At 38.1% G+C, this 244,849-nt stretch overlaps 2 protein-coding genes, 2 long non-coding RNA genes and 1 other non-coding gene across 5 annotated transcripts; 3 read left to right on the top strand and 2 right to left on the bottom strand.

Moving 5' to 3' along the window:
- Positions 1-2,187: 2,187 nt before the first annotated feature.
- LOC126375102 (proton-coupled amino acid transporter-like protein CG1139) lies at positions 2,188-13,721 on the top strand. Its single transcript, XM_050021945.1, has 9 exons — positions 2,188-2,273; positions 4,104-4,248; positions 5,126-5,256; positions 5,736-5,854; positions 7,074-7,190; positions 8,694-8,891; positions 9,350-9,455; positions 12,477-12,693; positions 13,518-13,721. Exons 1-9 carry the CDS (start codon positions 2,188-2,190, stop codon positions 13,719-13,721), a joined length of 1,323 nt encoding a protein of 440 aa, XP_049877902.1.
- A 14,972-nt stretch (positions 13,722-28,693) lies between these two features.
- Positions 28,694-182,167, bottom strand: LOC126374855 (nephrin-like). The gene is made up of 18 exons (XM_050021613.1): positions 182,000-182,167; positions 147,946-148,252; positions 92,309-92,432; positions 55,366-55,574; positions 54,810-54,923; positions 54,399-54,516; positions 53,814-53,881; positions 51,656-51,804; positions 50,174-50,318; positions 35,914-36,044; positions 34,600-34,759; positions 34,199-34,356; positions 33,686-33,842; positions 32,693-32,856; positions 32,046-32,241; positions 30,449-30,629; positions 29,739-29,917; positions 28,694-29,029 (listed from the first exon to the last, which is right to left on the bottom strand). Exons 2-18 carry the CDS (start codon positions 148,058-148,060, stop codon positions 28,941-28,943), a joined length of 2,457 nt encoding a protein of 818 aa, XP_049877570.1. The 5' UTR covers positions 148,061-148,252; positions 182,000-182,167; the 3' UTR covers positions 28,694-28,940.
- Positions 142,067-223,362, top strand: LOC126374912 (uncharacterized). The gene is made up of 3 exons (XR_007567515.1): positions 142,067-142,224; positions 145,120-145,194; positions 223,334-223,362. It is a non-coding gene; the product is annotated as an uncharacterized LOC126374912 (long non-coding RNA).
- Positions 166,608-166,680, top strand: Trnaa-cgc (transfer RNA alanine (anticodon CGC)). Its single transcript has one exon. It is a non-coding gene; the product is annotated as a tRNA-Ala (tRNA).
- Positions 223,363-236,896: 13,534 nt separating the features above from the next.
- On the bottom strand, positions 236,897-240,819 carry LOC126374902 (uncharacterized). Its single transcript, XR_007567503.1, has 2 exons — positions 237,509-240,819; positions 236,897-237,417 (listed from the first exon to the last, which is right to left on the bottom strand). It is a non-coding gene; the product is annotated as an uncharacterized LOC126374902 (long non-coding RNA).
- Between the last annotated feature and the right edge of the window lie 4,030 nt (positions 240,820-244,849).

Below are 244,849 nucleotides of genomic sequence, written 5' to 3' on the forward strand. Positions count from 1 at the left end.
GCATTTGAACTGGGCAAAATCCATCGATGATCGTGGGAATAATAGACCATGGGGTTCTAGATTTCCATTCCGATTAGGCATCATTCCTGGTAATGGAATTATTACTGCAAAGGACTTTGTGTTTGCTGGATTTCAATACGTTGATAAAAAACACGTTCAAACGGGTTTACAACTTGAGTATGATCATCAAGCCAATCCTGAATTATTGGATTGTGATGAATATATACCTAGGACTTGGGGAAAATTCATCTGTATTATGAATATAGATAAATACGCAGGAATTCAGTCTGGAGCGCCTTTGTTTCGGCGGAGCTATTTAATTGGGATAGGCTGTTTTTCTTTGACGAAAGGCCCGGAAAACATTTTAGTATTTACTGATTTAAGACCATACAGTCCTTTTATGGGTTATTGTAACTCCACCGGTGCCTATGAGCATTTTGTGATTGCGACTGAGAGAGCTAGGAGAAGGAGAATACGAAGTGATAATGAACTTCAACGGCATCTAAAAAATAAATTGAAATTTCTCTAATTTTAAACTCTCATCATCTCAGGCCTTTACATCTTTATCAGATGATTCAAACAGCGTTTCTGTGGCAGCTTTTAATATGGCTGTAAAGTCCAATGCGAGAGCGACAGTAAACTCTAATGTGTTATTTAAGGCAACAGTAGATACAGACTAAATATATAGATAGATAAGAATTACAATTTTGCGTTTGTATATTATATACATTTTCACATGTGTAGTCAGTGCGCTCGTACGTTTATCAACAAGATTGGCTATTGCAGCTATAATATGAGAGCAAACAAGCAAAGTTCCTAAACCTCAGAAATGCGATATCATCAATAGTAGCAGTCGCTATAGCTGAAATCGTCTGGAAAAGATATTATGCATTTCAACAGTTTTTGCACTTTTACATTTGGGCTTATAGTCCCCGGGCCAGATGCAAAAACAATCAGTAATTTGTAGGATGGTTTGAAGTGTTGTATCATGAACCCCTGTGAACGTCAGCTGAAGATCCTTTTGTAGGTTGAGCAGCGACTGTCGCTCAAAATCGTATTCACATTCAAATTATAAAATATCTTTATTCAGTAGTTAATATAGTTACACTTCGTCATTTTTTACATAACGAACGTCTCATCCGCGTAGAAAAATCTCGGAACAGGGCCCTAGACGTTCTTATAAAAATAAACATTCAATATTGTTATACTAATATCAATTCCCAGACAGTTAATTCCATGCATTTATATCTTCTAGATAATCACTAGAGTAGAGCAGATAGAGCAAACACAACACGCAACACAAGGGCATATTGTATTATTTATTTAACCGACTAAAATCTTTTTCTACTTTATGGTTTAAATTCAAAAAAGGAAATTTTTATTTCTGACTTTTCAGATTGTAATTCCGTCAAAGGGAATATAATTAGTTTCATTTACACTTGCTTTGGATTAATTATTATTGTTGTTTAGTTTAATTATTTTTAAAATATATTATTTTATAATGGTGAGTTATTCAAATACTTAGTTTTGAAACGATTTAGGAAAGCAAAAAGCAGGGTACATAGTGTTGTGCGAATACGTAATGTTATTGTTATGTTCCGTGTGTGATCAGATGAAAAGATAAACTGTGTATCGAATACTGTTTATCACCATGCCTTGTAGAGGTTCAGTAAGAGATGCCATGACCATGCCATGACATCCTTTCTGTAATCCTCTTAAGGGATTATTTTGGGGCTTCAATAATAAAAATGGTCTTCTATCATATCCTGGGTCTTAAACTATCTCCTTACCAAATTTCATCTTAATGTTATCAGCAGTTTAACAGAGAAAAGATAACCGAGACGGAGTTGCATTTAAATTTTTAAATTTATATACGTAGTATAATATGTATTTGAATTATTACAGGCACAGGCGCCACAAAATACAGGGCAAGCAACAAAAAATACTGAACAAGTAACACAAAACACAGGGCAAACAACACAAAACACAGGGCAAACAACACAAAACACAGGGCAAACAACACAAAACACAGGGCAAACAACACAAAACACAGGGCAAACAACACAAAACACAGGACAAACCACACAAAGCACAGGGCAAACAACACAAAACACAGGACAACCAACACAAAGCAGAAGGCAAACAATAATAAAAACAGGGCTACCACACGATAGAAGCCATTCAAAGATGCAGTTTGTAATGGTCGCAAAGTCACAGGCAGAAGAAGACGAATATGACATAAAAGCTAACCGAAAGTTGCCTAAACCCAGCGGGTAAGATAGAATAGTACTGACAGTTAATGCTGCCCTCTGTCAGGTTCCAGGTTACAGTCCCTGTAACTTGCCCCTTCCGTCAAGTCAGTTCAGTCAGTCAGTCAGTTTCGTGTGTTTTGATTAGAAATATAATTCCATTACAGACACATCACGTCTGAGCGTAGTCTAGTGGAGTGTAGCCCTTGATTACAATGACAGTTGCCAGAACATACACTATTTTTCTGATGTCTCTTTCGCTCGCACTATAGTCACTGTTATCCTGTGGTACAAGCTTCTTTGGGTACTTCTGAGGATGTGCTGACTATGCAAATTGGGATATAGTCATGAGCTTATTAATGAGACAATTGGCTACTTGGCAGTTTTCAGATAGGTATTTTAAAAATTACAGTTGCTCTAAAAATATTTTATTTTCTTGAAATAGCTAAATTATATAATATAGAAAAAAGAAACACATTATTCTTCAATTAGTTTCCTCTATTATCCGTGGTCCACAATGTAGTCCGCCCAAGACCACGGGGATTTGTCTTCCCCGTGTTCTACTTGCATAGCCGTATGTTTCTAACTGTAGGGTATGATAGAAAATTATGGGTATTCTTATTGTCACGATGACGTCACATCAAAAAATATTACACAAGTATCAAGTGTTTGAAAATAGGAGTGATGCTCCTCAGCAACATCTACCAGTCTATTTTTTATTATAAATTTATGATATAAGTTATTGACAACTTCCTTTTTAAATGATATATTAATTTTATTACTTATTATTAGAAACTATATATAAAAAATAAATGTAAAGGTTTATTTACGTTTATTTGCAACAAAAAGAGGACGTAAATTCAGACCCAGATTTGACCTGAAGAAAATAGGAAGGATTCATAATATGTTTTATTGTGTGTAGGTTCTCTAGACCTTCAAGTAGTGGCAAAAAGTTGTAGAGCTAATTTAGTAAAAATGACAGGTAGACAACGGACAACGGTTTCCTGTGGTTCATCGGGGTGAACTCATCATCAATTTAAGAGCCACGCTCTTGTCGGTGTAGCATTTTCCATTCCAGTCTATCAAAGGCCAATTCCTTGACTTCCCTATAAGACTCTTTCCTTCTAGCTTTCCTTCTATGATGTTTTTAATAAATTCGTCGTGTCTTATTAGGTGTCCAATCATCTTGCCACTTCTGTCCTCAATAATTCTCAGTATTTGTCTCTTTTCCCTTACTCTTACTAGCACTTCCTTATTTGTAACCCTTTCTGTCCTGCTTATTCTTTCCATCCTCCTCCAACACTACATTTCAAAGACCTCGAGTCTCTCTTTGTCCTTCTGTGAAAAGATGTGTCAAAACCTTCGTATGGAGTGTAGCCCTCTATGGATGTGAAACTTGGACACTGGGTGAACTACGGGAAAAAAAACATCGCTGTGGTTCACCTGAGTGGACTACGAGGTGGACCACGGGTAATAGAGGATTAGTTTTCGCGCGAAAACGGTTGCTCACGTTACTTTTTGCCCAGGGACGATATAGTTCAACAAACAAAGAGACTGACAAACAGTGTCACTTGAAACCTGACCGGTAGCTTTTGTTTATTTTGTGATGTTTGACGTCACACGAAGCTCAATCATGGCCGCCCGTGTTTCGGGTTTTGTAATAAGTACGCAGATAAAAAAACGCATTCTTATTTTGTAAAAATAAAATATTAAAAAATGATCTTAATAAAAAATAACTATTGGATAATTATATTTTATTGTTACAAAGTCAAGTAGCCAATTGTGTCTTTGGAGGTCCCATATTTTTTCACTTCTTTGCCAGACTATACGAACATGGTGATCTGTTTCTTTTAGGGTGATATTTTCAATTGGACAAATAGTAAAGTCTGCGCTGGGATCTGGAATTTTAAGCGCCCATGTCGCTTATATGGGTGCTGGAGGATTAACCGGTCTTGTCTGCAATATACTATTAGGACTCTACATGTTATTTTGCCTCTTAGTAAGTAAGTAGAAACTAGTAAGAGACTGCTTTGAGAAATCGCATTTCTTATAATACAGAGTGTCAGTGATATCGTGACGAATACAGTACAGAGGGGGATGATTCAGCTCACGATTCTGAGTTAATATCAAGTGGAATAATTATTATCCGTTTTTCATGTTTTTTTTTAATTATTTTCAATTCTATACTCTTGCAATAGAAAATTCTACTTGATATCAACTCAGAATCACGGTCTACATCATCGCTCAAAGATCTCGTTGCGACGGTGTCACTAACACCCTGTATAAATGTATAAATAAAATGTTATATTTATTTATTTATTGTTACAAAAGTAATGGTACGAATATTATTAATTTATTTTATTATTGAAAGGGTTTTTCCCAGTTAACGATTCTGAGTTGATATCAAGTGGAATTTTCTGTCGGAAAATGCATGAATTTTTTTGTGTTTTTAGTTTATTTTTAGTTCCATACTTTTGAGACGGAATATTCCGCATGATATCAACTCGGAATCATGATCTAAATTGTCCCTCAAAGTTTTCTTTACGATGTCACTAACACCCTGTATTGTGACATAACACTGGCATACTATAAAGAGATAGACTCACAATCGCTAAGGATATTTTCTAGAATAGCGTCTGAACCGTGTTGTAAATACGTATAAATTAAATTATATAGGTATTTACTATAAGTTCGTTCTCTCAAATAAGGATGTTATGTTATGTTAAAATAAAGAAGAATATCGGTTGTACGTACAGTGTCGTCATTACACCCAATTTGATTAAATTCGATCTTGGCACGTCGTCGCTGAGACCTTTTTACAGAAATGGGTTATCCATTTCTTTGTATACTAGGTCAATGATAAGTTTTTGTTATAGTTGCTGGGAAAAAGTGCACAAATATTGTATAAAAGAACACGTATACCAGTTCTGTCATATCCAGAAGTGGCCGAGGCAGCGATGTATGCCGTGCCCAATACCAAGGTTCACCATTTGTCAAAATATGTACGGTACGGTACAATTTACATTTATAAAATCAACCAAACCAAGATCTAGGAAGGCCACATTGGGACAATTCATCTAAAAAGCTATACTTTTAAATAGCTATATTGCTTTTTAAGGTGAATTGCTCAATGTAGCGCGATTGTCTTTCTGACCTTCCAACTGGAGGAAAAATCAACCCAGCAGCAGCATGACGTAGCATCTCGCCTGTATGCCTACCCAGGGTTGGGCAGAGGTTTATACTATAATATAGTATAATTACCCACTCATCGCCGACTATGTAGAAGTCCCATGTAATAGGCGAGTCTAATGCCATTAACCACGTGATATCAATTGATAAAGTCAAAATTAAATGTTTTAGAGCTCGACAATGTAAATCACACAGTTTCTCAACTAGACTATTATACTTTCTCAGCTAAAGATGGTACGCCTTTTTAAAAGGAGGATTACGTATTTGACCGCTATGTATGAATGTATTTATTTTCAGTGTCTTCATGGCAACTTTAATAGGAATAGAATTGTATGGCGCGTGTGCTTCCTATCAATTAATTTTAGCTGGTACATTAAAACAGCTATGGGAAAATATTCCGAAGGTTGAACCAGGGGGTAAGTACTCTTACCAGCTCATTACAAAACGAAGATACCAAGTTCAAAATAATGTATTCCGCGTCACGAAGGAAGTCCCGCGGTCGCGGCGATAGCACACCCGGGACCCGTAGACTCCGGACACTACATACAAAAGACCTCGTTTTACACAGACACTACACATTGACATTATCGTACACGCGCATCTGTGTGTGTGACGTCTGGCGCCATACGATTGGAACTAAAGTAAGACCGAGAGGGGTGAGGCGAACCTAGCTCGGCCGCTGGTGGGGAGCGAAGAGTTTCCGTTCAGTATTATTTCTTATTCTCTGACGCCAGTATAGCAGTTTTGAACGGCATTTATTATAAATTATTTTCAATTCTATACTTTTGCGATGGAAAATTCCAATTAATGAGCTGAATCATCGCTGTTAGTATTCGTTACGATGTCACTAACACCCCGTACAAGTACGTACAGGTAGCCATACAAGTACGTATGGGTATTAGTGAAACCGTATGGAATACTGAAGGGGATGAACAGGGTCCACATAATATCAGCGTCGTGGTTCACGCCGCGACTTGTGCTGAGTGAGGCCCTTTTATCTCAGGACGTCCACCACCACCTTATGATCATTTCGACAAACATCCTGTTTTTTTGTAATTGTTTTAGTGGAAAGATATGATTTCTTTTTTTTGTATGTGGCGTCCTTTTATAATAAACTTTTCTATTTTATTTTATTCTATGATTCAGACCTTGTTCCTGAGTTGATATCAAGAGGAAATTTTCTGTCGAAAAATTCACGAAGATACTGTTACGACAACTTTACTAATGGTTCATAATTTCACCACTGTTTACAAATAATTCGCTGGGCTCAGTGACTGAACTTTTGCTCTTTGATTGTACTTACATCCATTGCAAGATAAAGTACGTACGGTACGGGAGTACTAATATGTACGACGGAAAATTCAACTTGATATTAACTCAGAATACTGGTCTGTATCATCCCCCTCAGTATTCGTTACGATGTCACTAACACCCTGTATACACTTTGAAACCTTGTCACATTAACCTTTTTTGACAAATTAAACCGTAAGTCTCATTAAATGACAAATATGATAGTGCGAGAGGGTTTTAAAGTGGGAACATGATATTGCTCATAACTGTACCTACACTTCATCGAGCTTTCTGTTAGACCAACGTGTGTCTTTAAGACTTATTGAATATTCTATATTTTTTCAGTTGGTACGCCTATTCAAATGTACTTGTTAATAGTATGGATACCTTGCATTTTAATATCTTTAATAAGATATCTACAATGGCTGGCACCATTTTCTATGCTTGGAAATGCTGTTGTCGGTAAGTAAATTCATACATACAATTTCGTGTAGGTAACATGTATTGTAATGCAATGACATAACATAAACTCGCAACTGCGGGTATATCCCAATTGCGGTTGACAGAGGTGCATCCATTTCAAGGTGAACTAACTACCCACACCTCACCGAGCTCTATGTTAGGCCAACGAGATAGGTGGTAAGCGAGTATATTATAATTGGGTCGTGTACATGTCGTGAGTCATGAGCAATATAATGTACCCACTTTAGGACTCTGTCGCACTAACATATTTGACATTTAGTGAGACTTTCAGTTCAATTTGTCAAAAAAATTAATGTGACATAGTACCAAAGTGTATATATATACATATTAATGCTCGTGACCGTACTGGGTTCAAGATAAATTATGAATATCTGATTACTGAATCTAAAACTAACAAAAAGCATTTTATTTTTTCTATTTAACTTGTTTATTAATTTTAATCAAGAAAAACGTAACACTAAGTCCGACATTTTGTAACGTTTTTCTATGACGTCACCTGTGCCTTTTCATACAAATTCCATAGTAATTTTGTTTTGACGTTTATTAAAAAGTAACTGAGGAAGCTAGGCTATTGTCGAGCTGTATTAGTGAAAAACAATACTTAAGAAAATATTTATTTTATTTCTAGATCGGTATTTTGTAACCATTCTTGCTTACTTAATATTTAAAAAATAATGATGTTACTATTCTATACGTATACATACACATTATTTACAATTGAAGTTGCTGTTGCGTATATCCACGGAATAGTATAACTCCGCTCTAGGGAATGCAATCCCGATGAGGATCTCGCGAGATCTCTTTTAATTTTTCGGGATCACTCGCGAAGCATAATATGACGAGATCCCAGTCGAGATTGACGAGATTGGGCGAATCTCCTTGAGTTAAATACTTTTTGTTTTGATTATGCTGATTTCCAAAGAAAACTTAATTATATTGTTAGTTGTATTATAATAATATAATATACAATATTATAATTATTTTAATAATTTACTAATAAATGTTTAAAATAAATAATAATAAAAAATAATAAATAATATAATATTATGTTTAAATGTTTGTTTTTTTTAACCTCACTATCACAAACAAACCATTTCCTTTTGCCCGTATTCGCAATATTCATAATTACTTAGTTTATATATAGCAAATGTAAATTGTTACTGGCAATAACTTTATTTTCAGGCATCCTAACCTTACATTTTTTATGAACTAGACTTTTTTATGAAAAGAAAATGAAACAAAAAAAGAAGAAAGATATTTAAGATGTTTGTTGCCCTGTAAAAACATCAGGAATGCAATAAATATCTTGTCGTAACTTCGGGATCTTGCGGGATTGCGGAATGTCGAATTTGCGATCTCGAGTCGGGATTGCATTCCCTACTCCACTCTTCCGCAAACTTTATGACGCACGGCACGGCGATTTTTTTTTCCTCAAGTTTTAATATTTATAATATTATTAGTATGGATCATTTTATTTTGCAGCATTATGCGTCGTGGTAACGTTATATTACTCTTTCCTTAATAATCCAACTATGTCCAACCTGATTCATTTCAAGGATATTGGAGGAGTATTTAAGTTTATGGGCATGATAGTTTTTAGCATGTCGTGTGCAAGTCAAGTGATCTCTATAGAAAATAATATGAAAGATCCAACAAAATATAGTATAGTCCTTACTGCAGGTTAGTGTCACCTTCCTTATTTTATTATTATTTTTATTTATTTTATTATTATTATTTATTATTATATTTATATTTTTTTTAAAGAACGTCTAGGGCCCTGTGCCGAGGTTTTTCTTGCAGCTTCTTTTCCCCGGCTATACAGGTTGTGAGAAGCTGCAGTAGTTTTAGGCGGATGAGACGTTCGTTATGTAAAATTGACGATTCAAAGTGTAACTTATGTTACCTATTGAATAAAGATATTTTTGAATTTGAATTTCTCTTATTGTTACCCGACTGCGGCGAAGCAAAAATTAGGGATTGACCGTCACTATTTGGAGGAATTTCAGAGATTATAAGAGAATATTTTCTCCTTTTCTACTTTTTAGAGCGTGATTTTTATGTAGTCGGGTTTTTAGTTTTTAAACTTATAATTTTAGTTACTTAAATAGCATATTTACACTTTATAAATGTTCTTGCAGGTATGATAGGTATAATAGTTCTAGTAAGCTCCGCTGGATTCTTCGGGTATAACGCATATTTAGAACATTGCATAGCGCCTATTACGTTAAACTTTCCCATGAACATGTAAGCTGTTTTATTTTTATTTTACACTGTTTATCTTGGAAACTTAAGTCTTTTAAGTTGTTACTTCGGTTCAATAGTTGATACGCTTCTATGATATCCTGTTATTGGCTAAGATACACTATGAAATTGGCTAGGTGACAGTTGTAACAATAAAAGATGTAATATGTCGGTTATGGTAGTTTATCATTCAGAAGTAATTATTCGGCAGTTGTTTTTATTAAATCATTCTAAATGTTTTATTTTTACAAAATCCAAATGCGACTTTTTATTTGTGTATTATAAGCCCCAAACTACGGGCAGCCATGATTGAGCTTTCTGTGACGTCACATCATCATCATCAGCCCATTAACGTCCCCACTGCTGGGGCACGGGCCTCCCCTATGGATGGATAGGGAGATCGGGCCTTAAACCATCACGCGGGCCCAGTGCGGATTGATGGTTATTAACGACTGCTAATGCAGCCGGGACCAACGGCTTAACGTGCCTTCCGAAGCACGGAGGAGCTCGAGATGAAAACTTTTTTTTTGTGGTCACCCATCCTATGACCGGCCTTTGCGAAAGTTGCTTTACTTCAACAATCGCAGACCGAGCGCGTTAACCGCTGCGCCACCGAGCTCCTCAACTAGCTGTCAGGTTTCAAGTTATACAGTTTAACGGTTTCTTTGTATATTCAAATGTGACGTCCCTGGGCAAAAAATGTCACGTGACTAACCGTTTTCAAATATGTTCTTTTTTATTATTGTAATAATAAAGCTTTTTCGAGAAAATAACATATTTTAAGAGGTGAAAAAGAAGCGTTTGTAATTTTTAAAATATTTATCCGAAAACTTTCAAGTAGCCAAATCGTACTTTGTAAAACTGTTGTTGGATATCTTATAATTAAAACCAAAATAAGAAAACAGGTACATCCATCGTACCTCACCGAGCTTTCTGTTAAACCACCATCATAGGTGGTCAGCTGTATCGCGGTCAACAAATGATCGAGCCGACTATGTTAGTGGAAAATGCAATTGATAACACTGCTATACAAAAAAAATAAAAAAATCTGCGGCAGGGATTTTGTTAATGGTTTTTGTTAATACTCATATTAGACCTTCACGCTGCATGCTTATTTATTTTTGATTCACTCTGGTTATTGAGATAAACGGAACTAAGAAATAATTGAAAATTTCAAACGACCCTACAAACATTGTGGTTCATTGATTTGTTTTCACTTACGTTTGTCATCTTTTCACGGATTTATTTGCAACAACTTAACTTTATAGCTATCAGACCCTGAAGTTATCAGTTATAAATCGGTTGTTTGGTGTTAAAGTGCATTTTTCCTTTCAAAAACATGAGTTTTCCACGTAAACCTTGTTTAAACGATCCTAACAGTTTTTGCTTTATTTGTGGCAAGTTTAGTTTACAAAAGCAAAGAAAAGAAATCACAGAGTTTGTAAAAACAGTCTACCGAGAATATTTCGGGATACCACTAGTGAAAAGGAATAAATATTGGGTGCCAAACATCGTGTGCAAGCCGTGCGTAGAATCTTTGCGTTACTGGAGCCAAGGAGGACGTAAAGGGTTACAATTTGGAGTGCCGATGATGTGGAATGAGCCAAGTAATCACTTAAACGACTGTTACTTTTGTGCCGTAAATGTTAAAGGTATGAACCGGTACAAAAAACGTACTTTGATGGACCGCAAATACGTACACTGATAAAAGACACGGAGTTTGTAGCCTATATGGCACAGATTGAATCTGAAGCATGGTTAAGCTTTGTGTTGGTAGTAAAAAACTTTTTGGGGAATCACAAAGCGCCCGAACATCAAGACCTAGTTTCAAAAATGCTACAAAATTTTAACTGAGTAGGAGTCAACATGAGCATAAAATTGCATTTCTTACACAGCCATTTGGACCGATTCCCGCAGAACCTGGGTGATTACAGTGAGGAACAAGGAGAAAGGTTCCATCAGGATATCAGGATAATGGAAGAAAGATATCAAGGTCGATGGGACAGCCATATGATGGCTGACTATTGCTGGATCTTGAAAAGAGATTGTCCTGACAAAGTAAATAAGAGAAAATCCCAAAGAAAAAGTTTTTCATGATCTTCATTTATTTATTCTAGTTCAAGGTACCCCAAACTATTATTATTTTTGTGTATTTTTGTAAAGATAAACAAAAAAAATAAATTTTAAATACATCTTTTGGCCCATTTATTGAAGCATTTTATGGAAAATGTTAGAAGCGTTTATCTCAAAAACTGGAGTCAATTTGATCATTCTGGTATTTTTCCCGTTATCAGCACACTCGTCTTATACAAAATCGACTTCAAGTATGCCTTCCGCAAAATGACTGTATAGCAGTGTAATTATAATTTTGGCATTTATTAAGCAGGGCCCTGATCAGTATCACCTGTCACGGGCTCATCATCATTTTCAAAATACAAAAAATACAAAAATATAAATAATTTATTTGTGTACATACGTCAAGAAGATCTAATTAAACATTACATAACATTAAACATGTATCAGTATGCACTGCCATGAGACTGGCATACAAATATCTGAAGAGTTCATGCATTGAGTGAATACATTCCAATATGTGCCGTCACAATGTCAATAAAATTATTAACAAACACCAACCAATTACACATTGCCGTTACGAATACTATAACTTAAATACCCATATTATACTAAATTCAGTGTCGTCGTCTTATTTGAAAATTGTCAAATATTCAGATGTCTTATAGTATGCTTTGTCAACTAATAAATTCACTCAATTTATTAATATTAATTTGACTGTAATTTTTCTGTTAGTGACATCGTGACGAAAACTTTGAGGAATGATTCAGACCATGATTCTGAGTTGATATGGAGTGGAATTTCCTGTTAAAAAAATTAATGAAGGTTTTGCTGTTAATAAATTTTATTTTATAGTAACTCAGAATCATGGTTTGAATCATCCCCTTCAGTATTCGGTGCGATGTCACTAACACTGTGTATAATTTGATAATCTTTCGTTTCTTTTTTCAGTTTACCAAAGATATTGAAAGTTTGTATAGCAATTATGATATATATCACACATGGTTTGAATTTCTGGGTTCCTTTTAATGTCACGTTTCATTACATCAAGAAGTGTATAAGGGAAGAACGTCATTTATGTTGGGAATACATATTGAGACCTGTTTTTGTAACTGCAATCACACTGATTGCTATTGTTTTCCCGAGTATCCCTGACTTAATGTCTTTTGTAAGTAGTAATCCCATTCTTCTTCTATCGTGTGGGTTGTGAGGTGAATTACCAACCTCATCAACCCTGGTGTCAGGGTGTTAAGCCGCCAAAGATGCCTGACATGACTCATATAACGACTACGTACTTACATCAGAAAGTAGTAACCGGGACCAACGGCTTAACGTGCCTTCCGAACCACAAAGTAATTTTTGTGATATGTCTCCACCGGGAATCGAACCCAGGACCTCCGGATCGTGAGCCCAACGCCCAACCACTGGACCACGGAGGCCGTTTAGTAATCCCTTTAAAAATAAATTACGTTAAGCCGTCATTTTTTCCAAATTTGACAGTGGATTGATCCGTGTCCGTGCTTTAGACGTGGTAGCTTCGTTGGAAGACCGCTTGACTCGTGACTGTGAGGTCGCAGTTCAAACTATCTAACTTTTTCAATATCGTGATTCACGACTGCATTGTCCCAACCAAACCAAGAACAATCTCACAAGGTGATTTCGAAGTCATCAAGAATTAAACCCCCAGATTGTGAGCCAAACGCTCTAATAACTAGACCACAGGGGCTTGGTCTAAACAAATAATTTTCGAATTCGGTTTTGGATCTCAAATCGATTATCGCGGCATAGGAAATGGTTTGTGGCCTAACCTGTAGATAATTGGGCTGGTGTTCCTTACGGGTGGGAAAGCCAGGTAGGCAGTGGTTTCTATAAAAAACCTGGACGTAGACCTGGACTTGGACCTGTCAAATCTTCAGGTTAGGTTAGCACCTGTCTAAAGTCAAGATAAAGTTAGGGAGATACTGATGATGATATCATGTGTGTTTGTTTCAGCTTGGTTGCTTCTGCCTCAGCAATTTGGCGTTTATATTTCCAAACGTGATCTATCTGCTTGTTATTTATGAGAGACCGGGGTACGGAATATTGAAATGGAAATTGATAAGGGGTATAATTTTGATCATAATAGGGGTAATATTATTTGTAGCGGGAACGATAGTGTCCGTTAAAAACTTGGTTGGACTTTTTGGAAGTAAATGAATCCGTGTGCGTGAGCGGGAACTACGTGCCCAAAAACAATGTGAGTAGGGCATGCAACTGTCCGTCTAACTTTACATCATCATCATCACCAGCCAATTAACGTCCCCACTGCTGGGGCACGGGCCTTCCCTATAAATGGTAGGGAGATCGGGCCTTAAACCACCACGCGGGCCCAGTGCGGATTGGTGGTTATTAACGACTGCTAATGCAGCCGGGACAAACGGCTTAACGTGCCTTCCGAAGCACGGAGGAGCTTGAGATGAAAACTTTTTTTTGTGGTCACCCATCCCATGACCGACCTTTGCGAAAGTTGCTTAACTTCAACAATCGCAGACCGAGCGTGTTTACCGTTGCGCCATCAAGCTCCTCAATACAATACAAAAACTCTTTTTTTTTTTCTGTAGCCTAATCAATGTCCCACTGCTGGGCAAAGGCCTCCCCCTTCTCTTTCCAACTCTCCCTGTCTTGGGCATCGCTCCGCCAGGTGTGCCGGAAGGCGTCCAGCTCGTCCCTCCACCGTCGTCGTGGTCTACCTCGACGTCGACGACCCTGTGGGGACCAATCAGTTGTAATTTTGGCCCACTTTTCCGGATAAAAAAACTCTTTATTGTACTTAAAATAAATATTAAAAATAAGCAATTGTAATCAGATAGTACAACAAGCGGCCTTATCTTAATTTTACTATCCCAATAATATGGACACATGCTATGTTTCCGGGTTTGCTTTGTTTTGCGGTCGATTTTTGAGTTGTTGAGCATTATTTATTTATTCATGTATTACATTTGCAACATAACATAAATCTATACCGTCACAAACAAGTTTTCCACATAATATAAAACATATAATAACAATAAAACAAAATATATAACAGAACTAACAGGCATGAGTGGTTAAAAAACTGTCCTACTGTCATGCATCGCACACTCAATCGTACTCGCAAACAAGTCGCAATTTGGCGCCGCTTCGCTTATATTTTATAATAAATTAAATAATTATGATCAAGAGACTTAGACCATAGAGCAACAACTAATATAGTACTAGAGTGGGTTGTCTATATATTTGTGTGTTTTGACGTATTTCAGTGTAGGTATTTAATTTGACTATGTTATATAATTTTATTAACATTGTAACTATTTTGCTATCTTATTTATTTATTTATTTTATTTATTTATCTTTAAATAAATGTTCAAGATACTAGAGTGGGTTTTTACCCACTCAAAAAATTATAATAGGCATAGATTAAAGTAAATTCGTATTTTTTGTTTTGTCCGAATAGCAATACCACATGCAATACGCAATTATAATAAGTAATACCACATATCAGATAATTTGAATATCCGGATAGCATGCCCAAGTAAAGTTATGCTCCGTGCTTTAGATTTAATAGTCGTTAAGCGGTTAATAAACTCTATCGGTAACTCTGGTATGAATTTTTCTTATTGTCTAGATTGCCCGCAATAGGGCCCTACGCTCATTCATTCCAGTCCTCTATTACCATACCAGTCCTCGCATTTATACCTCTCGCACTTTCATTCGTCATCTTTCATTCTTTGCACTCTTGTATGATTAGGTTGTTTATGTTAAGTATGTTTTTTTCAGCTTGGTCGCTTCTGCCTCAGCTATCTGCTTGTTATTTATGAGAGACCAGGGTACGGAAAAATGAAGTGGAGATTGATAAGGGGCATAGTTTTGATCATAATAGGGTTAATATAATGTGTGGCGGGAACGACAGCGTCCGTTAAAAACTTGGTTGCAATTTTTTAATCGGTAAGCTTGAAAATTTTGTAACAAATGTGTGTGAGTAATTTTGTACGACATTTATCTGCGTACAAATCTAGTTCAAATATCAAGCAACAAATGTTACTTATATTATGTGCTTTAATTATGATAATAACCGCGTAAACTTAAAACAATGTATAAAAAAATACTTTATTGCACCAAAATAAAAAAGGTATAATTACTAAATAATCTTAACTAGGTACATGGCAAATGGCGGCCTTTATCTGCCTAGATCTGCCATTACAGTATATTTTTTAATAATTAACCGAGCAATGACAAAATGGCGATTTTTTTTTTGTGAAAATAGTCTGGTACCTCATAGTCATAGTAGGTACCTAATTTGTTAATAATGAGAAGGCGTTTGTACTAAATACTCCTTGGGTCGTTAATGGTTCTATTTTATGTCAAAAAAGAAAAACATTTTGACTTTGTCACCAGAAAAAAAATAAAGTCAGTTTTATTGACAATCGGTTTAGACCCATTATTTTTTATTGTACAGTTTAGTATTTTTAATGGATATTATTTTACAATGGTGAGTTACTTGAGTGTATTTTTGAACCGATTCGGATTTATTTCTTTAGGTCGACAATTTCTATTTCAACAGAATACTATTATTATTATTTTACTTTTATTCATTTATTTCTTGTTGCACCATCTCTCATCAAGCCCTATAAATGTTTTCTTTCTCAGCAGTGGTTGCCTGGAAAGCGTATATAAGAGCTATGAGGCCTCCCAAATTTACTGTATTCATGTATTGTATATGTATGTTGAAATTGAGTTTTCTGTCTGTGCCATAAAGTATATTTGATTTCATATGGGGCTTAATATTATTATAAAAAATCAAAAAACTTAAAAAATATTTATTTTTCGAAATTGGCTTACAAAGTTAGCGATTTTTGAACGTCAAAAATTAAATTACATATTATATAACCAGGTGTAAAACTACTACCACATCGGAATCTGTAACGCTGAGGGAAAGACGTGGCCAGAAAACCTTCCAGCACAAGGCCCTAGTCCTACTGTTTAATTTTTTCCTTTCTTTTTTATATAAAGTATTCTTACAGACAGCGGCAACATCCCAATTTGTAATAGTAGCAAATTCACAGGCAGAAGAAGACAAATATGACATCAAAGCTAGCAGAGAATTGGATAAACCTAGGGGGTAATTTAATAATCTTTATATAACACTAGCATTCTGCCCGGTGCTCCGCCCGCGTGGACTTAGGTTCTCAAATATAGTCTATAGCATTATGGTGAAATAAATTCAATATCAGCTCAGTATTTCCAGAAATTACCCCCTACAAACAAAACTAACTCACAAACTTCACCTCTTTACCTAATTATTTAGTAATAGGTATAATATAGATTTTTAATTTAACAGTATTCTGAAACGGCTAAATACTACTACATGTCTGAACCTTCTAAGTATACCTTTCCCTTCTCGTCACATCTTTCTTCACATCGGCGATCTATAATATAGCTACCATTCTGTTTCTTAATGTTTCAAAGCTTTCCTACTTATATTCCTCAAAGTTATCATTTCCACTGCATATACCCAACCAAGTATTCACTATCATACAACAGTGTCATCTCCTACGCTCAGTCTTTCCATTCTCTAACACATCATGAGTAACCACTCATAAAGGAAATGCCCCATTCACTTTTTGTTCAACGTAACTCTTTTCTTTTACATTTTCCATCTCTTGTTAACGTCGATCCAGAAATACTCATACTTTGTGTCCGGTGTGTGACGATTTGACTATAAGTTGTCTTTCTCTTTCTTTCTCGTCATTCCTATACGAGGAAGATTATATATGTATATTTTTTATGAATTTATTTATAATGGTTCATTTTTCAGGATTATATTTTCAATCGGTCAATTGATAAGCACAGCGTTGGGATCTGGTATTTTAAGTGCCCATGTTGCTTATATGAGTTCTGGAGGTGCGATCGGTCTTGTCTGCAATATAGTTTTAGCAGTCTACATGTTACTTTGCCTCTTAGTAAGTAAGTAGAAAGTAGTAAGAAACTATTTAATATAAATAAGTATAAACGATCACGACTTATTCCTATTGGAGTAAAGGAAGATCACAGAATTTCACTTTCTACAGTCCTGACACACCATTGATCTCTCTCTCTCGTAATCGCCATTACTCCATAGATAGGGCATGTAGAACGGTGGTTGCCCCAATCGCCTTCCGTTCCGCAGTACTCCGACCAATTTCTCAATCGGTGATGTTCTAGCTAGAGCCCTACGAGAATCCATTTCCTCGGTCTTCCACCATTGATCAAAGTACCGAAAGTAATGGTCACAATTATATTAATCTTAAGTAAGGTTAAAAATTTTGAAAATAGTCCAAAATGCCCTGTCGTTTAAACCGTAAATCTTCTCTCGTATGGCTTATAAGATAGATGACCAACCTCTTTAACCCTGGTGTCAGGGCTACTATTGAGCTACCATAGGTCCTCAACGACTACGCATTTATAGTAAGTAGTAACCAGGACCAACGGCTTAACGCTTCCGAAGCACGGATCATCTTACTTTCGGACAATAGATGGAGATTGTTCGAGTACTTCCTAGAGGTGATCTCTGGACTCGGTTTGACACTTTTTGTTTGAACCTATCTATATTTTATTTTTCTTTATTACAGTTGCTTGGAAAAAGTGCGCATATTTTGTATAAAAGAACACATATGCCGATTATGTCGTATCCAGAAGTGGCGGAGGCCGCTTTTCATTCAGTACCCTGCCCCAAAATTAACCATATGTCGAAATGTGTACGGTACGATTTGATAAACCTAGTTTTGACCGGCCAAGTAGAAACTTCCTCAAGTAGATTTGCCGCAGATGGCATTGAATACTTGGCAGGACAAATGAGCTACCGAATTGCTTATTTTTTTACTTTCAGGAACTACATGATAGTTTTAACCTGGATATTATTGTACGGCGCATGCGCTTCGTATCAATTAATTTTAGCTTTTACATTAAAACAGCTATGGGAAGATATTCCGAAGATGCCAAACTATACTCCCCGTAAGTTAATTGTTTTGTAACCTCCAACATCTCTACTTAACTTATTTATTTATTCTTCCTTAAATATTGTAGTTTTTGAGGGTTAATTTTACAATGATTTTTGAATTTACCTCATTTCACGACCTTTTTAACAAAATGTTTTGTATAGAAGCAATCCATCTAAAAAGCAATATTACAATTTAACATTTGCGCATATATAAACGTAAGTGCACAATGACAAGAAATGTCAAGTTTAAAAATCTAAAATAGTCATTGCTTTGATGTGGCCTTTATAACCGCCCTGTTATGGTGTTTGGAGTTGGTTGTGCCTGTCCTCGCGGAACGGCAACCGCGCCGCGGGGATTATGTCGAGGGCTTTGACCAATAGCCGTGCGTCGCATATTCACGTAGATAGCATTCGCTGCGTCTATTGGTCGAAACCCTCGATATAATTGGCGCGGTAGTCGTGCAGAGCCAGCTGGTGTCCTATTGGTTGCGCATCCAATAAGAGGTGGCGCTACCATGGGTCCTTATGGCTTAAACGAAAACATTACTTATTTAATATTTTATATTTTTCAGTGGCCAGGTCTATTCATTATTATTTGTTAGTAGTATGGATATCTTGCATTCTAATATCTTTAATAAGATATCAATGGCTAGTACCATTTGCTGTAGTTGGAAACGCTATTGTCGGTGAGTAAATATAAAATATTTATGTTTTTAATTTCACAATGAGAACTTCGCGCGTTATTTTTTTTTTAATTTTCAGCTTTATGTGTCTTAGTAACATTTTATTACTCTTTTTCTATTAATCCGTCCATGGCCAACTTGGTGCATTTCAAAAACATTGAAGGAGTATTTAAGTTTATGGGCATGATAGTTTTTTGTATATCCTGTGCAAATCAAGCGATGGCCATAGAAAATCATATGGAAGATCCAACGAAATACGCGGTCGCTCTTACTGCAAGTTAGTGTTAGATTTCTTTTATTTATTTATTTACTTGACTCAGGCAAATAAAATTAATTTTATTTTAAATTATACCTGTCCTTTTCTTATCCATCGAAAAAGAAAAGGACGGCTAATAAAAAATCCCTCTCCAAATTTTACATCGGCCAATCGGCAAGGGGAAGTTAAATTTTGTCATTAGTAACTCGCACGCATATCACGCGCGTTCGATAAATGTACAAAGACCGTTGACTACGCGATAAATAAAACAATTCAATTGGCTCATTTGTGGCGTCGCCTGCGGTATATCTATGCCGTGTTACGGGTGTAGGATAGGAGTCGATAAATAGATTGCAAGCATTCCAATGCTCATCTTAGTAATTGTTTAACTTTAAATAGTGACTTATGGTACTTGTAAACGACTTTTTTTCAGGTATGACAGGCATAGTTATCCTAGTAGGCTCATGTGGATTCTTCGGCTATAATGCATTTTTACAAGACTGCTTTGCGCCTATTACCATAAATTTTCCCATGAATACGTAAGCATTTTTCGTAATTCTATGTATAGAAAAGACGCGATTCTCTTCGCCCCGCACCGATCTGAGCTACATCACTCCACCCCCGATATTTAAGTAAACAAAACGTACGCTAATCAAAGTTTCGCACACAGTTGTGCGTGTACAAAACTCCATCTGTGTAGTGTCTGTGTAAAACTGTCATTTTTGTATGGACTGTTCAGGTGTGTCCCTAATCCCATTGTTTAACTAATATTGTGTCTAGAAATAAGAACCGCTGGGTTTTAAGGAGGAATCTTCCCAAATGTAGACCTATTGGTTATTCTATGCTGGATTAGAACAAAAATAAAAGAAAAAACTTAGAAATACCACAAAGTCTGCATCCGATTCTTTCTTTATTGTTTTACATAATCTTCTATTTTTTCAGAATACCAAAGATATTAAAAATTTGTGTAGCAATTATGATATATATCACGCATGGTTTGAATTTCGGGGCGTCTTTCAAAACTACGTTTTATTACGCCAAGAAGTGTATGAAGAAAGACTATTATCTATGTTGTGAATACGTGTTGAGACCTCTTTTTGTAACCATATGCACATTGGTTGCTTTTCTTTTCCCCAGTGTATCTGACTTAATGTCTTTTGTAAGTACGTTATAATCTTTTTAAAAACACGGTATGTAATGGCGCTTTGGGGATAAAAACTAGGAACTCAAACTTAGGCAGAATATTGTTGAGTGTTCCTCAATTTAGTCAGTTCTCCTCGATACTTTCCAGCTAAAATTCGTGATAAATTGCTATAAAATGTGGAGCAACGTGGAGTGTATCCCGTCTGAAGGATGAGTTACAAAAAAGAAAAGTAGCCAGTTTGAAAAAGGCAGTTTTGATTGAAAATAAGTTATGTTCTTGCCGATTTTTAGGGAATAAATATAACACTATGATTTTGTAGTTAACACTTTCAAGGACAGAACGTCTATGGACGTTCCGATTACAAGGTATCATACTAGCTATTATGAACCACCAATGACCCATGGTCTCTGTCCGTGAAAGGGCTAAACATTGTGCAAAGAGTTTTTTTTTATTGTTTTGGTTTTCCCCGAAGGGTAAGGCAAAGGGAACTAGGCCCATACAGCCTTACGTATTTTTTTTTTCTTGATGATTAATGAAATGATGAAAGGTGATGATGATGAAACTTAAGCCCCCACCCTCGGAGTAGACTTCTACTCCGAACCCCAAACGAATTAACTCAAAAGTCCGCATAAACTTTTGAGTTATGAAGCGGCTTGTTGGCACGAAGCGAAAATAGGTAGATACACTTTGTTTATTGAGTACTGATATAATAACACTGTCGCGAATGTTTTCCGACTAACTTAATGCGATCATTAACCACAAAACACCACTTCGTATTAATTATTTAGATTATTCAATGAAGAAAGCAACTGTCCCGTTCCCGTTCCCGCCAAAAAGCCCGCGCAAAGAGTTATAGTGTAAAAATATAACCAAAACAATGGTTTACTCAAATAGTGGGGAACTGTCAAAGTTTAAGAACACTCAACAGTAGTGACATCTGATGGGAGAAAAAGGTAGTTTTTATTCTCATTATTTGCAAAGGTAAACTACCACAAGTTGCTTCTGTACTGGACTGGGAGCCATAAACAATCTCAGCATGTTGGTAGAACAGACAAAGGTATTTTGTGTTTTGTAACATGTTGGGTGATGGCTCATTTTTCTTTTCGTCTCATTTACAAATTTAATTACGTTTATTGTTGAATTCATTCTAGTGTATTTCTATAAAAAATCCATAGAAATGAATCGTTTTGACGTTTCATAAAAAGTAACTCATTTGATTGGGTTGTCCTCTTGCCTATAATGTTATGAACTTATGTTTATGTTTCAGCTTGGTTGCTTCTGCCTCAGCAATTTGGCGTTTATATTTCCAAATGTGATCTATCTGCTTGTTATTTATGAGAGACCGGGGTACGGAATATTGAAGTGGAAATTGTTATTGGGCATAATTTTTATCTTAGTAGGCATAATCATATTTTTAGGGGGAACGGCATTCTTCCTTAAAGCTTTGCTTATTAACATTTTAACACGTTTATGAATATAACTTTTTCTTTTTTATTTATTGTTGAAATGTTATTTTGTAGATGTAGGGAAATAAAATAAAATTGATTTTAACGTGTTGTTCTTTTTCCTTGACTCTAACTCCTTGTCATAAAATATTACCGAAATTCTTCTCTATAATATTTTGGTACCTTACTCTTACTAGCAAGAATAAAAATCAAATAGCAGAATTTATTTTTAGATTCAGTCCTCATTATGAAATTTCAAATCAAATCAATTTATTTGTGGGATAAAAACACACATAAAAATACATGAAAAAGGCATGTCCGTATACACAACAGGACCCTTCGTCTGATTCGATCGACAACCAGAGTTTCACTTTCGTAATATTTAGTACCTTCCGAGTAGTGTAAGAAAAATAATAGTACCTTTACAGTTAAACAAAAAACTTGAATTAATTTCCAGCAGGACCCTCCGTGGTTTGAAGGTCTTCAGACCATTGGTGTATATCCCTGTATAGCGGTGCATTAGTACCTTCAGATTATCTTCGTTTTCTTTTAAAACAAATATTAGTTTATAAGAAATAAATCTACAAAATTTTTATACTGCCAGCAGGACCCTTTTTTGTTTTGGTGCTCTCAGTCTAGACAGTCATATTTCCTAGCAGCAATATATTAGTACTTTTCAAAAAAATATCGCTTCGTTAAAAAATGAGTAGTATAAAGTAATAGTAATAAGACTCTGATTCATTATCAGGGAAAATATTCTAAATAGCATAACGTTACTTCTATTCCCGGAGTTTACTTTACCTATTATTGTTTTATTTATGTGATGCAACCAATTAAATAAAAATTTAGTTTTCATGTTATTCTATTGGTAATTGTAATTTTGATTGGTAATTGTAATTTTGATTGGTAATTGTAATTTTGATTGATAATTCCTAATGTAAATTTTTGTAAATATAATTTATTTTTTGTTATAATTTTCATTGTGTTTTCCTTTTTGACGATATTAAACTACGTACCTACCTAATATAACATGAAAACTGATTTTTATTTCATTGGTTGCATCACATAAATAAAAGTGTTAGAATATTTTCTCTGATAAAGAATCAGTCTTATTACTTTTTAATACATTTTTTTTTAATTAAGCGATATTTTTTTGAAAAGTACTAATATACTGCTGCTAGGAAATATGAATGTCTGGACTGAAAGCACCAAAACAAAAAAGGGTCCTGCTGGCAGTATAAAAATTTTGTAGATTTATTTCTTATAAACTAATATTTGTTTTAAAAGAAAACGAAGATAATCTGAAGGTACTAATGCACCGCTATACAGGGATATACACCAATGGTCTGAAGACCTTCAAACCACGGAGGGTCCTGCTGGAAATTAATTCAAGTATTTTGTTTAACTGTAAAGGTACTATTATTTTTCTTACACTACTCGGAAGGTACTAAATATTACGAAAGTGAAACTCTGGTTGTCGATCGAATCAGACGAAGGGTCCTGTTGTGTATACGGACATGAAAAAGGCACATAACACATAAAAATACAATTTAATTCATCGGGATCTTTCTAGGCCGCCTTAGCTTTTAACTTGGATATTAGGGAAGTACTTTAAAATTAAAAAGCAAATCTGGTAAAATATAAAGTTATTTATTTTCATTATTACTTTTGGTACAATGTAATACTAAAACGTATACATTTGAAACTTGAAATCTAAGGATTGTTCGTTTAGCTGGATTTTACAGTAATGCCAAGTGGTAAATAAGGCCGAATATGTGTCGTGCGACTTTTAGAAATGCGCAACACGGGGGTAAAAAGGCCCCATAGAAGCAATTCATCTGAAAAGCAATATTGCTTTTTGAGATTTGTTTGCATTGCAAACTTTTACCTTTATGTGCATATTGCTTTTTAGGTGAATTTGCTTTTATATGGCCTTATTAACGCTTCGGGAACAAAAATAGTAACTACAATTTGTTGTAATTCTTCTTGGCCTTATACACTTCTCATCAAAAAAATCGAAACACCTTGCAAGTTTACGTTTTGTCAGGATTATCAGAAAAATGTGTACATTTAGGAATAAATGTTAAATGTCGTTTAATAGTGAGTAATATGAGCTTATCAAATCTTAATGTTAATGTTCTAAATTTAAATGAATTTTTCATAGGTTTCGTATTTTGTTAAATGAGTCATTTTTATTCCGTATGGAGTATAAAGGAAATGGATAAAACAACACACGTAAATGAAAAAAAAAAGCTAAAAAACGTTTATTTAATAACTTGTATTCCCTCCCCGAGCTCTAATTACTGCTTCCATACGGTTCTTCATCGATCGGATGAGAGTCACGATCACATGCTGTGGTATATTGTCCCATTCCTCTTGGATTGCATCTTGCAGCTGGCTAAGTGTTTCTGGGGCAGGATCTCTTGCTCGAATTCGTCTCTTTAATTCATCCCACAGATGTTCAATGGGATTCATGTCCGGGCTTCTTGCTGGCCATTCCATAATAGAGATATCGACTTCGTTAAGATAATCTCGTACGACGCCCGCGGTGTGAGCCCTAGCATTGTCGTGCATGAATATGAAGCCGTTGCCAATAAAATGTGCATAGGGCATCACATGAGGCTCGAGACACTCTTCGACGTACCGATGACAGTTTAGTGCAGGCAGACGTGGCCCAGACACGAAAGCAAGCTCTGTCTTACCGTCGGCGCTGATTCCTCCCCAAACCGTCCACGAACCGCCACCATAGCTGACCTTTTCTTCAATGCAGCATTGTGCATAGCGTTCTCCGTCTCTTCTGTAGACCTTGTTCCTTCCGTCGTTACCATACAGCATAATTTTACACTCATCAGAAAAGAGAACTTTGCTCCACTGTAGGTATGACCAATTTAGGTGTTGCAAAGTTAAGGCGCGCTCTTCGATGGTCTGCAGTTAATTTCGGCCCATTTGCTGGCTTATGCGGTACCAGTCCACGATCCTTCAACCTTCTTCTAATTGTAGAGTCACTTACAGCCACCCTTCGTACAACACGAAGCCGCTGCTGCAGTTGAAAAGCGTTAAGGCGTCGATTTATTAAAGAAGTTGTTACAATAAATCGATCATCTCGCTCAGAAGTGACCCGATTCCTGCCAGATCCTGAACGGCGCGTGAACAAACCAGTCTCCCGATAACGTTTATAGACTCTATGAACAGATGACAGGCTTAGATGCAGTCTTGCAGCCACAACACGCTGACTAAGGCCAGAATCCAGCAATGCCACAATTTGGGCGGCTTCTGTGGGCGAAGTATCCATACGTTTTAGAAAAAAAACCTTTTTTCAGACGTCCCAAAGTCACAGTATTGAAATAAAAAACAAAAAGTTTAAGGATAGGCGCCAATTTTTAGTTTTTAAACGCTAAATGTACTCCAACCCTAAACACACATTTGTCTCAAAACAGTGATTCATTTCGTTTATAAGATAAACAAATGAAATTCTAATTTTGAATTTAGAATTTTCGCTTATTACTGTAATGGCCAAACTGCCAGCTATACATTTATGTATTTTTTTTCATCGTATGAATTCTTTTTTGTGTTAAATTCGGACAGAAACAATGAAAACGGAAGTGTTTCGATTTTTTTGATGAGAAGTGTATTTCTGTGAAGCTCTGTAGTTTCCAAGCTTCCTTGTCTACAACTGTCATTACTATTTTGCCCGTTAATTAGATATCTTGAAAACGTGAGCATCAGAATGACTGCCCAAAATGACAGATCAGCTTTAAAATATTACTAACATTCAATACCTATTAGCTACTATTTAATACCTTTGTATAGATATTTTCTACCTAATTAATAAATAAGAAAATTTATTTAAAAAATGGCCAGTCATTCTGATGTCTGAATGACCACCCACATTTAGAATCTCCACAAAAAGGCTCCGAAATATAATTTCGCCTATACACAAATTTAGTACCTATTCAGTACCTACCTAAACAAATATTTTTTTTAGATTTTTAAAACAACAAATAAAAAAATATGTGCAAAAATGTTTTAACGAAAATGTGAATTGTTTATTGTTTACAACTAATTATGCACATAATACAAATTATAAAAAAGGAACAAATGCAATAAAAGATTAATATGTTCCTTTTTTATAATTTGTATTATGTGCATAATTGAGTTGTAAACAATAAAAAACAATTAACATTTTCGTTAATACTTTTTTGCTCATATTTTTTTATTTGTTGTTTTAAAAATCTAAAAAAAATATTTGTTTAGGTAGGTACTGAATAGGTACTAAATTTGTGTATAGGCGAAATTACATTTCGGAGCCTTTTTGTGGAGATTCTAAATGTGGGTGGTCATTCAGACATCAGAATGACTGGCCATTTTTTAAATAAATTTATTATTTATTAATTAGGTAGAAAATATCTATATAAAGGTATTAAATAGTAGCTAAAAGGTATTGAATGTTAGTAATATTTTAAAGCTGATCTGTCGCATTGGGCAGTCATTCTGATTCTCACCTTGAAAACAACTAGAATCAACTTTTATTTACGTTAGCAAGTGCTGCACTTCGCTACAATTTCTATAGGTTATTGTTTCTTTGGTTTTGCATACACTTATGAATACATATTTATAGTATAAAAAATGTCTGACGTATGCACGTGTGGGCTAATCTCAAGAACCAGTTAGTGATTTGCATGCAGTTTTACTACCGATATTAACACATTTGTATATACTATACCAACTAAAATGACCCTTCCATACATCTTATAGTCTCAATGGTCGCTACGGGACATTCTTTACCCGTGGTCCTACTGCGTAGTCCTACTAGTATTATATTACCCGCATATTGCTACGGGCGTTCTTTTTCAGAATTACTCTATTTCGCCATGTAGTAATCGTATGCCGCTAACCATTTACATTCTAGAAATATGTGCCATCTAGTAACAAGTGTGTCGTATCGTCATGAACACTTTGACAGTTAGTACAAGAGCTCGCCACCGGCGCTCTATTTGCGCGCGTTTTAGCGACAACTTTTCTACTATGGCAAGGGACCTTCTGTGTACTACTATATTCGTAACATTATAATACATCAATGTTCTGTGTAGTATTTTAGCTACTGCATGCTACTAGATAGGTATAAGGGTCAGCGTAAGAATACCATCATACTAGATTACTTAAATAAATAAAGACAAATCCAATTTATTCGCTACATAGTTGATTTTAAGTGATAAAATAACATTATCGGTGAGATGAAAATAATTATGTTACTCAATACAGAAGCTACTTACATAATCATTATTTATTACAATGGAACTCCATTCACAATAGTAATTATTACCCGTATTTGAAGCTTATATATAAGTAAAATATTTTAAATTACATTACCTTTGTTAATTACTTGGTATCGTTTACTGACAGATATTATAGACAAACTGCAAGCCAGCTGCATAAGCATAAGTTCAGTGAAGTATATTTATCTCACCTTCATTTTATCTTTAAAGCTACAAATCGACTGCAACAGTTCTATTGCGGTTGGATTGCAGTCGCTTTGTAGTTTGGAAGTAGTTATGCCAAATGTACTAAAACTCCATTTATGTTGCAATTTTTTTAGCTGGCTTGTAGTGTAAATGCCGGCTAGTCCTAAATTAAAGGTTGATAGTTCCCATAATACATATTTGGGTCAAGAAGCTATCGCCTCTATAGTAATGGCACTAAAATGTCATCATCATTAACTTGAGAGCTACGCTCTTATCGGTATAGCATTCTCCATCCTTGTCTATCCAAGAACAATTCTTACTTATTTTTATAAAACACAACGCTCGCCTTCACCTTAAACACAAACATGTATCTAAGTGGGTTTTTTTGGCTTTCAATAACTTCTACTTTCTAATTCTACAGTTTTCTAAAACAATTCACTCTTCTAATGATTTATCACTATGATATAATACTGCAACATGCGATTTCATTAAGCATACACTTATAATTATTAGGTACTTAAAATATTTACAAAACTGTTTTCAAGTTTTATTAATTATTATGGCAACACTCGATATTATGGAACAGATTAATAGGAAAATAACAGCACAATGTTTTCGTACCGATGTTTCCTCATATGTATTTCTTTTTCTCAATTGATTACTACATAATATAATATTCTTCTATCGCTACAATCTTTCTTAACAGATATAAGTACTTACATACTTGTTAACAATGTTGAATATGCATTAAAAAATTACAAGTTGTCAATTAAATTAAATGATTGTTTTTGCGCACGGCAAACAATTTGCATTACTTACCTTAAATCTATTTCAAATGTTACAAGTTCTTTTGATTATCATTTATCATCATTGCAACCTACAATAAAATTGTACTTTTTAATCTATTCCATTTTAATGCACTGTTCTCTACACGCTTTTAGTTTTTTACTTGTAAATATTTTGTGGCACTTAGGTACATCATTCTTTTCTTTATCAAGAGTAATTTCTCTACAATATTTGCCAATGACGTATTTATCCACAGTAAGTCATCATCCCCTTAGCGTTAACCTATTATTTGGAGGATTCGCATCCCTAAACTGAATATTTGACAGGTCCGGTTTTTTACAGAAGCAACTGCCTATCGGACCTTCGAGCCCAATTACTGTTTAGGTCGCCGTCACCACTGAGCACCTGATTATCATTTAAAATCCAAACATAAACACGAAAACAAATTCGAAAACCATTGGTTTAAGTTCATGTTGGATTTGAACACGCGACTTCGTAATGAAAGTCAAGCGTTCTTCCGACTAGGTTTCCAAGGCTCATTCCTCATCAGTCGTTATCATTATAACGGCAAATTTGAAACCACTTACAGTTGCTAAGACCAAAGGATATATCCTAATATTTAGTTTAATCTTTATCAAATATAATTCAATCTGTCTGAGTCTCTATACCATCAACGTGTCTTGTTAGTTGAGCCTCTTGCTGGTCAGTATCGCTGTGGCTTGATTCTGTATCACCTGAAACAAATTCATTACTATTTCATTTGTACTATTTACTTTGTGTTCTTGCAAATAAATGATTGATTGATTGATTGATTGATTGTTTTAGAACATAATTCAGAAATCAGAATCATTTATTCAACGTAATTATCATGGATAAACTTGTTGAAGGTCAATGTAAAATTACATCACCGTCTAGCGTTATCATTCTAGTGAAGATATCTTCTTCTACCGTGTTGGTTGTTAGGTGGAGTACCAACCTCATCCACCCTGGTGTCAGGGTTACTAATACACTACACTAGTACTGGTAAAGATACTGAAAGGATAATGTGATGTGACTTACGTCAAGATGACGGGCCCAAGTATTTTGGGTCACTGCTAAGTACCTCCGTATTGAAGTAGATAAATATAATGCATATGTAGGAAATGATCCATTATGATGTTTATGAACCCATGTGACAAAAGAGCTGTTGGCATGTGCAAAATTTCACTATAAAGCCCAAACGGATTGTGTTTTATGCTAATAGTCAGTTACTCCTGTTTATCAACATCATCCTCCCTTATCTCGCTTTAAGTGGAGTCGGCAAAACATGTCCTCATCTTCAGCTCTGTCACACCATTCACACACAAATCCATCTTCAAACAGTCCATCCACACTTTCTTGGCTTCTACCTCTATATCCACGTGCATACATTTTATGCTTTGGTTATTGTTTTTAATACCGTACCATGAGGTCTGGTGTCCAGCGCCAGTACAGCCATAGGCATGTCCTCCAGCACACCTGACCACCTGGCAGCCAGCACGCGTGACCCTCGATGACCTCTTACCACCACTGTGGGCACCATACTCGGAGGTAGTGATGACCCACCGTACATGGACACGCCCACGTTGCGGCGGGTTATTGTACTGGAAACATGTAGGTTTTTGAATCAAACCGCATTTAAAACCAGCATCTACGCATATGTACACGTACTAATTCCACTCTGGCGTATCCGTACGAACAATGCTTGGGTTTTGACAAGATATCCACTCCCGGTAGCCACACTCCCATATGATAGTACTCAGAACATTGGTGTTACTATACTCGAAGGTCAGATCAGGATTTCCTCCGGCAGAAATAGGCGTGAGTTTGTGAGAAGTTCTGGGGGTTTAAAAACGCCACATCGAAGCAATTCTTCTGAAAAAGCAATATTACTATTTGACATTAAGGATGCGTTGCGCATTCATTTTTAAATGCGCTTTTTTGATGAATTGCTTCTTCGATGTAGCCTTTTAAGTGGTATGAATAAAATAGGCAAGCAGGAAAAGAATTCGTATCTCTCAATCGTAGCTGAAAAGAACATTATAAGTAAGAACAAAGTTTTGACCATATACTAAGTATTTTTTTTTAATAAGTGAAGACTTAAAACTCGTCAATGAAAACTGTATTAAGCTTACCTTTGATCAGGTTCACGCCTTGGCCTGCCTTTCTTCTTGCACATGACCACGAGTGATACGCACAGAGTGGTCAGAATGGTCACCAGTATCAACGATAGCGCGGCTCCTACCAACAGAGCGACGCTGTTGTCCGCTGATGGGGGAACGAGTGGCGGCGCAGGAGTCATTGTTTGGAGCGAACCTGGGTCACAATCATTTTATGAGAAAAATCTTGCCTTAAACATAACATAATTATTTATCCCAATTGGTGTAGTCATAGGTACATCCATCGCAAGATGAACTATGTACCCTCACCGAGCTTTCCGTTAAACCAACGAAAATACGTGGTTTTTTACTTTACTTTACCATTTCTCAGAATCAGTCCTTAAAAGTAAAAATATACATCTGAATTGCCCAATTAGGAATATAGTTGTGAGCTTGTGGTATATTGATAAATCAATAGCTTAAGCAAAATGTGTAATTTGCAAAATGGCTACTGTGTGGAAAGGCCATTGGTTGGTTCAAGCTACCTGCTGTTGCTGTACATCTTCATAGCGTTATTCCATTTTCACAGGATTCAGTTACCTAAAAATTTTACAGGTCCGGTTTTTTTACACAAGCTTCACGCAAGCAAGACTACCTGTCTGACCTTCCAACCCGACGATCAAACTCGGTTGACAACAACTTCCAAATCGTTTTTCTAGGAAATGTGGGAGGAAAACGACGTAAGGAAAAGACGTTTACCTTCACCGCTGGGCACGTGTCAATAATTTAAGATGCGAATATAACCCTTCGTAAACTTAATTCATCTGAGCTAATTCACCTAGGTGCATTCAACAAACATTTATCTTTAATCACCTGCATCGCTCGTGGTGAAACAAAAGCCATCTAATATAAATAAATAGTAAACTATATTTATCCAGTCATAGTTATGGTTCTAAGGTCTAACGTACCATTTCCAGAAAATTACCTACAGTAATATTTTCTGGAGGAGCTCGGTGGCGCAGCGGTAAACGCGCTCGGTCTGCGATAGTTGAAGTTAAGCAACTTTCGCAAGGCCGGTCATAGGATGGGTGACCACAAAAAAAAGTTTTCATCTCGAGCTCCTCCGTGCTTCGGAAGGCACGTTAAGTCGTTGGTCCCGGCTGCATTAGCAGTCGTTAATAACCATCAATCCGCACGGAGCCCGCGTGATGGTTTAAGGCCCGATCTCCCTATCCATCCATAGGGAAGGCCCGTACCCCAGCAGTGGGGACGTTAATGGGCTGATGAAGAATATTTTCATGTTGGCTTAATTGGGCCTAAAGTATAGTTATAACGCGACACCTACGTCGCTTTGGTGCGCGCTTGGTATCTGCGTCTTTTTTGAATGCCGCGATGAGATCAAGCAGGCTTTTATTATATTTTTTTATTCTTCTACTGAGTGTAATGTGAAAACTTTCCACATAATTATTAGTTCGGTGTCTTTCTGCAAAAACATTTGGAAACATATTCGAAAATCATTGGTTTCGGCCCGTGCTGGGTTCGAACCAGCGGCGTCGCAGTAAGAGTCCAGCTTTCTTCCAGCTAGGCTACAACGACTTTCCTATTGCTATAATAAAGATGTTTAGTATCTTACCCGGTCTATCCAAATCATCAGTCGTCTGTATCGCAACGCTGTGCAGCGCTGCGGGCTTAGGTGACCGTCCTCGAGGTGTTTCAGAGTAGACCAGCAATGTATATCGTCCCGGAGACAGAGCGTCCAGAGTGAACTGTGGTGTAACGTCATTGCTGGCTCTATACACCGCCTCTGTTAAACCTCTGGCGGAGAAACCCTGGATAAAAACAGTTAAAATGTATATAGGGTACTTCCGAGAGTTTAAGAAAATATATATTATGTCAATTGATATTGACTCACAATAATTATTGAAAAGTATAAGTAAACATGCAAATTAATTATTCGGCAAAAAAAATCATAAAATATATAATTATGTTGCGCGTAAAATATATTTTTTATTATGCTGATGTTTTTTTGCCCGAGATATTTCGCGCAATTTTACTTTTAGATTATTTCTTGAGTAGATAATAATTTCCAATTTTAAATCGAATCAACAAATAAAATAATGTTAGGTCAAAATGTACTTCGATTACATTTCTTCTTGTTTTCTAGTGTAATAAACGCATTGCATTAAAGTACATTGCATTACATTGTATTATATTGCATCACATTACATTACATTATATTGTCAATTAACCCACAAGCACGGCACACCACACCGCGCTCACCTGGTCGTTCATCGTGGAGATCTCATTGCCCTCCTCCGGCTGGGAGGGAGGTCGTACCTCCAACGCCTCGAGGAGGAACCGCTGAGGAAGTCCTCCGTCGTGGCCCGGCTCACAGTGGAGGAACGTGTTGGAAATCTCGCAATTTGTCGGTGGTTCTGGGAGGGCTGGGACAAAATGTTACATTAAAATAATAGGCAAAGTACCCATACACCCAACGGTGGGTGAAGCCGTAGGACAAAATAAACTGTTTCCCATAATCCTGGAATGCACAGGAGTGACATCATTAAACAGGGTCGCTCCGCGAAACCTGTGACAACCCCAAGCGGCTTTTGAGCTTCTGGAAGGAGTTTGGTTGGCTTACATAGTCAATAACAGCACCATGACCTTAGACACCATGTAGTAACATAACATGGCATGCAGTCAATGGTGAGCCATGTCAACCTCTGGCGGCTCAATAATAACTCGGACACCAGATGTCACGGTAGAAAATAAAAGCATTTCTTCATTTATTTTATTAGGGGAGCTTACAACCATATTTACAAAGTAATAAATCCTTCTATCGTGTGGGTTGTGTGGTTGATTACCAACCTCATCAACCCAAATCAATCAACAAAAGATAATCAATCTAGTAGTATCAATTTTATAAGTAATTAAATGCCAATTTTTGTATTTGTAATTAACAAGCTACCACAAATAGAATAGAATAGAACAGAAATTGTTAGGTAAATAAAATAATATTAAATAACATTTAGACAAGCAAGCTAGGTATGCTAAGAAATTAAATCTGGTTTATTAACGGTCTGAGTGCTACTACCAAGTATGTCAAAGCGATTGAATCCTTGCTTGTCGATTTTGCTTGCCGTTCTTAGCAAAAAAACGATTCTTTCTATAGTTAAGTTCGTGTGATTCAAAGGGATGTTTATCAGGTTGCCTTTTCGCAAAATTATTTTTGGAGTAAAAAGATTACAGAGGAGCTGTGGAAAGTCTATTTACCCGCAGGCATGATCCTGAAGAGACACGGCTCCCGTTGATTGCCGATGTCATTGCTGGCCCAACACGCCAACCAGCCCAAATCATCGCCAACCTCTGTCGTCAGGCCGTGCACAACCGTACTGCTCGCACCCATTACTGTTATGTTTGATGCTGGTATCTAAATGTCAAAAAATAAGCCTCAATGGGATTGTAGGGCTCGCTGTCAGTGTAAAAGCTCTTTGAATTTATTTCGCCACTTGCTGATAATTGTCTGATAGTTTAACTAGATGTTATGCAGCTTAAATGCGTTCTCAGATTTATCAACATAATCAAAACATCAGCCCTGGATAGAAATCAGTGAAGTTCTTTTAGCATAATGTGTTGTACGCAAATAACGGATTATGTCTTTTTAGAAAATTTAGAGATGACATGAATCACGTACCTCGAGATGAAGTTACTATGATATTAATAAGTAATTTATGACTCTTTTACGAGCAGTAGGCATTGGTTTAATACATTCAGCGTAATACTCACAGGCAGAACATCCCTGGTGCTATTAAAGGTCCAGTAGAAGCGCAGCGGGCCGGCGTCGCGCGGCGCGGGCGCGCTGACCGAGCAGCGCGCGCGCACCTCGCCGCCCGGCGCGCCCGCCAGTTGCTGCACCACGCTGCCGGCCGAGCATTCCGGTCGCGCTGGGGACGGGGAGGGAAGTGTTATTTTCTTATCATCATCATTAATTTAACAGTCACGATCTTGTCGGTGTAGCTTTCTCTATTTTTGTCTATCAAGGGCTAATTCTTTGACTTCCTTATAAGACACGACGTTTGCCTTCTCTTTAATTTGTTCCATGTAAGCTCTTCTTGATCTTCCCTTTCCTCTCTTTCTTCTCTTAAATCTATGATATTTTTAATAAATTCGTTTTGTCCCCCACTTACACAAAACATTCAAAGTGAGAGGTTCACTCAGCGCGCTGCCCTCAGAGTTCTTCGCGCGACATCGGTACCGAGAGGAGTGGTGCCTCCTCAGTCCTCGCAGCACCAGCTTGTTGCCCTCCACTGATATCCCGCCGATGGGGTCGTCGTGGATCAGGTGGTCCTGAGAACACATACAAGTGTTATGTCTTATTTTACCCACATCTTGTTATTGTTGTTCACAGTGTGATGGCAGTTAAGAGGCCAGTAAAATAAATCCAAAAGAAATCCCTATTCGTATTCATTTTCAAAGATACATGTATTTCATAGGCAGGAATTTCCTGCCAATGATCCATTCAGGAAAATATCGTGATGAAATTCACATACCCGAGCGTTGTCGAATTTATGTGGCGTAATCTGAAATTGGTCTGGTTTTAGTTTTGTATTGGATGGAACATCAGATTGGTAGTCACTTCTGTCAAAAAAACCGTTCGAGTCTCAAACGCGTAAAGTAAGTAAGGATAATAAAATAATAAAACTAAAAAGTATGACAATGAACTTTCTGAAAGCAATGGTAGGTACATTTTGTTACAAAATTATATTGTGTGAACGTTGTCAATGAAAATTTAAACGGAAAATTAATGGCCCATTACAAAGTTATTCCTTTACGCAAATTGAATTTTCATCAGGTACCTATTAATTAAACAATCATTTGATGGATAAGTGGACCTGACACGGTGTAGTTTGTGTGTTTAAAACACCTGTGCCAGTTGATGGATATCTATCTGCTCATTTGAGCGGAAATTAATTAGAAAGTCAGCGATAAGTCAGTACCAAGTCGTAACCAGACTTGGCATAAAAATATTTCCGGAAAATTATATTGAAATCTTGTACTCTTTAGGGAAATAGAATGAGGGATTTGTTTGTATAACACTCATCCTTGCTTAGGGAAACTCGATACCGGGTCCTTGGCCTGGGGGTCTAAACGCCACGTTTAAGCAATTCATCTAAAAATCAATGTTGCTATTTGACATATTTGTTGACATTGCGGAGTTATTTTTATATGAGCAAATGTCAAATAGCAATATTGCTATTTAGATGAATTGCTTCAATGTGGCTTTTCAACCCTCCCGATCATGTAATTTTTTCGATCTATATCGTTGCTATAATGAGGATATACATCAATAAATTGGCATAGACGGAATGAGGAAACAGGAGAAATGTCTACCACGCCGCCGTTGGGGTTGGTATCAGAGTGATGAACTGTTCTAGCCGCCTATATGGCTACACCAAAGACCAAATTCAAACCAAAGAGATGATTGAACTACAAATACCTACCTCTTTATAAAAGGTAAAATTGGTAGCAGGCGGCGATGCATCAGCTGAACAGAGTAGCTCAGCGTTCTCATCTTCTCGAAGCATTCTGGCTTCTTTGGGCTCCACCAGAGAAATTTGGGCAACTGGCGGATCTGAAACAAAAAAGGGGGGTGGTGTCTTAACCACTGCACTGTTAGGTCTCATTCAGATCGGATAATGCGCGTAACTACTCAGTGATGTGAGCGTATACACTCTAACCAAACAAACTGCGAATTCACCCTACTTGTGAAGTTGACACTTCATGTTGAATTTTAATGAATTTTAGTCTTTATCACAATACTTCTGGCTATCAAAAAAATATATTATTACAATACAATACAAATCACTTTACTGCACGTAAAGGGCATTTACAAAATTACAGCGGAAGTACGGAAGGATTTTATTTCTAAACAGGAATTTCTTCTGAGCAACTTACAAAATCACTTCATCATCATCATCAGCCGTATGACGCCCACTGCTGGGCATAGGCCTCCCCCAAGGATCTCCACGATAATCACTTATGAATGAGAAATAAATAAAACAATCTTAGTACAAGTTTATAAGTTAAGATTACATACATTGTGTTTCTTTTATATATTAGATAAGTTTATATATTAGAATATTGGTAATGATACTGTATGTTGTTTTGTATAAAATAAAATTATATAAGTCTTAAAACATAAAAAAAAAACATATCTTAGTACATACGTACGATGAAATAGCGTAGGTATTTTCACATATTATTTATAAACAAAACTACTTCAACAACATACATACATAACATACATAAACAGCCTATATACGTCCCACACCTGGGCACAGGCCTCCCCTCAGTCAACCGGAGGGGGTATGGAGCATACTCCACCACGCTGCTCTAATGCGGATTGGTGGAGGTTTTACGGCTAATAGCCGGGACCAACGGCTTAACGTGCCCTCCGAAGCACGGAATCATCTTACTTTTACGGATAATCAGGTGATTCAAGCCTGAAAAGTCCTTACCAAACAGAGGACAGTCTCGACCTGTGAGCCTAACGCTCTAACCACTAGACCACGGAGGCTGTTACTTCAACAACATCTTGGCCTTATCCCACTCTTTGTGGGTTTGGCACAACATTGTATTCTTTTTCCATCCATCTCTTGTGAGTCTTCATTTTCCACTCACAACTTCCACAGATATATCCTATATAATGTTTGTTTTTTCATACATGTACACATAAAATATTTAATAGCAGTCCACAATTTCAGGCACACACGGTTGTCAACCAGAGAGAATACAAAGCACACGAGCTTTTCAACTATGTAAGTTTATACGTAACGTAGTTAATAAAATTACATTGTATTTGATATCGCAAACAGAACTCACTTAATTCAATGCAGTTTTGGGTCAAAGAGTTGGAAATTCGAGTTCATAATTATGAAAGTTATCTGCCACAAAAATAACTAACTAAAATGGCGACTTAAATTGAATTTGAAATTCTGCGTCCAAGTCTAAATTAATAAAGTTACAAACAGCCGGAGCCACGGGGCGAAGCTAATCACAATTTAAAATTTAACAAAGCCGAACCTGAATATTTCGATTGGACAAGAGAATTAGGGAGCTGATTCTAAGACGCACTCAAGATGGAATATGGTTTTAAACTTACAACCATTCCTGGTTTAGCGATGCTATGCGTCAAAACTGTATACTCAAAGTTTAATTAAGTACTTAAATAAATAAATAAAAATATATCTTTAAGAATTGCCCACGTAATTTTAGGTCATCATCACCAGCCCATTAACGTCCCCACTGCTGGGGCACGGGTTTTCCCTATGGATGGATAGGGAGATCGGGCCTTAAACCATCACGCGGGCCCAGTGCGGATTGGTGGTTATTGACGACTGCTAATGCAGCCGGGACCAACGGCTTAACGTGCCTTCCGAAGCACGGAGGAGCTCGAGATGAAAACTTTTTTTTGTGGTCACCCATCCTATGACCGGCCTTTGCGAAAGTTGCTTAACTTCAACAATCGCAGACCGAGCGCGTTTACCGCTACGCCACCGAGCTTCTCAATTTTAGGTAAATCTTGACAAAATATGTGAATAGAAAGATCAAGTAAGTAGAGATCATTAAAATACAAGCATTCATCACTTGTTTACAACTGCCTGCCTCATAAATAAATACAAATACCTAAAAATAATAATAAATAAGTACATGACCTCCACAATGATCTGTGGGGACCTATATAATGTATCTAAAGGCTAGAAACTGCTCACCAAACCCAGTTTTGAAACCAAGGGGATAAAAGGCCACGATCTAAAAAAAAACCGCAATTTTACATTTGCGCACACAAAAGTAAGTGCGCAATGTCAAACAAATGTCAAAAAACAATATTGCTTTTTAGATGAATTGATCCAATGTGGCCCTTTTAACCCCCCAGGGTAGGAAATTTAGGAAATTAATTGCTTTTTTAGTTTTTTTTTCGCACTCGCGTCAAAGTACTGCGGGGCGGAAGGCGAGAGGGAAACTACTGCCCAATTTTTCCCTAAAAAAATAGCATGGAGAATGCTACATTGACAAGAGCGTAGCTCTTGAATTAATTTTGATGAATAGTTTTTTATGTGAAAGCTCAGGTCTTGGACATTTCGCCTTTTAACACCAATCCTCTGTGCAGTGCCGTGGTGGAATATGGCTATGGCTTTGTGGCCCTCCTGAATCGATGAAAAGATGACTGTGTCCAGCAATAACATGTGGTTATCTACAGTCTGTTGCTACGTAATACGTATTTAGCTAAGGGCGCACGCTAAAAGTCTCGCGGGTCAGACCAATTTATGCTGGATAATGCTACATACTTGTTCATCAGACAGTATAAATTGGACCGACCCGCGCGTCTGCAGTTCGAAGCGTGAGATCAACTTAACTGACCCACGAACAAGTTTGTAAAATTATCCAGCATAAGTTGGTCTCACCCACGACGGACCTGCACTAGTTTAGCGTACTCCCCGAAATACCGATACTGCGTCAAGAGCTTAATAAAAAATAGCGCTCCCGCGCGCTATTGTTAAGTTGATGAATGCTTCCGAAATTGCTGCTCGGCCGATAAAATTCTGGACCAACAACATAATACGCTGTACTCACATAACAAAATAGATTTTTTATCTCACAAAATGCAAAGTTCAATGATTTAATTCCAACTAGTCAAATCAGTTACTTTTTACTAAACGTCAAAACACGAAATTACTATGGAATTTGTATGAAAAAGCGACATAATGACGTCATAGAAAAACGTGACAAAATATCGCATTTGTAAACATGTGCTAAATAGAAAAAGAAAACGTTTTTGTCACCTTTAGATTTGTTTTTATTTAGTAATCAGAATTTCATAATTTATCTTTGTCCTAGGAAACTATCCAATTGTTACATTTATAATGTTTAAAAGCATACCGCCTCCTTCTTGTTTTTCACTCTACGAAGCTACAGAGATTGACTTCAGCCATTTAACATTTCATTCTGACCTCACCTTACACCTTCCTAGCGTTATCTCGTTTTCACAGGGTCCGCTCACCTAACCTACAGAAGCGACTGCCTGTCTGACCTTCCAACCCGCGAAAGGAACCAGCCCAAATTAGGTCACATACCTCCTAAAATGTATTTCCCGGAAATCTGGGTCTCTTAACAAAGTTTTTCTTCAGCGTTGAGCACATGATAAAATCATTTACGATCCAAAAACATGATTTCGAAAACAAACTCGTTAATGATTGATTCAGGCCTCTGTGGTCCAGTGGTTGAGCGTTGGGCTCACGATCCGGAGGTCTCGGGCTCGAAACCCGGTGGGGACATATCACAAAAATCACTTTGTGATCCCTAGTTTGATTAGGACATTACAGGCTGATCACCTGATTGTCCAAAAGTAGGATGATCTGTGCTTCGGAAGGCACGTTAAGCCGTTGGTCGTAGTTACTACTTACTGATTTAAGTGAGTATTCGTTACATGAGCATGAGGGGCCTTTGGCGGCTCAATAATCACCCTGAGACCAGGGTTGCTGAGGTTGGTAATCCACCTCACAACCCACACGATAGAAGAAGATTGTTTCAACCCCGTCCTAAAATTCAACCTCTTGCTTTTCTAACATTCATAAGTAATTAAAAAAAGTTTCAATCATTCGTTCTTCTATTCATTCTTATGCAATGACGCCGAGTAGAATTGCCTCCTGCCCCGAATCCGCCCGGAACCGCTTATGTATGCCGCGCACGCTTCCCACCAGACCGTCGGTCTAACTGCAATTATTACATCCTACTCGTTTGTTTTCCAAAAGTTTTGTTATTGCATTCCACGTACCCTAATGGGTAGTGAAATAGTCAAATTTTCAATTCTACTTGTTGAGGAGAATACGTATTCAAATGCTTTAGATTTCGAAGTTCGAACTGTTTGAAATTCGAGTGTGAATTACGTCGAATTGGAAAACGAATTCTATGTGTTGCAATATGTAACTGTTGCAGGGATTCATTATGTTGGACTTTTGATAGAATTTAAATATATTTTTTTAATTATTTGGTAATTTCCTCTGTCTATACTGGGAGTAAAGAAAATGCGTTTAAAATCATAGAATGCGTTCAATTGCTTATCAACTCAAATTTTGTAATAGTTGACATAATTGAAGATAGCTGTTTGGCACAGATTTTTATTTTTACCCGACTGCGGCGAATCAAAAAGGAGGGTTATGTGTTTGACCGCTATATATTTATTTATCTATGTATGTATATATGCACGTCTGTTCCAACTTAACTTCTAAACCTGTCAAAATTTAACAAATGAGGTGTTGATGAGGTTGGTATCCCACCTCACAACCCACACGATAAGAAAAAGATTGTCCGATTAGTTTTCTAAACAGGCATTTTTCCTATGATCCGTCGAGCATGCGTGTAGTCTTTACTGAGAGTGGAACAAACGAAAATGATGCTTTTTTTTGACGTGATTTAGTATGTAGATTTGCCGCAGATGGCTTTAACTACTTGGCCGGACAAATGGGGAGCGCTGAAGGCTCTCACCCAGTACAACGTTTAAGACAACAGGGCTGAGGGAGCCCAGTTGGGCGCGAACCTCGGCTCAGGGCGTCGTCTGAGAGGAAAAATATTTGAAAGAATTAATCGACCCTAGTTGGGTCGATAGCGATAAGCGTTGATTGGGTCCTGAAGTAAAAAGTGATGCGTCAGGGTCGTATTAAGTAGAATTCCGTGAACTCTGCATACCTCAACGGGAAATAGCCTTTTTTAACGTGACTTATTTTAGATTTGTCTGGACAAATGGGAACGCTGAGGACTCTCTCCCGGTGTAAAATTTAAGTCAACAGGTCTGAGGGTGCCCAGTTAGTCACAAACCTCGACTCAGAGCGTCGTTGCAGAGGATTGTAGTTAAGTACATTTAATCGACCCTAGTGGGCGATTGTTCGAACCCTACATCGCAAGAAGAAGTGGGCCGATAACGGTAAACGCTGAGGTAGAGAAATAGGCTTATGTAGTGTTACTTTTCGAAAATGTTCCCTCGCCAGTCAACGTTAAAAACAACCCTCAGAAATACTTCCAGCATCTCGACAAGTTTATTATGTTATGAAGCAGTAAATTATTCAAAGAAGCATCCAAATGCTTTCAAGACTGTAATATGGTTTTCACGCTTGAAGCACCTTCAAAACAAACGGAATTTAATTTCTGTAACAGAAACGTCTCGGAACTTATTTCTCTATTTCCTCCAGAATATTCTGCGAAAATTCTAGGGATATACTTGTTTACTACTGGGTCTCATTCATCCTTTTGGCGCTTTGTTTCATATACCTATACCTATAAACTCACTAATAAGATAGGTATGTTGTGTGGTTGTGGTTCAATGTACGGTCATTCAAATTCAAATTCAAAAATATCTTTATTCAGTAGGTATCATAGTTACACTTTGAAACGTCAATTTTTACATTTAATATAATAATTTTATTGCCAAAAAAGTAGGTACAATTTTTTTCCTTAAAATAGCTTAGTCTTGGACACAGGTATAAATAGGTAGGTACCATAGCTGACTAAGTATATAAATACTTGTATTACAGCCTATGATGCCTCTCTCCTGGATAATTATGTTACTTAAGCTAGCTAGTTTACGCACTTATGTTTCCAAAACAAAGAAATACAAAAGTTTTTAATGACTGGCTTAACAAAATGACAAAATAAAAAGACAAAAAAAAAAAAAAAAACAGAAAGAAAGAAAGAACCATAACGAACGTCTCATCCGCCTAAAACTACTGCAGCTTCTCACAACCTGTATAGCCGGGGAAAAGAAGCTGCAAGAAAAACCTCGACACAGGGCCCTAGACGTTCTTTAAAAAAATAAAAATAAACATAAAATATTGGTATACAATTGAGTAATTTAGCTGCCTAATATCAGTTCTCAGACAGTTAATCCCATGCATTCATTATTCTTGTTCATTGCCTTCATGGCAAATTAATAAATCTTATCTTAAGTATTAATTTAATTCAACTAGAGCTGAATTCCAAAGACTAAGTGCACATCAAAACCCGTCGCCCATTATAATAATCCGACATATGGTGTTGATGATGTCCTCCCAGACGTATCCGTCGACGGCGACACCCTTAGCTAGTGTTAGCCTGGGCTCTTGCATGGGCGCGGGCGTGACTAGCAAAACCAAATTTAGTTTTGAAAGTCCTGTTGCAAGAAGCACAATAGAGAGTCCCATTTGAGTTATAAGTGTAGTGGTAGGAGGGCTTGGGTCGAGTTTTCCGGATCTGGCGTTTGGTGTCAAGATCTTCAAGACGGGTTCGTTCAAAGTTTTTTAATCCCGATTCGACAGCAGATCGCCAGTCCGATCTCTGAGTGGCAAGCTTCTCCCACGATTCACTAGACGTGCCAATAGCAGTCAGATGACGTTTCAAGACATCCCTGTAACGCAGGTATTGTCCTCCCGGTTTACGTTTACCTGAGCTAAGCTCAGAGTAAAACACTTGCTTTGGCAACCGAGTAGACTCCATGCGAACATGGTGTCCACACCAGCGAAGTTGACCTTTCATTAAAAGACACTCCATTCCAGCTAGTTTCGTTCGGCGTAGGACCTCCGAATTTGGAACACGATCCTGCCAGCGCACCCGAAGAATTGCTCGAAGACATTTCATGTGGAAGATATCAAGACGTCTGATGTCTCCCTTGTACAGACACCAGGTCTCCGATGCATACAGCAACAAAGGAAGTATTATTGCCTTGTATACAGCAAGCTTCGTGTGGAGTTTCAGGTCATGTGATTTCCAAACTCGTCGGTTTAATCCACCAAAGGCCGCAGCGGCTTTCGCGATTCGTGCAGAAATCTCTGACTCGAGACGGTTATCACTGCGCACTAGACTCCCAAGGTACCGAAATGTCCCTACTTCATCTAGAGGCTTTCCACGCAGGTAAACAGCAGCATCATCCGCAGACTTTCCCTTTGCAGGTTGTTTAAGAATCTGGGTCTTGGAAGCGCTGATTACTAAGCCAAACTTGCGACAGGATTCGTCTAAATTGTCGAGATAACTCTGCAGGTCGTTCATGTTATCAGCCATTAGGCAAACATCGTCGGCATACAGAACTTCTGTTACCGGAATGGAGTGTATCTTACGTTTTGCTCTGAAGCGCGTGAGGTCGAAGATGCTTTTGTCCGTACGGACATTTATAAAAATCCGGTTGTTACACTTCTTAAGAGCATCATTCATTACCGCAGCAAAGTAAATGGCGAAAAGGGTCGGAGCCATAACACAGCCTTGCTTGACACCACTGGTGACAGGAAACTGTTCTGTGAAGTCGTACTCGTGACGTACGCGGGCAGTCATACCCTCGTGGAACTGACGACTACATACTTACATTAGTAAGTAGTAACCGGAACCAACGGCTTAACGTGCCTTCCGAAGCACGGATTATCTTACTTTCGGGCAATCAGGTGATCAGCCTGTAATGTCCTAACCAAACCACAAAGTAATTTTTGTGATATGTCCCCACCGGGAATCGAACCCGGGACCTCTGGATCGTGAGACCAACTCTCAACCACTGGACCACGGAGGTCGTTCACCAGGTACTGACGAGTAATCATTTCTTTAACAAAAATCCAAACAAATACTAAGGCTCATCGTAATTAATCACTCGAGTACCTAACGGTCAAAAAGGTGATGTTTGTTGACCCTGCCCCTAATGCTCCAAACCCTCCGTCAGCCTCTGGGGCAAACCACAGCACACACTGCACCGTGTGGTCACAACCGCAATACCATATGGGCGGACAAGGGATCTGTTAACGGGTTATAGTTTACACTTTATCAGTGAGAAAGCCTCCTTGGGCTGGTGAAGTAAGAGCGTTCCGTTCACGATGAATTTGAGATTTACGAGACTATAACAAGCGTTTTATAAAATTGTATGAAATTCCATGCAACAGACTATACCAAGCTCTGTTGTCTGCAAGGCGCTCAGTGCTTGTCCAAACTTCGCGCGACGTACGCCCCTGCCGAGCATTTTAGCTATTACGACAAAAGGTTAAAAATGCTAAACCCTATGAAAAGCAAAAAATAACTTATCCCACATATGCTTGCAAGTAAACTGAGCGTGTAACATTCCTATCACATTTAACAAACCTTGAAGACCTGAACCGATTTCCACCAAACATGGCTAACAACACTCTCTACTGATATACCTTTCAAACAAAAAAACCGCATTAAAATCAGATCATCCGTTTGGGAGCTACGATGCCACAGACAGACACATACACATTTACACAGAAACGTCAAACTTATAACACCCCGTAGTTTTAACGTCGGGGGTTAAAAATGTGTTCATCCTGTCATATTTGAGCCGAACATACGATCATCGTTCAACGCGCACGCGTCGAACGCTTAACTATAAGTATAGAATAAGAAATAATACTACGTATAGAATGGCAACTCTCCGCTCCCCACCAGCTAGCTAGGAGCTAGGTTTAGCTCCCCCTCCCCCCTCCCCCTCACCCCCCAATCCACTCTCGGACATAGTTTAGTCTCCATTCGTATGCCGTCAGACGTCACACACACAGACGCGCGCGCGTTCGATAACGCCAATGTGTAGTGTCTGTGTAAAACGAGGTATTTTGTATGATGTGTCCAGGTGTGCTGTAAGTGAAACTAGTCCCTAAGTGGTGTGTGAAAAAGTGTGGACAATAATAGCATGAACTTTTCGTGGGGTAAGGTAAAATTTAGCTCGGCATCGATACGAATTCGTGCGGGGCATAGTGTCCGTTGTATACGTACTATTAGGTATTTTTTTATTCTATGCTTACCTAAAATAAACGTTTTCTTGTCTTACACAAAATCGTTACTCTTAAAACATTATAATTAGAGGTTAAAAGAGTTACATCATTACACGTTTTGTGAAACTAATTCGCAAGTCAAACACCCCGCCAGACATAACAAACTAGACTGGATCTAGGCTGTTATGTTAGCAAGTGGAATAATAGACTGAGCACATGATATAGCCTAAAGACAATGGTAGATCAACTCTAAACTCAAAATGAAAATCGTTTACAGATCAATGTACAATCATCGTCTTCTTAGTGCGATTTCGTTTTTCACGGAGTCCGCTTACTTAACCTGAAGCTTTGACAGGTCATGTTTCATACAGAAGCCTGTCTCACCTTCTAGCCGGTCAGATACTATTGAAAGCATATTTCTCGGGTATGTAGGTTACTTCAAGTGTCTAATAAAGTAACTATCATAACGATCATAATAAACTTCCCTTATTGTATGGAGACAACACTTTACATATACATTCATGATTCTGAAACATTTTTTTTGTGAATGAATTATATTAGTTAAACATATCATCGCCTATAGAGAAATCCTAATAAACGCTTTTTTTGATAATTCACAATCAGACGTGATTTTCTTCAACAAAATTTCGCAATAGACACGCTAGTTCCGATGCACACTTTAGAGCCTGTTCACACTAACGACTCGTCAGTGTCCATTTTGTGAATGAAGAAAGCCCGTGACGGTGACAACGGCAAGATGGCGGTGTGCTCGCCTCGGGCACGCGGCGATGAGTAAATCGCAACGGGTACGTGACGAGCGCGCTGCGATCTCGCCTCGCCGTGATATCGCTGAAAAATCGCCGGAGAAATCGCTAGTGTTAACAGGCCCTAGCCTCAATTTTTTCCCGGAGTGAAATTAGTGTGTCTATCCCGAAATTTTCTTCTAGAAAATGACATCAGAATGTGATTTTGAAATAATGCGTTAGTGTTTTCACTACAAGACTTTCTTTTAGTCTACTGTTCTTCTTTCGACTGTGACAGCGATATAATAGGGCTTCGTATGCCGACTTAAATATACATACCGGCTTAGATAAACACAAGTTTTGAACTATTCAAACCCAGAAATACTAGAATGAAGCAAAAATTTTGAATAGCATACATTCTGGTTCCTCTTTCATTATGTACTTTGAGATATAGACTTTTGGGGAAGCGGTTGTCTTTCTTGTTCTCCTGTGGCCACACAATATGTAGGTTTACTCATTATTATGTCGACTAGGGGTTTCAGGAAAGAGTTGAGACTCGGCTTTGCTAGTGAGGTAATATATTAAGTTTTTATTTATGAAATTTCGGGGTTTCTAATACAAAGTAGCTAATTTAAAATTGCTTGGAATTAAAAACTTTTTGTTTCTCTAGAAAGTCGCTGATACTGTTATCATGGTAAGTGAGGTCTCAAAACTATAAGTACTTTGACAAGAAATCCATACCTATCATACTCGCATGTCTTTAAATAGATATCTTTACACGTGAAATTTGCAAATTGAATAAAGGGTTCTTCCTCGTTTTTAAACGGCTAGTGCCAGAGCTGGTGCCCAGGGATTCTGTAGTAGATGCATTAATGGACTTACAGACATCTTTTTCTCCTCCTCCTACAAACATCTGATCCTTAACAGTGAGGGAACGACGAAGAAGAATAGTCTGTATAAAATTGTTTATTATAAAAAAAAATACTACGACTTCAAAAAGCCACAATCCGTGCTTCTAAGTCTTAAGCCTTCACTTTTGACCTTACAAATGCGGACAATATAACTGCACACGCGATGTCAACGGAACTGGCTAAAAACAGTTGACGATACATCAAAAGCACACCACAGATAGGGAAGCGGTGAGTTCCGCTTGTGTTTGCAGTGCGCCGCTAACTTTGTCCCGCGGTTTAAATATTATCACCGCTGCGCTCTTGTTGAGGTGGGGATGTACTTGTAACTGTGACAGTAGTTTCTTGTTTTAATGAATACCGTTACAGTCAATACTAGTTACAGTCACAACCAGTAAAGTAACACTGGGACGAATGTTGATGCATTTATTTTCGCCTGTCAGGGGGTTATTCTTGAACTGTCTGTGGCAAGAACTGTTTCATCAGTCCGAAGCACAGAACCATCTTATTTTCGGATGCGCAGGTGATTCAGCCCGTATTATTTTTTACATCTGTCCTAATAGTCTCGTAAATGAATTAATCTGTGACATGTGTCGAACCCAGACCAGGATCAGATCGTGAGGCGAATAATATGTAACCACTAAACCACGTTCATTGTCCTTGATGGATACCTATTATGTAGCAGTTACTGATGTCGTATTAACTACCAGTAGTGATCATCTGATCTATGTCACAGATCCCGGTTACTTTTTACTGATGTAAGTACGTAGTCGTTACTTGAGTCACGTCAGGGGCCTTTGTCGGCTCAATAATAACCCTGACACCAGGGTTGATGAGGTTGGTTATCCACCTAACAACCCACATGATAGAAGAAGCAGTAGCTGAGTCACTGTGGTCCTGTGGTACACTGGCTTGCTTCTCAAATGAGCGCCGGTACTAACCCCGGTACCGGAGTTGCAACAAGGAGCTATTCATTTATCTTAAGTGTAGTTTTCACTGACACAGTTAGCTCGACCATTAGGCCTCAAACTGGATGAGAGCGGCAGCGGCGCGGCGGCGGCGGCGGTGCGGGGAGCGGCGCGTTCAAATGCTAAGATTTATATTGAAGTGTTCTCGATGGCAGCGGCGCGACGAGCGGGGTACGAGCGGTGCGCTCTAGTCGAGCGGTGTCTCTGCGTTTGAAACTTGCCTTTTTATTTCCTTTGTTCGTTATAGGGATTCAGATCTTCTTTTGCCCATAATAAATCGTACGAAACAAAAGAACTACAATTGAAAATGCGTTGTCGCCATTTCGACATCGCGTTCATTTGAGACACAACTCTATACCGCCGCAACACCGCGCGATTTGGCCGCTGGCATCGAGAACGGAACAGCGGCCGCTCCCCGCGCCGCTATCGCCGCCGCCGCGCCGCTGCCGCTGTCATCCAGTTTGAGCCCTTATAGACGGCGATACGGCTCACCGCCAATCACATTGGTGTAACAGAAAATTCAGTATAGTTATTCTTGCGATGGATATATCTTGTGATGTATGAGCTTTTCTCATGTTATTAGCAGTTACAGCCGTCGCATCCCTACACGCGGTAAACGTTGCATTACATCCCGCGATTTAATCCTCCGTGTCGCAAACTGAGGCATCTTTTACGACCCTAACTTGAAAACGTACAAATTTTGAATACACTACCTATCTCATAAACGTGAGAATTCTTACAAATTGTATTAACTTTTGAAAGCGACATGTTTGATCAATTCTAATGCTATTTTCATGATACTTTGTGCAGTTTTATAGTGTAGTATTTTTACTTGTGTGGTAGCAGCCTTCGTTGATCAGTGGTTAAGCGTTCAGATAACAATCTGGCGCGTTCGAATCCCGGTTGGGATTTTAATTACTTTCCGATTCCCAGTTTGTTAGGACATTGCAGGACGATCACCGTTTGTCCGAAAGTAAGATGATCCATGCTTCCGAGGGCACGTTAAGCCGTCAGTCATGACAATACTATTATCTGAATCTTGAAAATGTAGACTAAATAATTATAAAATTACACTTTATATCCTAGGTGTAAAATGACTTTCAAGTGCATTCCGGCATTCATTGTCAAGTTAAAATATTATGATCTTCCAAGTCTCCGGATTATAACTGTGCATCACTTCAGCAAGCTTATTAAAATTGCGATAAAAAAAAATCTTTTCAACTTGCAGCCAACACTTACAAAATAATAAAAATAAATTGTCTAAAAAACTAGCCACAAGCATCCGCGTTCTTATATGTTTGTAGGAGAGCGAAAACTCGCCCAGATATGCCCAGAAAAATAATCAGCTGAACGCGATATAGGCGCCATTTTTTTTTACTAAACTACCAGTTCAATATGTATTGTTCCAGTGTTAATGAGGTTGGTAATTCACCTCACAACCCACACGATAGTAGCAGTAGAAATATGCATTTATCCTATCCAGTGCAATGAGCCATCTAATACATCATGTTGTTACTTCTCTTGTTATGTAGTTTGGTACTGTTGGTAAAGACGACAGTAACGGTAACTTCATCGCGCTCAACGAGCCAATTAATTGGCTTATTTATCACGTAGCCAATGGCATTAGCTTATTTATCGCACCACGAGCGATATGCAAGCGCTGAAGTATTGTCTAAGGGCGGGTCCTCATTTAACTTTTTGAACTTGCTCGGTGACACGCCACGTGTCGCGATAAATCTTTACAAGTCTGCTTTTGCTCATCTATTATCCTGATTATCTTTGTTTGGTCTCAGATTGTATATTCTACCCGGGATGGGTTTTGGGTCGATTTTTTAATTTTATTTTTAGTTAGTGAGTCCCCGAATCCACGTTCTCGAGAAATGCATTTTCGGAGATATGTGACCTGCATTGGGCTGGTTTTGCATTCGGGGGTTGGAAGGCCAGGTTAGATAACCAGACCCTGTGAAAACCGGGATAATGCTCGGGAGATGATGACGAGTTAGCGAGAGAAGTTACTTAAAACTAGTATTAGTAGTAGTAGTAGTATTTTTTCCTGTAGTACACTACTTTTGATATATTGGCATTTACATTGGCGTCTTTGGATTTCAATATAAAGATATCTTTAGATTTCAATATAAATATCAAAATTCTGTCCACGACGCTAGGATAACTGGCGTGAATTATGATGCTTTTCCACACAAAGGTTATAACTTTTATCTTCTATTTACAGAATAACATCAGTTATACCATTTTTACTATATTAACCCCTTGACGGAAAGTTTTCGGTACAGCAACATTACAGGCGATGTAGTGACTGTCCACACGACAATCAGATAAATAAACTATTACTTACACATGACATCAAACATGAGTGAGTCTTCTAGTGTGTACGCGGGGAACCAGGGGTTGGACACGCGGCAGACCAGCTGCCTCCCGCTGTCCTCTCTCCTCACATGCCACGTGAGAACGCTCTTCGTTACCTCACCGTCCACCTCCACCTGAAATTGATGAAAGTTTCCGTTAAACTGATTTTTTGGCCTTTTCAGGCCTTCTCCTTTATTTAAGAGCTGCGCTCTTTTCGGTGGAGTAATCGGCACCATTTTCATTACTCCATAGATAGGGCGTGGAGAACGGTTGATTGCCCCAATCTCCTTCCGTTCCGCAGTACACCGACTAATTTCTCAAGCGGTGATGTTCTAGCTAGAGCCCTACCTGAATCCATTTCCTCGGCCTGCAACCAGTATTGATACCGCTGCTGCCCGGCATCAGGGGTGCACTTCTGAAGTAGCGGCGCCTACTCGCTACTTCATAAGATCGTCATAGAACCTAAGTAGCATTGTATAGGTTAGCTACCCATTACGTTCTGCTAATCCTGTCGCTGTTTGTTTTAGGCCTTATATCTTGTATTTCATCATTGCGACTTATAAGAACGTACATTCAACTTGCTGTCGCTTTCAATATAAAGTTCTGAAATGGATAAAAAGATGAATGGTGGTGGTGATCAACCCGTCGTCCATTATGATGGTAATAAGAAGAAAGAACATAAATTAAAAAAGTAAACATATTATTGTCTTTATAGATGAGTAACCTCGACTTCGACGAGGGGTGTTCTGAGGGGCATTAGGCTTGACCCAAAACGGACCCATAAGCTGTGTCTTCAAAACACATCCAGAATGAGGAACATTCCAGGATAAGTCCCTCAAAAACAATATACATGGCACCGGAAAGATTTTCCTTCTTATTTCACGGATAAACACACATTTGCATCTTTTATCGTTGTTTTTGGGTACTTATAAATAAAGACCCTTTTTATTACCTCACCCAGGCACAATAACATCTTCCACCCATTATTATTCTGATCAAAATAAAGAGTAACAATATAGGTAGCAACATAATTCTATATATAATGTGATCCCAATATCAAGCGACCATTATTTTTATATAATGTTTCTGCCATTACATTGTATTTTCTCCCTCATTCAGCGCTTATCGCTATCGACCCACTAGGGTCGATTAATTCTTTCAAATATTTTTTCTCTCAGACGACGCCCTGAGCCGAGGTTCGCGCCCAACTGGGCACCCTCAGGCCTGTTGTCTTAAACGTTGTACCGGGTGAGAGCCTTCAGCGCTCCCCATTTGTCCGGCCAAGTAGTTAATGCCACCTGCAGCAAATCTACAATAAGTTACGTCAAATTGTATTTTGGAATAATTATGTGCCCGAGTAATGAGAAAATAGGTGATTGTCACGTCAAATTTCAACGGCACCATCAATATTATTTTTGGGGCAGGTAGCCTGGAAAGTCCTTTATTATAGCTGACCAAAAACCCAGCTTACTTCAGTCAAGGTAGAGTCCACCATCTGCGAGTTGATGAACCAGTCAATGTTGGGGGCGGGCTTGGAGCCGCGCGTGGTGCACACGAAGGATCTATCATGACCAGCCCTCGTCGCACCGCTGCCTGTCACCCGGACGAATTGGGGCTTCACTGTGGACAAAAACTATCTGTGATGGACTGATAATCTTGTCACCATACTGTCTGTCACTATCTTGGGACGAAAAGTGGTTGTTCTTAAGGCTCTACCCACCTCGAAGCGATAGGAGTGAGTAATCATATTCGAGAGTATAATGCTAATATATCTTATCCCATGTTGGATGTAGGACTCGAAATTTCCACACCTCGCGATCTTATACTATGGAATATACAGGATGTTAGTGAACCAGAGTTAATATCAAGTGGAATTTCCTATCGGAAAATTCATGGCAATTTTAGGGTATTTTATTATTTTCAGTTCCATACTTTTGCGACGGAAAACTCCACTTGATATCAACTCAGATTCATGGCCTGAATCATCCCCCAAAGTTTTCGTTACGATGTCACTAACACCGTGGATAGTATGGTGGAAGTTTAGCTACTTATGAATATATTGCTATGGGCTGTTTAATGGCTTAAATGTACATTTCTATGTTAGTTTTAAATACGATGAATTTGTACCACTCAAATGCAATGTGAACAAATAGTTGGTACTATGTTGCGGGCATAACGCCAGTCGCACGACAAAACTGTCAGGAATCACGCAGACAGATCCCAAAAAATACTTGTTTCAAAATTCTATTTCATAAATACGATGTCAGAATAGTTAAATCGCATCTGACTTCAGCTCACACTAATTATTTATTTATTTACAAAAAAGGTATACCAACAGCTTATATAATAAAACATTAAATAAAATAAAAGTTACATCAGGAATTAGACTGTTTTATAAGCCAAATAGGTGCACACAACATTTGCAGTGTAAGACAACGTAATCGTTTAGGTAGATAACTAAACTACTGGCAGTTGGCCTATGGGCAGTTATGCCCATTTTTCTTTTCTTTTTTTTAAGTTACTTACCTATTGTAGTTTTATCGCAAATGGCATTAACTACTTGGCCGAAAAAACGAGCAGTGTTGAGGACTTACACCGGGTAGCAAATTTAAAATATTAGGCTTGAGAATGCAAAGTTGGGCGCGAACATCGGCTCAGGGCGTCGTGTGAAAGGATTATATTTGAAAGAAGTAATCGACCCTAGTGAGCCGATAGCGATACGCGCTGAACGAGGGAAATCGTCTCCGTCGAGCCTTTCAAACTCGCGTCATAGCATCAAAAAAGTTCAAAGTTTTAATAAAAATAACTTCAACTGAACAACAGTCATCTTTCAAATGTGAACTTCACAGCATTCCTTCGTTAATTATTCATCTGCCCAGCTCACTTAGCATCGTTGTCAAGCCTCGCGAATCATAGAAATACACAACCTCCATGTATATTTAAGTTTATTCGGAATTCTCGTTTCTTTGTGAGTTTGCAACATTTGCAAGTGTCTCTGTTAGAATATTTGCGGTTGACATAAATATTTAAGTGCCATAATGTGATTTGTGTGTGTGTCCATGAGTGAGTACGTGCATACTTATGTGTCTGTGTGTATGTGTGTGTATGGGTGTGTATTTGTAGATGATGATGTATTGTAGGTATCTACGATAACAAGAAATTGTACTGGTGGGTTAAAAATGCGATATTGAAATAATTCACGTAATTTAGCAATATTGCAATTTGACATTTGTTCGAAATTTCAACAAATTGAAGAGCCACGCTCTTGTCGGTAGCATTCTCTATGCTACTTTTTTAGGGTTTAAGGCAGTGGTTACCCTCTTGTCTTCCACCCTGCTGACGCGAGTGGGATGGCGCCCAGAGTAGTCTATTTCAAAGCCGTACTAGGACTCCTGTCCTCAGCCTCTGAATAGTACTGACAGTTACAGCTGCCCTCTGTTAGGTTCCAGAACAAATAGGAATATTGTTTTTTTTTGATTAATTTCTTCCATGTGACTTTTTTAGACCCTCTGTGGTACATACTGTACTTATGTGTGTGTGGCAACGATAAGTCTAAGCTAAGAAGTACTTATCGTTAACGACGTGATATCCTGCCGTTTTAGACACTGATGAGGATCATCAATACTCACAGAACAGCTTGATAGTGACATCTCGGTATTGACCCTGCAGTAGAGGGGGCTCCACCCGGCACTGCAACCTGAATAGGAAAGAATACAGTCATAATTTATTGCATTAAAAGTGGTGCATTTGCATACAGAGTGACCCAGAAGTTCAGGTTCAAAATGAAAAATTCGAGGCGCTTATTGGCTACCAGAAACACCCCCATGTATGTTCAGTGATTATTTACGGTTTGGGAGATACCTATGACCTATTTCGTACTTTTTTCTAATCAGGTGCTCATCAGCACCATTCTATGTACCAGAAGAAGGCCATGGTCGATCAATCAATCAATAATACTTTATTGCATAACAACATATACATAAACATACGAATAAAACATAAGCCCAATAGGCGGCCTTATTGCTAATCAGCCGAGTCGATGTGTTTAGAATGAAAGATGATCCTTGTTGATCGATCCATCGATCGATGTATGCAACCTTAGTACAGGCTTCGGGCTTTTTGGGTTGACACAGCTATAACGTGAATATAATTGTGTTAATTAATTATATTGGTTTTTAATGAATAAAATCTATGTAATCATATAAATAATGGACCTGGTGCCAGCCATTTCTCTGGTGAGCGTCGGCAGGTGCAGCTGGCAGACCGAGCCGTCTCTTGTTATTGCTAGACGCTCGTCTCCGCGCCACCAAGACACGTCGGGAGGAGGCTTGCCTGGTGGTGGAAAGATCAAATTTTAAAAAAGCCAAACTTGTAGACGCTTTTACGAACAAGTGTTTTACTTTAATGTAAAGCAAAGCAACAGAGCTGGGTTGATAATCAGCTTACTGCCAATCCACTTCACGTTACGATGCGAGTAACTAAATGATTACTTTCAGCAGAAAACCTATAAATAAATCCTTCCCAAGTGTAAAAAGTTTGAGGTAGCGTTATGAAAAAAATCCTTCAATAATTTGAGAGATAGACCTATGATATTTCTATTCAAATAACAAAGTTATGAAGCTTACCTCCAGATGCTTGACATGAGAGCAATAAATCTTGACCTTCTCGGAAAGGTCCGGCGATTGCACCCAAAATCTCTCTGCCTTCGGAGTCGTATATCCGAGGGGACTCGGGTGGAACTGGAACAATGATATACAATCCAAGTTAAATCTATAAGAAAATGCATATAACAAAGTATTAAAAAAAATAGATGTAAGTAAATTATGTACCTTCTGATACTGTAATACAGAATGAACGTAACATGTTCAAAGTGCTATTTAGAATATTTACCGTCTTCTCTTCTTTTATAGTGTGGGTTTTGTGGTGGATTATCAACCTCACCAGTCTAACGTGCCTTCTGAAGCACGGATCGTCTTACTTTCGGACAATCGGGTGATCAGCTTGTAATATCCCAACCAAACAAGAGATTACAAAGTGATTTTTGTGATATGGCTCTACCGGGATTCAAACCCGGTACCCCCGGATTGTGAGCCCAATGCCCAACCACGGGAAAACGGAGACCGTTTATTGCAACACTTCATCAATCTCATGTTATTCAAACATTCAAACTAATAAACTTACCTATAACAGTCAAGTTGACTTTATAATTCCGGGTCGGAGAGTCAACGTAATCAATCCTGCAGCGGTAGATGCCCTCATCCTGGCGAGCCACCTTCTCAACAGCCAAGTGAGCTGATGATGGATCAGACTCGTTCAGCACGAAGTGGGTCCTGGTGCCGAACTCGCCGGCTACTGCCCAGTGCACCGGTGGGCCGTTTCGGAAGTCTACACTGGAAGAGATATTTAATTTTCAGACCAGAGGTGTGTTAATTGAACTAATTTAAGAGCCACGCTATTGTCGGTGTAGCATTCCTCTCTATGCTGCTTTTTAGGGAGAAATAGGGCAGTGGTCTCACTCTTGCCTTCCGCCCCGCAATGCTCTGTCTGACGCGAATGGGATGGCGCCCAGAGTAGTCTATTTCAAAGTCGTACTAGGAGTCCTGTCCTCCGCCTCTGAATAGTACTGACAGACCCTACATAAAGGCAGATTTTTTTTTCAATTCTCAGAAATCATTACATTTCTTGTTGACTTTAACTATAAAGGTCACTTAAAAGACTGCTACCACCCGTCTAATAAAATATTATTGAAATATTTGCTTTAAGTCGTGGCCTTGCGATATACTTTATGGCCCCGATTCCTGCAGACACCTCCTAATTTTACTTTAAGTTATACCTGTCATTTAAATATTTTTTTCTTTCTTTCTTTTCTTTCTTTCATTTTCTTATCCGTCGAAAAAGAAAGGGACGGATGATTCACAGCTCTTAATTTTAGAAAGAATGAGTAAATGAATGAATAACCCGGGCGAATCAAAAGGTACGTCGCTGGTATGCAATCCGTTTGACGTGCTATCTTGTAACGCCTGCCGCGTTTTACTACTGAGTGTAATTGCTCTTGTTTTTCTGTTAGGAACTATCAAAAAGTTATCATTGAAAACACTTAAAAACTACTGCTTAAAACTAAAATATTATTACATAAATAAACATATACTAATTAACTTAACAAAACATATCTATTTACAAAATAATTCCGTTAATATTGTACGACTTTAATAATTATCACATTGCGTAGGTAGCCGTACCTACATTCCACAGCCGAGCCGTTACTCTTCCGGTCGGATGTTCGACACAATCCTTCTGCCTTTGTAGCGAGAACACCTCGATTACTCGTATATTTTTTAAATACGTTTTTTTACTAATTTTGTCTACGATATAATAATTTATAGTGTTGTGTTATCCCCATTAATTGGGGTTCACCCTTCGAGTTCAGCAACCGCTGGACCCACTACCGGTCCTGTACTTACCTGCACCGTTTCACCCTTCGAGTTCAGCAACCGCTGGACCCACTACCGGTCCTGTACTTACCTGCACCGTTTCACCTTTCGGGTTCTACAACCCGCTGGATCCACTTTCGGTCCTATACTTACCCCACCGCTTCTGCTGCCCTGCTGCGCGCGCCGGTGTACCCCGTGTCGTCGTGGGAAGAGTTACAGGGAAGTGGTAGTTTTCCTACTGCACCAAGGTTGCTCAGCCAGTATCAAATTACCTGCGACCCAGAGATCCGATCTATGTACTTGCTAGGGATTTAATGAAATAAACTTGGTTTAATTTCTATATACCGTTTTATTTTCCCTAGTAAGTACAACCTATTCGATTCGCGTGAAAGAACGCGACAATGGCGCCCAACTAAGGAAATACTGAGCTGAGTATCCTTTTTGCTGGTTTTGGCATTTTTGGTCATCTTTGGTGTTGGTCTGATTATTTTGTCTAGCTTTAAGTGAATTGTAACTACAACTTTTGTGTGCTGTGGTTGCTTTGTGGGAATACCTTACTATTTCTCTTTCAAGGTGATTGCATACAATTAAAAACTCAAAATCGAACCTACCACATCGCACAGAAGGAAAACTTTGATTTTGCACTGCCAACCTCTGTCTATCCCTGTGTTTTAATTGTTGTGTACTTTTGATAGTAGCATTTGTTTTCTTGTTATTTTCCTTCTGCCGTTTGTTGTGTTTTAGTTATTAAGACTTCAGGTACTTGCAACACTTACTCAAAAAATAACTATTCAATTAAACTAATTACAATTAAAACATAAAGTAATAGAGATGTCTCGTCCAATCAAATATTTATCACTTCAGAAAGATGAACTCCTTTATGAAGAGGTACATGGCATGTCAAGGATATTAAACTTACAAACTATTCTAAATAATTATATCTAAACTTTTACCTAACTAAAATAAAACTTTCTATATTTACAAAACTTCCTTGCTGGGATGGAAGTGAGAGAAAAACATAGAATCCCCCAGCTGCTTACTAATTCTCGAGCAGACTGTAAGAGTCAGTCAAGAGATTGATGTGTAATACCATCTAACGCCTTAGGCCTGCCAAAAACTTAAATCTTGAGCATGGCATGCGTCTTCTAATATCTTCTAATATTCTCTAAAAATACCTTAAATACTACTTTATAAAAAAAAAAACAAAAAACAAAACTACACTTACTAAAACTACCAAAACTTATACTAAAAAATCCAAAACTAGCCTAAAACAATGTCTTATTTACTAAAACTACCTACCGTCTTAAATATATTTACTTATATATAGTATTTCTAATTTTTCTTTTTTACAAAAAAAAATATTGAATCTCCAGGCCCTACCCCTAGGACATTCTAATTATTTTATCTTCGGCCCTACCCCGAAGATAAGAAAATTATACTATAAAAGGAAAAAAAACGGTTACCTTAAATCTCCTATTGATTACGTGTGAGTACTAAGCTGCGGTTAAAAGTCTAGTACTCTTTTTGAAAAGGACGCAGTCACTTAAAACTAAATAAGATAACTGTTTGTGTGTGAAAGGGATGAAAGAAAGTAGGGGGTGAATGGAAGGGTTGAAATGAATGTGTACCACGTAATTTTTAGAATGGTCAATAGTAAGAAGGACAGACTAGGTTACATTTTAGTCAGCGGATTTTCTTAGCGAAAATCCTACCCAAAAAAGGGGGGTATGTAACGCCTGCCGCGTTTTACTACTGAGTGTAATTGCTCTTGTTTTTCTGTTAGGAACTATCAAAAAGTTATCATTGAAAACACTTAAAAACTACTGCTTAAAACTAAAATATTATTACATAAATAAACATATACTAATTAACTTAACAAAACATATCTATTTACAAAATAATTCCGTTAATATTGTACGACTTTAATAATTATCACATTGCGTAGGTAGCCGTACCTACATTCCACAGCCGAGCCGTTACTCTTCCGGTCGGATGTTCGACACAATCCTTCTGCCTTTGTAGCGAGAACACCTCGATTACTCGTATATTTTTTAAATACGTTTTTTTACTAATTTTGTCTACGATATAATAATTTATAGTGTTGTGTTATCCCCATTAATTGGGGTTCACCCTTCGAGTTCAGCAACCGCTGGACCCACTACCGGTCCTGTACTTACCTGCACCGTTTCACCCTTCGAGTTCAGCAACCGCTGGACCCACTACCGGTCCTGTACTTACCTGCACCGTTTCACCTTTCGGGTTCTACAACCCGCTGGATCCACTTTCGGTCCTATACTTACCCCACCGCTTCTGCTGCCCTGCTGCGCGCGCCGGTGTACCCCGTGTCGTCGTGGGAAGAGTTACAGGGAAGTGGTAGTTTTCCTACTGCACCAAGGTTGCTCAGCCAGTATCAAATTACCTGCGACCCAGAGATCCGATCTATGTACTTGCTAGGGATTTAATGAAATAAACTTGGTTTAATTTCTATATACCGTTTTATTTTCCCTAGTAAGTACAACCTATTTGATTCGCGTGATAGAATGCGACAATCTACTTAACTGTGTCGGGTTATTGACGGATGTAAAATTTTTAGACGGTTGGTTTAGATTTGTGCTTAAAATTGACGTGTGTTCCATAAATTTTATGCTTTTCGATTACCCGTCCCTTTCCTTTTCGGCGGATAAGAAAATGACAGATATAACTTAAAATAAAATTAGATGGTATTTACAGGAATTAGCACCATTGGCAATATAAATTTGCAGACAGCTCGGTATCAGCAAGCTTCCCGCCATCAGACTGTGAGTAGTTGACCGAGTGGGAGCGATGGTGGAGCAGTCGTATAAGTTGGTTATGATCCGTGGAAAGCCAGGTACAGTACATGCCTGAACTGAACTGTATTTTTTTGTGCCGTGCAAGCTGTACGCTGACGCCGCACGCCTTTAAAAATTTTGATTACGTCTTTAAGATTACTTACAGGACAGATAGATAAAAGGAAATTAACAGTACAGGTTTACCTGTAGGTGTATCTTACAAAACGTATTTCTTTCCGACCTATGAGACACCGGAAACAATAGGTACATAACTAAATAATTCTTCTATTTCCTGCAAATATCAGCTGGTTTGTTTGATAACCGTTAAATATTCTTCTATTTTATACACATAATAGTCATCATTATCATCAGCCCATTAACGTCCCCACTGCTGGGGTACGGGCGTCCCTATGGATGGATAGGGAGATCGGGCCTTAAACCATCACGCGGTCCCAGTGCGGATTGGTGGTTATTAACGACTGCTAATGCAGCCGGAGCACACATAATAGTAAACTTTGTTAATTCATATTTGGAAATCAATGTTCAAGACAATTTAGTAATGAAATCTCAATACCATAAACAAAATAGTTACAGAACAAAAATATGAAACAAAACAAAAATAAAATTAACTAAAACTAAAACAAATAAACAAAACTCAAAATAAAATATCTCAATAATATTGTTTGGAATCTTTAAAAAAGATCCGTAGAATAAATATCTCGTGAAGGAAGTAGTTCAAATATAAGCTATTTTTTATCGTTATGTTTGCTCTAGTTAGATACTCTCGGCAGCAGGTTTATTGATTCCGCTGGAAAGCAGCCGATAAAGTCTAAACAAATATTATCCTTTGATTCACTAAGCTTGTTTCCACCTTTATGCACAAGTATATGCATACACGCTCACCCGTGATCAGTTAGTTAGGGGGCGAGTGAAACCAGAAGTGATCAGAAATAAATTGAACTCACTATGTATTGATGTCCTAAAATAAATTCAATAAGCATTATCTTAGAGCATTAGCTAAGTGTTACGACGTATGACGTGTGGAGATTAGTCATTTGTGGAGTTAGTAAATTTTCTTAAAATAAATAAAAATAAATATGGTTTACGCAACCAGATGACAACTCTCTATACAACTGATACATTTTGTTAATTGTGCTACCATGGTGTTCTAATCAGATAGGGCCGTAAGCGTAAGGACAGTATAGCAGTTACTGTCCTTACGCTTACGGCAAACTACTTATATCTGGATTAGGTCCAAGACGGAAGGCATGCGGAAACATTCCTGTATTACTTCCTTCCTACGTCCAGTTGTTATAAAATCTCCCGCTCAATACTCCAAGTTCTCCCGATTTGGCGCCGGATCCCGTTTATAAATAAACTCATTGTCATTTATAATGCTGAATATCCCTGTTGCTATTTTGGTTCTCCTAGTCTTAATGGATTCGTTTAAACGTTAAAAACGTTTTCAATCTAGAACAAAGATCTGTGGAAAATAACAATAGAGCATTTAGTTCTGTATTTAAATTCTGATACACGATACATCTAATAACTGATGAACATTACATTTGTTCGTATCCTTAAATTGTAAGGGACATTATTAAAGCAGAAGCACTGTAGAAAGGTTTAAGGCACTTTGATTATTTAAGGAGTTGTTAAGGCACCATACTGTAGCATCTGTTGTAGTAGGTCGTGTCAAAAGTGGTTCTATGTTATTTTTTGGTTACTGGTCTCCGAAATTGTCGTCACTGATATTCTTCTTCTTCTATCGTGTGGGTTGTGAGGTGGATTACCAACCTCATCAACCCTGGTATCAGGGTTACTATTGAGCCGCCAAAGGCCCCTGACATGACTCATGTAACGACTACGTTCTTGCGTCAGTAAGTAGTAACCGGGACCAAGGGCACTCACGGCAACGGCTTCACTGATATTAAAAGCCAATTATCTAAAAACATGTTGAAAAAATCAAGGCTGTAAAAATCAAGATATCTTTACATAATAAGCCTATAACGATGTATCGCTCGACAATACCACCACACTGGCTCGCTGGCTATGAGCCAGGATGTGCCTTCGAGCCAGCAACACGGAAAGTTGAGATAATAGTAAGCTCGCCTAGTTGTGCCTGTCGATTAGAATGAACGAAAGCAATGGTCGGAGCGGCCTTTTAAGGGATTGGTGACCGTTGAATCAATAAACTATCAAGTATGTTATAGACATATAGGTGACACGTCAATCCTAAAGATTCTATTCGTTTTCATTGTTATTTTTCGTAATCGTTTTGCAACTAGGCTAAGGCATTGAACATCAATATTTACTTAAGCTTGATGAGACCTTGATACATGTGTTATTTGGCAAGGGTCCTAGGGCAATTTATAAAATCCATTTTCTGATTGTAACCGGATTTATGAAAGACTGAATCGTTCTATATTACAGATAAATCGGTACCTATAATATAGATAACAAAACAGCCTTATACCCCCTAGTCAACTGTCTGATTCACAAAAAGTCTCTCTAAAGTCAAGATATTCCATGATTTTGAACTTTTATGAATTACAAAAAAAAAGATTAGGTGATTTAAGGGATCTCAGAGTTGATTGAGAGATACAGATAGAGTTGCCTATACAATACACTACTGCTCACAATTGAATGAATTTTTCTTTAGATCCAAAGCGCCTATCAACTTGCAGTGCAATTTGCACAGTGCTGCTACTTGGTAAGGAGATAGTGAATATTAGGATGTAGGCTGTTTATGTAAGAACCCAGTAACGATGTATCAGCCGACAATACCTTCGCACTCGAGTCTTCTGGCGGTGAGCCAGCAGCGCCTTCGAGCGAGCGGCACCAACTTACTGATTCTACTCCAGATAACCAGTGAGGTCTGTATTCATTGCTTTTAGTTGTTCATCTTATCTTCATGACAACTTTATAAAGTTAAGGAAACTGATTTATGCATGTTTCTTTTCTCTATTCATCTGATCTCTCCTTCGTTCCTCTTCATCTCCCTGTTTCTGAAGCTGTTCTTTATTTTAGTCTTTGTTGTTTCGTCTTTCAATTTCTTTTTTTTTATGTAGAGTCTCACGCTAATCGATTTCATCTTTTTTCATTAGTAATTTGATAAGTAAGCACCTGATGATAAGTCGATGACAGGTCGAGGATTGGACATGCTTACCTAAAAAGTGTCTTATTTTGATGCCCAAGTTGTATTTTTTCGGGAAATAGATTCGCAGACAGGCAATTGCAGACCTTATGTTCAAAGAGAGTAGACCTCTTGCACAGAATGTATATTAGGTATTTATGTTTATATAACATATATTTCGTTCAAACTATGCTTCTCGAAGCTAAAAATCTCAATCAAAACATACCAGCCCGCCATTTCGCAAGCATCTGAAAACAAAATGGCTGCCAAAGTACTCGTAATGCACCGCACAGAATTTTCTGCCGGCACAGTTTAATAAAACCGACATGAATATATGCAATGAGTTTTAAATTATGCTCGTGAAGTCTAGACGGGACGGGGTGGATGGAGATTTTTTGGCACAAACAGTCGGTGTTTTTTTTTTTATGACAGTTGTCTGTCTGCTCGGAACGGTTGAGACTAGCGGAATGGCCGATTTGTGGCGAATTAGATTGAGTTTATGCTGGGTTTCAAACTTATAGCCTTACGTGCTTATTAGAATTCCCCAGACGACAAAAACCCCTTAAAAATCTAGCTGCATGACATACTATAAGTTCACGACTCTGTGGTCTCTGTGGTCCAGTGTTCGAATCCCGGTGGGGACGTATCACAAAAATCACTTTGTGATCCCTAGTTTGGTCAAATCATTACAGGCTGATTACCTGACTGTTCGAAATTAAGATAATCCGTACTTCGGAAAGCACGCTGTTGGTCCCGGTAGTTAAGTGAGAGAGGTACAAAGGTACATCCATGATTTACCGAGATTTCTGCTAGACTAACGTAACTGGTGGTGAAACGTAACGCCGTCTGTAATGGTCAAGCCAACTGCTTTAGTGAAAATTTTACGTACTTACATTAATAATACTGGAAAATTGACGATATTTCCTCAACGAGAATCGCTCCAACGCCCTAACCAGTAAACCATGGAAGCCGGTGGTCCATGATCGGAGGGTACGTTAAGCGTAACGTAACGTACGTATTATTCACTTAGTTGTCGTTATGTAGTCGTTACAGGAGCCGCGTCAGGAGCCATTGGTGACTCAATACTAAACCTGACACCGGGATTGATGTGGCAGGTCAATGACCTCACAACCCACATGATAGAAGAAACATGACGATGTGACAATTTTGCTACAACAGAGCATAAATATTTCTAGCTAATGTAACTTAATTTATAAATTCTATTGCAAACGCGATGTGTGGTCGCGGTTGCGTTCAAACAGCTAATTATTTTAGCTGAAATACAAGCTAATTGTGCCTCCATTTTCCGTTATTTTAGAATACATTTTGGTTGAACAATCAGGAAAATTTAATTCATGTTTAGTGTGGTGTAACTTATAATATATTATTATGATACTTAGCAAGTGATATTAACGGAAAACGCCACTTCATATTAACTCAGAATCATGAGAGTCATTCCCCTCAGTACGTTGTCACTAACACCCTGTAAATCGAGTGTTATAATAAAATAAATAAAAATAAAAAATAGTTTATTTCTCATTATTGTAGGGAAGTTTGCTGTCGAGACTTCCCACTAAGTAACTAAAGTACTTATGTTGGGAATGACTCGCAACTCCCCTTTGGTATACTTAAGATTTTAAAACATGGTAAATATATAAATATAAACTCAATAAAAAGAAAAAAATAATAATTATAAGAAAATGTGAGTGAGAGCAAATGAGCAAGTGTGAACTGCGTGGGTGAGTGTGGTATGTATGGGGGTGTGTGTGTGTGTGTGTGTGTGTTTCCCAACGAAGTGTTGTAGTCTCTGAGTAAACTAAGTAAAATAAATGCGCCTCTTAATACAACCTCTAAATTTCAATACGCATTCATCAGTAATTTCACCAACACATTAGTCTCGACTATTAAAGACAGCTAACCTAACCTAACCTAACCACCTATCACGTTGGTCTAACAGAAAGGTCCGGTAAAGCGTAGGTTCTCTCATCTTCAAATGGTTGTACCTTTGACTAGCCCAATTGGGATTAGAAGTTGGGAGTCCGGAGCTTATGTTATGTTATTTAGCAGGAAGTATACTTATTAATAAATTATTAGCTAACACTAGCTATTATGTTTTGTGTCATAGTAACCCCTATGGATGTGTTTATGTCTGAAATAAACATGATAGATAGAGAATTTTGCTTTCCGAATGAATCACATATAGAGTGCGCTGTTCATTGTAACTACATACGCCAATAACGCGACAGATAAAATAAATAATTTTATTATTTCACTTATACTAACTACTGCACTTAAGATAAATTAATAACTCGTTTGTTTAAGCCCGATACCGGGGTTTGAACCGGTGTATTCTGATTATGTTTTAAAAAAGTTAAATCTTTCGACCAACTTAACGCGCCGGAAGAACCTAAACACTACCTTGTTAATTAAACAACGTTAATTAATACCTCCAAATGACGCAGTATTTAAAGCAATTACCATTCATAAGGTCGTAAACAAAAAATAAATTGCAGTACAGAAGCGTATATAAATAATAGGAGGCAGGGAATGGTGCAGTAGGATTTGGCCTCGCGCCAGAGGCAAGCTGAGGCAGAAGGTCTAAATGCATAGGCGAGGCACAGAGGCAGAGGCACGAATGCAAAGGCACGGAGTAGAGGCAACGAGGCAAATCCAGCTAACTACCCGTGAAAGTCCGGAGATCGGTGAACACCTGACTTTTGAAACTTGTTAACTTGTTTTCACAGATAAAAGTGTTTAGTACTGTGCTGAAGTGTATAGTAACACAGTTGGCTCGACCATTATAGACGGCGACACGGCTCACCACCTATCATCACATTGGTCGAAGAGAAATCTCGATGAGGTGTGGATTAATCCATCTTGCGATGGATGTGCCTCTGACTACCCCAATTGGGATATAGTCGTTACTACCTACTATTAAAAAAACCCACGTTTGTTTAAAACTTGACTATTTTAAAGTGTTATGAATCTATATTTTTTCCTAATTCGTGTGTCAGGAAAGTAGAATATGAAATTATTTGGTCTCTACCTACACTGATGGGAATTTGGCATGATCGTATGTATGTATGAACGAGCATATTTTTTTGTATGAAAAAATATTCACTGATAATTATGTAATTATCATGACAATTAAAGCTATAGTCATACAGTAAAATGACAATTTGTAAACCATAACTTCCATGTCGTCAATCGTATTAGTCACGTCAGGGGCCTTTGGCGGTTCAATAACAACCCTAACACCAAGGTTGATGTGGTTGGTAATCCACCTCACAACGCACACGATAGAAGAAGAGATCAAACTGCATATAAATAGATCAGACAGTATTAATGCATGCAAAGGAACTTTGACAACTTCTGAATAATTATTAAAATATGCTAAAAGTGAGCACCATGAAAGCCAGCGCATAAACTTAGATTAAAGTTTGGAATCCTTGAGGTCCTTTTAGCGAACGCTAAATGATATCACAACTAATTAACATTTAGTTCCAGACCCTTTTAAATACAGAGCACGCAGAATAGTCATGCGCGATTGTTAGAGGCGGCCGTTTCTGTTGTATTATAAACAGTTTTATTATGTGAAGCAAGAGAAGTGTGTCAGGATCGAAGCAAATGGAATTCTATAGTCTCTGCTTACCCCGGTGGGAAATAGGCGTGAGTTTATGTATGTATGTTTTATTATGACAATATAATTTGGTCATGTCCCTAGAAGACCTATAGATCCGTCCCGATAAGCTCTGACCTGGCGTGAGCGTGGAAAACGCAAAAGAGGGCGGCCCAAAGAGACCTGGCGAGGCTCCTTTGACCAAGAATTAAAAACTCTCGGCATGTCATGGAAGCAAGCTTCAGAAGCTGCAAAGGATCACCAGGAATGGAAACCTCTACTAATCTATAATCTTACATCCCAACAGAGGATAAAGGGATTAGAAGAAGAAAAAATATTATAGTAGCCGTAATTCTGTTACCAAGACTAGTGAGATGTTCGAAGTTGCCACTGAATGTCACCGCATTTTAATCGGCCTGGGGTGTTAACCAACAATGACGCTGATAAAAATATATGACCTTCTGTCAATCCCATACATTTTCATAACTGTCACTGTCGCTTTTCGTGATTATTTGCAACCTGGCTAAGGCCCCAGAGCAATATGTATATTCTAGTAGCGGCTGAGCGTAATTCGTCTCCATGCTCTATGCTTTTAAGTTTTCTAAATTCTATTGGCTCTGATATCTTTTGTCTCACAATTTCGAACTTACTTAAGTCATCCCAACATTCATCTAATTTGTCAAGTAAATTGCTATAAAGTGATTCTGACTCCACTCTGTGTCAAAATTTAATTTCGAGCCGGTAGAAGCAGGAATGATGCTAGAATTAATTCAAATTTTCGAATTGAATTAACCGGTTAATGCAGATTTACTTTCAACCCGGTTGAAGCCAGCGTTTGGTGTATGAACTCGCTCGTGTTGTTCGGACCACGAACAAAATATAAAAATGTCTATGGTTTTGTTACTATAAAAAAGTTATTATCATAGACAAATAGGGGACTTCCTTCTTGGCATCAAAAATAGATGCATAATCAATATTTTCTTGTGTTAAAAAATTATCTAAAACAATACTAAAAATATATGGTGATTTTTAAAATAATAATAATAAAAGTGTAAAATTTGTGAATAAGTAAAAGAAAACAATAAACTTTAAAATATTCCTTTATGTGGTCGTTTAATTACCAGCACACCACTCAACCATCACATCTAGAACGCCACACGTGTTGTAGATATTGTCAAGCTACAACGCAGTGTGGTTGACAAAAAATAACCAAAATAAGTTGTCCAACTTATAAAAGACAAAACGTAAACCATTTGCTAAATTATCCTGACCCCTTTTATTTTCAAAAAACCAAATGCCCCTTTTTCCGACGACTGATTCTGATTCTGATTACCATGATTCTGTGTTAATATCAAGTGGAATTTTTGGTTCAAAATTCATGATTTTTTTTTGGTTTTTTTTTAATTATTTTCTATTCCATACTTTTGCGATGAAAAATTCCACTTGATATTAACTCAGAATCATGGCCTGAAACATCCCTCACAGTTTTCGTTACGATGTCACTAACACCCTGTATTTCAACTAGAACCATCCTAAATGCATACCATATTTCATACCATAAGCAACCAAATCCCCATTCATTATAATATGAGGAGCTCGGTGGCGCAGCGGTAAACGCGCTCGATCTGCGATTGTTGAAGTTAAGCAACTTTCGCAAAGGTCGGTGATAAGATGGGTGACAACAAAAAAAAGTTTTCATCTCGTGCTCCTCCATAGTTCGGAAGGCACGTTAAGCCGTCGTCGTTGGTCCCGGCTGCATTAGCAGTCGTTAATAACCAACAATCCGCACTGGGCCCGCGTGATGGTTTAAGGCCCGATCTCCCTAGCCAGCCATAGGGAAGGCCCGTGTCCCAGCAATGGGAACGTTAATGGGCTGATGATGATGATTCATTATAATATATTATAACATTATCTCATACTTTCTACTCACATTCCTACATTTCAAAAGTTAGTATATAATTCTACCTACGTCACATCTTTTAGTTTTAGCTCGTAGTAATATCGTGATGGAACCCACTGGACAGGGTTTAAAGCCAGTTAAAGCCGTCTTAAGTATCCAATTCGCATTGCAGTAACGCCACATAAGGACGGTCGTAAAGAACGGATGCGCTGTAATGGCAGAACAGAAGCATTGGAGCATCGCCCGTGACGGTTGACGAGCTGGTAATGTATTGCATTTACTTGGAGAACGTAGTGAGTGTTGGAACAGAGAAATCTCGAGTCCTTAACCCTTAATGGCGAGCCGTTGGTCCCGGTTACTACTTACTAATGTAAGTAAGTACTCCTTACATGAGCCATGTCAGGGGCATTTGCCGGCTCAATAGTAACCCTGACACCAGGGTTGATGAGGTTGGTAATCCACTTCTCAACCCACACGAGAGAAGAATGGCGATAATAGCTAAAAGTAAGTAAACAAGTAAAGACAATTTAACATGACATAGCTCTCTCTCTCTCTCTCTATTTAAGAGCTGCGCTCTTGACGGTGGAGTAATCGCCATTCCTCTCTTCTTCCCGTCAAAACCTTCACCTCCCGATACGACACGACCTGCAACATGACATAGCGTAACGCCTATATTCCCGAAGGGTAGGCAGGGTTGTATAGTATAGTATACACCCACTTCTCGCCAGCTGTTTAAATCCCATGTTAAAGGGGCCAGTCCATTGCCATTAACCGAGCACAAGTCATAAAGACGAATTCCAAACCCCAAACCCCGGTAGCGAACATGCACCAATGAGTTATTTTTGCCAGACGGCGATACGGCTCACAGCTATCATCACCAGCCCACTGCTGGGGCACGGGCCTTCCCTATGGATGGATAGAGAGATCGAGCCTTAAACCACTACGCGGGCCCAGAAGTTAATGTTGTTTCATACCTATCACGTTGGTCTAATAGAAGGCTCTGTGAGGTGCGGGTACTTACTTCATCTTATAATGGAAATAACTCTACTATAGGATTACTAATTTTCATCAGTCTGGTGTCAACCTAGATTGTTGAAAATTAATTCAATGGTACATAGAAAACGAAAGAAGTTTTTATTAAATTTTCTGACAAAGGCAAAATTTTAACCTCAAACTGTCATTACCACAGTTTATTCAAAAACGAATGTAATTCCAGCTTAATTAATTCCCTGTCTTTAACACAGCTTACACAAAGCCTATTTACATCTGTAATTGTTGTGTATATTTCCAATTGAGATACTATTATCATTCCTATATCTACACACAAAGCTATAATTTCCAACTGAGCGAAATAGCGCTTCGTCAAAATATTTACTCTACACACACCATAGCTCCAGAGACCAAACCAGTATTTGTTGACCTCTGATAGATTGCATCGACCCCCTCTGACGCCCTAGTTATGTAGGAGGAGTGGAGGGTGAGGAAGATCAGGGCCTGTCTCGAGAGTATACTTCGAATGTGGCTTTAATGGCGCATAGTCTTAAATAAAATGAATGTCTTGCGGGATGATGTGCTCAGCTCGGCGGCGTGGCTTGGAGTATTGAAGGGTTTCGTAGACAGGAAATGTAACATTGATGTATTTATCAAGATGCTTCTTCTATCGTGTAGGTCGTGAGGTCGTCATCAACCCTGGTGTCAAGGTTACTATTGAGCCGCTAAAGGCCTCTGACATGGCTCATGTAACGACTGCTTACTTACATCAGGGACCACCGGCTTAACGTGACTTCCGAAGCACAGATCATCTTACTTTCGGAGAATCAGGTGATCAGCCTGTAATGTACTAACTAAACTAGGGACCACAAAGTATTTTTTGTGATATGGCCCTAATCGAACCCAGGACCTCCGGATCGTGAGCCCAACGCTCAACCACTGGACCACCGAGGTCGTTATCAAGATGCTAACATAGCGTCACGCCTGTATCCCCAAAGGGGTAGGCAGACGTGTATTGTATACACCCACTCCATGTCAGTTATGTGTAAGTTCCATGATATAGGGAGTGAGCCTATTGCCAATAACCGGGTACAAATTGTGGAAGCCACGGGATATCATTTGGGTATTTGAGTGGATCAAAAATCTAAATATATAAAAGGAGAAACTGACTGACTGACATATCAACGCACAGCCTAAACGGCTAAACGTAGGCACTTCAAATTTGGAAGGGACGTAGCTTAGGTACCGTAGAGGTGCACTAAGAAAGGAATTACCGGATTTACCACGGGAACGGGAATTAGCGGGAAAAATCATTTAACGCGGACGAAGTCGCGGACAAAAGCTAGTAAATTTTAAATACTAACGTAAAAATTGAAGCCAGACCAAGATGATCAAAAACCAATCTTATTTTACTATTCTAATTATTTTCGAATTTCATTTATGAAATAAGTAACAATGAGTACTACGTTTGACCGCTTTTATTGATGACGTCACAGGACAGTATTTCCATACAAACTCCAAAAACTTTCGTTTTGACGCGTCGTAAAGAGTAAGTATCTCATTTGACTAGGTTGTCAAGTAGCCTAACTTCAACAATCGCAGACCGAGCGCGTTTACCGCTGCGCCACCGAGCTCCTCGATTGTTGAAGTTAAGCAACTTTCGCAAAGGCCGGTCATAGGATGGGTGACCACAAAAAAAAGTTTTCATCTCAAGCTCCTCCGTGCTTCAGAAGGCACGTTAAGCCGTTGGTCCCGGCTGCATTAGCAGTCGTTAATAACCACCAATCCGCACTGGGCCCGCGTGGTGGTTTAAGGCCCGATCTCCCTATCCATCCATAGGGAAGGCCCGTGCCCCAGCAGAGGGGACGTTAATGGGCTGGTGATGATGATGTCAAGTAGCCTATTATTATCTATGATCCAAACACGAATTCAAACTCATAAAGTCGATTTCAGTGAATTGAAGTCCGACCCGGTATTCGAACTCGGGACACTGCGATATAAGCCACTCGTTCTTCGAACACGACCATTGCGGATTTTCCTGGAGTAGACTATGTTGACATTTGAGTGCCAAGTGGGATTCTTCAATAAAAACGTCAGGAGTCTGAAACTCCACGTAAGGCGACATTACAGAGAATTATTACATCTTTATGGTAATGGCGGATGATTGAAATACCTTGTCTGCGAGTTGTTATACTGCTTGGGATTGTCGACTTTATGGATCGTATTGTTATGGAATTTAAAGTAATAAATGCTGTGTTGTCTTTGTTTGTAATGAAGATTTAACAAAGGAGACCTTATAGATAAGGTTTTTAAGGTAGATTGGTTTTCTTCTCTAGTCTAGCTAGCGAGGTCTATGACCGGCCTGACATGCCTCAAGTAACGAAGGAGAGAAGTGGTGTGTTTATAGACACAATTATTATTATTTATCTTTGAGATTCTTAATATTTTTAAGAAATATTGGTGTACTAATGAAATACACGGGCCTAGGCCAAATGTATTTCAGTTTCAGTGTCTGGTGCAGTCAAAGTTTGGTCGACGTCTATTGGAGTAGGGATCGGTAAAATTGGCTAAATCTGTAAATTTGAAGGTTGAATGTCGGTTTGTGAATATTTCCTAACAATTCTGCAGGTATTTAATATAACGGCTTTTTGTATTAAGGCATAAGAGAGTGGCGGCAAGGATAGCAGTGGTGTCTTTATAGACACAATTATTATTATTATTATATTTTTTATATATTATAATAGCCAAGTATGTTGGCTGGACTATGCCTGATGGTAAACATAGAGAAGCCCTAATGAGGGACTTTCTAATCGGCGTTCCGCAAAAACACGATAGATGGCGTTGTTAAGTTTCTTCTTCGTTTAGACTTCTAATTTTATGGATAACAGACATATCTTTGTTTTCGTTTATAAATGATATGACCCTTTTTATTACACCAAGTTACAATTAGAACTTCCACCCATTATTATTCTGATCAAAATAAAGAGAAGCAATATAGGTAGCAACATCATTCTATACATAATGTGATCCAAATATCAAGTAATAATTTAGTTTAGTTTAGTGCTTCTGCCATTACATTACATTTTTGAATAATTATGTACCCCAGCAATGAGAAAATAGGTAATTATCACGTTAAGAGTGAACAACGCCATCTGTCGTGTGTTTGGGGATTCACGTCGATTGGAAGGTCACTCATTGCAGTAGCAACTGAAAAGCTGAGTCAGTTTCGAATCAGTTACGACTACCATACTGGCCTAAATGTGGACGGTTCTCCAAATGCATCTTCATATTACTCTAAAACAGGGTTTCCCAAACTATGGGTCGCAATCCACGCGAGGGTCGCGAGCGAATATGGAGTGGGTCCTGCTTGTAAAATGACACACCAACCGACCGACCAGACAACGGTAAGAAACTTTGTTTGTTATTTGAAAAGTTTTTTATTCATATTGATAACGGTTACTTAGAGGTGAGTCCCGAGTTTTTAAACTCGTATTAGGTCGTAGCCCATTCAACTTTGGAAACCACTTCTCTAAAGAACAGTCAAGTGACTAACCGGGTACTAAGCGCATACTTAGTGTACAGAGTTATGAGCCGCGTAACGGCACATAACAGAAAGAATATACAATTGGCACTGACAAAATCGCAGTCGTAGCTAATGGCGTATAAACGTCGGCAGCGCCGCGAAACGTCGGGAAAAGCGGCGAAACGTTGGAAAATGCGGCGAATTCGCGGGAATCATGGCGATGCGTCGCGAAGCGGCCGCGGCAGCCCCTAAACGAGGCTTCTTTATTTCATTCCTTTTATGTAGTCGGGAATTTCTTTATTATTTCTCCAGTTGGAAGTGAAACAATACTGGTTTCTTACGGGCTTTTGATTACGTTACGCTTTTATTCGGCAATTAACAAAAGACGAAGTGGACAAAGCAGTTTGCGTTTGATCTTGTTTTGTGAACGTTTAGGTGGCAAACTTGTCTTTCAATCTTGAAAAACGTAGGATTTCACGTTTAGTTCCTTATTGTATGTAGGAAGCGTCAGAAATGCTATTCAACATTTTTTGGCACAAATTACGTATTTAACGACGGTAAAATTATCTTTACACAATGACACCTACTCCGCAAAGGCCCCTGACATAACTCATGTAACGACTACGTACTTACATCAGTAAGTAATTACAAAATTATCTTTACACAATGACACCTACTGCCATGGTGTTTCTATCGGTTAAATTGATTTGCTGGTCGTGCCTGTGACAGGTGGCTAATACAATACAATACAATACAAATACACATTATTGCACAAAAATAAAAAGAAATAGCTACAATAAGACTCTTAACAGAGTACATGGAAAATGGCGGCCTTATCGCTTAAAGCGATTTCTTCCAGACAACCAATAATAACATGAAACTAGATAATGGTGCTGAATCCAGTAGACACCATCTAATTTTATTTTAAGTTACACCTATCATTTTCTGATCTGCCGAAAAGGAAAGGGACGGACGATTTAGAGATAATGTGTGTGTCGATGTTCGAGCTGAAATATATTCTCTTTGCGTCGTCAGCCTCAGTCTGCTAGCAAAAACAACCGACGTCCTTTTAAATAATTCAAAATAATCAAATCTTCGAATACCACGACCAACCTTTTGACGACCTATTTTATTTGGACAATCATTCAGTCTGCAGTGTCCTTGCCAAACAAAGGACGAAACAAAGTAATTTCTACAATGTCCCATCGGGAATTGTACCCTCAAGTCCCTGTACACTAGACCCTGGCTCATCCCCATATCATCATCATCATCATCAGCCCATTAACGCCCCACTGCTGGGGCACGGGCCTTCCCTATGGATAGATAGGGAGATCGAGCCTTAAACCACCACGCGGGCCCAGTGCGGATTGGTGGTTATTAACGACTGCTAATGCAGCCGGGATCAACGGCTTAACGTGCTTTCCGAAGCACGGAGGAGCTCGAGATGAAACTTTTTTTTGTGTGGTCACCCATCCTATGACCGGCCTTTGCGAAAGTTGCTTAACTTCGACAATCGCAGACCGAGCGCGTTTACCGCTGTGCCACCGAGCTCCTCAAATAATCATCCTCATATAAGTAGTACCTATCTGTATAATTATGGAGAGGATGAAAATGAGGCTATCATCTCAAAAGAAATATGTTTCATAACCAAAACAAAACACCCCAAAACTCCGGTTATCTCCACCCAGTCGTCAGCCTCTCGTTGTCTCCGTTTAGCGATAGGTGGCGCTAGTAATGTTGGCCCTGCGCCAACCCTCAGAAGACCAACTGGATCCCATGTCGCGGATTCATTAGTCTGCCAATTTATGTAGACACTGTTTTTTAGTGTTCCATAATCACATTTTAAGTGGAGAAATGCTGTTCTTTTTTAGCCGGATTATACGAACGAGTTGAAGAAAAGAAATTAATGACAATCACTACATAGTATAAAACAAAGTCGCTTTTTCTGGCCCTATATCCCTATGCACGCTTAAATCTTTAAAACTACGCAACGGATTTTGATGCGGTTTTTTTTAATAGATAGAGTGATTCAATAGGAAGGTTTATATGTATAATAAAATCCTTCAAATAGTGGAGAAATACTGTTATTTTTGAAGTTTTTAATGTGATATCGTAAATTATTTCATTTTTTCCTCAGCATGATTTAGGCGCATTAGGGCTAATTCTCATTATGGCAACCGACTCGCAAATGGACTACTTCTCATTATGGCATTGCACCCGAGCGAAGCCAGAGCAGGTCGCTAGTTGTGTATAAAATCGGATCCATTAATACGTTCAGTTGAGCACTAAAACCATATTGTCATCATCCAAGTCAATGCTTAATAATGTATAACACGTAACATAAGCTTACGACTATATACCGTTTTGGCTAATCAGACGCAAATCGAACTCACAATTAACTGAGTATCCACGCTTCACCGATCTTCTGTTAGACCAACGTGATAGGTGGTGAGCCGTATCGCTGGCTATAATTGTCGAGTCAACTGTGTTACCGGAAAAAATATTTTTCTTAAATTATGTTTTTTAATTTTTCAAATCTTCTATCGTGTGGGTAGTGAGCTGTCATACCAACCCCAACAACCCTGGCGTCAGGGTTACTATTGAGCCGCAAAGGCCCCTGACATAACTCATGTAACGACTACGTACTTACATCAGTAGGTAAGTAGTAACCGAGACCTACGGCTTAACGTGCCTTCCGAAGCAAGATCATCTTACTTTCGGACAATCAGGTGATCAGCCTGTAATGTCCTAACCAAACTAGGGATCACAAAGTGATTTTTGTGATTTCTCCCTACCGGGAATCGGACCCGGGTCCTCCGGATCGTGAGGCCGTAATTTTTTTAAATTAAAAAGGACCTTTAAATTAAATAAAATACTACCGGTACCAAGACCTATCTACATAATAAACGTATATAACTAATAGTAAACAGCCTTATATACATCCCACTGCTGGGACAGGCCTCCCCTCAATCAATCGGGGGTATGGAGCGTACTCGACCACGCTGCAATAAACGTATGCAAGAGAAAAATACAAAGAAAGAAGAAATGAGTTAAGCTTATCTCCAACAGAAAATTAATTACTTATAACAAAAAAATATAAAATTCAATTTATTAAAAGCTATAGAAAAGTCTTTACGTTCAGATATTTCACTGTTAAGTTTAGTATCAAAGCATGAAAAAGGAAAAACAAATGAAAACATTTATTTAATGGAAAGTTATTAAAAGAATTTGTTAAGCACCAGTTACCAAGGCTTTGACATCAAAGTGGTTCATTGTTTTTATATTAATAGGGAATATTTTTATTACTTATACTTACCCATAAAAGTAATATTATTATTTATATACTTAATTATTTTTTTCTTGACGAAAGTAGCAAATTCGAATCATATTTGAATAATGATCATTCTATGTACATAATAAAAACACATTATAACGGGTTCTTACCGCGTTTAAATAAGGGATATGAGACTCCCGATATTTCGACACTGTTGCAAGTGCCATGATCACGGGATGGATCGGTAAGAACCCGTTATAATGTGTTTTTATTATGATAACAATAAGAGATAAACCCAGATTATTTTTGTTTCTTTTTACAAAAAAGAATATATTTTTAAAATAGCAAAGTCGAAAGTGTACATTCCATTAGCAAATATAAAAGGCTTTCAATAAAATTTCACTCAGTATTCAGTATTCTTCTAGCGTATTACGGTATTAACAGCGTTTACTAAAATACCCGATCTTATACATCATTCTTGAACCTTTATGCGTTTGGTGTGAAAAAGCACTTAAGCTGACGCACATTGGAAAATGTATTTTTTTTTTATCCTGAGTGCCAATCCATCATTTTCCTCTATCAGTTGTGATATAATCAGTATCAGTGGTATACACATACATAACATAACATAACATAACAAATGCTTTATTGCACAAACAGGAAAAAACAAAATACAAAACAAAAGAGAAATAGAATTAGTAAAATAGGCGGCCTTATTGCTAAGTAGCAATCTCTTCCAGGCAACCTTTAAGTATAGGAGATATTGAATATTAAGTAATATAGCGGGATAGTGCAGCATGGGAATACTTGTGCATATAAAAATAAATACACTTTCGACTACATAAACTACATAATAATAATACACATAATTATAATTGTTATAATCAATAAATATCACTACTTAAACTACTACATTTACTACATACTTAGGGCTCTATCACACTAAAACTCGCTTCCTCCTTCATTATGCGAACTGCTAAAGAATGGAATTCTCTTCCTGCACATTGTTCCCTGGTACAAATAATTCGGGAATTTTCAACGAAAGAGTGAACAGGCAATATTTGGGCTCGCGTGCCTTAGACCACATCGCTGCTAAGACCATGCTGGATCGTCAAACGCACTCAAATCTTTTAATAAAATAAAAAGTCACTACGGCAACCATATGGTGGTGTACCTAACGGATAACTAACAAAATGTATACTTACAATTGTACATACAAACGCTACCTTGCCTGGGGCCTAAGCCAAGTTGCAAACGATTACGAAAAACGATAGTGAGAGTGATACAAATACTATATGGGACTGACACTTATGTTATGAGCCCTCAGGCCCCTCGCTGGTGTCTTGTGGGTTACGCAACCAGCAAGACACCAGTAAGGCTAACGTGCGCAATGTGATAAAAAATTTTCACGGACATTTTATCCATTCTGACGATATAATTATGTCGTTTTGTCGATTGGTGCTAATCATCATCATCATCAATTTAAGAGCCACGCTCTTGTCGGTGCAGCATTTCTGTAAAATACTCTCCATGCTACTTTTTTAGGGAAAAATAGGGCAGTGGTTTCCCTCTTGCCTTCCGCCCCGCAGTACTCTGTCTGACGCGAGTGGGATGGCGCCCAGAGTAGTCTATTACAAAGCCATACTAGGACTCCTGTCCTCTGCCTCTGAATAGTACTGACAGTTACTGCTGCCCTCTGTCAGGTTCCAGGTTACAGTCCCTGTGACATGCCCCTTCCGTCCTGCATTGCCGTACCGATGGCTCCCATCTCCGCCTCTGCAGCCGTTGAGGTCTTCACCCGTATCCCTGGGCAAGGGTTCAAGGGTTAAGGGTTTTAAGGGGATTGGTGCTAATATGTAAACCTAAATAAGTCATGTCGTTCTGTCAAAATACGAACAGAATAACGTACCACGCATGCTAGGAAAAAATCAAACTTACCGATTTCGGCAAAATTTATTGAATCGATCGATAATTTTATCATGCTGCGCATTTTGGCCCTGCTGGTGTCAATTGCATAAATTGTGTTGGTGGCGCGTTAGTGATAGCCACCATGGTGTGTTAGTGAGGGCCCTATCCCTGAGTCAACTATCCAATATTCCATCTCCTAACTTACTCACACCAGGTGTCTAGTGCCTGCCTCCTAAGCGCCAAAACATTAAGTTGAGCCTTTTCGACTGAACATAAATCAACAGAGAGCATCCGTGTCTAACTTCAAGCTTTTGGCAAAGGTCCAAAAAACTTGCAGCCAGCGGCGCCAATTGAGGATAGCTGCTTCTGCTGAAATGGATCCAGCTGTAATTACTGCTCGCTTGTTACTGCGATGGAACAAGCGACTTTGTATTGCTTATTTTATTTATAAATTGTTATTCTTTTCTGGATTCGAAGTAACAATAAATAAAATCAGTTGCTTATCAAACTTAAATGAGGCATCAAACTATTAATGTATCTATCTATTCTTCTTCTCTTGTTTGGGTTATAAATAGTCACCGGGACCAAGAATAACTGTCTATATATTTAAATAAAATGATGCGGCCTACGTGGGCCTGTGGTTGACCGTTGGGCTCACAATTTGAAGGTCCCAGGTTCGAATTCCCACCGTTCCTCATCTATATGTGTATGGCTGATTCCTAGTAGTGGTTGCCTGGAAAAAAATCGCTCATTTGTACTATATTCATGTGTTGTTTAATTTTTGTATGTTTCCATTATGTTGCAATATTTGATTTGATTTGATATCACTTTGATGGATAGACTTAGACTGTTCTAAATGGTGAATCATAAAGACAAATATCGGGTGAAAATAATAGTTGTTTTGTTGGTGGCATGTGCTCAAAGTTTTCGTTACGATGTCACTCTACGATGTCACTACAGTGCATGTCAGGGACCTTTGACGGCTCAATCATAACCCTGACATCAGGGTTGATGAGGCTGGTATTCCACCTCACAACACACACGATAAGATGAAGAATACAGTGTGTTAGTGACATCGTAACGAAAACTTTGAGGGATGATTCAGGCCATGATTCTGAGTTGTGAGTCATCCCTCAAAGTTTTCGTTACGATGTCACTAACACACTGTATTCTTCTTCTTATCGTGTGTGTTGTGAGGTGGAATACCAGCCTCATCAACTCTGATGTCAGGGTTATGATTCGAGCCGTCAAAGGTCCCTTACATGGCTCACGTATCGATTACTCACTTACATCAGTAAATAGTAACCGGGACCAACGGCTTAACATGCCTTCCGAAGCACTGTTCATTTTACTTTCGGACAATCAGGTGATCACAAAGTGTTTTTTTTTTATATGTCCCCACCGGGATTCGAACCCGGGGCCTCCGGATCGTGAGTCCAACGCTCAACCACTGGACCACAGAGACAGTATTATAAGGTAGACTAGAGTGCGAAATTCAACCCCTAAGGGGGTAAAAAGTCTAGGTTTCATGAGAATGAAGTCGCGTATAACTTTCTTCATCAAAGTACTTGCACGCTTCAGAAGTTTCACATAACGTAATGTTATTATAGCATCACGCGTTTTGATTGGATAAATTCTGATGCCATCCAGTGATATTGGAACAAGTAGTAGTGGATCGTATTAATTACATACATACACACATAAACTCGCGCATATTTCCCACCGGGGTAAGCAGAGACTATAGAATAGACTATAGACGTAGGTATTAATTCATCATCATCAATTTAAGAGCCACGCTCGTGTCGGTGCAGCATTTTCCATGATACTTTTTTAGAGAAAAATAGGGCAGTGGCTTCCCTCTTGCCTTCCGCCCCGCAGTACTCTGTCTGACGCGAGTGGGATTGCGCCCATAGTAGTCTATTACAAAGCCATACTAGGACTCCTGTCCTCCGCCTCTGAATAGTACTGACAGTTACTGCTGCCCTCTGTCAGGTTCCAGGTTACAGTTTACCTTTGTCTATACAACGCGTAAGATTATGTACTTAGATACAAAGTTATTCTTCTAAAAGACGGATTACGCATGTAAAACTATCGACACTAGACTATCGATATCTCCCCAGCACTACGCTATGTTGCTTGTTAACGCCGATACGGCAAACAACTGTCGATCTTCACTTACTTGATTAACAAACACTCTTCGTGAGCTTCGCGAAAATTCGTATGTATACTGGAAATTGCTTTTATGCAGCTTAAGGGATTAAAATGTGGCCGGCGAAGAGCAGATTTTTCTTAATTACTACGATTCTAGCCTTAAAAAAGGACCTCTTAAAACCCTAAGGTTAGGTTAGCGGACCTCGCAACAGAAACGGTTAAAACTATCAAACGACATAACGGCCTCTGAGGTTAGACTCACGATCCGGAGGCCACGGGTTTGAATCCCGGGGGGAGATATCACAAAAATCACTCTGTGATCCCTAGTTTCATTATGACATTATAGGCTAATCACCTCATTGTCCGAAAGTAAGATGATCCGTGTTTCGGAAGGCACGTTAAACGTTTAATAATAATAACGTTTATTTCCACAAAAAGACTTGGTACAATGCATTGCAAAATTTCTTAGGCTAAAAATACATTTATAAGTAAATTTCATAAGCCTCTGCAGCCGAACTAAGTACAACCTGTAACTCAGCATGCAGCGCCTATTCCCAACGGATTAAAAAATACTGTAGGGGAAGGTGGGGTAAGACGGTGACCCTAAGGTATTTCTTAAATTAAACCATCTGTTTATGATTGCACAATGCTTAACATTTATTAGGAACATAATCAGTCTTTCTTTTATTCATTTAAATCAGTCAAAACAAAAAAAATAAACTTCTTTTATAAAATAATCAACTTCAAAAATAAAATATATATCTCCCCATCTTGCCCCACCCATAGGGCAAAACGGGGTACCCCCTCGGGTAAGATGGGGTATGGGTTGTGGATAGAATAGTATTCTATATTAGTCGTCAATATCTTCACAAATTGGGCAGATATGGACAGCTTCGGCATCGTCATCTTCCACTCCTGCACAACCACAATGCGCCCATTTACCACAACTCTGACAAGTGATCCATCCTTCATCAGATTCGGAATATAAGCCATGACAATACAGACATTCTGTATCTTCATCATTCGACGAATGAGTTTCTTCTTCAGTCTTCTTGATTCTTTTATTGACAGATCTTTTACTTGCTCTTTTCCGTTTCTTTTGGTTCGTTTCCTTTGGTTTCTTACTATTTTGCCTTTCTTCTAGCTCTGCTTTATATGGTGACGAAGTAATAATAGCTGTTTTTCCCCGTCAATGCTCCCACTTGCTTTTTTCCAGTTGCTGCAATTACTTTGGACCGTGACTTTGGCACAACCGAAACACCTGTCTCGTCACAGTTATAAATCCTGTCAGGAGTGAAACATTTTTCGTCAAGTGTTCTTCCCAGCAGTTCGAAAAATTGTCCAACCGATACTTTATTGAACCCAGCGGCACGAGCCGCAGATGTGTTTTCCGGCTTTCTCAAACTCAAGTCAGGATGGCGATTTAGATATCCACGCAGCCAGTCCTTCCCAGCGTTTTCCTTGATATCATTAAACTTATGTTGTTTATTATTACGAACTGCTAACTCATATGCTAACTTCTGCAATTCGCAAGTTGTCAAACCAAATAACCCTTCCATTTCCTTGAGATACTGCACCAGTAATGTTTCTTCTTCTTCCGAAACAACTGTTCTAATTGGACCTAAGGAAACCTTGACATTGAGTACACTATTCTCATTTTTTCTTGCTTCATTGACTTTGCGCTCGAGGGTAGTTTGAGGGACATTAAAAATCTTGCTAGCCAATTTGTAACCTTTTTTCCCATCTAAAACTTCTTGAATAGCTAGCTTCATTTCTTCTTCACTCCAACCTCCTCTGTTAGTTTTTCGTTTGTAATTTCGAACCATGATCTATAAAATAAAAGAATAAAGATAATATAAGATCAATGGAAAAACAGAAGTGTCAAATGACGGGGTAAGATGGGGTACCTGCCCCGTCTTGCCCCTATGTAGGTACCCCATCTTTCCCAAAATGGTCTGGAAGGGTGTTTCATTATTTTTTGAGGTTATGAAACCAAGCAACCGTATTGAATTCATGACTTCAGAATAGTAAAATAATCACATATCAATAAAAAAATACGAGACACAACTTATATATCATACACAAAGCACAGTCACGCAAATTTTACATGGTAAAAATAAGATAAAACCACTATAAATTAAAAAAATACACTTACCAAGGCGCAACGTGCTCACTATCGACCAGATCTTTTGTGACACTGAAAAGTACTGGTAAATGCCGTTATATGGCGCTATAAACATCATCCTAGCTTTTTTGTATTATCGGTTTCCACAAGGTCCCCATCTTACCTCGCTACCCCGTCTTACCCCACCTTCCGCCAACAATAGTTTTCTGTCCTTATTCAGTACTCATACGTGTAACACCCAAACAATTTTTATGTATATTAACTCAAAGGGAGGTAAGCACCCACACAGTCGATATCACACCCGTATACTTTCGGACAAATAAACTATTATTAAGCGATTCAATTACGAAGGAACTGGTGCCCACGTCCTCGTGCTCTGATGTGGAGGTTCTCAAACTGCGCCGTGTGTAGCTCCCCGTCTACAGGTAGTACCTAGAGCTCTGTCCACTCCGACAATACTATGCTTCATCGTTTCGAGGCCTCACAACCACAACCCGCAACCTTTCCTTATATTAGTCTCAAGATGGATATGATGTCACAGTGACAGATTACCAGAATTAAGTGATGATGATGGAGCGGTTAGGTACGCAGGATATATTAAGGTGCGCAGACGTTCACGCAAAACGCAGGCGCATACACTCGTCTTACCCCTCCTTGCTTCACTGGAACGGAAAACCGATACTGCCAGATGATGTCTGGCCGACGATAACTATATAATTGATCCATAGAATATGCTTTATGTGTGATAAAACTCAGACAGCACCGTGAGCCTAGGTTTGCGCCCAACTACAACTGGGCACCCTCAGGCCTCCAATTACAAATTTAATCTCATTTATGTGCCAACTGCTATTTAGTTATATTAGTTATTGATGCTGATTCCTGTATAAACCATCTAATTTTATTTTAAGTTAGTGTCATTTTCTTATTTGCCGAAATGAAAGAGACGGGTATTTAGTATTTGACAGGCAGAAATCTAAAACAACAAAACAATAAAAATTCTACCACCATTGTCAATAAAATCTGAAGCAAACTTATAAAAAAATATGACCAAAAATACAAATTGGTGACACTGAATTAGACCTCTATCTTGAATTGAAACAACGTATGGTACTACGAACGCTAGAAAATACTATAAAATAAAGTGAGATGAGGCGCAGAAAAAAAAGGTTTGAGAACCTCTGTCCAGGCGATATATGTATAGGTGGCGTGAACCTGCACTATTTGGAGGCTATTTGCGTGTTTGCGTTATAAAAATTGCAATGTTCTGTATACGTGCCTGGAATGATACATGGGACTCTCTAACATAGAATAGGGGCTAGGAAAATCAGTGCTGAATACAATACGAAACTTCAACTTCAACACAAAAAGTTACTTGTGTTAGAATAGTGCCAATTTTGGAAGAAAAAAAAGTGCTATCCTTTACTTATTATGAGTAAGTCTTACGTCAAACTAAAATTAAAATTGCGTCTGATTTGGCACCATTAGGTTTGAAGCCTCGTATCCGCTAGGCAACAACTAACGCTCAACACGTAACACTCAACATGTACGACAACGTTGCACAACAGCGAGCGACGTTGCCAGCTGAAGCGCAACATGTCGCTCGTCTTGTTGTTGGTTTAGGAATCATCGTTAGTTGAGGCTCAATTGTTGTCGTGTGGAGACGTGACGGACAACAACAGTAGTTCCTCTGGCGACATATCGTCGACGACAGACGTGTAGTAGATACGTAGGCAGACAGCTGAGTATTGTTAAACAAAAGTTCCGCGCTAACTTTCAACATGTTGGGCAACATATTGTGCAACATAATAATATCATGCCCCAAATGTTGCCAAGTGGAAATACGGCTTAAAGAGCATCGTTAGTTGAGCATCAATTGTTGTCGAGTGGAGACATGACGCGCAACAACAGTAGTTCCTCTTGCGACATGTTGTCGACGACGGACGCGTATTAGATGCGTAGACAGACAACGTTGTTAAACAAAAGTTCCACGTTAACTTTCTACATGTTGGGCAACATCTTGTGCTATATGTTGCGCGCCAAATGTTGCCAAGTAGAAGCGCGGCTTAAATAAATCTAAACGAGTGCCTTGGTGAAGTTGTGAATGAGACAATCGGTAATGACATGTCGATTCCGTGAAAATGTCATCACTGTCGCTGTCGTTTGTCATAATCATTTGCAACTTGGGTAAGGCACCAGAAGGGCCATTTTGTAAAGGAGAATTATTATGTTTTTTTCTCCTTAAACATAGTAAGTTAGGTATTATGTTCTCAAACGGTAGTTTGTGATAAAGTAGGTAATTATGATAAGAATATTTCATTAATCCGAACCGTGCTTATGAAAACTCACAAAGAGAAAATTAAATAAAAAAAAAGTAACTTGGATGGGACTTGAACCCGCATTCTCTTTTACATAAATTAATTCATTTATATTTTTCGAACATTGTAACATTCTCATAATAAGTGAAATAATAATTTACCAGGAATCATGACAAAATATGAAATTGGTACGCAATAATTTGTAGTGTTGAAAATGTAACTATGAATTACATATTCACATTCAAATTATCCACCAATAATTAAGTATTATATTAATATTACAGTGGATAATAGTGGGCACAATAATAATATAAAACTCTCTTGTTAGTATTTCGCAGTATTGACTACCGTATCAGTGTATTTTTTTTACGTGACTTATTGTAGATTTGCCGCAGATGGCATTAACTACTTGGCCGGACAAATGGGGAGCGCTGAGGGCTCTCACCCGGTACAAAATTTAAGACAACAGGCCTGAGGCTCCCCAGTTGCGCGCGAACCTTGGTTCAGGACATATCAGTGTCAAATTAAGAGCTTTGTAAGTAAAAACAATTTATTATTAAATAAAAAAATAAATAAATAAAAACCAAAAATAAAATAAATAAAAACCTAATAAATAAGGAAATATTCGTTCTTGTCGTCAAAAACTACCACAACATAGCTTGAAAAATTAAACTAAGTGCATGCAAATTGTTTGGTAACTCAAATGGGAGGATTAGTACCGGACTTGCACCAATGGTTTACTAATTTATTTTACGCACCATTTTTAGTTTCACAGTTGGCTATCGATTGCAGACGGCGATACGGATCACCACGTTGTTTTTTTTTGACGTGACTTATTGTTAGATTTGCCGCAGATGGTGTTAACTACTTGGCCGTACAAATGGGGAGCGCTGAAGGCTCTCATCCGGTACAACGTTTAAGACAACAGGCCTGAGGGTGCCCAGTTGGGCGCGAACCTCGGCTCAGGGCGTCGTCTGAGAGAAAAAATATTTGAAAGAATTAATCGACCCTAGTGGGTCGATAGCGATAAGCGCTGAATGAGGGAAATCGTCGACCACGCCGGCGGGGGCGGGATCGGGGACCTGAAGTGTTTGGTGTCGCGAGCTGATTGGCTGTCTCTATGGTCACCACGTTTTTCGAATATAGCTCGGTTAATCGTATGTACTTGGTTCATCATGCGAATAGATGTACAATAAGCTGCAAACGTCCAATCAGTTTCTTGAAAAGTAATATTTTTTTTTTTATTGTAAAATGTTTATTTTTCATAAGAAATACAGAAAATATGGGTACAATAAAAAACCCACAAAACCAATTCCTCGGTTTGTCTGTGGGAGTGGAGTTCGCTTGATGTTATGTTTAAGATACTTAAAGTTAACTTACAGCTAAGAGATCTTTTGCATGAGATGTTTAAATAAAGACTCCTGGTTACATGTCGTTTCTGTAATTAACCAAAAACGTAGTGTGAAGAGTGCAGGTATTTATAACTACTCCACGCCCGTAAATCCTATCCGGGTCACCAGAGAAACTGGAAAAGATCTGTACTCAGCAGTGCGATGTATATAAGTTATGTATTTCATATTTATGTACGATAAGGTGCAAAAGTCCTATCAGTTTCTTGAAAAGTCTAAAATTACTGGTTGCATTTAAACCTCCTGGTTACATGTCGTTTCTGTAATAGAGCAAAAACATCTACAAAAACATAAATTTTGTAATGATGACAACTAATTGTTCATAATTTCACCACTGTTTACAAATAATTCGCTGGGCTCAGTGACTGAACTTTTTCTCTTTGATTGTACATGTGGCTACCCCTCCGAATAAGGCTACCCCAATCGAGAGTGTTTTGTTTTCAAAATTTTGTCAAGCTACGTTATTGACAAAATTTCAATATTTACAAACTATTTAGTAAATACCATGCGACGTGTCTATACGTAGCCGGTTGCAGGAATGGAGCGATTTAATTAATCACTGGTTAAACATCTCGTGTTCAGATGGCGGGTGAGTCGTTGATTGATTACTCAATACTGATGTCGGGGAGGATTGTCACTCGATTGTATTGAGTAAAGTCGTCATTATAAGACTTGCTTTTGGAGAATTTCATTACAAATATGTTAATAACATCTTCTTCTAACGTGTGGATTGTGAGGTGAATTACCAACCTTATTAACCCTGGTGTAATATCCTAACCAAACTAGGGATCACAAAGTGATTTTTGCGATATGTCCCCACAGGGATTCGAACCCGGGGCCTCCGGATCGTGAGCTTAACGCTGAAGCACTGGACCACGGAGGTCGTAAACGCTAGCAGGTCGAAACGACTACTGCTATTTTTTGGTTGTTTCGCATCGCTGTGTTTGGAGTGGTGAAAATCGCTTCAGGAATCTTTTGGAATGGGCTGGATTAGGACTATATTAGGACTACAGAGTCAAACAAATTTAAGTTAACACGATCTCGACTATTCGAACCCGCTGCAGTCCTCATCGACCCATATAAAAAAGAGGTCTTAGTCGATACGCAGCGCGGACCGAACCGCTTGCAGTTCGAATCGACTAAAGATCCAGTCCACAACAAAAGTAAATAGAAGCATTATTTTCATTTCTTATTTAATCACATTTACGGAGTGATTGTAATAGACACAAGACACTGTTCTTTCATATTTCTCAATAACGAAGTTTCCCTGTATAACTCTCTGTTATTATTTTATTCTTGGAATGAGATATTTCCTTATTCTTTATCCTCGTAGTTTTGTCATTCGGTACCTATATAATTCAGAATTGGTGTTCTGAAAAGATTCCTACATCTACTATTTTTTATTATATTAAGTGTACCTATTCTACTTCCTAATCTAATTTTCTGATACAAAACGTTAGTAAATTTCACTATCTAATAGGGCAAAGAGCAACAGTATATAAACAAATTCATCTCTTATATTACAGTAATCCTCGATACCGACCCCGCCGGCGTAGTCGACGACTTCTCTCATTCCGCGCTTATCACTATCAACCCACTAGGTCGAAAAATTCTTTCAAATATGATCCCCTCAGAAGCACCCTGAGCCGAGGTTCGCGCCCAACTGGGCACCCTCAGGCGCGTTGTCTTAAATTGTGTACCAGGTGGAAGGCCTCAGCGCTCCCCATTTGTCCGGCCAAGTAGTTACAAAACTTATAATTGAACTTAACTTTCTTCTGCGACAGTACTGTCGTGTCATCGAATTGAGAAATTGAACGTCAAACGTCCCAAAATGTGTAATTAATGAACGCGTGAAGTGTCGGTGACGTTGTGTGACGTATCTGTACGTTCGACGGCTGATGTATTAAAGCGCGCGTTTGTATGACCAGTCGTTAATTAAACTATTGTTACGAGATCACGTTAAATAATTATGTAGTGTGTAACTGGCTCTGATAGGTCTGAAGACTTATCCTTTGTTAATAAGCTCAGTTTCGATACAGTTCAGATTCATAAATTGAATCGCTTGATTTTGTACCAGTAGGTAAAATGCTTAATTCTGCTAGTATTTTTTTTGACGTGACTTATTGTAGATTTGCCGCAGATGGCATTAACTACTTGGCCGGACAAATGAGGAACGCTGAAGGCTCTCACCCGGTACAACGTTTAAGACAACAGGCCTGAGGGTGCCCAGTTGGCCGCGAACCTCGGCTCAGGACGTTGTCTGAGAGGAAAAATATTTGAAAGAATTAATCGACCCTAGTGGGTCAATTTAATAATTAAAAGGATATCACAATAAATGTTTATAAATGACTCTAATTATAAGTTGGACACGTAGAACGGATGAATGGTAATAGGATTACATATAAGGCGAAGTTTGTAGGTAGCGATTGATGAATGTGGAGGAAGCAAGAGAAGTGTGTCAGGATCGAAGCAAATGGAATTCTATAGTCTCTACTTACCCCGGTGGGAAATAGGCGTGAGTTTATGTATGTGTATGTATGTTGTAGGTAGAGCTGGCAGAGAAAGATCTGGAAGGACGAAGAAAGAAGAAACTGAAGAAAGCCTTAATTAAAAAAGGTTTAGTACAACCTACTATGAACCGACGCGCGTGTATGAAACGATTGATGAATTAGGAAACAAGAAGTATGTCAAGTCTGTGCGAATACAATTCCATAGTCTCTGCTTACCTCGGTGAGAAATAGGCGTGAGTTTTTGTATGTAGGTAAATAACTCTAATATTTGTCTAAATTTTATAAAAAATAGGTATACCTGTGGGATAAAGAAATAAAACGGAATATTTTAAATATCTTTACTCCTTCTATTTTAATTAATTTTAACAAAAAAAAGCTTCTTCCCTTATCCTCTAACCCTGACCGACATCCCACCATAGACTTCCTTTCTTACTTTTTAAATCTGCCTTACGTCCCATTCATTAACCATCCTCCATTCATACCATAAACAATAATATTCCCATTTATTATCCTTCCACAGTATTCTCACTTTCCTACATAATTTCCTGTAAGTCTAACTACGACAATGTACAGTTAAGACACCGGTAATGTAATAATTATGATTAGATTTTGAGAATTACGTTACAATACTGCATATCAACGTTACGCGGCACGTTAAGCCGTTGGTCCCGGCTGCATTAGCAGTCGTTAATAACCACCAATCCGCACTGGGCCCGCGTGGTGGTTTAAGGCCCGATCTCCCTATTCATCCATAGGGAAGGCCCGTGCCCCAGCAGTGGGGACGTTAATGGGCTGATGATGATGATGATGACTGCATATCTGCTTATTAGCGATTCTCCTCCTTCACTGATGTGGGGCTCAAATCTGTATGTAACATTACATGCGAATGCTCCTAGTGAGGGAGCACCTTTATATATTAACAATAGCACGAAATGTTTCTCAACCTTTCCAATAAGATTCCTTAACAAAACTACATTCTCCCTCTATCTCTTTAACTATCTCCCGAACCTCGATCGCCAAGACAGTTCCTCCCAAGGCCCAATCAGCGGAATGCCTCTATTCCATTAACCAAATGAACCGCAGCAAAAATACGTTTGTAAACGAAAATTGTTGGTGGGATCGTTTCGCCGACATGCTTACTGGTGATGTTATCATCCCTATTCGATTGAATGCGAATGAAATCGTTAATAGAATCGAGTGCAACAAAGAAATTCTTTGCTTCTTTGCTGGATTGCGAGTGAAGAAATTGATGTAAAATACTGGGCATAGAATAAAGAATAGCACTTCGTAAAGAACGGTCCCCGCACCAAATCGTTGCTAGTTTTACCTCACCCCCTCTGGATCTTAGCTGCTAAGGTGTAAAGCCCATTTTCGCTCGCAGTTACGAGTTAGGCGACCCACGGTAAGAATGAAATCTTTGTATGGAATGTTCTGGACATTTCTTGCAAATAACAGGTTGTTCACGCCAACATTATGGACTGACCATACAAGCAACAGGCTCGCTTGTCATCATAAGGTTCATAATATTGCAATATAGAATTTCAATTCATGTTTGGTGGATTCCAAGAGTTGTGGCTGGATGGCAATAAACTCGCCCCGTATTAGATGGGACTTAAACATAGCTGGCTATTACACCTCTGTCTACCCCTTTGGGAATATGGGCGTGATGCTATGTTATGCTATGACTTCAATAATTTCTGTGATTTTCTGTGAAAAACATGAAAATTCGTCTCAACCATCATCTCTAGCATTGTCCCGTTTTTCACTGTGTCCGCTTACCTTGCGTAAAGATTTGACTGGGCCGGTTTTTTACAGAAACGACTGTCTGTCTGACCTTCCAACCCGCGAAGGGAAAACCAGCCCAATACAGGTTAGGTCACATCCGAAAATGCATTTCTCGGGAATGTGAGTGAAAATTCGTTTCAACGCCAATGTAATAATTTACAAAACGTCACATCACTATTGCGCGTTTGTTTTAGACGTCGTTGACGCCGCTGTAATATGTTGGAACTAAAAGTTGGTGCAGAATGTACGCTTTTTTGAGATGACGTCACTTTTTATTTGAAGTTGTATTTCACGTAGACTATGTAGCTGACGCAGCGAGCGCATTTGCGAGTTTATTCTCCTCGTTTGTAATGGTTTGACATACATAAAAGTTTTCTATACGGGTTAAATACATTATAGGTATACATGACATTGCAATGCGTGGGCACGTGTCACGAAACAAATACCGCGAATTTGAATGGGAAATCTATACGGAACATATCTGAGCAGTTACGTTATCAGTTCAACGTAATAATCGAGTAAATAAATACAAGCAAACACGCTGGTAATAGTTAGTTATATTGTGTACATATATATTTGAACATTGTTTTAGGTTTACGCGGTTATTCATAATAAAAACACATAATAACGGGTTCTTACCGCGTTTAAAACAAATAAATAAATAAAAATATCGGGAGTCATATCCCTCATTTAAACTCGGTAAGAACCCGTTATTATGTGTTTTAACTATATATTTGAAATATAAAAAATCAATGCTATTGGAAAATAATGTTTTCTCGTCCTCAGTTTCTGTCCTGAGAGCGCCAAATTAAATTCTGCATAACATAGCCTACAACCACCGGACAATCAATACGCTTCTAGTGACATGTGGTTTAGAAGGCGGGAACAGACATGCATACACATACTCGTATAGGTAGGTATTTACATAACGATCAAACACATAACCCTCGTTTTTGCTTCGCCGCAGTACACTGTGACGTTTTTTTCTTTAAAGTGAGTGTAAGTGATAAAATATCGAAAATAATGTTGAGTTTTTCAATTCAAATTACTAAATAAAACATATAAAACTAAACAAACTCCCAACTATATCCCATTGGGGTAGTCAGAGGTACATCCATCGCAAGATGAACTAAGTACCAAAACTTCATAGAGCTGTCTTTTTTTAAATAAAAAAGTGATTTTAATAGTTTTAGACTTGTATAATAGCAATTTGATTGTTAACATTTCATGATATATTGACCTCAGGAACTACTTAATTGCGTACATTGTCCGAAATCTTTGATCCACAATATAAATATCTACCGAAATGGCATCTGCGGCTTAAGATCGTCCTAGTGACGTCAGCAGGCGTCTATTGTCTTGCTATGAATGGCGTAATCCCGGGACAATGGATGAGCACCGCACGCCACACGGCTGTACGGTCACGAGTACTAATATGTATACACTTTGATACCACGTCACATTATCTTTTTTGACAAATGAAACCGTCATCATCATCATCATCAGCCCATTAACGTCCCCACTGCTGGGGCACGGGCCTTCCCTATGGATGGATAGGGAGATCGGGCCTTAAACCATCACGCGGGCCCTGTGCGGATTGATGGTTATTAACGACTGCTAATGCAGCCGGGACCAACGGCTTAACGTGCGTTCCGAAGCACGGAGGAGAAACCGTAAGTCTCATTAAATGTCAAATATCATAGTGCGACAGGGTTCTAAAGTGGGTATATGTTATTGCTCATGACTGTACATCGCAGGTGGCAGAAATGTAAGGAAGCGGACGTGGAAACAACTATTGTTGAATGTTAAATTGTTGTTACATCGATAGCTCCTAAAAGTAGCCTTTTTAACCCCCCAGAGCTATCAAACCGATTCATCTAAAAAGTAATATTACAATTTGACATTTGCGCATATCAAAAGTAGGTGCGCAATGCAAACAAAATGAAATGTCAATGTCTATATATCCATTGGTCCATCATGCTAGAAAGGATACAATCCGTTTGTTGTTTTTTTACTTTCCCGGGAAGATAAGCAGCAGCAAGGCGCGAATTGTATCGAGGGCTTCGACCAATAGACACAGCGAATGCTATCTACGTGGATAGACGACGTTCGGCTATTGGTAAAAGGTATATATCTCGCCACGCGCGACACGGTTGCCGTGGCACGAGGGCTGAACGCATTCTATTTTTATTCGTTCGAAATCCAGCAGAGAACCCAAACAAAATAATAAATGCAACTTACGTGTATATGGGCATCCTGTCACTATCTTTGAACCAGAGCATCATGGCGACATCTCTGGCCGGAGCCGCCAGGTCGCACGGTAGACGGGTGGTGGACCCCGGCGCTGACCACACTTGGATCACTTCTGAAAGAGGTAATTCAATTATAAGTACGATCAGCAAAAGGTCGAGCCGTTGCGGGCTGGCGGAGGAAGACCTAGAAGGACGTACATTGACCAAATTGGAGATGTCCTTAGAAAAGTTTTACGCTGAAGTACGTAAATGAAAAGATTGATGAATGTAGAGGAAGCAAGGGAAGTGTGTAAGGATCGACACAAATGGAATACCAGTCTCCTTACCCCGATGGGAAATAAGCGTGGGTTTATGTGTATGTGTGGAACAGTGGTACTCTAGTTCGAAAGGTCTAAACCGATGTGTTTTTAATTTATTTTAAAATTGGTGTTTCGATCTTAAATGATTATCATATGCAGTGCAGGCCCTCCGAATTATGGAGTATACAGTAGCCTGGACCGGTACGTATGTAATCGTTACATAAGCCATGTCAAAAATATAGTCATCTCCCTAGCATTATCCCTTTTTTCAGGGTCATATCCTGAAGATTTGACAGGTCCGGTTGTTTACAGAAGCGACTGCCTGTCTGAACTTCCAACCCGCGAAGAGAAAACCAGCCCAATACAGGTCAGGTCACATACCTCCGAAAATGCATTTCTCGGGTATGAGGTAACCACCTCACGATGTTTTCCTTCACCGCTGAGCACGTGATAATAATTTATGATCTAAACATTCATTAGAAAACATATTCGACAATCATTGGTTTAGGCTTGAGCTGGTTTCGAACCTGCGACCAGGCAAGCGTTTTACCAACTAGGCTACCTCGGCTCGATAACGACTCGATATTATAAACGTTAGTACGTATAATCGAAAAATGGCTTTGTTGCCAAAGCGTTGCGTTTACTGCCATATGTATACATTTTAATAATATGAATTGTATAGCGACCATCACCGGTGAAGAATTACAGCCCTAACAAAGCAGTGGTATTTTTTTCTTGCTTTCTTTTACATTAATACAGATAAAGTATGAATAATACCTAAGTTGATATATATATGTAATACAGTATTGTAGAAAAATGCAACGCATAAACTCGATATCTTGTTTCAACTTCCACTTGTCTTCCGAACAGCTTCAAATGAACACTCACAGAGAACAAAACATTTTCATAAACGTCAAAAGTTCCCCTTTAATCTATCGGCATGAACAAAAAGACGGCTGTCTCATTATTTTCGAAATCATATTCAAAAGATAAAGAGAGTTTTTCAAAAGGAATCATCGGATGGCTCTGTGGAAAAATTCAACTCTCGTAGGTATAAAAAGGAGAAATTCTCGAAACGTATTGTCCGGTCCTGGAGTCACATTAACACAGAAAAAGCTTGGATTTAATGACGCCTCAAAGCTTTTGTCCCTCCCCCTACTCTGCCCCTACTAACTCGATTCACACGTTTCGGGAGCTTTGATCTCCCGATTTTCCTTTGAAGGATGGGGTGGCCACGAAACATGATAAGAAAACATTTTGCGACTTCATTATAATATGGTTGGCTTTTGTTTATCACTTCAAAAACTCCATTCATCTTTTCAAGTTGATCAGCCGGCCCATAAATATGGTCCATCATGTTTTCTCGGGCATACCTTACGAACTTTCGAGATGTCACTTATTTCTCATTTGAAAACAAATTCGGGTTCAGTGGTTACAGCCCGGTCTGAATTTGAACCTGTATTCTAACGATGAAATTTATGTTTTTGACATAACTCATGTAGATTTGCCTCATATTGGCCGGAAATGGAGCATATTATGTGTTCCCTCACTTTAGCTGTTTAGGCTGTTGAACAATGCATTAAAAATACATACATACAAACATAAACTCACGCCTATTACCCACCCGACTACGGAATTCCATTTTCTTCCATCCTGACACACTTCTCTTGCTTCCTCCACATTCATCAATCGTTTCATACACGCACGCCGGTTCAGAGTAGATCGTACTGCAAGTTTCTAAGGACATTCAATGCATTAAAGAATCAAACTTCAAAATTTATTTATTCAGTGGGTAATTTACAGTAAAAATTTACAATTTAAATTAAGACCCCAGAAGAATTCCGCATACGAGTAGATAAGTAGGTATTTCGTAGCCCCACAGTCCGTCTTTGAGCCGACACTCGCCGAGATGTCGTTATTACAACGCATTACCAGGTCCAACTTCTATGGATCTTTGATTATTCCAAAATTGTGTTTTCGGGTAATTGAAAATTCTCTTTGTTTCCCGTCGCGACGCCGACACTGATGATTGGATATTGGCTTTCGGTTTAAATTGAAATTTTTGTCTTTTATTTTTCCCATGGCTGGATAAAATTGAGAATATTGAGATCCACAAAGATGGATGAGCATGAAATTGTTTGAAACATGGGTTTAAAGGAAAAAATGCGATAAAATTTGAATTTCGAAGATTTCTTGATTTAGTGTTTGATATGTAATTTCAAATACAAATTCGAAAGTTCTATCGGTTTCTCCAGATTATATAAATTAGGATATGAAAAACCGGACCTTTCAAATCTTTAGGTTAGGTAAGCAGACCCTGTGAAAATGATGATAAAAATTAGTATAGGACTCTCCTGCAGGGCTAACATGCGCAACGTGATAAAATTATCGATCGATTCAATAAATTTTGTCGAAATCGTCGATTAATTTGATTTTGTTCGTATTTTGACAGAACAACATGACTTAATTAAAACACATAATAACGGGTTCTTACCGCGTTTAAAATAGGGTTATGAGACTCCCGATATTTCGATACTGTTGCAAGTGCCATGATCACGGGATGACTGATGAGATTGGAGTGGAGTAGGTAGATCTCATATCCCTATTTTAAACGCGGTAAGAACCCGTTATTATGTGTTTTAATTATGATAATAACCGCGTAAACTTGAAACAATGTACAACATGACTTGCTTGGGTTCCCATATTAGCACTAATCGACAAAACAACATAATAATATCATCAGTATTGATGAAATGACCATGATAATTTTAGTTTTGCCCTACTGATCATTACAGACATAAACCAATCTTTATTCTTATTACAGTTTTCCTGAACAGACGAAGAAACTGGATAGCTGAACACACTACGTAGGTAAGTTTACAAATTCGTAAACAATTTACTTAAGTAAGTACGTAGTCGTTACGTGCACTATGTCAAAGGGCTTTGGTTGGCGGCCCAATAATGCATCGACGGGCGAGGTTGACCATCGACCTTAGAACCTTTAAGAGAAGAAGAACAATGTACCTATCTACTATGTGGATTTCATCAGGTGGGTTAGCGGCCTCCGTGGTCCAGTGGTTGAGCGTTGGGCTCACGATCCGGAGGTCCCGGGTTCGAATCCCGGTGGGGACATAGCACAAAAATCACTTTGTGATCCCTAGTCTGTTTAGGACATTACAGGCTGATCAACTGATTGTCCAAAAAGTAAGATGATCCGTGCTTCGGAAGGCACGTTAAGCCGTTGGTCCCGGTTACTACTTGATGATGTAAGTAAGTAGTCGTTACATGAGCCATGTCATGGGCCTTTGGCGGATCAATAATAACCCTGACACCAAGTTTGATGAGGTTGGTATTCCACCTCACAACCCACATGAAGGATGTCGTGAAAACCAACAAAGGGATCTAATTATTATAAAATTATACAAATAACATAACATAAATAGCCTATATATGTCTCACTGCTGGACACAGGCCTCCCCTCAATCAACCGGAGGGGGTATGGAGCATACTCCACCACGCTGCTCCATTGCGGGTTGCTGGAGGTATTTTTACGGCTAATAGCCGAGACCAACGGCTTAACGTGCACTCCGAAGCACGGAATCAACTTATTTTTCAGACAATCAGGTGATTCAAGCCTGAAAAATCCTTACCAAACAAAGGACAGTCTCACAAAGTGATTTCGACAATGTCCCCATCGAGAATCAAACCCGGACCTCCAGATCGTGAGGTTAACGCTCTAACCACTAGACCACGAAGGCTGTTAAATTTATACTAGTTAAATAAAATAGCCAAACTGAAAATTCAAAATTTTATAACATCTTTATTCAGTAGGTAACATAGTTACACTTTTTTTACGTAACGAACGTCTTATCCGCTTAAAACTACTGCAGCTTCTCACAACCTGTGTAGCTCAGGAAAGTAGCTGGAAGAAAAACCTCGGCACAGTGTCTTAGACGTTTTTTTTTTAATCTGTGTAGTTATCAACACAGCTATTAATAAAAATATAGAGGTATCGAAGCATTTAATATTTAAATCTGCAAAAAAAATAATGCTTTAATATTTGCGCTTGTATTTGACTTTACGTATGTTTGCAAATAGAATGTTGAATGCTGCATACTACAAGAATCTCGTAATACAAGACACCGTTGTCTACAAAGGTTTAATATATACAGGAGGAACGCGAAACTAAGAGGGAAGACAAAGGCATGCCGCATCAAATGGAAGCTTTGAATGGATGACACAATGCGATTGCGCAGTAGGCGTTCAGATCTGTAGTTTCTTAATTCTTTAAAGGTGCATAAAGTCATGGTTCCTAATCATAAATCATAAACTGCCTATATACGTCCCACTGCTGGGCACAGGCCTCCCCTCAATCAATCGGAAGGGGTATGGAGCATACTCCACCACGCTGCTCCACTGCGTCCTCCGAAGCACGGAATCATCTTACTTTTTCGGTCAACCAGGTGATTCAAGCCTGAAAAGTCCTTACCAAACAATGGACAGTCTCACAAAGTGATTTCGACAATGTCCCCATCGGGAATCGAACCCGGATCTCCAGATCGTGAGCCTAACGCTCTAACCACTAGACCACAGAGGCTGTTATAATAATAATGATAATAAATAAAAAGGTTCAATACAAAAGTTCCTAATAATAAATAAAAAATAAAATAAAATTATTTTTATTACGGGAAACTTGGACCCAGGTTGTTAGTAACAATGATTTCTTACTCACTAATATTAGTATTACATAGATGCACAATACACACACATCATCATCATCATCATCATCAGCCGTACGACGCCCACTGCTGGGAATAGGCCTCCCCCAAGGATCTCCACGACGATGATGACACACACATATACGATAAAATTGAAATAAAAATATGACATTTATTTACTGCTCTTGTACAAGTGACTCATGGAGCAATGAGTCATGTACGGACAGTTCAGCCTACTTACAATCATGCTCAGGATACTGTTGGGGCTGGCGCGGATCCTACGAGTCAATGATGTGCCTCGTTTACGCATTGTGGTGTGGAAGCAGTCGACCCGCGCCCCATAATAATAACAATTGTATCTTTCTTATTAACATTGGTCGAGCAGGCGCCATAGTCCCCCATAGCCCCAGTATCTCGGTCCACTAACCCCCAACCCAATTGTCCAGTTCCCTTTGTTCCCATAATCTGCAATAGTCCTACACGAACCAGGGATTGTCTTTGGGTTCACTCCCATAGTGCATACAGGGAGTATCGCCGGTTGGTGTCACACCACATTTAGATTAAGTAAATTGTCTTAAGGGGCCTCCACGTGTTGGCTTCAGCTCCACGCACACCTTCCAAAAGTCCGCGGGACTCCACACGCCCGAGATATGGAAACACTTTATTACGCACAAATGTACAATTACAGGAAAAAGCTTACTCTAAGGTGGGAAAAAGCGGTCTTATTGCTAAGAGCGATCTCTTATAGACTATCTTCGACAGAGGATTTAGTACACTTGTACAGCTGCAGTGTAGCGCGCAAAAAAGTAAAATAAAATATACCTAAGTGAAAATAGATAAATTTTACATAGATTTAAACTATTAACATTTTATACCTATGTGTAAATGTTCTTATTTCTTAATTTATTTTTAATAAGTCACCGTGGTATCTGTGGTTTGTTGGTTTCCCCGATGGGTAAGGCAAAGGGAACTATGCCCATACAGCCATGTCTTACGTATTTTTTTTTCTTGATGATTAATGAAATGATGAAAGGTGATGATGATGAAACCTAAGCCCCCACCCTCGGAGTAGACTCCTACTCCGAACCCCAAACGAATTAACTCGAAAGTCCGCATAAACTTTCGAGTTATGAAGCGGCTTCTTGACACGAAGCGAAAATAGGCAGATACACTTTGTTTATTGAATACTCCAATATAATAACACTCGCGAATGTCTTCCGACTAACTTAATGCGATCATCAACCACAAAACACCACTTCGTATTAATTATTTAGATTATTCAATGAAGAAAGCAACTGTCCCGTTCCCGTTTCCCGCCAAAAAGCCGGTATCTGTGGTTTTGTGTGACACCATAGATTATTTTTTTTTTTGGTTAAATTTGCCCCGAGAAGGAGCAGGCAAAGGAACATAGCCATACAGCCTGGTCAAATGAAATCCATCCTTTGTAAGTTTCTTCATTTCTATGACGAGACGTCTCGGCCTCTTCTTTTATCTGGTCTAAGTAACTTCATCTTGGCTTTTGTCTACACTGTTTGCCCTCTATTTGGCATTCTAATATAACTTAGATCAAATTATCGTGAAGGACTAGGTGTCCAAACATTTTACCCCGTCTGTTTTCAATTGTTGTTCAGAAATCAGAATCAGAATCATTTATTCAACGTAATTATCATGGATAAACTTGTTGAAGGTCAATGTAACATTTTGAATTTACGTCATTTCGCAAGGTGTTATGGCTGAGGAGAAGAAATGACAAGAAACTGCAACAGCAACACATCTTTTAAATCAATGAGGGTACATTACAAGTTATTTAATAACTAGAGGAACACATTTAATACAAGACATGTTTATCATTTAGGTAATCATTAATCATATAATAAGCTTTTTTACATAAAGTAAGCTTCACGTGAGCTTTAAATTTATTCTCTGACAAATTTAAAATATTATCTGGTATTTTATTGTAAAAACGTATACATAACCCCAACAAAGATTAATTTAATTTACTTAATCTAGAATTTTGAACAACAATTTTATTTTTATTCCTTGTATTGTAAGTATGCCTTTCACAGTTTCTCGGAAGGAGAGATACATTCTTACGCACATACATAATGTTTTCATAAATATATTGACTTGCGACCGTCAGTATATTTATTTCTTTAAACAGCTCCCTTAAAGAGTCCCGACAACGCAGATTATAAATAGCGCGAACTGCCCTTTTTTGAATGATGAAAATAGTTTCTACATCAGCGGCTCGACCCCACAATAAAATACCGTAAGACATTACGCTGTGGAAGTAGCTGAAGTAGACAAGTCTAGCAGTGGGTACATCTGTGAGTTCTATTGTACTATCCCCAGACTCCTCGGCACAACAACCGCGCCGCGCACAGTGCGAATTATATCGAGGACGTCAACCAATAGACGAAGCGGACACTATCTACACAGATAAACGTCGCACGGCTATTAGTCGAAGCTCACGATATGTTGCGACGCGTGCGCGCGGCAGCTGTGCCGCGGGGTCAGAACTTCTTTATTTGTTTTCTTTTTCTTCTGTCTCCAGCACCAGAGCTCTAAAGCTTTAAGTTTTTTTAAACTCCACCGACAAGAGCCTAGCCCTTAAATTTTTAATGCATTTATGAAATTGATGGTGTCACCTTCTTGGTTGTCTAACTGGGAGAGCAGGTGCGATCCTCGGTTCTGGGCTTGCATCAAAGAGCATTTGATAATAGGGTAGTTTCCAACTAGTCAAATTACTTACTTTTTACTAAACGTCAAAACACGAAATTACTATGGAGTTTGTATGACGAAGCAACTTGTGACGTCATAAAAAGTGACTTCCGCACTCTTCTTCTTCTATCGTGTGGATTGTGAGGTGAATTACCAACCCCACCAACCCTGGTGTCAGGGTTATTACTGAGCCGCCAACGGCCCCTGACATGACTCATGTAACGACTATATACATACATCAGTAAGTAATAACCGGGATCAACGGCTTAACGTGCCTTCCGAAGCACGGATCTTTTTACTTTTTGGACAATCAGGTGATCAACCTGTAAAGACCTAACCAAACTAGGGATCACAAACTTCCGCACTTATTTTTACATTTTTCTTTATTAAAATTCTTAAATAAGTTAAATAGAAAAAAGAAAACGTTTTGTGTCACATTTAGATCTGTCTTTATTTAGTAATCAGACTTTCATATTTTATCTTTGGAAACTGCCCAAATTGCCTACCTAATTAGCTTTTTTACTTAATTTTAGCTTAGCTATACTTTGATGTTATGTGAACAATATTATTACAAATTAATATGTAATATTGTGTGATGTATGTATTAGTGTGTGTATGTACGCAGCTGTAATCCAGCGGCGCCACCGAGTTTTTCGCTCGTCTTCTCCCATTAATGGACCGTAACACAAATTACAGATAGCAGCTAATGTTGTGGCGCAATTTAAAAGAGAATGAAACTATAAAAATATTCTTAGATATCAGGATTATTCTATACGCAAACACTTACTAAATAGTTTTAGTTTGAATCAAAAAACATAAAGAAACTCATAAAAAACATAAAAAGTAGTATAAGTACTTACAGGAATAATATGTTTGCCGCAATTCTCAAAATGTAAAAAAACTCAGTAAGTAATACAATAAAACAAGTAAAAAAATGTAATTAAAATAGAATGCGTTTTTGCAAATTATCTGTTTCTTATCTCGAACATAAAATAAAAAAAATAAGTGGGGAAAATAAATACTAATATCTAGAAATAAAAGACTGGCTAAGATTTTTAATTTTGATTTAATTTTATCTTGAATCCACTCTGACTAAGATTCCCGGCCAAAAAATCTCTTTGGTTCCCACTTAAAAATCCGCCTACCCGCAGCCTTTAAAAGAAAAAGTTGACGGCGTTAACGTGCCGCCATCGTGCGCGTCTTCTGCAAAAAATCTTTGCAAATCTTTTAATAAGTTTAAAACCTATAATAAGTGCATCAACAGCTACCAGATTACCCCGGGGTAATCTGAAAGCAGAAGAGCAGCAGGAGAAGCAGAAAAGCAGAAGACTACAAAATGTCTACGGAAAAATCCTGTGAGTTACATTTTCTTTACTAGTCGGTATTTTTTTAGACATTTGCTTATTAACATTGTTTTAGCTTACGCGGTTATTATCATAATTCAAACACATAATAACGAGTTCATACCGCGTTTAAAATGGGGATATGACCCACTCCAATCTCATCAGTCATCCCGTGATCATGGCACTTGCAACAGTGTCGAAATATCGGGAGTCTCATATCCCCATTTTAAACGCGGTAAGAACCCGTTATTATGTGTTTTAATTTGCTTTTATTTCACTAAACATCATCGGAGTTCGGTCCAGAAGACAAAAGTGTCTGTCTCTGTCTCAGTCTGAACGTTTATTATTATAACACGAAAGCTGTAGGCTCAATATCGTCGGTTTTATTCGAATTATAATATCAGGAGGGTTATCGAAGCAGTTCATCTAAGAAAGCAATATTACAATCATTTAGTGATGGATGCAATAGCGCTCCCCATTTGTCCGGCCAAGTAGTAATGCCATTTGCGGCAAATATAAAATACATAAAAAGAAAAAGGTAGATGTACCACTGACTAGCCTAAATGGGAGTTTGTTTGAAATAGACCCTTACATAACATAAACTGCCTATATACGTCCTACTGCTGGGCAAAGGCCTCCCCTCAATCAACCGGAGGGGGTATGGAGCATACTCCACTACGCTGCTCCACTGCGGGTTGGTGGAGGTGTTTTTACGGCTAATAGCCGGGACCAACGGCTTAACGTGCCCTCCGAAGCATGGAATCATCTTACTTTTTCGGACAATCAGGTGATTCAAGCCTTAAAAGTCCTTACCAAACAAAGGACAGTCTCACAAAGGGATTTCGACAATGTCCCCATCGGGAATCGAACCCGGACCTCCAGATCGTGAGCCTAACGCTCTAACCACTAGACCACGGAGGCTGTTTATGTAAATAGGCCCTTACTCAAATAAAAAGTACCAGGCTCTCATAACTCGGCCTGTACTGTAGCAGTGCGTACCTAATAGCAATAACGTTTATAGCGTGTTTCCGCGTTATCAGATGTGCCGAGTGACAGACACCCAGCTCGCTGGTTGCTCTTGGAGATCACATTTGCACAGGATTAAAATGTTTTCTTCTTCATATTATATGTATAGGATTATATACACATACACAAGAGCATGAGGAGCTCGGTGGCGCAGCGGTAAACGCGCTCGGTCTGCGATTGTTGAAGTTAAGCAACTTTCGCAAATGCCGGTCATAGGATGGGTGACCACAAAAAAAAAGTTTTCATCTCGAGCTCCTCCGTGCTTCGGAAGGCACGTTAAGCCGTTGGTCCCGGCTGCATTAGCAGTCGTTAATAACCATCAATCTGCACTGGGCCCGCGTGATGGTTTAAGGCCCGATCTCCCTATCCATCCATAGGGAAGGCCCGTGCCCCAGCAGTGGGGATGTTAATGGGCTGATGATGATGACACAAGACCATGCCCATTTCACGCTGGGGTAGACAGAGATCTCGGAATTCCACTTACTACGATCCTGAAACACTTCTTTCGCTTCTTTCATTCTCGTTAAATACTTTATAGCAGAGTGCAAACTCTGCACATACTGGCCTCTCCTTTTTACCGTCCAATCATTTTAAATTTCGAAATTCTCATTTCATTTCACAATTCCTTTTATTCTGCTCTGACTCATTACTCCCTAAACCTTTATAAGAGTAACGTCTATATTAACACCGGACCTGTCTAATCTTCAGGTTAGGTAAAGCGGACTCTGTCAAAACCAGGATAATGCTAGGGAGGTGATGATAATCACCGCTTGGTCGGATTCAAGAGAGTAGGTATAAGCGCATGCGATAAGTAAAGAATCAGGAATGTGGACAATTGACGACACTTCGAACACTTCGTTAGAAGGATCACGATATGTGGTTCTAAGGAAGGCATTAACATGCCGATTACATATACCTAATTGATATAATCGTTGCTGCTGGTAGCTGATTCATCAGTATTACATATCAACATGTTATTCATTTATTTATTTAATGTTCAGAAGAGCAACAGCTGTCAATTACATAGTAAACAACTTATAAATAAATATAAACAGAAAGCCAGTTATATATAGCTCCTCGCTAATAAAGATTATAGTGAAAACCACAAAAGTGACTTTTTATTATTACGATTTTATTCAACAATTAATTTCGTGCACTTAATTTCGTTTCGGGGTTAGGTAAACGGACCCTGTGAAAAATGGAATAATTCTAGGGGGATAGACAATTTCATCCCGGGTTAAAATTGAGACCACAAATATTTACGTATGATTTAAACTAGCCTGTATAACACATCCGAATGTGATGTTTCAAGAAGACGCTTTCGTGGCTCTCACTATAACGCGACCTAATGTACAATCAAAGAGCAAAAGTGCAGTCACTGAGCCCAGCGAAATATTTGTAAACAGTGGTGAAATTATGAACCATTAGTTGTCATAATAATAAAATTTATATTATTGTAGGTGTTTTTGGTCTATTACAGAAAAGACATGTAACCAGGAGGTTTTAAGTGCAACTAGTTAATTTATTACTTTGCAAGAAACTGATTTGACTTTATCAACTTATCGTACATAAATATGAAATACATAATTTATATACGTCGCACTGCTGGGTACAGACCTCCTCCAGTTTCTCTGGTGGCGTGGTGTAGCTATAAATACCTGTATTCTTCACACTACAAGTGAAGACATAAAAACAAAAATCCTACGCACACGCAATCCTAAAGCGTAATACCCCGGATTCTCGCCGTACGCGCCGTTTTACCGTCGAATGGCATTCTTCAAACATTTTTCTGGTAATGTGTGCGCGCACGAGTTAGCACAGAGTCACATCACGACCGCAGTGAGCAATTAAATCTTAATCGAGGCGATGTACTCATCAGTGATGGAATGCCGTGTCATTCTAAACGACTTTTGGACTGGGAGGGCGAAAGTATCTATGGGAGTTTGAGTTATGAGAAAAAAAACTGTTAACCATTACCATAGAACAAGGTGGTTTACCTCAACCCCCCCCCCCCCCCCCCCCGAACATATGAAGTTTAGACTTGAATCGTATGGTGTCAGACGTCACACACACAGATTTATCTAAGCACGCGTTAGTGCTATAAAAACAAACGTAATTTAAAAAACTTTTACTAAAAAAATATGTATTGTAGGTAACCCGCACTAAAGCAGTAGCTTATTGATTGAGTGGAGGCCTGTACCCAACAGTGGGAGGTAACATAGCTAATCTTCGCTTGTATCCCCACTCTTTGTTTTGTTTTCTTTTTTAGCTCATATTTTGATGTTAAATTAATAGTACGTATAACATTACGCCTGTATTCCCGCAAAGATGTATAGTACAACACCCATTCCTCACCAGCCATGTTTCATCACCATTAGGCCTCATACAACTTTTCCATGTGACTTATACAGTGTTTATGTGGCAGTTTTTTTCATAATGCGGATTTCACGCGCTCTGCAGATGTTCTCAGTGGTAAGAGGTACCGTGCCAATGGCCCCGATTCCTGCAGACATCTCTTAATTTTACTTTAAGTTATACCTGTCATTTTCTTATCCGCCGAAAAGGAAAGGGACGGATGATTGACAGCTCTTAATTTTAGGAAGAATGAGTAAAAAAATGAATAACCCGGGCGAATTTTTAGACGGTTGTTTTAGATTTGTGCTTAAAATTGACGTGTGTTCCATAAATTTTATGCTTGTCGATTACCCGTCCCTTTCCTTTTCGGCGGATAAGAAAATGACAGATATAACCTAAAATAAAATTAGATGGTATTTACAGGAATTAGCACCACTATCGTGTCGCCTGGTCCTTTTCTCTGCCAACAGATCAAGCTTAATCCCCATGTAATAGGGATCGAGCATATTGCTTTTAATCGGATACAGATCCTGGACATCACATGACATCAATTATCTATGATCCAAATAAACTTTCATTCAGATTCAGATTCACATACATACATACACATACATAAACTCACGCCTATTTCCCACCGGGGTAAGCAGAGACTACAGAATTCCATTTGCTTCGATCCTGACACACTTCTCTTGCTTCCTCCACATTCATCAATCGCTTCATACACGCACGACGGTTCAGAAGATCGTATTAAACCTTTTCTAAGGACATCTCCAATTTGGTCATCGTAAGTCCTACTCGGTCTTCCTTCTTTCAGTCCTACCATCAACTTTTGCTTTATATACCGCTTTTGCAATTCTATTATCCTTCATCCGCTCTACGTGTCCAAACCAACCTAACATTCCCTTCTCAATCTTAGTCACTATATCGTCTTTTACACCACATCTCTGTCTTATCACACATCAGAATCTTATTCAGATTCAAATTAATAAAATAAACTTTCAAAGTCATAACGTTGATTTCAGTGGGAAGTAGATTGATTAAAAGAAAAAGAAAACGGTCTAGTAGAGAATTGCGCTCCCCATTTGTCCGTCCAAAATATTATAAGGTGTGTGTTATTAACCGACTTCAAAAAAGAAGGATGTTATCAATTTGACCCGTACGTATATATGTAATTTGTTAGAATTAGTCTTTACCGTCTTTCTATTTGCGCCGACTTCAGAATTAAGATCTTTTTCTGTCGTGTGGGCTGTGAGCTGGATTAGTAACCACATCAACCCTGGTGTCAGGGTTACTCTTGAACCGCCATAGGCCCCTGACATGGTTCATGCAACGACTACTAACTTACATCAGTAAGTAGTAACCTTTCGAAGCACGGATCATCTTACTTTCGGACAATCAGGTGATCAGCCTGCAACTTACTAACCAAACTAGGGATCACAAAATATTTTTTGTGATTTATGCCCACCGGGATTTGAACCTGGGACCTTCAGATCGTGAGCTTAATGCTCAAATTACTGGACCACAGAGGCTGGTATAGATTAAGATTCTAACATTGTATTCAACAAAATATTATATCTTACTTTTTATTGGACAGATTCTGAAGTCATAAATCAAAACGCAAAACCCTACCAAACATTTGCACAAAGCTTATAATACCTAATCCTACTTCCCAGCTCCATGAAGCGAGTAGGTCTGCGCCGTCGCAACACAGTCATATCTTTTCATTATCCCTGATGGGCCGTGATAAATTGTGTGAATTCGTGAATGCCCAGCTATGCTCTACACCGCCATTTGAAAAATGGGATTAAGGGCGAAAATATTGACTTCACTGTTTATAAAATGTGTTTGTAACAAGTTTATTATGCCTCGTCAACTTGTCATAATGATTGGTGGTTGGGGATAAAAACTAGAAGCTCAAATGTTGGCATGGCAGCACTGTTGAATGTTATTAAATTTTGACAGTTCTCCATACTGTTCAACTAAAATTCGTGATAAATTGCTATAAAATGTGGAACAACGTGGAGATCTTGATTATTTATTTATTTATTTATTTATTAAAAATAAGTACAGTACTTAATACATTTTTAAAAATAAGTTTTCTTCTTTCCGAACTTTAGGGCTTCAATATAACATTATGCTTTTGCAGTTAAACGCTGCGCAAAGGGTTATACAAAAAATATAGAATATGTTTGCGTTGACAATTGCAACATAAAAATACCTTTTAAAAAAAGGTTATAAAAAGGAAATATTAATTATTTACTATTTTTAAATTAATTTTGTATTCATCGAACTTCTCTGATTGTCGGACGTGTTTGTAACGTTTGTAATTATCTACTAAAGCCGAATTATATACGAAGTGGCAAAACAATCAGCGTTTATTTTAATACAGTCTGCGAGTGGTGAAATAATCAATCCCCACACATTTTTAACAGTTTGCTTACTCAAAAAGTATGGGAGACTGTCAAAATTTAAGAACACACAACAGTAGCGACACCTGTTGGGAGAAATACGCAGTTTTTGTCCTCATTGGATCTTATGTTGTCCGAATAAATAATTTTTGATTTGATTTGATTAAGAGCATCTATGTGTAGTCTATGGGTCAGAGAGGAAAATAAATGACTGAGAAACAATGGTATCTAGATGTCAGGGTCTTGAATGATTTAATCATTTATTACATTTAAAGAATTAAAGATGTTGTCAATATTATCAAATCAACAACACGTACATACAATAACTCACGCTTTCCCACCATCATTTCGTTTTTCATAGGGTCCGCTTACCTGAAGATTTGTCAGTTTTTTACAGAAGCGACTACCTGTCTGACCTTCCAACCCGCAAAGGGAGAACCAGCCCAATACAGGTTAGGTCACATACCTTCGAAAGAGTGGGTTTCCTCACGATAGAAACGAAATAAATAGTCTAAAACATGATATCAAAATGTTTCTGTTTGTCTTCAGCCATGCAAAGTAATCAAACTTAAATTTAACGACTTTAATCCACCACGGCACCCGCAATGCCACACCCCCAACACATCACGTAACAAACACCGAAGAAGTTATTTAAACAGCTTTTCAAAAAGCAAATTAACAAGCACAATAAAAATAAAAACGACTATAAAACGGAGGTGAAAGCATCATAAAATAACTCATTCCATCAAACACCTCCATTAATGAACAAACCATAAATAAACGCAATTAAAGTGGGCAGAGACAATTTCTTTGTTCAGCCAGTAATTGCTGGGCCACTTCAAAGGATCGGTTCAAAGGCAAAGATACAATAACTTTACACTAAAATTGATAGGGTTTTAATCAACGCTAGGGCGCTTCAAATCGCCGAACAAATTGCCATTGTCTCCCGCCGAGTATTTTTCAGGATCATCGGTTGTGACATTGGAGAATTTTTAACTTGTAAAAGGTTTGCGATGCGCCGTTTCTTTTTTGATGTCCTTATTGTTGTTAAGGAGACGGTCTACCAGTTTAGAAATTGTTTTTTTTTAACACGCTTCATGTGATTTATTGTTTTGCTGCTGGATGTAGAAAGCTCAAAAAAAAATCAAATTGATTTCAAATCTTATTTCACATTGAATTTAAAATAAAGAAAATAGTTACAAAATTGGCAAAATGGTAGCTTTATCTGTGCAAACTAAGTACAATCCAACTGCTTACAAATAAATACATGCACAATAACAAATACCTTTCAAATAGCATATTTTTGGAACATTACTTTATATAGACTGATCGCGTTAACGGTAAAACGGAGAGACAATATCGACCACGCCAGCAGGACCGGTGTCGAGCATCTGAAGTGTTTGGTGTTTATGTTTGAGAGCTGATTGGATGCTTTTACGACTACATAATCGTGTCAGGATCTTATATTCCGTGCTTTAAAATTATATTTTCTGCGGCAAATATAACTTAACACAAGTTCACGACAATATTTCCAATCGCAAGATGAAGTAAGTACCTACGCTTCACGAAGCTTTCTGTTAGACCAAAGTGATAGGTCGTGAACCGTATCGCCATCTATTAATAGTCGAGGCAACTGTGTTAGTGAAAATTGCACTTAAGATAAATTAATGACTCGTTGGTGCAAGTCCAGTACCGAGAATCGATTCGGCGCTTCCCGTCTGAGAACTGGAGGATTAAAAAGGCGACATCGAAGCAATTAATCTAGGAAAGCAATATTGCTATTTGTACATAAATAAAAGTAAGTGAGCAATGCACACAAAATGTCAAATAGCAATATTGCTTTCTTAGATTAATTGCTTCGATGTGGCCTTTTTAATCCCCCTGATCATGACCACAGTGACTTGTAGCAAATATACAACACGAAAAACCATTTCAGCTCAATCCACCTGTCCGTCACTTCATTTCTTTATTTACCCACTTTCTAAACCTGCCGTTACTGCTGTTGCCATGGCCCGACTACGATCAATTCCATGCCTTCCACATTCAAGTTAGAATTCAATTCAGGGTGTGACTATCTGGGAAATTAATTCCCGGATTTCGTACCCTTTCAGATCCCACCTTTGATTTCGTTTCGCTAAACGATACTGGGATTACAAACGCAGGTCGTATGTAAATCGTGCGTGGATTTTCTCTACACAATAAATGGCAGGTTTACTCCCGTTTACGCCTTCGTATTCGATACAATTTCGGTAAATGCAGGGAGAATAGTGGTAGAGTGAGTGGGAGAAGATCAAAAATTGTTTGAGACAAAAACAAAATGCCCTCAAATTTTCTTCCTCAAATCAAATCAAATATACTTTACTGCACAGAACTAAAATTTCAACAATCAGACATAACACATGAAATAAAAAAATAATAATATAAAAAAATAATATAAAATAATATTTTTAAAAAGAAATCGATATTCACACCACCTTAGCTACGTTTTTTAGTCAGAAACCAAGAATAATTCTAGCTTATAACGAGCGCAAAATTATTAAGGGTTAATTTAATTCGTAATATAACCGAGTGTCACGAAGTTTGCGCAAGAACCAATTATGATCATAAATAAGTATTTGCCGTCACGACGTCGCCAGTTGAATTAATCAAGTCTGTTAATCACTTGCTATTTAAAAATAAATAATAATTTCTTAGACAATAGATTTTAGCTATGTGAGATTTGCCTGTTTTAAGGTCAATGAGTATGTAGTCGTTACATGAGCCACGTCAGGGGCCTTTGGCAGCTCAATAGTAACCCTGACACCAGGGTTGGTGAGGTTGATACTCCATCTCACAACCCACTTGATTCGCCCGGGTTATCCATTCATTTACTCATTCTTTCTAAAATTAAGAGCTGTCAATCAAGCTGTCCTTTTCCTTTTCGGTGGAAAATGACAGGTACTTATAACTTAAAATAAAATTAGATGGCGTCTGCAGGAATTAGCACCAATATCTGTTTGGACTACAAATACGAAAAATGTATACAACACAACAACAGTGTTATATACCTTGAACTGTAAATGACAAGGGCTGAAATTCTGCTTACTTAAGTAAGCCTATACGTTACGTGATATCTACAGCAACGGCCAGTATAGTAACGACCGCCGTAGTCCAGTTGTTAGAGCGTTGAGCCTTTACAAAGACACTGGGTTCGATTTTGCATTTGAGAGAAAGTCTCTGTGTCTGTCCCTAATTTGGTTAGGATTTAAGATACTGTAGATTGAAATCGCCTAGTTGTTCTAATGAATAATAACACCATGAAATAAAATGTTTGTAAGCGTCGAAATGCATGTTAAACCAATGATTCCGACTGCTATTTGCTGAAGTAACTAAGTAGGTATGTAGTAGTCACTTGAGTTACGGTAGGTACGTACATCTGGCGGTTAAATAATAAGCCGTACCTTCCACGAAAGATTTTTTTGTTTTGTTTGTTTTTTTTTGACATTACTAATTGTAGATTTGCCGCAGATGGCATTAACTACTTGGCCGAACAAATGGGGAGCGCTGAAGGCTCTCACCCGGTACAACGTTTAAGACAACAGGCCTGAGGGCGCCCAGTTGGGCGCGAACCATGGCTCAGGGTGTCGTCTGAGAGGAAAAATATTTGAACGAATTAATCGACCCTAGCGGGTCGATAACGATAAGGGCTGATTGAGGGAAATTCACGAAAGAAGTTATGTAAGTAAAATATGTAAATAATAAGGTGTTGTTAGGAATGTTCTGCCAATAGACGTAGCGCTGAGCCCAGTTGAGCCGAGTTCGGTCCGAACAAATGAAATAACGGTGGAATGAAAAAGTCGAAGCGGTACAACAGATACCGCACTCTAAGCTAGCTATTACTGACCGAAACAAAGGATGCATAGAAACATGTCGGATTTCTCTATAGTGGATTATTTAAAGTCATATACAACACGGACATAAAAAATACAAAGTAGCATGGAGAAAGCTACACCGACAAGCGCGTGGCTCTTAAATTAGTTTTGATAACACACACATAACATAAGCTCACGACTATATCCCAATTGGGGTAGTCAGAGTACATTTATCGCAAGATGAACTAAGTGTCCACAACTCACCGAGCTTTCTGTTAGACCAACATGATAGGTGGTAGCTGTATCGTCGACTATAATGGTCGAGCCAACTGTGTTAGCGAAAATCATATATACAAAAAAGTCACACTTACCTATAATTTATACGTTATCACTTATGGGGTAGGCAGTAAGTAATCAGAAGAAGAATTTGCAACCTCTTTTGAAATTAAATCCTAAAATGAATATATAACTGAGACAGATGATCAACCTATCTCTATTATAATGGTCACCATATTAGAAGGGCACAACCTTTCTGTCAGTTTTACGACATGCGCGATATAATAAGCAATTGAACAATTGAGTAATATAAGCTAAAACGGAGACAAATAAAATCGACCAGTATTTTAAAATCATAAATTTAATTGCTTTTGTTTCTTTCACATTTGAATTTCGAAAAGGCACGTCACTATTCCGCCATTACTCATTTTTGAAACTGCTTTAAACGTCATCCCATGCATTCTATATTCAAATTAGCAATCCGACGACAAAAAGCGCGGGCCGATTGCGGAATATAATTGGCGGGACTCAAAACTATGGAGCGCACTAATTGTGTCCGCGCACTGAATATGGATGAGGGATCGATCCTATAACGAACCTGACGGAAGGATAGGGGTGTGGACCTTGTTTCAACAGACATTGGTCAAAATGTTCACAAATGTTCATGTTTCGCTGTGTTTATCCTCCTGTGATACTGAACAAAGGTTTGCTATGTCCCTTCTGTGGTGGTTTCTGTATTAATTATTAAGCAAGTAGGTACGTACTGCCTTTGGTGCATTATACAGGGTGTTAGTGACATCGTAACGAAAACTTTGAGGGGTGATTCAGACCATAATTCTGAGTGGATATCAAGTGGAATTTTCCGTAGCAAAAGTATAGAATTGAAAATAATTTAAGAAACCTTTCATTTTCATGGATTTACCCTTTCCTTAGTATTCGTTACGATGTCACTAACACTGCATAATTTCTTACAAAGGTTCGATTATCCCGACAAATATTTTCAGTACAGTAGATAAGTTTATAGCATTCTGGTGAAGATTTTTATTGGAGCAAAGGCTTTTAGGTCGCCATTATTACTTTTTATTGATTAAACATTCTTCGTAGATCATTTCGCGTCATGCGTGTTTTGTATAAAATTCATTACCTGTCTCCTAAGTAGCACTTTGCCGTACTCATTATGATTCTGAAAGCATCGATACTTTAATGAATTTAACGGTAAATGTCGACAATAGGGGTACTACCAATATGGCGCAAAGTAGATGCAAACTCAAACTCATAATTATTTCCTCAAATAAAATGACTAATAAACTTGTCAAAACTTCAAAGTTTTGTTTTGTGCAAGTTTCACTAAACAGTTAGCTCGAATTATAGACGGCTATTGTTGTTCTAACGGAAAGCTCGTTGGAGAATATAGTCATCAGCTTAGTTGTGTTGTATTTTTGAAAGCTAAAGTCAGTTTTATATTAATTTATATCACAGTACACCCCGAACACTTTATACAATAACTTCCTTTTACACAGACACTTCACTTAGACGTTATCGTACACGCGCATCTGTGTGTGTGACGTTTGACGCCCATGCGATTTAAGACTAAAGTAACACCGAGGGGGTGAGGTAAACCTAGCTCAGTCGCTGGTGGGGAGTAGAGAATTTCCGTACTCTACGTACTCTACTCTTATTCTATGATCTTGGTTAAGGAAATAAAAAGGCAAGAAACTCACTTGATAATAAAATCCTACGACGGATATGATGAATTGTAATGGTGATAGAATACCATCTCATCGCTCATAATTAGATTATATATTATTTTAGATAGGATACAATTTCTTCGTCGATTTTTAAGGACGTTGCTACCATAAGAAAAATCGTTGAACTCATGAGAAGAGCATCTGAGTACATTGCGATCAGGATGATTGATGTGTGTCCTGTATCGGAAGATTAGAGTAACTCTGATGAGGTGAACAAGGGGGTTAAAAAGGCCACATCAAAGCAATTCACCTCAGAAAGCAATACTGCAATTTGACATTTACTCATACAAAAGTAATAAATATAGACGAATTCCTTCGATGTGGCATTTTTAACCCCTCAGGACTGACATAACTCAAGCAGCCTTATTCAGATAAAGCGAGATATCTGTTCAATTCTGTCTCATTTTCTCTAAACATGTCTAGTTGTCATGTGTAGTAGTCGTTACATGAGCCATGTCAGGGGCCTTTGGCGGTTCAATAGTAACTCTGACACCAGGGTTAATGAGGTTGGTATTCCACCTCACAACCCACACGATAGAAGAAGCATCTTTATAAATACATCAATGTTACATTTCAATACCCCAAGCCTCGCCGATCCGAGCATCATCCCGCAAGACATTTTTTTTTATTTAAGACTATGCGCTATTAAAGCCACATTCGACCCCTGATCTCTAGACCCTCTAGACCCCTGATCTTTCTCACTCTCCATTCCTCTTACATAACTAGGGCGTCAGAGGGGGTTGATGCAATCTATCAGAGGTCAACAAATACTGGACTAAACTCCAGCTCACAACCCACACGATAGATTTTTAAAGAACGTCTAGGGCCCTGTGCCGAGATTTTTCTTGCAGCTTCTTTTCCCCGGCTATGCAGGTTGTGAGAAGCTGCAGTATTCGTTCGTTATGTAAGAATTGACGATTCAAAGTGTAACAATGTTACCTACTGAATAAAGATATTTTTGAATTTGAAAAAAGAAGTCAGGTGGAAGTGGTAGAATAGTCGTACATAAGTGGACTATTTCCTGCAACAACAATAATTCTTCATCAAAACATCTAATACTAAACTAAAATCATCAACAAACTCGTACGAACCAACAAAGGCCGCATCTGACACAGCCAGCAGTTATCTCATTAAGTTGCGTGCCAGCTCGCCGACTAGAAAATTAATACAGATTGCGATACAATATTAGTAGTGAAACAGCTAATTTTAGTTCTGTTTTTGAAAAGTACTTATAATGTCAATTTTAACTAGTATTTTCCCCCGCTTATGAGGAGAATCTTAATAATTGAGTTACTTACCTACTTTTGTTTATTTATTTATTACTCACAAAGAGGTATTAGACAGTTATGCAAAAAAGCACTCGTTACCTTGGTCTTATTATAACATACATACATAAACTCACGCCCGTAATCCCTAATGGGGTGGGCAGAGCCACAAGTAATCAAAGACAACTTGCAGCCACTGTTGATACGAAGCCCAAAGATGGATTTGATGAACCTTATTATAAATACAAGCCTATATCTAAGTATACAGAGTGTAATTGACACCGTAGCGAAAACTTTGTGGGATAAAGACCATGACTCTGAATTGATATCAAGTGGATTTTTTTCGTCGGAAAAGTATGGAACTACAACAAAATTTTCATGAATTTCCCGTCAAGAAATTCTACTTGATATCAACTCAGAGTTACTAACAACCAAACATACTTGCATAGATACCTGTCTCACAGTGCGTCGATGTAATTGAAGATTTAAATATGGACAGTCATGAGCAATATCATGTAACCACTTTAGAACCCTGTCGCACTATCATATTTGACATTAAATGAGATCGTAACAAATACTGGGAAGGATGATTCACCTACTTCTATCGTGAGGGTTGTGAGTTGGATTACCAACCCCATCAACCCTGATGTCAGGGTTACTATTGATTCACCAAAGGCCCCTAACATGGCTTATGTAACAACTACTTACTAACTTACATCAGTAAGTAGTAACCGGGACCAACGGCTCAGCCGGGACAGCTCATGATTCTGAGTTAATATCAAGTGGAATTATCTATCGCAAAAATACGTACCTATAGATTTGAAAATATTTGAAATTTCACTTGATATTAACTCAGAATCATAAGCTGAATCAACCCCCTCAGTATTCGGTACTGTGTCACTAGCACGCAGAATTAATTTTGTTTTTCAATAACAACATAATATTATTGCATGATTATTTTGTGGGATTCACATTTTGGTAGTATTGGATGTATGGCGGGATCTATTACATTATTACCGCTCATTATACCGTTGAAATTAATATGCGTGATATCATTTACCTTACGCAATACCTATTGAGTATTATACGTATTATAGACTACTGTATCGCTTTCCATCAATTAAAAGAAGTACCTACTTACAGATAGACATTCAGAATTTGCCTTTCAACTGTTTTAAGACAGTAGTTAAACAGAAACTTTGCAAAAAAGTTATAGGTAATTAGTCATTATTTAGAAGATATGAATGCATGGGATTAACTGTCTGAGAACTGATATTAAGCAGCTAAATTACTCAATTGTATAATAATATATTATGTTTTTTTTTTTAAAAAAAAAGACCGTCTAGGGCCGTGTGCCGAGGTTTTTCTTGCAGCTTCTTTTCCCCGGCTATATAGGTTGTGAGAAGCTGCAAAAGTTTTAGGCGGATCAGATGTTCGTTATGTAAAAATTGACGATTCAAGGTGTAACTATGTTACCTACTGAATAAAGATATTTTTGAAGTTGATAATTGTTGAAAACATATTAAAGATTTTTAAATATGGAAACATATTTGTAATTACTTTCGTTCGCGGATCTTCCGTTCCTTCTTCTCACAATACACAAGAACAAAACGCTGCTGTTTTATTTTGTAAATATTTTGTCACCTAAAGATTTCTTCAATAATTCCTCTGCAACGAAGAGCAAGTAGTAACAAAAGACGAAACACCAGATAACCAGAAACCCGCTGAAGCAAATGGACACGTTAATCCGTTTGGCCTCAAATGTAGAACATTATGCTAATTCAGGTTCTAGACTGACTGTATCGGACGCCAAGTTCTGGTGTTTAATCAAAGTTCGCAACTAGCCAGCTGACCGCAACTACGCCTGACGACTTCAACTAATCACGGAAGGCAAAGACATCTGACTTTAAAGAACTTTGGATTGCCCATAAATGAACTTCATTAGATTATAAATACACTAGCTGTTACCCGCGCCTTCGTTCGCATCATGATTCTGACTTTAAAAATGATAAAGTTTCATACAAACTTTCAACCCCTTTTTTACCCTCTTAGAGGTTGAATTTCACACAAAATCCTATCTTGGTGATCACCTACGGCCTAAAAGGAACCCCCATGCAAAATTTGAACCTTCTAGTACTTGTAGTGTCTGAGATTTCGTAATTAATCAGTGAGTTAGTGGCTTTTAAGCAAATTCATTAATCGGGAAATAGGTATAATTTTATGAAACGCATGTCTACTATCCCTGATTCTCTGTGATAAATATGTTAAGCTGAATGTACATAAAGATTGCTCCAAATTGTACGCCTTGTCAGAATGTCCAGTTTTGCAAGGAATTATAATTACTATCACTGAACAGTTAAGGTCGACTTGATAGAGTGCGTGCGTGCGTAGTGCGTACGATTCGCAAGAATCTGTATTTGCTATCGGCATTATACTCTGAGGGCTACAAGAGATTTGAAATTACTGATATCTACTACCGTAATATCTTTTTAACATAACATCTATATCCCAAAGGGGTTAGCCGAAGGTACATCTATCGCAAGATGAACTAAGTACCCATACCTCACCTACCCGTTTCGACGTCTATAATGGTCGAGTCAACAGTGTTATTGAAAACTACACTAATCCTACACACTAGCTGCAAATGTTTGAACAATGAAATGCATACTTAACCCATTTTGTATTGTTTTACTATTCTGTGAATATTATGTGAAAATCTGTGGCTTGGTTAAACAGTGAACGTCTGATTTATTTACTATACGTACAGGTGTTAGTGATATCGTAACGAAAACTTTAAGGGATGATTTAGGCCATGATTCTGAGTTGATATCAAGTGTAATTTTCCGTCGCAAAAGTATGGAACGGAAAACAATTAAAAAAGCAAAAAATTCTGACAGGAAATTCCGCTTGATATCAACTCAGAATCATGGTCTGAACCATCCCCCCCAGTATTCGTTACGGTGTCACTAACACCCATACCTAATTGTATGGCTACCTGTATGTACTTGTACGGGGTGTAAGTGACATCGTAACGAACAATGAGGGTGCTGATGCAGCTCATTAACCTGAGTTAATGTCAAGTGGAATTTTCGATCGCAAAAGTATAGAATTGAAAAAAATAAATAAAAAAAATGGAATAATCATAATCATAATCATTTATTGCAAGTCACAGTTTTACATAGGTGGTATACAGGATGTGGTAGGTACATTGTGACGCCCCGTTGGGGCACAGCAACTTAGGCATAACATTTGTTACGTGGTCAGAATTTACATTTATACAATAAGCTTTAACCAATTATCTACTTAACAATTAATGTAACATATTATATATATTCTAGTATAAATTATATAAGTATTATTAACATTTTATCAAGAAATAACTTTTAATAGAATTATAACAACAACTTTTAATAGAATTATACGAGTAGTCTAATAGTAATAATTAATATTCGTTCAACTTATCAGAAAAAAATTCTTTAACATCATAGTAGGCTTTCTGAATGAGGAACTTCTTTAGAGTATTAAAGAATAACGTCGGTTTATCAATGCTTTTTATGGAATTGGGAATATGGTTATAAATTTTGATAGCCATGTGATGGGGGCTGGAAGCTACTAATGCTAATTTTGTGAAAGGTTTTTTTAGTTTATTTAAATCGCGATTGTTTCTTTTGTTTTTATTTTCTAGAGGGGAGTATAGATTTGTATGTTTTCTTACAAACTTGCAGGCTTCTAATATATATATATAGATGTTAAAGTAAGTATTTGGTGTTTTACAAAGTAGGGTCGACAGGATACCATTTGATCAATATTGGTAAGGATTCTAACACATTTCTTTTGAAGAATGAATATGTGTTCTACCTCGACGCAATTTCCCCACAGTATAACACCATACGCAAGTCTGGAATGTGCGTATGCGTAATACGCCGTAAGAGCAGTCTTGAAATCCGTTATACGTTTAAGTTGATGGAGAGCATATGTAAAAGATGATAGTTTATTTTTTAGTTTTTGTATGTAGGGTTTCCAACTCAAGTTAGTGTCCAAAACGATCCCCAACAGGGTTGCCGTCTTTGTTGTTTCTAGGGGTGTACTATTGAAAACGTAAGATATATCTAGAGGTGTTTTTTGCGAGGGCTTAAATTGGATAATTTTAGTTTTTTTCAGGTTGAGTTCAAGATTTGATGTATCTAGCCAGTCAACAATCTTATTTAATGTTGAATTTAATCTGTTGTTTAATTCGGTGGTATTACTGCACGAAAATAGGATAGAGATGTCATCTGCGAAAAGTATACATGTGTTATCTATTATATTTGGGAGACTGTTAATATAGACTAGGAAGAGTAGACATCCCAGAGCGCTTCCTTGAGGAATGGATCCAGTCGAGAGAACTCTATCTGATCTAATGTATTCTACTTTGCCCGTCTTAAAATTGGTATTTTCTATCTCTACGTACTGCACGCGATTATTGAAATACGACTGGAACCACTCATACGCTATTCCTCTGATGCCAGATTCGTATAATCTTTTCAGTAGAGTGTCGTGGCAAACTCTATCGTACGCCTTGCTCATGTCAAGCAGGAGTCCCACAGCATAACGTTTAGTGTCTATTTGTTCATACATATTTTGTACATACCTATATAGTGCTAATATGGTAGAGCGATTTTTCCGGAAGCCGTATTGGTTTTCGTGCAATATTTTATATTTTTCGTAAAAAACATTTAATCGCTTGGCTATTACAGTTTCAAACAATTTAGCTGAGGTAGGTAGTAAGGCAATGGGCCGGTAATTGTGTATGTCAGTGGTATCTCCCTTTTTATGTATAGGTTTTATAAGAGATATTTTTAAGGCGTCGGGGAATATTCCTTCCGTAAAAGATTGGTTAATGAGTTTAGTGTAGGGGATAGTTAAAATATCTGCGCAGTGTTTAATTAGAATTGGTGGTATCTCATCTATGCCAAATGACTTTTTACTTTTAAGGTTTTTTATCATATTAAAAATTTCCTTTGGTTCGACGGGGCTGAGGAAAAATGTATTAACTAATGAATTTGCGAGATGTTTATTTTTATGAAAAACCCTATTTTGTGGCTTTCCTACTGATGCAAAAAAAGTATTAAATTCGTTCGCAACTGTATTCGGGGAAGTGATGGTATGAATTTTATGTTGAAGTCTTATGTTTCGTTTAATTTTATTTTTATTTGTTTCATTATTTATAACTGTCCACATGGACTTAATTTTATTGTCTGAATTATTAAATCTTTGGATATTACAATATTTTTTTGATTTATTAACTATCCTTTTTAATGTTATACAGTACATATTATAGTAATTACGTAGGACTTTACTTTTAGTCTGTGATATTAGTAGCTTTAACTGCCTTTTGTTCTTGCAAGATGTTCTTATTCCCTGTGTTAAATATGTGTTTTTCTTTTTAAGTTTATATTTTATTAATACTTTAGGTATACATTTATTTAGAGCTGATTGTAGGACAATATTAAACATATTATAGTTTTCATTAATGTTTTTATCTGAACTTAGTATATCATTCCAATTTACTTTTGACAATTCACTTTTAAATTTGTTTATATTGAAATCATTAAATTTACGTTTAAATATTGAAAAGTGTGTGGGATTTTGGGTAATAAGAGGAGTGGAAAATATAATATTTTTGTGGTCCGAGAGTCCGAATTCTTGAACATTTACTGAGTAATCTTTTTTGTTAAAGTTTGTAAATATTAAATCTATGCATCTAGACGTAGTTAACGTAATTCTGGTTGGCTCTGTGACCTTTTGATGAAAATTGTACATTAACATTAAATTCGAGAGTCTCACTTTTTCTTGTTTATTCAAGAAGTCAACATTCATGTCTCCCATTATGATAATGTTTTTAGAATTTTCTTTTATATAAATTTCTTTTAAAAGCTCTTCCAATGAATTGTAAAATATTTCTATCTCTCTATTGCTATCAGGCCAATATAGGTTTATAATTAACAAATTAGTTTTAGTAAGTTCTATTGCACATATTTCAAAAACCATTTCTATTGACTTAGATGATATGTCCGTACGTTCTGAATATTCTAAGTTATTTTTTATAAGTATGCACACACCACCGCCTGAATGTTCTTCTCGGCTGAAGTTCGCGCCCACATTATAGTTGATAATTTTGAGTAATTTCATCTTTTCGCTATTCAGCCATGTTTCAGATATGCACAAGACATGTATCGTGGAATTTTCTTCTTCGAGGAGAGCTTCTAGAAGGTGCACTTTATTCCAGATGCTTTGGACGTTTTGATACATGATAAAAAAATCTGATTCGAAGTGAGGCGTATCTGTGGTATTTGTAGATGGATCGCGCTGTTTCTTAGACGGTTGAGGGACGAAAAAATGTCTGATCAATATTGTTTACAAGGTTGTGAGCATCCGTAGTGGTCGTGTAATGGTTCCATTCCTGTATTTCCATAATTCTCCTGTTAATGTCTTTGAATACTGTTCGTATGCCATGGTTTTTTAGAGTTCCATTCCGTCTGTTGAACATAGTTTCATCATACTTCATATGATAGTTGGAATCTATCAAGTACGCATACTCGAATTTTATAACATCTTCGTTTAGTCTCTTATTAAATTGTTCCACTCTCCAGTTGAATACATTTGCATACCTGGTACATTTGAATGTTGGTGAGCAGACCAAAACGTTGGTATTTTGTATTTTCTGTAATATATTTCGAATGGAGTGGACTAGATCTTGGTAGTTGTTAGAAGTGTTGAAGTCCTCCTCGCCGATAAGTATAACACAGAAATCATCGAATGTGTAATCTATAACTTTTTGGTCTATATCTTCCAGCAACTTCTTTATACCGCGATTAGGCATCAAATAATGACATATTTCGTATTTTCCCTCATCAAATGTACTCTCCGCAGTGTTGAGGATTTTATTCCTATTATTTGTACTTATAATGCATATTTTATCTGGGGTTAGTTTGGTATTCATCTGTGTGCTTGCGATGTGATTTGGTATCGAATGAGTTGGATTTTGCGGATTGTGAATAAATTTTGACTGTAGACTCTCTATTTTGGTTTTTAGATCTTCAATTTCCTTATCAGCCTGCGCTAATTGCTTTTGTAGTTTTTGGATCAGGTTTTCTAATTTTAATTTTTCTATTTCCAGGGAGCAGGTGCGCACGGATGACGGAGTTTGGGGTGATTTGGAGCTGTGCCCGTCAATAGATTTTATCTTTTTTTTAGGTGTAGATGTCGCATGCAATGATGGCGTAGTTGAGCATATTGTCATGAGAGTCTTAACCTCCTGTGTAAGTTTGCCCACAGTTCTTTTCAGCTCATTGTTCTCGCAGATGGTGTTTTCTAGCTCATTCTGGGTAGTCATCAATTCAGAGGTGAGAGTAGTAATTTGCTGTTTTAAATCCATTATACTGCTGACACATGCTCGTTCTTCCATACTTCTTGACTGCAAATCAGGAGAAGTCTCTTCGATACAGGTGTTGCCGTCCAATAATAAGCTTGAGTCCAGAGAACAGTAGTTAGATGTATTAGTTATGGGTAGCGGGCTACACGCAGTTAAAACTTCCGATGGCGTAGCTAGGTTCTTATTCGGAGATGTTCTTTTTTTCCTTGTAGTAACGTTTTGGTGAAGAGTTACATTTTGTTGTGGTTTTCTTGCTTCATTTTTTTGTGTAATACAGGCTCTACATTTCCATTGCTTTTTTTTCTCCGCTGTCATCAACAGATACAATTTTTCGGAGAGACCGGAGCAATCGAAATGGTATCTATGGGTACAGATAAAACATTGTACTGTATCTCGAATTTCAGCAGGACTCTTACATCTCATACAGTGTATAGCCATGTTGTTCTAATTTAATGCCCTCTAGTTGTGAGTAGAAGTTAACTTGGTAAGCGCCATCTAGTGTAGAATAGATTTTCTATTATCGAAGTTATTAGTGCAGCTATCGGTCGCTAGATGTCGCTATGACATTTTTTTTTAAATGTAACGGTTGAGTGTGTAATTAATTTAAAATGAACAGGAATCAATTATTAAATTGGTATTAAAAGTATATAAGAATGTTAACACAGTCACAGAAGTTATGTTCGATATATTTCACTTGCGTAAAATGCTTTAGATCGTAAGTTATTGTCACTGGTTATCAAATTATTTCACTCAGTATTATCATTGTTTATTTTGGATCAAAATTGTAGACAACACTCACACACGATAATTATAATTGAATAAAACTATTTTAATTGAAATACTTAGAAAAAATCAACTTTAACTATTTTTTTACATATGAATACACGGAGACAGTTTTAACTTGCGCACAGTTTCAGTTTGAAAGCTTTCGTTTGAAGATTTTTTTTAGGATTTTCAACTAATATTCCACTTGATATTATCTGAGAATCATGGTCTGAATCATTCCCCTTCATATTCGTTACGATGCGATGTCACTAACACCCGGTATATATACAACCACAAGAAAAACATTTTTCTTTATATCTCCAACACTATTACGAGGTATGCTTTAGCGAAATGAAACTCTATAGCGAACTGGATGCCACATTCACTCGCATCGTAATAACAAACATTCATAAAATAACACGTGAAATTTCATAACACATTTCACACTTTCAGAAGGCATGCGAAATGAATTCTCAAAACTAGATAATTATAATTTAGGAAACACTTAATAAAGCTTTAACTGGAGCGCGAAATTCGCTCAGCGCAGAGCACAAGACGACGCAAGCGGGCGTAAAAAGGGGCGCAAAGGGGCGCAAAAGGGGGCGCTAGATACAGGGGCCCCAGGAAATTGCGCCCCGGCCCGGCTCGCCGGATTAATTCCCGGATAATATTCGGATTACATTGAACGCCACGTGTGATTCTCCGTCTCCGACTTCCGTCGGTAGACATTTTAATAGGAAACTTAAAATGATTACAAAATCTACGTGAAAAAAAGGCCATTGTGTTATAAAGACACTATTTATATATGTGTAGGTAGTAAAGACTACTTAAAATATGAATATGTATTGTTATATTTTACCCGACTGCGCCGAATCAAAAATAAGTGTGTATGCACGTCTGTTTACCTAACTTCTAAACCACACGTCAGAATTCAACAAAAGAGGTACCACTAGAAGCGTCTTGATCGTGCGGTGGTTATAGGCTATGTAACGTCACTTTAAGTTTAGTGTGGCGCCCCCTAGACATAAACTAAGGACGAACAATTATTTTTTTTCGAATGATTTTGTGTTGGGTATCAAAAGAAACGGCTTGCTGCTTTCCTGGTATTTCATCAATTCAACTCGATAATTCAAACATAACTGCTCTGACATGTTCCGAATAGATTTTATCTCCAAATCTTGTATAAACACACAACTATTTGAAGGAATTTGAGAGGTATATACTTATCTTTTTGTATCATACTTTTTAGTGCGTGATTTTTAGATAGTCGGGTTTTAGTTTTTAAAATTATATTTTTATAGTAATTCATTATATATTTAATCCTCAAAACGTATTTGGACACCAGTTATCGTTGTACCAAAATAATGAAGAAATCAAGTGCCTAATTTGAAACACATAATGAACTTTATTTGCAATAAATGCCAGTATCTAAATTCCGTATAAATTAATATTAATTATACATAAACATATCACACATTTATATCTGAATTTTGAATCAAGAGTTCCAAATATAATAATTATTGTTATGGGTATCATATTTCAAACGTGTTCTGAAAAAAAAATATAAAAAAGGTTGACACACATGTACATAAATTCACGTCTATTTCTCACCGGAATAAGCAGAGACTAAGGGATTCCATATGCTTCGATGTTGACACACTTTCTTCTGGGTTCGGACGTGGAATAATATATGCAAACTACTAGAGCCACGTAGTGTACTGACGGAAAAGTCCACTTGATAAGAACTCAGAATCATGAGCTGAAACATCACCCTCGGTATTCGTCACGATGTCATTAACACCTTGTATAATACAAAACGAAAATAAAACTTTATTTACACCATAAACAAAACAGTTACAGAACAGAAATATGAAACAAAAACAAAAATAAAATTAAATAAAACTAAAACAAATAACCAAAATACAAAATAAAATAAATTATGTACAATTAACACTTAAACTAAACCTTAATTAAAAAGCCCACCTCGAATCCACGAATGTTTATCCTCCTCGAATGTATATGTGTGTCGTAGATTTTACCTAAATAAACTTTTTTTTATCGTACCTGGTGCAAATGTACCCATAATAGCTACATAATAGTATATATTATTAATGGTATAGCTGGCTGCGGTTCCGCGTTGAACGGCCAGCGATATGCGTTGCACCAGGTACGATTCTGAGCGGGGATCCGCTCCACTATTTCTGAGGCGCCGCCCCAACTCGCGCACAAAACTCCTGGCTTCAGCGCACCATATTCACCTCCACCGCGAAGGGAATGAAAATATATGGCCCCTCAAGAGCCTTGTATAATTGTCATTTCAACTGCAAGTATGAACTGAAGATGCTTTTAAGAACAGGCATCGAAAGGAAATACTATTAAAACAGGACGAACATCTCTGGCAACAATACAAACAATGCCTGAAGAGTGCTCGAACGAAATCAATAGGAGTGGAGCATCACTTCATTATGTCTCTCTATAAAAATGAGTTGCATCAACATTGTTCGATGCAAATTGAATGCACAACTTGGAAGTGCTCTGCACAATCGTATCGGAGAGTTGGGACGGAGCGAGGAATCAATAGAGAAGATATTCTCGGCTTGTGAGGAAGAATTTTTTTTCACTGTGGAATTGTGGTTTGCTTCTTACACTGTGTATGAACCATACAGGGTGTTAGTGACATCGTAACGAATACTGAGGGGGATGATTCAGACCATGATTCTGAGTTAATATCAAGTGGAATTTTCCGTCGCAAAATTCATGATTTTTTTTTAGTTTTTTGTAATTATTTTTAATTCTATACTTTTGCGATTGAAAATTCCACTTGATATTAACTCAGAATAATGAGCTAAATCAGCCCCCTCAGTATTCGTTACGATGTCACTTACACCCCTTACCAGTACATACAGGTAGCCATACAAGTAGGTAAGGTTGTTAGTGACACCGTAACGAATACTGAGGGGGATGATTCAGACCATGATTCTGAGTTGATATTAAGTGGAATTTCCTGTCGGAAAATTTATGTTTTTTTAAATTATTTTCCGTTTCATACTTTTGCGACGGAAAATTCCACTTGATATCAACTAAGCGTCATGGCCTGAATCATCCCTCAAAGTTTTCGTTACGATGTCACTAACACCCTGTATATGACGCATAGAAACACACGCGTGCATGCCCCATATGTGGGGCACATTATTCTGGCCATAGTACATAAATTTCAATGTGTTTATCGAAAAATAAGATTACACGTGAACGGTTTGTCTTTTCAGTTACCCAGTAAACGTGTTAAGCGGGGAGCGCCGTTTCAAACCCTGGTACCGGACTTGCACCTATGAGTTAGTATAGATATTATATGATCTGTGGTATAGATTTTCACTAACGCAGTTGGCTCGACCATTATAGACGGTGATACGGCTCACCATGGTCTAACAGAAAGCTCAGTAAATTGTCGGTTTTTGTCCTTTAATTTCATCGTAGACTGTTTTTGTGTTTATTCGGAAAATACGTATATATCCGTCAATTTCTTTCATGAAGATCATCAATAAATAATACCATGATGGTATTTTCATCTGAACTTACCATGAGAGATGAGAAAGATTGTTTTTTTCTATTCAAGTAGAATTTTGCGTGTTGTTTTTTGCCTTCTTCTTTCGGGTTATGAGGTGGTTTACCAACCCCATCAACCCTGGTGTCAGGTTTACTACTGAGCCGCTAACGGGCTGACATGGCTCATGTAACGACTACTAACTTACATCAGTAACTGGGACCAACGGCTTAACGTGCCTTCCGAAGCACGGACCATTTTTCTTTCGGACAATCAAGTGTTCAGCCTGTAATGTCCTATAACCAAACTAGAGAAAACAAAGTGATTTTCGTGATGTGTACGCACCGGGATTTGAACCGGTGACCTCCGGATTGTGAGCCCAACACTCAAACCAGTGGACCACGGAGGCCGTTACGGCTGATGATCGGAAATGAGTATAATAATTATGTTATAGGACAAAAATGAATCAGAACCAATCAGAGATTCGGGGGATCTTCTCGAAAGTTCATTACAAAAGAAACGTCCCATCAAATCGTTCGTACATCTGCGTCCCTCATCGCGAACAAAGATATCGACGTCCGGGTAACGCTGAATACTATCTACATAAATGAACAATGCTATTCAGAAATATGCCCGTACCAACCATACAGCACCGAAAGGTCGGGAACAAAACACTAACGCTGACACACTTCGGTATCCATTGTCGAGGCTCTTAGCGGTTCCAGCGGAGATCAATCAATCATTACGTAGTAAAGTATCGATGTATAATAGTTAACGTGACAGCCGCATATTGGATGGCAGGTATGCTTTTGTGGAAATTTCAGCCCCTGTGTTGTGCTAGTCGCGACGTCATTCGACACGATGATTAAACCATTCTTGATGGTCAAAGGTAAAAGTAGAGTGACTACTCATACGATATTTACCCGAGTGCGGCGAAGCACAAAGAAGGGTTATGTGTTTGACCGCTACAGGGTGTTAGTGATATCGTAACGAAAACTTTGAGGGATGATTCAGACCATGATCCTGAGTTAATATAAAGTGGATTTTTTCGTCGCAAAATTAATGGTATTTTTTACTTTTTATGAATTTTCAATTCTATACATTTGCGATAGAAAATGGGGCGCCCTCTAGAGGATATTAACTGTGGACGACCAATTTTTTTTTTCAAATGGTATTGTTTTGCATATCAAATGAAAGGGCTTAATTTGCACATTTCAAATAAGTACATATTACCTACTAGCTTTTACCAGCAGGTTTTCTTGTATTTACTCGATAGGTTGAGGTAAACCTAGCTCAGCCGCTGGTGGGGAGCAGAGAGTTACCGTTCTATACGTAGTATTGTTCCTTATTCTATGGCCCCAGTTGAGCGCTTTTAGGCGATTCTAACACTGCCCCGCATGATGCAGCGTAGCGCGTGGATGCGTGTTCTTCCGTTGCTTTTAAGTATTTCCGTTTGTATAGAAAACACGCACAGTCTAACACCCAGAAAATGCATCCACGCGCGTTCATGCCGATGCATTTTCTGTGGCCTTAATCTTGCATCTTCGACATAATCACTTTTTCTTCTATCGTGTGATTTATGAGGTGAATGCCGGCATCATCAAACCTGGGTTTATTATCGAGCGAGCTGACACATGTAACGACTACACACACATACATTAGTAATAATAATCACTTATAACTACATTGTTTATGGTTTACGCGATTACTATTAGGTATTATTAAAACACATAACTACGGGTTCATACCGCGTTCAATCAGGAATATGAGACGCCCTTCTCTGATTTCATTATAATTACTTAGCTAAGTGATAGTGGAATGGTATTCAAAAATTTCAAAATTAAAAAAAATAATAATAATAAAAATAATAATAAATACATACAAAAGACACGCCTATTTCCCGTCAGGGCAGGGCAGTCTATTATAAAAAATAAAAAATGATTACAAGAATCTTATTTGAAATTAATAAATACAGGATATTAGTGACATCGTAATAAAAAGTTTAAGGGATAATTCATACCATGACTTTGAGTTGATATCAAGTGGAATTTTCTGTCGAAACTGAAAATAATTAAAAAATAAAACAAAAATTTTCATCAATTTTCCGTTAGAAAATTCCACTTGATATCAACTCAGAATCATGGTCTGAATCGTTCCCCTCAGTATTTGCTACGGTGTCACTATCACCTATACATACACGTATTGCTACATGTACGTACTTGTTTGTACGGGGTGTAAATGACAAGTAACGAATACTGAGGGGGATGATTCTGATATTCTGAGTTGAAACCAAGTGGAGTTTTTCATGGCAAAGGTATACAATTAAAATTAATTTAAAAAAATACAAATAAAGAACAACCTTTTGACGGAAAGTCCACTTTATATTAACTCAGAATCATGATCTAAATCATCCTCTTCAGTATTCGTTACGTCACTAACAACCCCTATATACGAATTTGCTCAAGTGACTTGTAACAAGTTTTTCCTTACACATTCCAACAGACGTGTATCAAACTTTAACCAAAATTCGATAGATTTAAACTGTCTGAAATATATCCGTACGGAAATTGCCCGTTATCTATTTCTAAAATGTAGTATAATACAGCGGAATCCAATTAGTGCGATGATCAGCACGAGCCGAACTATTTCAGGTGCAGTCAAAGTGTTTAATATGCGACCCAGCTAATCAAAACTATCGGAAGTTCACCGAACTTGCCCGTACGCTTCCTCTTGTATACGTCTACCTATGTTGTATATATAACAACTGAAACAATGTTGTAACATCCATCCATATACTTCACATAATTTAGACACATATATACATACATAAACTCACGCCTATTTCCCACCGGGGTAAGCAGAGACTATGGAATTCCATTTGCTTCGATCCTGACACACTTATCTTGCTTCCTCCACATTCATCAATCGCTTCATACACGCACGCTGGTTCAGAGTAGATCGTACTAAACCTTTTCTAAGGACATTTCCAATTTCACATAATTTATACTCTATTTAAACAATTTGAAATAAGGCTTAGGCTATACCGCGATCAGATCTAGGATGTTTTAAAGAAAGGCAAGCAGGGCTAATATGCGCAATTTGATAAAATTATCGATGGATTCAATAAATTTTGTCGAAATCGATAATTTTGTTTATTTGCCCTAACATGTGTACCATGTGATTATGTCGTATTTTAACAGAACGACATGACTTATTTGGGTTCACATATTAGCTCCAATCGATAAAATGACATTATAATGTCGTCAGTGACAAAATAGTAGGTACTCTTAAGCTGGCGAGCTCGCATGAAGTTTTTTATGAGAGTGGAAAAAGCGAAAGTTGTCAGGATCATATTAATTGGAATTCCGTAATCTCTGCCTACCCTGACGGGAAATAGGGGTGATCTTACGCATATTTCTATATATTCATTTTGAGCATGCATATTATCCCATTTTAGCCCTGTTTGGTGAGCGCGTAGCTTATACGTACATCATAGAGTCACGGGTTTGAATCCCGACTCGATGTCTAAACAAGTCAATTCGGCTTTTAACCTCTCATCTGCCGAGATACCAGACACAATAGATTTTACATTGTGTCTGGTCGAGATCCGCGTTCCGGCAGATGAGAGGTTAAGAGTTTGAATCTAAACAAATAGACTCACATTCGCTCAGTTTTTCTGAAAAAACGATCGAACCGTGTTGTAATTATGCGTACATTAAGTTACGTAGGCAGTATAAGTTCGTTCCTCAAATTAAGATGTTATGGCTGTTCAATTAAAGTGCAATGGAAAGAAAGAAAGAAACATTTATTATTTAGGACACCACAGACACGGATTACATAATATATATATACATTATAATGACATCAAATCAAAAGACAAATAACGCACACGTGAAATATTTTCTATATGGGAATATGGAAAACGAACACAGAAACTTATACTTAAATTAAATGTGACGTCATGTCGGCTTACCAATATCGGTTGTACTGTGTCGTGTTTTACACAGCGTAGCTTGTGAAGATGCGCCGCGGACATTTTTTTACAGCGGTCTATTAGTTATACGAGGTCTATGGTTTGAATTCATGTTTATTGTTATCACGTGGGTCCCAAGAACTGTGTCCAGTTAATGGTAATTGTCTCACACCCTATTACGTAAGACTTAAACATAGCTGCTGTAAGCTATACGAATCTGCCAGCCCCTTTGAGGTTATAGACGTGATGCTATGTTATGTTTGTTATCATAGTTTTACGCTTCTTACGCTTTCAGAGCAAACATTGTTTAGATTTCATGCACTTAAGTACACCCAGCTAGGCGAGCCAGGTGCATGTCAAAGTACAGCCGTGGAAATGCAGTTGTTTCGTAATTTCCGCCCCTCGAGAGATGAGAGGACAGGTGGTGTACCTCCTTTACATCCACTTTTTTATACTTTTTACTATATATATAGCCGGATTTTTTTTATGTATATATGCAGTTGACACCAACAAGACACAGTTTACAAAAATACGTACATTTTGTCGGTCACCTAATCATAAAGGTGAGAGGGCCCCTTAGATATTAGGAAAGCTAAGCCCCAAGTAATTATTTTTCTGTAACCCATAAGTTATTTCTTAACATATTTTCCTGGATTCCAAACGCGTTTAATAAACAACAAAAACCTATCGACAGCAAAGCCACGTCGTCACGTTACTTAAGGCGCCATCAGTCCATAGTTTTATAGACTATTCAAGCGGGATTCATGGGAAGGGTACCTACAGAAAATGGCGGCAATACGTTCGCAAGATGGCTCCACAATACGGCGCACAATATGGCGCGCTCATCCCGTCGCAGTCACAGTGCAATTTCCTCCTGGCAGATGACGGCGCTGCGTGAAATGTCTTATTTTATGAACTCACTGCTACATACGTAATGCAGAGAAAATTGCAAAAGAGATTTCTTGAGATCTGATTGCAAATAATGCAAATGGGGCAATGCCACACACAATATTTTCAACCAATATTTATTTGTAAGAGCAGAAGAAAAAAGAACCAAAAAGATTATAGAGAACCGGAGAGGAAATATGATTGGGCACATGATACGACACGATTCGTTTATAAAAAACATCATAGAAGGAAAAATTTAAGTAAAGAGAGAAAGAGGTAGACTTATGAGAACATTTATGAAACAAATAAAAGAGAATGTGTAGGTCGTGTCGTATCAGGAGGTGAAGGATTTGGCGGGAACAAGAGAGGAATGGCGATTACTCCACCGACAAGAGGACAGCTCTAAAATAAGGAGAGAGAGAGAGAGGGATAGATTTATTTATTTGTATTTTAAAGTAAAGTAGTTCCCTACATAGATAGTTACAAATAAATTTATCAAAACTTCAAAAAAGCATGCTTTAAAGTGGTAGACAAAGCCGATAGTTTTATTAGTTATCGTTTAAATAACCAAAGAACGAAAAACATCGCAACAAAAAGCTTTGTGATAGAATCTATATTAAACACTGAATTAATCTAATTTACCCTAAATTAGAACACTCATTTGCTTCACAGATGCGGCACATGATAGTCATAATCCTAGATCCAGGAAACAATGCGTCATCCAATGTTTACTAGAGCCATGACTCGACCTTTTTACAAATCATGCTTTGTTTGCACTATTAATTATTATTAGAGCACTTGTGAGTCAATTTTAGAAATGTTCTCAGAAATGACCAACTGGTCGTTGTAATGGGGATCGGATGCGTCAGAATTTTGATGTTTATTATAATGATAATAATTTGTAAATTATGCAATTTTGAACGGCATTAAAAGGTGCAACTTATGAGCGTTGGGCTCGCGATCCAGATGTCCCGCAATCGATTCCCAGTGAAGACATATCACGAAAATCACATTGTGATCCCTTGTTTGGTTAAGAAATTACAGGCTGATCACACGATTGTCCAAAAGTAAGATGATATGTGTTTCGGAAGGCACGTCAAATAGTGCGTTGGTTACTACTTACTGTTGTAAGTACGTCGTCGTTACATGCAACATGTCAGGGGCCTTGGTTGCTCAATAACAACCCTAACACCACCAGGGTTGCTGAGGTTGTCGTTGTGTTGTTGTCGACCTCACAATCCACGCTATCCAAGAAGAGATCTTTTCAGAAAGGACATATTTCTGAACACTTTTGGTTTACAGCCCTAATATGGATAAATGGATGGAATGTTCATCATTGAACTTAACTACCGTATTTATATTTTGAACAGGAAAATGTCAGTAATTGCACTTTAGCACATCCCGCCCCGGACACTTCATACAAAACACCTCTTGTACACAGACACTACACATTGACGTTATCGTACAAACGCATCTGCGTGTGTGACGTCTGACGCCCATACTATTGAAGAATAAAGTAAGACCGAGGGGGTGAGGTAAACCTAGCTCAGCCGATGGTGGGGAAGCGGAGAATTGCCGTTCTATGCGTAGTATTATTCCTTATTCTATGGTTACCTTTCTGACGAACACGCCGTGTTGCCTGTAGCGCTATTATTATAATTTCTTTTTGACGTATTTTTTTTTATAATAGGTATATTTGTCGCATTTGACATGAACTGCTCGGTCGAACAGCACTGAGTGCTCTTACTCGGTGTGAGGTTCTTATTGGTAACCATCCATGTCCGGTCACGAGTACTTATATGTATACACTTTGAAACCATGTCACATTAACTTTTTTGACAAATTAAACCGTAGGTCTCTTTAAATGTCAAATATGATAGTGCGACAGGGTTATAAAGTGGGTACATGATATTGCTCATGACTGTCCCTAGCGTTGTCACGTTTTCACAGGGTCCGCTCACCAACACAATACTCTGCCTCTTTTTGTAGCCAATGGTTTAAAAATACATGCATTAAAACGCCACCGGATGACGAAAATTCATCCAAATGATATCATAATGGGAAAATTAAATACTGTACAAATTATTTCGTAATTACTTGTGACTGTGACATGTATAGTAGACGAGACAGCTCGACATGGCAATTCTCTAGTGACGTGACGTTTTCAATATCGATATATTTTTATTATGTATCTAACAAAATGTGAATAAAATAATACCACGTTTTCATTTAAGTTAATATTTATTCATCTGAATCATCTAACGTTAATTTTATTTCTAAAATATTATTAATAAATAAATAAATAAATAATTATTCTTAGTTTTCAATAATTTCTTAGCAAGTATATGTAAAATATACTTGCTATATTTATAATTTTGATTGACCATAAATATTTAGATTAGATTTCTTTTAAATCTATTGTTTTTCTTTTGTGTTAATGTTAATTTCTAGTTCAATAAATTATGTGAGCGAGATTATTTATAATCGATAAACGCGGTCGATACGGACTCGTGCGACACTAAGACTAAGACGCCGCGGGGACTGTGCGGGTGTGCGGGGCGACCCCGCCTCCGCGGCTCACCTCATGCCCCGATTGCCATGTCGACCTGTCATCAACAGTATGTATACTACTATTATGATACATTGTGTGAGGTTTACGCCGTTATTATCATAATGAAAACATATAATGCAGGGTTCTTACCGCGTTAATCAGGGATTACGTATATGTGACCGATATTTCAACTCTGTTACGTGTGTCCACTCCAATTTCATCAGCCGCCCCTCATCATGGCACTTGCAACAATGTTGAAATAGCTGGAGTCTCATATCCCTGATTTACGCGGTAAAAACCCGATATTATGTGTTTCAATTATTATTATGATTTCGTGCGCAATTTTCATTTAAGTTTTATAGATATGAAACACAAATACAGGCTGTTAGTAACACCGTAACGAAAACTTTGGGGGATGATTCCACGCAATAGAACCATTTTTTTCTATTTAGTGAAGGATTCCGACCATGATTCTGAGTTGATATCAAGTAGAATTTCCTGTCGGAAAATTCATTAAAAATTTGTTATTTCTTTTTAATTATTTTCATTTCAATATTTTACTGTACTTTAAGCTAAGGCATTACCTCGTTTTTCACAGAGTCCGCGTGTCTAACCTGAAGATCTATTACCGTTCTTCGATTTAGGTTCCGCCGCCGTAGCAAAAACTTAAAATCTTAATGAAACATTAGCGACAAGAAAAAACCTACCATCGTTTTTAGTAATCACGTAGGCGTTTTATTTTTTTTTTCGTTACGGTTTCACTGACACCCTGTATAATAGTCATAGACAAAACTAAAAGCTTTATATAAGCAGTACTCTTCAAAATCACTACCCTCGATAATGCAACCAATTTCATACGCGCTTGTTGACATTGCTTCCAATTATTTCAACGATTCATTAAAATTATTAATTATTATAATTACTTTCCTATGGCTCTTCAAATATTGGTTTTATACACGTTATTGGATGAAACTTTTCACCTATCGACCTGAAATAAACTTTAGTTCTATTGAACTTAAAATCATTATGTAAAAATCTTCTACTGAATTTCTGCTGAGTTTGGAGTAAAGAACAAAATCTTAGCTTCTTGATTACTTCTAACTTCTTGAGCATGTCGGGGAAGTCGACTAATACCGAGGATATTATCCTCTATTAGCGGAGGCCTGTTTTATTATTAAAAAAAAAAACAAAAGAGGTAGACTACAAGGAGTTTATTTTAATAATGATTTATTGAATTAATAATTTATAAAAAAAATTGGTCGAATAGAAAAACAGCTATACGTCACGGTTTTCGTATCTGTCTTAGGGGCTACCAACTGCAAGTTTTTCTTGTCTACCTAGCCTAGAAAACGTGAGGTTACTTACAAACTTTCGTAGTGGAATATGCATAATTCAATATCTCCTAGTGAATATAGTGCCATAAAACGTTATCTACAACTACGGAAGTCGCCATCTTGCTCGGCCAGGGCTGCCTTATAACACCAGCATAGATGAAATCGCTTTAGAATATCGATTACTCGTACTTTACCAGCATGCCACACAGCTGTTGACGTTTATTTCTTCTAGATAAAGACGGACGAAAGCATAAACTTACGCTCGTAAATTTTTATCACAATTTAATCAAATTGACTACTTGACAGTTGTAACAATAAAATATGAAATATGTCTGTATATGATAGTTTATCATTTAAAGATAGTTATTTTTAATTAAGAACATTTTAAAAATATTTTATTTTTACAAGAAGAATGCGTTTTTTTATCTGTGTATTACAAGACCCGAAACACGAGCGGCCATGATTGAGCCACCACAGTTCACCCCGGACACTCCATACCAAATTCTCATCCTTACCGTGTACTGCCTTACCGCGCATGTGCGAGCAAGACAGACAGTCCGTGCGTGCTCCATCTTACTCCTTTGCGGCTTACGGTTATTTAGACTAAAGTTAGACCTAAAAGGGGTAAGGTACCGATACGAATCGGGCGCCCGGGCGCGGAGAGTTACCGTTCTATACATAAACATAAACTGCCTATATACGTCCACTGCTGGGCACAGGCCTCCCCTCAATCAACCGGAGGGGGTATGGAGCATACTCCACCACGCTGCTCCAATGCGGGTTGGTGGAGGTGTTTTTTACAGCTAATAGCCGGGACCAACGGCTTAACGTGCCCTCCGAAGGACGGAATCATCTTACTTTTTCGGACAATCAGGTGATTCAAGCCTGAAAAGTCCTTACCAAACATAGGACAGTCTCACAAAGTGATTTCGACAATGTCCCCATCGGGAATCGAACCCGGACCTCCAGATCGTGAGCCTAACACTCTAACCACTGGACCACGGAGGCCGTTCTATACGTGGTATTATTTAATCGGAAGACACCTTACAGACATTTTTGATACGAAGGCTAGAGTAAATAGGCATTTGCTAGGTAATCGTGATCTACCCTATGGTTCCCCCCCCCCCACATGGTCACTTACCATCAGATGAGATTGTGGTCAAACGCGAGCCTATATTATTAAAAAATGATGCGCTACGAGTAAGTACGGTAAGTTTCATAATGAACAGCGTAGTAATAGGTAACCAATAGAGAATGCAGTCTCGTCTCGAGATCGCAAATTCGAGATCCTGAAATTTTCGAGATGTCGTCTATTTCATAAAAAAAATGTAAAGTTAGGATGGCTAAAAACTGCTTGTTTGTAATAGTGACGTTAATTAAAACAAAATATATTTTGAACGAAAACAAAAATCTTTATTCTTCAACTAAATAATTAAGTTTTCTTTGGAAATCAGCATAATCAAAACAAAAAGTATAGTTCCAGGAGATTCGCCCAATTCCGTAAATTTCGAATGGGATCTCGTCACATTATGCTTCGAGATTGATCCCGGAACTTAACGAGATATCGCGAGATCGGGATTGAATTCCCTAGTAACCAACCCATAGGTCGCCGTTTAAAGCCCAATCATACTAGTGTGCTACATAATTCTAGACGTTTAGAAATTATTACTTATGTTACGTTTCTACTATCTACATAAACAGACCACACGGTTACGTCAAACGAAACGATCGTTTAGAATCATTTGTTATTTTCCCACACCGACTTGAAATCCTCAGCCAACCCTGTCTTCGGAGGCAGTAGCATTAATGCATGAGACCTGCATTATAATATTCCTTGCATGACATATGCATGTGGAGTTTGCTTTGCATTTAAGGTGAGAACGGGATTGTCTGCGCGAGAAATTCACTACTCGAGGTGTTTATTTCAGACTAAGCTTTCGCTGCTCTTGTATTGCAAGTTGAAGCGCTGTAGAAGTGTTAGTTTATGTAACCTGCTTGGTGACGCCTTGTTCTTCATTATTATGTTAGTTGAAGGTGTTTTCAGTAACGTAATATAGCCTATAAAAGGCAAAAAAATTGGCTTCCTGTTCTCCCTGAAACAGCCCCTACAGCATCCTAAAGACCTTAGCTGATCAATACACATCGCCGCTTTGGAGATGTTTTGTGCGTATGGTGACGATTACGGGAACTTACCCGTTGATGGTCATGAATGCGTGCAAAATATAATTACATCACTAACAATAGTTTCATAAGTCACTTTTTACTAACATAATATAAATGTAATTTTTTGATCCGAAATAAACAATTTTATTTATTTATTTAAATGAAATAGCATAGAAGGAAAGCTATAAGGAAAGATAGTAAGGGGAAGACCAAGAAGAGCTTACATGGAACAAATTAAAGAGAAGGTTAACGTCGTGTCTTATAAGGAAGTGAAGGAATTGGCCTTTGGTAGACAAGAATGGAGAATGCTACACCGACAAGAGCGTGGCTCTTAAATTAGTGGTGAATACAGCCTATATACGTCACACGGCTGGGTACAGGCGTCCCCTCAACCAACAGGAGGGGATGGGAGTAAAATAATACGTATAAATAAATCTTCTTCTATCGTGTGGATTGTGAGAACAATGACTTACCTCATCAACCCTGGTGTCAGGGTTATTATTGAGCCGCCAACGTATGTAACGACTACTGAAATAAGCAGTCGAATTACTTAGTTTTCTTCTTGATTTCACCTGATTATCTATGTATAGGTTGTTTATGTTTGTACAAACACCAAGAAAGTCTGAAAGTTTATCCTTAGCATTTGCCTTACTTAAAGGATATAGACTCCGAGTGTATTACATAAATTCTGTAGATAAACTTATACGTTACTCATCCATTTCTTTATGGAAACCTGACAGAAATCTCTAGAGAGAGCAATCATAGCATTCAGACACGAACTGTATTATGTATTCTGAATAAACTGAAAGGATTTTACATAATGTTACCGTCCTTGCCCTTTTGAAGAGGGTGTATATGATAAAGCTATGCATGAACACCTCTTGCATAGCATGTATACATGTTAGTGACATCGTAACGAACTTTGAGAGATGATTCAGACCATGATTATGAGACATTTGTTTGCATTGCGCACTTACTTTCATATGCGCAAATGTCAAATTGCAATATTGCTTTTTAAGATGAATTCCTTCGATGTGGCTTTTTTTAACCGCCCAGGACTTCGTATTAGTATTGTCCACTCCGTAAGGAGCTTGAGCATGATATTACGTATGTTTATTTTATATAATCAAAAATGCTCTCCCACGGATAAAAACTGCAAATGTCATCAACGAATCATTAATCAAAATGAAACGATTGGACAGTGTAATTAGCAGGCGACCTACGAAAACCACAACTATTATTATAGTATGATGCAACAAATGATGGCAGATTGTGTTAAATATAACATAACATAGCATCACGCCTGTATCCCGAAGGGGTAGGCAGTGTGTAGCATACACACCCACTGGAGCCGGGATTCGAACCCGCGACTCTATGGTGCAAGGCACGCGTTTTCCGAAAAGACGGTAGGTATTAATTAATTAGATGCCTTTTTTTAACGTAAATTATCGTAGATTTGCCGCAGATGGTATTAACTACTTGGCCGGACAAATGGGGAGCGCCCGGTACAACGTTTAAGACAACACGCCTGAGGGTGCCCAGTTGGGCGCGAACCTCGGCTCGGTGGTTGTAGTAGTAGTTTTATATTTAAAGTATCATGACTTTAGAACCTTGTCGCACTATCATATTTGACATTAAATGAAACTTACGGTTCAATTTGTCAAAAAAGGTAATGTGACATGGTTACAAAGTGTATACATATTAGTACTCGCGACCGTACACCTATGACTACCCCTTCGGGGCGTAATAGGTACTATGTTATACAATTGGTAGCCTTAAAGCATCTAGCGATTTGTTCTCATTCTTTTATGACTTTTTTTCAAAATCAGATTACTTTTAAAAGTATAATTCCGCTCAAGAAAATACATTTCAAGGAAAGAATAATAAACTGGAATGAAATAAAAATATTTTTATTGAAGTTATTTTTCTAACTTTTTAATTTCTCTGCTAAACTGAAAACAGCATTATAATATAATACAATAAAGCTCGGTATAGAAGCAACGAAATTTAATAAAAAAGTGCTTATTTTATTGCGTAAACGCAACCATTCCCCCATTTGTGTAGCCTGACGACCTGGTTCAATTTCAATGGAAACTCAATCAATATTATACGTTGTAGCAGTTGAATGAGTGAACTCATTCAAACAAAGTATGGTTTCCCGCTATTCACAGTTTCTAGGTCGATGCAGCCTTCAATACACACATTATTACGTACTTGTATAAACTCACGTCTCTGTTTGATAATGGAGTGGGAAGAACATTTCCTCTGAAAATATTATGACCAACTCGAATGTTGACGTTCATAACATTGTTATGTTTATGTTGGGAACAGCCTCCGTGGTCTAGTTTTTAGAGCGTTAGGCTCACGATATGGAGGTCCGGGTTCGATTCCCGATGGGGACATTGTCGAAACCACTTTGTGAGACTGTCCTTTGTTTGGTAAGGACTTTTCAGGCTTGAATCACCTGATTGTCCGAAAAAGTATGATGATTCCGTGCTTCGGAGGGCACGTTAAGCCGTTGGTCCCGGCTATTAGCCGTAAAAACACCTCCACCAACCCGCAGTGGAGCAGCGTGGTGGAGTATGCTCCATATCCCCTCCGGTTGATTGAGGAGAGGCCTGTGCCCAGCAGTGGGACGCATATAGGCAGTTTATGTTGGGATAAGCTCACGGCTATATCCCAATTTGAGAAGTCAGAAATACATCCATCATAAAATGAACTAAGTACCTACGCCATACTGAGCTTTCTGTTAGACCAACATGATAAGTGGCGAGGCGTATTGCCGTCTATGATAGCCGATATAGAGGTATTATCTATAAACTAGTCATAAGCTTAGCGATTTAAATTCCAAAACATACAAAATATTGCATCAACATTAAAAAGAAGACGAATTATATCTCAAAATCAGGGTAAGGCTTCTTGAGCATACGTTCTATAGTTATAACGAATTTATTTCATTTAGTTCATAATTTTATTTTAATATTTAAGAATGACTTCCTTCTTTATTACGCTATTGTATTCATTTTATGATTATTATTATTTTATTTTGTTTTTAATGTGTAATGAATGATACCAAATGAATTATTCTACTAGTAGAATGTAACCTAGATTATATGCGACATATGACATGTAATACGAACTATTACGAATAAATGAATATGAATAAGAACTCTAGAATGAAGAAGAGATATAAGAGATGAATAAATAACCCTCTCTCTTATTATTTTACTCCGAATACTCAAACTACTACTACTCCGAAAAAAATATATTACGATTCTCCAAAGGTTGATCCAGAGATAGATCTCAACGTAAACAAGTCCCGAATTCATATCCTCGTCTAATTTAATACCAAGTCTATTTCCAACGGTTCTCCCCACGAAATCTGTCCTAAATACAAAACTGCACTCAGCGACATCCGATATTTAGAGATCGGCATTTCTTGGCCAAAAGCCAAAGATCATAGTGGACAGAATTAGTCACCAAGCGAAGCGCCACTTACAAAAAAAACCCGTCACTTCAAAACAGAAGCTAAACTTAATAAGAGCGATGCGCCTTAATTCGCAGAACCCATCGCGATTTGCTTTCAATGTATTTTAGTAGCCGTAAATGTCGTATTAGTGGATGAAATAGTCATAAAAGTATTGTTCATAAAATAAAGTATGGTCGTAATAGTAACTTACGACCAAACTTGCTTTGACTTTCTTTTGCGTGGAGATGCGTTTGCTAGTAAAATGTAATAGCTACATCTTAGCGATATACTTAAGAAGTATAATTATAAACAATTATAGCTAATTGTACATTCGTAAGGACACGTATAGCGGATGAAGGATAATAGGATTGAAAGCGGTATAAGGCGCATGTTTTTGGTAGGACTGATAGGGGAATCAGGGGAAGGACGTACATTGACCAAATTGGAGATGTTCTTACAAAAGGTTCAGACGTACGATCTACTCTGAACCAACGTGCGTGTATGAAACGATTGATGAATGTGGAAAAAGCAAGAGAAGTATGTCAGATTCGAAGCAAATGGAATTCCATAGTCTTTGATTACCACGATGGGAAATAAGCGTAAGTGTTTTTCTTCGTTGACCGGAAGGGGACCTCTGTTTTGAAGTCATTTTGATAAACACCTGTATGCGTTGGTAGTTGTATCGAGGTGTTAAACTACAGACCTTTTATTAAAGCGTCATCTCTCTCTATAAAAGAATCTCCCAAAATGACTTAAGCTGTTATACATTGTACGTACAAGCAAAATGGAGTAAATAAAACGCAAACATTTCTGCGTGCGATTGCCGAAGAGGCAAATATTTGTACAAAGATAAGATGTTTGTTCTAGACCTGAGTAAGAGTACGTTTACCTTCGTAAGACAAAGGATCTTATTGATAGAAAACATACTAGCGTGAGAAATGTACCTGTGGAAATCGATTTCATCATACACAAACACACTCTTGTAATCCCTAATGCGGTGGTCAGGACCACAAAATCAAAGAAAACTTGTGGCCACTCTAAATATGAAGTCAAGGTGGCAAGAAATCAGAATCATTTTTATTCAACGTAATAAATTATCATGGATAAACTTGTTGAAGGTCAATTTAACATTTCTGAATCTACGTCTTTTCGCAAGGTCTTATGTCTGAGGAAAAGAAATAACAAGAAACTGCAACAACAATACATAATATATAACAAGTTATTTAATAACTACAGAACACATAATAACCAGGCATTTTATCATTTAATCATTAATCTTATAATAAGCTTTTAACATACAGTTAGCTTCACATGAGCTTTAATTTTATTTTCAGACAAATTGAAAATTTTACTTATCTGGTATTTTATTGTCTACTGTATTAAAACATCTACATAGCTCCAAAAAAGAAGAATATTATTTTTAATGCTTGTATTGTAAGTATGGTTTTCACAATTTCTCGGAAGAAGAGATACAATTTTACGAACATACAATAATGGTTTTCATAAATATATTGACCTACGACCGTTATGTCTCAAATATTTTATTTTCCTGTACCCAAAGGTTGCTAGTGAAAAATTGCTTCTTAAGCAATAAAGCCGCCTGTTGTGCCTTCCTCTATTTGTAGTCTTTTCTTTTGTATCATGTGACCATTGTGTCAGTTAAATATATTTTTTATCTTAATTCTAAATTGTTTCAGCTTTGAGTGTTACTTCATCAACTAGTAGTGAAGCTGCCGGGTGGAGTATACTCTATTTCTCATCCATTGGTGGAATGGATGCCGTGATATCCTTCAGAAGGTTAGATAATGCTTGTAATATAATCATATTGCCATGGGTCAGTCTCAGAATAACATTTATAAAGCCCTTGACTGACCGCGTTCTACTTGTATCATTTTTAATGCTGTTGATTATTTTCAATCTACTAGCGCTTACTTTATTGCTGGCACTATCATTCCTACAACAGTATATGACTCATAAACAGCAAATATTGACCATTTAAACAATCACTAGCAAGTCCGCAATGATTGTCTACGTACTTGTTTCGACGCTCATATATTTACTAGCGGTAAAGTGGCGAATGTTCCCAACTCCCATAACACTCCCGGAACACTTGGAACTTGATACGACATGACAGAAACATTCTGTCCTTATACTTGACGACGATGAGTTTAGTTCATTTAGGTAGTTGGTGTTTAGAGAAGTTAGCAGGAGGTGCAAAGTTTTCGTAAATATGACCCTCTCCCACGTTTATAATTTATTATTAGTAAAGCTCTGCGGGTCCTATATAACAATGTGCTTAGATCATTGTTGGGGCTTCCACGTTACTGTAGTGCGTCTGCAATGTTTGCTGATGCGCATACTGATGGCTTCCATGCTATCGTTCGCAAGCGAGTCAGTTCCCTAATAACGAGAGTACGTGGCAGCGCCAACAGTCTTCTAAGAATCGTAGCAGAGAGGATGGATGGCCCATTCTGGAAACACTGGGTTATGACTCACGTGGTACCTATACGCCGTGTGGCCAAGTAATGTCATTTAATTTAATTTAATAAGTCTCTATTGTTTAACTAACATTATATGGATGCAGAATCTGAAATAAATATTTTATTATTATTAAAGCTAAAAATGGTAGAAGAATCATTTTGTAACTGAATATAAACTTAGCTTTTATATACAAAATAATACACAATACTTTATTGCACTCAAGGAACATTATATTATAACACTTAAATACAAATAGTATCTACAAAACACGGCCTAAGAAAAAAAAAATTAGGATATATTTAGGATTTATATCATGTAATGGGACATGATAATAATGGTAAAAATAATTAAAACGAAAACATGAGAAATATAATTTGCAAAATATACACTAATTCCAAAACTGCGCCAGTACAAAAAACATATTGATGAGGTTGCCTGGAAGAGATTGCTACTTAGCAATAAGGCCGCCTATTGTACTAATTCTATTTCTCTTTTGTTTTGTATTTTGTTTTTTCCTGTTTGTGCAATAAAGTATTTGTTATGTTATGTTATGTTATTGATGTTTTTTTTTATTTGCTATTTAGACTCCAGATCAATAAAGAGTTAAAAATAATACTCGTAGTGTCATACGTGAATACAATTACGATCTCATTAAATAATAAATAAATGAAAACTTGATTTCCTACCAAAAAAAATCACCGGACTTTTTCATTCTCTTGTAAAGTTCCATACACAATTACGAGATTTTCAGAGCATGTCAACGGAATAGGAGCTAAAAATACCACAACAATGGAAGTGTAAAGATGCTAAAGTAAAACTAGTCCAATGCCACCGGAACGAAATTAGCCAATAGGTAAGTCAAAGACACTAATTTCTCAAGTGCCAAATTCGCCTAAAAGCGGAAGCGTTGTAGTAAGTAGCTGTTGGAAGGTTGCCAGAAACCAATATAGACGACAGGACAGATCACACGTGGGTGAATGTAACTTACTGTCCTGTAGACTGACGGCGAAGATTCGGGACGTCGAGAAATGTTACATGTTTTGCGACTTAATTTAAAATCTTCAGCATAATTAATGTACATGACATGATAGTCTAAAGTAGAGAAGAGTAAAGGAAAGCGAAAGTTTTACTGTGGTGATGCGTCTTCTTTCGAGTGAGTTGTAAGATCGATTACCAACCTTACCAACCTTGGTGTCAGGGTTGTTATTGAGTCGCCACATGGTGGTTCTATGGTATAATTATGGTAATAATAGTAGTACTAATGGCCTGTTTATTCACTTTCGGGTCTGACAAATTAATATAGGGTATACGGCAGAATACAGTTTATCAGCTGGTGGTGAAAGAAATCATTAGTAATGTTGTCAAATAAAATATTTAATGACGTAATTAAACTGTAGATTTATTGCGTGCATGATGTTGAATGTCTTCCTCAATAAACTCATATTTAGAGCGTTGAGTGTTGCTTGAGGCCAGTATCTTGAGCATCAGAAAAAAAAATGTAGGCGAACCTAACCGAATGTTTTCTAGCAGCAAAACGTAGAACCTTAATCCAAAATCGGGAACAGATTTTCATCATTTGAATAAACATCTCTTAGAAACCTAAAGTCCTACATCAGTACACGATGCAAAATCCACTAACCAACAACACAACTCGACTACACTAACGGCCAATACCACGCCAATACATTCGAACAAAACAAAAGCAACGACTACATACATCCAACCAACGGCCAGAAAATAGCTGGGCAGCTGACAAATTGTCTCCGATCGGCTTTGCTGCGGCGATGCTATACTCGAGAGGTTTATGACCTGCCCACCGCCAGATTTAGATCGCACCTGTCCCTGTGAAGCTACTACAGGATTGAGTGGGAGATAGTATAGGTAGACTTGCTCTGCTAGGATTTGTTCTAGCTTTTTGCATGAAGTCGTTTTATAGTGAAAACCTCATAACAGCTTTTTATGAAAAATCTCATTCAGATGTTTTCGTTTATAAAAACTCGAAATTGACACTCTAGTTTCAACGCAGGTAAACATTTGTAGTCTCAATTTTTTCTCGGTTTGAAATTAATTGGAAAAAATCGATGATAGTAGATAATAATAATAATAAAAAAGTTTATTTTATTTTTCAAAATGGCGCTTGCAATTTTTTTATTTATTTAGTTTGTCCATTGTTTGTTGGCTGATTTAAAATCTGGTAATCTTATATTACAGGATACGCTGCGTTTACCTCCTAAATTCGATGACGTTTCTCACCAAGAAAGCGACTGGAACAGTTCTTTCGCAGAGGTAAGTGTACTTTAATTTTAATCTTCTTTGTTTGTTAATTTAAACAAATAAAGACACATAACAACAGGTTCTTACCGCGTTTAAATCAGGGATATGAGACTCCCGATATTTTGACACTGTTGCCATGATCACGGGATGACTAATGAGATTAGAGTGGAGTAGGTAGATCCATAATTCTTTGTTTTTTGTCTACCTTCTTAAATGCTTAGAGTAATACGTTATGTATATTTATAATAATTTGCCTCAAATAACTTCCTTATTAAAATACCACACACGGTCTCTTATCTTTTATCTCTGATGTATCGTATTAGAGCTTTCATTCAATATCGACCACAAACAGCTTCTTATTCAAACACCCTTTTAAATCCTTTCCTATTTGTCTTATTGCATCGTCGTTTGCATTAAATCATGTTTCAGTAGCGACCTCGCTACCGATAGCAAATCCCCGACCACCAGCAAAACAGATACTTTATTCAGGATTATGCAGACCGTACCACTGCCTTTATCTGAAGCATTAAAATAGTTTATCGATGCTTAACGTACTAAATGCTGGAGTGGATCATATTTAACGCGATAGTCTTCGATTAATGTGGTCAATTGGGTTGTTGCTGCTCACACTGTGTTAAGTTCGGATTACTAAATGCATACTAATGCATTATAGTGTGTGTTATGACTTTATTCACCATTATTGAGGCAGTAAATTTAGCGCTCACAAGAATTTCGTGTTTGTAGTTATTGGAAACGAAATTATTTTCTACTTTATTTAAATAAAGTTTGTATTTGTTATGTAATGTTTCTCTATCAGCAATAATACCGTACCTAAATACCGTACTGTTTCTTTTTGTGCCTCACCTAAATGAGTGTTACAATTGGACTATATTTTTTTGGTATTATATGCAAAAACTGTATCCAAAATGCTATTAGCATCAACAGTCAAAATGTGCTGAAAACTGCTATATCAACAGAAGATAGAAAACCGAAAGAAATCGAATTAAAATCATCGGAGAATCGTTTCATCTCATGAATAAATAAGGTACTGCTTTTAATCCTTCTATTGTAGTGATAATTAACTTTGTTAATACTTACAAGTTTTGAGCACGCAATGTCAAGATTAATATAATTCAAAGTTTTATTAACTAGATATTACAGAATAGTGTCTTAGAACCCGTCTTGTGCAAGATTAGCTATTTATCTCTTGACAGAAGTGTGTCAGCCAAAATATTTTATCGCCGGGGAGCAGCCACTGCCAGGGAAAATCATTTCGTTATGTAAACTAAATAATAATGATAAAGTAAATTCTACATATCGTCACCTTATAGTGATAACCACGTAAGGGCAATTTGCAAAATCACATGCAGTTTATTTTTTTTTACAATACCTCGCAATAAACGAGCTATTTTAATCCAGTTCAAAATGTGTGGTCTCAATTTTTACCCGGATTGAAATTAATTGAAAGAAATCAAGGTTTTCTCGAAGAAACGATTTTCTTCAACCAAATTGATTTTTAAAAAGGTGCTGACATGATTAACTATATTCAATTCATCATGAGCAAGACCAAGAAAGGAGCCTAATGATTTACACACTATTATATAACTATCTGCTTTAAATCGGACACACATCAAATGTTTAAGAACATAAAGAAAAAATTAAGAATCGTTTTACAACGACCTATGAGAGTTCTCGGCACTCCCCGTTAATCAAAGCTATCTGCTATACTTAATCTAATTTTATAGCCAGACACCACTTACAGCGCAATATTTTTTATTTTGTTAGGTACCGAAAGAACATTTCTTCTTTTTCTGCTAGCTCTAAAGGAAAATGATAGAGATGCACAAAATCTGCTCGAGTCTGATCAGCGAATTCCAACTTTAATATACTCCAGCAAATCGCTAAGCCTTAACCAAAAACCCCTCGTGGAGCAACAATCAGTATGGTCTCCCTGTCGCTATACATCCGCGCAATTTGGCTTGTGGCCAGCATTACGGAATCAGGCCGCGGGACACCCTCCATCTGCCGAAATAGACGATAGTTCAATTCACAGAGGATTGGGATTCAATTTGTTATTGTGACGTGTTGGTATTTTGGTCTGGGCAGTGGGATAACTGCCTGTCAGGTATTTTGGGCGTCAGTTTTGTTTTGTGACAATTAGGCTTATTTTACAAGTGTTTTATTTACCTAACCAAATTGGAGATGTGCTTAGAAAAGATTCAGTACGATCTACTCTGAACCGACGTGCGTGTATGAAACGATTGATGAATGTGGAGGGTAGCAAGAGAAGTGTGTCAAGATCAAAGCAAATGGAATTTCATAGTCTTTGCTTACTCCGGTGAGAAATAGGCGTGAATACAATTCAATACAAATATACTTTATTGCACACAACATACAAAACAAGTTTTACACACATGGACGAAAGATACAGTACAATCTGGCGGCCTAATTGCAAAACAGCAATTTCTTCCAGGCCACCAGTGGCAAGAAAACATTTATAACAATTTGGTGCCGGATGGTGCAACATCTTGTATTTATGTGTGTATGTATTATTTACCAAGAGGATTGTATGCCGTGACCGGATTTTTTAAGTGGTCGGGTAATCGTCACATTCCAATTAGACGGTGCCGATTCCAAGAGCTCTGTTATTAAGGATTAGTTTGTTTGGTTCGTTCGGTTTTTTTTTGTTTCCTTTTAGTTCCACTCTATGTTATATAATAATCTTAATCTACCTATTACTTTAAATAAAAATTAAACACTCACTGGAATCCACGATCTCCACGCTGGTATCGACGATCATCAGAATCATCGTCACCACCACAAACACACGCGATTTGCACTCCTTCATGATCGTCATCACATCTCCACGTCCGCACATTCACTAGTTCATCATCATCATCATCACTTAGACATAAAACACCAAGTTGTGACCACATTTGACTATCTTCTTCCTCCAAGCCCAAATGTTATTTTTTAGATCTCCCCATTTGTAAATATGAATCCTGTTTTTCTACTGTTTGGATCGTTTCCAAGATTTTTTTCCGGTAATACGCGTCCCGGAACTGGCAATCTGAAATAAAATGAAAATATTATTTTCATACACACTTCTTTCTGAAGCACGTCTTAGCTTTAGCAATGCGGTTTAATCAATAAATGGCTAAGTACAGTCATGAGCAATATAATGTACCCACTTTAGGAATCTGTCGCACTAACATAATTATTTGACATTTAGTGAGACTTACAGTTCAATTTGTCAAAAAAGTTAATGTGACATGGTACCAAAGTGTATTATTAATGCTCGTGACCGTACCTTTGCCTGTTTATTTGTATCCACCAAAAAATACATTCACAAACAGGTTCAACTCTGGCTTCTAATAACATTTAAATTCAAATAATTCATTGTTCCAATACAAATACAAATATACTCTATTGCACCCAAAATAAAAGGAAATTGCACCAAAATTACAAAAGACTTTCGACCAACAGACCACGGACTCCGTACGACTATCCGCATCGTTTCGGACTTCGTATCAACAGTGGCTGCAAGTTGTCTTTGATTACTTGTGGCTCTGCCCACCCCATTAGGGATTACGGGCGTGAGTTTATGTATGTATGTATGTATGTATGTACAAAAGACTTTCAGTTAAGAGCCATTTGTCATGTACCTAGTTAGGTACATGGTAAATAGCGGCCTCATCGCTTAAAGCGATGTCTTCCAGAAAACCATAAGGCGAGGAAAAATTGAAAAATTGAAATTGAAACTGCCAATGTGGTTGCAAAAGTTCTTATAATTATATATTTTTTGTAAATTGATTATAACATAATTATGCCAATTGAGGGACTTTCCACCGCAAAATAATTTTGAGTGCGCTGTCTCGGATCGGTTCATAATAAAAATAAAAATATACAATAAAAGTAATAAAAAGCAAACATAAAAGGTGCATATGTCTGTTGTCCATGAAATTAGAAGGTTAAACAAAGAGAGAGAGAGAGAGAGAGAGAGAGAGAGAGAGAGAAAGAGAGAGAGAGAGAGAAAGAGAGAGAGAGAGAATGTTTACAGCGCCATCTATATTGTTTCTGAGGAACGTAGCGTGGAAATACCCTCATTGATTAGAAACTAATTAATGATGCTAAAATTACAGTTAAAATACGGTTGAATGATTTAATATCCGTTATGAAACTATTTGGCTAATATGTATAAGCATTCATAAATATATGGGTATATGAGGTTGTTATGTAAGTGTTGTTAGTAATATATAATATAGTTGCTTAAGAGATATTAAACGTAATATTTCCTTGCCGACGCCTACACGGTACTATTATAGCGAATTATACGCAGTTATTACGTTAAGTCTGAATTATATGACATATTCGCCATATAGAGCACGTACTCGCGACGTTTTTGAGAGAAAATGTGTTATAATATTTCCCTCATGACGACTTGATATCATTATATACACAGACTCCTACGCTCATAATCCATAAAAACACTGTTGGTACTAGCGTAAATAAAGAAGCTGGAATGTATTGGTAGTGACGGATAACTTCTCGTCTTAGTAGTCTATAAGACAGTGATTAAAAAAACTTTGTAAAAAAAGGTTAAGGTTAAGGTTATTATAAACTTAAATATTCATACAAATACAAAACTTTATGGCACCAAAATAAAAGGAAATATTTATAGAAGACTCTTAACTATGTACACGGCAAATGGCGGCCTTAGATAATCATTTAGAAGATATGAATGCGTCGTCATCGTTATGTAAAGATAAGATAAGATAAGATTCTTTATTTGCCATAAATGCAGTGTGACAGATGTTACAAAAAATATAGTTTAACGTGCATTTAAATTACATAAATGATGCATAATTTATAAAATTTAAAATATAAAAGTGTCAATTCATACAAACGTCCTATAATGAAATTATTTTTTGTACAGATTTAAATAAATGTCATTAAATTAATTCATTTCAAAAAAGATAGGTCACCAACTGATAAAAGATATTTTTGAATTTGAATTGAATTTGAATAACCAGTCTACAGTCTTTTGTATGGAGTGTTCGAGGTGTGGCAAAACGTAGACACTCTTCCTATTAACCGTGTAATTTCTTATTTTAAATACTTAAAAATACAAAAATAGTGTTCGATTAATTATTCTCTCACACAGTTATTCACTAAATTAAACCTGATTAAATCACTAGTCAGAAATGTATGAGTATGAAGGAAAGTATTCCAAATGGGATTCTAAAACTGTCGGCCGGTGACTAGCTCAAGTCATTTCCGATTTCCCAAGACCGGAAGATGAGTCAGAGAATGCCAGCTGAGTATTCTCACTAAAATCATACTCAGTATTACATCTCGTGAATACGTAAGAATAGTTTTGGTGTCCATTTTGTCTTAGATTGTTAGTCAAGTAGTTAGGCAATAGGTTTGCCCCTATTAAATGGGACTTTAAAATAGCTGGCGGAAGTGGGTGTGCATACTAAACTCCTCTGGTCATCCCAAAAAGTTATATGATTCCGTGCTTTGGAGGGCACGCCGTTGTTAAGCTGTTGGTCCCGGCTATTAGCCGTAAAATCATCTCCACCAATTCGCAGTGGAGCAGCGTGGTGGAGTATGCTCATATCCCCTGGTTGATTGAGGGGAGGCCCATTGCCAGCAGTGCCACGTGTATAGGCTGTTTATGATGATGATGATGAACGTTTAGTAAGAAGTATCACTAGTATCACCAGGTTGTCAAGCCTATTGTAACGAATACTTCTCGTCAATTTTTCATCCTAAACATCTCTCGTCACCATTTCAGCAAAATATTTCAAAAATGTCACACCGTCATCGTAGCTAGCCTCTATAAATAGTCTATATCCTCCCCATCTCTGAGCGATGTGCGTCACATCCGCTGCGCCTCCCCCGCGGATGTGTCCGTTGCCATGGATTGTTTAATTAACTCATCCAATTATTACGAGGTTAATGAAACGGTATGAATTTTTACAGCGCCCTCATTTGTGTCGACTTCATCCAATTGTCACGTGTGACGGGCTGGTAATTGTTTTTCCGCTTCTTTTCTACTGCCTACATCTATACTAATATTATACATGCGAGAGTGTGTGTGTGTGTCTTGTCTGTTTTTTGTCTGTCTTTCACGAAAAAACGGAGCGACGAATTGCCGTATTTTTTTAAGTGGAGATCATAGGCTGGTTTTCGTCTCTTTCTAAACCCCCACTTTCCTAAAGGGGGGGGGGGGGGGGCTGTGGAGACCTAGGTGGAAGTTTGTATGGAGTACCTATACCACAATTTCTTTCTTCTTATTGCCATTTTATAGCTGCTTGAATTCTGATGGCTGTAACTATTTCATTTTTCAACCAATTTTAATTCTGTTTTCGTCATCACTAATTTGAGAGCCACACGTTGAATTCTCCATGCTACTTTTTTAAGAAAAAATAGGGCAGTGGTTTCCCTCTTGCTTTCCGCCCCGTAATACTCCCTGTCTTTTTTGCAGCCATTATCATAGTGTAAGGAGTCTCTCGTGATAACCAAACGTCAAGCCTATAAAAGGAGCAGCAATGGCGCCACGCGCTCACTTGGATTCGGAACGTCGTGCTGTGCGGACATACGTAGTCTAGAGTCACGTTGTCTTTTTCACATTGTTTCGTGTACATAACTCTCACTTATTTGAAAATTGTTGTTAAACACATAAGTTCGTAATAAAAATAGTTTTAGGATTTTGTAACTTCTTTTTTTTAAATAAATTCCACTTCTGATCGCTAAAATCAGAAGTGGGATAAAGTTCTCATTTCCCACACCAAAATTGTTCAAGCTTCATAGTTTTTGGCCGTACAGTTAAGTTTCTACAGAACGTAATCCGCAAAGCACGTGTTTAGAAGTTATTTTTTTTTTACGTGTGATTTTTGCACTGACGTGTTACGTACGTGCACCTTTATTGTGTTTTTCTTATAAGTGCTGTTAAAGATGGGAAGATCATCACGTTCTCGGTCTCGTGTGCGAAGCCTACGTACGCGGAGCGAACGCGGGCTGCGATCGCGCAGCAGGCGCTCGCGCGGACGCCCCTCGCGCAGTCGTTCGCGTTCTGAACGTGTGCAGCGGTACGGGCGCGTCACCCGAAGCCGCAGTCCTAGCCGCGGCAATCACCGTGATAGCGGCCGTGAGCGCCGCAACGACAGCCGTGACTCTGGTCGTCACAACCACCGCAGACCACACCGCAGTCGCGGGTACAGCCGTGAAGATCGTGAGTCTTGGCACACGATTATGTCACGTTTGGACGCTTTGGAAACGCGACCGGCGCCGTCGGGATCAGCGGAACCAACACTTGGTCAAGGTACAGAACAGATAGTGGAGGCAATCCAGTCGCTAAAGACGGTAAGTTGTGATAATTACTATGTATCAAACTTTGATCCCAATATCCATGATGTGGACGCTTGGTTCGATGAGGTTGACAGAGCCAAGTTAAATAATCGCTGGGATGATCGCGAATGTTTGTCTCGCGTAGGAAGTTGCCTTAAAGGAGAAGCCAGGTTATGGCTGGATGAGTGGGTCACAGGTGATCGATCATGGAGTAATTTTAAAAAGGATTTTAAACCATTATGCGTTAGGAGGATAGATGTGGCCAACATCCTGTATGAAGTAATGTCCACTGGATCAGATAAGTTTCGTACCTATGCTGACTATGCACGCAGGTCATTGTTACGTTTACGTATAGTCAAAGGACTTAGCGATGACCTTATCACGGCTATAGTTATACGCGGAATCAAAGATCCGCAGGTAAAGGCAACAGCGATTAATGCTAACCTCGCACCTAATGATTTAGTGAATTATCTCTCAACATTTGTAAAACCCGAAAGGGAGTTAGTCGGTGATGCTCACACAGCGCGTCGCCCTTTGTCCCGCAATGACAACAATACTCGAGGTACTAAACGCCCATTTCAGCCACTTAATCCGATTAAATGTTTTGCATGCGGTGAGGCAGGACACAAGCACGTTGACTGTCCTAAAAAGTCAAAACCCAGTGGTGCCACTGCCTCTGGGCAAACAAAAAAGGTAGTTCCGCGAAATTCTAGTACTGTATGCGCCTATTGTAAGAAGTCGGGACATGACATTACTAAATGTTTTGCTAGGCAGCGTTCCGACAAATTTGGTCAAAACAAAATCAATTTTTGTTCAACCCCTCTCCATAAACGTAACGATATCGTGGTAGGTGTGATACAAGGTATACCCGTTGACGTATTAATAGACAGTGGTGCCATAGATGTATCGCTGATCTCTTCATCGGTAGTCAAACATTTCTCCTGTCAGGAAAAACCTATTGATCGACAATTGAAGGGGGTTGGCAACTCGATTACTTGCGTTAAGTCTTATGTGACGTTAATTATCGAACTTGATGGTATATCGCTAGAAGTGGACCTGTTAGTGGTACCTAATGAAGCTATGAACGCTCCTATTATAATTGGTACAGATGTACTTAATCGCGATGGGGTGACATACGTTCGTACTCGCGAATCTCAACGTATCATGCATAACCCTGAGCCTTCAATGGTGTCAGCTGTTAACTCGAATGAGAGTCAATCCATTAATACGTCCTTAGAAGGAGAGGAGTTACGCGAGCTACATACAATCTTGGACGAATATTCTGAATTTATGATCTCAGGTACAGCCACCTCTACCGTAACTACCGGTACCATGCATATTCGGGTAAACAACGACACGCCGGTATATTATCGCCCCTATAGGATGTCCCATGACGAAAAATTAAAAGTTCGGGCCATCATTCAGGACCTTAAAACCAAGGGTGTGATACGCGATTCGGAGTCGCCCTATGCCAGCCCTGTACTTCTGGTTAAGAAGAAGGACGGGTCTGACCGACTTTGCGTAGACTTTCGCGCTTTAAATCGAGTTACAGTGAAGGACAGATACCCTTTACCTTTAATAGATGACCATATCGATCGGTTAGGTAGAGGTAAATACTTTACTACACTCGATATGGCAACTGGATTTCACCAGATTCAGCTTGACGAAGACTCAATTCCACTCACAGGATTTGTAACGCCCGAGGGGCACTATGAGTATATCAAGATGCCCTACGGCCTTGCTAACGCACCCATAGTGTACCAGCGCATTATCACTACGGCTCTTCGTGATCTTATAGCAACGGGAAAGGTCTTGGTGTATATAGACGACTGTTTAATAGTTTCTTCTTCTGTTGAAGAAGGTTTACAGACACTGAGGGAAGTACTATCCACTCTAACAAAAGCGGGTTTCTCCATCAACTTAAAGAAGTGTTCGTTTTTATGCACCGAGATTGAGTACCTGGGTCGTGTAATATCAAATGGTGAGGTGCGTCCAGCAATTGGTAAGGTTGATGCCCTTGTTAACTCATCTGCACCACAGAACGTTAAACAGGTGAGGCAATTTTTAGGACTGGCGGGGTATTTTCGCAAATATATTCCCAACTACTCTACCAGGACTGCTTGCATTGCGCAATTAACACGCAAAGATGTTGAGTTCAGTTGGGGACCCGAACAGGAGCGCGTGCGTCAGGAAATAATTGAAATCTTGACCAGTAAGCCAGTACTAGCCATATTTGATCCTAGTCTCCCAACTGAGGTCCACACGGATGCAAGTAGTCGTGGATATGGTGCAGTGCTTCAGCAGGTCCATAAGGATGGTACTCGACGTGTAGTGGCCTACTACAGTCAAGTAACCAAAGGCGCTGAGCAGAAGTATCATTCTTATGAGCTCGAAACCTTAGCGGTAGTAAAGGCTTTGAGACATTTCAGACACTATCTGATCGGAATTCAATTTACCATAGTTACCGACTGCAACGCAATGAAAGCCACTCAGAACAAAAGAGACTTGTTACCGCGTGTGGCAAGATGGTGGGTATACCTACAGGATTATAATTTCAGCATTTTGTACAGAAAGGGCGCCATGATGTCACACGCGGACTATCTTAGTCGCAATCCTTGTAACATTGTTGTTAATAACATTGATCGCCCTCGTAACTGGGCCCAAATTGCTCAGGCAGGTGATGAGGAGACTCAAACCATGATTCAATCTTTGGAACAGGGACAATTGGATCCATCGAGGTACGTTAAACAGAACGATGTCCTTTATTACCGGTACACACCTACGGGTGAAGAGCCAAGGCTCTTATGCTATATACCAAGGGGTCATCGTTTGAGCCTCCTCCGAATCTTTCACGACGAGCACAGTCATATAAATGCTGAAAAAGTAATTGACCTGATATTACGACATTTTTGGTTTCCAGGTCTTAGAACCTTTGTAATTAAATACATACGACATTGTTTGACATGCATTGCCCACAAACGAGTACCTCGCGCACCACTGCAACCTATTACCTCTTGGGACAAGTCAGACGTTCCTTTTGATACTCTTCATGTTGACGTGTTGGGTCCGCTCCCCACGTCAAAAGGCTATAAATTCATAATGCTTGTGGTCGATGCATTTACAAAATACTGTCTGTTGACACCTATACATCGTCAAGACCTTGATGAACTGAAACGCGTGTTTAAACTTGTAATATCTTTATTCGGGACACCTAAGCTAGTTGTATCTGACAGAGGGCGTATGTTCGAATCAGCGGGTTTTACCTCGTGGATGCAAGTTCTGGGAGTACAACTCCATCATATAACTCCAGAAATGCACCACTCGAATGGTCAAGTGGAGCGCTACGTCCGCACACTCCTTAATATGCTGAGGATTGTAACCAATCACCGACGAGCCGAGTGGGCTGATGAGCTCTGGCAGTTGCAGCTCATTCTTAACTTGACGAAACAGAAGACCACACAGACCTCTGCCCTGAACCTCCTGGTTGGCCATGAAAATGCCACGCCTGCTATACGATCATTGGTAAGGGACGTTGCACTAGACCCTGCTCTATCCAACCGCGAGTCTACAAGAGAAGTTCTTAGGCAAAGGACGGCCGAACGCCTGGCTAGGAATCAAGCTCGCCAGGATGCTGTTGTTAATGAGGACAGACGTCCCCCTTATATGTTTCAGAAAGATGACCTGGTATTTGTTATCAAATACTCTCAGTCCCAGGGGAAACTAGACCCTGGTATGCGTGGCCCTTACAGAGTTGTTAGGGCCTTGCGTAACAACCGTTACGAGCTGAAACTTGTCACCGGGGCGTATGGAAAACTACATACGCGGCTGCTCAGTTTATGGTCCCTTGGAGGGGTGAGTGGACCCCTGAGACATGTGCCGCCTTTTTTGAGGGTGAGTCTGTCTGAAATCTTGTACGGTATGCAAATTTCTGCAATGCCGATACGAGTCACCTGGGTACGCACACTGTGAGTTTGTGGTATCTATGGTGTGAAATCTTGTATATTAATACGAGTCACCTAAGTAGGTAAGCCTACATTTATGGTGTGAAATCTTGCAAGGCACGCAGACTTTTAAGCCTCTGCCAGCGAGTCACTGGATGGCCACCAGTGTTGTTGTTTAATTGTTGTCTGGGTCGACCCGATATTTACAAATGTTGTCTGGTACTTTTGTTTGTGATTCATAAGAATCATAAATTATTATGTACTGGACGCTGTAATGAATCTGCTATTTAACTATATTTCAACTAACATGACTAATGGTAAATAACATGTTCCAAATTTTGTTTTATGTTGTAATGAGTTTTCTTTTATGTGTATAATTGCAGACTCGACTGAGGATGTTAATCTCAGCACAAATGATGAACAGCCTGGGCCGTCATTAGAACAAGTTAATGATGACCAAGATGAAGAGCAGCCTGGACCATCGTCAAGATCTATGCCAGAACTTGACTAGTATACCCCGCACAACAACCTGACGAGGACGTCAGGGTGTCAGGAGAGGCCGTGTAAGGAGTCTCTCGTGATAACCAAACGTCAAGCCTATAAAAGGAGCAGCAATGGCGCCACGCGCTCACTTGGATTCGGAACGTCGTGCTGTGCGGACATACGTAGTCTAGAGTCACGTTGTCTTTTTCACATTGTTTCGTGTACATAACTCTCACTTATTTGAAAATTGTTGTTAAACACATAAGTTCGTAATAAAAATAGTTTTAGGATTTTGTAACTTCTTTTTTTTAAATTCCACTTCTGATCGCTAAAAATAGAATAATAGTTTTTGCTACTTGTCAACTAGGTGCCTATACTATTAGATTTTTATCATTACACGTATTCATAAACTTGGATCATTTAACAGTAGAACTTATAGAAATGGTAAAGTACTGTCCACCTTAAAAAGACAACACATAACATAAGCTCACGGCTTATCCCAATTGGGGTAGTCCACAGTACACCCACCAACCCGCAGTGGAGCAGCGTGGTGGAGTATGCTCCATACCCCGTCCGGTTGATTGGGAAACATATATATGCTGTTTATGTAGGTAAATCCATCGCAAGATGAACTAAGTACCCACACCTCACCGAGCTTTCTGTTAGATCAACAGTGATAGATGACCTTAACAAGAAGAGAATGATTTTATGTGTGAATGTATGTAAAAATTTACGTCATAAAGTGCCAAAGTAAATAATAAAGCATTGAAGGCAAGCCGGCCATTCGTAACATAGTAAATGTAAGCGACCTATAACTCTGGATTAACTTTGGAACGTTAGGTCATTATTCTCCGCACGCTCAAGTATTTTTAGTAGGAAATGAAATGTTTATATTTGTAGTGGATTGCGCGCTATTTACGCTTGATATATACTTACATACATACACATATCGACCGGGGTAAGCAGAGATTATGGAATTCCATTTGCTTCCTGACATATCTCTCTTGCTTCCTCCACATTCGTTAGTCGTTACATACACGCGCGCCGGTTCAGAATAGATCGTGTCCTTGAATATATTACGTATATACATACAATACAATAACTTTTTCCCGGATGAGCTGTTGGGTTTGTTTCTTTTCTTTTTATTCATTTTTTGTCGTTTCTTCTTTTATCTCTTATTTACAATATTAGGAGTGAAAAAACCAAAGCACCTTTCGCTAAAATTATCAAACTACAAGTAGATTTAATTGTCTACGAGCACAATAATATAAAGTGTCTTATGAAATAGGGCCCTAAGAGCAACCTTTTTATTGAAATCATTGACTTTTACTCGATTTACAATGTTATTTAGAAGCAGCGGGGCAAGCAATCCGATACCGGCCACGCCGGCGTGGCCGGTACATACAATACAAAAACTTTTTCCCGGATGAGCTGTTGGGGTTGTTTCTTTTCTTTTTATTAATTTTTTGTCGTTTCTTCTTTTATCTTTTATTTACAATATTAGGAGTGAAAAAAGCAAAGCACCTTTCGCCAAAATTATCAAACTACAAGTAGATTTAATTGTCTACGAGCACAATAATATGGTGTCCTATGAAATAGGGTCCTAAGAGCAAACCTTTTTATTGAAATCATTGACTTTTACTCGATTTACAATGTTATTTAGAAGCAGCGGGGCCAGCAATTCGACACCGACCACGCCGGCGTGATGGACGTTTTCCCTCATTTAGCGCTTATCGCTCTTGGCCCACTAGGGTCGATTAAATCTTTCAAATACAGATCATACAAATCATATTCTCAGACGACGCCCAGAGGTTCGCGCCCAACTGGGCACCTTAAGGCCTGTTGTCTTAAATGTTGTACCAGGTGAGAGCGTTCAGCGCTCCCCATATGTCCGGCCAAGTAGTTAATGCAATTTGCAGCAAATCTACAATAGGTAACGTCAAAAAAAGGGCCAAACTCTTTAAAAACACGTCAAGTGTAAGTCTAGTTGCTAAGGCGCTACACACACACTACCTACCCTGTAAAAGTGAAAAGGACACTTTTTTTGACGTGACTTATTGTAGATTTGCCGCAGATGGCATTAACTACTTGGCCGGACAAATGGGGAGCGCTGAAGGCTCTCACCCGGTACAACGTTTAAGACAACAGGCCTGAGGGTGCCCAGTTGGGCGCGAACGTCGGCTCAGGGCGTCGTCTGAGAGGAAAAATATTTGAAAGAATTAATCGACCCTGGTGGGTGGATAGCGATATGCGCTGATTGAGGGAAGTCGTCGACCACGCCGGCGGGGTCGGTATCGGGGTCCTGAAAAAAGGACACAAAACACAAACCAGAAATTATCTCATATTTCAAAATATTCCTATTTCCCTTATTACTCGGGTATGCAACACAAACGACCCACAGCCCGTATGAGAGACGTACTGTTTTTAATTAGCAAGAAGGTGAATATTGTTAGAGAGCGCCGCTCCTGCGACTCATTTCACTTTATGAGCGCGCAGTGTGACGTCACAAGAGCGTTTCTACACTTCGCGCTTCTATACGTACTATAGACTGTAAAGAGTGGAATTAGAAATTTGAAACATTTTTCTTTTTGTGACTTCTCTAATACTTTTTCCGTTTTTTAAGTGTTCGAAACAGAGTTTTAATTCTACTCTGTTTGTTACGCATTGTTATTGTACACAAGGAAGAGACTGGTATCTGAGATACAGGCTCGGCCTAGTTCAGATACTTCTTAGATGAATTGCTTCGATGTGGCTATTTTAACCCCCCGGATTACATAGTTGTTCTGTTCATTAGTCCGCCTCATCAACAAGTGAGCCTAATTTGTCCAAATACCTAAATACATATCTTAACTTATAAGTATAGTCCGTTATGTAAGAGTGGACACAGTCCAGTCTCTGTGTAAATAAACTCTGAGCAGACATAATTATCAAAGTTATAAATTTTCTTGTTAGAAGCATAAAGCTCACCTGAAGATTTAGCCGTAGATCCATGAATCGTAATTGTTACCATGTTGTTGCGGAGCTAAGTATATTTTATTGTATTATCTTTTAACTTGCGTAGTCTTTTCTCACCATAGTATTGTATAACTTTCATACGTTTAGTTGGGTTACAGTCTGAACCTCAAAAAGTGTATTATTTCATAAATATTTATGTCTGTAACCTGTTACGTGTGTTTATTAAATAAAAATAAATAAATAAATAAAGGATTCTATAAGTAACGTAATAAAGCTTAAAATTCAAATTCCTTTTACACTTTCTAAGCTAAAAGCGGCCCATTAAACTTAATTTAGAGAAAAAAGTAAGATTCGGCTTACAAAAGGCGAAACAAGTGACAGTCTGTAAATGTTTTAAGTATTTCACGGTGTTAGGGCCATTTGGCTTAGCAGGCCAACTCAGACAGGATTAATAAAATATCTTCTCATGTTTAAAAGGTCTTCCTTTTTTATTTTTTCAGAAAAATCCAAAGATTTTCCGTATAGTTTTGGACGAGAATACTTAAACAGGCATAAATAAAAGATACAACGGTTTCTTTCCTGTCAATGCGTTTGTAATGACTAGACCCGACGTGGTTAACAAAAGAATTTTATTTTTAACGTGTGTTGTGGAAAGTTTCCGCAAACATAACCTATTTGTCCGGAAGACCAACTTTCAACTTTGAAAATACTGATACTTAAACGACATATTAATATTCAAATTCAGAAATATCTTTATTCAGTAGGTAACAACCTTAAAACGACTGCAGGTTCTCACAGTTGGGGAGAAGAAGCTGTAAGAATAACCGCGGCACAAGGCCCTAGACGTTCTTTAAAAAAATACCATAAAATATTGTTACTTACATACAACTTAGTAATTTGGCTGCCTAATATCAGTTTCCAGACAGTTAATCCCATGCATTCATATCTTCTAAATAATCACTAACCTTATAATGTCCTTTTTGTACATAGTACTAGGTGCGCATATTCATTCTCTTGTTATAGTACCGGGTGAGAGACATATGCGGCAAATCTACAATAAGTCAAGCAAAAAAAATGTAGTTATGGTATTTTTTTTCGGCCAAATTGTTAATGCAACATGAGGCAAACCTACAATACTTTAAGTCACGTCAACAACATAACATAGTATCACGTCTGTATCCCTCAAAGGGTAGACAGAGGTGTATGAAGCGGAAAATAAGTTATACCTAACAAAACAGTATTCCTAGATGTTGTTATGGGAAAGTACTATTATGCTAAAAAACGTTATGCAAAAAGGATTATGATAATTAAAATTATGACAAAAACATTTATGCATTTTAAGAGAATCCCGTATGAAGCTATACACCCAATACTCCACGTCACAAAAACAAGAGTGTATGAGTTGTATCTTTTATTTTAGTCGTAGGTAACTCAGAAATCTCAGCTCTCAGCTCAGTGCCTAAGAGTTGCCTATAACTAAGATAGTGGGTACCTACACCTCTAACCTGATATTAGCCAAAAGACAATATGATGAATGAATCAAAATGTGCACATAAATCACACAATCATGTCCTTTCCCCCTCCACTTGACAATACTCCCCCATGATGCTTATCTTTGACGTCCGGGAGCCATGGGGCACATAAAGTCTCGAGGACTTAGTTTATGAAATAAAAAAGATTGTATGCCTTTCAGTTTCTTGCCTTTTTTTCTCCTCAGCGGAAACGTACAAAATGACGTAGGATCAATTAAAATAAATGTAACATTAACTTGCTTTCGAGTTAAAAGAAAAATTACTTACTAGTTATTTTTTCATAGATTTTTATGCAAGAGCTTCTATAAGTGTCGAAATTTTAGCTAAATTTTATGTTTGATAATATTGAATCTGAGGAGCTCGGTGGCGCAGCGGTTAACGTGCTCGGTCTGCGATTGTTGAAGTTAAGCAACTTTCGCAAAGGCCGGTTATAGGATGGGTGACCACAAAAAAAAAGTTTTCATCTCGAGCTCCTCCGTGCTTCCGAAGGCACGTTAAGCCGTTGGTCCCGGCTGCATTAGCAGTCACCATCAATCCGCACTGGGCCCGCGTGATGGTTTAAGGCCCGATCTCCCTATCCATCCATAGGGAAGGCCCGTGCCCCAGCAGTGGGGACGTTAATGGGCTGATGATGAATGTTGATCTGTTGTCTGAATGATCGCCGGATTCTTTACACACCAGGGTTATGCCCCCACCCGCACTCACCACACTGGCGCCTCCAGGGGCCTATTTCACAAGACTTACAATTGAAAATTTAATTACAAAAACAATTTGATGTACATTGCGGAGTAAATGATCACAAATATTTTGCAGCTTCATATTAGCTACGTAATGAACACCCAATTGTCGTTGTAATTTACAATTGTAAGTTTTATGGAACAGGCCCTAGGATGATATGAGTCTTCTATGCATATCATTACAGTATCTACTATAAAACAAAACACAGTAAGTGTCAATTTTGCTAAAATTGCTGCTAGCCATAAGTACAAACGCAAACTCACGTATATTATTTAATCCCTACTTCGGTAGAGCACGCCAAAAATTAAAAAGAAACAACCTTATTTTTGTTTCTTGGTGAGACATAATCTCACAAAAAAACGACGCGACAGGTTAAGAAGTCAAAAATTATAATTACTTAAAGCTTTTTAATAAAAGAAAACCGCCGCCAGAGAAAGCATTAACTACAAAACAAACATTAGAAAACACTCAGAAATTAAAAACCACCATAACCATTGAGGAGTCGAGCTTCCATCATCAGCTCGGACACATATTTTTTAAGATCAGACGTCAATACTGGTGTAGCTTTGACAATTTAATTTGGCCTTTACAATTTGAGGCTTACCCTCGACTTCTCTGGGATCCCATCATTAAATCATTCCATCGTGGCAATGGGACCACCTGGAAACCATACATTTTTGTAATAAAAGAATTTTCCAAATCAGTCCGTCTTTGAGTAACCGGGGGACATTCTTGAGAACCTCCTCCTTTTTTTAATTTTAAGTCTTTAGTTCATTTTTTTTCCTTCCATTCCATCTTGTTCGGACCACGAACAAAATATAAAAATGTCTCTGGTTTTTGTTACTATAAAAAAGTTACGAGTAGGAGTCTACTCCGAGGGTGGGGGCTTAGGTTTCATCATCATCATTTTTCATCATTTCATCAATCATCAAGAAAAAAAATACGTAAGACATGGCTGTATGGGCATAGTTCCCTTTGCCTTACCCTTCGGGGAAAACCAAAATGACTATGTTTCCTTCTGTGAGTGTTCCCAGCCCTATGTGTCAGTCGGAGGCTTCAACAAAAGTGACAAATGATCGCGTGCCTCCACAGCACGTCGATAAGGAGCGATGAGACCCCGCGACCCCGAATTGCTCAAATTTGTGCTCAAAAAGTCTGTGTATATGTATGAAACAAAGTGTACTTTTTTCGTGTTGGTATTGAGGTCAATGATCGACCTTATTTTTTTATTATTGAACCGCTACCGTCTGATGTAAAGTTGGATAACTTTCATTTGTTTTTATTTTTTGGTTATATACCTTAAACTAATCATATACTTACATAAAGAAGAGAAGTGTGTCAGGATCGAAGCAAATGGAATTCTATAGTCTCTGCTTACCCCGGTGGGAAATAGGCGTGAGTTTATGTATGTATACCTACATAATAAATAATACATAGGGCTATATCATTTAAATCTGTCTTAGTAGTTGCTGATCCTACAAGACATTTGGTGAAATAGAGCTTAAGTATACTTAATAAACAATTTATATTCTTCTATTCTATAATAAACTTTCTAAATATTAGGAACCCTACCCAAAAAACCAGAAATATCCAGATTAATCCGGACAAAACCGCAATTGTCGCAGCTGAGAACGACAGTTTGATAGGACAGGAATGTGAACAAACGGCATAACAGCTGATTGTTGAGACGATACTGATCTACCAATAACCGCTATCTGGCTGGCCATATTGACACTAATCCCAGCATCTTAACTGCTGTGACACACGCCATACCACCATGTTGCATCACTCATGGGTTAAGATAGGAAATAATAATTGATAGTGGTAGGTGATAAATTATTATTAATTACGCACCATATTATTATCGTATCCTCCCAAAAAAAGAGACATCTGTAGTAATTCTGTTACTTTTAAAGTGACTCAGTCTATACTATAATAATTGCACTTTAATTATGCACCAAAAGTATTTTTTTTTTCAGCTTGATATCATACTCAAATTCAATTCAAATTCAAAAATATCTTTATTCAGTACATAACATAGTTACACTTTGAATCGTCAATTTTTACATAACGAACGTCTCATCCGCCTAAAACTACTGCAGCTTCTCACAACCTGTATAGCCGGGGAAAAGAAGCTGCAAGAAAAACCTCGGCACAGGGCCCTAGACGTTCTTTAAAAAAATAAAAATAAACATAAAATATTTATACAATTGAGTAATTTAGCTGCCTAATATCAGTTCTCAGACAGTTAATCCCATGCATTCATATCTTCTAAATAATCACTAAACTTTATTTACACCATAACCAAAACAGTAACAGAACAAAAATAGACTTATTAAACAATAAAACTAAAAAGTATAATATAATACCGAAAAAGAAAGAGGCAAATAGTAAAATATCACTAAGTGCGAGTACTAGGTGATAGTCAGCAAATTCTGTATACACTCATCCATTTAGGATAGGTTCCGCATGTCGGTAATATGTTTGCAAATGGTCGTAGCATGCCACTTCTCCACAGGATCCTCTAACCTAACCTAACCTGGAGATTTGACAAGTCCGGTTTTTTCCCAAGGGACTACCTGTCTGAACTTCCAACCTGCCCAATACAGGTTAGATTATACCTCCGAAACGCATTCCTCGGATATGTCGTTTACGTAGCATGCCATTTACTGGCTTTAGCTGATTACCCTGAGCTGAAAGCTTGCACTCCATAGATCTAAAGACCTAAAGATCAAAGTATCTGATTTGATATGAACAATCTAATCCAGTTCGCAAAGGAGATTGAAAATTGTGGGCCAAAATGTAATAAGTTGGAATATGAACTAAAAAAATTGTCATATTTTTATGTCTAAAAATATAAATTATCAACATATTTCTCAATCTACAAGAGGTGAAATATGAAAAAATACTTTCCGTGATGTTATCGAATAACAAAATATTATAATCGATTAAAGTATATTTACGAAAAAATCCACAATAGGTAGGTAACAATACACATATTTTAATAGTACTTAATAGTGTCGCATTATGTATACATAATAACAAAGAATTACCTACTGAAAAACAAAATATTGTACGTAATAATGATTATCGATTTCATATCGATTAAAATCTGTATTTAGTCTATGCCACTGACATAACATTGGCTATGACATTGACAATTGCCGGCCAATGCCGGTTTTGCTCACTCGTTCCGTGTTTTCCGATGCATTTTGAGTGCTTTCCCAATTGTTTGCTATTTTCGACGACCTCTGCTTTGTTTTTACGGATTCCGACTCGAACTATCTCCAACGACTCTTGCTTTCACCCTGGACACTGAAGATCGCGCGTACCTTTGACTTGGAATTGTTATTTTGGACTTTTTCGCCGGCTTTTGGATTGGATATTGTTGAAACTATGGATCGCTGTGTTAATTGTGGGATAGCAACTGGTCGCTGCAATACACTAGGTCAACGAGCTTTTTTTGGAGAGAGTTTAAGGTCTGGAGAGTAACATAATTATACAATTTTTTTCCCCGGATAAAGAGATTCCTATTGGAAAAACGTCTAAGACCGTAAAAAACATCTTTTGCACTGTGGTAATTGGTAGTAATCAATCTGATTGCAACATAACCTCACTTTGACTAAATCATCACGATCTCAGCTCTCCGATTGTCAAATCTTACAGAATTCACAGTGAAGGATTGTTATGTTTAAACCTAACAATTCTCACCATTTTCATCTTATTACATCCTGGCCCAGGATTGTACGTAATCTATTCAGTCTCCTTTATGTGTGTGTGTGAAAGCTGACCATTCCTAACAGCACCCATCTTGCCCTTGTCTCATCTAATCTTTTTCTTCCATTTATTCTCATACAGCTTTACACTAGCGACAATCCTAATTGCATTGGCGCCGCTTATTTAAATCGACGCAGCGTTCTCGGAATCAACTTCAAACCTCACTCCTTAAATACCACACAATGTTGAATTGTTTATGCTTCTAAAATGGCTGTAAAATGTTGTATTTGACGCTAATTAGTGAATGTTTACCGTTCAACAGTATTTCTGTTAGAATAGATTTTATGTTGGTAGAAAATAGGTTGGAATTAGTTGTTTAACTGGCATTTAATCACCAATAATGGCCTCCCAAAGGGTTTGTAGCTGTAGTGATCGAATTATTTCGTTTGAATGATTGAATGAATCGACGGAATTTAGATTCGCGGAATTGTGATTTTAGTGTAACTGAACTGAATGATATAGAGCAGCCATAGTTTAGACTTCAGCTGCTAGAAATGACTTTAAATCTTGATTTTGTTATAATATTTACACATATTCTGAACGTACCAAACATCTTCACAGAATACTTTATTTTACTTACCAACCAAGTACTTACTATACAAATTCGTTCCAGAGCCATTTTGTAAGTACTTACTGTTGAACGGCCTCCGTGGTCCAGTGGTTTGAGCGTTGGGCTCGCGATCCGGAGGTCCCGGGTTCAAATCCCGGTGGGGACACATCACGAAAATCACTTTGAATCTAGTTTGGTTATAGGACATTACAGGCTGTTCACCTGATTGTCCGTAAGAAAGATGATCCGTACTTCGGAAGGCACGTTGCATCACTGGCCCCGGTTACTACTCACTGATGTAAGTTAGTAGTCTTTACAAGAGCCATGTCAGGGGTTTTTGGCGGCTCAATAGTAACCCTGATACCAGGGTTGATGGGGTTGGTAATCCACCTCACAACCCACACGATAGAAGAAGAAGTATATATTGTGGTTTTTGATATAATAAACCATTCACACCAGGAAACCACATAGCTTTTTAGAAAATTTTAAAGTTTCTTTGAAGTCTTCTCCTACACATAATTTATGGCTAGCGCTGAAATAGTTTTCCAAATACCCAACCAAATAACTAACTTTCACTGAACCATAACGAGAAGAAATATGAATCACTATTACAGTTTTAAAACGCCAACATAAATCTTCATTTATTTGGACAAACGCCCATACCTATCAATCTCCAGATTCATTTTAAAAACCGTTAATCAATCATTGCTTTTTGTAACCCTTCCTAACCGAAATAAACCTCACCCTCGTCGTTCCACACGCCATCACTCAGGTTGGGTTTTAAAATTGTATCTATAATTATCACGGGAACTTTAACAATGTACGCGAGATCTACCGAACGAAGCAAATCATCTTCGGTTTACTGGATGTCACTTAGATCAAAGGGATTTACATCAAACGCCACTGTAAGACGCACCCTTACGTCTTCACTCGTAACTTCACTTATATCTTTCATACAAAGTTCAATTTCCTGCTAACTTTTGGCATTTCCCGAGTTGTTTCATAGATTTATAGCACCGCTTTTTAAAGTGTCGACAAACTCAGCATGAACGTTGAATGTTCCCTCACGATGCGTTGTTTAGTTCTTTTGACGTGTGTTTTCGACTTTTTCGTGTTTATTTTAGTTCGATTTTCTTTATGATTCCTTAAAATAAGTGTGTCGTGAGTTATCTTGTGCATTTTGTTTTATATTTGGTGACGTATTCCCCTCTTCATGGTAATGTTGTTTTTTATTAGCATAAACATTAAAAGGTAACTAATGATAATGGGCGTGTTTCCTCTTGGGAGTATTTTTTACGTCCCGCCCTCATCAGAATATTTTTTTTGTTAAAATTACGTCTTGTATTTTTTTTAAATACAAGTATTTTAGGCTTGTGCCATTATACAGCCATATATTTGTTTTCAATAACCTAACCTAACTTGTAAATCAACTACCACCTATTACGTTGGTCTAACAGAAATCTCGGTGAGGCGTGGGTACTTAGTTCATCTTGCTGTATCTCTGACTACCGCAACTGTGATATAGGTTATGTATTGTAAGTTATGTTGTACCTAACTCTTTTAAATTACCTATTCTTCTCACGTTCCATTCACTTTACAATAAAAAGCAAATAAAAGATATTTAAATCAGTAATTATAGACTCCGATGTCTAACGACCCGCGGCGCCGTGTTTCCTCAATATCCATTATTATTTCCGTGCTCATATCAATTTACTATTCTCTCACCATAGTGCGTATTTTCTCACAGTTTTTACGACAGTTTCCACAGATGACAAAGACAGGTAATAGAGATATCCGCCTATTACGGACTCACGCGCTGCTCGCGATCATGCCCGATTAGACCCGATGGCCCCCGAGCGGCGGATCGGATTACCGATGATTATGACGTCATCGTATTATGAATACGGAGGCGTGTTCTCACATCCACTTTATATCATGGTACTTATATGAAAACCAGGTATGCTCAAAAGAGATAGCTAACATTTCAAGGTTAGCCCAGCTGACGTCATCCCGCCTGAGTTTCTCTCTCTCTCTCTCCTTAGCATTAATTATTCCCATCTGATGGTGGGGTCTGCCTTCTTCGTACTTTTCTTCCACTTCGCTCTATCCACCTAAGTTTCCATTTCGTAAAAAATAAATTACCCACGACCAATGTTTTTATATTTACTTTGAACTTTTAGTAAAAGATTTACTTATACATTTAATGATTTTTATATACGTGACAAGTAATAATAATTAAATACTCAGTAATTCAATTAATTTTCAATAATAAAATTGACGTCTTTGGCATGTTGGAGATATCAATTTAATGGTAACAGTTACGTCATCAATGAGCTAGTAATGGCGGCTTGTCATAGGATTGAACATACCTGTTTTCTTAAAAGTACCATGCTTTATAATACAAGTCACTATTTCGACTCCTTCTGAAACGGACTTCAAGACCCTATTGCATTATTCACATCACTTCTTACAACGTTTTTATGCATCACGTGAACGATATGCCTACTATAGGTACCTAGAAAATAAAACAAAAATATAAATTCGTTATAGCCCCGTTTTGAGAACGCGTGTCGTATCGTAGTATCAGGGGTTCGAATTCTGACTTGTTCTCCAAAACACTAAACTAGACTTTGAGTTTCAGCTCATATGGGGATCATAGATAGGTAATTGGTATCACAGTCATGGGGTCCAAGATTTGTGCCTTGGGCAATAAGCTCGCTCCCCAGTACTTGGGACTTAAACAAATTTGCAAAAAATAGCGATCAGCACATTGTTAATACCCGGAATAAAAATAAACTTGCTTTACAAGTCAGTCGATTACATAAGATTACTAAATCTTTTAAGGGGCAATGTATATGTTTTTACAATAAGATTCCCATTGACATTCAGAATTTGCCTTTCCACTGCTTTAAGACAGTAGTTAAACAAAAACTTTACAAAAAAAAGGTTATTATAAAGTTAGTGATTATTTAGAAGATATGAATGCATGGGATTAACTGTCTGAGAACTGATATTAGGCAGCTAAATTACTCAATTGTATATCAATATTTTATGTTCATTTTTATTTTTTTAAAGAACGTCTAGGGCCCTGTGCCGAGGTTTTTCTTGCAGCTTCTTTTCCCCGGCTGTACAGGTTGTGAGAAGCTGCAGTAGTTTTAGGCGGATGAGACGTTCGTTATGTAAAAATTGACGATTCAAAGTGTAACTATGTTACCTACTGAATAAAGATATTTTTGAATTTGAATTTGAATTTAAAGCTGATATGACATAATATACACCAATCTCTGAGGTTTGCAAACGTGGCGTTATGATTTACTAGAAGTACCATTGCATCTCAACCAGCTCAGTCACACTCATAGAAGCATTAGAAGTACCTAAGTTCTTCTTCTCTTCTTTTATCGTGTGGGTTGTGAGGTGGAGTACCAACCTTATCAACCCTGGTGTCAGGGTTACTAATGAGCCGCAAAAGGCTCATGTAACGACGTAAGTCAAGTAAGTAAGTAGTAACCGGGACCAACGGCTTAACGTGACTTCCGAAATACGGATCATCTTACTTTCGGACAATCAGGTGTAAAGCCTGTAACGTCCTAACCAAACTAGGGACCACAAAAAATATTTTTTGTGGTATATCTCCACCGGGAATCGAACCCAGGACCTCCGGATCGTGAGCCCAACGCTCAACCACTGGACCACGGAGGTCGTTATAAGTTAACAAAATGTTTTTCAAAGTTACCGTGAAATCGCGTGCCCTTTTACGCCACTTAGAGAATCTTCATCTTTTCTTTAAGAAACAATTGCATACAGTTAAAGACAGATGCATGACAATAACATTACGTTGGTTGATTCTGCGCTTGACCTATTTAGCCATAGTGAAACTAAACAGAATTCTCTGTTGTTATGTTGTTGTTGGTATGTTTCATAGAACGATACCGAATGCAGGTTTTATGTGTGGGTAATTGGTACAAAGTCATTCAAAGAGATATATCTCAGTCAACTAGAATTAAAGCAGTTATGCACTTTCTAGGTAACCTTTTTTTTGACGTGTCTTATTGTAGATTTGCCGCAGATGGCATTAACTACTTGGCCGGACAAATGGGGAACGCTGAAGGCTCTCACCCGGTACAGCGTGTAAGACAACAGGCCTGAGTGTGCCCGGAGCGAACCTCAGCGCAGGGCATCGTCTGAGGGGAAGAATATTTGAAAGGATTAATCGACCCTAGTGGATCAATAGCGATAAGCGCTGAATGAGGGAAATCGTCGACCACGCCGGCGGGGTCGGTATCGGGGTTACTAGGTAAGCATGTCCCATCTTCGGCCACATCCCCACTTACAATCAGGTGAGGTTGCGATAGAGTGCTTGCCTATCTTCCTTAAAAAAAAAAACTTTTATTTACTCTCACTCTTATTGCTGCAGACAAAAAACCTACTCTAATATAGATAGAATTTGTATTTTAGATGTGCCAATTAAGATTAGCCTACGGTAATTTCCTTCATCATATTTTACAACATAAAACTACTGGTCTTGCGTTCCGGTATATAATCTCTGGCAATATTTAATACGGTAGTTTGGGCGTCGTGTTTATAATTAATCTTTTAATGCTCACTTGATTAAAGATGGGCGGTGATGAAATGATCTAAACAAGATGGTGTAAACACTGGTGATCATATGATCTTATTATTTATCACATTGTTTATTGAGTTTCATCATATTTTTTATGGATGATTGATGTTTTGTTGACATGACATTAATATACTACTTATCGGAAGATATTCTTTGATGTAGGGTAGATACTTTTTACTCTCATCGCGATAAAATAAAAATATTATTGCTGCAAACCGAAAAAGTTTTTCAAAAATCGTATATTATAATTATATTTAACTCTTTATAAATTTGAATCAAGAAAAACGTATTAATAATATATAATAGTGTATATGTGTGTTGTTTTTTCTTTTATAACAATGAAATAAATAGACAAAGATTTCGATAAAGCCTTTAAATTACAAAAGAAGTGCATTCGAGCAATATGTAATGCGTGGTACATGGACTCTTGCAAACCTTTATTTAAACAATTAAAAGTACTTCCACTGCCTTGTACATATATAAAAGAGATATGCACCTTTGTTATAAATAAATAAATAAAAAATAAATCCAACATTTTATCACTTTTTTCTATGATGTTACAATTTGCTTTTTAAAACAAATTCCAAAGTAATTTCGTGTTTAGACGTTTAGTAAAAAGTAACTGATTTGACTAGTTGGAAACTACCTGGATCAACCCAGGTTAAGTTGGTGGGCACTAAGTTGTAATTTATTTAAGTAAAAACTTACGGAATAGTTAAGTAACAATAATCATGTTATGTACGGTCACGAGCATTAATATGTATACACTTTGGTACCATGTCACATTAACTTTTTTGACAAATTGAACTGTAAGTCTCACTAAATGTCAAATGTGTTAGTGCGACAGAGTCCTAAAGTGGGTAAGTACATTATATTGCTCATGACTGTACCTATTTTGACATTGAGACAAGTGGCGACAAATTATTCCAAGCCCACAAACAACAATAACCAATAACCACCAATTACTCGCCCTTTGTAAGGGCGCTGTCACACCAGGGGGTATTTGTCCAAATCATCGACGATACACCGTCTAGACTCCTAATAACAGAAATACCGGTTCTGTCATCTGACAAAAGGTCAGATATAAAATGGCGCCTGACAACGTTCCAGCAATCTCCACTGCTTCCGTGACCTTTCGATGTGTTTTGTTTATGACCTTAAACAGACAATCATTATAGTCACTGTGGTCTTGTGATACACTGGCTTCTTTTTAAATGGGGGCCGCCGGTTCACACCCCGGTACTGGATTTGCACCAATAAGTTCTTAAGTGCAGTTGTCACTAACACAGTTGGCTCGACCGTCACCTTGGTCCAACAGAAAGCTTGATGAGGTGCAGCGCGGATCCAGCTTTTATGACAGGGGGGGTCGCCAGGAGGGGGGAGGGGTAGGGACAACCTACCTCCATTCAGAATTAGCTAAAATTGCAATGGCCCATCCATGACCCAAACTGTCGTCCAGAGGGGGTCATGACCCCCATGATCGCCCCCTCTGGATCCGCCCATGGTGAGGTGTGGGTACTTAGATCATCTTGCGATGGATGTATCTCTGACTACCCCATTTGAGATATAGTCGTGAGCTTATGTTATGGGCCAATCAGAAAGCAGCGTAACGCTTCCCTCGACCCCTCCGCCCACCTCATCTCAGTTAATTAACAGAATGAATTCAATGCGCAAAATCAAACACGTCTAATAGATTGTACGATTATATCGTGATGGCCCACACCATCGCATCGGCCATCGGAAAACATTAATCATTCGTTTAGCTTCCGTTCGTACGGAGTTTATTGTTATTAATTGTCGACGATAACTTAATTTGGTTTACTCCGTATCACTGGGGTCGCACCAAAAATTTAATTGTGGGTAAAACGGAAGTGTCAGTTTTATATTCCCTTCCCTTATCAGGCTGGTCGAAATATAGCGAACAATTCTTGCTCGTTTGTTTTTAAATACCAACCCGCAGTGGAGCAGCGTGGTGGAGTATGCTCCATACCCTCTCCGGTTGATTGAGAGGAGGCCTGTGCCCAGCAGTGGGACGTATATAGGCTATTTATGTTATGTTGTTTTTAAATACTTTACACGTTTTGATTATTTCTTTCCCCTTGTAGAAGCGATACGAGAGATTATTTTTATTCTTCAAACATCACAAGGAAAACGGAACCCTTATAGGATCATAACATAACATAAACTAAACAGCCTATATAGATACGTCCCATTGCTGAGCACAGGCCTCCCCTCAATCAACCGGAGAGGGTATGGAGCGTATTCTACCACGCTGATCCACAGCGGGTTAGTGGACTAATAGCCGGGACCAAAGGCTTAACGTGCTCTCAGAAGCACGGAATCATCTTACTTTTTTAAACAATCAGGTGATGCAAGCCTGAAATGTCCTTACCAAATAAAGGACAGTTTCACAAAGTGATTTCCGTCGGGAATCGAACCCGGTTTTCCAGAATCATAAGCCTAACGCTCTAACCACTAGACGGAGTCTATTCACTTTTCCTTAAAAAAATAATTTAATTATCAAATTATTTAGTTATCAAATTATTCAAATTTCAGTGAGACTTCATGTTTCATTAATTGTACCTACATACTTAATGTTCTATTAGTACACATCTGGCACGTGCAAACTCTACTTAAAACATTAATTAATTAAAATCACTGAAACATGTTTTAATAGGAATACTGATTTATCCCTCCTCAATTTGCCTTCTTACAAATAAATTTGTTATACAGTAATGTTTTTCTAATTATGAACATAACTTTGAAGGCAGATGTCAAGGGAAAGGAATCGAATAAAGATTCTGAAAAGTATTTTATCATATACCTATTTACTAGTTTTATTAATCATTTCCCTAGCATGGAGGAAGCGAAGATGGTGTGTAAGGATAATAGTAAGTGGAAGTAAGTGTGCTTATGTACGTATGTGTCCCTAGTGTTACCACAGGGTCCGCGCGCTTACCTAAACCTGAAGATTTGACAGGTCCCGTCTTTATCACACCCAACGGGCGACACAGAGCGCTCGGCCGAGTACTCAATGTGTATGAACATTATGACGAGTGCACGGCTGGGCGCTCGGCCGAGCTATTTGGCGAGATAGCTACTCGACCCCCGTTCTATTTGCTAGGCCGAGTAACCACCCCCGCGCATTTCCGCACTGTCTCGCCTTCCCACTCGGCAGCTATAAACATGCACTCGCATCGCGCCACTCGGCCCTTTGAAGTCACTTGTGCGTTACCTACGTATTTTGTAATTGGTTTCAACAAGTTTTTATTTGCTAAAATCATAGTAATTTATTTCATCACACTTAAAATGGCACCTTCTGTAATAGCTTGATCACACCTACCGAGTGGACGGGCGAGAGAATATAAAGATACTAGGCCGAGAGAGTTGGCTGGGTGAGTAGGTGTTTAAGTACACGTATTTTAGAATTTTGCGTCGAGTCAGGCAGTCAGTTCAGTTCCAACATAAACTGCTAGGGAGATGGATCAAAAAACAATTTTTAAAAAGTGCCCAAAGTTGTTCATACCGCTCCTAGCAAAAGAATTGAAGGAAATGTTGCTAGAACAACATTTGAACTAGACCATGGATTTTACGGAGACCTGAATTAGGCCCTCCGGACTCGTGGTCACACCAGGTTGTCACACCAAGCGACTGTCTGTCTGACCAACCAACCCGATACCAGCCCATTACAAGTTGGATCACATCGAAACGCATTTCTCGGGAATGTGTAATAACAGGACTCGTGTACTTTAGTACTGCTGATCTTCCATGTCCTTCTGATCTGTGCTACCAGCAGTTTACGGCAGATACAAATGACATAAAATAATGATACTATCAATATTTGAAACGTTTCTAATATCCTGAAATAATAATTATTATGTTTCCTTTTAACAAACACCGCTGGGGCATTAACTGCTTGGTAACGGAAGTCGACGCCAATTATTCTAATTGGATAAAGCGGCTTCCTCCAAAACGTCTACTTTTATGACCAGATGTTACATTTGGTGTATCTTTGGAGCTCACATCCTTACTTTTAAATGCAATTATGTATAAACGTAATGTGTAATAGGGGCCTATAATCTATACTAATCCCAGACTCTTCTTCATACAAACCACGTTTTACACGGATACTACACATTGACGTTATCGTACAAGCGCATCTGTGTGGGTGACGTCTCACGGCCATACGATTGACGACTTAAGTAAGCACCGCGAGGGGTGAGGTAAACCAAGCTCAGCCGCTAGTGCGGAGCGGAGAGTTGCCATTCTATAAATATTATTATTCCTTATTCTACGCTAACGGTCTCAATCTCACTAGGACAACATGCGCGACATACTATATACGTCCCACTGCTGGGCACAGGCCTCCCCTCAATCAACCGGAGGGGGTATGGAGCATACTCCACCACGCTGCTCCACTGCGGGTTGGTGGAGGTATTTTTACGGCTAATAGCCGGGACCAACGGCTTAACGTGCCCTCCGAAGCACGGAATCATCTTACTTTTTCGGACAATCAGGTGATTCAAGCCTGAAAAGTCCTTATCAAACAAAGGACAGTCTCACAAAGTGATTTCAACAATGTCCCCATCGGGAATCGAACCCGGTCCTCCAGATCGTGAGCCTAACGTTCTAACCACTAGACCACGGAGGCTGTTATATTTGTGCAATGCATGATTATTGACTAATTGATTGAAAATTTACACCTAGAAAGATAGGAAGCCAATGGAAAATGAAATAAATATTCCCCCAAAAATGCTAGTACAAGATTTACTCAGCTATTGCGTTGATCTACGTCCTCAAAATAACAAGGATAAAGTTAAAGAAGTGACAAATCTTGGCATAAGCTGGCTTTGTCAGCCGCTAAAACAAATCTGCCGCACTCCGCGAGGCTGAGAGATCTGTTTAAATTACGCCCTTGCTTTATGACTTGTTTCTTCTGTCATTTTTTTATTTTTTATTCCGTAAATATGATGAAATAGGAGCCATGGCAGTCCAGTTGGGAGAACGCTTGACTCTTACTTTGAGGTCGTAGGTTCGAATCCACCAAGTTCACACATAAGACCACACCTCAAATTCATTTTCAAAAATATCTTTATTCAGTAGGTAACATAGTTACACTTTGAATCGTCAATTTTTACATAACGAACGTCTCATCCGCCTAAAACTACTGCAGCTTCTCACAACCTGTACAGCCGGGGAAAAGAAGCTGCAAGAAAAACCTCGGCACAGGGCCCTAGGCGATCTTTAAAAAAAATAAAAATAAACATAAAATATTGGTATACAATTGAGTAATTTAGCTGCCTAATATCAGTTCTCAGACAGTTAATCCCATGCATTCATATCTTCTAAATAATCACTAACTTTATAATAACCTATTTCCCGTTGGGATGGGTAGAGAGTCTCTACGTAGTAAATGGAATGCCGTGGTCTCTAGTAGTACTACGATCCTGACACACCACGTTCGCTTCTTCCACTCTCATCAAAGTCTTCATGCACGCTCGCCGGTCTAGAGTACTCTTGACCTGACCTTTCTTTAAACATCCTGGAACTGATCGCGGTATGTACGGTCACGAGCATTAATATGTATACACTTTGGTACCATGTCACATTAACTTTTTTGACAAATTGAACTGTAAGTCTCACTAAATGTCAAATATGTTAGTGCGGCAGAGTCCTAAAGTGGGTACATCATATTGCTCTTGACTGTACGCCTTGGCCTTCCTCTTTCAACCCTACCACTTACAACCATATCATAAATATTTTTCGTAAGTACATACATACATACATAAACTCTCCCATATTTCCCACCGGGATAATAAGAGAGTATAGTATTCCATTTGCTTCGATCCTGACATAATTCTCTTGCTTCCTCCACACTCATCAATCGTTTCATATACACGCGCCGGTTCAGAATAGATCTTGCTGAACATTTTTGAAATCTCCAATTTGGTCAATGTGCGTTCTTCTACGTGTTTCTCGGTCAGCCCTACCACCAACCTTGCTCTGTATACTACGTTTAGATGCCTTATTCTGCAAACAAACATGTATTGTATGAATCCGAGTCGGCTATTGCGCCTGTATAGAGCTGTACTATTAGGTAGTGGGTGCGATTGGGGCCAATTGAAAAGCCTGTGACTCGGGTGGTGACTCGAGCGCAGCTAATACCTGATAAACTCGACGCTTCGACTCGTGTTGCTTGGGAAACACGGGATTGTAGTTGCTAGGTTGTTCATAACAAGTATATCATCATACTCCTAGTATCTGTATACTGTATAGTATACAGGGTGTTAGTGACATCATAACGAATACTAAGGGGTATGATTCAGACCATGATTCTGAGTTAATGTCAAGTGGAATTTTCTGCTAAACTGTGTATATGATATATATATATATATATATATATATATGTCATATACATCTAGGAATGGCATATGCACACTGGATATGTATTTATATTTATATAATAAAGAAATTTTATAACACAAACTCTATTGTCTGTAATTATAATATCTGTGGTATTTTAGAGAAAAAACATAATGAAACAAAGTCTGGGCTTATAAAACACTATGCACACTTTAGTTATATCTGAAGATCCACCCCTCGTACAGTCAAGCACAATAACACTTGGTTAATGCTCCGTAAAACACACTAATTACTATAATTAGCACACCGCCTTCGCAAACAAGAAACCCTTACCATCATTTATTACAAATACTAAGCAGTAAAGTGACTGAGTGAACCTAAAAGCCTAGGTAGCCTAGATCTGTCACCAGCAGCTCTATTACACAAACTAGTTTTAACTGGTATTTAATTTGAACGTAATAACTACATAAACTTGCCACTGACTCACTATGTCACAGTATGAATAATGTTAAATAATATTAGGTAGTACTGGGGGGTTAAAGGGCCACATCAAAGCAATTCATCTAAAAAAGCAATATTGCAATTTGACAGCTGTTGTTGTAACCCGCATTGGAGCAGCGTGGTGGAGTATGCTCCATACCCCCTCCGGTTGATTGAGGAGAGGCCTGGGCCCAGCAGTGGGACGTATATAGGCTGTTTATGTTATGTTATGTTGTGTTATGACAGCTGTTTGCATTGCGCACTTACTTTTATATGCGCAAATGTCAAATTGCAATATTACTTATTTAGATGAATTTCTTAGAAGCGGCCTTTTTAGCCCCCCTGATTCCAGTACGCACCATCTAATTTTATTTTAAGTTATACCTGTCTTTTTCTTATGCATCGAAAAGGAAAGGCACGGGTAATCTGCACGCATAAAATTCATGTCACACGTTAATTTTATGCTGACCAATAACCCGACAGAATTAAGTTGACAGCACACGTTAAACGGGTTGCATATCAGCGATATGATTATTTTATTCGCCCGAATTATTAATTCACTCATTCATTTTAAAATTAAACACAGTCTCCAATCTTTTGTCTCTTACCTTTTCGGCGGATAAGATATTGACGGGTATGACTTAAAACAAAGTCAGGTGTCAGCAGGAATCAGGGCCAATACTATTAGGTTACCACTGTGGCTTGGTAATCTTCCACTAGTACTAGAGATTACCAGTATATTTTACAAAAAAAAATAGTAGTTAAGCATTTGGCTCACAATCCGGAGGTCCCGGGTTCGAATCCTGGTGGATGTTTGTGATTATGCCCATATTCACAAAAATTACTGTAATATCACAGCTAAATTAAGTATTATGAAATTCCTTATTCTTTTTTGAAGTCGGTTAAAAATATAAATATGAGCTCAGCGCTCCTCATATGTCCGGCCAAGTTGTTAATATCATCTGAAACAAATAAGTCACAACAAAAAGAAACTGTAAACGAGACAGTAAATTGATACTTTTGGCTCCCTTGGAATCCTAGGTATTCAGGTTTCACTGGATAAAGTCGACTTAGTAAAACCCACGTTAGCCGCACATTTAAAAATCACATTCGGATGTCATTGTCAATAAAACCTTGTATTCTTTCAATTAATATAAATCCGAGTAAAATTGGTCTCAGTTTTTAACCTGGATTGAACCTATCTTGTCTATTACGACGTTTAGTTAACAAAAATCTTATTCGAATATGATCTTCTTCTATGGTGTGGGTTGTGAGGTGAATTACGAACCTCATCAACCCTGGTGTCAGGGTTACTATTAAGCCGCTAAAGGCCCCTGACATGACGACTCATGTAACGACTACGTACTTACATGAGTAAGTATTAACCAGGACCAACGGCGTAACGTGCCTTCCGAAGCACGGATCGTCTTACTTTCGGACAATCAGGTGATCAACCTGTAATGTCCTAACCGAACTAGGGAACACAAATTGATTTTTGTGATATGTACCCACCGGGATACGAACCTGGGACCTCCGGATTGTGAGCCCAACGCTCAACCACTGGACCACGGAGGCCCACTGGGCACGGAATAAAATTTAAAAAGGTGACTAGGCAGTTTTCACTAAAGGGTGACGATAATTAACACTACGGTATACCGCATCCTGACTACAAAGTTGCCTGTACATGTGCACTATAAGCCACACTCGAAACGCGCTCATTATCAGCACTGAATACCCCTCGCTCCCATTTTCGGCGCAGCCCGACCACGCCGGCCTACAGCGGAAGATCCAATCTTGTGAAGGTCGCAGCCGCAATATATCACGCTGATGGGATCTATCATAACAGGATCAAATACTAGTATTGTGTTCGGAACGTGCCGCCGATATAATGTGATACTAACTAGTACGTCGCTATTATTATGATGTTGGTAATAGCAATACCGAAATAACGGTCGAGTGGAGTTGAAGGTGTTGAATATATTGAAATAAAGAAAGCAAGAATTCCATATTTGAATTCGTGTCTTTAGATAAAAGGGACAGGATATCTATACGAAAAAAGTCACTGTGGTACACCAGCTTGCTCTCAAACACCGGTACTGGATTTGCAACAATGAGTTTTAATTTTATCTTAAGTGCCGTTTTCACTAACACACGGATTGAGATAAGTTGTGTATCTAAATGAGCTTTAGGGAACATTGGTAATAGTGGTAATCTATTACTGTACGACTTTTCAAATCCATCTAATGCTGAGCAATCTTCTTCTTATCGTGTGGGTTGTGAGGTAGATTACCAACCCCATCAACCCTAGTGACAGGGTTACTATTGAGCCGCCAAAGGCCCCTGACATGGCTGACTAATAGGACCGCTCTTTTGTACAATAAATATATTTGATTTGAGAGAGAAGATAACCGTTAATTGTCTATCTGTGTACAATGGGTGTTACATTTTAGAAGGAATCAACAGTTTGCCCTTTACGGACGTACAATATTAGGAAGTACAATAGATTGATTATTACCTAACATAAATATACGTCCTATATACGTCCACTTCAGGACCCCGATACCGACCCCGCCGGCGTGGTTGACGATTTCCCTCAACCAGCGCTTATCGCTATCCACCCACTAGTATCGATTAATTCTTTCAAATATTTTTTCTCTCAGACGACGCCCTGAGCCGAGGTTCGCGCCCAACGCACCCTCAGGCCTGTTGCCTTAAATGTTGTACCGGGTGAGAGCCTTCAACACGCCCCATTTTTTCGGCAAAGTAGTTAATGCCATCTACGGCAAATCTACAATAAGTCACGTCAAAAAAAAAATATACGTCCCACTTCTGGGCACAGGCCTCCTCGCAATCAACTAAAGAAGGTATGGAGCACACGCTGAAGTAGAAAAATCGAATGCTAAAAGCTTTTGATAGCAGATCAAAGTCCTTCCACATCGAACGCGCTGTCAAAATTTTAAGTTTCATATGGAATCATACTCACTTACAAAGATGTTTTTGAAAATTCGGAATTCTGATGACGTCATCCGATCAAATCAAATCAGGCAAATAGATCAAATTGTCGTCTGATCACTTGTTGCTATGTAGCAACTAGATATCTAGATGGAGTGAGTTGTATATTATTTTGTGTCTTTTGTCTGTTGTTTACTATGAAATTTAATTAAAATAATGTAAATTATAAATTATAAATGAAAGACTCTCAGCTCAGTATGTCAGTCATTTCAAAGCGAATGTATGAAGTACCTCAGAACTTTCATATGCTTAAATACACCTTTATAAAATGTACGCACGAGTAACCGCCTAGTTGTTCGCATTTAGTCGGTTTACCGTCTCCTGACTACAAAGTTGCGTATAGATATATATTGTAGTCCACAATGTTATAAATGCGAAAGTAACTCTGTCTGTCTGTTACCTATTGAATCTGAAACCGCTGAACCGATTTAGATAAAATGAAACAACGGAACGTAGGATAGTTTTCATTACGGAAGCTCCCCCCCCCCCCCCCAAGGGATGAAAAGGGGTTGGAAAAACGTTTCGCGAGTGAACACCTAAGTCTACCCGGAGAAAGTTGCGGGCAGAAAGCTAGTATTCTATAAATATTTTCAAAATAATTATATTTTTTCGCATGTACCATTTTTTCCCTAAAAAAGTAGCATGGAGAGAAAATGCTACACCGACAAGAGCGTGGCTCTTAAATTGATGATGACCATTTCCGTAATCCGTTTCCATATTTTATGTGAGATCATTCCAAAAAAGATTTTACTGATATTATTATACTATCTATCTCGATAAAAAACAATATCTTCGTGTGTTTTAAATGAATTTTAACTAATTATCCTCGAGTATTCACTTCCATTCATCACTGACAATTAGAATTTACACAAAGGTATTTAACTGAAATCTAACACAAAACATTTCCATGAAAATCTTTATAAGTGATCAGTATACATCTTTTCGACAACAGCTATCATAAGATCTCCCACGTGTACAACAATAACAAAAGGTGCGCAAACAACGTTACCTTTTATATTAGCATCCAACAGTTTCCAACACAACACAATAGTAACTATTCAATCTGGAACAACACTGCAAAAAGTTCGTTCAAAAATTCGATGTAACGAGCTCATATTTCGAAGTTTGAAATCACTATTTCGCTTGGGATATTTTCGTCGTGGAACGCGCGCGCGCGCCGCCGCTCTCGGTAATACTACGGTCTTCATTTACGAGTTTACTCGCTCACAAGTCGCTTATACTATAAATAAATTGCATAGCTCGCGTCCAGCTGGGCTGTTGACTCCGAGATGTCGATATAGCTTCAACGGTATATTTTTAAGCGTGTGGCATTCTGCACACAGCTTTCGATCAATGGTGTTGGGTGAAATAAAAATCGGTCAAAAGACCGAAAAACGAAAAACAGCTCTAGAAGATAAAACGAACTCAAGTTTAAAAATTATTTCTTCAGAAATATATTATATTAGTCATCTAAATATGTATATTAGACGATCTTGTCATGTAGCGAGTAGGCGCCGCTACTTCAAAAGCGCACCCTTGATGCCGGGCAGCAGCGGTATTAGTACTGGTTGGAGGCCGAGGAAATGTATTCTGGTAGGGCTCTAGCTAGAACATCACCGATTGAAAAATTGGTCGGTGTACTGCGGAACGGAAGGCGATTGGGGCAACCACCATTCTACACGCTCTATCTATGGAGTAACGAAGGTGATTACTCCACCGACAAGAGCGCAGCTCTTAAATAAAGAGATAGAGAGAGATTCTGAATGTATTCCCATGAGCTTTAGCCATTGTAATATGAAGCATAATGTGATGTTACAATGTGCATATCCCTATGAGTAGTTCACGGTAATTAGTTACCAATAACTAGTCGTGTTCATACGTGACATTGACATATTTTGTGTCTTAGGGAATGAAGAAAATTGTTGAGTAAATCTAGTACAGTAAACAACTAGTGAAATATAAATAGCCATTAGCCCCAGTATCACTCACAGTATCTCTTACCCTAAAGTTGTCTTGAAGCAATAAGGCTGCGTCTTCTATCCTACTTCTATACTGTTCTTTTCTGGTGTGATTGTGCAAAAATACAGGCTGTTGGTGATACCGTAATTAATACTAAGGGGGATGATTCAGACCATGATTCTGAGTTAATAACAAGTGGAATTTTCCGTCGCAAAATTAATGTATTTTTTTTTAATTATTTTCAATTCTATACTTTTGCGATGGACAAGTCCACTTGATAATCAACTCAGAGCCATGGTCTAAATCATATCTCAAAGTCAATATGACATGGTACCAAAGTGTATACGTATAGTACACAGCTTTTATACTTATCTATAAAAAAACAAGTAATAGAAACAGCCTCCGAGGTCTAGTGGTTAGTGAGTTAGGCTCACGATCTGGAGGTCCGGGTTCGATTCCCGACAGGGACATTGTCGAAATCACTTTGTGAGACCGTACTATGTTTGGTAAGGACTTTTCAGGCTTGAATCACCTGATTGTCTGAAAAAGTAAGATGATTCCGTGCTTCGGAGGGCACGTTAAGCCGTTGGTCCAGGATATTAGCCGTAAAAACACCTCCACTAACGCAGCAGCATATAGCAGCTGAATATGATTTATGAATAGAAAAGGTGTTTAAACCAAAATGAGGCTAGCCACAACACACTTAACTAATACTGTAGACAAAAATGAATCCCAACGTCACATAATATTTCTACACCGTCCCTAAAAGATCATTTTGCAAGATGGACTACATTGTGTGCGGGATGACAAACAGCTCGACACGTATTCATATGGTAATTTTTAAAATCTCTTAGAAGCCTTGTGGTTAAACAAGTATATACTAACAGTGATACAGCTTCACATGCTTACGTAATAAACGGTCACTCGCACTAAAGTAAGTACCTACAACATATATAAGTACAGGTACTGCTGGGCATAGAACATTCTAGTCTCCAAGGCCGTTCATTAATTACATTCAGAAGACAACATGACTGTTGCCTTGGATAGATATTTAAAAAAAGTTTATTGAAAAATCCACAATTGTTTATAGGCCCTTGTCACTACAAGCTTCATCATTATCTATCTCAGGACTTCATATTAATAGTAGCTGTAAGTTGTCTGATTGCCTGTAATTCTGCTCGTTCCTCCCCGTATCTGCATTAAAACAACCCAAACAGATTAGCGAATCTATATTCACAATATCTAGTAAGATATACTAAAGACACGATTCCGATAACGAATACAAACGTCCATTACTTTTATAAGTAAATAAATAATGGATACATCTAACTACCTATTCCTCTCGTAACTTAGTAAACTGCATCTATAGCTACGAATTACGAAATACCTAGGAGTTAAGAAGTCGAACTATGTCTTATAAAATGTACAAAATGTATTGTTTTCACTGAGACTTGTTGAAAAAGTGTCCACTGGGGAATTTCTCTTGTTCTAAAAGTTTTTAACAAATTGCCTAGAGTTTCGAAAGTGTACATTGTTCTAATCTGAACCTTGAGGTCAAGGTTACACGGTGAACGAAAAGTATAGAAGAAAACGCTACATGTTCAGTTGCTTATTATAATGCTGTTAGTAAATTCCACGGAATAGAAGAAAGAGACATCATAGAAGGAAAGCTAGAAGGAAAGAGAGGAAGGGGAAGACCAAGAAGACCTTACATAGAACAGATTAAAGAAAAGGTTAACGTCGTGTCTTATAGGGAAGTCAAGGAATTGGCCTTTGATAGACTGGAATGGAAAATGCTACACCGACAAGAGCGTGGCTCTTAAATTGATGATGAGAAGAAAGAGGTTGGAAAAGCCCTAAAGCCCAAACGCACATTTCGTATGAGAACCGCTGTCGCCAGTTCAACCCCACCCTCTTTTACTAGTAGTAGTAAAAGAGGCTCTGCAAATAGATAACTATGATAGCTCTACTGCTTTTCAAATTTCATGGCCACACTTGACCAGCTATGTATATTTTATGGCATAGGCTGCAATTTTAATTATATTTTAGCTTTCCTGTGATGATGAGGGATAGTCTTCCATGATAGTCGATATTTTATTTTTTGCCCTGCAGGTTATAATGCACAAGACCACCTTTTGATATACTATCACGGAACTCCGTGTGTCGTAAAGTTTGCGGACGAGTAAAGTGCTAAGTTGAAGTATGAACTATTTGCTCATATTTGCGCGTTTTGCACTTACTTTGCCTTCCCGACCTCTTTTGTCTATTCCGTGGTAAATACAACTAGATACTATGACAAGTGGCGATCTTCGCATGGTTCTTATAAAAGAATAAATATTATAATTATTATCTATCCGCAAAATTAGGATAATGTCCATCAGGGCAGTCTGCGATGTTAATCATCGTCAATTTAATGAAGTTCTTGAACTAAATTGTAACCATACCGGCGGAGCGTTGTATAGACACAGTGTGGCAGCTCTATATTAATGTTATTATAGGTGTTGTTCGCTTTGGAGCCGTGGTAGCCCATTTGGTAGAATGCTTGCCTCTCACTTTGAGGTCGCAGGTTGGAATCCTGCTTAACATACAACTTCCAGGGGGGTTTTAAAACAAGATTGACATAAGGTGACATAAAATGACACAAAGTGACATAATTTTTATCACTGTCACTGACGATTTTTATTTCGCTTGCAACTTGGATAAGACCCACCAATACCAACAGTGATACAAAATGTATTCCGACTTCTTATTGTTCTACCGGACTTGCACCAATGAGTTATTAATATATCTCAAGTGCAGTTTTCACAAACACAGTTGGCTCGACCATTATAGACGGCGAAACAGCTCACTACCTCTCACGTTGGTCTGATAGAAAGCTCGGTGAGTTGCGAGTTCTTAGTTCATCTTGCGATGGATGTACCTCTGACTAACCCATTGGGATATAGTCGTCAGCTTACGTAATGTTATTGCTCTACCACCCCAATGCAAGTCGTTTAGTTATATTATTTATCAAAAAGCGAATATATCGTCTTACTACGAAGCTACACCACTGCTAATATTTAATAGTAACGACTTGCCTTACATAACCCTTGTAGTCTTGTACAGAAGGGACAATTGGGTGGACGTGACTTTAATATTCCACTGTAATGAAGATATCTCTGTGAAATGACTGGCATGTGTCGCATTCCCATTAATTTACTACAGTTTGGACAACGTTGCGATGACTTGCAGGAATAACTCTTCAGGGATTGATATGTCCAAAGAGAAGATGGAACGGAAAATATTAACAAAGCACCTTGCACCGTCCCCGACTCCAATATGTGGCATGTTCTTTCACCCTAAAGTTGTCTGTAAGAAATTGCTATTTAGCAATAAGGCCGCCGATTGTGCTTCTCTTGTCACTTTTGTAATTGTTTTAGTGTTGTGTTTATATGTGCAATAAAGCGTTTTAGTGTTGTATTGTATCTTTTGTTTTTTTTTCCTTGAAAATCCGTGTAATCCGTATTCGTGTGTGTGTGTGTGTGTGTGTATCTTTGTATTGTATTACACTTTCTTCCGAAAACTCACGCCCTAAATCCCTGTCCAATAAAGAAATATAAAAAAATATTTAAATAATAAAGTCGTAAAACACAATGTCCTTTTAAAATCCAAACCTCATTGTTTTACTATAATGTCTGGAAACCTTGGCCTTCCCAGGTTAAGGGCAACTTGATAGAATACATGTGCTCCATACCTCCTCTGTTTGATTGAGAGGAAGCATAAGCTCAGTAGTGAGATGGTATATAGGCTGCTGTTTATGTTACAAATAGCCATTTCCTTCACGTTAATTAAGGTTCAGTGACGAGTTGATACGTTCGAGATATATAAATTTACGTTTTGGTATGAAAGCTCAATTATCTATCCCTTCTTTCGATTTTAAACAAAATTAGGAGGTGTTTTCTCCTTAATTGGCGCTAAATATTTAATTTTCCCCGAAACACTTAAAAGGGGAGGTAGTGGGAGGGGTCATCTCTCGCAATAAATAAATCCAACACCGTCCAAATCTCTTTCTTTTGAAATCACATAAAAGTTTTATTCGTCGGCGACATCTGCTGTCTGCTGCCATGGGAATCATGGGATACCATAAATTATTCCTTTAACGGTGTCATTCACACTCAAACGTGGACATTTGCGCTTTTCGATGATTTACCTTATTTTATTTCTTCTAACATATTTTTGTCGTTTCTGGGATCTTGCATCGAAGAATGAAATATGAAAATATTATCATTTATTCATGTCAATTAGGCAGCCAATTTAACTTTTTCTTATAAAAAAAAATACTTACAAGGAATATAAACGAAATTAAGCTTAATTCAGTAATATAATATTTCATACTAATTGACATTCCAGGGAAAATTCTAAAAAAAGCCGAATAATTTGCTCATCAATTACTTATTATTGAAAATTAACACAGATAGGATGTGGAATGTGTCTGTCTGTCTGGATTCAGAGAAAAAAAAACGAACGATTTTGCTATTTTGACGCTAATTAATTTTGTGTTTTTTTTTTTCTCTGTATCCACCCTATAGATAGATGACACCACGCCAAGATGCTAGTAGTAGTAAAAACCTTTTTAATGTTATTTTCTACAACACAACATCCATTTCTTTTATTTAAGAAATCTCATTCCGACTGAAAATTGAGAACACATATTTTGAGCTGGATTGAAACTGGTGTATCTCTTGTGAGGATTATGTTAAAAATCACATCAAAATGTCTTCTATCGTATGGGTTATGAGGTGGATTACCACCCCCTTTAACCCTGACAGGGTTACTATTGAGCCGCCAAAGGCCCCTGACATGACTCATGGAACGACTACGTACTTACATTAGTAATTAGTAACCGGGACCAACGGCTTAACGTGCCTTCCGAAGCACGGATCCGAATGTGATTTTTCAAAACCGCGCTTGCGTAGGTTTCACTTTAAGATGGAGATATGTAAACCCTCTGACCTCCACTAGTCGACATAAAGGCTCACTCAAACTGATGTGGCGGACGCTTTATGGTTTCGCGTCATCTCTATAAACGCACCGTCAGACTGCTTCGGTCGCAATACGGCTAATGGAAAACGATTCATAATAAAACAATAATGCCCTTGGTTTACTGCGGTCGGTTTTAGGAGGGCAACCTTAGAGGGGTGAAGACATAATTTTGAAAGTCAAATCGGTAATATCGGAATTGGTTATTCATCAAACGCCACCATCGTTGACCAGTCCATACACTCAATTATTTGTATTTTTCGTGTATGTTGTTTTTATTATGTGTTTTGATTGTAAGTTATGTGTTACTCGGTCTTTTATATTATATATTTGTTTTATATTTGTTATTGTGGTGTCCCTTTATAATAAACGTTTCTTTATTTCTTTCTTTCTTTCAAACGCGTTTGTGTGAAATGTGCGATTGTGGTGGTTTCTAAAAGTGGTTGTTTTAAGTAGTGGACATTCTAACGGCTTACAAATAAAAAAAACATATTTCTTCTTACACTTCTTATTTCAAGATTATACTAGGAATAGTCAAACCTAGTATATTTAAGCCGATAATAAGGAGATAATTTAAAAAATCCGAGAAGAAACCAACAAATCACCAAAAAATCACATCTGTCAATGTCATCAGTTTTAGGTTATTCCGAACTTAAACTTAGGGTGAGGGTTAGTTTAGCGATAGTATGATACGTTACGCCAAGGTATAAGTTATACCGAGTGTATCTGTATATCTTAGGTTATGATCGGTATAAAAAGTTACACCAAGTTTATTTGTAAGGCAGTAAGAGTGTCCATTTCTAGCAGTAGGCATTCTAAGAACTGATCAACGCCGATAGGGATCAACCAAGTCCCATTCATAATTATCCATTCGGTTGTAAATAACACAATCCCTTTGTCGGTTTTAACGACAGAAGAAGATAACCAGCTAAACGAGTGTAGGAATGGTAGGCTGAATGAAACGTAACGCAAAGGTGTGTGAAAGAGAGAGAAACGAGTGAGTGTGAGAGAAGAGAGGATTGCAGAATGACAGGGAAATGGCGGTCGGTTGTTTTTAAAAGAGGAAAACGCAGAAGACTATAAAACGTTTTTAAATAAACAAAGTTAAAGAAATAATTATCGCTTCATTCATGCCCTATCCCACAATTTCCCGCGCTTAATAAATAAATAAACGTGTTCTATGGATTTTATTCCTTATTCTATGATTCAGTCTAGTGTATAATAAGCATAATAGGGCCCTATCTCACTAGAGCGTCATGGTTGTGCAACCACAATAGCTCATTTTTTTTTTGACCTGTCTTAAAAAAATCTCCTTTAACTCCTTCTTCTCCTCGTGGAAGAATAAAGTCAAGAGCAAACCCATCGTAATTAAAAAAAAAAAGAAAAAAAGAGCGTTCGTGGTTGCACAACCATGACGTCCTTCTAATCAACAAAATGAACGCAGTTGTATAAAAGCTGCCTCAGCTGGTGTCTTGTGGATTACATTTCATTGATGGCACGAGTATGGTGGCGCCACCATAATGTCTTAGTGAGATTTATTTATTTATTATTCTATTACCATTACAGTTGTCTGAAGCGATAAAAATGGTTACATCACGAGTCAAATACAAATCACGATTACATGTCTATCTATCGGGTTAGAGCCTTCAGCGCTCCCCATTTGTTCGACCAAGTAGTTAATGCCAATTTTTGGTTTTTAATTGTGATAAGACTATGCCAGACTCACTGACCCCCAAGACACAGGTATACCTAGTTTGGGGGCCAGAGAATCAATTCATTGTGTACTACATTAACCAATAACAACAATGTATCAACAATTATATTGTGGCAGTTTATGAAAATAAATAAATTTACTATTATTATATATCTGCGGCAAATCTACAATAAATCACGTCAAAAAAAAGTCTATCTATCTATCTACTCAGCCTGTATCCACCCACTGCTGGGTATAAGCCTCCTCTCTTTCACGCCATCCTTTCCGGTCCTGTGCAAGTCTCATCCACTGCTTTCCAGCATACCTCACAATGTTATCCGACCACCGGCCACCATGGGATAACATGTCACACTATGATAATTACTGTTTTGAGTTAACGCGGATATTATCATAATTAAAACACATAATAACGGGTTCTTACCGCGTTTAAATCAGGGATATGAGACTCCTGATATTTCCTCCTGATTTAAACGCGGTAAGAACCCGTTATTATGTGTTTTAATTATGCTAATTACTGTTTTAAAACTAAACAATTATTATTATCATTTAATTTCCTTAATTATTGAACAATATTTCAAGATATCCGCTAATGAACATTGCCAAATGTCTATATGCTGTTTAATTGATGATTTCAGGCTTTGAGTTCAGACTTTCTGATGATGATGATGTGATCCAGCCGATATCGGCTACGGCGACTGCTTCAACTCCGACGTTCATGTGCTCGCATGTGGCTTATATAGCCAATCTTATTGTCTTATTGATTTTCTTTGCCAGACTTTTTAAAGGGCGTATTAATGGTGAATATTATATGGTCTGTAGGCAAGATGATTTTGTTTTCTTCAGTCATCTTGTAGATACACGTTAAACAAGTTTTTCTTTGTAACTGACCACGCTTGGAAGTGCACCTTAATATTCTTCTTCTTCTTATCGTGTGGGTTATGAGGTAGAATACCAACCTCATCGACCCTGGTGTCAGGGTTATAATTGAGCCGCCAAAGGCCCCTGACATGACTCACGTAACGATAACTCACTTACGTCAGTAAATAGTTACCGGGACCAACGGCTTAACGTGCCTTCCGAAGCACGGATCATCTTACTTTCGGACAATCAGGTGATCAGCCTGTAATGTCCTAACCAAACTAGGGATCACAAAGTGATTTTTGTGATATGCCCCCACCGGGATTCGAACCCGGGGCCTCCGGATCGTGAGTCCAACGCTCAACCACTGGACCACAGAGGCCTTAATATTAATATGTTTTATAACATATCAGTACTTAATGCACAGTGGCAGAGACGGATCCAGGATCTTAGTGTAATATTGTATCGTACCTCGAATCATATTATACAAAAACACACGCCCATAACCCCTAATGGGATGTACATAGCTACAAATAATAAGAAGACGACTTGCAGCCTTTTTTCTACTGTCTGATCTTCCAACCTGGAAGGGAAACCGTCACAATTGCTGGTTAGGTTTGTCAGTTTATTTAATTTTATTTATTTATTTATTTATAAAGTACAACCACATCACATAATTATATTAAAACATTAGTAACGACTAACACGACGATTAGTAACATCAGTTACGACTAACTTACTAAGTCATTATTTAAGTAAGTAACTTACTTTTCGATCAGTCATCTACAAACAAAATCAAACACAATGTATGCAGTTCATATCAGGGAGGTTAAAATGACCATATTGAAGCAATTCATCTAATAAAACAATATTGCTATTTGACATTTACGCATGTAAAAATAAGTGCGCAATGCAACAAATGTCAAATAGCAATATTGCTTCCATAGATGAATTGCGTCGATGTGGCCGTTTTAACTCCCCAGATGGCCTACCAGCAGGGCTAACATGCGTAACCTGATAAAATTATCGAAATATTTGTCGAAATCGATGTTATTTTGCATGCGTGCCACGTGATTCTGTTCGTATTTTGACACAACGACATGACTTATTTGGGTTCACATATTAGGACCAATCGACAAAACGACATAATTATACCGTCAGAATTTATAAAATGACCGTGTCAAATATCACGTTACGCATGCTAGCCTTACAGGTGAGGTAGCGTTTATACAACTGCATACATTTGGTGGATTCAGCCTGGAATGACTAAACCAAGTATGTGACGAAGTAACAAAGTAATTTTGAAATGTATCAGGATTAAATCCTGCCTTTGGGTGCTGAATCCGCTACTGCATAGCCTGCTACACGGTTGTCTTCTCTACGAAACCCTCATGCCAACCGTCTTTTGTTCCCCCTTTGTTTCGATTTTTGCGGTTTTCTTTTGCACAAATGAAATCCCTTTATTTCCCACGACCTAGCTTCTTCACATTACCAACTTCCATTTGCTGTCTTTTAAACTATCCTTTCTGAATGTCTTTTGACAAAATTCAATTTGACGGCAGCAAACGTATCGCGGTTCCGATGTTATCTGACTGGTCGTTTGTTGCTTGGCTCTTATGGTCTGGAGTTTTAAGTTAATTTTTCTTTGGCTGGAAGCTGTTTGCGGGTATTTATTGCTATTGTTTTTCTCATATTGTTACGTTTGGAGCTTTCCTCTTGAAGTGTGACCAGGGCTTGATTTATTTACTTTGACGCTCACTTTCTCTTTTAAACTTAGTATAAATAAACTTGCGGCTCGCTGTGATGGCCGATTTGTTGTTTGTCCCACTCATGGAGTTTCGTATTAGCTATACTTTATTGTGTTTATGGAGTATCACATTAATTCATAACTATATTCATCATCATCAATTTAAGAGCCACGCTTTTTTAGGGTTAAATAGGGCAGTGGTTTCCGTCTTGCCTTCCGCCCCGCAGTACTCTGACGCAAGTGGGATGGCGCCCAGAGTAGTCTATTACAAAGCCATACTAGGACTTCTGTCCTCCGCCTCTGAATAGTACTGACAGTTACTGCTGCCCTCTGTCAGGTTCCAGGTTACAGTCCTTGTGTCTTGCCCCTTCCGACTAACTATATTAACAGAGGGAAATGCAGTATTTTTAATAGATTTCAAAAAGAAGGAAGTTCAGAAAAGGAAGGAATCCTTCTACTCATCAAAGCCTAACTTTTCCCAAGAAATACACGCAAAGATTAGATAGAAGTCAGAAGGGGATGTTCAATTTTATGACATAACATTGTGTTTACTAAATAAACATTATTGAATAAACAAACGCGTTACACCGCGGCTTCAGAATGTAAGTAACGTTCCGGACTCGTGGTCACACCAGGTTGTCACACCAGTATGACAAACAGGAATTTTTTTCTTGTTTGTCACACCGCTAACAATACTACACCTTTTATCCTGACTTGTCATTATAAGTAGTGCTGTGTTTATCGGCGTATAAATTAAAATTGATTTTATTTACGAAATTATACTTTATTTAACAGAAACTTATCACTATCGATTAATTCTTTCAAACATTTTTCCTCTCAGACGACGCCTTGAGCCGAGGTTCGCGCCCAATTGGGCACCCTCAGGCCTGTTGTCTTAAATGTTGTACCGGGTTAGAGCCTTCAGCGCTCCCCATTCGTCCGGCCAAGTAGTTAATGCGATAATATGACTTATTATCAAATAAAAAAAAACTGGTAATTATGGAAAAATCCATTAGTTCGCCAGTGATAGAAGATAGGAATAAACAAAAAGAATGCGCTATTAAACATAATTAATCTCTTTGCACAAATATAATGCCTTATGGCAAATATCGATATATTTTTTATCATAGGGATATTCTCCGCACTAACAATGGTGTGATAAAAGGTGTTGTATTGTTAGCGGTGTGACAAACAAGAATAAAATTCCTGTTTGTCATACTGGTGTGACAACCTGGTGTGACCACGAGTCCGGAGGGGTAAGTAAACGTTTATTCACAGTAAACGGTAAACATCATACACGTGTCGCAATTAACACGTCAAAGATATTCCGATTTTATTAAAAAATAATTCCTTTCGAGTGAAGGAAATTTGGAAGTTTTAATTTATTTTCATATTTCCGTTAGAACTCGGCATTAAAAGAAAATCTTATTGAGTATGAAAAAAACATTCAAATTCGAATACAGATTCGATGGAGTGAGGGTAGGTATTCTTCATAGCTCATTAAGTTGCTGTGGATACGCAGGTACTCCCAATAGTAAAAAACAGTCAAGGGCGAGTCTGACTCGCGCACCGACGGTTCCGTACAAATTACCACCTGATCATTATCAGACCCAGAATAGCAACCGCCAACAGCCACTCGGCCAGAATGCTTATCAAGACAAATCAAATAAATCCAAACTCGCAGGCCTTGTGTTGGAAATATGTTGTGTCCATACATTGAGGCAATGCACCTAAAAAAGCAATATTGCTATTTAACGGCCTCAGCGTTGGGCTCACGATCTGGAGGTCCCGGGTTCGAATCCCGGTGGGGACATATCACAAAAATCACTCTGTGATCCCTAGTTTGGTTAGGACATTACAGCCTGATCACCTGATTGTCCGAAAGTAAGAGGATCCGTGCTTCGGAAGGCACGTTAAGCCGTTAGTCCCGGTTGCTACTTACCAATGTAAGTACGTAGTCGTTACACGAGTTATGTCAGGGGCCTTTGGCGGCTCAATATGGTAACCCTCACAACTCATTCGATAGAAGATTTAACTTTTGGCGTAATGTCAAGAAAATGTCAAATAGCAATATTGCTTTTTTAGGCGAATTGCCTCAATGTTACCTTTTTAACCCCTCCATCTCGTAATAGTCATCAACTTTAGCCTTCTACGTAAATTCATCAGCAAGACCAACGAACCAAAATTTATTCTCAGACACTTTCTAATTTAAACTTCCATTATACAGGGTGTTAGTGACATCGTAACGAATACTAAGGGGGATGATTCAGACCATGATTCTGAGTTAATATCAAGTGAAATTTGCCGTCGCAAAATTCATGGTTTTTTTTTAAGTTTTTTTAAATTATCGCAAGATGGAAAATTCCACTTGATATTAACTCAGACTAATCAACTGAATCATACCTCTCAGTATTTGTTACAATGTCACTTGCACTCCATACCAAGTACATACAGATAACCATGTAAGCATGTATGGGTGATAGTGACATCGTAATGAATACTGTGGGGGATTATTCAGACTAAGATTCTGAGTCGATCCAAGTGGAATTTTCTATCGAATAAGTCATGAAAAACGTCTATACTTTTGCGACGAAAAATCCCACTTGATATCAACTCAGAATCATGGTCTGTATCATCCCTCAAAGTTTTCGTTACGATGTCACTAACACCCTGTATAATTAAACGTAACTAAATAGGATTGAGATATTTAACGTTGGTACTAAACAAAGTAAACAGTGGGACAGCTAAAATCACAGACAAGGATTTGTCCATAAGGATTTATTGTGGACACAGCTAACAAATTAACTTACAAACCTTTGTGTAGCTGAAAGGCAATGGCGTATAATTGGAAAATTCCTCACAGTTCACTGTTTATGTTGTTAATCATCTGATTAAAATAGACTGCGGTGCAGTGAGGGTAGTAGATACACTGTTATGCCTAGATGCGGCTTGGAACGGGGTACATAAGTACATAAACAGCCTATATACGTCCCACTGCTGGGCACAGGCCTCCCCTCAATCAACCGGAGGGGGTATGGAGCATACTGCACCACGCTGCTTCAGATACCAACGAATAACAATCCCTCCGTAACACGGAATCATCTTACTTTTCCGGACAATCAAGTGATTCAAACCGCAAATGTCGTGACCAAAAAAAGGACAGTCTCACAAAGTGGTTTCGACTATGTCCTCATCGGGAATCGAATCTGGACCTCTTATTTGTTTGATACACATTAATGCGGAATGTAAAAAAAAAGAAAACACAAATGTATATCTATATTTGTGTGAGAAAAAGATGAAGGAAAAGAAGAATCTTAAACACTTGCGCTGTCCCTATGAAAATAGCCCAGCTTAAAGAAAAAGGGAAACACTCACGTGATCAGGTTCTGTATTCTTCTTACCAGTCCAGATCGTGGAGCATCCAGCAGTGGGATGCATATAAACTGTTTAAGTTATGTTATGTCTATAAACAATGTTAGTGAAATCCACAAAATAAATATAATACGTCTGCCACATCCAGATAAAAGAACATCTACGACCCCTAAGGGATTAATACTTTTTCTACGAATTTTTCAGATGTGTATGTATGAAACGTGTTGGAAACAAAATTACTGTATTCTTGGTAATGTTTACAATTTCGTATGATATTGCCCAATTCTAGCAGCGCTGGTTTCCGCATTCATTAACCTTATTTTAATATGAAAGTTTATTATCCTTATGTTTCATAACCAGCTTTATTTCTGGAAGAGTTCGTGAAATGTTAATTTCATATTTTGGTAAACTGTGAAGGAAAATGAAAATGCCTAATTAGTCACATTCCAGTTTGTTATCAGTGGTGTGTCGTCCCCGCGAATGTTCCTAAAATGAGAATGTTCCCGGTGTAAAAACTCTTTTATAGTAAGAACTCTTTAAAAACACTTTAGTAGTAAGTAGTTTCTTTTTCAAATTTTTCTCTCTTGTACTCAGGTCTTATAAAGGGTGTTAGTGACATCGTAACGAAAACTTTGAGGGATGAGTCAGACCATGATTCTGAGTTGATATCAAGTGGAATTTCCTGTCAAAAAATTCATGATTTTTTTTGTGTTTTTTTTTAATTATTTTCCTATCCATACTTTTGCGACGGAAAATTGCACTTGATATCTACTAAGAATCATGGTCTGAATCACCCCTCAAAGTTTTCGTTACGATGTCACTAACACCCTGTATGTTTAAAGATTAGGTATTAGGTATAGGTAGGTATTAAAAGGTACTTTTACACACGTTTTGCGTCTTTTTACTACCGAGAACGTTCCCAAAATGGGAACATTCACGGGGAATGACACATTTAGTTACGTCTCTATTCTGTTAACATAATGAGCTATTGTTGTGTTACCTAATTGTTTTTCATTAAAAATATGAATATGTTCAATTTGGTCTTACATTAAGTATAAACATTTTAGAGATAAGTACCTATAGTATACAGGGTATGAATGACATCGTAATGAAAACTTTGAGGGATGATTCAGACCATAATTGTGAGTTAATATCAAGTGAAACTTTCCGTCGCAAAAGTATAGAACTGAAAATAATTAACAAAAAAATAAATATGCGTGCGTGTATAATGATGAAAATGTGATGTGAAGAATAGCACAACGATCGGCGGTACAAAGCTACCACCACGCTGCACCACTGCGGGCTGTCGCAGACATACCTGACCCGTTTAGAAAAGTTTTTTATCACAAATTATCTCGACCGACAATCTAACCCGGGCCTTCTGTTTTGGTTGCAAGTAATTGTATAATATCTACTTGAGAACACGTAGAGCGGATGAAGGATACGGTTACGAAAGCGGTATATAAGGCGAAGGTTATTGCTAGGGCTGGCAGAGGACCCGATTACTCAAGCCATAAAGGCGGCCAATCAGCTCGCGACAACAAACACTTCAGAACCCCGATACCGACCCCGCCGGTGTGGTCGACGATTTCCCTCCTTGAGCGCTTATCCCTATCAATCCACTAGAGACGATTAATTCTTTCAAATATTGCCCTCTCAGTCAGACTCTCGACGTCCTGAGCCGAGGTTCCCGCCAAATTGGACGTACTCAGGCTTGTTGTCTTAAATTTTGTACCGGGTGAGAACCCTCGGCGCTCCCCATTTCTCCGGCCAAGTAGTTAGTGCCATTTGCGGCAAATCTACAATAAGACAGAGGAAGACCTAGAAGGATGTACGTGTGGTTATTTTTACATTAAAAAATATTGTTTGATCGTTTAATCCTTAGAAAAGGTTAAGTACGATCTACTCTAAACCGGCGTGCGTGTAGGAAACGATTGATGAATGTGGAGGAAGAAAATAGGCGTGAGTTTATGTATGTATGTACCCACTTGAGGCTCTGCTCACATGCATGAATTTATCCGCGATCACGTGGGTAAATTCATGTATTGTATGTAAATGCATGTATGTATTGTATGTAAACACACACAGAAAGCTCGGTGAGTGGTTGGTACTTTAGGTCCTCAAGCGATAAATGTACCTATGTCTACCCCTATTAGAAATATAGAAGCTTACGTTATGTTTGTTGTTCTTTATTTACTACTTACGAAAAGTATCTAGACTTTACTGCAATACATACATACACTCACGCCTATTTCCCACGGGGGTAAGCAGAGGCTATAGAATTCCATTTGCTTCGATCCTAACACACTTCTCTTGCTTCGTCCACATTCACCAATCTCTTCATACACGCACGCCGGTTCAGAGTAGATTGTACTAAACCGTTTCTTCTAGGACATTTCCAATTTGGTCAACTTTACTGCAACAGTCACCTATATTACCTTTCACGCAATACTGAGTCAATAAAAACTAGCTATCCGGGTAATATATTTTTTATATCTCAACCTCTCTCGTGGCAAAGTTTATTGAAATCTACTCTCAGATCGAATATTGCAAGAATAATAAACAATTGAAATAAAGTTTTATATCTCTGCTCCTGAGAGAGATAGTTTTCATGGAAGTATGATTTTCACAATCGCAACGGGAAACGCAATTCTTGTTGAGCTAAGGTAAAAGTTGAGATACGAACTTGATTACGATAAATGATAAATAAATACTTTGCTTCCGACAGAGTTTTATTACTTAATTAAGGAAATCGTATATTATAGTGGTAAATAGTGGTAAAATGGTATAAACTAGCTTTTGCCCGCGACTTCGTTCGCGTGGCGTGTTATAAAAGAGAGATCTTTGTGTGTGTGGGAGCGCATATCAAATTTCAAGCATCTAACTTATGCAGTTTAGATTTTTTCATACAATTTTTTTTTCCCGCTAACACCCATTTTTCAAAATACAGCCATAACTAAACTTTACATTTACTAAGGTATGCATGCATGCTAGATTGAAAACAGTATCTTACGCGGTTTCGATTTTTTCATACAAATGTTTTTTCCCGCTAACTCCCGTTTCCGTGGGAATTCCGGGAATTCCTTTCTTAGTGCACCTCTACGGTACCTAAGCTACGTCCCTTCCAAATTTCAAGTGCCTACGTTTAGCCGTTTAAGCTGTGCGTTGATATGTCAGTCAGTCAATTTCTCCTTTTATATATTTAGAAGATAAGTCCCCAACTCTGTCGCATTAGGTTAGCCTGTAAAGATAGTTGTTGTAGTTAAATAAATAAGCACTTAAAAGAAATGCGTCCATGCGACCTTGTGATCCATTTTTATTATATAAAAAAAATCATATAAAAAAACCCAAAATTCAAATCGCTGTCACAAAAAGAAAATATAAAAACATGTAAAAGGGTGAATCTCAAAATTTCAAGTTTGATGGCGAAATTTCATATTATTTTTTCGTGAAAAATTGGGTTCCGACATGAAAAAGATCCAAAAGGATCCTCGGTTTCCTCATGAAAAAGGAATTTTTCAATTCCCAATTTCCCCAATTTTTCACGAAAAAATTATATGACAGTTCGCCACCAAACTTGACACATTTTGATATTCACCCAAAAAGGCTATAAAATGTTCTGCGAGGAGTTCGCAACACTTGTATTACTACATAGTTTTTGAAGTTTGAATCTGAATTTTGATTTTGAATTTGAATAAGTAAAAAAAATATGTAGGAAATCAATTCAAGACCGTACGCGTCTAGTCGTCAAACAATCAGCAATGCAATTTTCGATGTGTTGGCTCGACCATTTATACGGCGATATGGCTCACCACCTTTCAAGTTGTGTGACAGAAAGCTTGATGAGGCACGAGTACTTCGTTCATAATATATGTAATAAGCAATATTTCGGTACACCCATCAACTAAATAATTTAATGACTGCAGACCACCGGGATGTATGTGTTGCAATAACATCGTAAATCAAACGTAGACCGAGCACTAGGAAGCATTCAAAATTCAAAATTCAAAAATATTTATTTTTCAAAATTGGCTTACAAAGTTAGCGCTTTTTGAACGTCAAACATAATTAAATTACATATTATGTAACTAGCTGTAAAACTACTACCACATCGGAATCTGTAACGCTGAGGGAAAGACGTGGCCAGAAAACCTCCCAGCACAGGGCCCTAGTCCTACTGTTTCATGTTTTCCTTTCTTTTCTTTTAATCCAGTTTGTATTACATAATTTATAGACTTAAATACAATGGTATTCCAATTACAGTCGGTGGAAGGAAAGTGAAAAATAAAGAGTTTATGTGACTTTATCACAGAAACAGTGTTTTATGAGCTTTCTGACAGAAGCAGGCCTGTCCACATACGCAGCACCCGATCACGAATTGACGCGAAAGCCAGCCATCGCTCCCTTCGCACATTTTTGAGGGAAAGGTGCGACCCGACTTCCGGACGCCACCGCGTACACGAACATTTCGAGGCGAGCATGCACCACTTATATAAAGAAGCTCAAAATCCTCCGCCTGGATGCATGTTTTATCTCTCGCGTCCAACACGGCCTCAATTTCACGCGCGCCGCTCAAAAACTTCAGCAAAAAGACCAAAAGACCAGGAGGTTGGAGAAAAAAGCCGAAAAGGCTAAAAGGCCGCCTGTCCGGCGCGTGCGATGCACCTTTGACAAGCGTGCTATCTAGGATTTCTGACCCGCACACGCCGTCACTGGCTCTTCGCTGCATTCGATCGGTATGCCTTGCTGCGTTTTTGTATTGGCATTTTTTATCTGCTGGTGAAAAGATTTTTTTAGAAAAAAGCTTTAGCAAATTTTTCCTTTTTTCTGACCAATGCGAAGTGTGAAGCATCAGTGAAGAAGCAGTGCGTTGTACATTTTTTTAACTTCTCAATTTAATTATGTCGTTTAGGTTTTGAAATACCTAGATAAGTACTTACTGAGTAAATCGTTTTTTTTTGTTTATATTTCCGATAGGAGCATTATCAGAATTATTCTGTGGCTGAATCATCTAATTGTCTGAAAAAGTAAGAAGGCACGTTAAACCGTTGATCCCGCGGTTACTAACCAAAACCCTTCCACCAACAAAGATAGATTAGATTATTCATTATGTTGAAGTGAACACATCCCTTCGTCAAGTTTACACCATGCCCGGATGCTTATGCGAAAGAAACTTACCTATTTTGTTTTTATTTTTACACCCACTTTCTACAGACTAGTAAATCCGCATACATGTCGAATTTAAACTACCAGGACCTAATACAAGGACCAAAAGTGTGCAACAGACGCGGACAAGGCAGTTAATCACTAAATATTCCCATATTAGTCCCATTAGCGCGCAGTAAATCAATGTCGTTGAGTGCGAACAAGTCGATATTTAGCGCAGATTTATCGCCACGATGTATGAGCCCTTGTTGTGTACCTCTTTATTAGCTAGTCGTTGTTATGGCTACGTCTATCAGTTTTTAAACAAGCATGCAGCTGTGGCATCAGTCGTGAAAAGAAGATAACAACAAAAACATCTATGTACTTTATTACACTTAGATACTCTTACCTGCTCATTACTTTTCTTTTTTGGCCGCAGAGAAATGGGTGTATGGTACACCTTTGCATACACCTTAGGGGTTACAGGCGTGATACTATGAAAGAAACGATTGGGCACCTACTTGATTGTCTTTTTCTTTCCCTTTTGAAAATAGATTATGTAATTTGTTTGGAAATACTACCATATGACTTCATCAATAAAAGTGGTCAAACGTCGAACTCATTATTATTTAATTCATAATTAAAATTAGAAAAAAAAATAAAATTAGAAAAGATGAGCCGAGAAAGAGACCCGATGAAGAATAATAGGATTACGAAAGCATTATATAAAGCGAAGGTTGGAGGTAGGGCTGGCAGAGGAAGACTTAGAAGGATAGGTATATATTGACCAAATGGGGGACGTCCTTAGAAAAGTTTCAGTACGATCTACTCTGAAGCGGCGTGCTTGTATGGAACGATTGATGAGTGTGGAAGAAGCAAGAGAAGTGCACCACAATCGAAGCAAATTGAATTCCATAGCTTACCCCGGTGGGAAATAGGCGATGTATAAAAATTAGGTCGATTTTTTGTCACTTTAGACTGGCTTCTATTTTAAGATTGGGGATGGAGATCACATTGGGGATTATGGAGTTATGTAATTGTCTGTGTGTTTTATTATTATGACGGTTCTAATTTCATAGGAATTTTCCACGTAAACGAGTAACTTCCTAAACACGACGAACCTTGAACGCAATCCTATCTTTGTTGTCTGGCATGTAAACAAGCGCATGCGTTCGATTTAGTCCGGACTTTATACTGCAATGGCTAGGTACTAATAATGTAACTATACAGGGTGTTAGTGATACCATAACGAATACTGAGGTGCATGATACATACAGCCTATCATTCTGAGTTAATATCCAGTGGAATATTCCGTCGCGAAATTATTTTTTTGAGTGTTTTTTAACCCTTTCACGGACAGAGACCATCATCATCATCGGTCATTGATGGTTCATAATACCAACGCAATACAACTGTAGAGTATGACAACTTGGAATCGGAACGTCACTAGACGTTCTGTCCTTGAAATTGTTAATTTGTGTTTTTGTTTTTTCCTCTTTGTGCAATAAAGTATTTGTTATGTTATATTATTTTAACTTACTTACATAAGTAATTTTATTTTCAATAATAAAATTAGAAAATACTGGCCCTGATTCCTGCAGACACCTTTTAATTTTACTTTAATTTATACCTGTCATTTTCTTATCCGCCGAAAAGGAAAGGGACGGAAAATTAATAGCTCTTAATTTCAGGAAGAATGAGTAAATGAATGAACAACCCGGGCGAATCAAAAAGGTATCTCGCCGGTATACAAATTGTTTGACGTGTGCTGTCAACATAATTCTGGCGGGTTATTGGCCAATGTAAAATTTTTAGACGGTTGTTATAATATGCTTGGTCGATTTGTGCTTAAAATTGACGTGTGTTCCATAAATTTTATGCTTGTCGATTACCCGTCCCTTTCCTTTTCGGCGGATAAGAAAATGACAGATATAACTTAAATTAAAATTAGATAGTGTTCACAGGAATTAATAATAATTAGCACCAATGTATTATAATTATACATAACCCTCACTCGTAGCCGGGCAGAACCTCATGTCGTTTAGAACACAAATTATAGTTACAATAACCGCAGAATTTAGTGTCACTCATAATGACTGTTAATTATTTCAATTGATAGACTTTACCTATAATACTAGGTTCTAGGTTTCATTCCGGATTCTAAGAACACTAATGTACATACAGGCTACTCTATACTCTACAGTATTAGGTATACAAACCAATATTCTGACTCCCCCTGACTTTCTCCTCAGAGCCCAGCTAATACTCTTAACATAGAAAGTTAATATTAAACAAAGAGATAGATAATTTGAAATAAAAAGCTGTGAAATCGTAATTAAATTTAAAGTAAAAATATTATCCCTATTATTATTATAAATAAAAAATACTTAATTTATTATTATTGATTAATTAATTTTTGTGTTATTTTTGTTGTTTTAATTTTATTATTTATTTTATTATAATATTATTTTAATGTAAATAATTTTGTGTATTTCTGATTTTGTAATTATGGATTTGTGAAATAAATTAATGGACTTTTTATATTTTAACCGCCCGGTTGCTATTTTTATCCTAACCTACAACAACACCATTTTAAAAACATTACTAATAAATTCAAACTTGGCACTTTCCGTACAGCAACCATTCGTAGCAACTGACCTATTCAATCTTGTTTCAAGTCTTGTTTGTATGTATGTTTATGTTCCCGGCGCCTGCGCAGACATCGACGGATCATTACTGAGGCCATGTGTTGATGTGTTGCTTATATCGTTGTTTGAGGATTTATAGCGGAGGTAACAATGAAGTTTCTATGTTTGGAGAGAATTTCTGACGTGTTCTGGAAGGTCGTGGTTGTAGGTATTAGGTACCTTTGCTCCTTCAATGATAAGGTCGTAAAAGGTTATTTGCCTGGGTTAAATATAGATTATAAATGCTAATCTAGAAATAGAAGTGGTAGTAGTGTATTTATATTAATTCCAGTTTTCTCTAACACACTTGGTCGACGATTGCACACGGCGATACGCGTCACGATCAACCTATCACGTTGAACTAACAGAAAACTCGGTGAGGTGTGGGTACTTAGTTCACCTTGCGATGGATGTAAATCTGAGTACCCCGATTTAGATATAGTCGTGAGCTTATGTCATGTTATTAGTTAGAAATACAAGCCAGTCTACGATGATCAAATATTAATTTTATTTCCAGTACTACTTACAAAAGTGTACGCTCACGAGCATTAATATGTATATACTTTGGTACCATGTCACATTAACTTTTGTGACAAATTGAACTGTAAGTCTCACTAAATGTCAAATATGTTAGTGCGACAGAGTCCTAAAGTGGGTACTATATTGCTCATGACTGTACTGGCTCGGGCTGTATACCACTGAAATCCACTTTATAAGTTCCAATTCATGTTTGGACATAAATAGCTGATTTCAGGTAGTTTCCATGTCCCCCTTTTCAAAAGACTTAAATGTAGCTGGCGAGGATTGGATGTATATACTATACAATTCTGCCTACCCTTTCAGGGATACAGACGTGATGTTGTTGAGTTGTTGTGTCGACATCATCCATACCTCTGAGTTATACACATTAAGCGGTCAATAATAACAAATGTCTTAATGAACATCTAGCTGTGTATTCAAGATCATATTAGCATAACCACCTCCTGTGCTAGTCGGGTAACCTGACGCAACTTCAATTAAAGTTACTAGTGGAACGGGTGCTGTAATTATACCAGCGTTTGATATCCGTGTTAAATGTCTGAGTAGCGTTTATTTACAGTTTAAATGGTAATTCATATTATATTTTATACATATACATTATACATGGTGTTAGGTTAGGTTAGCCCGATATCGACCCCGCCGGCATGGTCGACGATTTCCCTCAATCAGCGCTTATCGCTATCGACCCACTAGGGTCGACATATTCTTTCAAATATTTTTTCTCTCAAACGACGCCCTGATCAGAGGTTCGCGCCCAACTGGGCACCTTCAGGCCTGTTGTCTTAAACGTTGTACCGGGTGAGAGAGAGAGAGCCAAGTAGTTAATGCCATCTGCGGAAAATCTACAATAAATCACGTCAAAAAAAGGCTTTAGTAAAAAAGTAGTAATAATTAAAAAACACACACATTCATGAATTTTCGTGGGGAAAAAGTCCGCCAAACTGAAGTAGGACTGGGCCGGACACGTTTGTCGGATGCATCCGGAGCGATGGGCACGGGTGGTTACACACTGGATACCTCAAGGCGGGCATAGAAGTCGAGGAAGACCGCGTAAAATATAGTGTGACGACCTCAATGTTTATCGGAAGGATTGGCCGGAGATCGCGCAAAGTCGAGGGGAGTGGAAAAATCAAGGGGTGACCTTTGCCCAGTAGTGGGATCGAATAGGCTAAATAAGATAAAATAAGAAGAAGAATTTTCCGACAGGAAATTCCACTTAATTGCAACTCAGAATTATGCCCCTCAGTATTTGTTACGATGTCACTCTCACACACACACACACACATCCTGTATAATACACTATGTAAATAATAAAATATAACAAACTTCATCATCCTAATATTTCTCCAGATATTAACAATTATACCAGTTATAACATTACCCGTGGAACCATACGAATTTTCTCCCGTTTCCTTATTACAGGGCCTGGAGCCATTAAAGACGTGCCATACCCATAATAACGTTACGTTTGAGCCACATCGACACATTAACGACATGCGAACCGCTCGTTTTGCCTGTTTTCGAATCAAATTGATTTCTTTTTCTTTATATAAAGTCGGTATTATAATTATAGACCCAGTTTTTGTGTTGCGTATTTGTGTTAAAGACGGAAGATATTGGCTGCCCGCTACGGTATTTATTATAGACCCAGTTTTTGTGTTGCGTATTTGTGTTAAAGACGGAAGATATTGGCTGCCCGCTACGGTATTTATTTGCCTAAATATTTGACAAACGACATCTTCTTCTATCGTGTGAGTTATGAGGTGAATTACTAACCACATCAACCCTGGTGTCAGGGTTATTATTGAGCCGCCAAAGGCCCCTGACACGGCTTATCTAAAGACTACTTACTTACATCAGTAAATAGTAACCGGGACCCACGGCTTAACGTGCCTTCCGAAGCACGGATCATCTTACTTTCTACTACTAGGTTGTCCCCACCGGGATTCGAACCCGGGACCTGCAGGTCGTGAGCCCAACGCTCAACCACTGGATCACGGAGGCCGTTAGAAAATCAAATTAAAGAAAATCAATTCACGTTGTAATTCGTTTCATAATCCCCGTGGCCAGGCCCACCAACCTCACCAACCCTAGTGTCAGGGTTATTACTGAGCTGCCATAGGTCCCTGACGTGGCTCATGTAACGACTACGTACAATCACAGAGCAACAGTGCAGTCACTGAGCCCAGCGAATTATTTGCAAACAGTGGTAAAATTATGAACCATTACATGTCATATCGTAATTATAAAATTTATATTTTTGTAGGTGTTTTGGTGGACATGTAACCAGGAGGTCTTAAGTGCAACCAGTTAATTTATTACTTTGCAAGAAACTGATTGGACTTTTGCACCTTATCGTACTTACTACAGTAAGTAGTGACCGGGTTCAACAACTGAACGTGTCTTCCAAATCACGAAATCGGAGAATCGGCTGAATTCAGCCCGCAACGCCTTGACCAAACTGGGAACCATCTCTTAAAAGTGATTTATTTTTCAAAGCAAGAGTCGATGGGCACTTGTTTGCGTGCTCCACTTTAGACCACATCGCTGCTTAAAACCAGGCTGGATCATGGTCTAACGCACTTAAATCTTTTAATAAAAAAACCTGTATTTTTTTGGTTAGTCGTGTCCCCATGCACTAACAAGTTATTGAGATAAAATAAGATATTTATTGCATTCCTGATAACCCTGATTATTCCTGATTTACTCGTATAAACTTAAGTACTTACAGTTTTCATCAACACAGTTGGGTCGATCATTATAGACGACAATACGGCTAACTACCTATCCCGTTGCCCTAACAGAAAGCTCTGAGAAGCGTGGGTAAGTACTTACTTCATCTTGCGATAGATGTACCTTTGATTACCCCAGTTGGGATATAGTCGAAAGCTTATGTGTCCCCATTGGGAATCGAACCCGCTCAAACACCGGACCACTGAGGTTGTTAATAAGTTCGTGACTATGAACAAAAAGCGTTGGTACCAGAATAAAACATATTTTAGGTACACAATGGTGCTAATTCCGGTAAACACCATCTAATTTTATTTTAAGTTATATCTGTTATTTTCTTATCCGCCAAAAAGAGCAAAAGCATAAAATTTATGGAACACACGTCATTTTTCAGCAGAAATTTAAAACAACCATCTAAAAATTTTGCGTTGGCTGATAACCCGACAGAATTAAGTTGACAGCACATGTCAAACGGTTTGCATACCAACGAGATATCTTTTTGATTCACCCGGGTTATTCATTCATTCTTCCTAAAATTAAGAGCTGTCCAATCATCTGTCCCATTCCTTTTCGGCGGTTAAGGAAATGACAGATATAATTTAAAGTAAAATTAGGAAGTGGCTGCTGGAATCGGGGCCAATAATTTAATGTGTGCTCAGTGAGGTATGGGTACTTAGTTCATCTTGCGATGTACATATATACCTCTGACTACCCCGAATGGATTATAGTCGTGAGCTTACATTGTGTGTTATTTATTGTGTGTGGTCCTTCCATTTGTAACAGGATCTATAAATACAAGTTACATTTTATAGTCGAACTAATTGTATGGCCCGGCGTTCCTCGCCGCTCATTCCCAAAATACCTGCACACCCTGTATAAATAACAAAGGTATTTCTTTGTGCCGATACTAACGACTGATTTGTGAACAGCTGGTGGAAGTCTGGACACAGAGCACTGAATAAGTAGAGAAATCAAGGACTTCATTTTATGTTTTTTTTTTATAAATTATTTATAGTGGGCACTTGTCTATTTCTTAGAGGATTATAATGTTGACGATCAAAATAATTATAAAATACCTGTAATAAGATTAAGTTCTAAGCTGATGGTTTTCCTTTTTTCCGTTCTTGTTAGTGCAGCACCTATATTAGCGGCGCACTGCTGTCATTGCCCTTTTGAGACAATATAATACAATTATTATTTGCTAATACGAACCTTGAAGGGCGGGTCAAACACTAAAACGGCCAACATAACGCGGTGCTTGTTTGTATGATTTATCTTGTTCTACAGATTATACATAAAAATATAAGTAATGACAATAGTTCATCGAATGAAACGAAACTGATACCGTATAGTGCCGCAACACTTAGAAGTTCAGCGTCAAACAACACAGGAGGATAATTTACTGCTTACCTGCTGTGAGAAGATAACAGCATGTATATTATGAAGTATCTAAGTAGTTTAAACTATGACATGGTTGGCGTAATACCTATAAAAATGCAAATATATTATGTGCCAGATGTGAAGTGTATAATCCTCGGGAGTGAAATAGTTTGAAGAGACCGTATTAGTCCGTAAACTAGGGAGTATGAAGATATTTCTTATTGTTTTATTTTGCTATCAGAAAAAATACCTTTTATGTTAAAAGCTAAAATATAAATGTAATAATTTTCTAATGTAATATTTATTTGCCAGGCAGAATGATGGTTAGTATACTGCTTTAGAGGTCTTTGGCGACTTAATAGCAACCCTGACTTCGCCTTGTTACGGCAAAAACGAATACGAAAAGTGATAGTGTAAACGACTAAAATGTAGCATTCACTCAGTGTAATGGTTTTACATATAAATCGCCATAACATGCCACACGATGCGTTCTGTGGCTATATTTTATAATCATAACCTTACGACAACGCAACGAAATCTCTTTAATAAGTAGTAAACAATGTATAATCTTAGCCTGTCTCTGTTCACAGCTACTCTGTACTTCAGGACACTAAGTATTTATAGAAAGAATGCACTTTAAACAGCGTTTGACATTATTATTGGCACGGATCGTCGCGTGCGCAGAAATACCCTTGAATTGTATTTGATTTGGAATAGACTCGCGTGTGACCGTCACTTGAGGAATTGATGTGATTGACGAAATATATCATCATCGTCGTCTTAACAAAGTGACAGCCACAAAAATTATGACCCAGAAACTATGAGGCCAGTTATTATGTTGGAAAAGAATGATTCTCGAACTATCCGCCATACGATAATTTCAAATCATTTAAAAATGAAATAAGTGTGTATCAAATGGTGAATTATAAGTTGGTCTAGACAAGTAAAGCGGATGAATATAAAGCGAAGGTTGTTGGTAGGGCTGGCAAAGGAAGACTTAGAAGGACGTACATTGACCAAATAGGACATGTCCTTAGAAAAGGTTTAGTACGATCTACTCTGAACCGGCATGCGTGTAGGAAACGATGAATGTGGAGGAAGCAAGAGAGGTGTGTCATGATAGAAGCAAATGAAATTCCAAAGTATCTGCTTACCCCGGCGGTAAATAAGCGTGAATTTATCTATGTATATATATTCAATTACTGAAAATAAAGGTCTGGGCCAAAATAAATTGTGCTGATAAGGCAGGTTTCATATTCGCCTTCTTTTGACTAACTGTGGTATCTGTATTCAAATTCAAAAATATCTTTATTCAGTAGGTAACATAGTTACACTTTGAATCGTCAATTTTTACATAACGAACGTCTCATCCGCCTAAAACTACTGCAGCTTCTCACAACCACAGCCGGCCGGCGTATAGCCGGGGAAAAGAAATTGCAAGAAAAACCTCGGCACAGGGTCCTAGACGTTCATTAAAAAAATAAATAAACATAAAATATTGTTATACAATTAATATAACATAACATAACAAATACGCGGCCTTATATATTAAATAAAATAAAATAAAAATAAAAAAAATATTGCTAGGTAGCAATCTCTTCCAGGCAATCTTTAAGTACTTATAGGAGATATTGAATAATGTAATATAGCGGGATAGTGCAGCATGGGAATCCTTGAACGTACAAAAATAAATACACTTTCGACTACATAAACTACATAATAATAAAACACATAATTATAATTGTTCTAATATATAAATACCACTACTCAATTGAGTAATTTAGCTGCCTAATATTAATCCCATGCATTCATTATCTTCTAAATAATCACTAACTTTATAATAACCTTTTTTGTAAAGTTTCTGTTTAACTACTGTCTGTCTGAAAGGCAAATTCTGAATGTCAATGGGACAATCAAATCTTATCTAATCGAATGAACGCCCGAAAAGAGAGAGTGAAATATACTTTTTTACTCCACCAACCCGCATTGGAGCAGCGTGGTGGAGTATGCTCCATACCCCCTCCGGTTGATTGAGGGGAGGACTGTGCCCAGCAGTAGGACGTATATAGGCTATTTATGTATACTTTTCAGGCTTGAATCACCTGATTGTCTGTAAAAGTAAGATGGATTCCGTGCTTCGGAGGGCACGTTAAGCCGTTGGTCCCGGCTATTAGCCGTAAAAACACCTCCACCAACCCGCATTGGAGCAGCGTGGTGGAGTATGCTCCATACCCCCTCCGGTTGATTGAGAGGAGGCCTGTGCCCAGCAGTGGGACGTATATAGGCTGTTTATGTTATGTATGTATGTTATACGGGGTTGTATTACGCCTTTAAAAAAGTGTCTACCTACTTCTCTGTCCTAGCACGTTAACGACCGCCAGTGTAAACGTATAATCTTAGGTACCAAATTGGCAGCAATTAATGGCGATATATTTATATAATTGAAGTATTTCCGCACAATATTTACTGCAATGCCGGGATTTTGTGTACCAATACTACCAGTAATTTGAAAAAAGTGTTGCACTAAATTGGTTTCCCGGTTACAAACCGGAGAAAACTTCCGTTATAAATAAACATTAGTTACGTTAAAGACATTTTTTAATGAATAAATAACTTACCACTTACCTACCTACCTAATAAATATTTGCGGCTTCAAACGAGAACGCGTATCCCTGGCTATTTGTCCACCAGACTGATCAACAAGCTTAGAAAAAAGTTATAATTCAAAATCATAAGCTCTAACGACCCCCGTGGTCCAGTGGTTGAGCGTTGGGCTCACGATCCGGAGGTCTCGGGTTCGATTCCCGGTGGGGATATCATAAAAATTACTTTGTGGTCCCTAGTTAGGACATTACTAGCTGATTACCAGATTGTCCAAAAAGTAAGATGATCCGTGCTTCGGAAGGCACGTTAAGCCGTTGGTCCCGGTTACTACTTACTGATGTAAGTAAGAAGTCGTTACATGAGTCATGTCAGGGGCCTTTGGCGGTTCAATAGTAACCCTGACAACAAGGTTCATGAGGTTGGTACTCCACCTCACAACCCACACGATAGAAAAAGAAGTTCTTCGAAGATTCGCACCGCGTTTCACCGCTTGCGGCCCGAAACGTCTAAAGACCAATATCGTAGGTACCCAATTATCTCTGTATGACAGGCTATGAAGAATATTAAATACTGAGATAATTACCGACTGTTTTTGTTTTTTGTTTGAGCTCTATTAATTTCCCTATATCTATACTTTAAATAAAACATACAAAACAATTGGGTACTATTTAATGTAGACTGATCAGACGACGCCCTAAGTCGAGGTTCGCGCCCAGGCTCCCTCAGGCCTGTTGTCTTAGATTCTCAGCGCTCCCCATTTGTCCGGCCAAGTAGTTAATGCCATTTGCGGCAAATCTACAATAAGTCACGTCGAAAAAATCAGTATAGCATTATAACTCTCCCGTAGATACAAATAGTAACACAATGTAGAATCATCAAATTGTATGTAATTGTTCTAAAACACCAACCTTTCAGCAGTCGTGTTAAAGCTAGAATAATTTGAAAACTTTATCGCTACGCCGAAACATGTTTGCGCAAGTAATAACATTTGAAGCAGACATGTTTTATAAACATATCCCGCCTAACATTGTTCCAACTTGTTTGGTTATAAATTTACCTGATTTTAGGCTGGGTAACGCAAAGTAATTAAAGGGACAAAGTGATGTTTTCATAACTTGCAAATCAAATGTACATTCTTATTGCACACACAAAAATCAACAACATAACGTCACCTTAACTATATCGAACCACGTGACCGCCTTTTTGAAAAATCACATACTGAAGTAATTTTCTTCAACGGATTCTCGATTTCTTTCAATTAATTTCAATCTGGGTAATAATTTAAACTATAATTTTTTACCTAGATTCTCTTCTATCGTGTGGGTTGTGAGGTTCATTACCAATATCATCAAACCTGGTGTCAGGGTTACTATTGAGCATTACATCAGTAAGTAGTAACTGGGACCAACGGCTAAACGTGCCTTCCGAAGCACGGATCATCTACCTAGTTTACCTGGATTGTAACTAACTTGTCTATTGCAAGGTTTTGTTAACAGAAATCAGTTCCGAATGTGTTTTTTTTTTCAAAAATGCGCTTACTTAGTTTTCACTATAGTCCGGCAATCTCGTGCGCGACCCTCCTGCGGGGCGACAGACGGTGGCGGGGACGGGGTAGCGCGTCATCCTTTTGACATTCTAGAACACGGCTGCACACGTAGAGAAGTGTGCCAGGATAAATCTTGCAATAAGTTGTACTTACTTGTGACGTAATATATGTAGGAGTGAATAAAAAGATAGAACTATTTTATTTTATTTTTATTATTATGCTTGAGGACCAATTATTAGGAAAACTAAAATATTAATAGATTGTTTTATTATAAATCAATTTCCATATCGCTTTCATTTTCACTCTCCGTTTGATATTCTTCGTCACTTCTCTTTGATTTCTCCGTGTTTTGCTCATTAATTATTTATGCACAACCTCCTTAAGTTGTCTTGAGATAGCCTTACTCATCCTCAGATATTAATCTCGTGTGCGTCGCCCTCAAAGTAGTACAGATTATCAAGCACGTGTTGCCGCTTCGGCTGCGCGGCCGAGACTGCCGTACTTGACGCGCGCGCGATGCACGCGTTTCCCTTCCCCGCTACACCACCTGCTACCCGCTGACATCTTAGCTACCCCGTCCCCGCCACCGTCTGTCGCCCCGCAGGAGGGTCGCGCACGAGATTGCCGGACTATACTTAATATGTGACTTATATTGTAGATTCTTCATCTCCTTCTCTCCTTCATACAACATGAGGTCCTTCTAGCGAAGCGTGAAGAAGCATTTACTAGGCCAGTATGGTAGACGCAACTGATACGAAATTGGCCCATTGCGTTGCTTAAATCAGTTCCTACTGCAATTAGAGCTTATCTACGTATATGCTTACCGTCAGGCATAGTCGAACCAACATATTCGGCCATGGTAAAAAAAAGAAATATGGCATTAATATGATTTGATTTGTTTTTTTTTTTGAGGATGCCCAGTTGGGCACGAACTTCGGCTCAGGGCGTCGGTGAGATAATTATATTTGGAAGAATTAATCGATCCTAATGGGCCCATAACAATGAGCACTGAATGAGCGATCGTCGACCACGCCAGCGGAGTCAGTATCGGGTATTAGAACTTAAGAAGAAGTTACACGTTAGAAGAGACACGTCGCTGATGTAGCGAACTGATGTATCTGCAATTTTTGGCAAAACTGATTTGCACCTTTTACAATTATCAATAAGACACCAATCACTTTAGCAAAAAAATACAGATACGTCAGTTAGCAAAGTCAGCTACAAACATTAGTTTTGTATTGCACTTTAAAATCGTGGAGATTTTCGTACCAGCTCAACCGTTTATGCGTTCATTGCGTCCCGAGCACCCACCCCGCCCGCGTGTCACAATAGTCCCTAATTCCCAGTTGTAAATTTAATAAAACAGCAGTTTATCATGTCTGTCCCAGGCGCACAACTTTCAATTATTACCACCTGGAGGCAAGCCAGCTCGGGGCTCCCAACTAGTTCTATAAATTCTATTATTCAATTCAGGGACAATATCGAAGTTTCATGAATGCACCTTCAGGATCTAGATGAATGGACAGAATTGAATCTCCGGTGAGGCATCTTGTGTTAGATTTATTTAGGGTGGTATTAATAAATTAATCTCAGCTTCGAGACTGTCCTCAAGATCATGTCAATGTGACAGTTCTCATATAAAAACAGAGACTTGAGCTTGGTCTTGAGGGCAGTTTTTTTATACTAGCGTTAGAGTAGCCAGGAGGCCCTAGCCAAATTATTTTTTTAACCTGATTTATTGTATATTCGCCGCATATGTGATTTAATACTTGGCCGATCAAAATATAATAGGAGCAATAAAAAATAATAATAGATATGGTGCCTGAATCTCAGGGGATATTATGGTCACATCGAAACAATTAATTTAAAAAAGCAATATTACCATTTGACATTTGTTTGAATTGCGTACTTACTTTTATATGCGCAAATGTCAAATTGCAATATTGCCTTTTTAGATGAATTGCTTCGATGTGGCCATTTTAACCCCTCAGTACCAATTTGTTTCTAGCGAATAAATCTTTACTGATTTAAAAGTAATTATTTACTTGTTATTACCTAATTAGTTACAAAAATCTTCAGTATTTCCGACGACACAATCATCAGTTACTCAGATTTTTATATAAATCATCATCTCCCTAGTATTATTTCGTTTATCACAAGGGCCGCTTACCTAACCTGAAGGTTTGACAGGTCCAGTTTTTTACAGAAGCGACTGCCTGTCTGACTTTCCAACCCGCGAAAGGAAAACCAGCCCAATACCATACATTTTTCGAAAATGTAGGTTTCCCCACGATGTTTTCCTTCACCGCTGAGCACGTGATAATCATTTTGTTTGGATAAACGTGAATTCTAAATCAAATTCGACATTCAGTGCTGGATTCGAACCTGTGACCTCAGAGTGAGAGGCAAGCGTTCTACCTACTGGGCTACCACGGCGATTTTTTTAAAATGAATACCCCAACAATTCATTCCTAGAATTTTGCCTTAAACAGTTCACTACGTTCCCAATAAAACTTTGGGGAATAATAACAATAACCCTTCTGGATAGTAAATCTTCATCGACCTGCAACTATTTTCCTATTACAGTGATATTGTGTATTATTTGCTAAAAATAGGTATCATAACAGGTATCATAAGTACTTATTGTTTTCGTATTTCGAGTGTTTGATCTCCCGCTATCTATTTATAGAACCTTACATTATTAACAAAATTGTGTATTAGGATTGTGAATTTTGTTTTTCTGTATTCATATATACCGGTTCATCACATTTAGGTACATTAAAGGGGGGCCTCTACGTGTTAGCTTCTACCCTACACACCCCTTCGATAAGTCCGGAACCCTCTCTTCTTCTACTTCTTTACTCATTCCCCACTTCAGGTGGCGGTGGTGCTTTTAATTGTAGTGGTTGGTCCTCAGATTTGGTAGTGTTGCCCGATAATCGACTGTCTATCGATTAATAATCAATTATTTTCTAAGCACTTAAATAATCTAAATATCGATATGCCTGTCGATAGCATCGGTACTAGCGATTAAATCGATATTGAAAATTCTATAAACGAACCGATTATAATCAAATAATTGTTAGATAGAATCGATTATATCGAAAGTAAAATAACTGCTATAATGAACATTATTGGTAAATTTATTTATTTATTTAGGTACATTATGAAACTTTTACAGATAGCATTATAAATAGAAAGACTTGGTATATATGCTTGCCAGTAAAGATGGTATTGTTGCTTTTTCTTCTGTTATTTTGTCCGTAGAACAGGCAAAGGGGACGTGGGAAACACAGCCAAGCCATATTACTATTGTTGCTTAATGTATGTCTTGATCATGAGAATCACTCATCTATAGAGATGGGCATGGGCTATCTTTTCGGTATATTGGGTAAATAGTAAATTCCTAGGTGTAGTAGGGCTGCGCCGACTACAGAATTTAGATTTTAATATTTTGTTCATCAAAATATTATTTGAAGTCAGATTAATTTAATTTTTCTTTTTAGTTTTTTTTTGGCAACACTAGATTTGTCGTTTTTTTAAATCACGAAGTTTTTATCCTCAAAGCAAAGTTTGCGGAATGTACTTGAAAAATGTTTAATTACTTTTAAGATGAATCGAAGTTTGTAGTTTGGGCGTTCTTCAATAAAATTCCAACGGGATTTTTGTCATTTGTAACATTTGTTGGAGAAAATTTAAATTTTGCAATAATATGATCAACATGAAAGCACTTATTAAAAGAAAGCACCCGGAAAAGTTACTAAATACTACTAGAAATACGGCGGCTGGCAACAATTGTTTAAAGTAATAATATTGTATATGCTCGGAAATCCACACGTATAAAGCATCTAGACAAGTTATTCGCGCAAATGATAGCGTTCGATATGGAGCCTCAGAATGTCCGTGCACGCCGGGCTTCCAGCATTTGTGCATGCTCTTGATTCAAAATATCAATAGCCAAGTCGAACCACATTAACTACGAAATTGCTGCCTGATGTTCATAATCAATTAAAAGTTCAATCAGAAATTAGAATCACTCAATGTAATTATCATAGATTAACTTGTTGAAGGTCAATTTAACATTTTTGGATCTTATGTCATTTCGCAAGGTGTTATGGCTGAGGCGAAGAAATGACAAGAAATCGCAACAGCTGCAGAGTTGACAATCATCCGTCCCTTTCCTTTTCGGCGAATAAGAAAATGACAGGTATAACTTTAAGTAAAATAAGGAAATATCTGCAGGAATCGGGGTCATTGTTTGCGTAACGTTCTATTGCTAACTTCATAATAGACACATTGTCACATTTATTCCAGCTAATTGTCAAACAGTCGACTCAGAAGTACCCTACTGCCACACTACGACAATAATGATAATAACTCAATTAAATTCCATCAACACGGCTCATCAGCAGACCACGTAACATAATCCGCTCAATGACGGATCCACTACGTCACACGACAAAAAATATAAAGGTTACTTCATTGAAAATGATTCCTTAATTACATAAAAATAGCTGCTTGTAAGATCTATAGACGGTGATTGGCTACAATTCTGAGATTGCAAAAACTACAGACACGGCTATTAGTTAGCACGACATTGTTCTTGAGAAATATTTACCTTTAACTAAAAAACGGCAATTAAACATAAATACATACATAAACTCACGCTCGTAATCCCTAATGGGTACAAGTACATACCAAGTACATACAGTAGCCATACAAGTAGGTATGGGTGTTAGTGACATCATAACGAATACTGAGAGGGATGATTCAGCTCATTATTCTGAGTAAATAGTGGAGTGTTCCTTCGCAAGAATAGAATTGAAAATAATTTTACATACATACATAACATAACCAGCCTATATACGTCCCACTGCAGGGCACAGGCCTCCCCTTAATCAACCGGAGGGGGTATGGAGCATACTCCACCACGCTGCTCCAATGCGGGTAGATGGAGGTGTTTTTACGGCTAATAGCCGGGACCAACGGCTTAACGTGCCCTCCAAAGCACGGAATCATCTTACTTTTTCGGACAATCAGGCGATAATCAGGTAAAAATAATTTTAAAATACTAAAAAAAACATGAAATTTTTAAAAAATAATCAGGAAATTCCACTTGATATCAACTCAGAATCATGGTCTGAGTAATGCCCCTCGTTCCGATGTCACTCACACCCTGTATGTAATATAATGCTCACGACTGTATTCTCAATCAGAGGTACTGTCACGAGCATTAATATGTATACACTTTGGTACCATGTCACATTAACTTTTTTGAGAAATTGAACTGTAAGTCTCACTAAATGTCAAACATATTAGTGCGACAGAGTCCTAAAGTGGGTACATTTTATTGCATTTTATTACTGTCGTAAGATGAACTAAGTACCCACGCTTCACCAAACTTTTTGTTAACCTACGTGACCGGTGAGCCGTACTCGTATCGCCCTCTAATATAATAATGGCCGAGCCAACAATGTTAATGAAAATAGGAATTGACGACAATAATACACTTCTCATCAAAAAAATCGAAACACTTCCGTTTTCATTGTTTCTGTCCGAATTTAACACAAAAAAGAATTCATACGATGAAAAAAAATACATAAATGTATAGCTGGCAGTTTGGCCATTACAGTAATAAGCGAAAATTCTAAATTCAAAATTAGAATTTCATTTGTTTATCTTATAAACGAAATGAATCACTGTTTTGAGACAAATGTGTGTTTAGGGTTGGAGTACATTTAGCGTTTAAAAACTAAAAATTGGCGCCTATCCTTAAACTTTTTGTTTTTTATTTCAATACTGTGACTTTGGGACGTCTGAAAAAAGGTTTTTTTTCTAAAACGTATGGATACTTCGCCCACAGAAGCCGCCCAAGTTGTGGCATTGCTGGATTCTGGCCTTAGTCAGCGTGTTGTGGCTGCAAGACTGCATCTAAGCCTGTCATCTGTTCATAGAGTCTATAAACGTTATTGGGAGACTGGTTTGTTCACGCGCCGTTCAGGATCTGGCAGGAATCGGGTCACTTCTGAGCGAGATGATCGATTTATTGTAACAACTTCTTTAAGAAATCGACGCCTTAACGCTTTTCAACTGCAGCAGCGGCTTCGTGTTGTTCGAAGGGTGGCTGTAAGTGACTCTACAATTAGAAGAAGGTTGAAGGATCGTGGACTGGTACCGCATAAGCCAGCAAATGGGCCGAAATTAACTGCAGACCATCGAAGAGCGCGCCTTAACTTTGCACGTGAGCACCTAAATTGGTCATACCTACAGAACCGCCACCATAGCTGACCTTTTCTTCAATGCAGCATTGTGCATAGAGTTCTCCGTCTCTTCTGTAGACCTTGTTCCTTCCGTCGTTACCATACAGCATAATTTTACACTCATCAGAAAAGAGAACTTTGCTCCACTGTAGGTATGACCAATTTAGGTGCTCACGTGCAAAGTTAAGGCGCGCTCTTCGATGGTCTGCAGTTAATTTCGGCCCATTTGCTGGCTTATGCGGTACCAGTCCACGATCCTTCAACCTTCTTCTAATTGTAGAGTCACTTACAGCCACCCTTCGTACAACACGAAGCCGCTGCTGCAGTTGAAAAGCGTTAAGGCGTCGATTTCTTAAAGAAGTTGTTACAATAAATCGATCATCTCGCTCAGAAGTGACCCGATTCCTGCCAGATCCTGAACGGCGCGTGAACAAACCAGTCTCCCGATAACGTTTATAGACTCTATGAACAGATGACAGGCTTAGATGCAGTCTTGCAGCCACAACACGCTGACTAAGGCCAGAATCCAGCAATGCCACAACTTGGGCGGCTTCTGTGGGCGAAGTATCCATACGTTTTAGAAAAAAAACCTTTTTTCAGACGTCCCAAAGTCACAGTATTGAAATAAAAAACAAAAAGTTTAAGGATAGGCGCCAATTTTTAGTTTTTAAACGCTAAATGTACTCCAACCCTAAACACACATTTGTCTCAAAACAGTGATTCATTTCGTTTATAAGATAAACAAATGAAATTCTAATTTTGAATTTAGAATTTTCGCTTATTACTGTAATGGCCAAACTGCCAGCTATACATTTATGTATTTTTTTTCATCGTATGAATTCTTTTTTGTGTTAAATTCGGACAGAAACAATGAAAACGGAAGTGTTTCGATTTTTTTGATGAGAAGTGTATTATAATTAATATCTACATTTAGGCCTCGGCACAAATAGATAGGTGGCGGAATAATTAATTTATAATAGCTAGCCCATCAATGGATTTAATTATTTCATAGTAAATAGGAACATTCAATAACCCGAGATGCATTATGCTATAACTATACCTACCACTACCTATCTATCTGTCTACACAAGTATCAATGTTTAGATAATAATAATATATTAATACAGTTAACAGTCGCAAATTCGCAATGTATGGTTGTGATTGATTAAGGGTGAAGCTATTGTTAGTCACGCAGCTATGGTAGAGTTTAATCACACGTTAATTAAAGAAGTATTTTATAAAGAAATTATATATAAAATACCTCAAAAATCTTTCCATAAAAATCTGTTGGCTGAACTTACGATCGGTAGCAAAATAGTTTTTTTTTATAAAGAAAAAAAAAACGTAATAAAATGTGAATAAAATTATCAAAAGCGCTACACTTTTCAACGTTAAAACATAAAATGCTCTTACGACTATAATTCCGATTGGGGTAGTCAGTCATGAACTCACCAGTACACTGTAATTACGTAGTACTCAGGTCTCACCGATATTTTTGTTAGACCAACGTCACAGGTGTGACGTCATCGCCGTCCAGGTGTGTGTGTGTGTGTGTGTGTGTTTATATATTTTATTTTCTACTTCTACTTATTGCAACTTCAAAACCATACATATTTCTTCAGTCAAACATGGAATCTGACGTCATCTTGTAAAAATGTCACCCATGTACATGTGAAAACCAATATGGCGCGCAAATGCATTCTTTGTTACGGAGATGCTTCTGAAATGGGATTTAAAAACCTTTCAGCTCCTCTCTTGGAGACATGATGTCACGTCGCAAATACACTTTGGCACACTGACATGTGATTCTTTGAAAAATTTGATGCCTTCTTCTTCTTCTAATCTTTTTATCCCCTTTTCCTTTAAGCCCTATATCCGTAGGGCTCGAATAATAGATTTCCACACTTTGCGATCTTATAAGTAATTAATAAATTCTATGTTTTGCTCTTCTATTTTAATAGAAACACATTTTTTTAAATAGAGTTTTTTTACAAAATTCTTGCAATTGAATTGGAAATACGCTGGCTTTCTAATATGTACTTATCTAAGTTAAAAAGTCATCAGTCTAAGTTAAAAAGTCAGTTTTCATAGAAACACATTTTATTTAAATAGGGTTTTTTTTACATAGTTGTTGCAATTGAATTGGAACTTCGCTGGCATTCTAATTTGTCCGGTCAAACAGTAAAACTATAAAATAACTATCTGACCTCACTTCAAACAATCAATCAATCAATAATACTTTATTGCACAACGACATATACAAAGGACACAAACATACGAATAAAAATAAGCACAATAGGCGGCCTCACTTCATCTACATCATCCCCCTTCCCTTTTTTTTTCCTCCTTGCCTCCGTGTGTATCATCTCAATAGCGTTAACCCGTTTTGTTACAGGGTCCGCTTACTTAACCTGATGGTTTGAGAGATCCGGGTTTTTTTATAGTAGTAACTGTCTGTTTGTTTTCTTTCACCGCTGAAATACAAACATAGCATCACGCTCATATATACGAAAGGGTAGGCAGAAGTGTACAAGTACCACTACTCGCCAGCCTTGTTTAAGTTCGATGTGGAGAGTTTCCTTAACTGCTGAACACGTGATAATCATTTATAATACAAACATGAATGCGAAAATCATTGTTTCATCTTCAAAGACTTCCAATTCAAATTCAAATTCAAAAATATCTTTATTCAGTAGGTAACATAGTTACACTTTGAATCGTCAATTTTTACATAACGAACGTCTCGTCCGCCTAAAGCTACTGCAGCTTCTCACAACCCGTATAGCCGGGGAAAAGAAGCTGCAAGAAAAACCTCGGCACAGGGCCCTAGACGTTCTTTAAAAACAACATAAAATATTGTTATACAATGCTTTCAATGATTCAAATGTGTGTTTAGAAGTGAAAACTAGTGCGGGTATACATTACGAGTGGCTGGGCGACCAATCACCTGTACCTACGTAGCTACAGTCGTGGCTGTTCATTAAAATTTGCCCTTTGATCTAGACACACGCCCGCACCATACTCCCGTTACTCGCTCAGCTTCAAACTACCTACTATTACATAACATAACATAAACAGCCTATATACGTCCCACTGCTGGGCACAGGCCTACCCTCAATCAACCGGCGGGGGTACAGAGCATACTCCACCACGCTGGTCCACTGCGGGAGGTATTTTTACGGCTAATAGCCGGGACCCACGGCTTAACGTGCCCTCCAAAGCACGGAATCAACTTATTTATTCAGACAATCAAGTGATTCAAGCCTGTAAAGTCCTTACCAAATAAAGAGCAGTCTCACAAAGTGATTTCGACAATGTCCCTATCGGGAATCTAACCTGGACCTCCAGATCGTGAGCCTAACGCTCTAACCACTAGACCACGACGGCTGTTACCTACTATTACTTATCACAATTTAATACAAAACGCTACATTGGCTCACGATCTGAAGATCCAGGTTCAATTCCCGATGGAGACATTGTCGAAATCACTTTGTTAGGCTGTCTTTAGTTTGGTAAGAATTTTTCAGGCTTGAATCACCTGATTGTCTATAAAAGTAAGATGATTCCGTGCTTCGGAAGGCACGTTAAGCTGTTGGTCCCGGCTATTCATCATCCATCTCCATCAACCTGAAGTGGATCAGCATGGTGGAGTATACTCCAGACCCCTTCCGGTTAATTGAAGGCAGGCCTTATAAGAGGGAGAGAGAAGAATTCTCGCATGTCTCGCTCTTACCCGTCGCCGTCATCTCCACTTTTGCGGGAATGCAATAAATGAATGAATGAATGTTTGAATGTTTTGTGGTGGTGTTCGAGTAGCTTGCTGCGTTCTATCGCGTGTGTGAGAGTGCCAGTGCCTTTCTGGGTAAGCTCGTTCCACCGTCGATCTCTTCTCCTCGTGGCAGAATGAAGTCAAGAGCAAACCCATCTTTATTAAAAAAAATGCATATTAAAATCGTTGATGTTAGGAGAAACCCGTCACAATATACGACTAGTAGCGTATTAATTAGCGGTACACGACCGCCCGAAGAAAATCACAACTAATATACAGTGCACTAACATGCGCGGGCTGCTTCTTATTAAAGATAAACATAAGAAATGAAAGAACTCGCAACTGTCTTCAAAACAAAGTAAGATCGCATTAAAAAGGGTTTATTTTGCTCTAAAAGGAAACTTATTAAAAAGAGTATTGCATTTTTTGTTTATTTCTTAGAATTATGAACACATCTAGACACAATTGCGCCAAATAGGAGAAAGTTCGTATAAATAAATAACAATTATTAGTTGAAAAAATATATATTATCTTCTAATTAGGATGTTAACAGATTTATTTAACTTTATATAGTGCGTTCTATCCTCAATAGCATTCTGAAGGTGTTGTTTGAGAAGTATGACTCCCCTTGCCTCAGACACTGTCACAACGTGAGCGTTGGGCTCACGATCCGGAGGTCCCGGGTTCGAATTCGGTATGGTTTGGTTAAAGACATTACAGATTGATCACGGTATTGTCCGAAACTAAAATGGTCCGTGCTTCGGAGGGCGTGTAAGCCGTTGGTCCCGGTTACTACTTATTGATGTAAATACATAGTCGGTACATGAACCATGTCCGGGGCCTTTGGCGACTTAATAATAACCCTAACAGCAGGGTGATGAGGTTGGTAACCATTTCATAACACACACGATAGAAGACTAACATAGCTTTAAGAAAATTGATACTAAAACAACTGGTCTTTTGTTGCCTTTTTTTATTCAATAAATTATAACTACATTTTCTCTTTCCACCAGGTTTCCACCAGACGCAGAAAACCTGAAAAGTAAGAAATACTGAACGTTTTCCTTTCATAATTTTAAATACTAGTGACGTACAACCCCACCGATATACTACATCTTTCATAACTTCTCAACTCCAATATACGTAAGTGCGCGTAAATGCGGCGGTATCCCCGGGTTTTATATGAAAAATATAAAATTTGAACGCCAAGTGTGAGCGTGACACTGCTCTGCTTAGCGCAAGAGATAGGGACCAAAATATTTATTGCTCTATGAATACACTATTCGTATTTTGATACTTTCCTAGTGATCATTTTAAGTACGTATGCATTATTTTTTTTCCTGTGTGATTTGTTGTTTATTTTTTATATTCCTTGGTAGCCCAATTGAAAAACGCTTGACTCTCACTTTGAAATTTCGAATCCCATTACAAGCCTAAACCAATGATTTTAGAAATTGTTTGGATCATAAAATGATTATCACGTACTCAGCGGTGCAACAAAACATCGTGAGGAAGCCTACATACCGGAGAAATGCGTTTCGGAGGTTCTAAGGTCAGACAGGCAGTCGCTTCTGTAAAAAAAACAGACCTATTAAATCTTCAGGTTAGGTTAGCTGACCTTGTGAAAAACGGGATAACGAAGATAATGTTTCATATTATATTATTTAGAATTTGCCTTGAAATACTGAAAGAATTCGCCATTTTGAACCAAACTTTAAACTTTATTATCCTTTAAACTCTAGAGAAACTTTTCTTTTTTTATATATCGATTGCATTAGCTACTTGGGCGGTGTTATAACCTACAAAATTATAAATTATATATATTGTCGCCTAGAAATTACATACCCAAACAAAATTTCAAAAGAATTTATTATCAAAGCATGACAAAACAAAATGAAACAGCAATTTAGCTTTCCGACACCAAAATATCTGCGGGCGATAACATTTTTTCTATCAAACACCTTTCAGATCGGGACTAACGTTACACAAATCCGAAAAAAGTTGTCTGGCAGCGAATTGGAAACTAGAAAACTAGACTAACCGAGCCTTTTATATGAGGAAGCCAGCCTTCCAATCTAGGTAACGAAATGGAAATGGTAATTGTCTGGACTGCGGGTGATAGTTTTGTTACTAAGCTGTATCGGTCTCGCAGAGTCGTGGCTGTTTTGAATCATTTCAAAGGAGGAATCCTGTAGGCATCACATGATATAGGTACTGCATGTGTTATGTTATGCGTTTGGGGTTTTCAGGCGATTAAGACACAGCTAAGAATTACGTTGTATTCACTTTTTCAGGACATAAAACATAATAAAGGGAGCAAACTTCTTCTGGTGGTCTGACAGAGTCCGGAAGACAAACCAATGGCCCGAATAGAGAAAATGAATGTGTCTAGCGTCGAACGTGGTCGATTATAATCTGCCGACAAAAACGACCGACTTCTCAACACAAAAATTCAAATAAACCGACCATAAACTAACACACATCACAGTACTTGCTTGAAAATCTGCCTTCTATTTTCTGCAAAGGCATTGATCCAGTTTATTAGCAGCTTTTAAGGCAAAAGCGTTTTCGGTACTGTCCCTGGGCTGGATATGTTCGGAACTTGAGATTGAGAACCTTCCTTCTCGCTTTTTAAAGGCACTTGCTCAATGCTCAGCAATTGCCCAAATAGTCCATCCCTTTACCAGAGTTAGGCAGATTTGTCCAGTTCGATAACCATATCAGCGGCTAGAAATGGTGTCCAATCACAGCACGCGTTGAATTCTTCTGATGTCGTCATCAGATTTACTAATAAAAAATCGGCCTTATTAGTCCTGAAATAGAGATTATTAGCGAAATAATGTTGGTCTGCTTCCAACTATTAGTCCACCACTCCACCATCAGCTAATACTTCAAAAATTTTATGGATACCGTGAAATTGGTTCACAGTATTTATTATTCGCAGGGATAAAAATGTTTCTGTAACTAGAATCTGTGCATATGCAAATATTTGATGTTGGCTTAGCATAAAAATTTAGAAAATTTTGTCGGGAACATTTGTTTTGTTTTAGGATAACATTTTGATTCACAACTGTTAGTGTTATACATAATTGTAATATAAATATTATTGACTGTTTTTCTTTTACTTTCATTACGGTAAATACTTTTGAAAATAATAAAATTAAAAAAAAAACAAAATTTGTTGCTTCAGTAAAACAGATAATAATTATTTATAAGTCATACTAAATATTAACTTAACAACGAATCGAATTTCTATCTTTGTCAAACTCACAAAACATTGGAGGATTATCCAAATACCCAAATATGGTTTGGAATTCTGAAAACAAATATTAAAAAAGAAACAGAGTATTATCCTGGCCATCAGGTGGGAGTGGAACCCAAAATAAAAATAAAACTTACAACGTATTACTTTTTAACTTTTCAAACCGACTTGGATCTGGAATTCATTTTAGGACTTCGTGACTAAAGGTCTAAACGGTACATGGCTGTCAGTGGGTTTTTACTGAGGTTGGTCATCCACCTGACAACCCACACGACAGAAGAAGTAGTACGTTAATCTGTCACTCCGTTCGGTATATTGATATTTTATTATTTACTGCATTCGACTTTGTTACTTCAAATTCATGTGGAGCTTTTTTTTTTTTTTGACGTGACTTATCGTAGATTTGCCGCAGGTGGCATTAACTACTTGGCCGGACAAATGGGGAGCGCTGAAGGCTCTCACCCGGTACAACGTTTAAGACAACAGGCCTGAGGGTGCCCAGTTGGCGCGAACCTCGGCTCAGGGCGTCGTCTGAGAGGAAAAATATTTGAAAGAATTAATCGACCCTAGTGGGTCGATAGCGATAAGCGCTGAATGAGGGAAATCGTCGACCACGCCGGCGGGGTCGGTATCGGGGTCCTGAAGTGTTTGGTGTCGCGAGCTGATTGGCTGCCTCTATGGCTAGAGTTCATGTGGAGCATAGATAATTAATAGCACGTGGTTTCCAGGATTTGTGTCCGATTAATGGCAATACGCAACGGGAATCGCTGATGTGGGACGAAAAGCCGCCAGACTCAAATGGGATTGGACCGGACATGTTTGTCGCATGCGCCATGGGCGGTGGGTATGGATCGTAGCGCATTGGGTGCCTCATGACGGGTACAGGCGCCGAGGTAGACCTCGAAAGAAATGACGATTTGGACGCTTGCCGGAGGGACTGGCCGGAGTACGCACAGGACCGCGAAAAATGGAAAGAGGAAGGGGAGGCCTTTGCCTAGCAGTGGGATCTTGTAGTCTAGATTAGATTACATTAGATTAATGACAATAGGCTAGCCCCTTTTACATGGGACTTAAACACAACTGGTGACGAGTGGGTGTATAATTTATCATCTCCGGGGTACAGTCCTGATCCTAAGCTACGTTATGTTTTTTCCTATTTTTAAAATTTCCCTCAAGTAACATTTCAATAAAAGAATAAATCATCGTACTACCTTTGTAGTTGAGTTGTGGGTGTGTAAAAAGTTTTACAAAATATGATCGATTTTTTTAATAAGGAACCTTAACAGGCCAGTCTGCCTCGCACCTGACTGGTTTTATTTTCGATGACAAAGCCCTAGTGTTGTAAGAAATTCAATTTTATTTCTAAGCAAAGATTGAAAAGCTCTCTCGAGATTACAACTCTAATTTGAAACGAAAAAAGAATTGGCTTAGTCCTTTTCCAACAACCAACTGTGGCAAAAGTTTTTTGCTTTTTCTAAGAAAGGACTATATTCTTAATGTATATTCTAAAAACTATTTTATACGTAACATTAGGTGTACTCGCGGCTTCTTTTTCCCTCGTGTAAGATCAATGATCGACCACATCACAAAACTATTGAAATAAAACACATCACTGTTTAAAAATAGTAAGTAAACCAATTTCTAAAACGAGATATAATGAAGCGATGGCATGCCAGGACAAACCCAAGACGGTTTATTGGTATGTCTGCATTATTCCATTTATATGTACATTTTTTTTTTGTTAAATAAAAAAAAAAAAAAAACTCTGGTACGAGAATCACTCTAATATAGCTCATAACGACTACATACTTAATTACTTCGTTACGTGGCCTCTGAAGATCATCATACTTTATGACAATCGGGTATTCGGTCTGCAATGACCTAACCACACTAGTAATCCCAAAGTGATTTTTGTGACATGTTCCCACCAGAGATCGTACCCAGTCCACATCGAGAGGGAAACGCTCTTACCACTAGACCACAGAAGAGGTTAAGTAATAAATAACCTATGTAATTTATTACACTCTGTTTTAAGTTTATATTGCTAACCACTTTTCATACATATGTTTCGAATTGAGGGCTTCCTTTTTTCTAAAAATCTTATAGATATTAAAAGTTTATGTCCCTAGATACATCCAACTCTTGCTCTAAAATCTTTTCGGCTGACACGTTGCACTTGTCCCGGAATGGGTTTCCATTTAAGCGCCTCCTTAGCGCCCCTTAGCGCCCCCTAGCGCCCCGTAGCGCCCCAAGCCTGACGGTTGTAAACGTGCCTAAACGTGTTCGGTACAGTGAGTCGGTATTTTCCACCGGTAGTGATATAAATCGCTCTAGAGCTTCGCTCGATCAACTGTGGAAAGTGCAGCTTTTTCGGAGATATTGCGAACATACGACAAGCTTTTTACTTGTGATGTCAAGTTGGAGTTTTGTAAACGAATTTGTGAAGTTGGCGATGGATGGAGGTTCACTCCAACGCGAACGCTCCGCATCTCTTTGGAAATTCATTTCTCATTGTATGGTGCTCCAATACCAATGTTATGATATATTTTTAAATCCAATAGGTTGGCTCTTGATACATTCTGCCTCTTAAAGAATTTAACACAGTGTCACCGGTGTAACCAGCGTGCCCAGAAAGTGCCTATTCATCCTTGCCTTAAAGGAACTCAAGTTATAAGTTGTGGGAGTATCTCAACCAAGTATGGATGACAAGCCACTATTATTGTTAAAAAATAATTTTCCACGGTAACATTATCATTTCTGTAGCAGATAATTTATAGGGCAAAACTTGAGTATTATAATTTTAAAGCAGTACTTACGTACTGTTAAAAAATAGTCAAGCCAGTGAAAACTTCAAATATTATCAATTTTTTTTCGTTGAAAAGGTAAGGTATACTTTGAACTACGCGACGCAAAACGTAATACGTAATACAAATATGATTTTACGCAGATCCTCGTAATCATAACAAAAACAATTGCATGTTTCAGTGATCGCAACCGTATGCGCATATGGCTGCAGTATGGCGGTAGAGATTCTCAAATATAAATCATATTTTCTAGGAACCGTCCGCCGCCGCCGCCGCGTGCGCCTCGAGATACACTCCATGCGTTCAGAAGAAAAAAACAAATTAAAAGAGATTTTATTCTCACGGAGCGACGGAACTATTATGACGTTATGTTCTGTGAAATTGTCTTTTTTAATTGACCGACATGCAACAATGACTCTTGCATTGGTTTTTATGGCTTAAAGATATACTTATAAGACACGTCTGTTATCATTTATTTACTTAATAATAAGTGACATGCACCATTCCAAGATTTGTATAAGGGTCGTTCTTCTTTTTTATCGACAATGATCTGTCTTTCGCTCTGCTATAACATAGCATGTTTTAGAATTTTATTTAATCTTTCCATTGTCCAAAAATATAGTTATCTTATTATACTTAAAATACTAGCGAAATACTAATCGGTTCCTCGATTAGTGATTAACGTAGCTTGGTTGTTTTTCACAAAATTCTGTGACAGAGTGGTAAATCGAAATGCTGTCTCCGATGAAAAGGGCCACTCTGTCACAATATATTTTGCAATGCGCCTGCAAGGAACAGTATATTACCAAGATAAAGAGAAACACTAAATACTCCTCTACAGACACATCTCTATATGATGTTTTTTAAATATTTATTGCCGTTATAATGAAAGATGTTAAATCCGATATAACGAGAAAATGACTTCTTATTGTCGATAAAAAAGAAGAATGACCCATAACTATAACCATGCTTGAAACTTAAAATTAACATTATAACGGTGCTGATTCCAATGCATACTTTCTAAATTTATTTTAAGTTATACCTGTTGTTTAAGTTCGACGGGTATAAAATTTAGGCATAAAATTTATGGAACACACATAAATTTTACGCAGAAATTTAGGAAACCCTCCCAAAATTTTATATTGGCCTCCGTCGAAAAGGAAAGGGACGGCTTATTAGCCGACAGAATTACCTAAGTTGATAGCACTCGTCAAACGTGTTGCATATTAACAGTTGTCAATCATCCGTCCCTTTCCTTTGGGCGGATAAGAAAATGACAGATAAAACTTAAAATAAAATTAGGAAGTGTCTGCAGGAATCGGAGCCAGTAATAATTAAAGAGACAAATCCTTTATGAAAAATACATAATTAAATGAATCGCGAAAACTAATACGAGAAAAGAAGAAAAAATCCTTAAGTACTTACTTATAGTCTTTGTAATTATTATTCACGAAATAAGTACTTAGGTGTATTTTTTTATAAACTTCTCATATTTCATCATCACTAATTTAAGAGCCACGCTCTTGTCGGTGTAGCATTCTCCGTGCTGCTTTGTTTTTTTTTCTCTTATTTAACTCTCAATAAGTACATTAGGCCGCGTGATTCTACGCTACGCGTGGTTTTTACAAGTGAGAACTTTATTTTTTCCCTAAAATATGCGTGTAATATACTTCGAAATTCAAAATTCCCGTAACGTAACACCCTTTGTTGCACACTGCACCCTGTAAGGGGAAGTTATCCAATAAATTGTAGTCGCTAGTGCTCGTACAAGCTGCTTAATTAATTCCACACCCTCCGTCAAAGCAGTCAAAATGGACTGTGAACATTCCATTTATTGCAGCCATTATTCAGAATAAAAACTGAATCAGGCTTCATTTAAAACACAACATATACTCACGACTAATCCCAATTGGAGTAGTCAGTGGTACATCCATCGCAAGATGATCCAAGTACCCACACCTCACCGAGCTTTCTGTTAGACCAAAGTGATAGGTGGTGAGCCGTATCGCCGTCTATAATGGTCGAGCCAACTGTGTTAGAAAAAACTGCACTTAAATATTGTTACTTTGAATACATAGTGAAATGAGTTGACAGTCATGCTTTTACATCCAATTATCAAAATTATAATGAAGGACTTTCCAGGCTACGTTCCCCACAAAAATATATAATATATATAAATATATAGATGTCTTAAGAGTATTTTGTAAATATTTCCTTTGGGGCAATAAAGTATATTTGTATTTATACAATGTTGCCTTCGTCTAACCTTCTAATTTCATGGATAACAGACATGCATCATTCATCTTTATTTTAGGCTATAAAATGATGACCCTTGTTATTACCCATTGGGCTCAGACCTGTCTGTAAAAACCCGGACCTGTCAAATCTTCAAATTATGTAAGCGGACTCTGTGAAAAGCGAGATAACGCTAGGGAGATGTTGACTGTCTTGAGTAGGTAGGTGTATATACTGTACATGTCTGCCTACCCCTTCAGGGATACAGGCGTGATGCTATGTTATGTTGCAATAGAACAAAGCGATAACTTAAAACCTGTTACATTAAAATGTCAACCAAAAATTCACCATTTATTCTCCCACCCCTCGCATAATAAGAGTGAGCGAGGATAAATAATGTCCAAACGCGGCAGTTAATATGCATGGGTGTTTATTTGTGTGCTTGTTAGTCGGTTAGTCGGTACTAATTAGTCGCTAGTCGGTGCAGATAACCGCAAGAAGCGGTGTTGACTCGCTAAAGTATAAAGTGTACTCCACTGAAGCTTACTTCGACGTAAAATGTGAAACATTTTGCTACAACACACTTTGAAGGAGAATGTTTGTTTACATGGTTATTCATAAATAGTGGTGTAAGTAACTCTGTATAATAATAACAGTTAGGTAGTTAATTATTCTAGCAGTAGTATTAGCTATAAGTATGTTAATAGTAAGGTATTGTGTAGGTGCATGCTGAGTTCTTTTACCCGATTACTCTAGCCATAGAGGCAGCCAATCAGCTCGCGACACCAAACACTGCAGGACCCCGATACCGACCCCGCCGGCGTAGTCGACGACTTTTCTCAATCCGCGCTTATCACTATCGACCCATAGGGTTCCGATCCATTCCGGTTCCGAGCTCATTGGGTATACACGTATTCACTCCGTTAACTAGTCAGGGTTGTCCAACTTTGGGGCCGGAGCAAGATGATGACAAGTGGGTGTGCGAAGTGTAGTGAGTCCGTCTGTACGGGTCCGGAGTGTTCACTTTGTAAACTAAAATTCCACTTTAATTGTGCGGGCATATCCGAACGCGGCTTCAATAGACTGGGCAGTGGTCGCAATTCATGGATTTGTATTAATTGTCGGGATGTGGCGTCGTCCGTCTCTGGAATCAACGAGTCCGCAGCAAGTACAACAGTCGTCGGTTTTTCGTCTGGACTGCCACTGGAACATACTTCAACACCTAGGATGGTGAAACACACAGCCTCGATTGTGGACTCGTCGAAACCTAAGACTTCGATTGAAGATTCACCTGACATAAGGAATGTGCTCAGGGATATTTCTTCTAAAATGGAATCGATCCAATCACAGTTCTCCGCCCTTCAGCTTATCCAGAACGACCTTAAACAAGTCTCCTCGGATATTGCAGATTTGAAATCCAACATCAACTCAAGGATGGATGTAATTACAGAGCGGGTTGTGGCAATTGAAACCAGGGTATCAACCCTTGAACAATCCAAGGCTGAACTGAAGGAATTGAAGGATACTGTCATGGAGCTGATAGAGGAGAAGCATAAGAACGAGCAGTGGGTGCGACGGTCGAATGTACAAATTAATGGTGTGCCCCAACATGATGGGGAGAATTTATTAAATGTCGTCAAGAGATTGGCTGATGTTGGCAAGTTCAAAATCAACACTGACACCGATGTTGACTTCGCTACCCGCGTCGCTGTGAAGCACGACACCAATAAGAAGATGGCTAAACCCATCATCTTAAAATTCTCCTCACGCCACAAGAAAGATGATTTCTTGGCTTCATTCCGCAAGCTTCAGTTAAAGACGAGCGATATAGGCTTTGTGGGCGTGGATCAGCGGATCTACGTAAACGATCACCTGTCAGCGCGAAATAAGTCTCTCCTCAAACAAGCCCATACCAGAGCTAAACAAAAAGGATACGAGTACTGCTGGGTGAAGAACTGCACGGTGATGGTTCGTCGCAGCAAGGATGCCCCAGTAATTTTCGTAACTTCGGAAAACGCTTTAAAAAAGATAGTATAAGTGTTTTCTCTCTTCGTTACCACCTAAGCATTTTTTATAATTTGTGTCATTTTATAGGCTATTTTATGGATGGCGGAAGCAAATTTAATATAATATTTCTTTTAATTTCCTATTTTTACGTAAAATTTGATACAGCGGCCCGGAGGTTGGAACGCTCTGGCAATGCTACTGAGTATGTGTTGTGGTGGGGTGGAGAGACTTTAGTGTTAATATCAGATTGGTGCAATTTCGTGTCGCTCTCTGAGGCTATAATCTTATGCGTTCTCCGTATGTCGCACGTAATGGATTATTACCTTTTCGCAGTTATGTTTGTTGTTGTGCATAGATTATTAAATCGCGCGGTAAGTTCAGAATTTTTTGCCGTTTGTTGCTTGTTTCGAGTATCATTAATATGTTTTTGCTACCTACGTTTGGTTTTATGCATATTTTACAAAGTCTTAATCGTAATTTACAAAATTTTAACGTTTAATTATCAGACTAACAAATATCAATTTATAATTAGCTACAAATATGGTACTAAATACTCGTATCATAGGCCAATTAAGGTTCTGGGAGTCTTTTATAAAATTATAAATAATCTAATGAACCTCTCGTTCTCTTTTAGTTTGTGTGAAATCTATAATAAGAGTTGCTCACTGTTTATAGATCAATGTTCTTAAATATATTTTACCAAAATGCGAGAGGTCTTAGAACCAAAACAAAATCATTCCTTCATAATGTATTACAACATGATTATGATGTTATCTGTATAACTGAGTCCTGGCTTTTACCAGGTATTTACGACTCTGAACTTTTCGATAGTAGGTATAATGTTTACCGGACCGACCGCGATTACGAGAGCCTAGGTGTGATGTTCGGAGGAGGGGCATTGATAGCAGTGCGCGGCGGACTAGCGGTGGACATCAAGCCGCCGCGACCGCTGCCGCTGTTACCGGGCGCGCCCGACATTGTATGTGTAGGTATACGCCTCGATAACCAGCACTCCTCCGATTATATCTATATATATTGTTCTTATTTCCAGCAAAATAAGGACCAAGAATCGGCTGAATTATTGTATTTTGACTACATCTCTGATTTAATTATTGACCTGCCGAATAGTGAATTCCTGCTGCTGGGAGACTTTAATGTGACTAAAGCCGTTTGGGCGGCCGATTCTGATATGCCTAATTCTTACATATTAACGAATCCTTCATTAGAAACTCTTATCTCTCAAGTATATAATTTCATGTTGTTTACCAATCTTTATCAATGCAACGGTGTTGCGAACGATACTCATAACAGGTGGCTCGACCTGGTTTTCCACAACACTCCATGTGTGGTGAGTCGCGTGGCGCCGCTGGCGGTCCCAGAGGACGCGCACCACCCCGCGCTGCGCGTGGAGCGCGTCGCCCCCCGCCGTCCCGCCGAGTTGCGATCGCCACCGCGCACGGTGCATAGGTATTTCTCAGCTGACTATGACTTAATAAGGAGTGCATTATCTAAGGTTGATTGGTCATTTCTTTCGGAAGTTATTATTATGGACTTGGCTCTCGGCAAATTCTATCACATTATAAATAACATAATATTAGATTTGGTACCCTTAAAAATTATATCTATAGAAGGCAAATATCCTGTTTGGTACTCGCGCTCATTAATTAAATTAATCAAAAAAAAACTTAAGGCTCATAAGAAATGGAAATGCTATAGTAGATTAAGCGATTATCTTAATTATTCCGAATTGCGAAAACAAACAAAAGAATTAATGGCAAGATGCTACGACTCCTTCGTAAAGAGTGCCGAAAACAATATTTGCCGTGACCCTAAACAGTTTTGGGCCTTTATTAAATCAAAAAAAACGTCTCCTAGTATCCCGGATATGATGTTTTTGGACGACGATAAGGTAGCTGATGGTCAGGCTATTGTCAATGCGTTTAATATATTTTTTCAATCTGTTTTTGAAAGAGATTCTGATGGGACACTAACCCACACTAACGAAGTTAATAATAATGGAACCTTATTATCGTCTATTGAGATTTCACCTGACATTGTTGAAAGATACCTGCGCCACCTCGACGAGTCCAAGGGTTGTGGTCCGGACGGAATACCTCCCGTATTTTTAAAGCGTTGTAGCAAAGAACTTTCACTTCCCATTAGTATTCTTTTTAAATTATCTCTTTCTAACGGTATCGTGCCATCCTTCTGGAAGCGTTCTCTCGTCTTACCAATTTTTAAAAGTGGTAACAAGCACAATATTCGCAATTATCGGGGTATATCAAAATTATCAGTAATTCCCAAACTGTTTGAGAAAATAGTTTACGACAAGTTATTTCCCGCTGTTAGACCTCTTCTCGTCCCCCAGCAGCATGGATTTGTTACAGGCCGATCCACAGAGTCTAATCTATGTGAGTACTCGGATGTGATTCTGGATGCTGTGGGTAATGGTTACCGGGTAGATGCCGTTTATACCGATTTTTCTAAATGTTTTGACAAAATTTCCCATAATCTTCTAATACAAAAAATTGAACGTGTCGGTATACACGGTAATTTGCTCCGGTGGCTCGAATCATATCTCAGGAATCGAACCCAGGCAGTTGCAGTGAAGGGATTTACCTCCACATTCGTTCCGGTGACGTCAGGGGTACCCCAGGGCTCGCATCTCGGACCATTGCTTTTTAACATTTTTATCAATGATATCTTACAATGTTTCCAATTTTCTAGGGCGTTACTATTTGCGGATGATACCAAATGTTTTAATATTATTAAATCAGATCAAGACTCTGTTAACTTACAGCACGATTTAAATCGTTTTGGTGATTATTGTTCGCAGAATAAATTATTTCTTAATTTGGATAAATGCTGTACTATTTCTTTTAGCAGGAAAAAGAAACAAACTTTATTTAACTATTCTCTCTATAACAAACAACTAGTTAGAGTGTCTGAGGTCCGAGATCTGGGTGTATATTTAGATGACCAACTATCGTTTAAATCTCATATCAACAGAATTGTAGCTAAAGCATATAAGATGTTGGGTTTTGTATTCAGACAAAGTGTTGATTTTAAGCAAATAAGCACTTTACTCGTCCTTTACAATTCTTTTGTGAGGTCACATCTGGAATATGCCTCCACGGTATGGAACCCTCACTATGCTGTTGATAAAACTGCGATTGAGCGAATACAAAATAAATTTATCAAGCGCTTAAAGTATAGATTCAAGTTTACAACTCCTGACTTGCAGAGCCTGGAAGAACGCCGGGATCAGAGAGATGTGATATTTTTGTATAAAATTTTACATAATCGAGTAGAATCTCCATACCTTTTAAGCAAAATCTCACTTAGCTGTCCAAGAGCCAACCTCCGTTTGTCAATTAGACCAACATTCGTCTTGCCACGTTTCCGTACTAATTTCACTAGTAACCGCTTTATTAGACGTTCTTGCCATGTTTTTAATTCTAAATTTAACGATGTAGACATTTTCCACCTTAACTTTCAGAAATTTGCTTCCTCTATCAAAAGAAAAAAAAAACTTAATAGGTAGAAAAAAGTAGAAATTGTAAAATCTTTACGTTGGAGCACTATACGCTTGTCATAAATTTTCGGTTTTTTTTTTTTCTCTAATTGTATGAGTTGCTTTTCTTTGAATACCCAATAGCAGGTATTATTCTTTGGTGAAAACTTGATTGGCTATTGTACTACTTATATGTGTTATATTTATAATGTGTTATAAAAGCTGTATGTTTTCCTTAAATAAATAAAAATAAAAATAAATAAAAATAGGGTCCCTATAGGGTCGATTAATTCTTTCAAATATTTTTCCTCTCAGACGACGCCCTGAGCCGAGATTCGCGCCCAACTGGGTACCCTCAGGCCTGTTGTCTTAAACGTTGTACCGGGTGAGAGCGTTCAGCGCTCCCCATTTGTCCGGCCAAGTAGTTAATGCCATCTGCGGCAAATCTACAATAAGTCACGTCAAAAAAAAGCTGAGTCCTTTGAAACATTGCAATGGCTGCTATTTGTTAAATTGGGTCGTGTACTAAATTATGAAATTCAAATTACTAAATAAAGACAGATCTAAAACTTACGACAAACATTTTCTTTTTTCTATTTAACTTATTTATTAATTACAATCAAGAAAAACGTAATAATAACTGACATTTAATCACGTTTTTCTATGACGTCTGTAATGTTTTAAAAAAATTTAAGATAGATGATGAAGATGAGAAGAAGAATAAGAGATGTATGAAGAAATAAAATGTAAGACATGGTTTACTTGTATTTATTAATTACTAAGAAAACCAAAGTTACACAAAAATATAAATAAGTATTTGGAACTTTTAAATCCTAAGGGTACATTCCAGGTATTCAAGGCCACTGGTCATTCGTTAAGCATTATAAAAAAAAAATAAGAAAGGTATTATAAAAACCTCCCTAACTCGTTTGCCCTCGGCAGCGGGAAGGAAGCCGAGCCGACTAGGAGCAGCTACCAATAAGCTGTAGCAGAACAGCTGTACAAAACACCCGTCATAGAACAGAACAGCCTTCGTAAAACAGCCGTCACAAAACACCTTCGCAAAACACCTCCTGTGGACAAAACGCACAGGGGTAAATCAAACCTCTAGGGGCGGAGGCACAACCTAACTAACTCCCCAAAATCGTATAAAAAGACTCACCTGTCGGAGGTCGAGAAGCCACGTATGCGGCCAACGTACGATGACGTCGATGCCACGACGCTGGGACAAAATGGCGGAGCAACGTGTCCACGCCACGGACACCAAAACCACACCTATTCGGAACAAATCGCACATTAGAATCCTGACCGCAAACACTAACACTCACGAGTCGCGACAGATGACAGAAATGTATAACTTACTTACCAGAATAAAAATTTACGAAGATTTGGCGGCGCGTGCGACGGAGTTGCGGGCCACCGGTCACACGCTTATAAACCGCCTAAAAGAAAAACAATGACAACATATATCGACACTGATAATTACGATTAAAATGCTATAACGCATTATAAAGACAAATTCTCACCCGAAATTCACACTAAAAATCGAAGGTGTGGACACACCCGCTCGGCGGAGCGCTGTCTGGGGAATGCGGCAGCTCGCAGGCGCAGGACTATATAAATCGCCCAATTCAACGCCTACGTCACGGACAAAGCTAGTACGACCTCAATCGTCCGTTAGATGACGCCGCCGTCGCACACTCAACATGCAAGTTATTAACAACTCCAAGGACAGGAGACAGACCGAAAATTCCCAAATATAATTTTGTATTAAATATTGACACCAACATTCTTCAGCAGCTACTTGACAAGGGACTCCAAGATATAGCCTTCCGTATAATATCGGCACACGCCATCTTCCGGTTACTGGTGGAAAGTCGTCGACTGCGGAGCCCAACGATAGCAAGTCGATGCTCACGGACCTTCCATCGAACAAGGCGAGATGGCGCTGTGTTCAATACTACACAAAAAAGCTATAAAACGGATCCCCTGTAACTAATCCGGAGGCTGAAAGAAACGGCACTACAATACCTCCCCACCCAAAAGGATTTCCGAGTGAAAAAAAAAAATAATTAAAAAATAAAACAAACGAGGAAATCCCAGCTGGCCCTCCAGCTGATCCCTCAAACAAACCAAAACTCAAACCTCCACAAAAATATTCAAGTTTAACTTAAAAGAGAAATAATTTAAAATAAAAAAAGTAAAACCATATCAATGAAAATAAATAAAGGCAAAAAATGCCATTCGGTACAAACAGTAAAAAGATAAACTTAAAAAGAATAGAAAAAAAATAAAGGCAGAAATGCCATTGCCGGCGGACGCCGCGCAACGTAAAAACTTGCCGAGACGGCACATATACCACCTGTGCTCACCATGAGCACAACAACATCTGATAGCATCCAAGAAATTCTTCGCATCCAAAAATACTTCGCATCCAAAAAATACTTCGCATCCAAGAAATACTTCGCATCCAAGAAATACTTCGCATCCAAGAAATCGCATCAATAGCGCGCATACGAGCGCCAAAAACATGTCGGTAAGCAAGTCGCAATGACTCATTACAACAATAATACGTGTCCGTAGCAATAACTACGTCCACCAACGAACACTAACGGCTTCAAAAGCCATCAGTCACAACCACCACTCCCTCAACATCTTAAAATGGTGGGGAAGTGACCTCACCTTACAATTGGCGAGTGCTCGACCCCAACCATCAACAAACACTAATGACTTCAACAGCCATCAGTCACAACTACCACTCTCTCGACATCTCAAAATGGTGGAGAAGTGACCTCACCTTACAATTGGCGAGTGCTCGACCCCAACCATCAATAAACACTAATGACTCAACAGCCATCAGTCACAACTACCACTCCCTCAACATCTCAAAATGGTGGAGAAGTGACCTCACCTTACAATTGGCGAGTGCTCGACCCCAACCATCAATAAACACTAATGACTTCAACAGCCATCAGTCACAACTACCACTCCCTCAACATCCTAAAACGGCGGGGAAGTGACCTCACCTTACTATTGGTGAGTGCTCGACCCCAACCATCAACAAACCACACGATTAGGTACTAATCCCTACCTACCGCGAAACAAAAAAAAAAGAAAAAAAAATATATAAAAAAACGACCCAACTTGTTGATGGCGGCGCGGCGTGCCGCCGGTGTGGCCGCGCGTCCACCCGCAAGCTGCTCGGAAATAAAGTTATAAAGAGAAAAAAAAAATTAAAAAAGAAATAATAAAAATAACTGGATATGTCGACAGTGGCAGTGTGGGGAACCTAGGGAATGCCCACACGTCCACCGTCAACAATATAATAGGCCACAATTTGTCAGTGGCGGCGCGGCGAGCCCCACAGCGGCCGCGCGTCCACCAGTAAATCGGCTCCTACAACAACTAACCTAAAAGACAACTAACCTAAATGATTCCCCAACGCTGCCGGTGTACCCACACCTTCAAAATGTGAAGATGTATAGTACAAGTGGTGGCCCTGCACCACGAAATAATAACTCGTAAATTATTTCATCTTTACGTAATAGATGAAATTTAATTGGACGTTCTTCCAACGCCATGATTAAAAAAAATGAATGACCAATGTACTTTAACAAAGATTTAACTAAGTACTTACTAAGTTTTAAAGAAAAAATAATCAAAGAATATTTTCATTAACTAAATACCTACTTGAAAAGTAAAAATAAATGCAAATAAACAAAATGCAAATGTAAAAAAAAATATATATAGTTATTTATAAAACTAACAATGCATAAATGTTGTTTATTTAACGTATTTAATCCAATTCAAAAGATTTACTTATTAGAATTTATCCGGTAATAGAATACAAAACTATTAAGCAAACAATAGCTCAACAATAAAAGATTGTACACGTAATACTAACGAGCGTGTAAAAAAACAGAACCAGTTTATTTGCTATGAGCTCAAAAGGAATGCAACATAAACAACAAGCATGTAGGTACTTATGTATAGCCGTGGTTATACAACCAAGAACTATAATTTCACTAGACAGCAAGTTAAATGTTTAATTGAAATTTGGCCGAAATGATTTTATAAATTGTTGCATAATTTGAAAGAATTTACAAATTGTAAATAAACCTTGAGGGTATAAATCAAAAATATAATTCTAAACTCACACCAAGTTTCATAAAATTTTGAAGAAAAAAAACTGTATAGCAAAGCTAAGCAGTAAACTAGCAACAATAATAATTTTACTCAAGAATGTTAAAAATTTAAAGTTACATTCAAAAAAAACCTTTGTAGGGTATATAATGTTTTGTTTTATAAAAGCAAATTTGTGATAAAAACAAAAAAGTAAGCTCAAAATTTTAAGAAACAATTTAAGAAGTTTAATTATACAGCAAAAAAGCTGCAACGCAGTATAATTTTTTAATGAAATGTTATAAAATGCTATACGAGTTCAAAGTCCAAACTTTAAAAGTATGCAAAGCAAAAGAAATAATATATAATGCAAATGTAGATTTAAAAACACAGTTATACAAAATAGTTTGTAGGTATATGTAAATTAACTTGTTTCGTTTAAAGCACACATCAATATGAACACGATAAATCTTATTTACTAGGGGGTAAATGAAGAAACACCACCACCACACAATTTGTTCTTTTTACACGTTACAAAAAAAATTACAACGAATGACCAGCCGATCCTCGAGCGAAAGACCGAAGACCGGGGGCGTACCCTGAACCTTTAGACCTCAGTAATCGGGCGCCATGTAATGTTTAAAATTTAATGAAGAGAAGATGATGATGAAGAAGAAGAAAGTGGATTGATGAAATAAGAAATAAGCAAATGGGTTTACTCGGATTTATTAATCACTAAGAGAACCAAAGTTACACAAAAATATAAATAAGTATTTGGAACTTTTAAATCCTAAGGGTACATTCCAGGTATTCAAGGCCACTGGTCATTCGTTAAGCATTATAAAAAAAAAATAAGAAAGGTATTATAAAAACCTCCCTAACTCGTTTGCCCTCGGCAGCGGGAAGGAAGCCGAGCCGACTAGGAGCAGCTACCAATAAGCTGTAGCAGAACAGCTGTACAAAACACCCGTCATAGAACAGAACAGCCTTCGTAAAACAGCCGTCACAAAACACCTTCGCAAAACACCTCCTGTGGACAAAACGCACAGGGGTAAATCAAACCTCTAGGGGCGGAGGCACAACCTAACTAACTCCCCAAAATCGTATAAAAAGACTCACCTGTCGGAGGTCGAGAAGCCACGTATGCGGCCAACGTACGATGACGTCGATGCCACGACGCTGGGACAAAATGGCGGAGCAACGTGTCCACGCCACGGACACCAAAACCACACCTATTCGGAACAAATCGCACATTAGAATCCTGACCGCAAACACTAACACTCACGAGTCGCGACAGATGACAGAAATGTATAACTTACTTACCAGAATAAAAATTTACGAAGATTTGGCGGCGCGTGCGACGGAGTTGCGGGCCACCGGTCACACGCTTATAAACCGCCTAAAAGAAAAACAATGACAACATATATCGACACTGATAATTACGATTAAAATGCTATAACGCATTATAAAGACAAATTCTCACCCGAAATTCACACTAAAAATCGAAGGTGTGGACACACCCGCTCGGCGGAGCGCTGTCTGGGGAATGCGGCAGCTCGCAGGCGCAGGACTATATAAATCGCCCAATTCAACGCCTACGTCACGGACAAAGCTAGTACGACCTCAATCGTCCGTTAGATGACGCCGCCGTCGCACACTCAACATGCAAGTTATTAACAACTCCAAGGACAGGAGACAGACCGAAAATTCCCAAATATAATTTTGTATTAAATATTGACACCAACATTCTTCAGCAGCTACTTGACAAGGGACTCCAAGATATAGCCTTCCGTATAATATCGGCACACGCCATCTTCCGGTTACTGGTGGAAAGTCGTCGACTGCGGAGCCCAACGATAGCAAGTCGATGCTCACGGACCTTCCATCGAACAAGGCGAGATGGCGCTGTGTTCAATACTACACAAAAAAGCTATAAAACGGATCCCCTGTAACTAATCCGGAGGCTGAAAGAAACGGCACTACACGTCATAGTGTGCTTTCTCTTTTTTTTAGAAATGTTAACCACGTAAGTCCATAATTAGCCCAAACCTTAAGCAATTTCGAGTCGAACTAGTATATCTATCAATATTTTAAGTTCTCACCCCGCCAGCTGCGAGATGCAATACCAACTGAACTCACACGTACAACTGAAGACCAAAGTGTCTGATCCTTTACCAGATTCACTACGTTTTACAGTTTCCAACGGTTTTGAGTTGTAAAATTTTACTGCCGACCCGATCGTCCAACTTGCCGGTTATGATGTAGCCTAAGTTTTATATGGGCCAGTAAACTCCTCTGCATATTGATGGAGGACATTTCGTTTGGACGGGCAAAGAGTTTTTGGATTAAAATAGGCTACATCAGTGTTTTCCAAATTTAGTTCCGTAGCAAGGAAACAAGGGTTCCGTGAAATCATCTGTTATTATTTTTTACAAATTCAAAATATTACTTTAGTGCACACATACAAGAAACAAGTTTATGCCTATTTAAGCTTTTATGATAAATATATAAAATACAAAGTGTTTGGTAAGTAATTCATGTGTTATGTATGATTGTTAAAATTTAGTTCTGTGCAATAAAGTGTATTTGATTTGATTATATTTGAAAGCTTGGACTTCATCTTATAAGGTAAGTGTCAAAAATAAACGGAAACCGCCTTCAGTATCCTTGAGATAATTTTGCGACAACCCTGACTTATATAACAACAGCGCCTAACCAAATTCAAAAACAGCGCGGTAAAGAAATCTATGCAAACAGCCACTTGAATGTACACGACGACTGGTTTCAAAATCAAACGCAGAAGCAAACACTGCACAGAGCGGCTCACTGTGTGAATTCTCAGTGGCTCAGGCTCAGGGCTCAATGCTCACAGCTCAGGGTACGTAAAATTTGGAAACTCCAAAAGAGCAGAATATCACCAAAGCATTGTTTTCTGCGGAGAGTCGAGCTGCGGGAAAAATCTATTTTTCTGCGGCGACTTTATGGCTTGGTCGATGTTTGAAGCTAATGCGGAAATGCGTTGTCCTTGTTCTGAAGCTATTTTTTCAGTCTCTTCGACGGAAAATTGCGTTCTTAATAACATGAAATAGTCTAAGTGCAATAAATCTAGCAAAAGAAACACGCGGTTATGACCTCTATACCCGGATGATATACTTCACACACAACCCGTAAGGGCACAATCATTTGAATTATTTTTAATTATTATTTTAGACTACCGTTTTAAGTATTGGCATGATACACCATAATAGAGTTACTTGAATATAGAGTAAATTCATGAACTGCAGTGAAATCGCTGTTACCTTCGACCATATTCCCATCAATTCTATGAATCAAAAGAGTCGGTGGTTCATTTCCAAGCTTGTTTTTGCTCATAGAACACGGGTCTTTGTCTCTCCCGTGTGCCAGGATTTGTTCAAATAACACCAGCTCCTCAATATTTGCATAGTTTGTACATTATTTTTGCATGTTTATCAGGGGGCGAAACATCTGAGTCACTTCGATTCTCTTTCCTCGTGTCATGTTATTTGGAAAATGACTTGTCATTATCAAGATTAATACAGTTGTCACATTATTCAGATTTCATTTTCTTAAAATTTTATTTAAATTTAAAACGGTAAAACATTTTTTTTATAAATTGTATTGAAACGTCACACCGTGAAATCACCTGGTTGTCCAAAAAATAAGCTGATTCCGTGCTTCGAAGTAGGCACGTTAATTAGGTGGTTCCGGCTACTATTTCATTAAGTAAGTATGTAGTCGTTACATGAGCTATGTCATGGGTCTTTAACGACTCAATAATAACCCTGTCACCAGGATTGAATACATCAGTCAATGCTCTCACAACCCACACCAGAAAAGAAGACTGCTGAGTGGCTATTTACTCTTCACTTAACGAACATTTGGCCTTCATAATAAAGAGTTATATCTTGATACATTTCTATTTGGTTAGTAGGTCAGACCGGCAGTCGCCTCTGTAAAAAACCGAACCTGACAAATCTTCAAGTTGTGTAAGCGGACCCTATTGGCGACCTAATAATAAAACTGTTCTCGTACATAATTAAAGCACATAATAACGGGTTCTTACCGCGTTTAAATGGGGATATGAGACTCCCGATATTTCGACACTGTTGCAAGTGCCATGATCACGGGATGACTGATGAGATTGGAGTGGAGTAGGTAGATCCATAATTTTCTACGGGCAGACATATCTGTCATACATTATGGGCAGACATTATGTTTTCGGAACATAAACAAGCGGCAAAGAAAGAGGGTAGACAGATATGTCTGCCCGTAGAAAATTATGGATCTACCTACTCCACTCCAATCTCATCAGTCATCCCGTGATCATGGCACTTGCAACAGTGTCGAAATATCGGGAGTCTCATATCCCCATTTAAACGCGGTAAGAACCCGTTATTATATGCTTTAATTATGATAATAACCGCGTAAACTTAAAACAATGTTCTCGTACAAACAGCAATATAATATTTTACAAGAAGACAAAAGAAAAGTCATTATGAAAAACAAAGGAATCAAACAACAATATCAAAGAGGTAAAATTCTACAAAAGGATGTGCCATCTTGC

Source organism: Pectinophora gossypiella, chromosome 18 (genome assembly GCF_024362695.1).
Source record: "Pectinophora gossypiella chromosome 18, ilPecGoss1.1, whole genome shotgun sequence".
Classification (NCBI taxonomy): Eukaryota; Metazoa; Arthropoda; class Insecta; order Lepidoptera; family Gelechiidae; genus Pectinophora; species Pectinophora gossypiella.

Bases quoted from the DNA above. Each gene is read 5' to 3' on its own strand.
- LOC126375102 (XM_050021945.1), top strand. From the start codon at position 2,188: ATGCAGTTTGTAATGGTCGCAAAGTCACAGGCAGAAGAAGACGAATAT. The intron at 9,456-12,476 runs GTAAGCTGTTTT...TTCTTTTTTCAG, and splicing joins TTAAACTTTCCCATGAACAT to TTTACCAAAGATATTGAAAG. The intron at 12,694-13,517 runs GTAAGTAGTAAT...TGTTTGTTTCAG, and splicing joins TCCCTGACTTAATGTCTTTT to CTTGGTTGCTTCTGCCTCAG.
- LOC126374855 (XM_050021613.1), bottom strand. From the start codon at position 148,060: ATGTGCGGACGTGGAGATGTGATGACGATCATGAAGGAGTGCAAATCG. The intron at 54,517-54,809 runs GTAAGCTTCATA...TTCCACCACCAG, and splicing joins CTCATGTCAAGCATCTGGAG to GCAAGCCTCCTCCCGACGTG. The intron at 36,045-50,173 runs GTAAGTAATAGT...TTTTTGTTTCAG, and splicing joins ACTCATGTTTGATGTCATGT to ATCCGCCAGTTGCCCAAATT.